This window comes from Channa argus, chromosome 13 (assembly GCF_033026475.1).
Source record: "Channa argus isolate prfri chromosome 13, Channa argus male v1.0, whole genome shotgun sequence".
Classification (NCBI taxonomy): domain Eukaryota; kingdom Metazoa; phylum Chordata; class Actinopteri; order Anabantiformes; family Channidae; genus Channa; species Channa argus.
In genome coordinates, this window is record NC_090209.1 from 12,845,219 (window position 1) to 13,094,294 (window position 249,076).

General features: G+C 38.6%; 3 protein-coding genes across 3 annotated transcripts; 2 read left to right on the plus strand and 1 right to left on the minus strand.

Annotated features, from left to right (window-relative positions):
* Window positions 1–4,817: 4,817 nt before the first annotated feature.
* LOC137139522 (putative helicase mov-10-B.2) lies at window positions 4,818–15,028 on the plus strand. Its single transcript, XM_067526871.1, has 23 exons — window positions 4,818–5,092; window positions 5,181–5,283; window positions 6,793–6,974; window positions 7,790–7,886; window positions 8,015–8,156; window positions 8,258–8,507; window positions 8,612–8,725; window positions 9,034–9,214; window positions 9,968–10,110; window positions 10,221–10,397; window positions 10,518–10,630; window positions 10,718–10,914; window positions 11,223–11,320; window positions 11,494–11,591; window positions 11,683–11,781; window positions 11,951–12,053; window positions 12,140–12,257; window positions 12,965–13,156; window positions 13,276–13,347; window positions 13,434–13,559; window positions 13,962–14,050; window positions 14,161–14,276; window positions 14,369–15,028. Exons 1-23 carry the CDS (start codon window positions 4,959–4,961, stop codon window positions 14,428–14,430), a joined length of 3,006 nt encoding a protein of 1,001 aa, XP_067382972.1. The 5' UTR covers window positions 4,818–4,958; the 3' UTR covers window positions 14,431–15,028.
* A 269-nt stretch (window positions 15,029–15,297) lies between these two features.
* On the minus strand, window positions 15,298–30,181 carry LOC137139523 (rho-related GTP-binding protein RhoA-D-like). Its single transcript, XM_067526872.1, has 5 exons — window positions 30,037–30,181; window positions 20,264–20,419; window positions 18,477–18,597; window positions 17,261–17,391; window positions 15,298–17,151 (listed from the first exon to the last, which is right to left on the minus strand). Exons 2-5 carry the CDS (start codon window positions 20,417–20,419, stop codon window positions 16,978–16,980), a joined length of 582 nt encoding a protein of 193 aa, XP_067382973.1. The 5' UTR covers window positions 30,037–30,181; the 3' UTR covers window positions 15,298–16,977.
* Window positions 30,182–41,876: 11,695 nt separating this feature from the next.
* Window positions 41,877–113,863, plus strand: LOC137140251 (chemokine-like protein TAFA-2). Its single transcript, XM_067528489.1, has 5 exons — window positions 41,877–42,395; window positions 80,233–80,333; window positions 105,122–105,271; window positions 109,378–109,502; window positions 112,935–113,863. The coding sequence occupies exons 2-5, from the start codon at window positions 80,234–80,236 to the stop codon at window positions 112,944–112,946; spliced, it is 387 nt and encodes a 128-aa protein (XP_067384590.1). The 5' UTR covers window positions 41,877–42,395; window position 80,233; the 3' UTR covers window positions 112,947–113,863.
* Window positions 113,864–249,076: the final 135,213 nt, after the last annotated feature.

Genomic DNA, 249,076 nt, shown 5'->3' on the forward strand with positions numbered 1-249,076 from the left:
CGCATGTTGATTTGGCACAGTCTTTACACCGGATGCCCTTCCTGACGCAACCCTCCCCAATTTCTACTGGGCTTAGACCGGCACTGCACAGCTGGGGAGGGGAATGGGCTGTTGGGGGTTCAGTGTCTTGCCCAGAGACACTTCGACATATAGACAGGGCCGGGGATCGAACCACTGACCCTGTGGTTAACTGATCAAAATAAAGCAATTTCCAATTTCTTTGGAAACTGTTTGCCACGGTACTAACTTTTGTCAGCTTTAGAAGTACGTTACTGTGGTTGTTTACATAAAAGTTGCCGTAGTACTGTTGTTTGCAGCTCAAGTTAGCTAAAGTCAGGCTCATTTAGCATTAAATAAGTTAGGTAACGCTAACATGCTATGTTTTAACAAAGAGCCTATTAGCTAAAGTAGCACTAACAAATAACCTAGCTGTAACCATTTTGTTACCATTTTGTTTGTTCATTTGGTTTTTGGGGCGGGGGGCAATAGTGGAAGCTTTGGGGTAGAAATGTTAAATCGACTGAAACAATACTGCTTAGTTTACCAAAAAACTCCAGTGGAATGCTATAAGTTTAATTGGGAATAAACAGGAATTCAAGCAGTTTTTAGGTGCAAAACGGATGTAGTGTGTGTCCAGGAAACATGGTTAAAGCCCCATTTAGACTTTGTTCTAACTACAGTTAGGTGTGATAGAAAAGTTGGAATGTGTGTGAGTGTCTTACTTTTGTCAAGGAAGATATACCTTCTACAATGTTAGTCACAGGAGCTCAATTGGAGTATGTATAGGTAGAGGTGTGGGCAGTCGTATAAGTTTTAGCAGGAAAGGGACAGATAAATAAAACAAGCTGTGCAGTGCCGGTCACGGGAGTCTCACAGCACACCCAAGCCACCACCCAGACCCCCAAACCCCACCTCAGGTCCTCAGAAATTGTGGAGGTAAAAACAGTTAAATCAGTCCCAAATCAGCATGCGGACAAATGATCCACTGTGGTGACCTTTAACTCAAAGAATAAGCCGAAAGCACAAAATAAAAAAATAAAAAAGGAGGAGAAGGGAATAGAATGATAGAAGAATATTAGGGTATTAGGATAGCAGCAGCCAGGTATATCCCGAAAAGCAAAGGAAGAATCAAAAGGAAGACTGTACCCTGGTGGAATGATAAAGAAGCAGTGAGAGAGAAAAATAGGACATTTAGAGTAGTGAGAAGAACTCATAGCTTCCAACATATGAATGATTACAAAAAGGCACAACCTATAGTTAGGGATACAATAAGGAAGGCAAAAGGGGCATTTTGGGGGCAGTTTTGTGACTCCAATAGGGGACACAACCCAGGCTGGGGAGATATGGGGGATGATCAGAAAGGTGGGAGGAGATGGAAGGGAGTGGGCATATAATATGCTAACAAATGGAGAGGAACTAGCAGTAACGAATATGGAAAAAGCTGAATTGTTAGTCAAAACATTCATATCTGTTCATAGTTCTGATTAACTGTCTGAGGAGGAAAAAGAGTTGAGAGGAAAAACAAAACTTGAAAACCTAGAGGCCTTAAACTGAAAGGAAAACTCTGATGATGAGAAAAGGACTCATTTTACCATGGCAGAGTTAAAAAGAGCATTAGCTAAAGTGGGTAAAATCAGTGCCAGGAAAGGATGAAATAAGCTATATAATGATTAAACATCTAAGCGAGGTGTGACTAAGTAAATTATTGTCATTATATAACAGAGAATGAGAGTAAAGGGTGGCAGGAGGTAATTATTGTACTAATAAAGAGACCAGGTAAAGCTTTAAGCAAACCTACAGACCAATTGCACTTACCTCAAGCATCTGTAAGCTCATGGAAAGACTGGTAAATGAAAGTTAATTAATATACTACTTAGAAAAATGACATACAATGAGCAACTGTCAAAGTAGCTTTAGGAAAGGGAGGGGCACGAATGACTCAGTATCATGTTTACAACATGAAATAAGGAAAGCGCAGATCAATAAAGAATGTAGAAAAAGAAAAAGGGACTTTCTGGGTAAGAGAACTATTCATGTTAAAAAAGGACAAGTGATATCAAGTGAGCATGTAGTGGAAAATGGAACTCCCCAAGGAAGCTCAATAAGCCCAACTATTCTCAATTATGATAAATGACATATTCAACAGTCTACAACCAAATATGGGGAAAACCTTAAGATCCTTGGAGCATTATGGAAAAGGGGAAGAAAGGTCCATTATGTTGTTTCAAAAGTTGCAAGAAGGAATAAATAAAGTAGAGACACGGGGAAGGAAGCGGGGCTTTAGGTTTTCAACTGAAAAAACAAAGGTAATGGTATTCACAGCAAAGAGGGTGAGAAAGAAATATCAATTACAGTTGTATGGAAGCAACTCAGAACAAATAGACTGATGGTGGTTCCTAGGAATACACTGGAGGCTGGAGGGAGCATATTAACCATAATACGGATAAGTGCAAAAAAGTGTTGACATGCCTGGTAGAGTTGGAGTGGGGAGCAGACATTTCATTTCTGAGCTACATACAGGTTGCTGTTATCAGATCCATACTAAATTGTGGATGTATAGCATATGACTCTGTGTCAGACTCCAAACTGAAAGTGCTATGTGGTAGAAGAAGAAGAAGAAGAAGAAGAAGAAGAAGAAGAAGAAGAAGAAGAAGAAGAAGAAGAAGAAGAAGAAGAAGAAGAAGAAGAAGAAGAAGAAGAAGAAGAAGAAGAACCACCCTGGGCATTTGTACTTTGTGATGTGTAATTCAGAGATATGCCTGTTTGTTGTTGTTGCAAGTGTTGGACCTGTGCTGTTTTAATTTGAGTTTATTTGGCATTGTAGTTTGTTGTTGGATGGTAAACTGTTACCTGGGATTTGTTTAGTGATAGCGAGATAATGCTTCATGAAGCATTAAAGCTTTTCATCAAACTGATTCAGTTAGGGCAAAGCTTTGTGAGGCTTCATTTGTTCTATTAAGCCACCTAGTGGCCAAAAAGAATTGGCCAAAGAGGGGAAGCTATTACAATTACATTCATGGCCATTGTAATACAGCTTGTGTATTTAAATAAAATAAATCTATTTTAAACATTAATTAATTAAATAATTCGACTTTCCATGATGTCTGTAAACGCACCTTTATTAATCTTAGTGTGTATTCTGAGATTTAAACCTTATCTTTTTGAAATTACAAATGGATGCAAGGGAAAGCGGAACCATAAAATAGACGATAAAGACAGTGAATATACTTTTGTAACTTCACCAAATCGAGAACCCCACACTGAACCAGTCGTGGTATGCTCTGCTGGTGAGGCTTCAGACGCAATCGAAGCAAGTTCAACACATATGGAACCCTGTTTCCGCCACTGGGGGTAAAAAAAATCCTGATCCTGTATCTCAAAATAATGACTTACCAGGTCAAAATAATGAGATACTATCTCAAAATAATGAGTTACTAAGTCAAAAATAATGAGACACTTTCTCAATATTTTGACTTGGTCAGAGCCAGCTCTTGGCATAGGCCATATAGAGGTTAGTCTAGGGCGCCACCTGCTGGAGGGGGCACTGCTGTAAGCCCTCAAAAAACAAAATTAAAAAATCAATCAATAAATAGATAATAGTAATAATTTGCAGCCCTAACCCTGTGCTGTGTTTTGAAAATACAAAAAGGAAGAACAACCCCCCAGCCTCATCTGTTGTTTCTCCTTATTTGATTGATGGGAATAGGAAAAGTTATCGGTGCGCATCTCAGGTAGCGGTTTGGGCAGCATTTACCAGGACAGGAAGAGACTGAATAGGCTGTTAAAGAGAGCCAGCTCTGTCCTGGGCTGCCCACTGGACTGATGATTCATTCATTTTTTGTAAATAAAGTCTTTTTGCACTTTATACTTTTCCTGTGAGCTGCTTAACGAGTGAACCCACACTGAAACGTTTGTATTCCATTTTTATATTGTATTGCACTGTTTTGTATTGTTTGAACATAGCACCTTTTCAGTATTCATATTGTGAAAGTTGTCAGAGCTTTCTACATATTTGCACATAACCTGAACAGGTTTTAATTATGATAATTATTGTGGCGGTGCCAAACCATGAGGTCACCTAGGGTAGCAAAATGGCTAGAACCGGCTCTAGACTTGGTATTTTTTAATATGTTTTCTTCATATGCGACATAAGCAAATGGGTGGGACAAAGCGTCCATTACCATTATTGAGAGCTTCTTTAACTATCCAAGGACAGGAAGATGTACACATCACTTCCTGGTGGTGTCTCATTATTTGACTTAGTAACTCATAAATTTGAGAAAGTATCTTATTATTTTAAGATAGTATCTCATTAATGGAGATAGTGCTCCAGTGGTGGATACGCCCTTAGCAAGCAAAGAAGAAAAAGAGGTTATTCCAGTTGTTCTCTCTACGTTGTTCCTACGCCTCCTTTAGTTACACCTTTGTGCTTCTTTGTTTATTTCGGTTTTAAACCAAAGCTTGTTTCTTTGTTTGCCCTTTTATTTTGTATTTAACTGAGCTTGAGCTCCCTCCTTTTGTTACTAGTTTTGTCCATTACATGTAAAAAACTTTTGATAGTTTAAATTGGATATACAAATAGTTGCCATAGTAGTAGTGAACATGTTAATTTGCTGACGTGTTCATTGACTGACTCAGCTCTATTCTCAGCACATTGGTTTTCGGTTTCGTTTTGCTCGCTCGGTCGTGCATTTTTAATGCGGTTAGCTTTCGTTTCTCCGAGCGGAAGCTTTGTAGGTGCGCCCGCTTTAAATCCCGAGTCTGACCTATTTCAGTGCGGCGACTCAGCATCACGAGAGACAGTTGACACCGCCCCCCGCGGACGGTCCAGGAATATAAATCCATCGAGACAGGGTCGTATCTGAAATGGAAATACAGTGTGTGTGTCTCTGAGCGACATACGCTTGTTTAGACGAACTTCCGAGCGTGTCCACCTCTGATCGTACTTATTTTTGACCATGGTTAATCCACCGTTATCTGTACGCTGCCAAACAGGACTCGACTTTTTTGAGTTTTTGAAGGAGACTAACCGAACATCCATCAATAACAGATCGGCACTTAAAGAGATTTACAACACCGAGTTCAGGTGCAGGTGAGTCATGTCGGCCACACATCTTATATGTATGACAACTTTAATAAAAATTAAACAAAAAAAGAAAAGGGTTGTGTGTTTATTGCAGGAACCCTGGTAACAAAGACGCAAACTTTGGTTCTGTTCTCTATGCCCTCAAAACTTGCTACAAAATAACAAGACGAAAAGACAAGATTTACTTCAACTCCTCGGTATGTATTTAAAAAACACACACATTTTAGTCGATGTGATAATGCAGAGTTAGTTTACAATGTTGTATTTTATTTCGAAACTGAACCAACTTTTCATTCCCACCTCTTTGGATGAAAAAATATTGCGTGAACCATTTTTATATATAGCCTTTCTTCAAAATGTTCAGCTTAGTTTCATTCACTTACATTTACATCATTTACAATTTTATGTCACCTTTTGTTGACGACATTTATATTTTCTACATTGCAAAAACTAGATTATGAACAGGATAAATCATTAAAAATAATGGATAGATGGACAAAGTTTTTATTCACTTTAGGAAATTTTTAGACCCTTTATTCCAAGAGTTACACGTCTATATATGACGAAGCACGGTTAATTGGGTTTTCACGGTAACAGTCCTATGATCAGAATATACAATAACTCAGTAGATTTTAAAATTGCTTAAATGTAAGATCAATTACTTGTGGAAAATTATAAACTGCTACTGATTTTGGATTTATTTTGTCTTTATTTGGAGCTGTCATTTACAACTTTAAATTGAATTATTGCTCTAACTTAAAGGTTAAAGTCTGTTAAACAGCTGACCACACTATAAATACCTCCTGGGTCTGATCAAGAACAGGTTAAGGTGATCTAATGCTACAATGGTATCATCATTTTTTTTTTTTATATTTCATAATTATCATGGTTGATGACGTTATATAATAGGGATGATGTCAAGTTATCCATGAGGGAATTTTATCACAACCCTACATTCCGAAATACTTGAGGATTGTGCAAATTTCTTATAGGCAACATTGGCAGGTTAATCATCAAATGTATATTTTTTTATTCCTGTAGTAACATCATATAGGAGAATACTCCAAGAATACTAGAATACTAGAAATATTTAGATATTTCAGCTTATACAAAAACGTTTAACCTGCTATTAAATGATTTTGGATTTTAAATATCCTGTTGTAGTATGCTAGAGACAACTATTGATTTATCCTGGTATTCTCCTGTTGTGTTGGAACCTTTGTTTGTAAATTTATGTGATTTTGTTTTTGTTCCAAATAAATCAGATATCATCAAATATTTTACATATTTGAATACAACATAAACGTATAATGTTATTCACCTTAGTAAGAGTGACATGTAAAAAATATTCAAAAACATGTTTAAAGGTTTAAAAAAAAACTATTTTATTTCCGTTTTGGTATATGACTCATGATAAAAAAATTTCTGCTGTTCTGCTGTGAGTCTTTCATAATCAGTATCATTTACCCATGAATGCAACTTCTAGTCTGGACAGAAGCATTTTTGACTTAAGTCAAAAATGGCATAAATATCATGTTAATATATATCAGCAAATATATTTGACAAATAAATGTCTGGTTAGGAACATTCTAAGAATAGTTGAGGATACTATTAATTATTCTATTGCCAATAAGAAATCATAAAAGGTGACACTGTGGTTGAATTTTCCATCTTGATGCAAATTGACAAAGTGCTCTATTGCACAGGTCAGAGCTCTTTATGTGGACCAGTGGCACAATCCCAGGAGCTGTCAGCCACAGCCTGTGCAGAATGGAGCAGCCAGTCCTGGGCCTGTGCATAACATCAGCTCTGCAGATGAAGCAGAGACAGGTGTTCGAGCCCGAAGGCAAATGGCCAGTCTTATGATGAGCAAACTGAAGACAGACAGGTAATAACATTTTTTTTATTGTCATAGCTTTTTTCTGACATAGGAGTCTGTTTTGGATAATAGACAATGTCTTAGAATGTAAACGGTATGTAGGGTTGTTAAATCACTGGTAAATTATTATTTATTATGTATAACTCAAAAGGCATAGCAACCTTTGACATCAGTGAAGATTCAGATTACCTAGTTGTGATGACTACAGGATCTCGTGATGTCTCAAATGACAAGTTGTTATGCTAGGGCTCTTAGTGAAATTTATTTTTCACAGGGAAAGATAAAATAGCTGAGAAGAGCCACATACGCCCCTGTCTATGACCTTGTCCCCCCTTCAGTTTAGGCTGCTGGGGGATGAATGGTTAAGCACGTTCTATGCTGTGATTGTGTGTAGTCTCAACAGCGATTGATTCAGTTGGTAATTTAAATGTAATTTGAAATAATGACAATTAACAAAGCTTATGTGAAGTGTTACAACATCCGGCTCAATCTACTTGTGGTGCTGTGGGACAGGAAATGGTATGGGTAGGGGTTTAAGCATAAACTGCAGGTGGCAGCATGTCTTGTGGGCTAAAAACAGCAGTATGCAAAGCTGTGAATTATTCAGCTTTTATTCATTTTACTGTCATTAACCTGGAATCTGTCTCTGGCCTTGCACTCACTGCATCCCCTCTTCTTTGCTGCACTGTTTCTTCATGCACCTGTTCATGCACTTGAACAAATCTTGGCTCTGATTTTATAGTACAGTCAATCTTCAAACTTGCATACCACTCTCCTTCCTGTAATGCAGTTTATCATAACCTACGATCTTACTGCACCCACAGGACTCAGTTCATCGCTAACAAAAATGGAGTCAGCATCACCTCTGACCATCTGATTGAGAATGGAAAAATATGTTTTTTTGTGGAAGACACGCATGAGGTATTTTTGTTCTGAAACTGCAACATTGTCTTTTGCAACAGTTCAAACTATTGTTGGTCATACAGTACAATAAATTGCATAAACCTATGATGAAATTATAAATTATTTTGTTTCTCTGTTTTGAACAGTATGTGGTAACTCTGAATGTGAAAAACACTGGACCTAAACCTGTGTATTTCACCTACTACACCCCACTGCACTGGCTCAAATACTTAACTTTGACAGATGAGCGCAAAGTGACCAAATTAACTCCCCTGTTACTAGATCCAGGTAACACACACAAGTTTTGTATTTCTAATTATTAATTATGGGTGCACACAATAAATACTTTATTACCTTAAACGGGATTTCCTGTTCTTTCCTGTTCTTAGGTAACAGTTATGAAATCCAAGTTCACTTTTGCTGTGATTTGGTTGGTTTCTATCCAGCTACACTGGCCTTTGAATTCAAACCTTGCTTACAGGCCTCCACTACATTCTACATTGTGCGCTTCATTGAGGCTCAGTGTAGAACTTCCTTAGGACAGTATCTGGCATCGGTAGTGCCCTACAAACCTTGCCCCCTCCCTGAATGGAACCCTGATACTAACTTCACAATAGTGGATGGGCAACGACCAGATGGGTAATCCCCTTTACTCGATACACAGTTTCAATTCCTTTGAGGTAACAATACCTCAAATGAAATACAATGTATCCAACCTTTTTCATTTTGTGTAATCTTACCAGGCTGTCGGTGATAAGGCTGGAAAATGTTGTTAGGCTAAAAAAATATCCAATTCCACCATACATGAACCAGCTCATCATGTTGCTGAAGCAGTCTTGTCCCATCCCTGACAAAAGGTAAACTCAGTTTAGTATTTGATGTCATTTCTAACCATAAGACATCGTCACTAACCTTACCAAAGTGCTTTTGTTGCTTAAATTCTTAAGATAAAACAAACTTCTGCATCTGCCATCCATCCAAACCACTTACCTGTGATTCTGTTGTGGACAAATTAGCACATAATTTCATTAAAGCTGCCTGTGAATATAGTCTGGGCAGCAATCACATTTGGGGCAACACTGTTGGTGTATTAATAATTTTTTTAGAGTCACCTTTCATTGGAGTCTAAAAACATGCCAAAACACACAATTTTATTTTTTTTAAGGAGAGCCCTGCTTGAGAATCCTCTCAGCTGGGGTGACTACACTGAGAAGTTACAGCTGCTGCTGTATCTAGAGGAGCTTCAGATGGAGGTAGACATCAGAAGGTACAACATCCCCAACAACAATAAAGAACACGCAATCATGTTCAGAGACCCCATCAACAAGAAACTTCTCACGATGGAGGTAGATATGTTCTTGGTCATTTAGCCATTTATTTACTTGCAAAATAATTTAATGTCTCATTCCTCAGTTTATTCCCTCACAGTGTCACTGGCTCAAAGTTCATGAAACTGCAGTAGCTACCCGTCTAATAACCATTAGTCTCTGGACACAACTGAAACATACAGCCAGTTATACATACAGTATCATAAACCACACTACATGCCATATACTGCAATCCATACTGTTGATTTAAAACTGACCTGTTTAAAAGATAACTTGACTTAACCATGAACATGGTCATTTTCCTAATTGCATTCACCTCTATCACCATACAGATTCTCAAAACAACAATACATTTTCTCAATTCTATTTTTTCAATTCTCAAATTTGTGGTCAATATATTTTTAACAAATGCTGTGAGCATTTCATGTAACACGTCGAGTCATCTGAACATGCCCAAAATCTCTGGAGTCTGAGGTATTTTTAATTGTTTTTTAGCAACAGTAGGGATCTATGCCACAGACGAACAAGCTAATCAGGCCTGTTGGACATGAGCAGAGAAGATTCACTTGTGGTTTAAGCATCTGTATTCTGATTGTGGCAAATACAGTTTATATACTAAATGACCAAAGTTACCCTTTAACGTAAAAGCCACACTGGCTCTGCTATCTTTTAATCTAGGAAAGTGAATTTACCATGCGTTTGAATACATTTCTTAAACTTTAAAGATAATTTTAAGAATATTGGAATCATCCCTTGTAATTTACTTGCCAGGTACCTGGTGTGTCTGAGAATCGCCCATCTGTGCTACGAGGAGATGACCTGCTGGTATATCCTGCCGGAGAAAAAGGTGTGAAGTACCGTGGCTACGTCCACAGTGTGCAGTTTGACAGCATCAAACTGGGCTTCAGTTCAAAGTAGGAAGTAACATATGGTATCTCAAACATAGATTACTTTGCATTGTCTTGGACAAAATAAAATAGTCTTTTTTTAGTGGCTGAGATTCAGTCTGTGATTGTTTTTGCAGATTGCTTGATTACTTTGTGGAGAACATGAAGTTCAGTGTTGAGTTCGTTATCAGCCGCCTGACTTTGCGACTTCAGCACAGAGCAGCAGAGCTGGCAGCTGCATACGGACTAGAAAAGGTGTTGTTCCCTTCCGCACCTGCCTACTCCCCTCAGCAGACTGAGCTTCCCAACCTCAGGTAAGACATGCTCATACAGTATAATCTGCAGACTGCACATATTTATTATCTGTTCTCTCTGCATGAAAATGTTCTACCTGTAAAACAGATACTTGAGTTTCTCTGTCTTTCTGCTGATAGGCTGTTTAACATGCAGCTGGAGAGAAACCAGGAGCAGTATCGAGCAGTGCAACACATTGTATTAGGCTCATCTAAACCTGCCCCTTATCTGGTGTTCGGGCCACCTGGAACAGGTACGGCATCTTCTTCCTTTTTAGAGTTCTACTGTTTTCGCATCTGAGGCATAGCAGTATCATTCTGTTGGTTCATTGTCTATATAGGCAAAACTGTGACATTGGTGGAGGCCATCAAGCAGATAGACAGGACCCACGCTTCCTGCCACATCCTGGCCTGTGCTCCTTCCAACAGTGCTGCTGATCTGCTGTGCGAGAAGATCCTGGTCCATGTGGATAAGCGTAAAGTCCACCGCATGTACGCCAGCAGCAGGGACCCAAAGTTTGTCCCTGAATGTCTAAAGGTCAGTGCTAGGTGCTTTGTATTCCAAGTGATCGTGACTGATGTTTCAGAGTGTAACATTTGTTTTTATATGTGAAACACTTTTTATTAAGACTTGTTAACTTTAAATTTATCTACCTCCTAGTGGACATTGTGATGCATAGAAGTGTGTACAGGTGATTAATAGCACCATTTACTACACATTTCATATGTTACTTGTTGCAGTAGTGCTGTGCTTACTTGTGCTTTACATGTGTGATACTGTTATTCTCAGTTGTTGTTCTAACCTCATCAAGGTTTGATTACACAGCCATTGTGGTGCTTTCACAGGCATGCTCGAACCTGGAAGGGGACAGTTACTTTTTTGATGCCAAAGAGGAGCTGATGGAGTATACGATCATTGTCACCACCCTAATAACCGCTGGAAGGTATTTAATGACTCACGCTGGTTAGCTCACCTGCATGACACTATGACAAAATTGCAATTTAATATTGCATATCACAGTATTTAGTTTTGTTTATATTGTCTGCTATCAGCTCTACACACGAGCTTGTCAGGGAGTGAGTTTGCTACCATGTATGCTCTCTGTGATCTCTGCAGGTTAGTCACAGGAGACATTCCTGAAGGACATTTCACTCACGTGTTTGTGGATGAGGCAGGACACGCAGTGGAGACTGAATGTTTAATTGCATTGGCAGGTAATGACAAGAAAACGCAGTGTTTTCTGTAATTGTATTAGAATTACTTTAAGTGTTGGTTGGTAATGTGTGGATCATCTCCGTTACAAAGGGCTATTGAGCGCTGAGTCCGGTCAGGTTGTTTTGGCTGGAGACCCCAAGCAACTGGGACCCATTTTGAGATCCCCTTATGCAATAAAATACGGCATGGGTAAGTAGACACACTTACACACATAGTTTGTTTGGATATCCGAGGTTACGGTTAATAGTATTACAACTAGGTTTTGTTACTTTATCCCAATACTCTTGCCCTGCTCGTGTGCTACTGTCACATGCTGCTCTTTATTGAGGTTTGAGTTCTAATGCTCTGCTGTCTTCAGGAGTGTCCCTCTTGGAGCGCTTGATGAATGATTTCTCTCTGTACCAGAAGGACCAGGGCGTGTTCAACAGTTGCTTTGTCACCAAATTGCTGCGCAACTACAGGTGTGTTAGAAGAGATGGCTATAGTAGGTCACTCTGGACACATCTTCTAAGCTACTGTATGTTTACTTAGTGTTTGTCCTTTTCAGGTCTCATCCTACCATTCTGAAAATTCCCAATGACCTTTTCTATGATGGAGAGCTGCAGGTTTGCGCCAATGAAATCTTACGCAACTCATACTGCAGATGGGAACACCTTCCGAAGAAGGTAATGACTCTTGTTACAGGGCACAGCAATAAAAGCAAGAAAAGTAACTGCCAATCAGCCTCCACCTCAAGATTTCATTGTATGTTTGGTTTTAAAAATATAAAGTAGCCATTAGGCAAAAATGCCTAAAATACACTTATTTCAGCATCTCAAATGTGACGACTGCACATATGTGCAGTCAATAGCTTTGGATGTAAAACCTTTTTTTGGACAAAACAAGCCATATGAACAAGGCAACTTTGGGTGAAATGGAAATATTTTTCTTCTGCTGAAATGAGTTTTTCTTCATTTTGATTCAGTTTAAAAACTGAACACTTAATTAGTTTAAGGGGGCTTATTCATCCCCTGGTGTTTGGTAGTCAGAGGGCAAGTACAACATTAGCAAATTCTTATTCAAAAATACGGTGTCCTTTGTTAAAGACACAGAAAAGCCAGATTTGTTTTCATTTCTTCATCGCAGTTGACAGAAGCAAGCCAGTTCGTCACTCCTGCAACATAATCACATGCTTTCTTGCTTGTGTTTCAACAAACATTACTACAAACTATACTCATTCTGCACCTACTTCTAATTTAACAATGCAAAACTTAATTTCCAATTCCAGCTTGAATTTTTTATTCACGGCATTACAGAAGTATTGAAATAATTTCTCTAAAGAAATACAGCATGTAAGAATAATAACATTTTCTTTTATATTTCTGTTATTCAGGACTTTCCAGTGATCTTCCATGGGGTTACCGGTGTTGATGAGCGTGAGGCCAGCAGTCCTTCATTCTTCAACATATCAGAGGTGGAGATCCTGATGGAGTATGTTAAGAAACTGCTGGAGACACACGGCAAAAAGGGCCTGGCTACCATTGCACCGAAAGACATAGGCATCATTGCACCTTACAGGAAACAGGTCTGAATTAATCCCAGTCAGTGTTTATTGAATGTGATGATTGAGTTGGTCGTTGCAGATCTGATCTGCGTACAATATGTACACGTGTTGAGAGTAAGCCTTTTTTTTTCGTCACTTAGGTTCAGAAAATCCGTAAGGCCCTGGAAAAAGTTGGGAAAAACCTAAAGGTTGAGGACATGGACACCCTTAAGGTAACTCAGTATTTCATTCTTATAGCGAAATGAAAAGCAGAGTAGCAAAACTGTCTCACATGTTTTTGTGTGTATGTGTGTGTCAGGTTGGTTCAGTAGAGGAGTTCCAAGGTCAGGAGAGGAGAGTGATCTTGGTGTCTACAGTTCGGAGCAGCCCCAATTACATAGACCTAGATAAAAAGTTCAGCCTGGGATTTTTGAAGAATGAAAAGGTATTAAAACATTTAATTACAAGCATATACATTATGTATGTTTATGCAAAAAAATACTGATACTCTTTCCAGTAACACATTATTTTACATATTTTCCAGATAATTAGTGGGAAACCTTTCCCATACTTACTTACATAAACGTTAGCTGCATTTTATGTTATTTACCAGGATTTAAAGCTAAAACACACTTTATGCTATGAAACGTCAACATTTAACAGCAATACTTTCTAAACACATTTCTACCTAATTTCCACAAATTGCAAATACTGTAATGTATCAAATTGTAGCACACTTTCTATGATCTCATAGAATGTGCTAATCAATTTTTTCAAAATTTTCCAGGAAATTATCTGGTAGATACAGGACCAGGAAAATAAAGCAATACCTTTATTTCTTGTCTAGAGATTCAATGTAGCTGTGACTCGAGCCAAAGCCTTGCTGATTGTGGTGGGAAACCCCAAAGTGCTGAACATAGATCCTACCTGGGCACGGTACTTAATTTCACATCGTTATGCTTGCTTTCTGCCGGCATATAACACTTGACTTTAAATGAATGAGAGTTAACTTTGTCATTGTCATTTGTCTCCTTGTTCATTTGCAGCTTTATCAAGTACTGTAGAGATGAAGGTGGCTACACTGGCTTCACTCCTGCAGAGGAAGATGAGGATGTGATTAAAAGACTTGCTGCTCTCTTCATCACAGTGCAGGCTCAAGATGGTATTTAGTTATTTTTTAAATCGCCCCCAGAATAAACATTTTGAGCTGATTTTAATCAGTGAATCCGTTTTGTTTTGTTTTTTTTTCCCCAGCGGAGACTGCAGAGAGTGACACTCAGCAGTACCTGGACCCTGAGTGGAGGCACGACAGATGAGGAAGAATCCAAATCTCCATCCCTAGCACTTGGACGGCATTTTACCTTTAGCTGGGTGGACCTCTTCCACTGATCCTTGAAACAAGATGTTGATGTCAAATTATTTATATCTATACTTAAACATTATACATTCTCTTAGAGGGGCATCTTATCACCATTCCCCACAGGCCAATCATACCAAAGCATATCTTTAATGTCAGGTTATTGTCTTTTTAATGACAACAGAATCATGACCAATGACTATTATGGGCAGATAGGTGCTCAGTGATGAGAGCAAACTGTTGCTCTTTAGCTACCTCAGGTGAATGCTATTAACATCAACTGTCACATTAATTTTAAATATAGGTTTTTAAGATGAATTTTATTAACCAAAGATGTCAATCTCAGGTATGGTATTTTTTTGGTTTTGACAATTTTTGACATCTCAATCATAATATGTTTTTAAATTTAATTTTATTTCATTTGCTGAAATATGTCGTTCCATGTATGAAGTCTTTAATCTATTTTTGAATCCCTATTACTTGCATTAAATCATGTTTGTTCTATTTTAAACTGGCATTTTCTGAAAAAAAATAAAAAAACTTAAGTGCAGTCTAAACTTATTATGACATGTTTCCAAAGCTGTAAAGCAAGTAGAATAACTTCTTTTGATAACAAAAGTGAACTAATTTTTAGTGTAGGAACATAAGAAAAATATATTAAGATTCTGTTATCTCCTAAAACAGGTGTAATTTAAATTGTACAAAATGTGTTTATTCCCTTATAATCCTTTTTAAAAAAAAGAAAAATACATTAGAATGATTGGCTTTTTCACCATTATCAATTTCAGAACTGTCAAGCAAAACTAAACCACTTAGGATTACACAGTATTTCAAAAAATACTTTATTAACATGTTTGTCTCCTCCTGATATTTAACACATCCCACTTCTGTTTGTAAAGCATCAGAAATGTTTACAGACATAGAGGCACTGTCCAGGAATTAGTCTAAGATCAAAACATTCTAATCTGTGTATCTGAATGTACTAGATTTAAAAAAATAAAAATAAAAAAAATCACTACATGCTTAAGATGGTGGTAATATTAACATCGGGGCCATCTCAGTGTGTTTGGGGTTGTTTTTTTGCACAGGACTTGATATGGAATATACACTGCATCCCAAATAGGTCCACTTCAACTGAATCAGAGGGCAGAGTTTGAATTTTACTGTAATCACTCAGGCTTTCATGCAAGTTGGTTTTTTTGGTGTAAAAATGACAAGTTTCATTTAATGTTTCAGCTTTTAGCCCACTGACACCATGCAAGCAAGCGCACACACACACACACACACACACACACCATCTCTTTATGTTTGGCTCTACAATACCATTTCAATAAATTGGCAACTGGCTATGCACTTAAAAGTACTTATTAAAGGGTTATTACACAACTGCTAAGCCCCAGTTCAGATTTAGAGCTGCTGATCTGGGAAACTAAACTAAAGAGATACAGCATTAGTAGCAGCTTCATCTTTGTTGTCAAATTTTCTTTCTGGTATTCAATTAAAACATTTAGATAGAATGGTCCTCTAAATCTGTCTGATTTATATTATTATGGCTGTATTTCATTTTGTGCTAAACCCAGAAACCTGTAGACTGGAGCGTACACTCATCCTTAGGTAAATCCTGTACACGTTGAACTGTATCCTGGATCTGAAATATGACATGAGTTCAGAGAGGGAGCTAAGGGGAGGAGTTAGTGATGTCTGTCAGAGCCAGTGCGAGTTTGAATGAGTATTGTGTCCGTAACAGTAGACCACTGTTTCCAGTGCCAGTTTAAACTATTGTCATGGAGAGACCCAAACCAAGGTGCAGCCCAAAGCCTCTCCACACAAGTATTTGCTGCAGTTTTATGTAGTTTTCAGTGGACAAATGCACTGTGAACAGGTTCTAAAATTAGTTCATATCAAAAGCTGGAGAAAACAGAATTCTGCTGACACTGCAGTAAGTAAAGATAACTTTTGGGGTAGAAATAGTAACGTAAAAAAAAAAAAAAAAAAAAAAAAAAAGAAGGATTGTGACAGAAGCCAATGTATAAATGCAGACGGTCACATGTGGTTTTAAGAGAAGCAGGGGTTCCATTCTCTTAAAGCAAATCTAAAACTGTCTGGAGCTGGGAGAAAGAGTCAGGAGGCACATGAGCTACAAAACCTTTGTCTGTAAACAATCATAACACAGAGGCAGAAGCCTGATATATCTAAAGTATATGCACACATAAATATAAACAAACATTCATTCATACATGTAGGGGCAGGTCCTGCACACAAACAGGCTGGTGTGCTGGTGAAAGAAAAAACTGCAAACAAAACAGTGAGAGTAGCAGAAAAACTAGTGTTTTTTTTAATGGCTGATTTGTTTGGCTTTTAAACAGACGTGTCAGTAATTCGAGTTCCACTGTTGCATTTCTGAAGTGTAGTCCAAGGAAGCCATTGATTAAAGGTTTCTCTAATGTTACTGTGTATTGTGAGGAGTCCTCCCTCAGATGCTGATTGGCCAACGAGGTCCACCTCTTCATAGCAGCTGGCAGCCGCCCCTCTTCTTCCGCTTGCGAACCTGCAGTGCTGCTCTGGTGGCCATCTCAAACACCTCCCGCACACCGTCCTTTGTCTTGGCAGAGCACTCCAGGTAACCAAAGGCACTAATGCGGTTGGCCATGTCTCTGCCCTCCTCAGACTTTACCGGCTCCTAGTTGTTTAAATGCAAAAATAGTTTGGGCTTTGGGTTTGCACATAGTGGGAGCTTAGTTTTATGGTCATTTGTTGCCACAAATACAAATAGATACAGAAACACACACCTGCTTCATCTTGGCCAGCTCCCTTCGTGTGTGTTCATCATTTCTGAGGTCCTTCTTGTTGCCCACAAGGATGATCGGAACGTTGGGACAAAAGTGTTTCACCTCAGGTGTCCATTTCTCAGGAATGTTCTCTGCAAAGAGAAAAAAAAAAACGAAACAAAAAAAATCGTGTCACTGCACAGTAAACCCTAGTCTGAAATACAGGCAGTAACCATTGTATGCATCCAGAAATTTCCACTCCAGCACCACATTGTCATAATGTAGAAACATTTTTGACCATGTTGTTCCTCTTTAATGCAGAAACAGCAGCATCAAAACACAGAAGACTCTCCATTAAAAATAATCTTGGATTACTTTACTGGCTAGAGATGTCTCACTCAACTTCAGATTGATTTGTATTTAAGTAACAATTTTTTTTTTAATTCAGCCAACTAATGTTTTTAAAGCTGGTAGCAGAAAGATTAATAACAATGCGTAACATTTAATCACCATTTATATAACAATCTGTTTCCGTGACTCTTGTTTGTTTTAAGTGATCACAATGGCAATAAACAGGGAATTACATTTATCATACATTCACAAAAAGGAAAAACCTATAGAGGCTCACTACTGATTTCACTAATTGGCCCTGATTTGGCAAAATATAATATTGCCCTCCGACATTTTTATCTGCATAAGACATGCTCAGCGTATCAGCAGTGGGTGCAGAGATAGTTGGAAATCAATCAGGGTAGGATCCTTGAGGACCAGGATTGAGAAACACGACTTGTCCCTTCAGGAGTAGCCACAGCAGAACATGCTCCGCACGTTGATTTGGCCGGATCAACGTTCTGCCGCAACATGCTCCCCCCCTTTTAAATATTCCGTACTCAGGACCGACACAGACGTTGCCCTTGGTGGTTGGGTAGGGCAACACCTGGTGGGGTGGGACTCGAACCCATGGCCTTCTGCATCCCAACCAAATTCTCTACCTCTGATTCACCAGGCCCCCGGAACCACTGCTATAAGTGCAGTGTCTTGTATAACTTTTCAAACACTAGTAACATTTAGTTTAAACTGTAAGTAAGAGCTTCATGAGCTTGGTACCACTACAAAAACTCAAAAACATAATAATTTGACTTCTTTCTGCATCTCTCATCTAAACAGGGCACAGTGATTAACCAAACCGTTAAATACAGTTTTACTTTTTAGTTAATTAACCTGTATCCAGTCTTACCTAAACTGTCAGGACTGTCTATGGAGAAACACATGAGGATAACATCTGTGTCAGGGTACGAGAGAGGCCTCAGTCTGTCATAGTCTTCCTGACCTGCTGTATCCCACAAGGCTAACTCCACCTGAGAGAGAGAGACAGCGACAGACAGAGAGGGAAACTGATGCAAGTGTTTGCTAGCACAAAATGTTCATTTGTATTTATGATGCAAGTGACTGACAGCACAATAAAAAGTGAGAAAACCACAAAAACAAAATCTAAACCTGTACAACAAGAACAGGGACAGGATAACTGGAAGGACAAAGGAAAAAGAGCATTTAAAACAAAACTTGTTTTTTCTGCTACTGTCAGGCTTAAACATCAACTTCTTAGAGGTGGAGCTGGTTCCCACAGGAATCTTAGATTGTTAATCAAACTGTAAGTAGTCCCAGAGTACCTGGCCTACTCTAGATAAAACAAATGATGAATAAAAAAAAAATAGCTAGAGCTCAGCAAGAGCTGTAGCTAAAACACAATTAAGGAATGTCTTAACCACAGAAATGTGTCACTTAATGCATACATTATGTGGCCTTTTTTTTTTATAAAAACAGCAAAAGTATCTAATCTCAACTGTAATCTTATCTCTTTCCTGCATTCTGCTTATTTAATTGTACAGTATCCTTACCATTGTTACAATCACAGCTGGAAAACTAAAGTTGCTAATGCTAATAATTGGGTAAAAATGTAAACTATCATCCCCCAGTGAGGAACAAGAGCTCTAGTTTCTTTATCATGCTGAATATAATCAGAATCTCCATTGATACTAGCACATTCTAAAATACTTCACTGCAAATACAGTTTACAGTTTTTAAATTTAAATTTTAAAAGGAGGCTTGGAATACAATTAACTTTGAGTTCACTGTAGAGCCAGTTTTTTTATTTCAGATTTTGCAGCGCAAGAAACAGGAACAGGATATGGGACATTAGTCATGATGTATGAAGCTTTCAATCCTGTGTAGGAAGCTGGCATTGATCTCTTTCCTGTTGTTGGCTGAAAGGCTTACTACTTTAAAACAATGAAAAAACTGAAGGATTGGCTTACAAAGCACACTTATCCCCATCGGTCTTGATGGCACGTGGATTCCAAACACTAGCAGGTCTAGTTTTAACTAAACTTTACATAGGTAGGTAGGTAGTAATGTTTTTACCAACACAGGGGCAAAGCAAATTCTACAAATCACCAAATACATGTGTAGTATGGCTGGCAATATACCCAGAAATGTATATCTCTGTATTTTCAGCTTAATAGTGAAACATGATATTTATCTTGGCATTTTCTACAAAGTTCAATGTTTCATTCTGCGTCAAAGCCGAAAAGTCTTTGACTGAAATCTTGCTCTTGTTGACTTCAGTCCAATTTTAGTTAATTGAATTTGGCTGAAGTTTTCATTAGTGACTCAAGTTTCATTTTGTACTTTATTTTTTATGTTTATATCTAACTCATTTAGACTACTGCAGGCAACATTGTGATAGTTTCAGTTTTGGTTAGACTTTAAAAACAAGTTATGTGTTATGATCTGTAATTTCATTACGCCACTTGTCTGGTCTGCAACCCTTTATCATGTTACTGGTGTGATTTATTGGGTAATTTGCTCTCTTTGGGTCCAAAATAGTTGCTTAAATGAAACCACCTGAGTGTTTAGAAGGGAACCATCTGTGTAAATGTACTTAGTTACTCTCCACCATTTCTAATATAGGAAGAAAGTAGAATTATTATAGGCAATAAAGAGAAGCACATAATATAGAAATACCTGTTTGCCGTCAACTTCAATATCAGCGATGTAGTTCTCAAACACAGTGGGGACATAGACCTCTGGGAACTGGTCCTTACTGAAGACAATCAGCAGACATGTCTTCCCACATGCACCATCCCCAACTATCACCAATTTCTTCCTGATGGCTGCCATCTACAAAACAGAATGTACGAGTCTGTGAGTCTGTATGTTTAGGTTTTCAAAGCAACAAATATGCGAGAATAAGTGAGAAGAAAGTAAGAAAAACAGGCAACTGAGGTAAAAGAAGGAAAGCATTAAAAGAGTTAAAGCTTAGGGAAAAAGATAAAAGTCTGTTTTAGAGCCGCTCCCTTTCCTACGCTGCGTCCTCTGCGTGAAGTGAAAAACCGGGTCAGGACTGGTCTGGGAAAAAGAGCAGGAGGGAAGAGAACAAGAAGAGAGCCACAGTCCTGGGAATGATACAGCCTCAGTGTTCTACATGCTGCGGCACATGAAACGCCTGTCTTTCATATGCAACCGCAGGACAAGCTTTAATATCTCACTTCTACAGCCCTGTGGCCATGTGATTTAGGGCCCTTACATGGTTTGTTTGACAATTCAGGATTGCACAAATTTCTCCCTTTGCTTATAGCCCTGAAAGGTGTACGTGTGAGGGAAACTTGGGTTGCCAGAGGAAGATATGACCGCACACACAAACGCATACGGATCAATAGCCATCTCCCACAAACTGACAATATTGGAGAGAAGGCAATGGGTGGTGAGACAACAAACTGGTGACAGCATCAAGTTTCCACTGATGTTAAACTATTGGGACCATCCCTTTTCATTCCCAAAGACCTGAACCTCTGCAATCACACAGAAAGTCTGAATCTGATGTGTATAACGACACAGAAATTAAAGCCTTAGTAGTAAATGCAGCTATAACCAGTGGTTGTATCATATTTGATGAAACAGGTAATTTTTAGTGATGAACCCACAGATAACCCTCAGCTTTACTGACCTTTACAGTACAGTTTAGGTCGCTGTTTTGATTTTTGTCTCATAGTAGAATTTGTGGTCGCAGCATGCAAGTAATTTTGCTGAAAACAACAACCCACTGTACATTAGCTGCTCGGCACCAAACAGCCGAGAAAGCTAGTGTCTGTGGTACACTGAGCAGCATAACAGAGCTAAAATGAAATAGGATAGAGGAAAGAAAATTTTAAAATTAGATATATCTCTAATCTACAAACCGAATTTTGTTACAGTTGCGGCTGTCCAATTCTCTTATTCAGCTTATTCCGGCATCAGTTATGCACCATCACTTAACAGAAACCCAGCTGCCATTTCTATCCCAAGAATAAGAACATTTGTTTTTCTCTCCCAGATATTAAACCAGGCCAGTATGTTGTCAGTTTGTCTCTGGAGAGAGCCACCTGTTTTCTGTGATAGCAGCCTGCTGCTCCTCCATACATCATACTGTCACAGCCAGAGGGAAGATGCACACACGTGACTGGTAGCTACACTGCAGCCCCAGAAAGCTTTAGAAAATGGTGCTCATCCCGCGTGTGCTGTGATAAAATAATGCAGTTTATTGACAACAATCACTCTCACAGTGTGCTGCCTGCCGGGACAATGGCACCACATTGTCCTTAGTGGGGTATAATGACCCCTGTTCCTTTGCATTATTGTGTGTGTGTGTGTGTGTTTGTGCTGAACACTGTGCCAGTACAAGGACAAGAACAGAGAGACCAAGGATGTCTTTCCTAAACAGGCAAGCTAATTATTAGGTGTGGTCGGTTGCTCTTAAGATGAGAAGACAGTGAAGCTTAAACGTCAGTTCATTTACAAACTGAAGTTATTTACGATCCATTTTGATAATTTAAATTAATTCCAACAAAAATGCCAAACATTTATGTGTAAGCTATCTAAATGTCAGCGTTGATCAGACAAAATAGGACATTTGATATGAGAAGTGACAGAAATTGTTATGTTTAAGGGCATAAGGGGGTTTAAAACCTGTCTGTCCTAGTCTTTAACCTACAATTAGTGACATTTAGGTGTAAGAACACTGTGCCAGACAGTGTAGCAGTGAGAAGCAGAATATTTAACTGGTAGATATTAACCAATAAACCAAAACTATTTGCATTCATTATTACCTCTTGAATTATGCAGTGCTATGCTTTTGATGCATATTTAAAACTTCTTGTTTCTGAGTAAAAGACTCCTGGAATTCCAGAGTTTGGTTAGTTTTAACCTGATGGTCACAATTCGGTCCAACTGACACAGAACTTGTTAGGCAAAGAGCTGCAGGTGTGTTTTTGTGGATTTCCCCCCCATGTCATTTCTGTCCTCATTGGCCTTCCTTCCTTTCTTTTTTGAAATCTTCTCAGGGATTTCCTGGTAAGACATAAATGGTAGTAACTCAGGGAGTAGAAAAAATGAGAATTCGACTGGAATTTACCCACTTGGTCATTTTCCCCTCATTGTCCTTCATTTCAGGTCAAATAAACTGCATTAGCACAAGGAGGAGTCTAAACAAGCAGTCTGTCCCTTTGCCCTCAAATCAGACCGCTCAGGAGAGTATGGGATTTTCCCCTTCGTTTAGGAGTCAACTAAAGGGCAGTGAGTGTGAGTATGAGGAGTCATGGAGGGTACACACACACACACACACACACACACACACACACACACACACACACACACACACAACAATAAGATCAACAGGTAACTAAGCAGTTAACTGTGTAATCACGTGTCAGGATGAACGATCTTGCGTAATGATTGACGCCGTGTGAGCTGGCAAAGGACAAAGTCCTTATTCCTTGCACATGGTACAGATGCTCATTTTTCCTCATTCTTCTTGATATGGTATGAGTCAGGCTTGTAGTAATAACATATTAGCCGGTCATTAGACCCAGTAGGAGGTTACAAAAGCAAAAATAATTCTGTGAGCTCCTGGAGGTAAGAGTGAGACAGTTAGCAGACAGTGAGACAAGTAGCTATAAACTAAAAATCTTATCAGATGGATCAACAAACTCAATTTATTTAAAGTCTGAACCTTCATTATTAATTGCTATGCAGGCTTGCACCAGAACAACATCAAACTACATGGCTGTGTAGTTATAAGAATGGAAAAATTACTTTATTATTAGGATCCTACTCAATAGAAGGAGCTCCAGATGATGAGCCACAAACATCAAGTCTGATCTCATCTGCTTTAATGAAATTAGACCTAGCTACTAAATGAAGAGTTCAAAAGTTTCAGACATCACATTGTGACAACTACGGATGTACTCAGTTGTTCAGGAATTTATTGTTGGATCCCTACTGTTTATTTTTAAGGCTCAGTGCATTTCCAGTCTTTGTATGATTTGTGTAAGTGGGTGAAGCATGTGTGAACCTACTGTAGTATTAATTTTGTATAAATGGACAGCTGTTTTAATTAATGACGCCATCAGTTCTGCCTTGTATGAAAGGTGTCTCCAAAGCTACTTTGCCTTTATTTTGGCACCATTTTGCCAGTGCGCAGCTCTTACAAGAAGCTGATTGTTAAATGCACTTTTAGATCGTACAAATAAAACGTACTCATGTAGGCTATTACCTTGCCTTTACTGAACTCCTTAAGATGCCGGGCACAATACATTATTTACCCCTGTGAAGTGTTACTAACGCAAACCAAAGCTCAATTTATGTCAAGAAGAAAGGAAATATCTGGTAACATGTAATCCAACAGTACACTTGTAGACACATATAGATACTGACCGATTGTTAGTATTGACACGCTGACTGGACAAAGCAGCAAAATGCCTTACACATGATTAATAAAAGGTCAGTGGGTGCTTGCACACAACCCTGCCTCCCTGTGTGTACAACTGTGGACATAAGCTATACGGAATGTCTCACCCAATTTCAAACACCCCACCCACATCCATCCCTTTTCTTCTGAACACAGAACCTCACCTCCCCCACCATGGCCTGTCTGGCTGTGTCCTAGTGCTGATAAAAGGGTTACATACAAAGCCCACTCTATCTTAAAGATAAAGTAGACGTATTGATGCGTTAAGCTTATGTACACACTGTGTTTGCTGTTCCTATGAACTGCTCAAACATGGCAGCTCTTCTGTTTGATTTGAAAAAGTACAAGAAGTAACTCTTTCTAATTCTTTTTCTTGGCCTGCGGGAAATGGTCCTGGGCATTATCCTCTACAGACATTTAACAGAGCAAACAGTCATATAGTCAGCAGATTGAAAAACAATACAAATAATCAGTGGTTGAAACAAAAATATTAAAAGAGCATTCTGCTGATTTGCAATTCTATTAGACTGTCACCCCACAACTGATTTTGGCTTGAAACATGTATTTGTTAAAAGGGGACATACATTATTTTCTGGGATATCACATAATGGACAGGGGTCATAATGTGAAACATTTAAATGCTGGCAAGGATCAACATGTGTCAGAACACACAGTGCTGACCCTTGTCCAACATAACATTAACATCACCAGGTGGTATTAATGTTGTGGCAGATCAGTGTAGACACAAAACTATATCACAATATTTTATAAGTGTAGCAAATTACTATATTGCAGACAAACTGTCACCTAAATTTTTAAGCTGCCAGCATGACACTTTTGTGTTTCTCTGACTCCTGCTCTCAGAGTACTCAGCAAATTCTAGAAGCACTTTTTTTTTACATTACATTCACACTTCAGAACATATCAGGTTAATAAGGTGTCACTATCTGCTTTCCACTTGTGTTACGTGAGATATAAAATAAACACCCTTCACACTGCGCTAACAAAATGTAAGCAGACCACTGTTGTAGAGGGGAGAGATATGTGGAAAGATATGACATCTTAATTGAAAAGAACATGTGAAATGAAGCATTGTAATATCTGTAATTAGCTATAAGCCCTTAAGTTAGTCTAGGATCATTTTGCATAGCATGTTTGGTGTAGCTGCCTACAGTTACTTTGACAGTAACTACATAGCCAATAAACAATTATTCACACTGAACATTTAAGCAACGTTACTGCATGATGCACTGTGTGACTTTAAAAAAAAGGAGGCGTTTGATTATTCAAAGGGAATGAATGGAGGAGACAAAAGGGAGAGAAAGTCAGGGTGCTACATGGAGACAAAATAAAAATCTTTAAAAAAAAATCTTTACATTTTATTTTGTAAAATGTATATTTTGTAAAGTTACAACTAAAATATAATAATTTTGCTATGCCGTTAAAGTAGCATTTGTAATATTAATAATTTATTAATATTATTAAGGTAGGTCTAGTGGTCGGCCGATTAAGTTGGTTGATCTTTGGCATTGACCAATGTCTGAGCTCACACCGGTTGATTATTAAAAAATGTCTGCACACACATCTACAACATGTTGCTTTAAACTGTTTTAGAGGAGTTGACTCAGCTCTATTAACTTTGTGAAATATTGCCTTATTAAATTTAATTTGTTAAATTTGTTTGACTATTAAAATGATCATACTTCTGTCACTGTAGGGATTAAAGTGTTATATTGAGCATTTATATGAGGCTTTACAGGAGATTTCTGAATATCAAGGTATATAATGCGTTTTGTGATACCTGTATCAGAAATCTGCCACTTTAATCATTACACATGATTAAATACTAAAAAGAAGCCAGTAAAGTAAACACTGAAAAATATGAAAAATCTGCTCCATCTGGTGGATGACATGATTTTTTTTCAGAAAGAAAAACAAACAAAAAACACAAAGAGAGACCCTCACAATGTGCAAACTCGACCTTCCACCATTTTATCATCGTAAAGAATTATCACAATATGCAGTACTGAGGATGATACAGCACAGACGTTTACAATTTTTAATCAGAAAAATAAAAAGACTAATTATAACCTTAAAATGATAACAGCCTTTTTGGCTTGAGATCGGAAAGGGTAAAAGTCTTGCAGCAAAGCTAAAGTCTAGCTCCAGTTTTCAAAGTTGAATCAAACCTGAGAGTATAAGTAGCTGCTCAGGATCTAGGCCAGGGATGTGGCTAAAGTCAGAGAACCTAGCTGGAGCCCAAAATAGGACAGAGCCAACGAGACTACTCCAGCCCAATTTATCACTCTGTACACAGCTCAGCTTCAAGCAGAGGACGAAAGAGAGAAATATCACACAGAATCATGTCTTCACCTGCCCTTCAGCCTCTGCTTGTAGTACGGACAGTGAAGTCTGTTTGTTGTTTAATAAATAAATAGGTGCACAGACGGGGGGACAAGGTAAGAACAGGCATCAAAAATAGACCAAATGAATGTTATAGCACAGATATGGAGAAACTTAAGACTTTAAACAATATTCAATGAGTGTAAAAAAATAAATAAATGAGCAAATAAGTCATGGTATTAAATGGGAATAGAGTTAATCAGGATTTGGGTAGAAATGATGAATGTATTTCTGCTCTCCAAGTCTTTAGCACAGGCTGCTGTTGTAAGATTGTTCTGCCTTAGCAGGACACGGTGAAGCAGCTGACTTGGTTGCACTTGGTTTCATACCCTATTTAATCCTTTAGCTCCCTCACCTCTCCTCTATCCATCCCCCTCCAGGCACTTGTTCTCACTCTGTCCTTGTCTCATCCCTTCCTTCGCTCTCTCCTTCTCTTCCTGTGTTGCACTATGAAGTCACCATCAGGAAGCTAATGTTGCATATCCTTAGGGTGCTGCATTGCTCTATATAGACTTACATACGCAGCAAAAATGAAAGCCAAAGCGGACACACACATGTGCACACTCCTGGACGGAGTCACACCCCCAACACCGCCCTCATCAAATAGTTCAAATCCCTAAGATATGAGTTATTTTTTAGTTATTATTGCATAATACAAATACAGGCAATTGAGAAGACGTAAACTAGTGATTATTTTGACATATTTGCTTAACAATGGGAAGTTACTTGATTAATTTACTTGTTACTGACTATCACCAGCGGCTAGGTGATAGTAACAAGTAAATATGGTAGGTCATAGCCTAATTGACTAGATTATTTTGATGCAACTTGACTATTCTTAAATTAGTCCTTCGGCAGTTGTACAATGGCTTTACAAGGTGGTGATAACTTTGTTGGTTCATCTTAACAAATCCAACAGACTGGGAACTGGATCCAAAAACTTTCTGTCTTTCTAACTTGTCCTTTTATGGACTTCCTGAAACTGCAAGTACTGAGATCTAAACAGGAAACTCCCAACTCTCCCTCCCAAGAGAATTTTCTTGTCTGCATGTTGTCTGTACATGATACACCCTACAGACCACGGACACCATTGTCCAAGCAGACATGTTTGTTGGTCACTGTCAAATGACTAGAAAAAGAAAAAGCCTTAAGAGCTTAAACACAGCATTTTTGTGTGCCAATACGAAGTGCAGACAAATTGAGCTTTGATTATAAACACTAGCCTCCTTGGAAATGACTCCCGATGGAAAACTACCCAGACTGATCTCAGACAGGATACCATCTCAGCTGATAAGCACAAACTAAATGCTTTCCAAAGAATATGACGTGACTGTAAGGACAAAAGCAACCCCCTATCCGTCTATGCATTCACACTCTCTGAATACTAGAGCAACAACTACAAAAGGCAAAAAGTTAAACACTAATATACAGCAAGCTTATGATAGACTGCATGCCAAGAGGTACAACACAGCTATTCCGTCAGGGTGAAATGGCCTCTGGCATTTCTGCCATATAAGAAGCCTTTGATCCACAATGCTTTTCCGCGAAGGCTCTCAAACGGACATGCTGAGCTATTCAGCCATCTTCTGGGATAAGTTCAGTACAGCAAGAATAAAATCTGTCTTAGTGTCCATGACACTCGTTTAGTTAAGTGTTTAGTGTTTAGTAACAAGTGTAACTTGTTAACTGTTTTAAACTTAATATCCACTTTATGCTGTGCGCCCTCCACAACTGACTGATCGACTGTATCCTTTAATATAATGTTCATTTAATGAACTACAGGTTCAGTGTAAAAAGGTTTAGACCAGACTCTATTGCAGATTGACTAATTAGTCCATCAACGTAAATTAAAGCAGAAACCATTCTGCACATTGATTAGTCATTTAAATCATTTTCATTTTTTGTTTTAAGCTTGTAGATGCTGCTTGTTTCTTTTTTAAAGAACTGTCCTATAGCTTTCTATGTTGTTGTTTTTATAACATAATATACAAACTGTTAAAATAAGACCCATGAAGACTTCACAGTGGGCTCTGGAGAATTGTAATGGGCATTTTCCATTAGTCTAATTACTTTCTAAGATTTTAAATGTCAGACTAAAACAATGAAAATACCATAAATCTAAGCTGTAGACTCCAAACTAGCTAATCCATCATATTTACTTTGCATTTTTTTTCTGCCAGTTTGTTGTTTTTTATAAATAGTATTAAGATACTGTGCCAATACTAAAAAGGGTTATTTTGTCTGAAATACAGTCAAAGTGGGCTTTTTCATTTACACACGTGCCCAGGAAACATTTAGTTTCTCTGTGCTCATAAACATTCAACTTCATAATTTTGTTAATTACATTTCTGCAAGGATTCTTCTGCACTTGCGTATTAATTTAATCCAATCTACCATTTGCACAATGTGGAAATCATTCCACAGATACTTCTACTTTTACAGCCCAAGTCACAGTAAGGAGGTCTGGATTACATTACTACGCACAGTGAGGATCAAAGCTACACTGTGAGGAGACATTAATTATTTTTTTTGTAATGTATTTTGAACCAGGGATTTCCACTGCATTGGCTTGTGTTGAGTAACACTTCCACTTCTGTCCACTACCTGTAAACAGCTTGGTCAGCACTCAGCTGATCGGCCACAATGACATCATACCTGTAGTAGCCATACAAACATATTAATGCAAGCTTGCAAACACACACACACAGGCAGAGAGAGATAGCATCAAAAGTCAGGAGGATGGAGGATAAAATTCCACGCATCCTTCTCCTTCATGTGTCTGCCTTGCATCATCCTGTTTTAGTGTGACTGTACAAACACAAAAGGGTGTAGCCCAGCTGGTGCATTACAAGACTTCTGCAGGTTTCACTTTGGCTCTCGCCGAATACTGGGAACATACCAGGACACTGGAACACGCTGATATGAGATATGGGGGTCTGCGCTACGTTAGCCGTACACAACAAGGGTGTGGTGGCCGAGAGAGGGAAATCTCGACGGCCTGACACATGTCCTAATTGTAACTAAATGCAATGGAGGAGGCTGGACTTTCTGAGCGTATAACACAACTAAATAGGTCGCACACTACTTTCTTAAAACTACCTGGTTTGATGTTTTTTCTTTTCTGAGAATTTTCGTTCCCCCGAACATTTGATACCATCAGTCCCATTTAGTTGCCAAACAGGTTTCGAGAGAGCACAACAACTTTTTTCCTCAGCTCAGCCTCCCCTGCTAAATAGCAAACATACCCGTAATAGAAGCTACTTCGTTATGTACAGGGCTGGGTGTGTGTGGCAGGAGCACGACCCATATCTTACTGGCTGTTGCCGGAGAGCACAAACAGGTGTGTCTGCAGTTTGTGCCACTTTCCCTGTCGTATTTCTTTAAAGTAAGACCAAAAACACTCGGTCCATTCTGCTGGAAAACTTCTAAACAAGTAACAGGTTTGAAGTCGACGAGCTGCTGCTTCTACCAGGGCTCATTAGCGTGGCTCCTCAAAGCTCCTTCAACCTGAAAACCCGTTTTATCCTCTCCGCCAGCCTTTCGGAGCTTTCGGTCTGAGACAAAGAGTTAAAAAATAAAATAAAATGAGCAAGGCTTATTAATGGCATACCTCTCTGAGAAGACCGTGCTTTCAGTCGGCTCCGTGTTTCCTCCTCCCGTGGAGCAGCTGTAATTTGAGTGAGCGGTCGAGGAGCAGCTCAGATACACACTAGACCCTCCTTACTGTTGCGTTCACTCCCCCTCGGAGAGCCATGATTTCACTGTTACTGCGTTCAAAAGGATTAGATGTGATGGAACCGGTGGTGCATAAAGCACATACACTGCAAACTTCTATACGTAACATTCCTAATGTTATTCAGCTTAAATATAAATCTGCTCCAAAACACATCTTACATATCTTAGAAAGCAGCTTTACAATTTTTCTTAAAGCCAGACTTAGTTACCCATTTAAACTCGGAAACAGGTTTGTTTGCTGTCATAGTACTTCCTGTCCATCATTGCCTTTAAACTATTCCGTTTTGATGCTTACGTTAAATGGAGGCAAAGAGGACAACATCCGCAGTGTCAAGGGTTTGTGGAACTAAAAGGATTGAACTTTCAAAGATGTCCTCTGAATCAAAACTGTTAGGGCTTGTAATGTCCATTAAGTTAAGATGAGACTCCCACTTAGTCCACTCAGCTCTGCCCTCTGCGTTTCACTTGTCTTCACTCTTTCCGGAACCTCAGGGAGGTGACATCATGAAATTGCACTACATAGGGATGCTCCGCAATGTATCATCCAATTTTAAATAACTGAAATAGTCAGATTGGTAAGAAGGATGAGCCTCAATCTTAGAAGGAATAATGTCTGTTCAATTAGTTTAGGTCAAAAGATTTTGACTGCACATCTCTCCACATTAAAAAAAAGTTTTGCTTCAATTTAGCTTCAATTTCACATAAACTTTGAAGGTAATTTTGTGGAAAAAACTACAGTGACTTTTTCATCACATCACTTACACTGGAAAAGCAATATCAGTGTGTAGGCATATCAGATGCTGTTTTAAAATATCTTGTTCTGTAAGTAATTAGAAACTATAGCTGTCAAACGAAATTGGAATAAAAGTACAATATTTATTGTAGAGCAGAACTGAATGAAGCAGCTTTAGTCCAGATTACCAGAGCATCATCTAGACGAGAAATTTGTATTTTGCACACTGGTTTTTTAAATGTCCACTTAAAGTGTCTGTCTGAATAACAAACAATTCACTCTTTTCCTGTCTTGAACACTTGTTATCTTATATTTCACTATTTGATTTGCAACAATCAAACTAGTGGCTTCTCTTCCTGTGATCCCCGAACATTGCAACAGCAACAATCATCATATCTCAGTGAAATGTAGGACATAAAATGTTCTATGTGATATAGTTACTCTCTTAATCGATTGGTCAGTTGGATAGTTGTCTACATTTGGACATCCCACCATTAGAGCTAACAATTAGGGATTTGAAGTATTCCCGATTACTATGAAGGCATCACACTGCAACGTCTGCGCCTTATTGGCAAAAAGGACTTAACCGTTAAAATGTCCCCTCCCCTTTACAGTTTAAGAATAATTACGTCACTTATTGGAAGAGGGGTCTGTCATGTCAACTGCAATAATAGTTGGCGTTTTTCATTAAAAGTATTTTTTTGTTAAGTGCAACAGGAAATCACATAACAAAGACTTGAGCTTTTGTAACTTGCATTTTTCTTCAGTGAGGTTGAAGGTTCATTTATCAAGTGTGAAAACACTGCTGCTCCAGGGTGAAAAACACATTACATGGACCACAGTAATTATGCATTAATATCCCTAGGACTTTTATTGCACCCACAGTAATTTTTTAGTGGATTGGTTTTGATTCCCATGGGGAAAGACTTCTTAAACAAAGAATTAGTTGTTTGATGGTTACAACCACAAACCTCCGCAACAAACCTAATGACTTCAACTTTTCTGCATCCAAGGTCTTTAGTGTGAATTTGGACTGTTCTCTGTACTTTTCCTTAATAATACTAACGTACAGTATTTTCAGATTAAACAGTGCCCCTTGGCACCTTCCAGTCCCCTACTAATACTGACACTATTTGTGTAAGCTGTCAGGGAGGAGGTACTATTGGCTTTTGTGAGATGAAAAACCTGCTTAAAGGTTTACAACAAAACTACTTTCTCTGTCGATCATTCTCTCTCTGTTCCTGTCAAAGCTTTGTTCTGACACTATGCCATGTGATGGATCCGTTCATTCTGCAAACTTATATTGGCCTGGAATTGTTGGGAGACATCTATAATTGTAGGGATGTCAAATATTTGCCTGAATCATATCACACAGAGTCAGTTTACAGGCTAAAGCACATTCTTGAGGTTAGCCAAAGCCAGTCAGTCTTGATATAGCTCATAAAATAAGAAATAGTTTAATGAATTCTTAGATATTATTTGATATGATATTTTCCAACAATTAAAACAATTATGTACATAAGTACATGTGGAATTACATTATTCTTGCCTATGATAAATCCAAAACCGTTAATGATTTATGTGGGTAAAGGAAACCTGTTAAACATGACTGCTTCATTAAATTATAAAAGGATATAATGTTTACAATTTTTTTGCTTGTGAAATGTCAGAAACAACTCATTAATAATCAAAATAGTTGTCCTTTGATCTAACTAACTAATTAATCAGCTAATCACTGCAGCTCTAAAAATATTAGCGCTGTTGTACCAAATTACCCCGGCTGAGTAAAAACTGCTTCATAAATGAGACGTGTAATTTACACCACTACACCAACACACTTCCAGAAGGACCTATATAACAAGGTGATGTAATTATTAACTTTGCTTAGCATGAGATTAGCAGAAATAAATAAACTAAGATAGTTTATGTATAATTTTCTCCCATATTGAAAAAAAAATACTATTATTATCCTTACTTACAGCACAATAGGAGGCAGTATCAGGACAACTACCAAAGAATTTTCAAGAACCAAGGTTTAAATGTCTACACAAAATGCAAGTTTGTACTCAAAGTACAAGGGCACAAACGGTAACAAAGTTCTGATTAAGCTTAGATGAATGAATCAAAAATTCTAATGTATAATAAAGTATAAGTAATAAAACATTAATATTGTCCATTAGCCACCCACAAAAAAAGTGTGAATATGAAAACTTTAAGACTTTAAGCTCTTGCTTAACCAAGTACACAAAACTTAACACCTTGCATCTGTGATTTATTGAAGCTTCTGGTCATACCTTCAGCCTCAGGACGTCAGAATATTAATAAAATCTATGTAAAACACAGATTTGCACTTTTCTTTTTCCCACGCTGGTCATCACGGATCAGTGGACACAAAAAATAAGCAAACAAGCTCGAGGATACAGTGAACGACAAAGTCACCCATTATGTTCATGGGGAAGTTTACTGATGAGAGGGGAGGTGGACTAGACGTTCTCCACTCGTCCTACAGCTAAAATGTATACTAAATACACAGGGACATCTAGTGGTGGCACACATCCAGTGCAACCTGCTGCTGTCACTGGTTCATGTTAGAATAATAAATGCTGCTGATGGTGGGGACATGAAGAAAATCCACATCACTGTCCTCAGTTTGACGTCAAGCTCTTTCTTTCACTAGTCTGTTAATAAGATTATTACACAACAGCCTCATATTGTCAAAAAAGAACTGTCAAAAAAGAATTTACAACAGATGCAGTGTTTTGGCCATAGACTTCCAATGTGTATTACATTCACAATGGGAACCTTTAGACAAAAGAAACAGGCTATCAGAACAAACACCTGAGATAATTAACATGTGAATAATTGATAAAAACAGATTAAAGTGACACAAAACTAGTATATGCAAAAATCTGTAGAATAGAAATGAAAAAGAAATAAAAAAATTCCTTATCAACAATGGAGCTGCAGTTGAATAATAGATTAATCAGTTAAGGACAGCACGCTGTCAATAGTTGCAGCTTCTCACACGTAAATAACTTCCTATTTTGTGAAAATGTTTGGCTCTTAGACAGTTGCTCAGAGTAAACAATTGAAAATGTCAGATTGGATGCTTTTATCCTCCAACATAATATTGTCCTATTGCCCAGCTAAGCTCTTTAGCTGTGAGAGGTTTAATTGGCTGTTATGTGCTGTGCTGTTTAACTTTTGATGTCAGACAAATATCAGTGATTGAGTCATATCTAATAAACCTGAAACTGCAGGAACTAACATGTTTCCATACGATTGTTCTACATGTTATGTTCATATGTGAGAATTTATATTAAGCAGTTTTCTAGGTGAGAAGTCTTCACTGCACATTGTTAAAAGTAAAACTGCATGCACATACGACCACTAGAGAGCCCTAAACTCACATGGTGCCGTTCAGCATCACTAGCCTGTATGTTTTTCTTTCTTTATGATTACATAATAATTTGTTTTCTTTATATAAGGTGTTTTAGGAGAACTAATTTTACCAGCACTGACATCCCACCCCTGCGGACTGTTTATGTTCATTCATTCTGTTGGAAGATAAGTTTAGGATTCTTAAACTAGGCCAGAACCAAATACCAAAAAGAATCATACTTCTCCACTAGATGACATTTATAACCACCGGCCTCGCCTCCCTCCTCCTACTCATGCTTGGAGCTGATTTTTCTTCAAAATAGCACTATTAGTAGCTGTGAATGCGGGCTCACTGGTTCTTTCCTATCCAAAGTGTCTTTTATCTCGGCTCCCTCTGGTGTCTTTTTCCTCAGTAAGACACTACCGGGAACAAAGGAAGAGTGAGTGAAAATTCCCCCTGCTACTTCTCGTATAAAATGCTCCCAAATTGCACACAATGGCCAGCATGGATTATCAGTAATCCTGCGTAGGTGTTATCATTAGAGGAAAATGAGGAGGTTGGAGGAAATAAGTAAGAGGAAAGGGGGGAGCAGGTGGGAAATGAAGAGAGAGGCAGGGTAGAGACAGATGAATGAATACAGTGTAGTCCTACTGGCAGCATATACAAACAGACTGAATTGCTTTCACTGGCTGGGCTTTGCGTAGTGATGCCTACATAGGATAATAGACACTCATCAGTATGAATGGGAGGTTGTCTGACTATCGGACAATTTAAACCTGTAGGAATGTGAATCCAGACTGGACAGACTCTGTTTAGCAGATCATGTTCACAAGGAGTTTAAAAACAATTGCCTCCTTCTTGTGAGGCGTTAGCAGGGTTGAGCAAGTCAAACACAAATCCATAAAAAAACAGGAATTGAGGAGCGAGTAAAAGTTTTATCCCATTTCACTTGAGCCAGATATCCAGCTGTGCTGCTCAAATATGTAAAGCTAAAGGCGTGCATCTGAGCTTGTGTTTGTGTCAGACTCTTTAATCCTGCTTATGTACACTGAGCCAGTGTGTGGCAGGGTGTTGGGAGCAGGGATGGGTTAAGGGCACAGTATCTGCTAATACTTATCAATGCAAGTGGAAGAACAGTCACTAAACCCTAAGAAACTATTTGGTCTCTGCTTCTCTCTCTCTTTTTCTCCCAACCATTCTATAGCATGGTGTAAACCTGACAAATGCATTTGCAGAAAACTTTTCTCTCCAGCCGCCAAATAGAGCCTTTTCTGTTTGATCCCATCCTGATAAAGTCTAAAGCTGTTTATGAGATTTAGAGAAGGAAAGAGAGAGTGAGAGAGTGAGGGATAGAGTGTAAGGCTGTGAGAGAGGAAAACAGAAAAAATGGAGAGTGAGAGAGGATTAAAAACAGAAAGACAGAAGGAGCAACAGATATTCCTGTCCCTGAACCGGTAGCGTGGAACAACATAATCCCAGATTTTTATGGCCTGTTGTTTTTCCTGAAAAGCTTTTGGATTATGAGTGACTGTTGTATTATAACGCCTCTATCTCAGTGCCAAGGGGATTATGAACACGACCCCACGGCCCTGCTGTTCGGACGAGTCGAGCTAAGAGGTCAAGACACAAAGCAAGAGGAAAAAGCATGAGAGGAAGTGGGAAGAGAGTTTAAACGTGATGAGATGATTTCATTGACAGACCATTTTTCTCCTACATACCCAGACATTTCTACGTAATTGGTGAAAAAACCATCAGAGGCATCAATGCAATGTAAAGAAATATAGTATTTATTTCTAGGGTCCAGTGCCTCGGGATGTGCCATCATCATCGTCACCTTCGCCACTGAATATTTTAAAAAGCCATGGAAACAAGTCTCGTTGTACCCTCTCTTGTTGCACTGAGAGCTCTCCAGCTGGTGTGCATATCATTCTCCATGTATGGGGATAACCGACTCCTATCAACACATAGATATTTGATAAGTTAAAGGATCTTTACTCTGGGTCTTCTCCTTGTTCCAGAGCGTCTCATGTTTGACGAAACAGGTGTTACTGCATTGCTAACACACACACACATCGGAACAAATAACATATCTCATGGACGCTGGCTTGGAGATGGGAGGGTCTCAAAACTTAAACATCCCACTATTTTTGAGTTTGGCCTAAATGTAAACTGCCTTTAGAAAAGTTGTTTTATTTCTATACAGGGCAGTCTGTTCCCACAGAAATGTCCCTGTTGCACCTTGTTTCTTCATTAGTGAACACTTTCACAAGTAGGAACATGACATAAGGAAGCGACATTTTGAGAACAGAAGAGAACACCACATGGCATCACAATTCTCTTCATTTCCTCCATAGAGATTCAACGTGTGGAACATTTGCTGTGCTTATCAAAGTCAAATAGATGTGAGGAAGCTGCTATCCTGAATGTCCTCGAGACAATACAAACTCAGTGGGAACTGGCCCACTGACCTTATGTTTGAACAAAAAATTTAGTGTGGAGTGTTATTTCTACAGGTAATGGTGCATGATAACTATATTCATCTTTCAATGCACTGTATTTTGACACACAGAGCGGTAACATGTTGTTAAAACTGCACTAATCAATATTTAGATTGTAACAATAGATCAAATGACAATGTGTAGTATGTGAAATATTGCTTGTAGAGACAAAGTCAAAGAAATTATCTCCCTCAGCTCTATTGACTGTTTTAGCACTGTCCAGCTTATAGTTTTGTTTCTCAAACGTGTATTTAGTCAGCATTAGCAACTTACTAGTTAACCTTGTGAAGCATTTAGCAGTTGAAGAGCCAGAGTTTGAAGAAGGGCTAAACAAGTGGCCAGAAACACAACTTCAAATGACTGATACTGGTGCTGTCCACTGGATGTTTAAATTCAACTGTTTGCTAACATAGCCAGCATGTGACAATGTTACGTTTGTAGCTTGCTCAATAATCAACAAAAAGTCACTTTATTTAAACTAATTAGTGCTGTTTCACATGCATTTATTCCATCACCCATGTTCTTCAAGTTAAGGATGCAGCAACAATCAGCCAGCAGAGCATCACACATGTCCTTTTGTAAAGCTGTGTACTGCAGCTATCCCAGGAGGATCACCAGGCACAGCCATACCTAGAGAAATTGTCATTTACTCTATCATGTTTCTCATAAGTCTGGTTATCAACATCTGCCTACAGCCAGATGCTAAGATCTCTTGGGTTTCCAAAGCCACAAGCTAAATAAAAAGCATCCTCTTGTGATTTGACCAACTAAGATGCTTGGAGGAAAACTGAGCTTAATGGTGTTTATCACATTTTATCAGTTGAATCACTGTTCAGCATCAGAGCTATGATGAAGTCCAAAATTCCTTTATTAGTGTAAATTGAAAACTGCAAAGTATGTTTTGTTAAAAGTTTGTTGTTGCTGTATTTAATATGAAAATCCAAAATTAGTCTGTCCAGGTGAAAAACAGCTGGGGTTATCTTTCACTGCAAAGAGATCACCCAACTCACTTCCATGTATTCTATGACATTTAAAGTGAGGGAATTACGCTGAGAGGAGATCAGTATAAGGTGTGTCTAGGATGTCTGTAATGTAATTTTAATGGAGCTAACTGTAGTGTCGTTACCACTAATGAGAGACTCAAGCAAGGCTCATCTAGCTTTCATGCTGCAATGCAAGGTCATCAATTAGCAATGAGGGCGGAGACTTCATGGTCTTTTATGCTCTTCGTAGCTTTGATGGAATTAGTCCGTTTGAACATTTACATCTTTGAGTGAAAGAGAGAAACAGAAAAGAGGAGAGAAAGATGAATCGGTAGGTTGCATCCTGCTGCTATCTGACATAAAATGTTCTTTGCCGAGGGCAGCTCTGTCTTTCAACTCAACTTACAGCCTGTGATAAGTGGTCTACTGTAACTTTTTTTACATGGTAACTCACATTATTCTAAGGTCTCATTAAGGGGCGCTGCTTGAGTGAAAAAGGCTTCTTTCAACGTTTCCAATTTTTTAAAACAAGTGCAGAGATTTCTAGAAAAAAAAAACAAAACAAAACAGTCTTTAAGTGTCCACTCTTCGTGAAAACATATAGTTACACCTGGAGTCTGTGGAAAGCAAGTAAACATGTAGCTTGACTGACAGACAAAAGGGAGACAGGAGGGAGCGCTACAGTAACCGTCAGTAAGACGAGGGATAGCAGGAACAGAGGAGCTGCCATCCGAATAGAAAACACAACAAGCAACAAACAACAACAACAGTGACAGCTACACCTTCCAGCTGCTGTCTTTCATATGCTAATGGTGGTATTACTGTCTGCCAGCACAACGCAGAAAACAATGTGTGTGTTGTATGCGTGCATGTGTGTTTGTGTGTTCTAAAATGAAGCAACGTGCTCAGCCACATTGGTCATCTGGCAAGGGCTTGAAACATCGGCACATGTGCACACATTATCGTGGGTAAAAAGCTTTCATTTTCACTGTTAGGTTTTAACCAGGAAATATAATACAACACAGTGTGGTGCTGCCTGAGTATTATGATGCCAGTTAAAACACATTATAACAGGTGGCAGTTAGAGGACGAGTCTGGTGATATTCTGTTTTTTTTTTTTTATTGGCAACAAATCCCAACCCCAACAATTAAGTGATCCTACTCTTAAGTATGCCATATGGAGACATAGTCTGACATACTGTAGCTGATGTTGCTCTGTATCATTCATTTTCACTGATACACACGAAACTACACTGGGAGCCCCACTGTTGCACTGGATGACATGTTCCGTCATTGCAATTAACATGGGGACTGTAGTTTATTTTCAGTTGTTCCCCAGAAACAACTCTTTTACAGGAAAGCCAAAGCGAGATGTGAAATATCACCCAGTTCTAAATGTGTTAACAAACACTCGCTTATTCACACATACGGCAGTTAGTGAGCACCATTATTCATCTGGAAGTGAACATTAGCTTATTATTTACTTTTAGCTTTGTTTTGGGCTCTGCTCACCAGCTGTCCACTAACAGTTGCGTCTCCTGTTTTGAACGGTGCATGTGCGGCACTGTTGATACCCGGTTCCATTGAAAACAGCCGCGTGTTGAGGCAATAAAACAATACTGTGTGAGTGGGGTCAGTGAATAAAAAACTGTGAAGTTGTGGGTTGAACAGATGAGCAATGACCTGAACCTCAACATAAAGAGCTGTAAGAAGGGGAGCTACACAATCAGGAATTACTTCTTTGTATTATTATCACTACGGGCAACATCATTCAGTCATAGCAGCTTGCTAGAATAGACTACAACATCAGCAGTCTAATTAAACAAAATAATTATTTTATTATAAACACTGTTAGCTGCCACAGGGTACAGTGTCTACAATCATTAATTGCTCTGATTATTCCAAGTCCATGCAGAGCCATGTGGCAAAGTCCTCTTGTGTGTAAGGATTATCTCAGAGTCCAGCAGCATTTGTCTCCATTTCAGCTGCTTTTTTGAGCTGATTTACAATTCACTTCACCGAAGGAAATGTATAAAAAATAAATGTGATTATGGGCCTACTATTTTGAGCCGCTCTATTAATACGTCCACATGGCCCTGTTTGTGTGCTAGGAAGTTCTCATCTATGAGCACACAACATGCCCCCTCGAGGCCGTCATGTGTTCTGTAAAGGTTTTTACTCTGTGGGAAATCAACTGTTCTGCACATCTGAAATCCCTGCCTGTGTCAGTGGGTTGCGTCCAATTGAAGTAAGTGTGTGAATACTTTTCTCATCTTCTGGAGGCATGAATTTGTTTATATTGTGTGAACCCAGCTTCCTCTTGGGGACAAAAAGAAAATCCATGTGATGGTAATAATTACAATTTACTGTAAAAGCTGGGTTTAAGATTAGCTTTAGGTTGTAGCTAGGCAAGGCTTTCAGGAAATTAATGTAAGTCAATGTTTCATCATGAGTGTGTAAAAGTGAGGATGTATGTGTGTAAATGCCACAGACCCCAAAAGAATTAGGTTGGCTTTTGAGGGGTTCCAGAATCCCTGGGATCTTGCATGCATGTGGGTCTCTATTTGTTATCTTGAAGTCCACATGCTTTGTTTAACTGTGCTGCCAGAAAACAGTGCCGAAGACAAATCCCATGGCTGGGTTATCCATGATTCGCCCGTGTTGCTCCAGAGAGAGGAATGAAGAGACAGACACAGAGGAGAATACGTTGGTATATTAGGGAGATGATATGGAGGGATCAGAGAGTGAGGAATGAGCCTGGCAAAAGATGAAAAAATAGAACAGAGGAGAGGACAAGAGAGGAGATGAGAGGACAGGACAGGACAAGGGGTGTGTGTGTGGGGTGGGTTGGGGGGTGTCGAAGGCTTGAGAAGCAGGATGGAAAGGAGAGACCAGTAATCTGAACTCTTTGTCACAGAAACAGATTAGCTCACTGGGTGAAATGATATATGACTGGCACCGGGCCTCCTCACATGAACACGTGCACAATCACACTCCCACTATGGATCAATTACCCTGTCATCCATGTGTGCAACTATACATCATTACCTCGATTATATCTCACACACAGGCACTTGTATGCTGACTACAATACTCCACACACACACACACACACACACACACACACACACACACACACACACACACACACAAACACACACACACACACACACACACACACACACACACACACACACTACCACCACCAGAACTTTGTTTCACTGTGTGTCTAGTGTTTTCCAACCAAGGTTTTCTTCTGCCTGACCTCTGTGGCCTTGATTACTGTCTATTTACTACTTGATTGATTGTTACTAGTTGATTACTATCTATTTGTCTTGCTGGCTGAAGAGAAACAGCATATAACATATAACACGCACACACACAGCGAGTCGGGCTATTTCTTCAAATATACTGCAATGGTCAGAGGGACTGGGTCTGGACAAAAACACTCTGATGTGAGTAAACTTCTCTGGGCAACTCAGGTCATTTTAGACAGAAGAGACCCCTCCACCACACACACACACACACACACAAACACACACACACACACACACACACACACACGCACGTGCCTATTGATCTTCTTAGTGTAGTCTGCTGGGAAATCCTGGTAGCTAAAGTGAGTTCAAATCAATTTAAACTTCACACAGTCCAAAGAGAGTGAGACAGAGAAGGAGAGATGAGGAGGGAAGGCATGTGAGTGCCAATATTGTTTTGTCCTTCCTGAAGTGACACAAACTGTTCAGATTTCCTCCATATACAGCAACTAGCCCCTTGAGAGGCAATGCTGACGCATCTGGGGTTGTGCGACTGTGTGTATTATTGTGCATGTGTTGATGGTGTTTGTGGTGGTGGTGGGGGTTGGTATCTTGTATATTTTGTACTTAGGCATTCGCAAAAGCGCCATCATGTTTGTCTGCCAGTTTACATGGACAAGATACTAATATCACCTATCCAACAGGTCCCGGCGCAGCCCATATGGCCTTCTTCTCATTACTGCTCAGTATCATTTACCTCTTTTTTGCACACACCTCTCTTGGCAGTTGTTTTCTCGTTGGGCCACTAGGGGGCGCTGCTCCACTTCAGAGCCGAAATTCCAGCAGCGCTCTTCATCTTCCAGGCGGTCAGACAGGATCGCACAACAGTCTGTCCGACTCCCCGTGCGCATCGCACCTCTGTCCACCACGCTGGGCTACTTTCTCATCACTTCCGCTAAGAAGGATAAAAAGGAGATTATCGGTGCAAACAAAAGCCTGATGAGAGGGTTTTGATTTGGAGGCTTTATCTGTGTCGCTATGGCTCAATAAGTAAGTTTCCTGTCACACCCGCTGTGCATAAGAGGAGAGGAGGAGAGGAACTTTCAGCTGAACGGAGGAGCAAAGAGGACTGCGCGCTGGTCTTAACCCAGGAAGTCACATCTGGCATCGGCTCACTTATTTCTAGTCCTGCTGCGGGGGTGGATGGTATGGTATAACTTTTTCGCCCAAGTCGAACCTGAGCGGCCGGTGTGAGACAGGAGCCGTTTTATGGTTGTTGAGAGGGGATGCGAGCCTCTCATCCGTCTCGGATTGCAGCGCGGCTATGAGGAGTGAGGTGCACCTGCTGGGTTAACAGAACACGACCACAGCGCACCAACAGGTATGGGTCCTTGGATCGCCTTTATGCCAGGGCAGAAAAACCTACTGCATCCCGTGGCTTGAAATAGGTTTCGCAAACTCTGAAAAGTGTGTGTGATTAAAAGTAAATTAGAGAGACACCTGTCACGCACAAATGTAAAAAGTCTACTGGTTATGTCCTCTTTTAAAACCGTTTACGCACGCAGTGGATTACGTTTCAGTCGTTCCATTTTAGGAACAGACAAGGATTTGATTTTATGAAGGCATGAGAGTTGTGCAGAGCGATTGTCTACGGTAATACCCTGTCACCCTGGCCTGGTATGATATCAGTTTTATTGTCACGGCTGGGATTTAACAGCAAAGACAAATGAATGCGGTTGTTTCAGGTGTTGCCCAGCCTGTATAGGTTTCCCCTCTCCCTCCTTCTCACTCGCTCTCTCTCACACAGGGGCACGCAGCTCTGGACTGAGCGTCTACAGCTTTATAGCGCCGGGTTCACTGCATTATTTTTGGCAGAGCTGGTGTTTAGCCGTGGCAAACAGCTGTCTTGCTTCTGGACTGATTCAACGAGATGAGATATTTTCAAAATAAAGCTTCCTGCTTTCCGTTGCTGAGACACAATATTTCTCCTTTACCATTTAATTTAGTTGCACACAGCTTTGTTTTCTGTTGTCTTCACATGACAGGAATATAATGTGCAGTGTTTTACAGACTGTAAATGAGAAGGTGTGTGTGGAGCGTGCCAGGAAAGTCATCACCCTAAAACCAGTGGTTTACATGTTGAGATCCACACCATCATCGGATTTACAATAGATGGTGAATCAAATAATAACGTAATGGTGGTAGTTGGACAATAGTGCATCAGTTTGGCAGCAGACAAGAGGCTGTGAGATGTTGCAGGTAAGACAGTGACTACTGTACATTTAGCTCCGAACACCTTATACATACTGTAAGAAGTAACAAGGTTTTTCCCAGGTGTCAGTATATTTTTGACATGCTCCGGCTCTATCTGGCTGTCTGTCTGTCTCTACTTTCCATCTGTTTTCAAGATCTTCTGTGGAGACCATAGATCAGGTGAGGCAGAAAACTAGAGGAAGGAAGTTACAAAATAAAGGGGGAGAGAACTGACAGTGAGACATGACTGACAAGAGAGATATGCAGGGAGGTGGTGAGAATAGCAGCAGGGAAGACTGGATGCTGGGGTGTATGGGGGACTACATGATTACATTAAAAGAAACAAATGTGCAGCCACTGATTAGTTGCCTCTAAAATGGTTTTGAAATGCATTTTTAATGTTGCCCTTCCTCATGCTCACTAACTGGTAATGCTATAACATTACCAGTTAATTCAAAATATGTGTTTGTTCTTTTGCTCCAATTACTGATTGAAGGTGCAGAGGTGTGACAACAAGGAGGTGGAATGTACAGGGAGAGGATGATGGGAGAGAACAGGAATAGGAAAAAAGGCCATCTGATGAGGAAATAGCAGAGCTCCTATTATTTTTTAGCTCTCTAAAATATTACATCTATACAGTATAAGAATCCTTCCTTCATTACAGTGCCACGTTTGTTTCATTGTATTTTAGACACTTTCAAGCCTATTTTCTGTGAAAAACTGTACACATGATCCAGCAAATAAAATAACTTAAAATAACATCACATATAGTAATGGTGACAGAATACAAATGCTTGTGCACTCTGTGAGGTTTAGAACTTGAAGATGGACTTTTTTGGCAAGTGAGTTAGAAAGTGGTTTCAGGTTTAAGGTTAGACTAACTTCAGGTTAAGGCTTTGTTTAGAGGCTTCACTCTATCAAAGAGGGTCTTCACAAGTGATAACATAAAGTTGTATGTATACTTTCTTATTTATGCTGTGCAAAGCTGTCACAGTGGTGTTACAAGTCCCAGGGAACTACAAGGAAATTAATTTTCTTTAGGTCCATAAAAGAAATGGTGTGTGTATGCGTGTGTGGAATTAGTATTTGGAGCTTTTCATACCTCTGTTACCTAGTGATTCATGGAAATATGAGAGTAGATGCATTAAAGGTCACAGTGTCTTTATACCACAGACTTGCCCCTTGTTTGCTTTCGGAAAATTAATAGCTACATATAAAGAGCAATTATCAAATTGACCAATTAATGATTTGGAATATGCTGATTCTAAATTTCTGTGATCACCTTTTAGAACATGAGTGCTACAACCTGGCTCAAAGGAAAGGACGAATAGAGGACAACACACAACTTGTAAAAATAAAACTTTATTTATAGAAACTATACACTCACAATAGAAACTCTAAAGTAGTAACATCAGAGTTACATCTAGAGTATGCATTTATGTAAATGAAGTGAAATGAACAAAACAAGCAAAAGGCATTATGAAAGGTATTCTGAAAAACAAAATGGTGTTCTTAAAATAAAATAATGCCCATCTTATCAACCATTTACTTGCATTCTGAAGTGATTTCAGGATCAGGTCAAAGGAATGGGATCTGTTTAAACAACCAAAATATAAAAGAAAATGCTGAAAAGCCTTCTTTTCTATAACAGATTAGTTCAACCGATGAGATTTTCTGGAGAGGCGACTGGCTGAGCACCGCAACAAAATAACTTCAGCAAGAACATTATTGGCATCCTCCAGAAGTTGAAATGGCTCCCTGAGCCAAGGAGCAACTAGATCTGGAGTTGACAAGATGCTCTTCCTAAGAGTCACTATAAATCACTATATAATCTGAGTAAAAACCACAACCCTGCAAATCAGAAGCAACCCTATTTATTAGCCTTTAGGAACATTGCAGGCACATTTGACAGCCCCAAATGGCAAAACACTTACTGTACAAACCAGAGGGTGTAATGAAAGAACAAATGGTCCTGACTATTTTAGAGAGTGTCACCTGCCAATAGCTTTGAAGGAGGTCAACTATACATACTTTCCTGACCCAAATCTTCCATCCTGGGAGAATAGAAGTCTGGTTTTCTAACTACATAGACTTTGTGAAAGTCCATACAGGGCCTAAAACTTGTGTTCAGCTTTTAAACAAGAAAACATGGAGAATACCAAGGAGGGAACGATGGCTCAGCCAATCAATTCTCTATCATACATGCTACCTATAGAATTTGAGGTAGCATACATAAAAGCCTGGTTTAATGGGGTTAAGATTTCTTGCAAAACTTCTCTTGCTGCTAACAAAAGCCACAACAGCCTATTTTCGCCATCAGATTTCAGTTCAACACAGTAAGCATGAGCTAGTAATTTCAAATACTGATTTAAATTCTCAAGTGCTTCTTGACTCTGAGGATGGTAATCCGAAGACTTCTGATGTTTACATGCAGTTGCTTAAGGACCTGATCAAATAGCCAAGATGTAAAATTTGACCCCTGGTCACACTGTATTGTATTGAAACACTGATCTGGTAGTATTAGAATGCAAAGGCACAGCTGGAAATATAATCACCAGACACATTATTGTTAGCTACGGCTAAATGTGGATTGAGGCAATTGACCAACATAGTCTATTTAGTGTTCAAATGGTTGACTAACGGGAATGTTTTGCAAGGTGCAGTGTACAGGTGTAATAGTCTAATTCTGACTAAATATTAACTGAATGTGAATATGACCAGCTACATTATCATGAGCACAAGCTGCCTATACCTGATCCACAATTTTTCCCCATGTGGACCCCACCGCCTCTTCAATAGCTGATAAAAAAGTCCCGGAGACCCTTTCTTTGATGCATCAAAAATCTGTTATATACTAGAAGCCATATTCAGCACCTGTGGTTACACATCAGATTTTATTTGTCAGGCCACATGTGAGAACCTGCGACATCATGTCCTAAGAGGACGTCAGCTCCTTCAACAGCTAATTCTGGACACACACACACACACTTCTGAGAAAGAAGGGTGAAGTCCAGAACAAAAACACTTCAAGCAGAGGGACAAACATTTTTATTAAGCCAGGAATACAACTTCCTGTGTAAACTGTGGTTAAAAAGAGTGACTGTTATTAAAGCCAGCAGAATTTCACCTTTTTACCTTTTTGTCACTGCCCACTATAGAGACACAAAGCCCGCAGAAGTGAGTGTCACATAGTTTGCTTCAATCTCTGGAACACATGGTCTTATAGATTGCATCAGAAAAGGAGACATCTACATTTTTTGGTTGAGGTAACTGACACACTGGAAATAGTGGATTAATGCCCTTCAAGTCCCTTTTTGCCATCAAAGATGGCCACTCTTTTACAATGCCATTTTTGCTGACAGTAATTAGAAATTCTGTGGTGATGCACAAAAGTATTTTTCTCTTGAGAAGGCAAATCCAAACCCGGCTGAGACCTTGCTGTAGTCTGTTTGTAGTAGTCTGTCTGTTTCTGATCACCGAAGATGCATTTTTGTGTCAGTACATATTCATCAGCAGGGACAGCAGCTTCATTTGTGGTCTTTATATTCATTTCTGTATGTGGCAAAATAACTGAGTGCACTCTGTTTAAATTGCTCCAGAACAAAAAAGTTGCACAATTCTTCAAACAAATCAACAGTTGATGCAGAACATTAACGATCAAAGTGCATTACTAACTCCACGTGTTTCTCTGTCATTTTATTTCAGTCCACATGCCTCAGGAACTAATTCATATGCCATCAGAACTGCTGCTTTTACCTTAATGTAGTGTTTACATTCTTCGGACGATAAAGCTGCATATGCCTCTCGGGTCTTAACTCTATAGACTCTCTTTAACATTCGAGTGTGGTTCTGATCAAGTAAATTCCTGGACTGTGCTGGGAGCCTGAACATAGAGAAGAGTATGTGGGCCTTTGTCATTCAATCTTGGTAGGAACCTCAAATTACTGGCAATGTTGAATCATGGAGGAGGGGGCAGCTCAGAGGTCCCAGCTACACTCCCAACAGCACATTCCCATCCCCAGTGTAGTGTAGTGCTGGTCCAAGCCCGGTAGAAATTGGGGAGGGAAGTAAATCCAGTGTAAAAACTGTGCCAAATCAACATGAGGACAACGATCCGCTGTGGCGACCCTGAACTCACATGATAAGCTGAAAGGGCAAAAAAAAAAAAAGTTGAATCATGGAGGAACAGATGAACCAGTAGTTGGACTGTTGGATTCTCAGTTTTTCATGCTCTGTTCTTTGTTCATCACTCTAGCTTTTAATTCTCTTTGTTGTTTTAGCTTTTCATGCTCCATCTGAATCAACAAGAGCTCTTTCCATTGTTCAAATGCATCTGCATGAAAGAAAAAAACCCACTAGGTAAAGGTTTATTTTTTTCATTTAGATCCAAAATCCCATCTTCATCCAACTTAGCTTTGAGAATGCTCCTTAAGTCTGTTTGCTTCAATTTCAACATTGTAATGTTCAACAATCTTTAACAACTGTTTTTTTAGTACACTACACTGTTCATACAAAGTTTCAGATGGATTCTGAATAAAAGAATCTTTATCAGCTGATACCAGAGAGGTGTACTTATTCACTATAAACCAATGGGACTAGAGAGCACCTGCTATGTAGCCACTACCAGATACCCACACATGAAAAGTAAAATGAAAAACAAAAAAAAACAGGAAGACAAACCACAAAGACAGAAAATGTCTGAAGCCACCAGCTTATAGTTTGGGGGAAACGCAACTACATTTACATTTACATTTTATTTTTATACTTAAATCAATAAACTTCAAAATGTATTGTTTTGCAAACACACATACTCAAATGTACACAGTATCCTGCCCATGCTCCTGTCTTGAACACACAAGCAGAGGCTGCAGGACTTGGTCAAATTAGACCATTTTACCATGACTCCCTCGAGCAATTTGAACAAAAGTCAAAAATGTCTACCGTGCTTGGACCGGCACTGCACAGCTGGGGATGGGAATGGGTTGTTAGCGGTTCAGTGTCTTGCCCAGAGACACAGTCAAAAATACAGTAAGCTTTCATATTTCCATATCCCACACCTTCTTTATGTCTCCCTGTGCACCTTTAACACACTGTCCTGAGTTCTCCCACTCACATCCTTTATGCTTTTCTTTAACCAACAAGGCCATGGGAATAAGGTCAAAGCTCCCGTCGAAGAAAAAGAATGAGAGAAAGAAAGAGAAACACGAGAGAAAGACAGAGAGACACAAGAAGTGCAAGAAGCAGACATAAAAGGTACAGTTATGAGACCTGAAAGGTGATCTCTTTTTCATTTGCCACCTTCTGTACTGTAACTGTGCATGGTTAGAAGACAATAAGAGAGACTGAAAAAGCAAAAACCAGAATGACAAAAAAAAGGAGAGACACATACCTAGTCAGAGAGAGCAAGACGGGGAAAAAGAAAGAAAGCTACAGGGGATAAATAAAAATAAATAAAAAGCCTGTGTCCTATAAAAGGTGTTCTGTATTTCATTGGCCATCTCCAGTAGCTGTGTGTGGTGTGCCGAGGCCCAAGGGGGACTAGTAGCCACTCTAAATGTGTGTAACCCACATAAAGAAATTGTTTCTGGGAGATTGGGCCCCATAAATTCATTCCTAGCCGCCAGCCTTATCCTTATCCCCCCTCCCAAAGGTGAGCTATAACATCCAAACACATATATTTTTCAGATTCTTTTTCTCCACACACACACACACGCATACACACACACGCATCTTTCAGCAGAACCTCACATTAGTTCTGTGAAATTTATGTTCAGTTTACACACATTCTCACACACAGCTTTTTATTGACAAACACTTAAAATATAAATATTAATAGAAACATATAAACACATTGCTTTGCTCCCAAATGCTTTTTGTGGGACAGTAACGGTGGCAGCTACAACAACATCAGTACCTGCTGTGGAACAGAATGGCGTCAGAGACAAACAGCAGCAGATGCTGCGCTCACAGCTCCAGGATTACCTTAGCCTGAACAAACTCCATTACTGCTTCTATTACCCAGGTATACAGAGTCTGGGAAAAAGCACTTTGCAGAACTTCTGTTTACCCAGCACCTTTGTGCCCCACACACTGTTTCCCTTGACTACTGAGAATTGAAGGGACGAAGATCAGAGGAAGAGGAGAAAAGAGGGTTGCACAGGGGGAAAACATGAAGCTTCTCTGTCAGTGACTGTCTCTGTCTGGGTAGCATGTGGTGTCAGCTGGTTAGTCAAATGAGAGAAAAGTAATTGTTAATAAACTGATTATTATTAATTATTAGAACATTAATGCCAACAATTTTGATAAATGTGCAGCCACTCAGTGAGCAAATATGTTAAAGGATTAGCAAGGTTTCCCACAACTGTATATGTAATATCATTGTTAGTTGACTGTTTTGGGGTTTTGAACCATTTGTCAGAGAGAAAAGACTAAATGATTATTATTTATCTAAAAATCATTATTTGCTGTTTGTTGTATTAAAATATATTTTTTTCATATGCGTTTTGCCATTTATTAAACAAATGCTGAAATAGCAGGATTAGATTCTATTTTGTATAAAATGTTCTAAAAATCTGAAAATAAGGAGGGAGGCTGCAATTAAAAGTAAATCTGCTGAAATATTCATATTAAATATAAATAAATAAATACAAATAATGTCAAAAATAATTTGCATGTTAGAACTAGCAAATGTCTGTCAACTATAATAATCTGCGTTACTTGAAATGTTTCTGGGATTATTTTAGTTAGCTGGGCAATATGAATAATTTTTGGAAATCATCTTGAACTCTTAAATTCTGTTATTACCATTTCTCATTATTTCTGACATTTTGTACTAAATGACAAATTAATTTACCAAGATGAATAAGCAAAAAGCAGTAGATAATAATAACAATTGTTCATTGCAGAGAGACAGACAGGGATGGCAGGGGAATACTGTGCAGCAGTGTTCTCTGTCTTTGACTAATGAGGGGATGTGATAGGGTGGCGGTGAGTGATGCTCTATGTATCTGTGTGTTTGTCTGCATGAGGGTTTGCCAAGGCAAACTATGTGATTTTGGTGTCAGCAATACAATGCTGAAGGGCTGTTGCAAAACAGTAAAAGTGGATGTGCAGAAGGTTAATAAGGGAGAGAACGAGCAGTAGAGTGTGTGAGTGTGTGACTGTCTTTGTGAAAATGCACCAAAAGAGTGTGTGTGCGTGTATATGTCTAAAGTGAGTGATGAACTGCCATGTATTTGAGTTGAAAGCCATCCATCACCCTCATCAGTGACTCTGGGGTCCTGTCATTACATGTTTCCCTTCATTTACACTGTTAATGGCCTCTTTTGACCAAGCTGTGTATTGTGCCGTCTCACAGTTGGCCTCTTATTCTCAAATTAAAATTTTCTGTTGTCAACTTAGCAATCGCATCACATTTTGAATGCACTATAGTATATACACCAGCAAATGACTGCATTACTGTTTACAACATTGTGACATTGGGGGCAGAATGTGATCTATCTGATCTACTCTCTAGCTCTGACCTATGTTCAATCTGCTGCTCAATGTGTTACATTTAATCCAGTAGTAGTAGTACATTAGTAGTAGTAGTAGTAGTACATTCTTAAAGATACTGTAAAAGATTTATTTGAACAACTGTTTTAAGATCAAGTAAAGTGTTGTCAAAGCAGGGTGTGGAGGGGTTATGATGCAAACATAATGACTTTTTCCAGAAAACACAATCAATTATTTGCACATTATGCCATAGTACTCAACAACTAAGCAGAAACATGAACGGAAAACATTGAAACTTAAAAAGGCACATTAAGGTGACATACAGTTTATTAATTTAATGCAATGGTAGAGATGAGAACCATAAACAGCAGTGTATTGACCTCCTTTGCAATCTCTTTTTAACACACACACATACATACTCAATGGTTATTTGTCTCTACACATCTATACACTAGTCTTAAATCTCATCACTACAGCTGATGAAAACCTGAGGAAAACATTGATAATGTGATAATGTACAAGCTCAGTGACCACAGCCATTGAGTCAGGCAGAAGACTGTAATCTACAAGCTGCTGAGAAAAAACCTCATTCAGTGCAAGTGATAAATGGTTTAGGTCATTTTCTAAACCGGCTCCAGCATCTTAAATATTAGAACTGTACAGTCTGTCCTTGTCATTATATGTTATAAAAAATAAAAGATTGTTCAGTTTTAGATTGCTGATGAGACTTAAAAATAAATTAGGTAACACCATCTTTGGCATTAGGAAGCCTGCACACTAATCCCTGATGAATATCCTGATATAGTCGCAGCCTCACCAACGTGTTTGCATGTCTTCAGGCACCTTTACTTCAAGTTTTAACTCACCCTGTGCAAAATGTTAGGCTTCTTTACATTTATGAGGCTACGAACATTTGACCCCCCCCTACACACACACACAAAAAAGTAAATTACGTTGTCTTATTTGCCTTCGTGATACACATCAGTTTTGTGTTGCAGAGCTGTGAAACCTACTGGCTCACTGTGAATAGACAATATTTCAGAAACATTAGATTATGGCACATGCTGCAGTACCACGGTGTGCAAGTGAACTATTGTTGCTATTGTAGTAGCCAGCCTGCTCTGACATTTTGCAACTTATTAAGAAGCACTGTGATTTGTTGATTTTCAAGCGGCTATAGCTTCTGCTAATGAGTCTGCAGTGACAGGGCTCTCTACCAGTGTGTGGGCTGGGAGGTGGTATCACTTTCAACAGTGGTTATAAACGGACCAACGCTACACAGTACCTTTGGCAGTGACAGGGCTGACTCATTATGGCTGATGGCAAAAAGAAGCTCTTAGTCAGAAGTCAAAGCACAAATACAAACCTCTGGCTTTGGCAGCTTTCTTCATTAACAACAACTAGACAGCAATCACTACTGTCATTAGGCTTGCATAATTAGGACCTGACCTTGTGTGTTGTATGTGTAAGTGTCTGTGTGTGTACTGTCTTATCTCTGCTCTCCTGACGCATGTTTTGTGCCGTTTGACTTGGTCCTTTAGCAATGTGAGTAGTAATGAAAGGTATGGTGCAAATGACATCCCAAAGGCTGTGACACTTAACCCACAGAGACCCTCACAGCCACTGATGAACTGAGCCACTGTTGACAGAGTCTAATGAAGTAAATTCACTCACTCTATTTTTTAAAAATAATTTCTACTCTTTTTTTTTTACGTCTGTAGCTCTGGGCCTCTGCTACTGGCTGTCTGTGTTTGTCTGTGCCTATGCCTTTTTATCTTGTACTCTTTGATTATGTTCTTATAAGTGGAACCACTAGCTATTTTATGGCTGCCTCATTAGGTTGTCAGGCAAGCCCACAGCACATGCAATTATATCTAATTATGTAATTAGGAATTCAGTGTGAAGCTTTCTCTACTGTAGATTGGTATGTTTGAGCCGGAGCACATGCACAGCAATAATTACTGCAGTTTTGTGGGTGTTTGTGGTGTTTGTGTTTGTGTGAAGCTCACTGATGACAGAGATTAAGAAGATGGAGAAATATTCATGCTCAAACATACACAAGTGCTTCATGTTTGACATATTATGCATGGGGTGCTCTAAAAGATCTGCTTTACCAAATTCATGCCCTTCTGACCTATCAGTAATCTAAGCTGATCAATAAAAATCGACACAGGAAAATCATGACACTGGATTGCTCTTTTGCTGTGATCTTACTGGACCATGTGAGCTGGCATTGGCAAATACTGTGGCCAAGAATAAGTTCGTAACACATACAGTTTTCTCCAAAAGCATTGGAGCAGCAAGGCCAAATTATTTGATTTTGTTTTACGCTGAAGACATTTGGGTTTAAGATCTAACGGTGGACATTAGAGGAACATTCCAAATTTCAGCTTTTAGTTTGTACTCTTTACACCTCAATACAATAAAGAGAACATATGCACAATTTTTATTAAATGACCTACACTTTAAACGATGCTTTAACTGATTTAGAAATGGTTTCTTTTGGTTCTAGATTGGATGGTACATGTACCTAAATGTCATTAAACTCAACTTTGACTTCACTATATTAAAATATCTCTCTACTTCTAGCTAAAAAAATGCCTCCAGATGACATCACTTGGTGAAACCTTCAGTTCAGATTAGGACATCTCGTTGCTCATACTAAGGAGGTTATAATCAGGGTCAACATGCTTTTCCAGATCTCCTTCAGATGGCATCATCTAAACTCCTAATAATGAAAAATTTATCTGGAGGAGTTTTCAGCTATAAGCAGAGAAATATTTTAGCACAGGGAAGTCAGAGGGAAGCAACATTTACACCTTAAACTAAAGCCATTGAAAGCAAGTGAAAATTGGTGAAGTGGCCTTTTAATTGAGTAAGTGAGCAGCACTGGAAGAACACAACTAGTAGAAATACAGAGGTCCTACAACAAGATGAAAGAAAAGAGCCACAGAATTTCTGGAAGCACTGACCACTGAGACCAAGATGAACTTTTACGAGTGATGGAAAAGATCTGCTCATGATCCAAATCATACAAGCTCATCTTTGAAGCATGTTGGAGCTTGTGGAATGGCTCTGAATTATTCGTTGTATCTCGCATTGGCTGGTTGCTACTGATGTATTGCTGGCTATTCTGCACTGTATATCATCCACTTTAGTCCTGAGTAGTTTGCTACTTTGAGTTCAGCCATAAATGACACAGTCTGCCTAGTTAAGAGGCAACACCTTGTTAAAAAGCTTGAGAGCAAAGGATTGGCTCTCTTAATCTGTATGCTTCAACATTCAACACAGCAGGACTGTTTTTTGAAGCATGTTTTACACTAGCACTTCAATAGATGAGATAAAAAAACACAAAGTGGAAGAAGGGGATGAGCTGCAGTAGGTGATGTGCTTCAGTGTGTCATGTTTCTCTACAGATCTTATTGAGGAAGGCGAAGCTGCTAGGCCCACTGTGTGTGTGTGTGTGAGAGAGAGAGACAGGGCTGACAGTAATACAAGCAGGATCTGGCAACCCCTCCCAGGGATCACATCCTTAAGATGGTTTCTTTTACTAATCCCCTCCTAATATGACTAATATTATGACACTGCCATTAGCCACAGCACTCTGAAGGCACCCGCAGTGGAAAAGCTATTGCTTTGTATACTGTAAGTTTGCACAAACATATGGTTTTGGTAGGTTTGAAGTATTAACCTGAAAAACGTGATTGATACAAGTAAGCAGTGATTTAGATTTTAAATTTTTCATACATCTTTGTTTTTTAATCATTTATGAAGAAAACCACTTATTTGACAGATAACAGCTCAATGGCCTCCGGCTTGTCCCCTTCAGGGGTCGCAGCAGTGGAACGTGTTCTGCATGACCAGCACAAGGGTGGCCCTTGGTGGCTGGCAGGGCCACACCTGGTTGGGTGGGATTCGAGCCCACGGCCTTCTGGATGCCAACCCAATGCTCTACCACTGAGCCAGCAGGCCCCTATTTGACAGATAATGATGTCCTTAATATTTCCACCAGCAGCCACAGTTGTCTATAACAGGAACTTGTTGCTGAGCTGGACTTAGTGATAGCCCCCAAGGCAGTAGAGACAAAGATATGTGTCAGTGCCGATAGAAAACAAGACCTAATCCACAAATAGTGTGAGGAAAAAACAGCAGCAAAAAGATGCTATCTATTGTATGAAATGGAGCATCAGCAGTGCAGTGTCCACTTAGCCCAAGGATGATGTTACATAAAAGGAGCCACTGTAAGATAGAATCATAGTATGTTTTGTGTGCTTATGTTTTTTTACAATAAAAGTAAAAAAAAAAAAAGCCTAATTTGTGGTGGTGTCAGCAGATAACACTTGATTTTTTCATTTGGAGCCAGAAAAAGACTTGTGCTCTGTGGGAGAGACAGAGAGAGGCTCTGAATGCAGAACAAGAATTCTAATTTTAAAGCCATGAATTACCAAAAGACTGCTTTCAATTTGATTGAGTCCAACTTTATTAGCATTCCGCCTGCCTTTATGTGATGAGCCTGAGCTGGCCTTGTGTCCTCTCTCGGGCTGCAGCTGTGGCAGAGAAGAGCACAAAGAGGAGCTTAATTTGTGATGCCGATGGCTTTAGGGCTTTTGGTCACAAGGAATTACATTGTCAATTATTTTTGTCAATATGTTTTGTACCATTTTCTGCTCTTATTTCACACTGAAATACTTTGGACTAACCTTATTTGTCACACTTCAGTTTCTATTTCAGGTGTTTCTTTTCTATTTCACGTGTTTTCAAGGGCTGTAAGGGAGGAATGCTCCGAACCTTACTGAAGTAAAGTACCACTACAACAATGGACTGTAAAAATACACCATTCCAATGCCTGCATTAATAATCCTATCAAAGTTAAAGATAACCAGTACCAACATTCTACTCTGCAGTAGAATGTCCCCCATGACAGATGAGTTTATGAGACTGATGCAATAATGTGTAAGCAGCATTTTGCCATATTATACAATTAGTTTAGTTCAGTGGTTCCCAGCTTAAGGCTGGGGTCCTTCTTATTGAACTGCTAACATGTGATCCTTTTGGATCGCAAGCCAAAAAACAGGAAACCCCTCGATACATCTTAATAATCTGTTGTTCTAAGATTGGCCTGTGTGTTTTAGGCTAAAAAGTGGAAAATTATGTTACAAAATCAGTAACTATACTTTAGCTGTTACATCAACGTAGTGGAGTAATGAGCACAATATTGTAGTCTAGTAGAAATATTCCTTAAAGTTTAACCTAAGAATAGTTAATACACAGATACTGGTACTTTACATTACTTATGAAAATCCATTTAAAATCAACACTTTGATTATCAAAATCAGTCTTTTCATTCATTACACTGAATACTACATTCATTACGCTTATCAACAAAATGGCTGACTGTGATCCAAACTGTCAATGACATCATAGCAGTGGATAAGTGTTAAAAGCAAGAGAATTAGCTGTTTGCTAGTTTAGTCTCTAATGATTAATATGCAGTTTGACACCTATACAGCAATTTTTATATACTTTAAACCCGTTAGATAGAGAGTCATTCATCTTTCTTGAATTTCTGCAAATGGAACAGGGATAAGGAAAGAGGTGGTAGTTTCTTTAAAGGGTGAGGGATCAGATTTCACACTGAGGGCATTAGTGTCACACTGAGCTGAGAGTATTCTTTTTATGCTTGGCTTAAAGGTGTAAAGACTCTGCAGAATATGCACACCCTTGACTGTAATGAGGCCCTTAAAGACAATTGGACCCCTCGTTGAGAACTGTTGTTTTGCATTACAGGACTGCGCCTCAGTCGGGAGCTGTCCAGTGCGGCAGCAGCAGTCGCTGAGTGAGCTGTCCATGGTGCTGCAGGAACAGTGTGCAGCTCAGTTCAAACAGCAGTACAAACTATTTATAAACACAAAGACAGAAATATGCATATGCATTTTTTTTTTATTTCAAAAGTCACACGTACATTTTCTGTTCTGTTTTATAAATCTAAATCTCACTGTGGAACTGGGTGCCTGTTTACCATCTCACAGATATGTCATAAATGGATTTCTCAATATTTGTATATTGAGAGTAAACTCTTTTTAGATCTAAAAATGAGAGGTGGTAACTTCACTGATTGTGTCACCTTGGTGATGTTCATGACCTCAGCCGCTGTTATTGCATTATGGTGTATGTACAGCCTATTCATGTATCTGACATATATCAATTACATGTCGGAAAACAGTTCAAAATCTGATCAAATTCCTCACTCACTCATTCCAGGTTACTGTATATAGGTTACTGAACACAGAAAACCATGTGCATGTCGGTTCTAAACCATGAGTTACATGTGCACATCATTTCTTCTGTTGTCAGTCTATGTGTGGTAATGGGTTTTGTGTCATGTCACATGCTTTTCTGGACTCCAGAAACACACTCATTATGCATGGCATGAATTCATTGATACAATCATTTCTCACTTTGAATGGGTTTCTTCCTGGCCACCCGCCATGATAATCACAGTGCTGCCCCTTGGTTTCCTGTCAGAGGGAGAGGTTGAGGGTTCAGCTGCTGTAAGGACAAATATGTTCCCAATTGAGACTCTCCAGCATGTACAGATAGTGATCTGAAGAATCTCCTTGACACAGCATGGTCCGTGTCATCCCCAAAGGTATCAGAAAAAGAGAAGAAAATGCAACAAGACATGGTGGAGGAGTTGTTTGTCCATGGGGAGAAACGAAAGATGGAAGGTGTGTGGGTGTGTGTGTGTGTGTGTGTGGGAGGGGGGGTTTTCTATAAGTTTCATGCAGTGTTATTCTCTTTCAGAATACATGACATTTGAATTGGTTTTTAAGGAAACTAAATGTATTTCTGTGCCGTTCAAATACAATTTCAACTTTGAAGAACCCTGTTTAAAATGAAAGGACTTCTTCTACAACTTCCTCTCTCTAGTACATAGATGGGTGCATAAGTGCATATACATGCATGCATGTGTGAACCTTTGTTTTGCACTTCATCAATAGATAATAACCCAGACTGGACAGAGCTGTGCTAATGCATTGCCGTCCATCCCTTTTTTTGCTTGTCTTTCTGTGTCTGGCTCTCTCAAATCAACCACAACCGCTTTGGACATTGGGAGAATTGTGAAAACTGAAATGGGAGTTGGGGATGGAGCTGATATGAGAATCCTGTGTGCATCTGTACGTGTGTGGTACTTGTGTGTGTGTGAGGTAAGCCTAGGGGTAAGCTTTTAGAGGTCTGAGCAGAAGGGTGTGAGTGAGAAGGAGAGGACAGATTTGAACAGTTATCTCTCCCTGCAGACCTCCTGTCCTGCCTACCCACATAACCACAAATACACACATACACTGACACACACATGCACACTATTCCCATCTGTAATCATGTTTAGCATGGCTTTCTCACACACACACGCACACACACACAGTCCAGTTGAATGGACTATCACATCCAGCTAGAACAGAATACCTATGCGGGATGAGTCGTATCTGTTGTGCAGCAGCAGCAAATTCTCTTCACTGTACCTCCTATTGCTCACCAGAAACAAACCCTGAGCTGAGAGCAGACACAGCATTGCCTGGCATTGTGGGGTTGATGCTATTTTTACAGCCAGTGTGATGAGGGGTGTGCTAAAAGAAAGCATGGCTTTCTTTCCTCCCAGATTCTTTAATTAGAATGCTTGTTCTCCTTGTCGTCTCACCTGTCTCTTTGTTGCAGGATTGAATACATATTGGAGAGATACAGGCAAATGAATAAAACGATAGATAAATTGACTGAAAATATACAATTTGCATTCACTTTGTTTCTTGGTAAGGCAGCATTTACAAAGAAATGACTCTTCTAGGGATTCAGGGATTGTGTGCATGTGTGTGTGTTTGTGCATGTGCACAGCACACAGCATTGCACTTCGAGTGGAAATCAATGTAGAGAATATAGTGGCAATTAGTACAGCAGGCTGCAAGTGAACCTAGTGGAACAAACTAACTAATACATGAATAAATAAGCACAGTGAAATGGAGATGTGCACATATGTGTGTGTGTGTGTGTGTGTGTGTGTGTGTGTGTGTGTGTGTGTGTGTGTGTGTGTGTGTGTGTGTGTGTGTGTGTGTGTGTGCGCGCGTGTTTTTGTGTGCGTGTGTTTGCAGACTGGTCTGTAGATCTTGGACAGTCCTTTACTGTGCCAGCCAATTAACGAAGTGTGTAAACCGAGCTCATTAAAGAAACACTGCATTGGCCACACACTAACACACACTTTCATAAACACACAGTCACTCCAACACTTAGTCTCAGTATCAAGCCAGACTCTCTCCTATTTCAAGTGTACCATGCCTGGGAAGTGAAAAACCTTTTTTTTTAATAGCGCAGGTCTACTACAAAGTGTCTGGCATTGTCTGCTTGTTTGTGATTTCTATTGTGCGTAAGTCCTTTGTTGTGTTCATGTGTATGTGTGTGTATGAGTCTGTTTGGACAAGCTGTGAAAAATTGATTTAGAGTTTGTTGCTTTGAACCAACTGCCAAGTGCTGCCTCACTAACCCTCCGTTTTCAGAGAACAAAAGCGTTTCAAGGTCCCCACCTACTAACCATTCCTCTCCATTTCTCTGTCTGACTTCCTCTCTCCAAACTCTCTGCCTCTCGACTTCTTTGCTTGTCTTACAGTCATCTATTTCAATCTGAGTTCTCCATATCTCTGGCTCTGGTCCTCTGTTTTCATGAGGCAGACCAGGGCAGGGGAACTCACAAATATGAGCTCTCCATTTGGTTCACTGTGTGAAGCTGGTTTTTTGTTAGTATCATGAGAGAGTGTCTGTTAACATTTTCAGCTCAATGAGACTGTGACAATTAAGCAGCCAGGAGACTTAGGTAAAGGACTTTCTCATACTGCACTCAATAACCACAATCCATGGAACAGTGGGGACTGTTGTTAGTAAGCCGAATGAAAGAAACAGCATATAGTCAGAAAATATTAAATATAAATGGATCAGGTGGTGAGGTTTGCGTTTTTGCTTCAGCACCTGAGTGTTAAAAGGTAGATTGTGTCTTTTGGGTCTGCACCAAACATATTCCATGTCTCAATTTAATCTATTAAGCTCCGTAATTGAATTAATTGTGATTTGTTGACCTGAATGGTAAAGAGGGACTCAACTTCATACCAGAGTGTAATTCAGGCCGAGTTTATTAACAGTGCAACGGTGGAGAATTGGTTTGCTCGAGGAGCTATTTCAGAAGAGTCTCTTGAGCAACAAGGGTGACTTCTGTTGTTGCTCCTTAAAAAAAACAACCTTATTTCACTTAATAGCTTGCAGACGCTCCCTGCAAGCAGGCAAGGCAGGCAAATGCTTGGGGCCCCCGGCCAGTAGGGAGCTCCAGAGGGCTGACAAAAATTAAACTGTGATTTTTTGCAATGGCAGTACCAGTCTCAGACCTCCCTGAGAGGGCCCCGACTCGGCTGACACTCGGTTGCAACTAGCGCATGATTCAGTGTAAACAAACAGGTCTGATGAAACAATGAAAACCAGCTGATGAAAATGAAGAGTTATTATTCTAGGACCAAAAGTAACAGGCTGCAAACAATCAGCTAATGGGGACAATACTTTTTATGTAGTAAACTGATAAAAGCTTTGCCCATTGTATAGTTACTGTTTGAAAGAAAGTATTAATTTAAGTTTTATTATTTTATTTCCTGTTTTTTTTATGTTTTGTTTTGTTATTCTGCAAACAGCACCAGTCGAGTAACTTGGTAGTAAGCTGGGTAGTAAAAGGAGCCAGGCAAGTTAATTGGCTGAGGCAAGTAACTTGAATTCTGATGAGTAACGTAAATCAGGAGACTAACTATATTTATTAGAGTAATCAGCCAGTTATTGATTTATTGGTATTGCTTTCTGTTTCACATTTACCACATTAATGTACTTTGGTAAAACTATAAAAATTAAGTTGTGTTTACAATACCTAACATGTAGTACAAGTACGTTTTTCCATTTTCTTTTGTTGTCTGTTTGTTTAGTTATTTGTTTTTTTCTGTTTTGCCAATTTCACTGTTTTGTAAGGTCTGATTGCCGTTTACTGGGATATTAGTCGTATGTATTTTGGGAACTTGTCATAAAAATTATAATAAAATTGTGTGTAAATAATAAAACAAAGTAATCATTAGTTGCAGTTGTAATTAAATCTCTTTTGCCATTTTTGTGCATTTGCTTTTGTGTGTTGGCAGTCCAAATCTGATTTGATTTCTGTTTGTTCTACAGATGTAGGCTAATGAATTCATTGTAATTGTTTGCTTAACTGCATGCAGTGTTACTAGGGTCTAGGCAGAAATATAAAATACTTGCATATATACAGTATATAAAAACACGTGCATGTGTGCATACACAAAAACACACACAGGAACTATAACTTTATAGAGAAGAAAGGTGCTTGGTAGTAGTTATACCTTTTGCAAAACTATGTGTGTGAGTCAAGGAGAGCTGAGTGTGGTTTCTGTGCATATATTTGGATTTTGTGTGTGTGTGAAAGCCGATAATGTGCTGAGCTAAGGATTGGGATGACAGGAAAATGAAGCTGCCATGTCCAAATTTCTGTCACAGATTCAGGATGGTTATGCAATCCAATGCAGCCACATATACCTCTGTAAATCCCTTGTGATACGAAACATGATCCTCTTGACTATTCTTCAAACCTAAGGAACGAATGTATTTTTATTCATTGGCTGCTCTTTGGACCCGAGGCGTAAAACGTTTACCTCATGCTCACACATTCAAAAACATAAAACTATTCTGCAGCCGAACATTTACAACAAAGAGGTGGACAAACAAGCCAAAAAGCTCATCGAGCAGATGGGGGATATAACTACAAGCTACACGCTACATTGCTAAAGGGGAATCTAAGAATTGTGTCATTCTAAAAAGCCTGACTGCAAACTGGCAATCAAAGACCCAAAAGCAAATCCTTCCCTTAGGCAAACATTCACTTATTCACATAAATTTATGTAGCAGTATAGCCTGCAGCATGTATGTACCCTGAACAGGCATACTACATCAGTGAAATACAGTAGATGATGTGTTTGCTTTTCTTTACAAGATGGAGGCTCAAACATGTACTTACGTGTGCCATCCATTTCCAATTGAGTTCCTGTTGAACCCACTGCTACATGACAGTAGGAGTTGCCAGATTGAAGGGCTGCAGGCCTTGGTGCCATGCCAGTAGAGCCAGGTGGTAGGAATCTGTTGGAGATTAAACTGCCTGGTGACCAGCTACCCAGCTCACCCCGGCCCTGACAGACGTGGCACCCCTGGCTGACTGACTATTGTGGCAGGTGTCAGGGGTACTGGTGGCAGGTCAAAGCCTTCCTTTGTTTTCCTGCTACTGGCAGGAAAGAAAACCATGGATAATAAGTGACCATAAAGCCTTGCTACGCAATGCAAATTCAGGGTGTTTATAGTATAACTATAAACTTCAAAGTATACTTCATTCAAAGAGAGATTGTGGGTTTACTAGCAACAGTTTTTAAATAGGAGGCCACTACTCTCCTCAAAGCCCGAAGATCACTTGCACAATATATTGTGGATGGATGAAACTAAAGTTTGGCAACGACCAAACACTACATTCTAGCCTAAAATCATTACACCATCTATGAAACATGGCGGCAGCAGTACGTAAAGTTGGGCCTGCATTGCTGCCTCTCGACTAGAACTATGAATTCTAAGCAAATTCTACAGGAAAATGTCAAAGTATTCAACTGTGGAAAGAAGCTCAACAGCAAGTGAATTGTGAAAAATAAATGAATCACCCTAAACACACAAATTATTCAACCAAACAATGGTTAAAGAATGAAAAAATGAATATTTGGGAATAGCCGAGTCAAAATGCTTATGCCTAATCTGGTTGCAAAACTGTGAAAGGAACTGAGGCTGAAGCCAAACAGTGTCCATGAGGTGAAGCTGTTCTGGAAGAAGTAATGTGCTAAACCAAAAACATTTAGTTTCAGAAGGGGCTCACAGCTATAAGTGGAGGCTCACAATCTTTTGCCAAACAGAAATATTTAAGACGTGTTTAGAACAATAAATTATTTAGTAAGTCTATTTTGTGTCTTTTGTGTAAATCAGTTCCCCTTATCAGTCTATTTTTGGAATCAATGGTATTACTGAGCTGCATATTTATTATGATAGCATTACAAATTCGTTGTGAAGGCAACCTTTTTAGGCCGTTGAGTTTTTCATAAATGAGAATTCAAACCTGGGATACACAGAATAGCCCTGTGAATTTGCTGGTACTTAGAGTGTGTCATATCATTTCAAGCTTTTGCTAATATCGTCCCAAGAGCACAACGCTCTGTTGAGAGAAAAATAAGAATCTGAATGAGTGATCTTGAATAGAGAATGGAATAGGCCCACTTTTCTTCATAGCTAATAGGTTTTTATTCAAGAACTCTCCATTTGTCCCAGTGCTCTGTCTCTTCCCACTCTCTGTCTTGATATTGCTCTTGTGTGCAGTATCAAGTCACTGGGGAGCTGTAGACCTTTACCTGCTCTGGTCTGGCTGTGTTAAAGGTCAGATATGAGAGGATCCCATACACTGGTCTCGGATGTCAACACTGCCTGCTTCGCACAGCTTGGATTAAGAGGCACGGAGACGAAGGCTGCCAAGAAATCACTTGTCCTCCAGTCTGTCAGTAACGGTGTGTATCATTGTCAGGTGTGCAGAGAGTGTGCGTGTGTGTGACAGAGGGAGAGGAAGACAGAGAGCAGCTATATACATGTGTGCCTGTAATATGAATACCCCACTGATCCTCTCCTCTCCCCCAGAGTTTTCCTGTACATCGTTGATTGCCAGATGTGTTTAGAGAGTGTGGATAAATTTGTGTTTGTGTGTAGATAGATTTGTCTTTGTGTAGGTGTGTGTGACAACCAGGTGTGTGTCTGAGTCTCTTGCTCGCAGTGAGAGAGCTCTGTGTTGACAGGGCTGATGCTGTTTATTTTGGCAATATGCTGTCAGTGGCTGTGGGACACTGGCTGTGTATGTGTGTGGGCTATACTGCTAGTAGTAAGGTGTGTGTGTGTGTGTGTGTGTGTGTGTGTGTGTGTGTGTGTGTGTGTGTGTGTGTTGAATTGTGCATCTGAATTGCTGTCACACCCTGAAGACAGCAGTCTGTAATCAGCCATAATCAGGTGGTGTGAATGGGTGGGCATGTTCACTGTATGTGCATGTGTGTGTTCTGGAAAAACTCAACAGGAGTCATTTTAATTATGGACCCGCAAACACACATGCACACACACACACACACACACACACACACACACACACACACACACACACACACACACACACACACAGACACACACACAGACAAACACACACACACACAAAATCTCTTTCTCTGAAACTCTCCATACAGCTGAGTAAAAATACACCAAATTGTATCTACTAGTTAGTATTGGTGCAAACATTTTTGTAAGCTGAATAACAGACTGCTCTTCTAATTCTAATATTTCCATTTAAATGTTTGTCCGCTGTTGTTTTTGTCTGTGAGATAGCACCCTACAGCTAACTACAGCTGCTCGACAGTAAAACCGGTGAGAGGGCAAATGCAGCACTATCATTTATTGGCACCACAGGGAATTCCTTTAGGTGTTTGTAGTCTTACTTGGACCCTTTGGCACAAGTGCACAAACACAACACATATGGTGTGGAAAAAAACAATCTTTCTCTCCTTAACCATTTAATACCAAGCCTCTTTTATGGGAAGGTCTAGCAATGACATAATCCTGACAAAACATAAATGAACAAATCTACCACACACTATGTTACCAATATGTTTCTTTGTCCCCTATACCAGTCAAATCCTTTAAAAATAAGTATCTGCCTTTACTGGATCTGATCCTATATTTACATTTACTTAAATGGTTGGTTAAATATGTTGCCGATGCATTAAAAAGGATTGTGTAGCATGTTTGATGTGACACTATATTACTATATTTCATGAGGACATATTCACAGTCTCAAAACTTTTACAATTTTGAATAGTGTTCAACTGTATACCAGACCTGGCATACAGTTATGGAAGAAGCTTCCATAATAAAGAACCTACAATTTTCTTCAAAATAACTTGAAATGAACTAAAGCAATTAAAAAAAAAATAAAACAAAGAAAATAAGTAGAAATTATGCAAATCATGATGCTAATTACAGTTTGAAATATAACTAGAATCCAATATTTTTATTTTCTCACATAAAATGGATTTTGTATTGTTTTAAATATTCTATTTATATTAAAAGATCTTTTTCATTTATTAATCTATTTTTTTTTTCGAAGGATACCTACTGACTCTACCTTGCAGTGAATTTGGACAAGTAGTTTGCTTGAAGGTATTTTGATAATCGACACACTGACCTAAAAAAACCCTCTTATCCTGTATATAGTTACAGTACATTTTTCATATTACAAGTAGTCAGTCCACAAAGCGATAGCATTCTGTAGGCTAAATAGTGGGTGGTACAAGGTTAAATTCATACTTTCTTTTCTACATCCAAGGATTCTCCATGTTGGGGATTCACTACACTGAAAATGAGATTTCAAATGGCCATGGTTGGCAGTGGTTTTTACTTTGTGTTTTGTTCACAGACATCAGTGATGATGATCCATTCTCTTTCTCTCTTTCCTCTATTTCTGTAACACACATCTGCATGCACCAGATAATTTTCAAAGGTTTTTGACCCCATTTGAACAAACCATCGTCTTCCGCCTCTGAGTAAAACAGCTTAAATGACTGACTAAAAATGAACTGTTTGAAGTTTGCCTTAAATGAAGGATGTTTGACATTGGGACTCACAGCTGTAAGTCTTTGATGAAGCATAACTGTGACCCGCAACAAAAGATGAGAACTAAATAGTTGCTTCAATTATCACATATCTCAGAATACAATGTTAAACTCTGATGTAAGCGTATCACTCACTCTTCCCGTGGAGTGTATAGCTATCTATAGGCAAGAGACTCTCAATGCTTTAAACATTCTGAAAATTAATCCATGCAAATTTGATTAAAAGGATGAAAAAACAAGTATTTAAATAAGAGGGGTTGTGTATGGCAAGCGTGAAGATGAATAATTTGAATACATTACAAATCAAGGGGAATTGACACATTTAAAGTTGCTTGTGATGTTTGAGAATTATGAACTTATTTGTTTATCTAATTTGCAGATGCAGAGGTGAAAGCACAGTCACTTACAAAAGGTGTCTTACTGACTCTTGCTATTTCTACAGCTCTATGTATTAATTGACCGAAGTCCTCAGGTCACAGGTACCTGTGCATCTTGGAGCACAAAGTGTATTTCATTATTATTTGATTACATTTGTGTTGGAGGGGGTGTGGGGGGAGTGCATTGTCATTTGGTGTGCTATATGCACGCAAAATGTGTGTGACTTACAACTTGTCACTCTGTGTATGTGTGAGTGATAAATGTCAAACATATAAACCTTTCAAACTGTCATTGCAAATGCATGAGGAAGGGGGGGGAGAGATAGAGGGATGTGGCAAAGGCAGAGGAAAATAAATATATAGGGAGAGAAATCCCAAGTGAGAAAGCAGCCTGTTCATCAGCAGCATAGGAATGTGTGTATATGTATCAGTGAGCGTATGTGCACATGTATGTGTGCACACACAAGCAGCAGCAGGGTGCTAACTAGGACACATTTCCCAGAATGCAAAGCAGATTTTTAGCACGAATTTTCTTATCTAAGTATTTTTATTCACTTTTTTACCTCTTCATGAACTGCTCAGTGTGATGCATTTCTCAACGTCGGCATTCAGATGTCCCTCACTCCTACTGAAATGCTGCATTGCTTAATGTGAGTACTTTGAGTTACTAAACTCCATCACTGGGTTGTAATCAAGCAATTTCTTCATAAAAGCAAGAACACATGTGTTTTCATCTCAGGAATGAAACTGAGAAGGCTATGTCAACTACAACCTGGCAGCCATTTGCTTTTTTCTTTTACCCCTGACCCCATTATCCCCCCCACCAACAAACACACACACACTCCATCACCACCAACCAATATCACCATCACCAGTCCGCAAAGCATCGACCTTCTTACTTTTCCCCCTGAATATTGCATTTCTCCCACTCTCTGGTACTTTGTATTTTGTACTTTTTTGCAGCATTTTTTCCTCCTTTGTTTTCAATTTTTCTGAGCCAGCAATTGTTTTATCCATCCCCAGGCAGATTTCCTTTCTGGTTCTGAGCAGGAGTTTCAAAAGAAACTTATGCATTCATAAAACAGACATACTCACCTCAGATTTTTCCAAATTGCATTCATGTTCTTGGCTGTGTGTTTCTCAGCATTGTGTTATAAGTTGTAGATTGAATTAGACTCAAGGAAAGAAAATGCAAACAGAGAAACACAGAGATGACACTAGGTGTGTGTTTGTGTTCCATTTGAGGAGACCAGTTTTCTGTGATCACAACTCTAATAAGAATTGTGGGAAATCACACTCACAATAAGCCACCCTGGAATACCAACTAGACATGCACTCACACTCTTCACTGACAGACACACCAATACCCACACCCACCCACACACCCATGCACGCATCCACCCACACACTCAGAAACACACACACACACAAACGTGACAGGAATGTGTATCCATGTTTACTCTTGCTCTAGATGTAGCTCTGAATTTGATAAGGTGCCTTCCCTTGACAATGTAAATGTTTTCTTGTTGTGCATACAATGCATCCGCATGTGTGTGTGTGTGTGTGTGTGTGTGTGTGTGTGTGTGTGTGTGTGTGTGTGTGTGTGTGTGTGTGGTGCAGACAAATGGGTGCATGAGGTCAAGCAGTATAAATGATTTATTCAGCTTACAGTGACAGTGGAGCAGTTTGCCCAGATTAACAGGATACAGTACACCAAATCACTCCCAAACTCAGATGCAGTGTACTCCTGCAACCAGATGTATTCCTGCTTCTACTGCACCAACATGGATAAAGAACATTTATAAGCAGATATAATAAATGCTTTTATAATAATGTATCAAATGAAAATGCAGAAACAATATGAAAGGAGTGGTGAATAGCCCATAAAGGATTATCATCAAAGTGCTGTGGTTCACTGCTGTTTTCAGTGAAAAGTGACAAGCTAGTGAACATAGTGAAGTAATTAGCTGTTAAAGAGTCAGATATTTTCCTGTTGAGTTGGTTAAGACCAAAAACAGGGGTAAGAGAAAATAAATATTGTGCAGACTGGGTGGACAAACAAATTTCACAAAGTTCACAAGTTGATTTCTCTCCCTCTAAAGAGCAACAATACCTTTACAAAATCACTGTTATTGATTCAAATCAATAAATTAATTAGTTTAGCTAAACTTTGATGGATGTAAACAAATTCTAATCCAACAATCCTTAACAGGACAAATGTTTATCGTATTTTATTTTCCTCTCCTCAAAAACAGACACAACCAGAAAAACTAAACTCTGTTTTTCCGTCTGTCTCCCTCTGATTTTTTCCAGTCCAGCTGCTGATCTGCCTGCCCCAGTGGCTACAGTTTTCTATTAACACATCTGGAGGAGGGATGTGTGTAGAAGTCTATAGCTCACCCTGGTCTGTTGGCAATAACTGGGTTTTGGGAGTGATGGGAGTTTTGGTGTTTCAAAGTCTTACATCTGCCAGACGTAAACAGGTTCCTGGTGATCTTATTTTGCTATGACAGGATGTTTTTTGTGGTTAAATGTGTAGATACTAACCTGCCTGTTCCAATATGAGTCTCTACAGAAATGGCATAATTGGGGTGAAGACTAAAGCACCATGACCCTCATTCAGGCACACAAGCAGACAGTCATAAATATTCAGCATGTGCCGCTTTCATTTTTTTCTTACTTCAGACTATGACAAATGGTATGTGTGACAGTGGTTCCTCATGTCGTTATGTGGATGTGTGTGTGTGTGTGTGTGTGTGTGTGTGTGCGTGCATGCGTGCGTGCGTGCGTGCGTGCGTGTGTAACCAGAGCCCATCTGTTGTTGTGTATGCTGATATGGCAACTGCATCTGTAGGGAGCTGACTAGCACATTGGGAAGGAGCAGACAAACACACTGTATGGCTACACACACACGCACACAAACACACCCACACACACACAGTGAACCTGCACATGCTGGACAGCTAAATGTTCATTTGACACTGTAATTACAGCCAGTGATCACGGATCCATTAATCAGCCCTCTTCCTCATCGAATGACCTCCAACAGTATCACCAGGATTCAGAGGGATTGATGGAGGCACAGAGGGAGAACAGGCAGGAAAGAAAGAGTAAGGTTGGAAGGATTCATATAAAAAACTTTTAAAAAAATCAGCAGGCTGCAGGCAAATGTGGGAGAAAGTGGATGGGGAGTGACATAGAGATTGGCAGGGCACATGTTCATAGGCCTGGAGGTGTGTTTGTGGGGAGTGATTCATTCATGACTCTGCGCATGTGTTTGTGTGTGTGTCCAGGCACTTCACCTTCCACCACAGCCTCTTGTGCTGACCTTACCTGCTGCTTCACTGTTGCATCATTAGGATGAGTTATACACCATTACCACATACACAAACACGCACACGCACACACATAAAATAAACACTAGCAGTCATACACTGGTAACCTGTATAAAAGCAACATGCATAAGTTATGTGCACCAGGCTGTGAGGTGAAATAGAAAAGCTACAAGGAAAGATAAGGGAAGAAAAAACAAAGAGGTGAGGTTTTTTTCTTCATTCTTTTCGTTGCTTTTAGTCATCAGGTAATGTAGCAAACACCCCTGAAAGAATAATTTAGAATCCAGCCATAGACCTGAGAAAATTTGGTTTGACATGCACACATTCATACACATTACCAAGCACCATGGCCATGAATCACAGGTATCAATGCTCAGTCACACCTCTTTTTTAATATCATTTTGAATAGTGTGAAAAAAAACATTAGAAGAAAGCAAACACTATTTACAGTGAAACAAACCTGCTTAAACCACAGTTGCGCTGCCTCAGAAACAGTTTTGTATTGACATTTTCACTGTAATTCTCTTATGTTATTAAATTTATTTTCTGTTATCATGTTACGTTACTATAGAAACAGTGACTTCATCCTAACTGGGATTTGGTACATATACATAAATATATTGACGAGTAGTTTTTTGGTTACGTCTGCAGTATTTCAAGCTTCTGGTGTATTGTATATCTATGCAGCTCCAGTACTAGAAATGCACCGAACAAAGGTGCACTTTAGAAAGACCTTTCCTAATTTGGGAGCTTTTTTTAATTTCACTTCACACAACAACCTACCTTTTCACCATCATGAATTATTGTCTCCGCATTTACCAGCGCTTGTTGTAACAGCCCAACTAATGCTCCTAGAACATATCATACTGTACTGGTTCTTAGCTTTTACACTGCAGTGTGTGTTCTGCAATTTAATATCACCTTATAAAAACATACTTCCTAGGCACCACATACTGCAAACTGCACTTTTGAGTGATGGTGTGTGTGGCTATGTGTGTGTCAGCCTCAGCCTGATACACATGGGCCTATTGGGACCACCCAAGCAGATGCTTCATTTACAAAATTATGCATTTAGGGCAGAGAAATAGGTCTGAACCAGGGGAATTTAGGATAGTTACAGAATGAGACCTAAGAGGACTGAAGCCATCACTGAGACACCCCGTTGTGATCTCTACATTGTTCTTTCAAAACTTCTGCCCTATGTGCTCATCTGTCAGAGAGAGAGAGGATAAAAGACAAAGACGGGGAGAGGGAGAATATGCACCAATGCCCTCTTATCACTTCTAAGGTTCTTCCCCCCTCTTTAAGTATTCATTAAACTGAGGCAGAAGTTTCTAAGGGCAGCTTGGACACTAATCATTACCTCCTGCCTCTCATCTGCTCACATCAGTGATCATCAGACACTCACGCTCACCCCTGCCCTCTCCAAAAGTTAAAAACCTATCATACAGTGGGGCTTAAAAGCTTGTGAACGCTTTCATTTATCACTTTTACTTTTATCATTTTCTTTTATTTATTTACAAATATGACTCATGTTATAAACTAATATTTAAGTCCTTAACCAGATAAAGGGAACTTAATTAACAGGTGAAACAAAAATACAAAAATAAATTATTCTTTTATATTGTGTGTGAACAAGAATGATCAAATTGTTTTGAAGGATGAATGGAAGTCAGGTATTTAAAACAGTGGAATGAAAATCAGCTGTGTGTCTGCTAGGCCCTGCCTTATTTAATGAGGAGAATGTACATCTTCACTGTTAAGGTCTTATCTGTTCATGGCTTCGATATCAAGATTTCTGAAGACATTTAAAGAACAGTTCTGGATGCCAAAGAGTTTGGATCCTACCAACTGAATGTGTGGCAGATAGGACTGCTACTCTCCGCACACAAAAGGGCAAGAGCAAAGCAGGTGTGTTAGTCCAGTCCAGAAATAAAAGACAGTAAGTGGATCATGCAGGAAGAGTCTTTCTACCAAATAATTATGAATGCAGTAGAAATGTAATGTTTAGAAAACCCAAGAGACATTAATCTTAACCAGACAAATTAATCTAACACAGATGCTATAGAAGAACCTGACGAGCACATGGAAGGAGCCAATCAACATACCTCCGTTAAAATTGTTTTGTAAAAAGGAATGGGCTAAAACCTCTTTAAGCCAACGTTCAGGGCTGAGAAAAAGGTTCTGGAAATATTTAGCTGCTAGTTATTGCTGCTAAAACAGATAATATAAGATTACTAAAAACATGAAGTCCAATGCTTTTTGTCAAAAACAAATTGTTGGATAATTTTACATAATAAAAATTTGGAGAAACAGAGAAAATGCTAAAGGTTTCACAAACTAAGCACCACAGTATACTGATATACCTTTATCCTTTCTATATAAACCTTACTGTACTGTTGGCAGTCTTCCTCTGACACACATGGATGCATTCTCTTCTGGATGATGTTTTTCACGCTCAGACTGAACATTCTTGAGGTTCCCAATTGGCGTCAGTTTGTCTTTTAATCCAACGTGACGGATTTAAAAACAAAATATTGCGTGCGAGTCTGCCACTGAGCTCAAAAAGTGAGCACATAGCGAGGTTTTTAAGTGTGTGTTTTCCTCAGTGGCAGGTTTCTGATTGCGATTGTTGCCCTGTGGGACGAGCTCTTAGTCTGCGTGTGGCCCTTGTATGTGTAGACCAGTTCAACTCTGAATCTCTAGTGAGTATCCATGAGAGGTTTTCTCTGCAGGTCGTAAAGTGGTTTGTAGTTAATTCAGCTAGTTCAGCTAGCCTCTATATGGGCTTCAATGCATAACAGTCAGTTGTTTCAGCAATTGCCCCAAAACAACATGTTATACTCATGACTCTACCAGACATAATTACATTTTCTACTGACAGCCAAGGTTGATTTCTTTTACCTGAGCCCAGCTTTGCTCAGCTTTACCTAGAAAAGTACAGGATTTGTTTGTAATCAGGATGCAATAGCATAGTTTCAGCTAGCAGTTGTTTTTGTTTCTACTTTCTTGATGTTGAGTGAGTAAGTTAAGTTCTGACATACAAAACATTACATTAATTGTGAAAGTTGCACATCTTTTTTTTTCTTTTACCAGTTACCACAGAATCACTTTTCAGGGATAACCATGACCTGGGTGACTAAATTATTTCATCAAGGATTTGCCACAGATATAATATAAACATATGAAAAACCATTCATATCAATGATGAAGACATGAATGAGTGGAAACAGAAGAGAGGTCAAATCGAAGGGGAGGAGAGACCGGTGTCATGGACCAGCTGAGGGCGGTGGAGAGGACCATAAGTGCCAGTCCATAGGAAAAAAAAACACGGTGTGATGAAAAATTAAGTCAGGAGGCACAGGAGAGAGCAGAGCATAGAGAGAGATGAGTGGAGGGGAGTGAGAGAAAGTGCTTTTACTGCCAGTCACTTTAACCTGTCTGTCTGGGAGATGGACGGATTAAATCAGACTCCTATTAAACTGAGTTGGAAAAGTACAACCTACATTCCACCTCTGTCAGTGAATCTAGACACAAGGGAATAGCTGCACCTTTTCTCTGTCTTTTGTGCCGCCACAGTCCTGGAGGTAGTTATCTTAAAATATGTGTGCCTAAAGCAGCTCCTTATTGTTTTATAGACTTTGATGGGACTTTTTCTGAATGTTGCCCATTCAGCAACATCGTCAGTTCATTTAGAGCAAACCTGTGTAGTTTACTTTTAACTGTTCTTCTCACTCTGCTGAACAACCACTACATTTGTCAACAAAGGCTTATAGTTTTGGATGGATTTCCACTTTGCCCATCTAGAACTGTAATAATCCCAGCCAAGAGGCTACAAAAGTCAAAAATTCTGGATTTAAATTTAATTAAAAACGCCATCTCTACCCTGTAGATTATTTCCTTCATCCGTGCTCTCCCATGCCTAACGCTATCCTCTCTCAACGTGTCCGGGACCACACTGCTGAAGCCATTAGCATTTTACTTTAATATATTTCCTCTATTGCAAAGCTTCAAGAGATCCCCACTTTGCATTTTTTTATTTAGTTCAAAGTGTTTTTCTGTTATTGCCCAAGAACCTTACAGAAAATTGAAGTGTAGTCAAAATATGATAGATAAATATAAAAGTGGTGTACTGTGCATTCTATGTCGACAGTAGCTTTGATGTTATTTTTGTAGTGTTAAGCCAGCTTATAGCTGTGGTATAGTGTAGCTCGCGCCTGTAGGTGAGGGCTGACTATTCTCTTTTGCTTTTATTGTCTGATGCTGTTGGACTTGGGGTAATAGAAAGGCTCAGACAACATAGCTGCATTTACCACCTGGATCTGCACTGTCAGCAGACAAACTGCAGCCACGTGTTGTTTCTGTATGTGTGTCTTCATGTGTACTTGTGTGTGTTTGACCCGCGGATGTTTTAGGGGTGGTTGTGTTGTGTGTGGCCGATGGATTTGTAGTGACATCAGGATTGTACCTTGCGGTGCAACGAGTTTTCCAGGTTAGCACAGCGAGCAGCAGACAGAGACAGAGCAAAGAGAGAGAGGAGAGAGATAGATGGACTGTGACACCCTTGGGTTGAATGAAGCTTCAGGGATGTGTTGGGGACACACATGTAGCAACAGCAGGAAAAACTTGATTTGAAAGATGGGCATGTCAAGTCTGTGATGTGCTCTGTGATGAAGTCATAGTGTTAGTGAGACGCTGATAAGAGGCTGAGCAATGGAAGAGGAAAGGGCCAAAAGCCTCCCACTCCTCTTTTTCTCTTTCTTTTTTGCCCATTTTTCTCCATATTTACCACACACACACACACACACACACACAAACTCACACAGAGTTTCCACAACGTTTGTTAAATTGGAGGCTTAATTTGGAGCCACTGGCTTTCTCCACAGGTCATATAGAGTGAATTTAACCACAAAGGCCAAATTGTGGATTTGATTAATGAAACGCAAACACATTTACACACACATTCGTATCCCCCTAGAAGGATCATGGAGGACTAATCAAGCTGATACCTCCTGAGGTTACAATTAGTAACAGTCCTAACTCTGGATACAAACCAAACCTTCTATAAATCAAAGGAATACACATATTTCCTTCGACAAATCATCATAATATTGTGTATTGCCCATTTGCTCTCTGAGGCTTCTGGAGCAGTCGTGCTTTAAGCTGAGCGCCAGATTCAAAGTGCTAACACACCCACAGTTATAATAACATGCTGATATTTATCTGGTAATTTTGGCATGTTAATATGATAATATTTAGCTTCAAACATAAAGGACAGCGGGGGTTATTTGGTCACACACTAAAGCACCAACAACCTATCGTGACCTTTTCAAATAGACTTAGACCAGTTGTTTGGTTTACTGACAGCTATCAGATCAGCCCAAATGATGAGGATGAAAAGTAAAGGGACCAGAATGTTTTACCAGCAAGGCAACAGCGGCTCAGTCAAGTCTACTGTACCCTACTGTAAGGTCCAAGCACCGGTCCCAAGCCTGGTAACAACTGGAAAGGTATGCATTAGGAAGGGCATCTGGCATAAAAACCTATGTCACTTGTGGACCAATGATTTGCTGTTGCAACCCTGAGTTTACAGGAAAATGATGTTCCACGGGGGCTGAGAAACTAGTAGTACTAGTAATAGCACTACTGATACTATTTTTAATGGCCGATACCGCTCCATGGAGATCCGCGAGGTTGATAATCAATTTATAATGGCGATATGTCTTTCCTCCCTCTCATGAGTTACATAAAAAACACTGTAATAATAACAAGTGAAAGATGAATATGCTCAACATAAATAAACATTTGAATAATGAAAATTTCTGTGTGATTTAAAGTGATTTAAAATAAAAATAGAGCATTGAGCAAACCAGAAGTACATTAGAATTAATTCTATTTTAAACCCATATTTTTGAAGCAGCAACAAGAATATTTTATAAAACTACTTCTAAAACTAATCTAAGTTCATGAAGCTAAAACTAATCCACTCTAATAAAGCTTCACTTTATGAAGGTTAGTCTAAAATATTATTCAGTTTTTGATTAAACCATTTTATATGAGGAGTTTATGTTACTTATATCAGTAAAGCTATAGGTTAAGTATAGAAACACCTCTCTGTTTAACACAGTGAGTCAACAGCATCATCTTCTACAATAATCATATAGCTGAGTCAACTCCTCTAAAACAGTTCAAAGCAAACTGAAAATTATCACCATTCATGATGTAAAGATATATTATAGGGCTGTTGAAATTGATCTAAGTTTTAAATGTAGTGTCCCTATTAAAATTACAACTGAGTAAAAATTCATTACTTTCTACAACAGTAACATCATAGCATAAACCCTTAAATTAAACATGCTCTACATAAAATAAATCATACTCCTGACGATAATCACTTGGTGTCAGTATCACTGATTCTCCATTCTCTTTCCGTCAGCTGGGTAGGTAGCTACTCCTGGCAAAGCGAGGGGTTGGCTTGGAAGTGTGGGCTGCTGTCATTTAGAATGTCCACCGAGACTTGCTCAGCTTTTGGGATACACGGTTTGTGTACAGTAGCCTACAGTCAGCTTTCACTTTACTGTGTTAACAGTAGTTAATGAGTAACCAACAATTATAATAGTGATTAACACGATGACGAATTGGAGAACAGGAGCAGAGCTGATATTACTTGCTTTCTGAGTGATGTTCAACAGGTGTGCTGATAAACTATATAGTCACTTGTATTGTGTGTACAGTAACAAGTCAAATATAGCAACGTACAGCCAAAAACTAATGTTAGTCTTACTACGCCTGGGCCCCCCAGCTGTTCTCCAGTCTGCTCTGTGCATGAGCTGAGCTCCGCCCTCGGTCACAGAGAGCAGAGAGGGGAGACTACTACATGGATACCAAAACTATCAGTCAATGCTCGCTTCAAGTGCCAATAAATTCAATTGAGTCACATACAGTATGTTAAAGTGCCATATTAAGCGGCTGGTGGGATTTCATTGGCAAACACATTGATTAAACTGATTGACCCAATAATTGGCGAAATAATCGGTCAACCACTAATATGGACAGTAAAAAAATTTATTCCGATGTTGAAATAAAGGATAAGTTGAACTTTGATGTCTATGTAAATTACTTATTTTTCTACCACAATTCGCATGAAATTTTTAATTTGTTTTGGCTGTGAATATACACAGCCAAAACAAAATGAATGTATATGATACAGTTAGATTAATTAATGACAGAGAATATAATTAATTAGATTAATTACATGCTTGACAGCCCTAAAAAATATTTTTTCAATACGCCAATCCAGACTTTCTAGACTTTTTTTTTTTTTTTTTGTCCTTTCGGCTTATCCCGTGAGTTCAGGGTTGCCACCGTGGATCATAGTCCCCATGTTAATTTGGCACAGTTTCCTGACGCAACCCTCCCCAATTTCTGGCAGGCTTGGACCAGCACTGCACAGCTGGGAATGGGAATGGGCTGTTAGGGGTTCAGTGTCCTGCCCAGAGACACTTCGACATATAGTCGGGACTGGGGATCAAACCACTGACCCCGTGGTCCGTGGACGACTGCCTTACCAACTGAGCTACAGACTTTCTAGAGTAGGGAATTCTATTTTGATGCTGTTTATCTTATGACAACAATCACTTTATGTTAACTGCTGCAATGACTGATGCACAAAGTACAGGCATCCCATTTTCCAAATGGCAGATATCTCAGGGAACGGAAACTCCTTGAATATTAATGCATTTCCACTACATTTTTCTCCTCGACCACTGGGAGCTCGAGCGAAGCTCATATGCCCGTGAGATGTCTGTCCGGCTTGAGCTTAGATGCATACAAACATGCAAGCTCGCACACAAATACAGATTGGAGATATAGAGGGGAAGCTGATCAGCCGCGTGAAGCAGGGAGGGCATTCCAATGGGACTAATTAAAGGGATGGAACAGACTGCAGAACTCATTGGAGACTGCCACTCGTTCTCTAATTCTATCTCTTTCTCCTTTTGCTCTTTCCTTTTCTTATGCTCCTCTGTTTTCAGTTAATAAAAGCCAGGGTTATAGGATATAGTGTTGCTTTCTTAGAGCTATTCATAAAGACAGATATGACCAAAAGAATCTGGACCATTCTGAATTCAAGCAACTTAATCAACATATGTGCATGAGACCAATACACAAACAGATGTATAATACATGTGTGGATATTATCATAACCAAAAAAAACAAACAAAAAAAACAAATGCATGAACATCCTGACTTATGCCATCAATGCATAGAGTTGCTGATTTTTGTGGGTTTGTGCACATGAGTCACTATTGGCTGCTGAGTTTAATACTGATAGGGAGCAAAGCTGTTTAGATGCTATTGATCTGCACCCCATGTTCCTGAGTAGCCACACATACGTACATACACCCACATACACACACTCCACTCATGTCCTCGCTCTCATTCTCTCTCTCTCTCTCTTCCTCCCTTCTGAATCCATTTTTATATCACACACCCACTCATTCTGCAGCAGACAGACCAAACAACCAGCCATAATGAAGTGGCGCTGCATCATGACAAACACTGCTGTGTGTCTAAATGAGCTGGAGAGGAAGCAGGCAGCGTCTCTGCTTTGTTTTCTAATTATTCAGTACAAGCAGAGCATAGGTGAGGACAGGAAGAAGGGGGAAAGATGAGGGGAAGGACAGAGCAGAGTGTGAAGGAAGACTAAAAGAGACAAGAGTGGAGATGAATGGAGAATAAACAAAAAGATACAATAAAGTATATATTTATGATTCACTCTCTTGTGTGTGCGTGTGTGAGTGAGATGCCCTCTAACCAGAGAAAGCCTTGGCTCAGCCTGCATGGCTTTGCAGTTTCTCCCAGCTCTAGAAAAGCTTGGCTACATAGCCAGATGACTCAGACATCCCGCTCAGAACTCAAGCCAACGATTAACACAGACAAACATTTTCATAGCAGAAGTGAACACACACACACACGTACACAGATATACAAAGGCCCAAATACATGTGCACAAACACATCAGCAAAGGTGTATACTGCATGACTTCCTTTTGTATCCCTTTTATTCTTTTAAACTTACATCGCAGCACATGTGTTCAAAAGTGTTTCACAAGAAGCAGCTTTTGGTAGCTGACTTGAAGAGTAAGAAAGTGAACACAGTGAAATCAATCTTCTGAGTCATTGTATAATGCTATGATTTTCTTTTGGTTCCACTCTATAACATTTGTAGCAATAAGAGCTTCGTTTTCAAAGACAAATAAGTATCACAACATTTTAATGAAAAGCTCCTAAATACAAATTTAAAAAGTGCACAATATACCAATAGAAAACAATTCTGGCAGGTGTGGATAATTTGGAATAAAGAGTTGCAGAGCATGAAATACAGGATACAGAACTCAAATTAGGGTTGAGGTCAAATCTACATCTTCCTGACAACTCAAATTCATCTACTTTCTGTTTTCCCAAGAAGAACTGTTTAAACTAACGTGTTGTTAAGTTGCTTTTCATGTTGGCTCTTTGTTTCATACATTTACTGTGGCCTTGCTAACATCATTTAGCCATTTAGTCACACACTTGCATACAGTACACAAACACCTGTGCACGTATTTAGCTACATAACATAGTTTTCCTAGCAGAGGAAGAGAGTTTGTTTGTCTGTGGGAGAAATTTCTGTCACTATAAAACACTTTAATCATTTGCATCACCACTTCAGGGCAATCACCTGCTAGCATTTGGAGAGGGAGACATTATTCTCCATCTTTTAGGCTGTTTACTCATAACTAGCTGCATCATCTTCAGAATAACATAAGAAAAGAAAAATCATTATTAAAACGATAATGCTAACAAATAATAAACTATAATTCTTTGTTTTTATGTTTTCATATTATATATTACAATTTTTGTCTTGTTTGTGAGTTTATACTGTGTGTGTGTTTGTCTGTGTTTGTGTGCGTGTGGGAGCAGATATTTGTCAGACCTGAGTAAGCAGTAGATTCTTTAGACTGCATTGGTTTGAATTACAATGCTCCTCTCTCTGCAGATGGCATTTGCAGCTAGAGTACCCACATGTATTCAAATAGAGAATTGACAAGTTTATAAAATCTACTTGTATAAGTAATTATGTTTTCTAACCTCCTTTATCTCGGTATTAGTTTCCTTACATCTGCCACCCTCTGCGTGTATCACATCATCTTGTCTTTTGCTTGAATGTGTTTAGGTTATTTTGCTGGTGTAAATATTTCTCATTTAGACATATAGGGACCCTATAAGAAATCTGGAGCTGTTGGTTGTGTCTGTAACAGTCATCTTAGAAAATTGTCTAAGATTTATGGATGTATGCTTTAAAAGACCTAAAAGTCTAAATGCTAAAATCAGCGTGCTAACTTTTTCCCAATGACAATGCTACTTGATTTTCCATCTCCATTAATGATGTCATCATGCTAATGTCCATACACAACAACGTTGAAGGTGATAGACATTGGTTAGTTTTGCAGATACCTGATCGTAAACCAAAGAACTGCCAAAGCTAACTTGAGATTAAATGCATAGCGGTTTAAAACTCACACACATGAGTGTGTGAACCAAAATGTATGGTAATGCATCCATTAATTGTTAAGATATATGTATAGATATATAGATATTTTTGACAAAGCCACAAAAGTCAACCTTGGTGGAACAAGAGGTAATTATTGAATTACCAAAGTGAATAAGATGCATTGCCTGTAATAAATGTAAAAAAAACTAGATATCATAATATAGTATTTCACAGGATTAATGAAAAAACAAGTGCTGGTGATGCTACAAAAGTCATTAGTGTTTGTCTCATGAGGACTAAATAAGTCTGCACAAAATAGTTCAGATAGTTGAGATAATTCCATTCAAAAATGTGAAAACCTGATAAAAATTATTATTATTATTGTGTTCTTTATACAAATTTTTGCTTCTTTCTGGCAGAATGCGGGAAAGGGGTCCTGCCATTTGTGGAGTAGGTGTGTGGAGTCTTCTACTGTCCCTCTGTCTGGCCTCCCTCACACATGCACACAGGAGCCACACAGGTATGTAAATGTACTCTATGAGTTTATACAGTTAAAACTAGATGTTTACATACAAAGAGACACATACCCTTTTTGTCCTCACTGTCTCACATTCAATCAGACTAGACGTTTCCTGTTTTAGGTCAGTTAGAATTATTAAAATTATTTCAATTTGCTAAATGCCAGTATAATGAGAGAGAGAATTTCTCAGAGGATTTTTTATTACTTTCTTCAAACTATGTGTGTGTGTGTGTGCGCGCACGCACACTACATAGTCCTGTAAACCAGTCAGTGTCTTTGTGTAGCAACGTATTGGACCTGTTGCAGATTACCACTGCAGACAGCCACAACAAAACTTGGTCAACAAAACTTGGTCGTTTTTTTAGATCAAAGGATTTCACGTCTTTGCGGTCCCTTCAGGCCAGCAAGATTCTAAAAAATACCTGTAGGTTACAACACAGACAACAGCAGTGATCCTTATGGATTAGAAATGCCTGTTGTGTGAGACCCCCAGTGGGGGCCAAGTAGACAGAGACCTGTTACTACTTTCCAGTTCATTTCTCGTGTGAGGGTTGGGTGTCTTCACATCTTTGGTTCACAATGATCGCCTGTGTGACACTAAAATTTACCTAGAGCTGGGAAAAAGATTACATGGAAAGAGCAAATTTCCCTGCTACCTGCATATGAACAAGAGTTTTTAATGCGACTGGGGTCAGCTAAGTGGTTCAGCTATGAATCAATAAGGAGTAAAAACACGAATATGAACATCTCTTTGACCTTGTGAAGCTGCAAAAATTTACTGTACACTTTTATTGAGGGCATATTAGGGAAGTAAAAGTCCAAGATTTCTAAGCTGCTGCACTGTTGCACTGCAGTGGTTGAACCGAATAATTTTCCAAACCTGTATGTGTACAGGGGACACTGAGCACACCCTACATACCGTGATGTATTTATGTATAGTTTTATTAAAGTTTTTTCTTTGTGCGTTTTTTTTTTTTCAAGACAGAAAAAGTGTTGCTTTCTAACAATTTTGATGGTTATAGTTTATGTTAGTGTATCACGTAATTTGACTAAGCAGTTTAACATGAATAAAGTCTGCTAGAGATTAATGAAAGAAAAAGTTTCTAGTGTTTTTTATAGTTATTTCAAGACTGCTTCTCCAACCTCATGGAACAAAGCACAGACCAAAGGCAGAAATATGACCAGCATGTTAAAATCATATCTGACCAAAATAAGTAATTGGCTATGATAAAAACACCTAAGGATAATACCAAGAAGTGATGATAGTGGATTTTGTGTTTGACTACACATGATAGGCAGGGATGACTTGAAAATGTTAAGCTCTGCCTTTGGCGGGGATGTCGTGACAGAGTGGCATGCACCGGCTGCCCTTCCTCTGAACTCATTGTCTTTGTTTGTCATTGTTACTGTTGCCTAACATCACTGTCACAAGAGATGTTTACAGTGCAGTTAGTGTTGTATGTCTCAACATCTGCCTTGTACGGCTGTTCCATTAGCGGATGACTAAAAGGGAAAATGATCGATGAGTCTGAGCCTTTTCCTCAATTCTTCAAAATGAATGCAGAATCTTAGACAGATAATGCACCCATCCCTTGGCCTTCTTTGCAGAAACTGAAAACGTCTTATAATGTTATCCGCTTGTGGAGACTACAAGGTTATTTCTGTGAGTTTATGTGCGTGTACAGAAAATATGTGTGTCCTTGCTGGAGTGCGAATACCTATAAACATTGTTTGTGTGGCTGTGCACTTGTGTGTTTATGTGTGTGAGATTGACTTTGCTGTTCTCTGGCTGCCAGGCATTATCTCTTCCTCTCACAGAGAGATCTTGACAATGCAAGGGCATTTTCATAAATGGAAGGATGGTGAAAAGACATGGAGAGACGAAGGAGACTCTCTTATTGTGGCAGATCACTGGGCTTTCAGTAAATTGCTGAGGTTGGCACAAAGCAATCAAAACACTGAAAACACAGAGTGAGAGCGATGTAAAGCAAAGTCACACGAGAAGAAAAGTTTAGCAGTCACAGTTATTTTATCGTACTATTCTCTGAAGACAAACACAGTACTGATGGTGTTAGTATTTTTGGTGACATGGGTTTTTGTGTGTGTGTGTCTGTGTGTAGCATCTGAGTGCTCCAGTTTGTAGGTGATTGATTGTTGAGTAATCAGGGAGTTATGACATTATCCAGTTGCAGGTTGTCTGAATGGGAAATAAAATAGATGAGTATTCATAATTACTGTATCCAATCCCTTAGGTCACTTCAAGGTTGATGCTCTCCCACAAATGCAACACACACATGCTGTTTCTTTCTCTTAATCACATATCTAGTCACAGCGGAAAGTATTCTGACTCCTTTACTGTTTCCTTTATAGCAACATTTGCTTTCCATTTTAAAATACTTTTACAGTGGAATAAAATGTGGAAATCTGTAATGGCTGGCAAAAGAAAAATACAATGCAATGTTACTAGGCAGAGACTGTGGCTGAAGCCAATTTAGCTCAGAAGAATAGAGTACTCTGTTGCATCATGGTTGCTGCAGCCACTTTCTCCATCTAATGTGAGTTTTAATTGTAGAATAGCATAAATCAAATATAGCGGCTTAGTGTGCTATGTCTAAGCAATTATTTAGGTTTATTTCTTTATTGCATTTCTTTTTTTGTCCTTTCGGCTTATCCCGTGAGTTCAGGGTCGCCACAGTTGATCATTGTCTGCATGTTGATTTGGCACAGTTTTTACTTCCTGATGGAACCCTCCCCAATTTCTACCAGGCTTGGAACGGCACTGCACAGCTGGGGATGGGAATGGGCTGTTAGGGGTTCAGTGTCTTGCCCAGAGACACTTTGACATATAGCCGAGACGGGGGATCAAACAACTGACCCTGTGGTCCGTGGACGACTGCCTTTACCAACTGCCCTACAGGCGCCCCTAATTATTTAGGTTTATTTATGATGTGTAAAATCTCTATATCTAAACAATGTACATGAAAACTTCCTGTTTAGTCACCTGGAGGTTGATTCATGTCTACTGGACTTTTATTTCTATGTTGAAAACATTTTGACACCTATCCAATCAGCTTCTTCAGTCTAAGGGATTTCGTTTTAGTCAATACTTTCATCTTATAGAGAATTTAATTTTTGCATCAATGACGGGACTGAATTAATAAGAATAAAAATACAGTATAGTATATCTTTTTACAAGAGATGAATTCTTGGGAAAGAAACACAAAACACAGCACAAGACACAAAAGGGCAGAAGTTTATGCCCTGTCTGTGCTGAGATTGACAGAATGAATGCTGAGTTTAACCTAGTCGAAGTATGCACAGTATTAACAGTCTCCTGTTGTACAGGGAAACCTGTATTTGTTAATATGCATATCAATGACAATTGGCTTCAATAAAAAAAAAAAAGGTTAATATTAGCCGCAACACATTTCTCTGCTTGTCTTTCTCACTGAAGTTCTGAGAGGGAATACAGCTCAGATCTTTCTGACCAAATGGCTCAAGGCCTTTACAAGACTGCTCTGGCGTTTTGTGGTAGCAGGTTCAGTTGTTGGTGAAAGCTGAAGGGCTTAAGGACTCTATGAAAAGGAGTGTCTTACCAAATCAGTCAGGAACTGCTTTGAGGTTCTGAGCCTGCAGGTTCAACACTAGAACTAATGTAGCTACTACTGCAGTATATCAAATACTACTGCATAAAAGGCTGATGATACACTGCATAATGCACACTATCAATTATATAGTTTATTGTTTTGTTTTGTTTTGTTTTGCAATGTTTTCTCCTTATTCACAACACAACAGTATGTGAAAACTCTAGCTTTATACTCTGACTACAGAGGTTTAATACTCTTGGTAGGGTGATATCTTGCAAAGAAGAGATCTTTTTTGTCAACAAAGTCTAGGCCTTCGTTTAACGTCTCAGTGGCTTCAGCAACAAGCTTGGAGAAACAGCTTGGCTTGTATTTTGAAGTGAAGCAGAAACGTGATTATGCTGATCACTTCAGCACACACTGTCAAGTCATTGATTGTTGATCTATACGCTGCAATCTCTATACATCGCCACGGATTAGAGGCTCCTAAGAATTCAACTTAGTCTGAAAGACATTGTGTCTGCCCACAAGGGGAAATAGAGATGTAAGGACAAACGTGTATAGGGATGCTAAGATGAACAACTCTCACACAAGCTCAGATGAACATGCATTCACTCAGGCGCAGAAAACAGGCCTGCCATAAATGCACGTGAAAAGACACACAAACACATGCACACACACACACACACACATACATGCATGCTCACTGTAATGTAATGTGTGGAGACAGGCTGTCTGCCCTCCTTAGTGGCTGCTCCAGAGTAAAGCTGCACTCCATGCTTGGTCCACAACATGGCTCCATATGGCTTGCAAAAAATTCAAGCTGAAAATGACAAATGTGAAATTAGTCATGCTGACAAACACATCAGCATCCCCTACAACTTTAAATTCACTGATCAAGAGATGTAGATAATGTGTTCATGTTTGTGAAAGAGAGAGAGAGCTAAATGAATAGAACAACTTATTACTGGGACTGGGACAGATAACTCATAGATCATCATCATTCAATCTCATGCAATACATGATGCATAATCCAAGAGTTGTCCTTACAATAAATAATAATTAGACTTTTAACAATTTCAGTTGAATGCCAAAGTTCAGTGTTAGGACAGGCACATGCCCTTTGTGTAGTGAGGTGGAAAGTATGGACATTAGGGTGGAGGATAGGGATGAAGCATGCGTAAGAGACTGGAGTTTATGTGAAATTCATGCTCACCTTTTTATTAATATAAGAAAGAAGTAAAAAATAAATGTGAACAGATGTTCAGGTTTGGCAAACAAGTTTACAGGCGTTAAAAGGACCAGACTGTGAACTTTGATACTGCACATATTTCACCTTAACTGTGTAAAAACTCTAAATGTAAAATCATACAGTACGTGTTTGAATCAGTGTGCAGTGATAATATGAACAGAAAGCTCATATACAGATTCCCCAAAGATACAACTTCTCTTGTGTGTGTGAATACCATAAAATCTCCACCCAATATGAAGAACATAACAGCTCATGAAAAAATGCAGCAAGGTAGGTAGGGATCAGGTAAAGCATTAGTAAGAGATATTTTCAACTAAAAAGCTACACATACTATAAAAAATGAAGATAGTTTCAACATCAGTTTAGACTGAGCTGGTTTGAATTTTATTACCGTTTTGCTAATAGCTACATTTTGCTCATTAGCAAACTACAAATAGAATAAATGTCACACTGGTTACCACTGAACACGTCACAATATTTGTCGCACTGCCCCGCAGTAATGAAGATACCTGTTAATTATTATCTGCCCATTTGTGCATCAGTATGGATGTTATACAGCCCCTGGCTCTCTCTCTCTCTTTCTCTCTCATTTACCCCCTCGCACCACTTCAATTCGTGTTGACAAATTCCAAGGAACTGCATTTGCATATATTCACCTTCACCAATCAGCGCGTCCTTGGTAACGCACTTGTTGTTTTAACCGTTATGTATTCAGTTATTAAGGTGCCAGGAGTGTATTTGATAACAGACTAAAGACACTCTGGCCTTTCATGGCATATCACAGGATAATCTTTTGTGTTTATTCCTACTCGCACATGATTCTATCACATAGTCAGTGAATGTAGAGATGAGAAATACTTTTTTATGTCTGTCAGACAGACAGACTGCCTGTTTGCTAAAATATTTAACAGGAAAACCACAAAGCAGCAAAAATAGGTTTTCTACCAGTGGAAAGTGTGTTTACCGCTGTTACTTTTCACCAAATGCAGAAAATGAATATCTATAGAAGTAGAAAGGTGATGCCAGATAAGGAGATACACTCTGCTAGCAGGCAGTGTGATGCATGGACTATGCCTGAGGAACCAGGTCGACAGATAAACAAAAGCAGACTGCGAGGGTGTGATTGGGTTACTAAGGAGTAGCCATGTGCTTTGCATATAACTGTGTATACTGTGTTCTGCTGTGAGTGTGTTTCACTGGTTGAGATCAGTGACTCTGGATGATAGATGGGTTAATGAGATCAAAAAGCCGTGATTTAGATCTCTTATGAAAGTCTTTCTGGAATCCAACAATATAATAAAATGTAATAAAAATGTAAAATAGGTTATTGTTTATGACCATTATCATAGTTTCATTCATTTCCTTAGCAGAAGCACTAAGTGCTTAGTGGTAGGAAAGTGTCAGTCTAATCACCATTTTCTTTACTAATTAGCACAAAGTAATTCTAAGACTGATGGCAGTGCCAGTAGTTTTCAGGTATTTTTTCATAAAACAGAATTTGGGACAGTTTAAAACTTTTGAGTTTAGGATAGCTTGAAATGCAAAGTCAAGGAGAAGCTACTATATTTCATCTTGAGACATTTCACACAAAAAAGAAAATGTTAAATTTATGGTGAGGAAAAGAGTAAATGCCAAAAGATCACCAAAGTCACAACGCTTGAAAAAGGAAAATCCATCAAATAGCTGTTAATGATGTAGAGATATTTATTAATAAACTGATCAACAGAGGGATGTTGCAATGGTCTCATTGCTTTGTGGCTAATAAAGGGATGTCTGTTTTGTGAAAGAATGTAAAATAATTCATTGTAACTTAAAAATGTTCTAAACTATTGTAAGTAACTTATTAGAGACCAAGTACAAACAGTACAATCAAGGAAAGAATAATACAGATGTTTAATGTGACGGGAGAAACATGAAACTCACAGAAACACAGAAAGGGCCCAGTTGATTGGTTGGTGGGTTCAAACACTGTGAAGGGAGTTAACCACTGTCCCACTGTGATGCAAGTCAACTACAACATTTTGTGGCATGAAGAACTTGAGAAACCCTGGGAAGTTAAAAGTAAAAAGAAGTAAAAAGCTAAGAGTAAAACAACAACATTTACAGTAGGCTAATACATACTGCATGCGGATCCATGCTGTGGTCACTGTCTAATTATCTGTTAGCACTAATTGGTATAAATGGAAAGTTTCCTGTGGCTGCACAGAGAGATAACCTGTTTGGGGCGCTCTCATTGCATTCATTAGTGTTAATCGTTACTTGTTAACTCACCAGCCAACCCTGCATAGAGCCAGTTTGGTACAACTGGATGTTTTCTTAAGCAAAACTAAAGCCTCTATTGACTCTCTGCCTTCGTTAAGCCACTATATCAAATGAAATGTTATAGCAAACGTGTGGCTAAACAGAATGAGATATAGTATTAATAAAATAGTAATGATTAATTAGTCTTTATTGGAGTTTTTTTTACAAGTCATAAAGTAATTCAATTTCCATTGAAAACATGGATGTGTTTGTCTTTTAGTTCCCAAGTCTTTGCCACCCTTCGTTGTCATTCCACTACCACTGCATTCCTCTCCTTGCCCCCTGTTTCATATTCTCTCTTTCACAACTTTTACTTTATTTCACAGCTATTAAACCAGGAAATTTCAATCAGGTAGCACAGCATGAATTTCTGCAGGGGCACGAGGGAAAGTGAACTTTTATTTAATGCAGCCGTTCATTCTTTTTTGCTCTCCACCTCCATCTCGTCTCTCTTTTCTTCCACAGCTGAACTCAACCTTGGCTCTTTATAGTTTATGATTCAATTTCCAATTTGTCCTCCAGAAGTATTTGCCTGGTGGGTGGTGCAGCGGTTTGGTTCTTATGTGTTTGTACAATACTTGCCTTTGGTATTCATAAGAACACATTCTTACAGATACATGTATTTGAATTTCCAATTCTGTGTGTGCAATTCTTTTGGCTTTATTTTACATGAAAGTCCCATTGAGATGGCAATCACTCTTTCAAGTAAGCTCTTGGCAAATATAGGGGGATGTGCTGAAATATGTATACCAATACAGAGCATTTTATTGGAGTCAAGGATGACCAGAGGAGCTTACTGTACTTTGAGACTTGAAGGTTGTTGGTTCATCAGACTAAAAACTCTACATCTCAGCAGTAGTGTTTTCCTACCAAGAAAAAACAAGTAGACAACTAGGTGCAGGGGGTAAATTCAGATGCTTTATAATCTCTGTCATAGAACACAGTAGAACACATAAATATAGTGTTCACATGTTCTTATTTGAACTCCAGACAATGACCAAAGTTGCCTTTTCACACATGTAGCACACAACAGGGCATGTCAGATGTGTTCTCACTCAGCCTCCTGTAAATACTCAGTTTGGTTTAGATGGAACTTGGACCTGGGCAGAGTGTGCAGGAGAAACACCATGACACAACAATATGCTGCAGAAACCCCAGTATTTTGGTTACAGCATATTAAAGCAGCATCAATCACATTTAGAACACATTGTCACAACTCCAACTCATTCACTGTAAATTCTATTAATATTTACCACCAGCTCTTGGTTGTAAAAAAAAAAAAATGTTGCCCCAGATGAATACAGCAGAATTGCCATAACTGTTTACACCTGATATTCCTCAGGTATTAGTAAATTATTGTTTATGTGTAGTTTAGCATTAACATTGAAAAACATAACTCCCAGGATGCTATTATATAACTGTCAAAAAGCCAAATTCTAAGCTCTTCAAAGTGCTTTGCTCTGCATCACTGGGTTCATTTGCCCCAGTTTCCATCAACTTTCATGTACATGGTTTGATTTATGGTCTCAGGACATTCTGCAAATGACCCGATGTTTGGAAAGAAAACAAATGACTGGATTTTACCTTGTGAACCATCTAAGTACGTGTATTAAAACTGTTACATTTTGTTTCTCAACTGTTACCTATCTTCTCTTGCATCGATAGAAAGTTGCATCTTTACAGAGTTTTTCCAGTCATGAATAATGAATGCAACATATTTGTGAACATTTAATATTATTCCATATAAGTTCCTACTTTCATTTTTCAAAACAATTCATTAGAAGCAGAACGACAGTAGTGTTCCCATTAGGTTCATGCAGAGATAATGGATGCTCATTGATAGAAAACAGCCAATAATGGTAGACTTAATAAAATAACAAATATCCTGGACAAACCAGTCATTGTTTGAATTTATGAAGGGAAGAAATTCAAATAACAAAATAAGAGCCACAGCATGAAAATATGGATCAAACATAAACTAAATAAATATACATCTAATTGTAAAATTGGCTCCAGTAATAATCACTAAATTATGATTGTAATCTAAGTATGTAATTGAATTGAATTAAATGTAATTTGGGGAAGAATTCTGAACAATTCTTATGTGTAATCTCAACTGTATTAGAATGTACTGGATTAATAGCACCTCTGTCTTGGTTGATTTAATGCTTATGTTTATATAGTAAAGTGTATGCATATGATCTGGAGCTCTACACTGATGGATGGGATGCACTTTACTTCACTGATGTGCTGTGATCAGTGCTGATGGAAGAAGAAGGAAGAGTGTGGGAGAGAGAGAGTGTGGTGGAGAGAGAGAGAGAGAGAGAGAGAGAGAGAGAGAGAGAGAGAGAGTGCTGTCTCTGCAAATCTCTCTCTCACTTTGTCTCTTTCACTATCTCTCTCTCTTTCTCTCTCCCAGTCTTTTTACATTAATCCTATCCTCTCTCTGTGAGTTTCCTACACTCTTGATCCAGCCAGTATCTGCATATGCTCCACTCTCAGCAACATCATCGCCTTAACTCACATAACACAGTGTTTCCAAGTGGAGCGTATGCTGCACAGGGCTACTTTCAGCAGATTACTAGATTATAGATTTAAGTACAAAAAGTTGAATGTGTGAGAAAGTGCCTGTGTTTGTGTTTATGTACATCTCTTTGAAGCACATGTCTTTAAAAAGGACACAAGCACCATGTTTGCAACTGTCCAGGCTGGCCTCTCATGTTGCCTAAATGTGGTTAAGAGGCTTTTATTTTTAGTCTTTTGCTGTTGTGAGTAAAATAAAACAGCAGTAATGCAGCTTTACTAATCCTCTCACACAACTAATCCTAGCAGAACACCACTGTAAATACTCTGTGGGCTGCATTAAAGCACAAATCACTCAATCCCTCACCAAGTGTTTTGTGCTTATTTTGGTTCAGATTAATTAATCAGATTTTTCATCTATGGGAAAGATATGCTGGAAAAACTAAGGCTTGTTGTGGACGTTTTTCTGTGTGTCTTTTGTGTGTCCTTGTGCGTGTATTCTGAAGTATCATTGTCTAGAGAATGTGAAACTGACATCATACCCTGTTGAATGTTAGTTTTTTAAGGATGTTGATAGATTTAGATAATCTTATTAGCCAAGCAAAACAAAATGGAAGTAACTCATTCCTCAGATGCCTACCGTCCCAAATGGCATGATGAAATGTCATTCTTTAAACTGTAAATAATCACACAGGAATGAACTTGTGCTTGTTTTAAAGTTTTAAAGTTTCAAGTTTATTTAACTTTGGAAGTCAAAATCTTAATTCAATTCAACTTAATGTATGCTGAGATTTATTTATTTTTTTTTCTGACTAGAGGTTGTAGCTATAGAAACAACTTAATAAATTAGTTTTTAAAAAAATCAACTGTACTGTGAGACTACCCAGAGTTATAACTCTTCAGAGAATTTGATTATGTACTGTACAAATTGTAATAGTAATACAAGAAAGTATATATATATATATATATATATATATATATATATATATATATATATACACACAAAAAATATAAATCAAAATAATAAATTTTTGCTTGCCTTGTGCCTTGTACTTACTTACTTGTAAGTCGCTTTGGATAAAAGCGTGTGCTAAATGACTAAATGCAAATGTAAATGTAAATCTGTGATGTATTAAAAGAACAAATTGTATTTTTTTTTTTTTTTTTTTACTCATTGTAAAAAAATAAAAGCCCTTTAAATCATTTATCTTTTTAACTTGAAATGCTACAGTAAAGCATGCTGAAGTGTGCACCTATAGTACTGGAATCAATACCATAACTGCAGAAGTGGGTCGAGACCATGATAATGTAGGTGCTTTTTATTTGTCAAAATTACATGGTCTGCTTCAAACTTGTACAATGTAACAACCAGGAACATCATAAATCACTTTAAACTCATACTCTATTTGCTCTTCTGAATCTATGATTGTCCAATACCCTCCATTCAAATGTTTTATTCAACTCTAAAAAAACACTATTTTGAAAATCTAAACTGATCAGGGTGGATTCTCACTCAGCAACAGTTGGCCTCAGTTTAATTCATCATGAAATGACACCTTGATATTTAAGGAAAAAACAGAGTACATTAATTGCGCTTGTGGAATGTCAATTACAGAATTTGTGGTTTTGCTTTGAAGTGTTACAAACAACTAAATTTAAGTTCCCCCATTTTCTTGTATGTGTAAATAATATGTCGCCAGGGGAAAAGGAGTGGGGATAAACACACACATTAATATGTTTGAACATTGCCCACAGCTTTCCTTGAAGCTCCTGAAGCAGTGTGAGCAGATTGTACCTGTTTATAAGAAAGAAAAAGCTGTGAAATGTGTATCACATGAATAAGTGTTTAGTGTTTTTACTCCACTACCACTGAGTTCTTTAATATTTCCCCCAGAGGGAGTGAAATGAATTATAGAAGCTGCCTAAAGCGAGAGTACTGTTGTGATACACAATCTTTGGTGTGATTTCCTTTAAGTTTTGAAAACATGGTGCTGTGACAGGGATCTGTAGAAAGACAGTCTTGTGTCTTTAAAATGTGTGTTCAGTTACTGTAGGCTGCTTATTAGTCCTCTGCTCAGGCTGGGACACATTGATGAAAACACAAAGTCACCCCACCTTGAAGGGCTACTGGACAATCAAGAAGATGTCAACATGCTCTGCTTATTTAGCGCATTTACCCAAAGCGCTTTTCCATTGTTGCTTCTTTTTCACACACTCACTCACACACTGATGGTGGTCGCTGCCATGCAAGGTAGTCACCTGACCCACCAGGAACAACTTTGTGTTCAGTGACTTGGCCAAGGACATAACCAGGAGGGACTATGGAATGGAACCACTGACCCTGTGATCCCTGGACGACTTTCTTACCAACTTATCTTAAAGGCTTAAAGGCTGCAACACACTAACTTGAACTTGTGAAAGAGGCGCCAGTAAAAACAAGGTGAGACAGGTGACAGCAGGTTTAAATCAATAATACGTTTTTCTACAACTGACAAAGCAAATTAATTACTTAAATGCAAGGGACAAGCTTATGGACAATGTTAACAAAAACATCATCATTGATAGACAGAAACAGTATTAAAGTGTGGTCAGACCAGATATTAGCTGGCAAAATGTACTTTTGTTGTTTGGCCAAAGATGGGTGCAATAGAAACTTATACAAATAATTAACATTTTATCAAACACTTCACTTTCATTGAGCCAGTGACTTTCCTTGTACTCACTGCAGCAAATCAGAATCTTTCTTTCCTCCTTCAATACATGTACATAAATACAGTGGTGTTAAGTACATTTACTCAAGTACTGAACTTTAGCATTTAAAGGAAAAAACTGTTTGCTCGAATATATTTATTTGATATATTTACGTTCTAAATAAAATATATAACTGGCTAATAAATGATTAACCATGTTTTAGTACATAATGTCTCTAAAATTTGCTCCACCTTAACTGTATCACATGTGCTGACTTTGTTCTGCACAAAGACTCGAGAGTAACAGAATAATTTGTTCAAATTTTTTATTAATTACTAGCCAAATTTCTCAGCTTTGAATCTTAGTTTGCAGTTAGATCACAACATTGAAATGAGTTCACAATAAATATTTTCTGCTTTTAAATAGTTCACTTGTGTGTAGCCCCCATTTTGACTGCCACTAGGGTAAATTTCTGCACGAAATAACGTGAATGAATGTAAAATGATTTTCATAAAGAAAAATCCTCAGAAATACGGTTTTGGGAGTTGTTCACTCTTTGAATTTGTACATGAATTAAACTCTACAAGGCCTGAACATTTTTGATTTCTGGAAAAACAAAGCAATAAGCAAGTTTAAAAGTACAATACACAAATTTCCTATTGTTCTACTTTTACTTGTAGTGGAGTACTTTTTCTTTTTGGACAAGAACTTGGACTTTCACTTGATTGTATTTACTTCTGTCACCTTTGTGTAACATGCACATTAAAGAGAGTGAAAGCAAGTTATACTTCATGATAAAAGAGGTCTTACAACATAAACACTAATGAACAAACATATCCCTAGAAGCCAACATGTAGAGTTAACAGTTGTAACCAGGCCACCGGATTAAAAATATGTTATGAAGTGTCGAAAAAAAAATTTTTTTATTAAAAGCTGATGCAGAACACAGATGCCCAACTGAGCAGTACAGACTGGCACTGAGCATAAAGTAATGGCTTTTCTTGACTCATTGTTTTCAATATTTTAAAAGTTGCATCAGCCAGATTTGGAGTGTGCTTAAGTTTTATCCTGCTGTGCACTAATAGCCCAACTATGATGGTTCTTCAGTTTCCTTCCCACAGAGTCCTAACAGAGACTAATCATGCCTTTAACACAAACTCCGTCTTTGTTCACACCATTTTCATTCAGAGCAGGCTGCACTTCTCCTCCTCTCCTCCTTTTTTTCATTCCTTCTCTTTACTTTCATCTACCCTCCCTCTCTCTTCTCATCTTTCTACCTCTGGCTCTCCTGCTAGCCAGCCTCAGACACGCCAGGGTTTCCCTTTCATTTTGTAGTGAGGGATGGGATGAGAGACAGAGAAAGGCAAACTGGGAGAGGAGTGGAAGGATGCAATGATCTGTCCTGATGAATGCAGTTCAAGCAAAAGTGCTGACATGATAGAAGAGAGGTGAAAAGAAGAGATGAGGCAAACGCACCAATCACAGATATCATCGGGTCATCTGCCAGGGTTCAATGACCAGTGATGCTGTTTGAAATATGAATTAAGCATCTTAATCAAAGAAATATTATCACTAATAATAAGATTATTACAGTATGTTCCAACATCATTTAAGACCAACATCAAGCAAATATAGGTAGGAATGTCACACTACTGAGTGTGACAGTTCAGAGTAATAAATAAGCACAGACATGAAGATGGACTGAACAATGAAATGCAGTAGTTCAGTATTAGAGGTTTTTAAGATGCTAAAAACATTAAAAATAGAAATATATTAAAAACAGTGTATGTTGTAACTTATCCTCAATAGATGAACATAATGATCAACATAGATGATGAATTCTCACGTATTAAAAATATGTTTTATAAAAAGGTATAGTACTTTGATGATGTGCAAAGTTGATATTTATCCCCAAGACCCTGGTTCCCTCCTTCTGGGAAACTGGTTCGATGAAGGTTGCAGCTATTCATCTAACCATTGATTCTTTTCCCATTACTTTTATTTTTAAATAACACCCCCGGTTAAACAGCTTATATTATGCTCGAACATCGTGAGTGAACAGATTCTACTGGGGCTTCTGTCCAGTTTTGTTTATGGTGGTTGTTTATATGACAGGGCGGTATAATATAAAACTGTCTGAAGCAGTGCAGCCTCTGAATTGGACTTTTCCATTTCTGTATTTTCCGTTTCCCCAAAGGTTAACAGTATAAAGAAGTTTCAGAACTAGTCAATGGTCTTTTTTTATTTATTTACCATTTACCATAGCTGATCTCTACATATTCGAAGCAAATGTGTCACAAATCCATTGATCTCAGTAAAATAACCAACTTATTTTGGCGTGATATGCTACAGTGATATATACTGATAACATTGAGTCCCTACATGAACCAGAATTATATCAGAGAATTATTATTATTCACCTGTAGCCTGCATGTGTTCAGCAAATGCTCTTACATGTTTGTGGATTACCAGTAAATGTGTTTTAATAAAGTATTCAAAATTTAATATTCCTCAAAATCATAATTTATGTAGGCTTTGGTGACAAACTTCATACATTGTTTTACAAGATGATGTTTAACAGAATTGTAATATACAAAATTAAAATTTAAAATTAAATAAAAATACAAATAGAAACATATATTTTTACATTATTAAATACAAAATACATATCATAATCAGCAAAACATGCCATTTCACATTGAGTATGACTGAAATTACACTTACAAGGTTTGCAGATGACAGCAGCATTGTGCTGACTGACGGTGTGTGTTGTAACATATGGGAGTGTCCAGTCTTTCACTGAGAGTAAACAGGGTGATAGCAGGCCATTTATCTAGATCTGTGGAATGACACCTCTACAACAAGGTGAAATAAACAACAACCTTAACCCACACACACACACACACACACACATGCACTCACGCACGTGTGCACACAAGCACATGGCGACCTGTTAAAGTGAAATAGGCAGAGCTTGACGTTTACGAGTGTTCGTCCTTATTCCTTTGACAGGGAGAGAATTCAGATGGAATGAAAACCTCATCAACATGGCTCCTGTGCAATAGTTCTCTCCTCTCCGTTCGCTGACTGACAAAACTAAAACAGGAGGAGGGGGGCTGTTTGGCCTGAACACAGTCATTGTGCTTCTGTCTCTATACTGGTATGCCAGAATGACACAGAGACGCAGAGAGGAAAACGACTGAGAGAGGAAGAGAAAGAAAGTGAAAAAACAGCAATGAAAAAAGGCTAGCCTGGCTCTAAGCTGCCCCACAATGCACATTAGAAACTGCTGCAGGAGGCGGAAAAAAGATGCAAATGTGCACTATATGCACTGGGTGGGTTTCTAATGTCAGGGAGAGAGCGGGAGACATGGACATTTTCAGAGGGCTTGTGAAAAGTCACCTCCAGTCAGAGTTAACAATTAACAAAGGGATTAAAACATAAGGGGCTTAAACACACACACACACACACACACACACACACACACACAGGTTAATGGTTGAGTGGTAATGCTGTGTTAATATATCTGAGCATATTAACAATTTATAGCCAGTTCACTGCCCTAATAGCTCGCCTGAAGCACAAATTAGTACAAATCTTCTGCTGTGTGGTGGCAGCGATGGTGGGGTTACTAATACAGGACACAGCATGTGTCAGCGGGCCCGTCCTGTCGCATGAGCTAATATCTCCTACGATGTGGTAGGAGGATGGTAATGGTGGTGGTGGGGATTACATTTTTTTGTCTGTGCTGCATTAAAATGTGGATGAAGATCAGTGGCGTAGAACTGGAGGCGTGGTTTGGAGGACTGGCAGACAATTTGGCACAAGCTGGTGTCATATCAGTCAGGATGATTAGTACAGGGATAGATGTGTGGGTAGGTGGTGGTGGAGGGAAAGTGATACAGATGAAGTGGTTCAGCAGGCGGCTTGTCACATCCTGAATGACACAATTGTCACTTTGTTAAGGTGAAAGTGAGCCAGTTGCATGACAGAACTGAAGTGAGGAGTAAATGCAATCTGAAACAAGCATTATAGTGCCTGATGATGCCGAGGCTGTTTTTGTTTCCATGCAGGCCGAGAAATTGAGGGTATCGAAATGGGTGATTTTTGGCAAGACGCATTTTCTGTCAGGGATGATCCCCTCTGTGTGGACACCCACAGTATTTGGTTTTTCCTTTCAAATATAAATTCCTGTGCGCCAGTTCCCAGTGTTTCTTCCTCTCTATTTGACGCTTTATTTTTGTCACATCCTGAGCAGGAGCTGCAACTGTGAGCAAACAGTTTCCAATTGTGGTCACTCGCTCATTCTCTCACGAAGGGCTGCTGAGCTGCTGGATGGTTTGGAAAAGAACAGCGTTTGTGCATGCTGCGTACAGAAACAAGCCTGTGTTTAACCCATGCAAGTTCTGTTGGTATACACAAATGCTAGATGTCACAATATTCAGATGTACTCCAGCTTTACTTATTACAGCTGCACCAATAACACTTATGATAACACATTATAAAAAGAGTTTGCTGCAGTAATTTTCAAATCTGCACTCACAAGTTGTGTCTTCATGTTTGTTTCACTGAATAGAATATGGAAGACAAGCAACATGATAAAATCTTTCTGTGGCTCTGCTGGTTGTGCTTGTATGTCTGTATATGTTTGTGAAATATTGCAGGTGGGAAAGGGGAATAAGCTGTGTTGGGCTATTCTTCCACACAGCGGTTGTGGTAGTTAATTTCATTGTGTTTTGTTGTGCTTTGGGAATGAGGGAACATTAGAAAACAAGATCAATTCACTGACAACTTGCTTTGATTGTCTAAACTGTTGGTCATTTGTAAAATTTGTTTTCAGTGCTGCCCAGAAATTAAGCCAGAACTTGATCACATTCTATTTTGCCCTGTTCCCTGAGCCACCCAAGTGGAAAATAGACCTAAGTTAGTTTGTAGTTTAATTCCATTTTGCCTAAAAACATTTAAAGCCCAGTAAGAAATATTATTCAATTTAGATGATTTTGGCCACACTAGCTAGAGCTACTGCATAAACTTGGTCAAAAAAACCAAACCTAAGTTTATTGTTTGTTTCTATCTTCCCACTTCCCTTCATTTTTTTTTTTTAAATCAAATGAAAAATGAGTCATGGTTCCTCTTTTTTTCCTGCTGTTATGTGCCAAAGTCAGTAGTCTGTTAATATGAAAATCCAAAGACATAGCATTCAATAAATATTTGTTCTATTTACACAACATTTTTAGCAGAAATACTCAATAAACTAAATCAGCAAATTCACTGTAATATTCTGCCCTGCCCCTGACCCATCAGCCGCCTGTCAAGTATAATGAAATTTTGTAGAAAAACACTGGGTGTAGCAACAGAGAAGGGGGATAGAGTTGTAGACATGCAGAAAGCATTCAGACATAACAGAGAGAATAAAAAACAGGGCTATGGAAAGAGAAGACACAAGTGGTCGAGTGTGCGTGCCTCCTTTTCTCTCCATGCTAATTTTCTTGGCTGGTTCTTAAACAGAATTTTAATTTGCTCTGTGTTTACGATTCATAACAAATGGTGCCATATCAAAGGCCAGTGTAATCTAATTATTAACACAAATGCATGGACGTACACGCACTGATGAGCACACACACACGTGCTGAGTAACGTTCATTGTAATCTAATTAATTTGGCAAGCGTTCTGAACTCATTTTTTAATTTCAAGATATGCTCTTTGTGAATAGAAAATGTTGGGCCTCCGGGAAATACTTAAATATTTATTCATACTAAATACGTGATTTATACAGTGCATCTATATATGGCCCATAGATACATGAAGTAATTTGATGCGTCATATTATTTGTGTGAGTTATTTAGGGATATACTGAATCACAGTTTTTTTTGTTGTATATTGTGCTTTTTTACTCACCCAACTGCCAATTAAATATATCCAAGTGAAAAACACCTGAACATCAACAACAGCAAGACAGCAAGTGATCTAATAAATGAAAGTAAACAGTAGTCAAAAACATTTGTGATTCTTAACATTAAAATTATGAGAAAGCCTTTAATAAAATCAAAGCATTACATAGGAGCATCTACAAAAACAAAGACCAACCAGAGAATGATGTACTTCTCTTTATTCATGTATCATGGCACCACATTAATCAGACCTGATGAGGGACTGTCAGCTCCTGTTTTTGCTTTGCCAAAACACTGTCTTGGCGTTGAACGTATGTCTACAATGTTGTTATTTTAAAAGAGAGCCAGCTTGAACTGCTCTACATAGAAACTGTCAAAAAGTCATACAATCAATGTAGAATTTATCCATGGTCTACAATCCAACATCCACTAGCTATCATCCAGTAGCTGCTTTTGTTACTCTGGCAGTAATTTTCAGTTTTGGTTGCTATATTTGCTCAGCATAACTGCGTTAAATGATAAAAAAATCCAAACATAGTGGGTTTTTAATTTAAATGTAAGTAGTCTACACAACACATATGGCAAAACATTTTTTCTCTTTCTTACAGTTTGTTCACAACAACAATTTACATTACCTTCTTTCCCTTGTTAATTTTTCAGAAATCTTTCAGAAAACAGTAATATCCTAACTGAGAGCCAAAGTCATTACGTCACCTCCGGGCTCCATTCCACCAGCATCAGTAACTCAGTGCAATACCCGGACATGTATTTCATCTTCTTTGTGAAAAAAAGAAGTGAGAAAAGTAAAAAAGAAGGAAGTGCATTCCTTCAGATATTTTTTCATCATCCCAGACAATTAATCAAATCTAAAGCACGAGAGACAGGGCAAGAGGCACTGCCTCTGGGCACTGCTGTCTAGGTTGTTGTCTATCTCAGGACCATCACAGAGAGACATACACAGACAGACAACCATTCACACTTGCACTGACACTTAAGGGAAATTTAGAGCCACCAATTAACCTGTAACATCCAAGTCTTTACCCAGAGGAAAGCAAAGCTAAACTAACATTTTTTCTGTATTTTCCACATCAACATTGTAAAGATGGTTTGCAATTGATCAATAGCTCAAAAGTTTATCTGTACTCAAAAGCACTGCCTGGACAATTTATTGCAGCCTCATAGTGGTGGAAAATAATGTCGGTGAAGTTGGGCCACTACAAATGGGAACATTTGACAGATGTGCAATGACTCTGGGTTGGCAGAGATGTGCAGGCCACCAGTGGTAGGAATGACATTTGAAGAAGTACCCTGCTGGGACCGAGAGCACTATCTCAGTGCTTCATATGTAAGGATGAAACCACACACACACAAACACACACGGGTACTGATTTCTTTGTGAGGATGCTCATTGACATAATGCATTCCCTAACCTTAATTTTAAATGTAGGTGAATAAGTGAGGACTGACCGATACATTTTTACTTTCTAAAAATGTCCAAACCTCCATAGTCTGAAACCCAAACTACATAACCATGCAAGTACAAACAGACACACACAAACACACACGTGGACACACAGAGTCACACCATTCTGTCCATCTGTTGGTCTGTTAGTAGCACATCGTCCTTAGAAAATGGGGTTAACAACCACTGCTGTGTTAAGAGAGACCGGGATGACAAGTCCTCATAGCATGGAGAGAGATGGGTGGGGGCTAAGAGAGGGCAAGAAACATCGACAGGATGAGAAAGGGTAAGAGAGGGACAACATATTATAGAAAGTGTAAAAATCCTCTGATTTAGGGCCTATGATTGAGGATAATGGTTTGCTACCCTGCTGAGTTTGCTGTGCTGAGCTAAGAGCACAAGAGAGCAGAGGAAAAATGGGCCGCTGGAGTGGGTTAAAGAGATTGTAAAAAGAAGGGTTCATTTATGAAATTGCGGAGGGATGAGGTGAGAAAGACACAGGAGATGAGGAGGAGACAGAGGAGGAGAGGAGAGGAGAAATGGATGGATGAAGAAAAGAAAAATGAGATTGAAAGGAAAGTATGAAATAAAAAGATGACTGTGGTCTCACCTACTACGACTGAACTAGACACTTTTGTGTGCGGCTTAGCAATATTAGTTCACACACAGCTGCACACACACTGTGAGGCAGTCCATGGCTGCTGGTATACTGTATCTGTTGAGATGGTATCATCTCTGCTTTTTATTTAAGCAGTGTGTTCACAAATGTATACACTGCGGTTCTGTTGTCAATTCTTCGAGTGTTTGTGTATTTGTGTGTGTATTCATTTTGTTAATGATGTGGTGAGTAATGCTTAATTAAGCAAGTATTTATTGAGTATTTATCACAGTTAATTGGTGTTTGTTGCCCCCTGCCTGACTCACTATCAAGCACATTAGTAATTATTAACATCTTAAAATGGGATACGTGTTGAGACCTTTAGCTGAATTAATCTAGGAAGCACGCTACATTCTGTAAATACATATGTACACGGCGTTTCACTACCCTATATTATCTTATATATTTATATTTATCATAAAATTATGTTTTTTAAAGCCCAACTCAACTTTACTATCCCGTAAAGAAGCACATTCTTTTGCTGTTTCTGATACATCTTGTACTCAGAGACATATTCTTTCCAAAGATGCCCTCCTGTAGTAATAGTAATCATGGTTTCAGAGACCTTCAACCCACATCTGCCATTAAAGAAAGCCTACAGGTTCAGCAAGCCAGCAGTAACAAGTGTAACAGATGTGTATTTTGGTGTCATTTTTTAACAAAAAGGGACATACAAACTGGCTGAGGCTTGATGCCAGTAAAAATATGTCCTCCCTCTTTTTCCCAACTCTTCTGTAAAAGGGAGGCCGTGAATGGTCCTCAACAAAACACTGAAAAGCAATAGATGCTTCAGCATCCATGTTTTGTTTCTTTGTCCTACCAACATTTTAACTCTCAAATCAAATCCCCCCGATGTTAAGTTCCACTCAAACGTTTTTTCGTAGCCTGTCAAATCATGGAAGAAAATAGAAGTCGTATTCAATCTCCAGGAGCCGTTCATTTTATCTGCTCCATTGCAACCTACAGTAGAGATATTCTAAAAATAAGTATATTTTCTTTAATACCTCCTTTATGCCATCCATTCAGGAAGGATCCCCCGCGGAAATTTAAAAATTATGTAACGTGTTAGAGATGCAAAGCAACCTACAATTTAAACAATCTTAAAATAAAGCCTTACCGTCTGTTGTAGATATGTTTCAAGCCCTGCCAATATAATCAGTCAACCATCTTGTCATCCCAAAGGTGCTGTTCAGTCAGTCTGAAAGGCTTCATCAGTTCTAAACTTCGGGGGGTTAGGATATGTACTGTGTGTGTTTATTTTGCTGAGATGTGTATCTCAGTTGTTGAGGCCATAAAAAGCATGTCATTGAGGGTGGTGCAAAGAAATATCTTATATCATTTGGTGAGAGGGTGATAAAGAAGCCACAGGATCAGCAAACTCAATTTAGTTTATTCAGTAAGGACCATCAAAACATACAAAAACACGTCACAGGAAACTGACTATTAATTGTGAATAAATTCAAGATTGGTATCAGTTCTTGATTCACATAACTATCAAAATGGAGACAGACCCAGTGGAGATCATGATAGCATGGGCCGAGTGTGTCGGTGCAGAAACAGTTGATGGGTGACTGAGATCAGCAGGAATCAGTATCATTAGGTTTTTAGTAATACAACATCGGTACAGACACTGGTTATCAATATGATTTTGTAAATCATAATTGTGAAATCACTATTTTTTTCCTCAGAAACCGTAATAAAAGTACAGTCTGCTGAGAAGGGATGAAAAAAATATGGGACTAAAATTATAACATAATGAAACATCAGTTTATTCAGACAATAGACACCATGTTGCACATTTTCTCATCTCTCCATAGACAACGCTTCTGTCTCACTGAGAGATAAAAACCTTATCGTTCAATGTGTTTTAACAAACTGATATTTTACTCCTACATTTTGCATGCTGGAAACAAATGAATTTAAATGGCTGATTACACAACACAAAGCAAAAGATGACTATGCAGTTGGTTTCTGTCACATCAGCAGTAAGAGATGCTATGTGGGTATATTTACCATTAGCTTGTATACTCTTAGCTGCTAGGGTCAATGATGTTTAATTAGAGGTGCCCCTTTCATCCGTGATCTTTGATAATGACGAAAGAAGATAAACAAATACTGTATGCACAATATTGTAATTGGTTGGTAAAAAAATTGGACTATGCAAAAATGCATTAAAGTAAAAGATGCTCAAAGACAAATAACAGCATCAATTGCCAAAGAGCTTGATTCTTCGATTCTGACAAGTCATGTTCAGGTGTACAGCAATTTCAGACGAGTTCTTGGGGGCCATCCCTACTGGTCAGTAAGGTTTATCCTCTGGGTGCACAACTACTGTCACAGCATAACAGCCAGTATATTTACTGTATTGCTTTGTGTCATGGCAATGTGCCCAGTAGCTGTTGAGATACTGTATCTTGTGTTGAGTGACAGATGGAAAGATCAGTCAGTCCACATTACTACCCTTTGCCCCCACTGCTACTAAAGCAAAAACCAAATCACAGGACATGAAATAATGAGACACGCAGTGGGTGAGCTATTTCAATGTGCTTTTCACTGAGATATTAATTGGACTGTGCCGGATTGTTGATTTGTCCTTTTCTAATTAATGGAGCAAATTAAGAACTTTCCAAATCTCTGTTAGTGTGTTTAACATATTCGTACTCATTTTTTGAGTTTAGTTTGCCTGGCTTTTAAATACTCTTTAGACAGAGCGGATTCATTGTTTGTTGTTTTGGTTTTCATTGCCATGCAGTGTGCACTTCTTTGTTGTATTGTGGACTCTTTTGTAATGGAAATACCGCTAACTTCCAACAAGAGTGTGAAAAGCCAAAGCACACATACATACACACACACCAAGCTATAACTTTCCTACCATAAAAGTAAATGTACGCACTAAAGCACATATTATAACATACAGTGTGCTTTGCAGGTATAACATGTACACAGTGACAAAGAAGCGCATGCAGACACACATTGTATTCTTTCACACAGTGCTCCTGACAAGACTTATTGTTTGTCCTTGACATTTTCATGTATTTGATAAAAGGCTGGTATGAAAGGGCTATGTGTTGACATCACAAATCTTCAAATGAAAAGTGATTTCTTTGTTCCTTCTGTCTTAACTGACTCAAGAGACTTCTGTGCATGGAGTATACTTGTTGTTAATTAACCATACCACTGTTTGATTGAAGTGTGTGTGTGTGTGTGTGTGTGTGTGTGTGTGTGTGTGTGTGTGTGTGTGTGTGTGTGTGTGTGTGTGTGTGTGTGTGTGTGTGTGTGTGTGTGTGTGTGTCTGTGTGTGCGCACGTGTATGTGTAAATTCATGCAAAGTGGTAGATGCAGAAGAAGTAAATGGGCTTTCCAAATCCACCATTCAGGTTCAGGTTTATTATCATTACTTTAATACAAGGAAACAAAATGTTTCTTGTTGTCCATAGCACAACACAGCGCACACACACAAGGATGAGTGCAAAATAATAAATATTAAATTATATAAAATATAAAATAACTGTAGACTAAAATATAAAAAAAAAAATTTAGGTAAAAGTCAGCACTTGTAAATTAGCAGCAACAACTTGGATGTAACAAGGTCCATATATTTTCTCATCTTGACATTTTAGTGGAATTACAGCAAAACAGTCTTATATGTGATGCGCAAGCGTTTAGAAATTAATTAATGTTGCGAAACATTCTCACTTACAACTATATGCAAATGAACGGGCTCGATTTCAAACGCTGGTTTTTCTGTCAGACTTCCCAGTGAAGGAGTAGCTGTGGCTCAGCAGTCATGCAGCAAATCTGTGTATCTGTAAGCCAAATTTATATTTTTGTGTTATTTTCTATGTCTGCATGGATCAGAGTTCAAATAAAGCATCATAGTACATGAAATTTGATAGTATTAAAAGTAAACTGCATCTTTTTGTTGCTAATGGCTATCTGATAAACAGACTGAACTGCCATTTCATTTGGCTTCATTATCCAGTCTTACATCATGGTCATGTTGCCATACTTTGCTAGGGTTAGGGCGGTCATTTTGCCCCAGCTTTCCAGCAGCAACTGGCATATTTGTCCTGTCAAGGCTGATTTATGTTCTAATATGTAATTGCAGTTATGAATGTGTCAATCAAATGGATACTTGTTGCCATTTGCTTTACTTTTTCTGTTTTTCTGGATCGGGCACAGAGAGTTGATGACCTCATTTTTGATCCCAATGTTCATTTTTTGAACTGTCCAAACAGCCATCTGAGAACACAACACACTTATTTGAATGTGGATTCTGTTCACGCTCTTTCTTTTTTCTCATCTCAATATTTATGTTTGATAGTAAATCACATGTTGGATTAATAATTATGATATTTTAAAAATAGTAGCACCATTGACAGTTTTGTATACTGAACAGTGAGTGTGTCTCTTTTTCCTTTACAGTGCATGTAAAAGCAGGGACCTGTGAAGTGATCGCTGCCCATCGTTGCTGCAACAAAAACAAGATTGAGGAGAGATCCCAGACTGTCAAATGTTCCTGCTTTCCTGGACAAGTTGCTGGGACCACTCGGGCCATGCCCTCCTGTGTAGATGGTGTGTATCATTGTACTGTGTATGTACATCTATTGTACTCTTACTGTCTTGGTGAAACCTGTCAGGTTTGCAGGTTTTAAAATTTAGAAATGTTTTAAAATAAAATAATTGTGTTTTACGTTTTCATGCTGACCATATTGCTGTGAATAATAATGATTATGATGGTGAGCTTTATCTTATAAACAATATGAGAGTCAGAAATTCAGCTAGATTAACCCAAAACCACATATATAACAAAAAAATCTGCATGCATTTACATTATTTAGGCCATGTGTTCTGAATAATGTTATGGAGAGGAGCAGTCGACAGAAGAACAAGATTAGAAGCTACTTTCAACTCTAACCCCCCAGGATATCAAAGTCATGATGAGCTGTTTTCTTTTTGTGCTTTTTTTAAAATGTACCCTATATTGTATGCACCCACTCACTGGGGTTTATTGAAAACACAAAATACAAAAGGTTGAAACTGACCCAGAAACCAAAGGAAACAACATTCAGTTGTCAGCATTTTAGTAAAATTCTAATTCAAAAGATCCTTAAAAGCAGAGAGAGGTCTCATAAGCTGATAATCATTAATTATATGATCATAATTACTAGGCATAGATGTGGTGTCAGATCCGCTGGTGCTCCCCTCTTCAGATATTTATCTTCCAAACATATATACATGCAGGTGCAAGTGTTTATTTTCAGTGTAACTCTCCCTCCACCACACTAACACTTCTTTTTATAGGATGTGCTATGCTTTGGTATTCCTGATTTGAAGATACTATGGACATGTGCAGTAAGATTTTAAAGTTTGTGGACCCTTTAGAATTTCCTAAAACTACATAACAGGAACCCACTTTAACCAAGGAGACAAAGCAATTATACTTATTGGCACAAACCCTCAAGCTCAACTATATGTATTTTTTAACAAGCAAAGAATAATTTCTCCCTGCTCACGTCTTGCTGCTCCTTCAATTCTCTGCAAGCTTCTACAAATGGCAAATTTCAAATATGTGCCTGTGATTGAAATATAATTGATACTTTACAGGCAGTCCTCATAATTGTGGCACTATGAAAACTTTAACTGTTATTTGGCACAAGAGTCCTGTATAAAATATATAATTGCAATATACTGCACACATCTGTTTGCCATTTCGACATATGCTCTCTTCTATAAATTCTAATAAAACAGTTATATGACTAAAGTCACATTGATTTGACAGTGAATATTTACATGTCAGTAATCACCCAGCAATATGTTTGTGTACTGGTAGCCAAAATACTCTTGGTGCCCTTGTAGCTACAAAGGCAGGATAACTGGACTCCCCTGACCCTGCTTTTCCTTTCAACATTATTTCCTACTGGTAACTTCAGCAGTCTGATTTATTATAAATACAATCTCAGTCCATTATATTTTTCTGATGAATTCACAGGAAGTGCAAAGATGATGGATGGCATATGGTTACATTGCACCCAGAAGTAATTTAAAAGTAATGAAATGCCTGCTCTGGCTATTATCCCAATAAACCATAAAGATACAAGAAAAAGAAATCCAAACTACTCAAAAGTAATCTGTGCCTCAAAAACCAACAAATAATTCTAATGATAAACATAAAAATTGAATGTAACAAATTCTAATATAATGGCTTTTTAACTGAGAGGCAGAATAGGGACAGTGTCAATGAAGGAGAATTCAGGTGTTCCAGCTATTATATTAATTACTTCAGCAAATATTATGATCTGCAAAATGTGTTGTCTCTCTGGAGCTGCTGTGTTGCCACTGAATGAAAAATTTTTTCTGCACACCCAAGTGTTTATTTAGGCTTTTACACATCCTGTAAATGAGCATTGGTTTGTAGTGCTGACCAGTACAAGTCAGGAAATGCACCCATACCCCCAAAATGGCTACTGCTTCTGTGTCCACAAAGTTAATATCCTGCACCACCTGCAGCTACGATGAGTACCACTTGATAAAGCTGACTGCAGTCTGTTGTTTATTGCTTTTATTTAAGTTTATGTTTCGATTGTTCTGCACTAGAGCTTAATGATTATGGAATCTTTGTGTGTGATTATGAAGTTCTGCTCATGGTTTCATTTACATCAAAATAGAGCAAAGTGCGTCAGCCCCTCATGATAAATGGAGTAAACCTTTATTAATCCCATGGGCAGATGCCTTGCAGGAAATTAAAAACCAGGTTATTACATGTTTAGCATGTAAAATCAGATTATGCAGTATGTTATTTCTATACTACGACTCTCTCTGTCACCTTCAATGATTGATTAAGAAGAAATCCTTGTAAGAAAAGTTCTCAGACATTATTGCATGTGTCCCAAACCTCTGAAGTATTATGTCACTGACTTTTGCTTTGAGTAAATAACATAGCTTTTGATATGCTTAACATGTAATAACTTGATACTTGAGTGGGGTTGAGTGTGACAAAGCCCCAGTAGAGTGACTGATATTCAAAAATGCACACATCCAGTCAGTCAGCCTTTATTGTGGCAAGTCTCATTTTGAAATTTTTACATTGTGATGCTATTTAATCATCATCTTGTTCTTGATGTGTTTGGTTTTTCTAAGCCTTTTTCTCTATGTTTGCCAAATGCAACACATTTTTATCCGATTTGATGTGTTGCAAACAAATGTACTTAAACCTACCCCAGCTGTCTCATGCACATCTTGCCTTCAGTTTTGTGCTTTTTATTTACTTTTTTTTTACATGAAGGTAAAATGTAAAACGGCTTTCTCTGCACATACCTCAGTGCCCCTGAAACCAATGCATACTGAATAATTTTAGAAGGGCCCTTTAAACAGAACATGCACACATTTTTCTTTTTTATAGAAAGCTATTCTTTTTATACTGCATCTCCCTGAAATTTAATAGGGTTGGAACATATAGAAAATAATAATTATTATAAAATATAATTATCTCAACAATCATGTGTTAAGTTAAATTTATGGGTTCATAATTTGGACTGGTTTAACAGGGTTAAATGAGTAGCTAGACCAGAATGAAACTGTGGCTGCAGACCCAACTGAACTATATGTGGTCTGAACCAGAAGAAGAATGGCAATTTTAATACTAATGAAAATTTTTGTTAAAACCTCTTTTATCCATTATCTATTATTTAGTTATTTACAATTAAATAAAAAAGGTTGTAATTTAAGTTCAATCTCATATTACTGTTTATCATATTAATTTGTATGTTCTAATACATCTATGTATGATTGTGTATTTTGTAAAAAACAATTGGGGCCAAATTGTGTATTTTAATTGCAATGGATTATGTACTGTTTAAGCAAAACTTAACCATCCTCAGACACAATTAAGATTATGGCTACAGTATATGACCAAATGTTGGGTGAACAAAGCACGATGTATTAAAGAACAGTTCTGCAACATATGTTAATGCTGATGGACACGTTACAAATCATTTAAGGTTTTTGCCAAGATTTTTAAGTCAGCATATTGTGCCATTGGTAAATTTAAATTTATATAAATTACTTTAGCAGACATTGTGTAGCATTCAACTTTTCACTTGCAAAGATGTTGAAAAGTTGGTGTGATGATAAAGACAAAAAGATACAAAGTGCAATCGAAAAAGACTTTGTGAATAAATTATGATGTACATGACTCGTGTGACTTAAACATCCACTCAAGCTGCTACTGTAGAGACACAAACACCAGATTTGTGTGGACTAATTATGACGTTCCTCAATTTATTATATGAAACAAACAGAAATTTCTATCACCCTGTCCGCCCACGGTGTTTAACTTTATTTGTGGTTTGACGGCTTTGTTCATTTTAGGTTTGCTTGACTCTTTTTATTCAATTGAGGTTTGCTTGGTGCTGTATTAATTGTATAATTTTGTTGGATCCTCTTCATCTTCTATGGCACCCAACTAAATAAATCCCAACTCTCAATATTTTCATAAAATGTTTTCATGGAAGCTCTCATTAATGAAAAGTTTCTTTTACCAGTTGCCAGGACCTTTATTTAAAAATATACAAAATTTGGATAAGACATTAGGTAGGGAAACATTGATGTCAAAATATAACTAATCATATTTTTAACTAAATACTGTGTTTGCCTCTCTCTTCATGTTTCTCTTCAACCAGCCTCCATTGTAGCCCAGAAGTGGTGGTGTCAGATGCAGCCATGCATGGAAGGTGAGGAGTGCAAGGTTCTGCCAGACCTCACAGGATGGAGCTGCAGCACAGGCAACAAAGTCAAGACCACAAAGGTGGGTGTACACATAATCTTGCTCTTCCCCCCGCCTCTCTTACAGGGTTCCCAACCCTCTTACACGTACTGTTTATGCATGAACGCACATGGCCAGACCCTCCACCAAGTGACCCAATTCCAACTCCATCCTGTTAAATCTCTCTCTTTCTATCTTATTTGGCTCTATCGTTTCTCTTTTTACCCTACGTTATTCTTTTTCTCATCCAATTTCTCTCTCTTTACTTTCCCCTCCTGTCCTATCTTGGATGTAACATCAAACATTCACAGAAGAAAATAAAGGCCAACAGCAAAACACACACACACACATAGTACCTCACACTTCCCTTCATTGCGCTTGCCCTGCTTCTCTGCCTCTGACTGGATGCAAAAACAACTCCCCACATTGGAAACTATGGTCAATTGTCCTCAGACAGTTTTTATGCTCCGATTCGCTCGTAATACAGTGCATTCTTTTTCATGACTTTTTTGCACAGTTTGTCGGTGCTTGTGCATGTGTATATAGGTGTGGATATACAGTTCAAATTTTTCTCTCCAGCCTCTATCTGCACCTGTTGATTTCCCTGCACTGGCTTCACCTGAACAGACTCTTAGCTGTCTGTCATAGCAGGGAATTTGTGCGAGACTCACCTCTTGTCACAGTATGCTTCTGTTTCTATCCTCCATCCTTCACTCTGTCTTCTCACCCTCCATTATTCATGGCTGGGTGCAGACCTTTGTTTTCTGCCTAAATAATTGATTGAAGGCGTGGTCGGAGAGAGAGCATCTCCTTGAGTAAAAGACAGGAATAAGAAAAGCTTAAAGACCCACGTGATCTGCTCTTTCTTTCTCACTCTCTTTCTCTGAGAGAAAGTTTCCTATATGCCAAGCTGATTAAGAATTCTTTCCTTACTTTACCTCTGCTCACCTCTCACCTAGCAAAGTGGATCTCACTCCCAAAAGTAGCATTCCTTCTTTTCTCTTCAATAGCCCGTCCTCTTGTTATCAGCACAACATACTTTTCTGCTGTAATGTGTTCACATTGTGTTATGCTGTTCAAAGGTGTAACCTAATTTTCCCAATTCCCAGCACATCTCTACATCTTTACATCACTGAGAGGTAAAGAGACAATAGAGACAAATGGAAAATGATAGAGTACTCTTAGAGTGAGTAACGGGCCCAAACTAATAAAAGAAACATACATATGAGGATGATGTAATTAAATGACTGCCACTCAGATATTATTTCACATATCTGATCTCATGCATTTACTGTAGTTTTATCAAACCCATTGTTCATTTATAATTTCCTGAACAGGATCAAAGCAAACCAGTTTCAACCAGACATCGCTTTATCATTGAGTCTGTCATAGTTTAAAAGAGCACAAACATTTGCTGCCTCTTGCATTCAGGTCTTTGATCAATGATTTGTGTGTGCTTGTGTGTGTGTACACACATTTTGAATGTGTTAGCTGATGTGTTGTGCCTGATGATGAAAAGAGCGATTTTTTTCCTCCTCTGGTGTGGTACGCAGAGGTCAAAATGCGCAGGCATCCAGATCAATAGCATCGAACGTTCTCTTATAGTCCCATTAAGACCCACTCGTAAATTGAAATTGACGATAGACTGAGAGAGAAAGAGGATGAGGGAGAAGCAGGCAGGTGGAGATGGATGAGAAAGAAAAATATAACAAGTGGAAAGTGGAGAGGAAAACGTGAAGCAGGGGAGAGAGTAGATAAAACACTAAATAATAACAATAAAGAAAACACTTGAAAACAAGAATATTGAAACAGGTCAACTGACAAGGAGCTTATGCCTGTGTCTGTATACACAGAGCAGGCAAGAACACAAAAGAGTGTTTGGCACTCTCCCCCTTCCCTCCATCTCTGGCTGGTAGCAGAGACAGGGAGGAGAGGAGGAGGGCACAGGGAGGAGAGAAGGAGGGAAAAGAAGACAGCTCGATCAATGCCAAATAATATCATATGGATGAGCAGACAGACACGGCCGAGCTGCCAAGACAAGGCAAGTGGGCGTGTGCATTTGCATAGATGCACATACAGCCAGGACACACATTAACTAATAAAAGACAAAGTGTCAGCAGTGCGTATATGTTTCTTTTCCTATATAGCATAGCTTACATTAACACTAAATACATGTGGCAGCCTGTAAGCACCATAAACATTTTATATAAGATATTCTGCAACCACTTCTCCCCTTGAGAGAAACAATACAAATCAAAAAATTTTGTTTGTGTGTTACTGTAAGTTTACAGTTATTTAGAATGAGGAAAAAATAAGGAAAAAGGCGGTTACAGTTTATGAAATATACTTTCTATATTTTTCTCTTCTGTCACTACCTAAATCATAAAGAGTGTGTATAATTTAGGAGTGAAGGGGATATCTGGCCTGTGGCTATATAAACCTGTGGAATAAGCAATAAAAAGGTGGCACTCATGGGCATAAAAAAAGCCCACAGTGATGACACTAAGGCACTGCTTGTGTGCTTTGTTAATTGAGATCTAACTACCTAAATCTGCTTTATAACTGTGCACAGAAACTGCCATCTACAGGCATATTTAAACAGCCAAAGGGATGTACAGCAAAGGGACTATGACTTTGCACCTTAAAGCATAGCAGGCACAGAGATGCAGCGGTCTGTGTGCATAGTGAACTGGCGTGACAACAAACGCCTGTAGACTCTTTGATCAGACACAGGAGTAGATGCCTGGAGGCAAAGGGAGCAGACCCAGCAAGGTTGGCCTGGAGCCATTGAGAGCAGATACAGTAGTAGAACAGTCTCAACTGGAAGCTTGAAGGAAGCGCTGAGCTCTCTCAGAGATGGCTGGCCTTCACACTTTGTTAGGTGGCACCTGGGTCGGACAAAAGACGGTCTCCCTCAAGAGGAAAAACAGGGGGTGGGGGAACACTGGGAAACACAATATGAGAAAAAGGCAAGCAGGAAAACAGAAGAGCAGTGTGGATGGCTATGTGCATAAGTTCTGGCAGTGATACAGCAGTCTATGTTTGTTTGGCCATTGGATTGCAGAAAACGTCTCCTAATAGATTGAAACAAACCAAAATGAGTGCATGAGCAAAGAAAATGAAAAGATGAATGGGCAAGATAAAGAGACCATGTGATTAGAGCAACCGTCCTAATAAACAGACGAAATGACATGGCAGCAGGCCAGGTGCTGACAGTGAGGCATCGTGGGCCGACTGCCATGATTCAAGCTGTGTCTTGTTTAGTCTCTTGCCAGAAGACATTGTGTTAGCCATGTTGTTGTTTCTGCTCCAGCAACAAGAAACACTTCCCGATATTTTCAAATGGCGGACTGCACTATTCAAAAGCTTCGGTTCACATGTATGACCGGCACTTCATTCTGTGGTCTGTGAGTGTTTCAGACTACATTTTTGGGGACTATTTGTAATATCCAACTTCTTTTCATCCTGTTTCAGGTGACCCGATAGTCCCAAGAAGAGAAGTAAATGGTGGTGGAGATACTAACACAGCACAATGGACCTATCATTTTTGAGGAAATGCACTCAGAAGGACTTCTATGAGGAACCAGTAATTGTTTCATTTTCTGAGGATATCCAAGAAATTGCAGCTGGCCAACAAGAGACAGGACTCTTACTGCCCGCCATCACCTTTAACACAACTGAATCTTGGTCCTACTGCTAAGGACAAAGTCACCCACAATCCTTTATTGCTACTAGAAACAATACCTTCAACAAAGTGAACAATGACCTAAACAGCATTGGATTAGACAGTAAATTTAAAATAAATAAAAAAGCAAATTTCTTTTCGGCGATCTGTATTATTCATCTTTCTTCTAAGGCTTAATTGTGTTCCCTACATATAATGGGAATAAAGGGGATGCAAATTTAAGACAGCTGTTCTATATTACAGATGTCACTACAAAAATGGAAAATGGATTCAGAATGGCTGCCTCATGTAGACTGGATGACACATTTAATTTGACTGTGCCACATTGCAACACAATTGATGCTATCAAAACGTTTCTCAGATCTGAAACTAAACCTTTCCCTTTTTTTCACCTTCATAAAAATATTTTACCTTGAATAGTTTGTGGCTTACCACATGCCATTTTTAAAAATGGGAGGACAGTTTGTCAATCTTCTTTTATCTTTAGTTCGTTGAGAAAGGACAAATCCTAACCTAGAAGGTTAGACTAATACCAAGTAGATGTTATGGTATATTGAAACATATAAACGTGTAAAAAAAAAGGTCCATTGAATCAACGGGGCTAAAAATACATTGATGCTCTAATGGTTTTAATATCTGTGTTTTTAAACGCCTGTTAACCACTATTGAGTACATGTGTCAGTATTATATGAAATGAATAAAATCTTTCAAAAGAAAACATACATGTCTGTATTTTTTTTTAGCCCTATAAAGTAATATTGGGTTAGAGTTAGCACTGGCTGTTTTTCCAGTTCTACTGGTCATGATTCACAATGTACCACACCACATATACTGTACTGGGCATATATTTCTAATTAATAAAACAAAGCTAAAACATTTTTGGTTGACAACTCAAATTTAGAACAATTTGTGTTGTTTTTATGACATATCACCAATAACTCTTAATTTCCTTTTTTTTTTTTTAAATCATGACTTTTTGCCAGCTTTGTTTCCTACTTCAAACAAACACCTTTGAGCTTTGTGAATCCAGTCACTAAACAGGGAAATCTTCCTTGGGTTGTCGCCAGTGGTGTGTGACATGTCATTAATCAGGTGATTAGAGCTAAGTAAAAGAACATCTGCTGATCTCTGTGTGGCTGAACCACGCACGGGATGACAGGAGAAACCTGTACATTTAGTGTATGAGGGAGAATAGGGACATTTGAATGCAGCACATCGGCCAGAAATCAGAACAATCTGGGCTGGTAAACAAGATGTAGTACAGGAAGTTGCTGCTATGTTTTTTTGTCAAACTTAATCAAAATGGGTGTTTTTCCATATTAACTTTGAATTAACTATGTTTGTCACTGTATCTAGACTATTTACACATAAGGCTGAAGGTTTGTACTGGGTTAATGGGAAAACGGGTAATGGGACAATCTTTTCCTTTCTGTCTCAAAAACACAGAGTAAAATACTCCATGAGGTGCACATGGCTTATTCCACTCCTGCAGTAGAGTGACTCTCTGTAGGCTGCCCCTCAGAAGTTATTGAATGAAGTCATCATTCAATTACCAGAAAGAGAGACGTGGCGGGAACATGTCAGACATCATTAGGCAGGGCAGTCCAACTCATGTCCACACAACACCTTCTGAACCAAATGCTGGTTCAACCTAAATTACTGTTTTTCAGTGCTACTGATGCATGCACTTTCATGGAGTATGAAAATGTCTCTTGTAGCTTTAATACAGGAAAAATAAGCCCTCATGAGTTATTTGTCTTTGTAATGTAACAACTGCAATTAGTAATGCAGGTGTGTTGGGTGATAAAAGAGTATCAGTGAGAATTAAAGGAAATGTGTTCAAGGTGGTGGTGAGACAAACAATGTTGTACGGCTTAGAGACAGTGGCACTGGAGAAGAGACGTTTATTATTATTATTATTATTATTATTATTATTATTATTATTATTATTATTATTATTATTATTATTATTATTATTATTATTATTATTATTATTATTATAGGATCAGGAATGAGTATAACAGAGGGACAGCTCATGTTAGATGTTTTGGAGATAAAGTCAGACAGGCTGGACTGAGGTGGTTTGGACATGTTGAAAGAGGACAGACTAAACTAGAAGAAGACCAAAGAGGAGATTTATGGATGTAATGAGAGAGGACATGGAGTTAGTTGGTGTGAGAGAAGAGAATGACTCAGGATAGAGTTAGATGGAGGCAGATGATGCGCTGTGGTGACCCGAGAAACGTAACAGCCGAAAGGAAAAGAAGAAACCAAGAGTTCTTTGTCTTGGTCACATCCTTCTTCTTTTCCTTTCGGCTGTTCCCTTTCAGGGGTTGCCACAGCGAATCATGTGCCTCCATCTAACTCTATCCTCTGTATCCTCTTCACTCACACCAACTAACTTCATGTGCTCCCTCACTACATCCATAAATCTCCTCTTTGGTCCTCCTCTAGAACTCCTGCCTGGCAGCTCCAACCTCAGCATCCTTCTACCAATATATTCACAATGTCTTCTCTGAACATGTGCGAACCACCTCAATCTGGCCTCTCTGACTTTATCTCCAAAACATCTAACATGAGCTGTCCCTCTGATGTACTCATTCCTGATCCTGTCCATCCTCGTCGCTCCCAAAGAGAACCTCAACATCTTAAGCTCTGCTACCTCCAGCTCTGCCTCCTGTCTTTTCTTCAGTGCCACTGTCTCAAAGCCGAACAACATCGCTGGTCTCACCACCGTCCTGAACACCTTTCCTTTCATTCTCGCTGATACTCTTTTATCACACAACACACCTGACACTTTCTCCACTCGTTCCAACCTGCTTGCACTCGCCTCTTCACCTCTTTTCCACACTTTCCGTTGCTCTGAACCGTTGACCCTAAGTACTTAAGTCCTGCACTTTCTTCACCTCTGCTCCCTGTAACCTCACCGTTCCACCTGGGTCCCTCTCATTGACACACATGTAATTCTGTCTTGCTACGGCTAAGCTTCATTCCTCTGTTTTCCAGAGCAGACCTCCACCTCTCTAGATTTTCCTCCACTTGCTCTCTGCTCTCACTACAAATCACAATGTCATCTGCAAACATCATAGTCCATGGAGATTCTTGTCTAACCTCATCACCAAAGCAAACAAGAAGGGGCTCAGAGCCAATCTTTGATGCAGACCCACCTCCACCTTGAACTCCTCTGTCACGCCTACAGCACACCTCACCACTGTCTTACAGCTCTCATACATGTCCTGCACCACTCTAACATACTTCTCTGCCACTCCAGACTTCCTCATACAATACCACAGTTCCTCTCTCGGCATCCTGTCATACGCTTTCTCTAAATCTACGAAGACACAATGCTCCGTATGACCCTCTCTGTACTTATCCATCAGCATCCTCAAAGCACATACTGCATCTGTTGTACTCTTTCTAGGCATGAAACCATATTGCTGATCACAAATGTTCACCTCTGCCCTTAGCCTAGCTTCCACTACTCTTTCCCACAATTTCATTTTGTGGCTCATCAGCTTTATTCCTCTGTAGTTGCCACAGCTCTGCACATCTCCCTTGTTCTTAAAAATTGGCACCAGTACACTTCTCCTCCAGTCCTCTGGCATCCTCTCACTCTCCAAGATCTTGTTAAACAAACTAGTCAGAAACTCTACTGCCACCTCTCCTAGACACTCCCATACCTCCAGAGGTATGGAAGTGTCCTCCTCACTTCACTCTTACTAATCTTTGCTACTTCCTGCTCCACACCAGTCACCTCTTCTACTCTTCGTTCCCTTTCATTTTCCTCGTTCACCAACTTTCAAAGTACTCCTTCCATCTTCCCATCACACTCCTGGCACCTGTCAATACATTTCCATCCTTATCTTTAATCACCCTAATCTGCTGCACATCCTTCCCATCTCTATCTCTTTGTCTGGCCAACCTGTACTAATCCACCTCTCCCTCTTTAGTGTCCAACCTAGCATACAAGTCCTCATATTCTCTTTGTTTGGCCTTTGCCACCTCCACCTTCACCTTATGCTGTATCTCCCTGTACTCCTGTCTACTCTCTTCAGTCCTCTCAGTGTCCCACTTCTTCTTAGCTAACCTCTTTCTCTGTTTACACTCCTGAACTTCCTCGTTCCACCACCAAGTCTCCTTGTCCGCTTTCCTCTTTCCAGATGACACACCGAGTACCCTCCTACCTGTCTCCCTGATCAAATTAGCTGTAGTAGTCCAGTCATCTCGAAGCACCTCCAAACCACCCAGAGTCTGTCTCAGCTCATCCCGGAAAACTACACAATATTCTTCCTTTTTCAACTTCCACCACTTCGTCCTCTGCTCTGCCTTAGTCCTCTTCATCTACCTCACCACCAGCATCATTTTACACACCACCATCCTGTGTTGTCTGGCTACACTCTCCCCTACCAATGCTTTACAGTCACTGATCTCTTTCAGATTACAACGTCTACACAAGATGTAGTCCACCTGAGTGCTTCTACCTCCGCTCTTGTACGTCACCCTATGTTCCTGCCTCTTCTGAAAGAAAGTGTTAACTACAGCCATTTCCATCCTCTTTGCAAAGTCAACCACCATCTGACCTTCTGCATTTCTGTCCTGAAGACCAAACCTGCCCATAACAGTCTCATCACCTCTGTTCCCTTCAACTACATGCCCATTGAAATCTGCACCAATGACCACTCTCTCACCTCTGGGGATGCTCTGCATCACTTCATCTAACTCACTCCAGAATTTCTCCTTCTCTTCTAACTCACATCCTACCTGTGGGGCATAACCACTCACAACATTGAACATCACCCCTTCAACTTCCAGCTTCAGACTCATTAACCTGTCTGATACTCTTTTCACCTCTAGAACATTCCTCACAAACTCCTCTTTCAGTATAATTCCTACTCCATTTCTCTTCCTATCTGACCCATGGTAGAACAACTTGAACCCTGCTCCTAAGCTTCTAGTCTTGCTACCTTTCCACCTGGTCTCCTGGACACACAGTATGTCCACCTTCCTTCTCTGCATCATGTCGATCAACTCTCTAGCCTTCCCTGTCATAGTACCAACATTCAAAGTCCCTACTGTCAGTCCTACATTCTTAGCTTTCCTCTTCTCTCTCTGCCTACGAACACACCTTCCTCCTCTTCTTCTTCGTCTTCGACCAAGAGTAGTCCAATTTCCACCGGCACCCTGTAGGTCAACAGCACCAGTGGCGGTCGTTGTTAACCCGGGCCCCCACCGATCCGGTATGGAAGTCATTGTCACAATTCGCATGTTTGATTTGGCATGTGTTTTACGTCGGATGCCCTTCCTGCCACAACCCTCTGCATTTATCCAGACTTGGGACTGGCACAAGAAGACACTGGCTTGTGCCCCCTTGCGGTTGCATTGTCTTGGTCACATTACATGAAATAAATATGATTTCTTGTCGTAACTAATTTCTGCACATTCACTTCAAACGGACAGAAACCTGATGTAAATGCCTCGATTGTACTGAAAGTACAATAGATGGCAATGAATGCTATGAAGTTCTGAGTCAAATACACTGTGTAATGTACCATCTGTTCTCCCATCAGGGCAACTTAGCTGGCCTTCAATTCTCCAACAAACATTCCTACTGTCCATCAAAATCTATCACATATGACAACTGGATGAAGAATTCTACTAAGTCACAACCCAGGAGAGCTGAGTGCTGTCATGTTACAGTAAAATGAGATTGATGTATCTTTAAATACAGACATCATATTCATTGACATAGAACAGTATGCTATAGAAAACTGAAATCCTAAGAGGAGGTGTACTCCACTGTAAGCATGCAACTGCCTGTGATAGATGTTGATTGTAAGTGGCAGTATGCCTATGTTGTAAACCTGATGATGTGGAGATGAAAGAGCTCTCAGACTGCCAAAGCTGCAAACAAAATGTTGGGTTTTGAGGCTGCGGACATCTATCGCCTACTCCGTGACACACATTACTATCTGTGTTGTGTCATGTTAAAGCTGCCTTTCTCTAAAATGCTTTTATGATTTGGCTAATCTCCTCAGGGGCCACAGCCTTCCACTGAGCCCCAGACAGTTTTTTTGTGTGTGTGTGTGTGTGGTGTGTGTTTTATGGCCCAGGCTCTTTCTAAGCCTCATCGCGTCGTTAGTGCATGTCATTAAAAGATTACAGAGAATAAAGCCACATACGGATTCTCTCTGTCTGTCGCTTTCTCTCTCTCTCTCTCTCTCTCTCTCTCTCTTTCACTCACACACACACACACACACACACACACACACACACACACACACACACACACACACACATATACACACACACACACACATAAATAGGGAGGAATGACTGCTTTAATTACAGACAGAAAAAAAATTGTAAAAATGGTTCAGAATATGAAAGGCTCGATTTTGAGTATTCTTGTTAACTACCCACAATGTGTTTCTCAAGCTGTGCATGAATTAAATCATGAGTCAGATCGTAAGGCTTGTTAAAAATTATCCAGCAAACCCTTACACTAACCCACTCTCACGTAGTTACACAAAACATTCAACAGTTGTGCTGGGCCAAGGTATCAGGTGAAGACCTCAAATATGACCGGCAGTACTGATCTTTAACATCCCTGCTAAGCAATAATCTCATCATCTGTGACTATGTTGTAAATATCCAGACGCTGCTGAGATTAGTCAGTGTGTTCTCTGGTTAGCACCGGTCATGAAGTGGTCGCTGCTAACAGCAGATGCCAGAGCAGATGTTACAACTGGCCAAATGGCGGTCAATGCTGACACATCACCACTAGGTCGATGATTAGAGGGAAATGACACGCAGAGTTGAATGACACAAAAGTAACTAAAATCCAGTTCTGGAACAGTTTAATACAATCTAATAAAACAGACGTGTGGCAAATTCTACATTTAGGAAAATCATAATTGTGATAATAGTGAACCTATTACCACTGAATTAGGTACAAAGTGTATACGGATTTTCACTACCCGATATAATCTGGCATAGTCTATGTTGTTCAGTATATAGGACATTTTAATGTCCAGGACCTGCTTTTTAGCATAGTGTTTGCTTTCTAAATTTGTGCTCATTCAGGTAGACACGCAAAGTGCACACATACACACACAAAGCGCTGTTTGGGGAAGTTACCAAAGGGAACACTTTTTAAAGCTTTTGAAACTAGTTCTGAGTAAACATAGCTGACCCACTTCATTTTAGTAGCACGTTCCGTTTTAGTGGGAACTCTCCCTGCTGTTACTCCAAACACTGTATCACAGTTTGGCTCTTCACCCTAATACCTCTATGAGTAGGACAGGACTCTGGCTCCAGTGTTTCAGTCACCTCCTTTAAAACCGTGCCTCCTACTGTACATCTCTGATTTAGATTTAGTGTAGAAACATGTCATACAGTTAAGATTTGGGGTGTAAGTTATAATTTCTCACAGTTTTAATCTATTTTAAAGAAATGGATCAAACCCAGTTAGTAAGTAAGTACCATTCCAGCTTCACCATAAATCTTCATAAAAGCTGGGTTATTCTTATTTCTGTGCTCATAAGAAATTTGGTATTCGTTTGGTGGATTCCTCTTTGTCTCGGGATGCCGAGTATAAACTCTGGAAACACACTTTATTATTTCAGGCTAGTCTGGAGGTGTCATCTTGATTTAGGATCTGTATATTTTCAATTCCATTTGCTGATGAGATTGATTTTCCAACAGCGCCTTCAGCAGACTAAGTAGCTGACACACTCATTGACCAACACTAAAGTGGTATTATTCAAACAATAGGCACCTGTGTCACCGTATGTTGAACAATGATGATAAAAGAACAGTAATAGCAGTTAGTCACAATATAAGATTTAAAGTTCTGCTTCATAATTATATTTAAACAGAAAGGATTACAACAATCTAACCACACCATCTCTTCTGTATAGGGTGCAGGTGTCCCACGTAATGTAACATAATGACAGGGCAAACAAAATAATGTTAGCAGGTTTGTTTTTTACTTCAGATGAAATGGCCTCTGCTATAACACACGCAGGGCAAATCCATTGCATTATATTTACATTTACATTTAGTCATTTGGCAGACGCTTTTATCCAAAGCAACTTACAAGTGAGGAACAAGCCAAGCAAAAATCTAAGTCAAGGGGAAAATATTAAAGCAAAATGCTATGGGAAGAAGTATTTCTGTTTCTTGAGCTGCAAGTGCAAGCCAACACATAGGATTTTTTATTTTTTTTTAAGATTTAAGTGCATAGGTAGTTGCTGAAGATTTCTGTGTCACAGTGACAATGACATGCATTTTACAGGATGTCATGTTATTTAATATAATAAACATACATTATTCATTTATTTGAAAGCAGCAGGGGCTGTTCTAGTTATGACGTTAACTAATAAACATGACTGAATAAATATTATTTATGTTTAATCGTCCTTGTCGTTGCTAATCTTAAATAATTTCACCGCTTAACGGGGATCATACTGTACTGAGTAAGTTTAAACAGTTAAAATAAGGTTTGGTTTGATTTTTTTTTAATTTCTTTTTTGTTTGGTTTTTGCTTAATAAACCCAGTTCAACTATTTTTATGGTTGTTAGCGGCATGGGTGGATATTGCTGACCCTCCTTTGTTCAACCACGAGTGCAAGTGACAAACACGCAACACTTTCTCTTCAGTGGCTGTTTATAAACAGGGAGGCATTGTCAGGGGATGCGGTAAAGGGGATTTTCCTGGAACACTCTACCATGTTACTGTGGGTCTGTTTCACTAGGTGGCACAAACAAACATTCAGAAAATTAAAATTATACTATAAACAACACCTATGTTGCTATTTAACTTTTTATTACTCTACTATTAATATTTATTGAAAAAATTGCATCAGTTAGAGGCAATTTAAAAAGACAAGCACGTCATTTAGTAAATCAACCGTTTAATGTGACACAGTGACAAGACAAAAATGAATATTAATACCAATGGAGCCAATCCCAGCTGTCACTGGATGGAAGGCACAAACACATTGTCAATCTATTGCAAGGTTGACACAAGGAGACAGACCACCAATAATGCTCATATTCACACTTCCAGCAGACTAAGTAATCAAATGAATTAATTGCATGTCTTTTGGACTGTGGGAGGAAACACAAGCAAAAACAGAACATGTGCACTCAACACAGAAAGGCCACAGCTGGCACACAGACAAACATACACACACATTAAACACTACGCAGTATCCAGCACAGGGCCTGTTGACAGAGTTGGGTCAAATGAACGGCTGTGCTCGACAAAAATCATAGTGTTTCTCAAACTGCAAAGATATAATGCCCCATTGCCTTTGATAGTTTTTTCTCCAACACAACTAAAAACTGAACAAAGCATGTACTCACAGTTCGACTTAAGCAGATTTGATGGTGGCTACTTTGACTTTTACTCCAGTACTTGGTAAAGCAAATATCTGTACTTTCTTCTCCACTACATGTTTAATCAAAGTTGTGTTACATGTTACAATGATGTTGCTTTGCACATTTTGCAATACAGCATGTTGTATTTGTTTAATTAAAAAATCAGTAGAGTGACAGCAATCACTTTATTAAACTAATCAACACAGACAGGAAACATGTTAATTTCTCAGTTCCTCAGTGTATAACCAGTAATGCAAATCCCAAAAGTGATGCTAGAGAAGTTACAACAGAGATGTTTCATCACAAAATCCAAAACCATATTTTTCGAAGTGTAAATTTAACCACAAATACTAACAAAATGTTCCTAGTTTAGTACTGACCAAAACTAAACTTGAGAAATAATATACTACTGAAACTTTGTTTTACTACAGCTGCCTACTTCAGGTGGTGTGCTTTATAGAACTTTAGCAACCAGAATAGTCAGTTTTTCAACAATTCAGTAGTTTGAATGGATGATTGTTTTTACAGTTTAATCAAAAAAAATAAATCAGTCATTGTTTTGTTTTAAGTAAAAAAAAAAGTACTTTTATTTTTTTATACTTTTATTTAATACTTTAATAGGTAAATTGTAAATCATGTACTTTTACTTTTACTTAAGTATAAATGTCAGTGTGGTACTTTAACTTTTACTACAGTAAATTAGTTTGTGTACTGTATACAGTCTTTTTACTTAAGTAGTTTTTAGGTAGTTCATTTAACACTAACAGTAAGTTTACTTAGCTCCATGCCAGCTATCATCACTGACCTTGGCTACACATTATTGGTAAAAAGGCATAAGAAAATGTGGAATTAAAAAAATTATTTGCAAACAAAGCACCAAGTGTGAGTACCTCAAAAGAACAGGGCCTACTGTGAGCAGCTTTGTTTAATGTCATTATTTCTTGATACGCCACATTGTCCATTTAAATGTAAGTAAAAGAAGATGGATCAAGATGCCTGGTTGATTTTGTTGATTTTCAAAGTAAAAAAAGAGGCAGTATTTCATTGTTACAACTGACAAATATATACAATGTCTTCTAAGTGTTTTTGATTGATGAATAGAGGCTAACATACAAATACAGCTGTCTTATATACTATAAATGGGACTAAATCTTCTGCATTAAATAGTTATTTTATCCAAAGAGCTTTACACCATTATTCTCAATGAGCTGCTTACAAACTAGACTGTCAAATGGCAGCAAGTTCACTAAAAGGCGATGGTCTGACTATTGGAAGCAATTTGGGTTCAGTGTGTTTTGAGGACATTACAACATACTGTATTGGCCTCTAACACAAAGCATATAGACACTCATATCGTTACAAAGTAAAAATGGGTGGCACAACTGTATTTCAAGTAAGATCCTGAATGTTCTAATATTTTCCTTTAAGGAGGTGGCAAAGACTTATTTTTAGGTATAATTTTAGTTTTGAATAATATGTTCACTCTGCATGCAAGTAAATATGGTAGAGTAAATATGGTCCAGTGTGTTGTGGTTAACTCTAAAGTTTCTATGCTGTTTTTCAAAGAAAGAAATTATGACATAAAGCAATTTTCTTTTGTGAGTATACAATTCTGTGTACTGTGTACTACTAACTGAAAAAATATGATACTGCATCTGCACCTTAACCCCTTTACAGTCAACAACCATTTCACCTGTGCTAATAAACAGAACCAGAAAGTGCTTTTCTGTCCCCAAGCTATTATATACACTGCAAATAAAGACATCATTGGTGAAACAAATCTACTTTCAATACCATGCAAGGCACCATCCAGTTTGCATGCAGGTGTACAACTATAACCTTTCTTTTGTCTGATCCTGATACTTAGTCATGAAAGGGTGGTCAGGAAAGAGAGAGGGAAGAGTAGAGATGGGATTTTCCTGTGATTATACCGTGAAGTAAAACCCTAAAATAATATGGGTTCTGTCATGAAACTTGAAAAAAGGGGCAGATCTGAGAAGGGTATAAATGAACTCAACAGATCAACTTGACATATAATACAGCTGTACTAGAATGTGTGTGTGTGTGTGTGTGTGTGTGGATTTGTGTGTGAGACTGATAAGCAGCACAGGCCCGGGGGGGTTCATGACACGGTGGTCTCAACCTGTCACTTTTCTCAGACACACTTTGTGATATCTGCACACTCACACAAAGGCAAATAACCCCAACTTTGACTGTGTCATTCATGTCAACAGATGTATGAAAGAAGGTGTATGCTGCGCCTTCTCCTCTCTGCCAGTCGCTCCCGAATGAGCGTTAAATATGAGTCACGGTGATTAAGGTATCACTGATGACTCACACGGATAAGGCAACCTCTCTTTTATGCTTGCTGCATAATGTGTGTGTGCTTGTCTGCCTTGTGGTATTTATATATCTGTGTCATCTAGACTCACTAGCAGGCTGTTGAAACTCTGTCCACAGAGACGAAACATAACCTCACAAAAGCAACCCACATGTTTTGTTTATTGTGGCCTAGAGAGGCCACAAGAGGCATTTCCCAGAGACAGGTAACTGTCATCTGTGTTCTACTACAGCAGATGACTGGCAAACCCTCTACTTCAGTATGTCACTGTGAAATAAGGTTGTATAACAACCACAGTGATTTTTCTGCATTTTCTGATTTTATATATTTTTCTGATTATATTTAATATACATATTTTTTTTAGGTTTTGGTACTTTTACTACACATCCACCACTCTCACCCACTTGTTATTTAGAAGATTTCCTGCATTTGGAATAAATTTCACTTCCATCTGTTAAAAACAATTTAAAGAATCCTACGTGATGGATAGATATAATTTAAATATCATGTAGACAATGAATGAACTAAACTTTACTATATAATCTGCATTTTCCAGCTTATACTTATATATTTTTAAGGCATATGTTTTTTAAATTTGGCATTATACGGTCGCCATGGCTGAGAGGAACATGTAACAGATGAAAATACTTCAACACTGATAAAGTTCAAACTATTTTAATAACAGAAAGACAAACAAGGGTAAATGAGAGCCCCAGCCAAAAGAAACAAAACACAGGGGAAACCCAATAACACATCATCAAAATGCTGCAACACAAAAACATAATCTGTGCCGGTGGTATGAGAGGAAAAGAGAGACGCAGCTCCTTCTTCACCGCCATTTATCACTCCAGGTGACTTTGCTTCCCAGGTGAGCCTGCTTTGGCTATCAGCATCTGGGGTGGAGACACACACTTATTAATAAACATTAACTGAGAAGGAAGGTGCACCGTCATTTACCAAGAAAAAAATTAAACTGTCCTAAAATAACACAAGAAGCATGTTCCATAACAATATATGATGAAGATATTTATGATAGTTTGTTCACCCAGATTTCCTATATTTACTGTAATGCTTAGGTTGGTTTCATGAACGAGGCTTACTCGTCATGCTGCCAACTCTAGGTGGGAAAAGAAGATTTGTAGTTTCAGTTCTGCATTTTGCCTGTAGACACAATGTCTTGTTGTCACGGTACCGATGCTGATCTGTGTTTCCCTTGTAACCTTCCCTCTCTCTCCTCTCCGCTCTGGTCTCACACTCTACCTTATTAGCGGCAACTCGCCTCACCTGTGCCGCTCTTGTTACAAGCTCCTCTCACCTGCCTTTCCCTGCCAGATTGTCTTCCGGTTTTACTTCCGTGAGGCGCTGTGTTTGTTAGTCCTGATGTGTTTAACCACCTACGTGAGTTTTCTCCTCCAAGTTTTGTTTTGCCTGTCTGTCTTTTTTATCCCGAGCCATGCCTGGACTCTTGGTTATTATCTGGCCTAAAACCTCTGGTTGATCTATCTGCTGTTTGAATCCCACTGACCTGTCGCCAGGATTTTGCGCGAGTATCATGTGGATGTTTTTATGTTGGACTACTAGGTACTGTCTCCTATTTATTTGTTAGTTTGTGTGTTTTCACCCTATTCACCTGTCCTTTCCTCCTCAGAATTCCTCATCATGTCCCGTATCCAGTGTTCCCTGCTGCTTACCCCTTCATCTCCCCCCACATACTACTTACAATAAAACTAATTTCCTTCCATTTGTTGTTTCGTCTTTTCTGTATCCTCCTCAAATAGCACTGGTACTTGTGTGTGTCAAAATGTACAGTAAGAATGTAACGCAATACAGTAGTTTTACAATGTGAAACTCAGAAGTGACACCAATAACAAAAACCTTTGGTGTGACTTGAAATTTGCTAAACAAAGATCAAGGTTTCTGGTCTCTTTGAATTGCTGGGAGGGTGTAGAAACAGAATATTGCAGAAAAATAGTATTCTAATATTGGTAATTGGTAATATTCAAATCTGCTGATAATCAGTCTGTGGAGGGAGAGAGACACACAGCAAATCCTTTGTCTGGGAGGAGATTTAGAGAGACAGAGGGGAGGGCTGTCAGAGTTGTTATGAATATTTAGTTGTTGACATTTAGTGTGAAGCACTGAGAATGTGTGGAGATGATGCCAAGTCGGAGAGTAAGAGCATTACTAAACATGGAAGAGATAGCAGGATGAGAAGGAGTGGAGGAGATCATGCATAGACAGGGACAACAACTGAGAGAGATACAGTATCACATACACAATCACAGCAGGCACAGGGGGAGATAGAGTTGGTTTTGCGAATGGAGACTGCGAGTGTCGCCTCTGTAATTAATGATACTTGTTGCTTACGATTGTTACTGTCAGTTTGGATTTTGCAGGCAGATTTGGGACACTGAAAACACTAGATTTGGGTCACACTGCCACAGTCTACTCATTAAACTCATTCAGCTTCTTTGCTGCACCATCAGCTGTTGATTCAGCTATTGAAATAGTGTGAATGTTTTCTTCTCTTGACTTCAGACGCTTCTCTCAAACTCGGATGCTCAGCACCGAGACTGAAAGACCCCTGTGTTAAATTTGGAGCAGGATAAAGGGAAATAACTTATAGAGAGATAGAAAGGGTGAATAGGGAGAGAAAGAAGAAAGAGAGAAACCAAGGAAATAGTGTCTTTGTGCTGTTGTTTACAGACACAGTTTATTAAGTTAATGACCTATTTTGCATAATTACAGTCACACACGGTTTGTGCTGAAACCAAAACTCCAGAGAGTTTCAGTTCTAAACATAAGTTCAACCAAAGAATGGGTCTGTGTTTGTTGCTGAGCACACACAAGCTCTCTGCAGTGAAATGTAAGGATGCAGACAAACACAAACAGATGGTCATGGCAAAGCAGAACAGCTTATATGTACATATCCACTGTAACTATGTCATAGGTTACAATGAATCCAACGTGTGCATCCTCTAAAATGCAGTAGCGGCCACAAAGGTACAGTACCATGTGGAGACTGATGCTGGTGGAGACTGTTCAAATATAAAACAAGATGAAGAAAGGTTCAATAGTCCTGACCTCTTTAGTAACAGTAAAGGCACTTTGTACATTGCGGCTCTCTGCACAGCCATACTCCCCCTTCCTTTCTGTTGCTTATAATTTTTACCTGTGTGCATGACTTTACTTTGTATTTTCTTTTTTCATTGTTAAGCAATATGCAATGTCTCCTCTTGAAAAGTGCTATATAAATACACGGAGTTATTTGCTTTTTAAATGAACTATATCAAAACCAGATCTTTATTCCCAGTTAAGGAAAATAAACTTAGTCTAACAATGAATATGTTGCTCAATCAGTAAAGCAATGTGAATAATTTATGAGCACTTTCTTTAAAACTGTAAAAATATGTAAAAATATGGGCATTTCTTTTTTTTCCCTCCTTCTCCTGACTGAATGAGAGGTGACTGTGGAAGCCATACTTCATACTTGTGCTTTGTGTCAACAAAGACACGCCTCTTTTCGATGATTCAACCAAATATGAAGAATCTAGTTTGGCTTTGTGATCACACCTGATCAACATAATCAATTAAGATTTGTCAACTTTCAGTTTTATAATGGCTTTAAGAGTCAATTCTAAACAACAAAGTAGATACTGTACTGTTGTTGAATATATTGTACACTTGCCCATATAAAAGAGGGAGCTTGCGAAATCGTACACACTTGAGCACTCCTCAATGAACACTCACAGCTCTACCCGCAGACTAATGAATACATTACACACACTTTAGAGTCTCTGCTGATAATGAAGTCTATTTGCATAATTAAAGGGGATGAATCAAAAGGTAATTTACAGTACCCTCTTGTCCCCTGCCAAAACATAGGTTGACAAGCAGGAAGGGGAGAAAGGTGGGATGTGTTGCACACACTTACATCCTCCCCCTGGGGGGCCTCTTTCAAGTAGTGTGCAAGGGGAGGTTTTTTAAACAGGCATTAGATGAAAATGAACCTTTGTACCTTGGTGTGTCACACATAATATTAATGGCATCAATCGAGGAATATTGACACCAAGCAACAATTACTGCAGCTAAAGCCAGTAGGGAAGTATCTAAAAGTTCAAAGTCACTGAGGCTAGCTTCAACTTAATCCTATTCAAAAAGCAGCAGCCAACAATCTTCTTTTTTCCTAGACATTATAGACTCCATTGCCTAATTTAGATTGTCCATTAAAAACATTATAGAGCTTATAGAAGGCTTCAATGTCTGCCGTGTAGACACTGATTATAGGGGGGACCATTGATTCACTCTACAAAAGCTGGACTCACATTCAGACATTTGGAGCATTTATAAAACAAATACAGTAGTATGGAAACAGTTGTAATGTGGGTATGGTTAATATTACACTAATAGGACCCTCAAAAATGCTCTCACAAAATGTTTTGTTAATTTTATCACCTCTTGATCCCAAAACTTGGTCTATTAGTTTGGTTATCCTACATTTGCGTTAAGTAAGTTTGTACAATCATATGCATTATACAGTAATTGCTGGCTAAAGTTGTTTCTGTCTGTCTTTTTTAAGTCATTGTAAACATCAGGTAAAGATTTTGTTCTAATACTGAGCAAGAAATCTTTTTAAAAAAAATTAACAATTTGTAGTTTGGTACGTCCAGGAGGGAAGTGTGGCCTTTTTCGTCGATCCATCGATTGGTCTGAGGAAGAAGAGAAAATTCAACTCACGTGGAAGGTCCTGGTTCTAAGAGGAAAAGATGGCGCTCCACTCCCCTCTTTAGTATAGTGTTTCACACACACAAAGAGACATACATGTGAAAGCAGAGCGCAATTCTTCAAATGCATGAACACATTTATGGTCCACCTTTTTTACTAAAATACATTTTTCTCAACTTTTCCACATACCTCTTCTTCATTTCTCTATCCATCCATCCATTTTTCCATCCATCCCTCTCCAAAGCCTCCAGTCAGCAGTCAGCTATAGAATTCCATTACAGCCTAGTGATGCAGCACTTCAAAGGAGGCAGCGCTGCATGTGTGTGTAACTGTAGGAGTGTGTACACATGCAATACAATGTCAGTGAGATTTATTTATTTTTATATTATTGCTATGTGAAGTGAATCTCATCATCAGGCACATAACAGCCATGTCCCCAGCCAATATTTATCCTGCAACGTGTGCAATCAGTTTTTTATTAATCTGGAATGTTCTGTAAGTACCTTGGGTTTGGTTAAAAAGTGTGATTTCTTGTCAAATAGGTTTGCTTGTGTGTTTGTTAGCAACGGGAGCACTGGCAGCTGAAATATACACAAACGACAAGTGCAAATATTATATAGAAGGGGCCACAAAAAGGCATAACCAACCCCCTGTATCTATGCTGCATTCCACCTTTATGTCAGCTGCATTAAATATGTCTGCCCAAAGCATGAGATTAAACTCTGAGATTTTTTTTGTAAAAGCTAAGCTAGTTCTGTGTTTTTATTTTTTGGGCTTCTAAGAAAGCGTCTAAACCATAACCAAGCAAGTGAACCTTTCTGTCATTTTTAGGCCTTTTTCTTCATATCTGTAATTTCCATTAAATGTATGATTAAAAATGTATAGCTGTATAAAAATAGCTGTTGTAGTAATATGACCTGCATGAGTCACTGAAAGATTAGCAAGAAAAAAATATCTGTTATGGTTTATGTATGTACAGTATTTACAGAATTTTGAGTCACAGCTTGAAGGTCAGCAGTTCAAATCCACCTGCCAGCTGTTTCTGTGTGGAGTTTATGCAGCTTAGTGACTCTAAATTGCCTATAGGTGTGTATGTGAAGTGTGATTTGTTGTCTGTCTCTGTTTTGGGCCTGTAATAGGCCAGGGATCTGTCCAGCGTGTACACCGCCTCACAGCTAGTAACAGCTGGGATCAGCTGCAGCACCCCGGCAACCCTGAATAGAACAAATGGTTAAGATAATCGATGGATGGACATTTTATTGCATACTATTGGTGTACACACACACACACACACACACACACATTAGATCACACAAATCTGTTTTGAATTTCTTCACAAGAAGAGGATTTATTTGAAATCTTTCTCATAGTCTTATTCTTTTAACTTCAAATAAATCAACACAACTCCTACCTCATTCTTTAAAGCACACCAGTGTTAATTGGCCAGATGTTGTCTCGTACTGCTGCAAACTGTGCGGGTGATGCAGCCAATGAAGCAGACGCATACTTAGTGAAACTACAAATATGAGGATAGTACTCCGATATGTAACTCACAGTGGAGAAGTCATTAGCGCTGTGGTAATTGCAGACAGCTGCAGACAGAGAGCTCTGAGAACAGAAAAACGACAATGGCAACCAAATCTGACCACATCAACTGAAAAGTTTCATCTCCAGTCGAAGTCCCTTCTCTTCAGTTAGATTGTTCCTACATTTCCACTGGTAAATAATTCACAGGCAGAGCCATCAGCAGACAGGCACGGCTGTATAAATGTTTTAGTGTGTGCATGGGGAGGGCGGTGAGTGACGTTGGAGATGGTGAAGTGGGAACTAACGATGGAAATAGTTTTTAGTGGTGTTTCCTGTGCTTTCAAACATTTCCTCTCTCTCCACGTCTGATGGACTAGACGAGGCAGATGAGGTTCTCTTTCCATGTTTTCCTGAATGTGGAAAAGAAGTCAAGTCCAATGCATGTCAACTAAAAAGAGGAGGTTGAAAATAGCTGCAACTTGGGTCGACATCTGTAAAACGAGAAAAATCCTGCAAGACATCTAGTTTCTCTGTTTTGTTTTCGTTTACATTTTCATGTGTGTGCGTGTGTATCTGCGTCTACTAGTGTGGCACAGTTTAACAATTTGCTGGTCAACAACAGTTTTATTTTTGTAACTGTTGCATATCATGTATCCATGTTTATGAAGCAATGTACTTTACATTACAGTACTGTACACTACACTACAGCACAAATGTACAGTAAATACATGCTTTTAAAGTCCACTATAAAAACTGAAAACTGAAAACTGATTGTGAGATATTTTTAGAAAATTTTCATTTGTTTACCAGCAAAAATGCTAATTTTTTTTTAATTAATTATAATATATTTTAAGGTTTAGGCATGTTGGTGGGAAAGAGCAAAAGTGTAAAAGACCCAAGGGACATTTTTCTGTACTAACTTTTTTTCTTTAATGCATTAATGTACATTTCCTGACTTAACTTAATTAAGTACAAGCTTCAATGCTTCAATACTTTAATTTTTTATGTATTTAACCATTTAAATGTAATTAATCATGTGGGAATTTATTTAAGAGAAGGATCTGATCTGTGTATTTATCATTATATAAGTTTAAACCAAATAGTCTTTTTTGCACTCTAGACCAAAGATCTAGAACACTGAAAATGATCATGGATTGTGTGAGATGCAAAGAGAAAACCTATGTAAACCAAGAAATTATTAGGAACAAATTGGGGTTCAGTGACTGGCTCAAGGACACTTTAACGTTTGTTCTGGAGGAGTCAGTGATCAAACTGCCTACGACCTTCAAATGCTCACAGTCAAGGAGTTCACACCTTGGGTCAGATATTTTTATCTGTCAAAAATAGGGGTCTTAACGTTAATGTGATAATGAAGCAAATTCATTTAAAGAAGCAATTCTTTCGACACTGTTCACAGAGGTTTTGTTATGATGACCCATTGATACCAATACAGGGCTCAACAGTGCAAGTGATAACAAGTGCCTCTCTGCATTTTATTTGCACTTGCAAAGCGCACAGAGTGAGACTGGCAGATGTAAAGTTAAAGTTGTTCCTGTTCATGCTGCAGTGTGTCCACTTTTTGTCTCTGTGTACGAGTAAAAAGTCAGTAAAGGTACTTTATGTAAATGTCAGTCAAACAAACATAAACATGAAAGATGTAGCCTGTGCCTGCTGTGATTACGTATATGTATATGTGTTTACAATAGTGAATTTGTCAAATCTCTAACTGCTATGAATACCCTAAATAAACTGCTCTCTGCATGTTATCCTCACCATTAAGCCTATTGTCATACAATAATAATAATAATAATAATAATAATAATATTAATAATTACTAATTCATAACTGGGACAGTTATGGCAGAGGCTCTCCGACAGCTTCCTCACTGCCCCCTCGCTCTACCAGCTGTACCAGTGAACCACATAAAAGAGAGAAGAAAGAAGGATACTGACTGATCAGTGATTTCTATACTCATTTTAAACTCCACCAGGTGATTAATATCCGGACAATTTTTTTTGTTTTTATTTCATAAAGATAAAAGAATATTATTAAATATAGGTAGAGATGATTTTTATATGTGACTTTACAAATGTAGAAATAATTTTGGCCATTAATTTTCACTCAGTTGTCAGTTCACTAGCTTTACCTACTCAGTACCATCTCTGCAATGTTTCAAGCTCTATCTTGTGAAGAGTATAGAAATTTGATTAATGTCTCTTCATATTACCATTTATCCATCAATTTTCTGTTTAGAATCACGGGGTGCTGGATCCAGGTCGCTGGCCTATCTCAGGACCAACACAGAGAGACATACCTGTACACAGAGAGACAGCCATTCACACTCACACCTACAGGCAATTTAGAGTCACCAAATACCCTAACATGCATGTCTTTAGACTGTCGGCGTATACCAAAGTATCCAGAGGATTGTGTTTTCTGCCTGGTATCGAAAATGGTATTGAATATAGATATTTTCGAAGGTATCGTATTGAAGTTACTAATATCAATATTGTGACATCTCTACACTGCAGCATGAAAAAGTCAAAGCTTTCCCAGACACAGTACAAACACAAAGGAGGAAGGGGGAGAAGGAAACAAAAGAGAAATGTCTGTTTATTAAAGTACCACAAGAAAAACACACAAATAAGCAAAATACTGAGCGACTGTAAGTATAACATTGAGTGCAATATGTGGGGCAAACAGGATCTGATTCACACATTAACAGGAACAACGGATGAAGGACACCATCCTTTTCTGATTGACTGTAGCAACAGGAACCTCAAAGGGACTCTGTCAACATTTTGCAGGACGAGAAAGATAGAGGTTCAGCCACATCTCACTAAGGTGACAAGGTGATGTTTAACAACTTTTATTTATTGTTTGCTTATAAATATAAGGCACAGCATTAACGTACATGACTGTAAGAACTATGAGGATCTGATTTTAAAGGAGACAGTAATTTCCATAATTGGTCAGCATGAACTGCTTGTGTTTTCTCCTACAAGTTTCCACCAGAAGAGACTGTGTCAGTACAAGAAAAACAAAAAAACATAAACATGGCAATGCTTGGGATGGGTCTGGTCCAAGTATGACACAAAGTAAACTCTGGTTCATATCATGATGCAAATGGAGCTATACACTTAGTGTAGTTATCCTGCTCCTCAACTCTGTTAAAACTAGCTCAAGTTAATATTAAGCGCTATAATGTAACACACTTGATTTGTCTGCAGTTGACTTATATTGTTGGTAAGTACTGTGGTCAGCATTTTTTAAAGGACAATAGCTGCCTTATGATTAACAATACATCCATGCAGTGGTATTACAAACACTGACTGGAGAACTCAGTGTAAATACAAAATAGTTAAAGCTATAATCAAGCTATGGCTGTAGCATAAGGTTTAAAATCAATCAACCCAGGGCTTCAAAAAATAATGCTGTGTTAAGCCCAAGGCATCTCATAGATACTTGCATGGTACACACCATGACGAGTTTCCTTTAGAAGGAAACCAATTTGTCCAATAACGCCATCAAAAGCAGGCAACACCTGTGCACAATTAGAAAAACCTGGTTTGAATCAGAGGTGGAAAACATGGATGTATTATGAGAACAGGGTACTGGATTTAAACGTGACTCTTACTTTTGGGCCAGTGAGTCACGTGATCTAAGTGGAAGCCACAATATCATCGCTGGCATCTACACCAAAACTGCTTCACTGCACATATCCTTGATCCTGGATACTTGGTGGAACACCATACCTTTTGAATCTCAAATAGCCTAATGTGTTGATATATATGTGAAAGTAAAAAATAGACCACTAGAATTTACTGAATTGTGATGAAAAATATGGTTTATATAGAGCATGTGACGTTACTGTTATTATGACACACAGTTGCCATCTTGACATTTATGTGGTACAGTATGTTTACCTGTGCCTACGATGGTGACCCGCATGCATTCTGTGTTGTTTTGCTAAAAGTTTGTCAAGTTTGCATTTTAAGGGGAAAGATAAAGCAAAAGGGCTCTAAGAGCAAATTTGACTTTTTTATCACACTGACCACAAGAAATCAGACCCTTATGACACGAGAGCAAAGTGATCGTCAAAACGTTGGATCTCCACATAACATAAGTTATTCATGACTAATTTTTACCTCAGGTTACCTCCTGAGGTTCCAGAACCTCAGGAATATATATAAGCCACATGGTATTGCGACATGCTGCTATAAGATAATATTTGGCTGTTCCAATGTATGTTACAGTTATTCCCATGCATTAAAAGTAACCATTTGGCCCCTAGAAAAACAAGCTCTGTCTTGGGTTTTTGTGTAAGCCTGTCAATATCACCTAACCAATGAAACAAGTAACTAGTTGCCTGGAAGAATCTACCCTGCTTCAGTGTGAGTAGTCAGCCCATATGGGATGACTGACAGATATTTTAGTCCCCCAAAAACCTACAGCTTATTAACACAAAAGGTGCATTATTTTTACAAAATGGTGCACAAAAGAATCCAGATACGGGGATGTAAAAGTACAGTCTTACTGCATAGATAAACTAAGGAAGAGAAAACTGTGCAACCAATATTTTACATGCCCCATATGTGTGCATAAGATGCTGGTAATAAAATTATGTTATTTAAGTTGGTATTGATGTTGTAACCAGCCAAGATCAATCTCTGCACTCTGGAGCCTGAATGACACCTGCCCAGTGTTGTTTGTGACATGGCTGTTTGTTTCAGATGACAGGAGCCCAGGACAGCAGAGACAGTGGGGACAGAGATAAAAAGGAGAAAGGGAAAAGAGCAGAAAGTGAAAAGGGGGACGGAGAGAAAGTCAAAAAAGGAAAGGGAGATTTTATTCAATATTTAATATAAGCCACAATTAGTCAATGAAATGGATACAAAATTCAGAAAGAAACATCAGAATGCATCTTAAAAAATAAATACACCTGTGTTGCAGTAGTTCATTATCTCTTCCGTACTATAAAATCTTTTTTTAGTACGACCAGACCCACAGACAGATACTGAAGTCAGTCTTTATAGGATTAGTGAGAAGCACTTAAGGGAGGCAAAAAAAGGTTGCAATTAACCATGTTCTCTAAATTAATTTAACATCGTAATGCCCTTTTTAATTGCATTGTCATGATTTATGATTACGCCTATTTATAAAAGGTTTTCCAAACTTAAAGGATGCATTTAGAGTGACTCCTCCAACCATTAATTCTGACAGATTCAGGTTAGGATTATTTAAATTTTTTTTTTCTTGGAAAAAAAAACAAGAACTATAGTTAATCATGAAGGATTGGTCTGCAAGTGTGTTCGCAACTGTCAGAGTGTGTCGATCGAAGACATTGATTGGAGCAGCTATCTCACCTCACTGCACGTCAGCTGCCTGTCAAATGGAGATGGAGGATATCTGATACAGTGCTGAATGACTGAGAGACAATTTTAACACGCACAAACACACACAGACACACACACACACAGATGCTTAAGAGACACACAGGCAGTCCATACATCCAAACACATGAATATTACCCTTACTTTCTCCCACATTTCTTTCTTAAGAAGGACCCATAGAACAGTTCTATATGTGTGTTTGGTTAGTGCATGTATGTTTGTAACATATTGGCCTCATCCTCATCTTTTCGACATCTCATTTTCACCCATCAGTTCTTCTATCACTGACTGAGTATAGATGTCAGACACGCCGCTCAGCACTTTACAAACATTTGTCCTTTAATTTGTTGCTTATGTGAGTGCAGCTTCCTTAACACTCTCTTTGTCTGAGGAAGATTCTGTAATATAAACCCTATATTCACACACTATGCACTATATATGTACTCATGAGCACACATGCTGTACAGTACAAACACAAACTCAACTGTCTACATCCCCCTCTCAAATTGTGATCTGTGTTAAAGACGTGGAGGCCTTAGGTGAGGTGTCAGCAGTGATCTGATGGCGCTGAGTTGGTTCAAATGCATCATTCTTTTTAATCCTAATCCTCAATGCACTTACCTTGGAAATCGTTGTCTGTGTTTCCCCTGCAGCAGTGGAGGATGAGCTTCTACTCCCCAGGACTTAAATGCACTGTGATTTTTTTAAAGTAATTTAGCAATTTGTGGCTAGGTCGCATAACTTTAAAGTTAAATACAGCAGTTGAATTAGAGGACCCAGTGGAAATATGTTTTAAAAGCATCAATTAATTCTAATTGTCATTTGTTCTGGAACATTATTGCCCAGGTTGTCCAGAGCCTGCAGGCATGCTCTGCAAGACCTAAAGAGACAGTACGATGTTAGGAACAGAGAGGTAGCCTGTCAGTTGAACTCTGAGATGCCTCTGCTGCGAGTTTAAATGAAGAGGTAATCATACAGAAATTACAGAAGGGCAAACGCTGATTAATAACTACATGTTTTACATGGAGGTCAGGGATTGGTGAGGCTACAGTTGATCCCTCAGATTAACCACTTTGATTGGTTCGGTAAAAACCCAGCCGGCCAAGTGTGCAATGACTGGAGTTAGATAAATGGGCTCATAACTTCCCTAAAGTTCCTTTTTTCTCCACCCCAACCTCTTTTCTTCATTTGTATGCAAAGTCCAGTCCCTTAGGCTCCCTTTTCCTTCTCTTTAATTTTCAGCCATCTTTTTTTAATCAATTTTCTTTTATCTCGGGGAAGTTATTTTAATACTCCTACATCTTATTTCATTCTCAGCAAGACTGTGTGGGGATATCAATTATTCAATGGAGAGGGAGCTGAGGAATATGTTAATATTGATTAAGCTTTCGCCACACCTAAGAAGATTACACTCTCTTATCACTGTGCTAGAGTGCTGCATTACCCAGGCAAATTAAAGGACACATAGATACACTGTGTTAGATATACAATGATGTAAGAACATTTGCGTGTCTTCCATGTTTGGATCAGAGATTAAAAGCCTATTTACACTACATGACAAGCAGTGAAAAGAAGGCATGCCCTGCATTCATAATGACTCATACAATGCTTTGAAGCTTAACCCCTTAATTGCACCACACAAATCACCTTAGCAAGTAGCCTGGAGGCCAGAAGAAGTAAATACACTGTACCAGGCTAAAGAAGGGTTTGCAATCAAGGCAGTGTGACAAGTATCATCTTGGTCTGTCATGTATTGTGTTGTTTTATCCCAATCACTGTGGTGTCGATGTCCTAGCTGCTGTTTTATCACTACAGGCTACAGCACTGGTTTTGGGCCGTGATACAGCAGATATTGTGGCATTTGTATCTCATTTCCCCAGAGCCCTTTAGTGCAGCCAGGAGCTGTATATCTGTCAGGGCACAAAGCAGCCAGTCAGAGGGCCAAGGGAAAAGGAACTGGAACAGAGGTGGGCGTTAAGGGGACAGGATGCCATTGTGTGTTCCAAAAGGGCTGTGAGATATGCAAGTGTTTAAGACACAGCTGAAGGAGGCTTTAGTTGTCAAAGGGATACTTGTGATTCATGAATGCAAGCATACATGTACAGCACAGACATAGGCATAAACATGAATGTAAATAAGTTTACCCTCAACTCATTCTGCGGAACTGTTTCAACTACACATTTTATTTATTTATTTATTTATTCAACCACAAATTTTATTTATTTAGCTAAACATCAGCTTCATACACAGCCTTCTTCTACTTTTGCACACATAAACACATATAAAGGTGCACACACCTCTCAAGCATAGTGGACATAGTGTTTTGCTGCAGTGCAGCTTCTGTTCACTTATGTACCTCAGGCCATTAGTTTACTTATCCAATGTTTATTCATTGAATGTGTGTGCATACAGTATGTTTCATAAAGACTGCATAAAGAAACACCTGTTTTGTGTGTGTGTGTGTGTTGGTGTGTGTGGTGGTTGTGGTGGTGGTGGTGGTGGGGGTATTACAGTAGAAGTGAAAGACATGCTGTACTCAATACAAATCCCAATTGTTGCCCAGACCACCAGTTTGCTGGCTGTATTTCACCAGCCTGTCTGCAGACTGCCTGCAGATGTTGTTTTGTTGTTTTCCACAAAAAGAAACAGAAGAGAGAGGGGGACACAGTAGACGAGAGGGGAGGAAAAGCACATGAGAGAGACAGATAAGTGCCGATTGAGACAGGAGGAAGGAGAGGGGAGGCGAGCCCCTGCTCTGCATTAATTCCCTGTTTGCCAGTCAAACCATGCTCTTTCCTATGACATTAGGTTGATAAAATTCATGTGTGTTTGAACGTGCACAAAGACTTCTCTGTGTGTGTGTGTGTGTGTGTGTGTGTGTGTGTGTGTGTGTGTGTGTGTGTGCATGTGCATGCATACATGTATGTCTGTATGTGACTGTGTATATGCACTCATACCCTCCCCTGTGAGATCAGGCTGCTTTGTCAGTGATGCAGGAGTTCATCCATGATTAATGACTCAGCGTGCTTGAAACAATGTTATTCTGCATTAGCTACCTGTGGGACACCACGTACAACTGCATGTGCGTGTCAGTGTATGTGCATGAAACAGCCTGAATATCAATTCCAACATCTTCTTCCAGATGCGCTGATGTTGTAAGTATGTTTGTACACAAGTCTATTATGTGCTAGTACAACTGTGTTTTGTGTACAACCTTCCTGGTGTATTATTCATTAGTGATCCAAATTATGTGACTCTGACAGGTCTGAGAAACCTGTAGGAAAACCAGAGCTTTGCAAAGGTGTATCATCAGTGACATCCGTGGGCATTTAGGGTTAAATTGAAACGGAATGGTAAGAGACTAGCTTCAGTACAGAATATGCTTATTATAGCACTGTTGCCATGTCACCAGAGAGAAATTTAGATGAAGCTGGTTGGAAGGACTGCATTTACATTTACGTTACATTTAGTAATTTGGCAGATGATTTTATCCAAAACGACTTCCAAGTGAGCAAGCAGACACTGTTTGTTCATAGAGCGCAGCGGGCAAAAGGGGTTGGCTTCTTATGCAGACATTTACCCTCTGTCACCTGTCGAGGAAGTCAGTAATATTTATAGTGATATTTACAGGTGTTGTGCTCAAGAAACCACACAAGATAACGCCACAAATGCTTTAAAAAAAGCCACACCTACACTGTTTGACCAGTTAATGATTAAAATACATTGGCTAATCAAGCCTCAAAATGCTAAATGCACTTGGGATCCTTAAAAGAGATCGTTGTGAAAGCGTTACTTTAAACAAAGTCGGATTAAAAGTTAATTTAACGTGGTTTATTGTCAAAGTTCACTGTGTTCTAGAAAACATAACAGTTGGCATGACAGACGGATTAGTCAGCTGGAATCTTGATGACAGCCCACCCAGCTAATGGGTGGGCTGGGTGGAAAAAAGAGAAGGAGGGGAAAGTGTGTGTCTCTGTGGGAGCGCATGTGTGTGTGCTTGTATATGCATACCCAACATGAAAGATTGGTTTATATGATATTCTGTGCAATGCTTGGTATTCATATAATTTGGAGCGTGTTCTCACTGAATAGGTTACTTTAATATTGCCATGTTGTTGAGCCCTACTCAAAGGGATTGATTGTGTGTGATGGTAGCCCTGTTAGCAGGGCATCGCAATAGTTTACAAGAAGTTGGGTTGCATACTCAGAAAGGTAGGGTTTAATGTTTCTGATGCTGTCGGAGACAAATCTGCATGCCCTGAAGACTGAAGAGATGTTATCAGTGAAGCTCAGTTAGTTGTCAATGATGACCTCCAGATTACTGGCTGACTTTGTAGGGCGAATCACTGAAGATCACAAGTTGAAGCTCACACTGTGTTGTATGGAAGCCCTAGTGCTAACTGAAAGTCCTATAAATGATCTCTCCTTACAGCCTAACTAAGTAATATGCTGCCACTGGAAACTGTGCTGCAAGATCAAAACTAATATGTTTTCAGTAAACATCATACTGATACATTCAGTATCAACTTTTGTGAGACTTGACCAATCCTTCATTTAAAAAACACGTATTATTCTTGTCAGCATTTTGTTTCCTTCAAAACAAATGGAATGATTCAAATAGGTTGCATATAAGTGTGTTGCACTTACATTGTTTGTTTTCATTAAAAGTTGAATTACTAACTTAAATTATTCTATTCAATTCGATTCAACTTTATTTATATAGAGCCAATTCAGAACAAACTCATCTCAAGGCACTTTACAGAGTAGTGTTAAAGTTAATTAAGTTTTATTGAGAGCACAAGGATTGTTTTGCTTTAAGGTAGACATAGCTTGCAATTTCTCTTCATAATGTGGAACAGCCAGTTTGGCCAGGCTCGGGACAGGCACCAATGTGGCCCTTGGTGGCTGTGCGGGGGTACACCTGGTGGGTTGAGATTTTAACCCGGGCCATCTGCATCCTAAACCAATGCTCTATCACTGATCCACCAGGGTCCCAGAAAAAAATATTTAAGATTTAATTTTGCAATAAAATCACACCTGTGCCAATTGCCCGCAGAATGATGAACAAAAACTAAAGACTAAAAAAGACTGTGACAAAGTCCCAATTTAATTTCCCAAAGCTTTATGCAAGACTCACGAACAGGCACTGTTTAAATGTTTGTGCTCCTCGAGGGTAGTGTGAGACAAAGTGTATGAGGCCAACTGATAGAGACACCAGCAGTAGATGGGATAACAATCGGAAGCAGAGCCTGTGAAGCCAAAGAAAGACGATCAATACGAAATGTACTTTGTGGAGACTGAGAGCCGAGAAACTCTGCAACCAATTAAATAGAAAGATCAGAGAGACAGAGAGAAAGAGAGAGCTTCTGATGAAGGTCCATTATTTCACTATGTACAGTGCATTGATCCCAACACCCAACACACCCACTCTCACCTGGTTGTTACTGTGTACGTACTAAACGCGTCAGTCTCATCAACCTAAAAAACGCTGAGGTCAAATATGGGAGAACTCATTTCTCCATTATTTATGTAGCAGTAATAGAGACTGAGCAGATAGTCAGATCTCTCATTCAATCACACGCTCTCCTGGGATAAGGCAGTGACTCCCCCTATCAACTTTAATTCTGTTTGCCTCCTTTACCTAAAATGGTATCATTGCCTTGATTTTCTCATGCGAGCATCACAAGCAAACACACACACAAACACACACAGCCATACAATACACACACTTGCCACCATGAGCCATCATGGGATCCCCATTTCCTGAAGCAACAGTTTGACTCAAAGCCCTCTGTCACTTTCATTATGAGAGAGTATCTATCCAAACGACTAACTTCTCTCTCTTCAACTTCTGCTTCTTTCAGCAGAAACATTCATTTTTCAGAGCCGCACATAAATATTTTAGGGCTGAGTGACAGATCCAGTGAAGAATGAAAAGAAAGAAGGAAAGGGGGTGGGTGGAGAGGGAGGTCCAGGGAGGTATGGGTAATCACATTTGGTTTTGCAGATCTCATAAATGACTTAAGCCCTGCAGATTTCAATCAGACTACCTTAGTCTCCGTCACCGTTATCGATTTTCATCTGCATTTGCTCTCTCTGCATTTCCCTCTCCCCTCATGTCTATAAAGTAAGCGATATCCTCCGGGGGTCCAACTGTAAAGTTTTGCAGTTGGTGTGTATCTGTAGGATTTAGGACAAGCAATGTTTGAGCAATTTATGATCTGGTTTAATGTCAGTAAACTGGCATCAGCATTGTGATGCTGAAGATGAAGCCAAATATAAAACTTAATTTAGTTATCATAGTCTAAAGATTCTGACTTTCCTCTGTTAATTTATCAATCTAAATGTAAATGATATACTGTATTCCATAATTTTATGTTTGGGGATTGGGTTCAAAGAAAGTGATAATGTAATATAATCAGTCATGAAAGATCAGGGGCAAGATGAAAATATATAGGAAACCTGTTGCTTTTAGTCTGCCTCTGCTCTATAATTGATTTGTTGTATTTGAGATATACCAGTTGTAACAGGAAAAGTATGTTCCCAACAACAGCTTGTAGGAAATCTGTGGAATTGTAACCTATATTGTTGTGCTTTTACAAATACAGTGAAGGAGATAAGAGTAATACTCCCTGCTTTCTTGGAAATGGAGGACTGATTTACAAACACACAACTGATATAAAATCCATTTCCCTGGAAATAGAGGAAATAATCCCCCCAGCCCCCCTTAAAGCTGCAAAGAAAGAAGCTGTGTCTGGGGGAAAGCAAATAGAATTGTTTCTTGGTGGTTGTAGTGTAATCATTGTGCGTGTGTTTGTGGACGTGACTGCAGGGCCCCAAAGAGTTTAACATATATTTGGCCCTGGAGATTCCCACGATAGAAAACCAATGCAAAGCTGATATATAAATCCACCTACGCACGACGAGTAAGTACAAATGCTTCTTTGTGTCTATAAGTCAGATCTTTTGAGTCAGTGTTGACCACACTGCTCCTCTTTTGCTATAGTGAGAGTGAAACGTACAAAATTTTAGAGCTGTACTCAGAAAACTGAAGTCAACTCTCCTTTAACTATCTCCCATTTACAATTTTTTTAGCAAAACTGATCAGTGATTTCCATCTAGCTCTATCTTCTAAGTTACAGTAGATGTTTTGGTTTGAGAATAAAAATCTGCAAAAGCAGCAGCATCAGCCTCAGCTGTACGTTCTGCTTAGTAGCTTACAACCAAGTGAGTTGCATTCTGACGCGATTAAAAACTAAAACAGCAAGATGGTAAACCTTAATGATGATTCAGGACATCAGTCAGGAGGCCCCAGAATCAAGTTGCAATCTTGTGCATCTCATATGAATAATGTTTATATACCACTAATTTGTTCAAACGCTCCATTGGTATAGTGATTAGTCCTTATATTATGCTCGGTGCAAATCCTTTCTTATGGGTGAAGTATATTCGACACAGAGGTGACTGGAGGGAACACAAACTGAAGGACTTTGATGATCTGAGCATGTTGCCTGAGTAACAAAGTAGCAGATAGTGTACTTAGGAAGTGTATGATGACTATTACTGTATTTTGATCAGCCTTTGAGATATGTGTATAGGCAAGAAACTGCTTGCTCTAATCAGTTTATTAACTGATTAGAATTTAGCAACTCCCCACCATAATAATACTTGACACTGTAAAATTAACAATTCAATGTGATCTGACAGCGCAATTGTACAAACAGCATAGATTCTGCAGAGCCATTCAAAGATCCTATTTTCTTTGCAGAAGAGATCTTATGTGTCCTGAAAGCATCTGAATTATCGCTTATATTCAGTTCTTTTCCTTTGATAGAAATGAGAGATCTGAGGAAGAAACTTGAAAATCAAATTAAATATCAGATGAAAGGTCCGGAGTTTGTCATTTCACAGTTCTAATATCTAAAAGCATGTCTCACCGAGCTTTGAGTGCTTCAATTTAGATAAGAAAATATTTGGTGGTTTTGATAACGTCTCCAGCCTGCTCAATTTAAAAGATTGCTACTTCCACTGTCCACTTTTAATGAGTTTCTTGTCTAGCAATTGTAGGAATCTCAGTACTTTTGGTAACAGAGGAAAAAAATCTAAAATATGTGCTGTGCCCTTACTCTCGCTTAGATGTAAAATGTCAATGTTCATAAAAAACTTAACTTTGAAACTTTTTGAAAGCTATGCGTGTGCAACTTGCATATTAGTATAGTTTATGTCTTCTGTTCTCATAATGTGTGTACTGTAGGTGTACCAACCAATCCCTCCAGGAATTTGCAGTGTGGTGACTGCAACAATGATTTCAACCAATCCACAGGGAATTCTGCACTACCTTGCCATTCAAATCATCATAAAAACATGGCCAGATGCTTTACATTTTTTCAGATTCACTTTTTAATAATAATTAATAAATCAAGTATTAATGGAGGTAGCTGTAGCTCAGTTGGTAAGGCAACCGTCCACGGATCACAGGGTCAGTGGCTCGATCCCCGGTCCTGGCTACATGTCAAAGTGTCTCTGGGCAAGACACTGAACCCATAACAGCCCATTCCCCTCCCCAGCTGTGCAGTGCCGGTCCAAGCCTGGTAGAAATTGGGGAGAGTTGCGTCAGGAAGGGCATCCTGCGTTACAACTGTGCCAAATCAACATGCAGACAATGATCCGCTGTGGCGAACCTGAACTCACTCATAAGCTGAAAGGAAAAAAATAAATAAAAATGAAATCAAGTATTAAAGAAAGCAAATACTAATATTTCACAGTACTGTAAGTCAGAAAACAATGAGACATTAATTTTACAGGCAGAGTATTTGATATTGATGCAAAGACACATTTACACAAGCTTGAAACTTGGGTGTAAAAACTATGTGTCCCTAGGCTGTATGAATATGCTCAACAAACATACAAGTACAAGACAGACTGGTGGGGAAAAAGAGAGAGAATCAAAGTTTGTGGTGTTCTGTGATCAGTCAAGCAGGGCCGAAAACAAAAACACAATCTCACATCCACACAGAAAATCGGGGCATTCACTACGAGCAAATTACAGCTAAGATCATGGATAACAGACTGTATACAAATATAATAGAAATTCAAAATTATATTCATTTACCAGTAGGTAACTATATGACTGATATCATCAGTCCCTGATGTGAGTAACAACTATCAAACATGTTTTAACAGATGTTTCTGGATCTTAAGACTGAACATCTTTACACAGCTCACAAAACAATTTGATCCAGACCGGAGCATACCAGGCCAACTTGATCCAATCAGTCACCGACCAACTCACATTTGTAATTGGCTCAATAGTCATTATGTGTTCCTGCATTAAACTCTAAATGCTAAAGGGTGTTATGTGGGACACATGGCAAATAGCCTCTATTTCTAACCACACATCACCTTGAGACAGGTAGTAGGTATAATGAATTAATTATAATAAAAAAAAGGTCTATACACATTGTTACCTCCACAGGTAGAGAGAAATGAACAACACAAAAGCTTTTATCCAAAGCAATTTAAAACTAAGGAGCACATACAGTATCAAGGGAAACATATCAAGGGTTCAAGGTCTTGCCCAAGGACACTTTGACATGTTGTCAGAAAAAAGAGGAGTTTTTTTTTATATTTGTAACATTTGCTTACATAAAAATCCTGCTCTGTTGTCAAAAGATACCAGATACCGTATATATACTAGATTAATGCAAAAAGTCAACAAACCGCAGTGTCAACAGGAAAACCCTAAAACATCCAGAAACTTTTGTCTACTACTACAACAGCCTTAAGCACACAGTTACAGTGTGTTGTAAAATGTATGTCTATCCCCACAGTTTTGGAGTAAAACCAACCAATGATTCATAAAATTGACCAAATTGCTGGAGATGATAGCTGATTATAGTCTCTGACCTAAGGTTGACCCAGGTTTCCTTTTAGACTTTTTATGCTGATTTATGATTGTTGTGGCGTAAAATGACTGATATGCGACTGTTGAGAGATATGTGTGCATCTCCTTGTTTTGTTGTTATTATCATTAGTGGCTGACACGAATATTCCCCAACATATTTTATTCAAACCAGCTGGTGATAAATTAAAAGAAAATAGATAGATGGAAGTTGGAATATATGTAAAACTGAACTATACTTATTCCTTGACATGGTATAAAGCTGAAGATCAATTATAAACATGAAACAACTAAAATGCTCAATAGTACCATTGAAATTAAAAATGTTTTTCACTTGAACAGAAATTTGCAAAAGGGACTAAATCAATGTAGATAACAGTGACAACACTGGCAGAGCTATTGAGGAACAGTCAGGAATTAGCAGTGCTGTCTCCATGGTAACTGCTGAGTGGAGCCAGCAGTGTTTTCAGCCACCAAAGACCTGCCTTCGACACCATGCCCTATGTAGTTAACCCTTGATCCTAGAAACACACACGGAGGCACATCCAGACGTATAATCACACACACACACACACACACACACACACAAATTCACCACACACGTTAACCCACGTGCGCACACACTTCATACACGTTGAAACTGTGAAGACTGAATTGAGCTGGAGTTGACTGTGAGCCATCATTAAGCCTCTGACATGTAGCAGACAGCACTCTAGTATTCCCCAAGGCCCCGACTTAGGTTAACCAGGCTTTTTACACTCAGCTTTCCACTCACAGTAAGGGGTAGAAGAAAAATCTAGTGATGCCGAAACAAATGCTTTGCCGTGTTTTACCAAATTCAATGTAGAGGCACAAAAGTCCTTCTCTGCAAAAAATTGTAGAGAAAAGACAACAGGGATTGTCTCATTTGTTAAAGGGCCATTGAACTGCACACAGATATAATACTGGATATTACATACTCTTTGTCTTCTCTGACATTTTACTGAAAAGTTACACACTTTTTACATTTGAACGGTGTAGTGGAAAAATCAAGTGTGCACAGTGGGAGCTCTTTTGAACACTCAATAGGACTCTGTGCACTTCGACTCCTCTAAAAAACACTTGAGCTGCAACCGAGTGACAAGGAAAAGATTACCTCCAGGCTTTTGTTCTACAGAAGCTAAACACAGTGGCAACAAGTCTCATGTAAATGCAATAGGTATAACATTAATACTAACTCGTGGTTTTAATGTTGTGGTGGACCATGCTCAGCATGGGCACTCTGACTAGACATTACTGTCAAGTAATGTTTAAATTATTAAGCCTATAAAATATATACTAGATCCTCACAACTTAAGCATTAAGTTGTGACAATGAATGATTGTTTTTCATAATTTGCTAATTTACTATTTTAACTCTTTATAACATGCAAATGCACACAACAATGAACAAATTGTCTTCCAGCTGTTGTAAAAATGTGGTTAGTGTCAAATTGGATTTGCATGTGTTATACCTCACAAGCTGCAGAGTGAACTTCAGTCAAAAATAAATGTGGATTAAAAGTTTCAGTCTTCGATATAGGCACTTGTGTCAGACAAGAACTGTATTATTGTATTAACTGTATATTTTCTAATAAAAAATGTTGTATTTGAGTATTCTGGATAAAGGTTACTTACACACAGATACAGTTATACAGATAATGAAAATCTATGCTCTGCATACTACATCAAACTGCACACCCCAGCAATAAGCAAAGCCTCTGAGCTCAATCTGCCTGCTCTTCCACCTCTTCTCTCCGTAAAAAGGTCTCTAAAGCCATTAAACAGCATCTCTCCACCACCACCACCACCACCACCACCCCCGCCCTCTCTCTTACCATCTCTCATGTATTCAGACACACTGTCAGTGAAAATTTTAGTCAAAGTCCATCTTCACGTCAACACTATTAGGTGTTAGAAGGCTGATGACCTATGAATAATGTTTCACTGCCGCAGTGAAAGCTGTGGTGGACTTTGCAGTACTATACTGTGGGCTTGAAGTGACAGTGGGCAATGATTGTGAGCTGCCAGTCAGGCCGGCTGCAGTTTCAGGCGACTCCACCGGGAATTCAGCTGGAGCTCAATTTAGCTAAAAAACTACAGTCAAGCAACTCAAGTGCCTCCAACTCCCAGAATCTCCTGGGGCATTCAGTGGAGAATTGTGTATGAGTCGGGTTTTGTCGGGGGAAGATGAGGAACCATTCTCGCCTTTACTTTTTCTCTCTGTCTCAGTCATTCCCATCACTAATTTGCATTCATAGGAGGATGAACCAGACAGAGCATAACCCAACCTCACAAAGCTGGGGAATGGTAGTTGGCAAATTCACTGCTAACATGTCTGCACTAATGTGAATATTCCAGTTTCTCTTTTGACTCGTGACGTGCACATGAGAGTACACAAAATGATACCATACTGTATGCAAGAAGATAAAGATGAAGCCGAGCAGGCGGAATTCTACAAGAAAACAACAACAATTTTTGTTATTATGAATCTATACAGTCATTTTCAAGCAAACGCTTCACATTTAAGAAATATGAATGAGCAAAAATTTGATTAATGAGAAAAAAATCGTCAGATTCCTCAATAATTTAAATAATTTTTAGTCGCAATCCTAATTTGTTCCAAACCCAAAATGGGAGGTTGGGTACAAAGGAGAAAAGGAGAAGTTTACAAGTGTTTTACAAGAGCCAGTTGGCCTAACAAAGTGGTTGAATAATTACAGACAAACATATCTGCTCTATTTCAGGCTGTTTATTGTATATTATCATATCTCTGACATGCTATTAATGTAACTGTTACATTACGATTTTAAACTCTGATCCACATGCTGGGCAGGGCTGTGGTTAACAAAATCCATACTACCCTACAGTACTGTGGTCCCCATAAAGATTTAATCTGTGTGAATATACATGTATAATAATATACACACACACCTTTAATGTGGTGTGATGGTGAATCCATCAGCAGAGCTCATGCATTCCTCTAACGCTGTAGAACAACAGAAGGTACATTTTTGGTGTGTGTGTGTGTGTGTGTGTGTGTGTGTGTGTAATTAAGGGCTGTCAGTCAAGAGGCTTCTGTGTGGAAATAACACTCAATGTAAATGTCATGACCAAGCCACAAGCCTGAGCAAACACACATATACTCAGCTCAAACACTTATAAAAGAGAGTAAATCTTCTCTCTGTGTGGGTAATACTAAGTTGACAACTTTATTGCTGCACAACCTCAGAGGATGGGCTTGTGATTCTGGAGAAGAGCCAAGACACCAAGCTTTCTCATAGCGCCTTCTTATTAAAGAGTGTAACTCAAAAGCCTCATAAAAGTAGTGGACATAAGTGTGGTGGTGGATAAACAAATGCACACACACAATACAGAGATGCTACATATGTGTCACAAGACTTATTAGCTTATTAAAAGTAGGGTTTTAGAGTTAAAGCCGTGTGACCTAAGTTCAACAAGCACACGGCTTCTAGGATCTGTGCTTGTCTCAAGTGAATCATGGAAAGACCTCACATTAAATGCCCAAAATGTAAAATGCTAATGTTTTTTGATCGAACTCAGTTCTTTCACACAGACCCTGCTGTGTGTTTGGGTGTGTTTGCTGATGAGTTAAAGAAACAATTACACACATTGTTTCTGCAAGTCACCTGTCTGGCTTACATAACTAACTCTTTATTGGCTCAGGCTTTTAGCACCCTGTTATCAGCCACAACTCTGAAAGCATTTTAAAAGGTTTGTTTCCCTATTAAAAGTTTTATTTAATAAAAATTATCAAGCTTCCGTCTGATACACGTAAAATAAGAAAATTGCGGGAACTGAACTTTGGCCACCTTTACAAATGTGTTTAGTCACTGAGATGGATCAGGGAAGTAAATCAATAATAACAGTATAAATAAAATTAATAATGAAACAGTTACAGAATATGCAGTCAAAGGAATCATTTGGAATTTTTCAAGCTGGTCTTAATACAAATTTAAAGGATATTTATATATCTGACAAACAGTCTTCCTCACTAAAGCTTTTTCTTATTTTCACAGTGTCTGTGAGTGTTGTCAGGCAGAATGCGAGTAAGTGAAAAGACCTTGTTCCATAGCAAACTGAAATTCAAACTCCACCCCAGACTTATGAAACTTCAAGCAAAATGGTCGATCTGTCAATCATACAGCATATAAAACTCAGATTTAATTTTTGTTGCAGGCTGTTTCAGCATAGGAAAATAGAAGTCCTGCATCGGTTAGTATTTGTGATGGTGATCGGCTCTTTCCCTTCCCAAGTTGTGAATGAAGTTAACTTGGGAACAAATGTATACTTTGCAGATTCAATAGCAGAATAATTTTTGCAGTTTGAAGTTTTGGGACACAAATTATTTACTAAAACTTGCTCCCAGTTTGTGTTTGGATTACATTTGTTTATGTGTGATTGGCTGTGGCATTTCTTTGGTCGTTCTCCAGACAACGTGGATTTGTTCCTGCCAACATGGATCGTGTTCGTACTTATCCACACATTTTTGAAAGAAGCAAGCAATGGGTGAAAGTGTTCCACAGATTTCCCCTGAGAGACCCTGAACAGAGTGGGCTGTAACTAACAGTGGAAAAAATTGACATAAATGCACTGTTTGCTGTTGAATGTATATGGAGCCTTTTTTCTCAGAGGCTGATGCTGTGACATCATCAACAAATAACAGATGATAAGGAGGTAAGCGAGAAGAAATATGGTTTTCGCTGTTTTTCCCTCAGCTTTGTAGAAACAAATCTTAGTGTATGTCTGGGTGCATACTACAGTAAACATATGAGCCTCGGGTGGAGTGTATTTTTGTGGAAAACAATGATTGTACTCCATTTCTTACAGCGTACTCACATTCTACCTTAAAATATACACAGACACTGTGGAAATCAGGAAACACTTAAGAATGCTTGTCAGATTAACAAATATCCTTCAAGTCACCATGCTGCAAATCCATGGTGACTTGAAGGATATTTCACTGCTTGGTCATTGGGTAGAGGGACCTTTTACTTGTCTATACAAAGCTGTTGGCAGTGAGTTTTAAATCAGGAGCATGATGTTACTTGAAGCATCATCTATGTCCTGTCTTTAACTGTAAGGAAACTGCACTGGGTCTAATCTACTAACATCTGCATTTAGTATAGAGTTTCAGAATCTTTCTTTACCTCTGAAGTTACTGCATCTGGTTTAAAATCATTTATTTCAGGTGAGCAGTTTTCTAGTGGATGGTATTGATAAAAATCCTTTAAAGGACAAAAGTGGAATTTCAATACTAAGAAAAAAATTGGGCACCAAGGCATAGAAAGCTCTGCAAATGCCTTTAAAAGAAATTCTATTAGGATCTGACAATTTCTTTGGACAGAGATTCAAACAGTAATTAAACCTGGAATGGCTGATCAACAATTTATCCTCAGCTACAGTAAATAATTTGAAAATATGGTATCCAATTCCATCTTACCCTCTACAGTCCAATTGCAGATTGTTCAGATCTTTTCTATGTCAGCTGAAGTGGCTAAGCCTCTTTGCTGTGTTTATGTTAGTAAAAGCCTTCATGTGGTACAGGAAGACGCAAAAGTGACCTTGTCTAGATCCATAATAAGCTCCTGAAGCCAAAACTTTGCAACATTAAAATAAAAATCATCTTTTTATATCTTTTTTTTTTTTAAAAAGTGAGTCCGGTATGGCAGATTTAATGAAGAAGAGTCTGACTGCAGTATTCAAATAGTCTCCACTAAAACCCCAATAACACAGAAGCGCAAAATACCATTGGATACCATTACTTCAAATATGCAATGAAAATACCTAATGTTACTGCAGATCTGCTATGAAATAGGAATCTTGACATCTAGTGTGATGAAGTGCTTCCGATCATTTGCTTTATAGAAAGAATCAAAGCCTGCAGAAGTTTACACAATTCTGTGTAGCATAATTTAGACTTACTTGCCTGCCTAATTAACTCCTGAACTCTTGTGTCTTTTGCCCTGATCACCATATCTGGAACCACTGGCATGATTCAATTTAAATAAATTCAATTCAACTGTATTTATATAGCAACAATTCACAACAAAGTAATCTCAAGGTACTTTACAGAATAAAGACAAGACTATAAAGATGTATATAGAAAAACCGAACAAATCCCTTTTGAGTAAGTCCTAGACAACAGTGGCGAGGAAAACTCCATCTAACAGAAGAAACCTCCAGCAGAACCAGTCTCAAAGTGGGCGGCCATCTGCTTTGACCAGTCGGGGTGAGTGGAAAGTGAAAAGAGAAAAGAAAAGAGCAACAAAAAAACATTGGGCAGGTTGGTGAGAGCAGTAGCTGAGCACTGGAAAACACCTGAAAAAGGGGACACAGAGAGAGAAAAAGAAGCAGAAAGACAACTACGGGAAAAAGATCACACAAAGTTAATGTCATATAGCGGTGACAAATACATTTGGGGTGAGAGGAGTGGAGAGAGGGTCAAGAGGAGGAAAGGAGCTCAGCATGACTATAACTAACTATAAGCTTTATCAAAGAGGATGGTTTCAAGCCTAGACTTAAAAGTGGAGAGGGTGTCTGTTTCCCACATCTAAACTGGGAGCTGGTTCCACAGGAGAGTAACTTGATAGCTAAAAGTTCTGCCTCCCGTTCTACCTTTGAAAATTTTGGGAACCACAAGTAGGCCTGCATTTTGAGAGCGAAGTGTTCTACTCGGATGATATGGTACTATTAGTTCTTTTGGATATAATGGAGCTTGGCCGTTTAGATCTGTATATGTAAGAAGCAGGGTTTTAAATTCTATTCTACATTTTATTAGAAGCCAATGGATAATTCTGGATTAATTGTAGCTATTTTAGGGAGTTACTGGTGCGTCCCGAAAGTAGGGAATTACAGTAGTTCAACCTAGAAGCAACAAATGCATGGACTAGCTTTTCGGCATCACCTTGAGACAGGATGCTCCTAATTTACAATCTAAAATACTATGACTCCAGTTTTGTCTGAGTTTAAAAGTAGAAAACTATGGGACATCCAGGCCTTTAGGTCTTGTAGGCATGTTTGCTCGATTAACTGTTTTGTTTTTTAATATATGGTTCTATAGATAAATATTGCTGGGTATCATCAGCATAGCAATAATAATTTATAAAGTGTTTTCTAATATTGTTGCCTAAAGGAGACATATATAAAGTAAAGTATTGACCCCAACACAGAGCCTTGTGGAACTCCATAGGCTAACCTTTGTGTGCATGGAGGATTCATCATTAACATGAACAAATAGAAATCTGTCAGATAGATAAGATTTAAACCAACCTAGTACAGTTCCTTTAATCCCAATTTCATGTTCCAGTGTCTGTAGTAAAATGTGATCAATGGTGTCAAATGCAGCACTAAAGTATAACAGAAGTATAGAGACAAGGTCATTATCCGAAGCCAAGAGAAGCTCTGTGGTTGGTTTACCAGTGCTGTTTCTGTACTATGATGAACTCTAAATCCTGACTGAAAGTCTTCAAACAAATTATCCCTGTACAGGTGGTTGCATAATTGTTTTGCAACTACTTTTTCAAGAAAGGGGAGATAAAGGGGAGATGGGATATTTGTCTGTAATTAGTTTTGGTCTTAGTCTTGTGATTAAAATGTAATTTTTTTTAGGGCAGAGTCATTTATAAGTTGTTTCATTTTTACTTTTTCGAAAAGCTATTTCGTTTGGACACTTAGCACTAGCTTGGCTAAATGGTAAATGATCTATCTATTCATGATGGCATGCTGCTGGATTTTAGTTCTGTCTGTTGTTTTTTAAATGTCTTGTTTACAGCAGATTAACTTAGTTCATAAACCTAGGAACATAACAGAGACACTTAATGAATTAGTAAGCTTCTTACTAATGATGATGCAACAGGCCAAGAGAGCGAGACAGACGCTCTCTGTAAAAGCAAATAGTTCAAACTCTTAAAATATTTTACTTTGAGTAATTCACACACATCTAGAAAAGTTCCTCATGAAAGAAGAATAAAGTGAAATATCTTAAATGGGCTCCCATATCATCAGATGTAAATATTGCATCTTCACAGGAAGTCTCAGAGTGAAAATTAGAATGTGGATTTTCACTTTCCCCTCTCACCAAAAACACCTGAGTGTTACCTTAATTAAAGCAGCAGCGAAGATGTTTGAAGTTAAAGGGTGACCCGGTCACATTGTGGATGTTTGAAATGTATATTCTTAAATATCTTTGTACTGTTAACATGCTGTATTAAGGAAGGTTAAATGAAAGAAACAAATACAGATATATGAAAGAGACAGTAATGATGTGCTTTACCGTTTAGTGTATATTATGCATTAAAGATGTCCTGAAGAACTAAGTGCTGCTTGTCTGTCTGAAAAAGCAACTGATGCATGCTTCATTAGCCACATTACTACTGACAGATTTGCCATGCTTGTGCATCTATAAGAGAACACAATGCATATGACATCTCGTGAGTGTGCGCACACACACATCCTTTTTTTTTTTTTTTGCACCACAACAAAAACCACACCAACATGTAAAGATATAAACACAGTAATAATACAATGGCCTGTGGTTACATATTATTTGCGGTGGTCCCAGGGGACACAGATATATCACTCATTTCCTCTTTTTTTTCTGTTTAGCACCACACTAAATGTAGGAAATCGGGCAGAGAGACTATGTGTGTCCTATTTCATCACATCGGAATGATAAATGCTTACAAGATATTTAAATACACATAATGCAAGTTTAGTTGGCCTCAGGAAATACTTTATGAATACGATAGTAAGTGATAGATATAGTGATATAGCTAGAGATATTCTGTGTGGTATAATTTCACAATCAATAAGCCAGAGTGTCCATTTGGTGAGGATTATTTCCCTGTTTCCTTAGGTTTAAACACCCTAGCTGAATCTAATGTAAAAGAACAATGTTTAGAGACAGAAGACAAAACTAGACATATGGCTAAAATCAGGCACAGAAAATCAGAAGAGAGGGAAACATAAACATTTATCATGTTTGTCATGACATATTTGTCATGTCTTTTGTTACTGTAGGTTTATGCCAGAAGCGGACTCAGGCCATCTGAGGGACAGGTACAAAAAAAGCCAAAGGGCTCCTGGAATTAGCAGAAAGAAAATAAAGGATTGTTTTATCATGTCTGCTTTAGTCTTTCACAGAGCACTTTATTGCACTTTATTAATTGTAAGGGAACCTTACAAACAAGTTATCATACTTGTTCTTCTATTGGGGCACCTTACAGGACACTTCTTTGTGTTTGTACTACTGTGGTGGCACTTTACAGGGCACTTGATTGCATTGCTTCCACTATGGGGGCACATTTGAAGGCACTTCATCTTGTTTTCTCTACTAACAGGGCACTGTAAAGGGCAAATTGTTAAAGTAAATCATCATCATTATGAACAAATCACACTGCCAGATACTGGAAAATAAATACAAGTAATATGTTTTGACATGGTAAATGCAAATGCAAAATTTCTCTAGTATGTTGATAGAAAACTTAGTCCAAGGCCATCTCCCCATCACCTATTTGTCATTGCAAATTAGTTTTATATAAATTGAATTTTTAGGAGACTGGCATTAATTCAAAAGACTGACACAGTGTACCTTTACCATGTCATCAACTTAAAAATCGGCTACTTATGTTAATGGAGGACATTGATTCTGGTCTGTATACAGATTACTTTAATACTGCTGTCAACTTACTTTAGCTGAGTTAGGAGTTACCTTGAGAACCTCCTACACCATCAATCTCAACCCACAGCCTTTGAAAGAGGAGCCCTTGGGACAAATCTGGATTTAGAACCAACATGGTTACTCCTAGAATATTATTGACACAGAAGGCACACTCTTGTCTAAATTATATTCGTAAGAAAAGAAATTTATTTTTTTGTTTGAGCATCTCAATAGCAAGGTCTCAGCATAGGTAATCTGTTTTGTGGAGCAATAAAAGAGTAGGCGACTGCACGTTCTTTTCGCAAGTAGTTATGCTAAACCTTTGCAACATGGAGAAGTTGAGTATGTATACTCATCCCTTGTGAATGAGGTCATAAAACATAAACTGTGCATTTCAAGTGGATGCACATCCAGGCTGTGTAGCTCATTTAAGTGTGTGTGTCACCAGAGCTGCCAACCATGAATTAATGAATCAAGTTGAAAATGTCAAAGCAGGTCCCAGATCGCTCTGCTGTGGCTCAGCTGTAGAGCACTGTCAGCACCAGGCAGCTAACTGATGGTAAGAGGCCTCACTTGCAAAACAAACACATACAGACAGACACACACAGTCTGCCAAGTCTTCCATTTCTCTTGTTATAAAAGGTCATTCTTGTCTCTCTTCCCCTCTTCCTGCTATAGTATGTGGTCAAATATCTGCACTCTAGCCCCACATCCATTGGTGATTACTGCATTTGTTCGTACATCATTATTATGTACAATATGAACAATTTTTTCCGTCTTGTAAATGGAAATGCTTTCATCTTCCTGCAGCCAGATTGACATTCTGACTTTATATCTATCATTGCTTTGTGTCCCACTCATCCATTCTACCCCACAGTTCTTGAGCTTCCTTGTTCAGATTGTCATTATTAGATAGAGGATGTCGCTATTCGTGTATGTGTATCCTGGGGTAAGAGAAGTCATCACACAGCTGTATTATGGGCCAAAGGGTGATAATCTTCTCCTCTTCACACTTTTCTTTTTATCGCCACCTCATCTTTCTTTGCCTTTCATCACCCTCTCCTCCTCTGTGTGTGCCTGCAGCAACATGTGATTGATAAGCGTAGTATAAGCAGCATGTGTAGAGCAGCGGAGTTGCGGAGTTGTACATCATGTACTGAAATTGTTGGGGGGGTTCACAATGACTCTCATAAACACACATATACACACTCAAACGTACACGTAGCAATCAGATTAGTATAAGTGTATCCAGTAGTGTAACATCAAGTATTTTCCTACTTCCCACATGTTTTTGTCATTCTAATTGTTTTGCCATGTGTGTGGTGCTGTGTGATTCATTAGAAGTACTGAGATCTTACAGTGGTGTTCACCACCTAAAGCCAAACCACTAGTCGACAAGGCTTGGTTTCATTTTGCAATAACTAAAAAAAACATTATCAGACATGCAACAAAAACAGCTTTCCTGCTTTACAATCAATACGCTGTCATAAATATGTTTCAACACTTACTGAAGTACTGAAGCTCGAGAGTTTCCTTGTGCATGTGTGTGTTGTACTTGTTACTTAGTGAGAACCAAAAAGTATTTTGGTAAAAGTATTTTGGAGTGAGGACAACTGAGGACATTTTGCTCTATCCTCACAACTTCAAAGTGCTGTGTCAAGGTTAGAATTACAGAAGGTTTGAGGCATTTAGTTGGGAAAGTTAAGGTAAAAGGCTAGGGATTAAATTATGTGTCCTCACAAGCACAGGGATAGGAATGTAATTGTGATGGTTACTGTTAGGGGCTACAGAATGTATTAAGTCAGCAAAAGTTCAAGAATAGAAAAAGAAACCCGTGTTTGTGTTTATGTAAGTGTGTTTGACTGGCAGGACAATAAACATCACGTTTTACCTCTCTATGTTCTCACTTGCTCAGACAGCTTCACAATAGTAATAAAGCCAGATGACTGAGTGGGTCCACTCTCCATTCTAGTTTCAAGTGTTTGAAATTTAAAAATTACATAAATTATGGTGTTTTATGAGAAAGGCAGACTCTTTCAGTTGAAAAGGGTGCGTGAGAAACTTCATGCATTAAATGTATTTCCTGCTCAGGATAAACATCCTTACTGTTGCTCTACAAACTACCACATTCCCTCTGTTCCTGTTCACTCTCACTTGGTTGACTAATTGACTAACAGGACGGACATGATGTAGGCAAAATGTCACCTCCAATCCCATCAAGTAAGGGAAGTAATTAAGCAATGCTCTCACCACCATTAGCCAATTATCTCAGAGGTTGTCAGTCATCAGGGTTTTACTGTCCAGCAGTAGCCAGTCCATACGAGCGAGAGCCATTAGCTACATATACATGGTTCTCAGATACAAGTCTGTCTGTATGCATGTATTTAATCTGTATGCATGGGTCATCAGAAGGGGCTTGTGTCAAAAAAGTTAACTAGATATAAAGAGCTTCTTCAGCTACTTACAGATAATAACTAATGAGAGACAGTTACAACTCTTCAAACATGTTTTGACGAGCAACAATTGAGTCCTGGAGACTATGCAGGGCCATGAGCAAGGCATTTACAAAGAATACAGCTTTTTCAAAATTTTATATCTTCTTATGATTTCCTGTTATGTAAAATTCTACCAAATCCCCCTATAAATAAGGTTCATGATATTATACAGTATCTGCAGCAACAGTGGCACAGTTGGCAGAGTGGCCACCCACCGTCTATAGGGTCGGAAGTTCCCACCCTTCTCTTTTCAACAACTTGTTGAAGTGTCCCTGGACAAGACACTGAACCCCCAACAACCCATCCCCAGCTGTGCAGCGCCTGTTGCGAACCCAATAGAAATTGGGGAGGGTTGTATCAGGAAGGACATCCAGTGTAAAAACTGTGCCAAATTATCATGCGGACTAATGATCTGCTGTGGCGACCCCGAATGTATGGGATAAGTGGAGAGGACAAAAAAAAACTATTCAATATTTAGTGTTGTTGTTACCTGTATATTAACAGTAGCTAAGTATAATATTCCTTAATGGCAAACTTGATGACATTCAAGCAAGTGTAGATTAGATTACACTAAATTTTATCAATTTACGTGTTCTTGAGTAACCAGGTTAAAGTCAGCTTTCTGAGGAAATCTTATATCTTGACTGTCATGTAAACAGAAGAAATGTTTCTGAAGTTTTATGAGAAATTATGTTAAATGTCTTAGATTTCTCTGGAATGTATGGGCATAATGAGGCTTCTAATCAACTTTCTCCTACAGCGCATGTGCCCACCAAAAAGGCTGCCTTGTTTTTAAATCAAGATTAACTCCTCATTGGAGATTAAATAAGTCACTTTCCAAGCCAGTTATGTTTTTTATTTAGTTTACGCTGTGTATCAGCTGTGTGTCTGTCTTCTCTTTTCTGTGGAACTACTGCACGTTTCCAGTAACCAGTAAGTGCATGTTCAGTAAACTCTGTTTCCCGATCACCCTAGAAAGATGATTTCTTAAAGTAACCTGGTTACTTAAGTGCATGTAAATGCAGTCAAATAGTGGCCTTTGTTTAACTCAATGGCAGAAAGAATCAGGCCTTTAACTTGAATAGTTAGACCTATTACAGAGGCGTCTATTGAGTGGGTGCAGGTAAAGAGGCAGGTAATTCAGACCTGCTCTCATTTCATCCGCTCACAGAAATCCTTTCACTTTTCTGTTTTTCCAACCAATCAAGCTATTTTGAATAAAACACAATGCTTCCAGCAAAGGAGTGGAAAACTGAAATAGTACTGTAAAGTTTCAACACTGTGTTTCTGTTTTTCAAAAGGGCATTAGAGGAAGAAACCGATGAGCTGTAGGATACAGGTAATTTCGTCCACCCAGTATTTTTTTAGCAACCAGGATTTATTTATTAGTGCTGGCCACATGTCTAGTTACTCTGCCATTCAATACTGCGTTTTATATGAGAGAGACATAGCAGATTACATTAGATTCAAGTAATGTCAAATTACACAGTAAGTTGAACAGTTCAAGTATCACTTATGCTTTTGAATGAATGGGTCTGTTATGCCCTAAGACATGCTGTCACAGAAAAAACTAATCCAAATTTAATGCATCTATATATTTTGTTCCTCAAATATTATTGACAACAGGGGAGTGAGTCTCTGTGCTTAATTTCTCTGTTACTTTGGGTTTTTTTTTTTTTTTTTCAGAAAATTTCTGAATCTCCAGCTCCAGCTGAGATCATTTACTTCCATCTTAATTTCACTAAAACTCAAGTGAGTGAGAGTGTCAGTCAGAGGAGTTCTTCAATAACGCAGTAGAAGTTCAGAGCGGCGTCTAATCATCCCGATCTAATTTCGATGCGTTTGCCATCTCCATCTCTATCTTTAACCAGACCTCCAGGCCACTCACAGCACAGCACAGGAAACTGAGAAGGGAACAGTGAAATCAAGGTCCTCTCATTTGCTCCTGATATGTGTCGATGGCAGCAAGAGGGAGATATTTTCATAAGCAGAGCTCTTTTCATTACCGTGTGAGCTGAAGGTAAGGAAGAACTCCTGACCTTTGGATCACATAATCAGATATACGATAGCAGGAGGATACGATTTAAGAATCACACCACTGAAAAACAAACTGATGCGTCCATGAATGTGTGAACAGTTAAGGATCAATGTTAATTTTGACACCTGGTTGTGATGAGGCAGTTTATTTGTATACACCCGCTCTCTGCCTTACAAAGCAGAGAGTGATCCAGAAGCTGGAGTCACTCACTGACTTAAATCCAGGAGCTCACACATTCCTTTTAATAACAACACAAAGAGATTTATTTATTTATTGTCTTTTCGGCTTATCCTGTGAGTTCAGGGTCGCCACAGTGGTTCATTTGTTCGCGTTTTGATTTGGCACAGTTTTCACACCGGATGCCCTTCCTGATGCAACCCACCCTAATTTCTGCCGGGCTTGGGACCCGCACTGTGCGGCTAGGGCTGGGGATGGGCTGTTGGGGGTTAATTGTCTTGTCCAGGGAGACTTTGACATGTAGTCGAGTAGAACGGGGCGCAAACCTCCAATGGTTGGTAGGTGCCACCAACAACACAAAGAGATACCAGACTGAAATCAATATTAGCTTTTTAAATATCCACAGGACCTAATGCTTAACTATTATACCTTTTCGCAAAACTTTGAGAGCTGCTTGCATTTTTGTAGTTTGTCTTAGCTGATTTTTGCATCATCTTGTTTAATATTCCCTGGATTCTAGATTAATTTAGTTAATTAAAACCATTTTCCAGGATCTGGTGAAGTCAGATAGAAAGAAAATGCCACTGAATGCCACATGCTTATTCAAAAAGTGGTCAAATCAACTTATGAACAAGAAATTTTGGGCAGTGCAGCACTACAGCTTTTTCCTGGTATTTACTCCAAGTCCATTCCCCCGTCTGTCACTTTGTTTAGTTTTTATTTGTTGATGAAAACTAATATATACTATTCATAGCTGTTTTAATAAAACCCTTATTTAAATTATAGCAATATTAAGGCAAACAAAGGGAGATTCACACACTTAAGACACACCACACATCTTAACAGGAAAATGTAAAAGAAGCAAAGGACCAAATAAAGATGGAGTATTTGTCCAAATAAGAACAAAATTAGTTCAATAAGGTAGTCTGCAGAATGGGAACTGCTGGGGCCTGCAGAGGGATGCTTGGCAGTAATTACTGGGATACTCACACAAATACAACACTAGTCAAAGACACAAAGAAATAGCATTGACACATAAGAATATGCTTACTGTATCCATGTGAACAAGAATTAATGGGCAACGACAGGCTTCCTGTTCAACAACAAAAAAAAGGAAGAACTGACTCAGAAGGAGACACCTAATATCTGGCGCACAGTAGCTATGCAAGCTCTAGATTTGATAGCTAAGGTTACAGGTCCATGTATCTGCACTTCCTGTCAAGTTGTATTTTAAAAAAAGGTAAAAAGTTTGATAATGGAGAGAGCAGACAGAGAGGCGAAAAGTGGAAAGAGGAGAGTTCTTTTCAGGTCAGCTCTCGCTTGCCAGCAGGTTCCTGCATTAATTAGACAGGGTTATGAATGCATGTGCATCCATGTGTGTGAGATAAAAAATACAGACAGGGGGATGAAGCATGTGTGCTATATTATGTGTGGGTATTTGTGTATATTTGAGGATGGTAAAGTGTGTAGTCAATTTTACAAAAATAAAATCTGTGTATGAAGAGAGCAGAATGAGGCCCTCTCTTCCTTGCAAATCCTCTCTGACAGACTACCATCATAAATCTTGATAAGGGTTTACTTGACAACAGCAGCTGACCTTTTCCTTCATTATGGCTGCACTATATCACAGCTGAGTTTACTCCTGATATAGTATGACCATAATATACAAACAACAATTCTGTGTTTTTGTTGTGAAACACAATAATTGTACAACGTACAAGAAAACTAAATTTACACCATCAAAGTACCCAAAATCACTTGAGAAATTACTAAAACAATACAATAATACTCTTAAATATTGTGTGAATACAGGATGACTTCCAAAAATGAAAGTTCAGGCCATTTGACGACAATCCATACACACTTTGAAGAGAAAAAGAAAATTGGGAGATTTATGCCTTCACAACCCAACAAAGAGCAGAAAAATATGACTTTAAAGAAACCCTAAAAAACAGCAAGTCACCTGGAGCAGAAAAATATTGACCTGATCTCAGTGCTACTAACATTCGACAAAGATCCTGTACATCATTACAGGTAATGGACACTGTTTTAGTTACTGTGATAGTTACTGTAGGTTTCCCTCAGTTGTGACATCATTAGTCACTGATGCCAGCCGTATGTTTTAGGTTAGGTTTAAAAGGAAAACTGGCAGAGACTGTGTCTCACATTAAAGACTAGAATCTTTACATATTACACACTTATAATTTTTTTCTGCCAATGGTCAGCACTGAATAGGCCAGACTGATATACATTAGATGTGTACCAGCTTTTGGATACTCCAAATATGTTGATTGGGTCCTGAAACTGGCCAACCCTGCTTTCATAGTTTGTAGATTGGATAAGAAGCAGAGTAACAAATTATAATTTGACATGGTATTATTAAGGTTTTAAGTCAAAATTTGTAAAAAAAAATAAAAAAAAATAAATAAAAAAAGGTTTTTGAAATCCAAATAAACAATGACGTCTGTTTGTTGTTTATTTTTTGGTTGGTAGGCCATTATCTCTCTCCCACAAACAACAACAGAGTGTAAATGTGTGCATACAGAGAATGAGAGGAAGTATTGATCTAGTCACAGAGATGGAGTTGTGTTGAGAGTTGTGAGATATGCATACACAATGGAGATGTACCAAGACAAAAGACCACAAATTTACCCCCCACAACCTTGCACTCAGTATTAGTGCTTTGAGAGAGGGAGAGAGACACAGAGAGAGAGAGTGTGTTTGTGTGTGTGTGTGTGTGCAAAAGAGAGGGAGAGGTAGAAAGAGAAGCCGGCAGGGAGCATCTGGCACAAGTTTCTCAGGCAGCTTCAAATTAATCTGATTTTATGGCACCTCATTACACTGCCTATCATTGATAATCTAAACCAGTGTGATAGGTTAGACATATACACGTGCACATGTCTGAACACACGCGTACACGGCCGTAAAGGTGAACAGAGATTATTCATCAAATCAGAAAACAGAGCTTGACAAAAATTAACCGCCAGCATTTCCTGAATGTTTGCAACATGATTAATCTACGTGATTTATGCTTGTCAGCTTCTCATAGAAAGTGTGTCTGCATGGTCGTGTGTTTTTGTCCAGTTCCAGACGCCACTGCTATTACCAAGTCCCATCAGTGCTTGAATGCCTCCCGATATTCCATACAGATTTTGCCTAGTAATAATATTCAAAACCTGCATTATTCCGTATATCTGCTCTCCCCAAGGATCATCTCTCTCTCTCTCTCTCTCTCCTGCCAACATAAACACACATATGCACCTCCAACACATCTACCCACCCACACCCACGCCGAGCACTCACACTTACATCTAACCATAGTAGTTAATAGGAAAGTATTGACACATTAGTTAGAATTATGAGGGGCACCTGGCCACTGCAGCACCATGTGAGATGTAACAGAGCCCACAGGCTGATGATTCCACTGTTTCCCTATCTGCAACACAGTCCTGAACACACACACAGCACACACACACAAATAAGACCATTAGCCCTTGCTGCATCATCTCACTAAGCAAAGAGCGGAAACAAATGGCAGACCATTAGAGTTTCATTACGAGGAGTTGGCTCGAGTGGAAGGTGGAATAGAGTGAGAAGGGAGGGGAAAGAGATGGACAGAAAGAGTGATGTATAAAGAGAAACCCAATGAGAAAAGAGGATAGAGATGGACTGTGTGCATGTGAAACAAGAGAGAAAACAGTGGGAGAAATAGAGGGAAAGTGAGAGAATGTACAGCTATTTTATCGCATGAGGTCTGTGGATATGAAAGCTGTTGTCTGTGACCTCTTCTGCTTATTTGCAGAGCAACAGTCAATTCCACTGCCTGCAGCTGTTTTAATATGTCCCACCTGTTTAGACACACACACACTTAGAAACCCACAAATACAAAGACAGATCTCCAAACAAGCTGTCTTACTTTCACTTGTCTTTCTCTCTCTCAGATGCTCACACAGAAATAAACACTGACAAACCCATGCAAATACACACACACACACACACACACACACACACACACACACACACACGTACATGTCCAAGGTTAATAGTAGCTGTCATGGGCAGGGTGAGCAGTAATGGAACACACAAATGCCCTGAGGAGAAGGCAGTCTGCAGATAGACAGAATGTGGGAATGATGGTGAACCGGACTAAAAGTAGGAGGAGGGGGTGATGGTGGGGGAAGGTGTACGAGGGGGATGAGGTAGAGGGGCAAACTATTCCCCTGAACCAATTACCCCTGATGTAAATGAGGAGATTATTTATCTCTGCATTAGCACTAAATTATTCACACTCTCCCTGCATGTGTGTGCGTGTGTGTGTGCTTGCTTTTGGGTGGTTGATTATGGAGGGATGAGGAGATAAACCTGCATGGGAAAAGTGTGTCGGCAAATTAAACAACAAGCTATTTACATCTTTCATCAGCCATGCTTGTTCTTCATTAGTTAACACTTTAAAATCAATATGCCGCCCCCCTCCCTCACTCATCTGGCAGCGATCTTCCTTTTGCTTTCCACCGCAATATTTTTGCATGACATCACTGTCAGTGGGGACTGCTGATTTAGGCACGAAATGACACAGTATTTGAACATCACAGAAGGCAGCTAAAGACCAAAGTAAGCGTAGCTGCAGGCTGCCTGAAGCAATGACAGTGTAATGCATACAACAACACTGGTTCAGCTTCGTAGGTATGCAACAGTTGCACATTTGGCTGGTCCTTTGTGCTAAGTTGCAAAAAGTGAGAAAAATAAATCCATAAACAGCTGGTTAGGCAAAGGTATGATTTTTAAATTGTCAAGCCTTTGATAAAAGATGCACTTGTATTGTTATGCAGGTACAATGAGACTTTGTTGTTGAACCGTACCCACCACATTGGGCCTCTGGCTGTGGTTTTGCACTTTATGCTTTTGTATCCTTATTTACACTTGTCAGACTGTGTGTTTCCAGTATCAGTTAACCCTTTCCCTCCATACAGCTAAGAGAAGCCAGACCTCACTCTTTTGAAAACAAACAGTTTTCATGTTAAACTGTTGATGAATGGTATGTTTCCTAGTTTACACTGAAATGTCTGTAATTGTGGTTTGTTTATTTAGGAAAGAAAAAGCACCAAGAGACAAGAATACAAAAGGAATGAAAAAGTAATTATATACTAAGGTCTGTGTATAAGGATGACTTTGAGTTCCTACTGTTTATGGGCAGTGATGGTTACATCTGTGGTTATGTAAGGCTGTCTGTCTGTCTATAAATGTACTGTAGGAGGTGGAGATAAGATGAGCAGCTGTGTGCAGGATACCGAGAAGTGACAAACACCAATATGCAGCAACATTTGGTACACCTGTGCCATCTAATGCCATCTAACATAGTAGCGCTGCATACATTCTATTATTACAAGGTTATAATTTTCATGTTCTTTTAGTTGAAAGCGTCGAACAGGTGAATATTCTACTAGGTGTTAAAAATTTATGTCATAGTTGGTGGTGAAGTTGTATTGGATCGCATTATTTGAGGTTGTTCTGTTGTTTTGGCCTCCTCATTTTAAAAACATTAAATATTAATTTATGTCCACCTAAACACTACCGAAATACTTAAGTGAAATATTTTCTATGCAAATTTTTCTATAGGGACAAATGCAAACTATATTTATTGCTTACAGGAAAACAAACCTAAAAAGGATCTTGTGTATTGGGCCCAAAGGGTCTTTGTTTAAGTGTGGTCAACTGTGACAAGTGTTTGTAAAAGACTGGGTCAAAAATCACATGGGGATGTCACAGATGTTTCCCAGTATCAAAATAGATTTTCAGTTTCAAATAATATAAAGTGATCAACCGTGTCACTCATGTCGCTATTGCCAGTCAAAAAAACATAATTTTTTCTATCAACAATGTCACACGAATGAAGGTGGGATTATTTCTACAGCTTAGATCAACATGAAATGTCCCATATTTTATTTATTTTTTGTTAAGTGACACTAAGGTTATTTCTCAAAGAAAAAAAATAACCAAGAACATGGAGGGGGAAGTACAATTCACAAGTGTAATGTCATTTTATGATTTTATATCTACCAAGCACATTAAGTACGGCGGCTTTAGCTTTAGGGTTGACGGGTTAACAGCTATAGTTGTACAGCATGTTGTTCTCCACATTCTTCAAACAGGTACAAACTTAATACTTATGCCACTTTAACTACAGATCATTATTATTTTTACAGGCATCCAAGGAGTGTACAACAAAAAGGTTATGTGGTATGCTTTAAAATAATGAGTGGAGCATGTGATAAACAGATGAGAGCAGGGGCCAAGCAGAGAGGAAAGGGGAGAGTGAGATCAAAACAGATATTGAGGAAGCAGTGGCTAGAGAGTAGCTGAATCAAGAGACCCCATCTCTCAGGCACCAAGGCTAAATATTTCACTGTATCCTGCACATCAGATACTGGGCCTTTCATATGCAAAATAAAATCATGCCTCTCAACCCAAATAAAAAAGTGAGCAGATCGGCACAAGCAGCATCCTCTCAAGCATCAATTACTATATTTTATTGCAATTGCACTGGGTTTCACTGAAGGTAATTTTATCTCCTAAGACCTAAATAACAATCGTATGGCCCAAAATGACATAGAGTGACTCTAACTCTGACCCTGATACTGAAAGTGAGGGTGCAGACTGACACTTTTTTATCTGCAATCATTCTTAATCAGACTACTGTAAAACATCCTAACCTACATCAGAATTGCATATATATAATATATACATATAACATACGCATATATGTTTAGCATGTTGGTATTTACCAATACGCATATGCATAAGAGCACATCTGAAGATTGAAGATACCGTTAAGTGGATCCCTAATAATAACCAAGTAGAGGTTTAGATCTTAACACATTTTGATGATTATGTTTAAATTGCAGATTCCATCATTTAAATGTTAATATATTAAATATTGCATAATATTAAAAGTTTATGTACTGTTTGAGTATACTAAATTTTAAATTAAGTAAGATTGAGTTGCAAGCAGGTTTACTGAATTCTTCTAATTAGAATTGCTTTTCTGTTTAACCTTCAATAACACTGTGATGTAAAGTACACATTTATTGTGAATTAGTTGACTTGAAAACCTTGTTAAACTTTGAATGTCTGGACTGGGAGTAGACACCACGATTAGCATCAAACAATTTAACTAAAACTAAAACACACAGAGGTTCTACCATGACTGCCTTCTTCAAACTACAGAACATACATTGTGTCTGAAATGTTTGACCTCTGAAGTTATTTATGCTTTTGTTTCATTTAAGCTCAGTTTAATCAGCCACATCAGTTATTCAATTAATCAGTTCAAGTTAAATAATTCAAGACAAAAACAGATGTTTATAACTTCTGACAATAAAAAACTAGTAATCTTAAATTGATCTTGAAACACATATATAAAAAGAGAAGTTGAAAATGTTCTGTATTAGGTTTGCTGAGAAAACAGTGCCTTTAGCCACATGCAGGCTGACAGCATGAAAAAAGTGCAGAGTAAGTGGCACGTTATCTTTGCTAATGTCCAAATTGAGTGAATCAGCCAATCAGCCGGCAATGTGCTCCCAGTGATGTATTTAAGTTAGTTTAAGTGAAAGATGTTAGTAAAGCCAATGATTACCTCAATAATGTACACTAAGAAGCTAAGCAATTTAATTAAACTCAGCACTTTGAGTAGTATTTACTGAAATGAATTTAGTAGTATATTCCAGTATGATGTGCTTTTACTGGATACTACACCCCAGAAAGTAAACACTATTTTGTCAAATCTTGTAATCCTGCTTAATTCATTGTAGTAAGGTTTACTATTTTTTACTATTTACAGTATGGTACAATTCCTGCCTAAATATTTGTGGTTCTAGTATCCCAACTTTAAACACACTGCTTTAACCTTGGTTTCCAAAAGAAATCAAGGTGAAAGATCCTAGAAGTGGTTACTTTCTTGATCATGGTGAAGTTAATGTATGTACATTAAATTTTTCTATCCTGTGCATCACTCTGTAATACCAAATGTATTTTATTTGCATCTATAAGATACCACAGGCTTTGAGACAGTTTCAGAGTCTGATGCTTCATTTAGCTTGATTCCCAAAATTTGGACACTGGAGGTTTAATTTTGCACAAAAGAATACAATCAAAGTCTGTGCTCAATCCACGCAAGAGTAGGGTCAAGAGATTAAGATAAGTGGGGTCATTTGAACAACTTGCCCAAAAGTTCTTAAGCACATGGACTACAGATGCGGGGACTAAAGGGGACCGACCCTGTGATTGGTGAACAAACTACATTATTCTGCCTCCTGAGCCACAGCCACTCCGTTGTGCTGTTGTGCTTTATAAGTAAAATTCACTTTACCTGGTTGTGGACAGGTGCAGTCTGACTAATGCACAAGATACACCTTTAGTCAACTTGCCCTGTCTGGCCAGTGTGTACCTATGACATTTTACTCATTGCCTTACTTTTATGTTGTCCACACTGGAGTAAAGAAAAATCCTCTTCTTCTTTTCCTTTCAGCTGTTCCCTTTCTCGGGTCACCACAGCGAATCATGTGCCTCCATCTAACCCTGTCCTCTCCATCCTCTTCTCTCACACCAAATAACTTCATGGTCTCGTTCACTACATCCATAAATCTCCTCTTTGGTCTTCCTCCAGACCTGCTGCCTGGCAGCTCCAACCTCACCCTCCTAGTACCGATATATTCACAGTGTCTCTTCTTAACATGTCCAAACCACCTCAACATGAGCTGTCCCTCTGATGTACTCATCTTAAGCTCTGCTACCTCCAGCTCTGTCTCCTGTCTTCTCTTCAGTGCCACTGTCTCTAAGCCGAACAACATCTCTGGTCTCACCATCATCTTTGACACTTTTCCTTTAATTCTCGCTGATATACTTGTCACACAACACGCCTGACACTTTTTTCCACCCGTTCCAACCTGCTTGCACTCGCCTCTTCACCTCTTTTCGACACTCTCCATTGCTCTGAACTGTTGACTATCAAAGTCCTGCACGTTCTTCACCTCTGCTCCCCGTAACCTCACCGTTCCACTTGGGCCCCTCTCATTCACACTAATCTTCATTCCTCTGCTTTCCAGAGCAGACCTCCACCACTCTAGATTTCCTCACAATGTCATCTGCAAACATCATAGTCCATGGAGATTCTTGTCTAACCTCATCTGTCAGCCTGTCTATCACCAGAGCAAAAAAGAAGGGGCTCAGAGCTGATCTTGATGCAGACCCACCTCCACCTTGAACTCCTCTGTCATTCTGTACACTCCAGACTTCCTAGTACAATACCACAGTTCCTCTCTCGGCACCTCGTCATACGCTTTCTCTAAATCTACGAACACACAATGCTCCCTATGACCCTCTCTGTACTTCTCCATCAGCATCCTCAAAACAAATACTGCATCTGTTGTACTCTTTGTAGGCATGAAACCACATTGCTGATCACAAATGTTCACCTCTGCCCTTAGCCTAGCTTCCACTACTCTTTCCCACAACTTCCTTGTTTGGCTCATCAGCTTTATTCCTCTGTAGTTGCCACAGCTCTGCACATCTCCCTTGTTCTTTAAAATCGGCACAAGTACACTTCTCCTCCAGTCCTCGGGCATCCTCTCACTCTCTAAGATTTTGTTAAAAAAACTAGTCAGAAACTCTACTGCCACCTCTCCTAGTCACTTCCATACCTCCACAGGTATGTCATCAGGACCAACTGCCTTTCCACTCTTCATCCTCTTCAACGTCCTCCTCACTTCACTCTTAGTAATCTTTGCTACTTCCTGCTCCACACAAGCCACCACAACACCTCTCCCTCCTTAGTGTCCAGCCTAGCATATCTCATATGCTCTTTTGTTTGGCCTTTGCCACCTCTATTTTCACCTTATTCTGCATCTCTCTGTACTCCTGTCTACTCTCTTCAGTCCTCTCAGTGTCCTACTTCTTAGCTAACCTCTTTCTCTGTATATCTATGTCTCATCTCCTCCCTGAAAACTACACAATATTCTTCTTTTTTCAACTTCCACCACTTCGTCCTCTGCTCTGCCTTTGTCCTGTTCATCTTCCTCACCACTAGAGTCATTTTACACACCACCATTCTGTGTTGTCTGGCTACACTCTCCCCTACAATCACTTTGCAGTCACTGATCTCTTTCAGATTAGAACATTGACACAAGATGTAGTCCACCTGAGTGCTTCTCCCTCCACTCTTATACAGTATGTCACCCTATGTTCCTGCCTCTTCTGGAAGGAAGTGTTCACTACAGCCATTTCCATCACCTTTGTGATGTCTACCACCATCTGTCCTTCTGTGTTTCTGTCCTGAAAACCAAACCTGCCCGTCACATTCTCATCACCTCTGTTCCCTTCACCAACATGTCCATTAAAATCTGCACCAATCACCACTCTCTCTTACCTCTGGGAATGCTCTGAATCATTTCATCTAACTCACCCCAGAATTTCTCCTTCTCTTCTAACTCACATCCTACCTGTGGGGCATAATTACTAACAACATTGAACATCACGCCTTCAATTTCCAGTTTCAGACTCATCAACCTGTCTGATACTTTTTTCACTTCTAGAACATTCCTCACAAACTCAGGAACCTCTTTCAGGATAACTCCTACTCTATTTCTCTTCCTATCCGACCCATTATAAAACAACTTGAACCCTGCTCCTAAGCTTCGAGCCTTCTACCTTTCCACCTGCCCTCCTAGACACTCAGAATATCCACCTTCCTTCTCTGCATCATGTCAACCAACTCTCTAACCTTCCCTGTCAAAGTCCCAACATTCCCTACTGTCAGTCCTACAGTCTTGGTTTTCCTCTTCTCTCTCTGCCTGTCAACAGGCCTTTCTCCTCTCCTTCTTCGACCAACAGAAGCCCAATTTCCACCTGCACTCTGTACATCAAAAGCAGCGGTGGCAGTCATTGTTAACTCGAGCCACGACCCATCCGGTATAGAAGTCAGATTTGGTATAGAAGTCATGATTCGCTTGTTTATTTTTTGGCATGTGTTTTACGTCGGATGAGCTTCATGACAAAAGGCTCACCCAGAGCAATGTTGGCTGCAATGTATATGTAGTGTAAACTCAAAGGAAAAAAGATGGACACAAAAAAATGGTTGTTAAGATAAATAATTCTGTAAATAAATAAATAAAATGTCTTTTAACACTGAATAGGCTTTTGTGTGTCATGAAAGCACATACAGTTCTATACACCCTGTCAAAAAAACACAAACACACATACACAGTGACAATATTTCTTGCTCCAGTAAGGAAAAAAACTTAATGGGGAACCAAGGACCTGATCTAAACAGAGGGGGAACTGAGGAAATGTTTGCTCGTGCAGCAGGAGAGCTGTTGGTCTTTGCTCATCCCTATAGCTCAACGTGCTCTGCTAACTTACAATAGAAATACCATCTTCTTTCTAGTGGATCATTACTGAAGAACTCTGCAACTTTATAGGCCACTGTAGTGCAGTCAGGAAACTGCATGGGTAGAGAATGTTAACTTGGTCCATCAAATAATGTTGATGTTTCTAGGTACAAGTCCTACTAAACACACCAGTTAACAGCAGATGTTTTCTTTGAACAAGTACATTTTAACTGAAAATACAAGTGTGGAACCATTTTTAATAGTGCATGAGTAGTATTAAAACACATTATTCACATGCATTGTTCATGCATTCAGACTACATGAATATAAAGCTGCTTGCCCTTTACATTGTATCAACCAGTTGCTTCGCTTATACTGTAAATATTCTACCACTGGTTCATCATCATAGAGACAGAGCAGCAACAGAGATTTAAACTGCTTGGGAAATTTTCTCATTTTCTTCATTAGACAGTTCTGTTTTCATTTCTTTGTCTTTTTTCAGTTGTAATTGTAATGAAATGAAATATCATACATGTTACTTTCCCAATTTAGGATTTGGTGTTGGTGCTACCTCCCCCCAGTTCCTTATAACACAGTATACAAAATTTTAGATTATGATTGGTTGAAAAGTGTGGATTGCCTTGGATACCTATGATGTAGGTGTTTGTTTTCTACTCTAAATGAGTGAGCCCATATTCAAATGTTAAGACAGCAGCAGCTGAGCCTTAGCTGAAAAGCTTGTAGCTATGGTTATTTGTACAATTACTAACAACATGAGAACCGTAGAATTTTATTTTCAAATTTAATTTAGTTAAAGAAGAAATCTGACTTTAACAGTAAACCTGAATGACACCAGCCACAAGCTGGCTGCCTCAGTGTGAGGGGGATCTGCAAAGGAAGGCAGAGAAGAGCAGAGATCAAAGGAGACCAAATCTGCACAGAAAATAAAGAGATGTGAAGAGGTCAAAGGTAAGAGTGAGTGGGTGAGAGCGAGATTGGCAAGGTCACGTCTGTAACAGAATGAGGGAGAAAGATGCAGCCTCTTTGAGGGGAAAAGAATGCTATGCAATGTTATCTTTGCTGGACAGCCAGTATTAATAATATGCATTGCTATTTTCTGTTACTGAGATTCAATTAGTGACATTCTTCCTTCCTAGTTTGAAAGCTTAAGATTAATGTTTTAAACCCCTTCCCCTCTTGTGATGACCAAAGCTAGCTGTACTGCAAATTATTCCCATGTTTGTGTATGACGGCAATGGTAGGATAATATGTCCACACAATTCTACATTATCATCTATTATAAGTTTTTTTTGGTGTAAACAGGACCAAGGGGGTTTAGTGGGGATGCTACTTTGGCTGTAGAAATTAAGTACTTTTATATCGACCAAAACAGATTATTTTGTGTGTTCAATTTATTTTTTAATGTGATATGGCAAGACACTTAAGAAATGAAAGTTAAACAGCCTTGCTGGGTAACATTAGTTGGAACAGCATTTTTTTAGGGTCTCAGGATGGTGAACCATAGGTCATGGGTGGGCTAAGCTTACTTTGCTGCGTTGTAGTTAAGCAGTAGAAGTCTGTAGCAAACACAGCTTATTTTCCACATGGCTGGACAGCCTGTCAGGAAGGCTGGAAGGACTTGCTCCGCTTTACTCTTTTTGGCAATGGCCTGCTTGAAGACACACAGCCATCATGTCCAGAGTGTAAGCACACTGTTCATTCGACCAGAGGTTTCCAAATGCAGGGGCCTCGAGGGGAATTGTTTAATTTCATGCTCATTCACAAGCTGGGGGTCAGCACAATGAAAGAATGCATAGGAATTTGGGCCAGGAAACAAACGCAGACTTGGGATGTGACACAATCACAATATTCTTCAACTGATCAACTTTATCTTTATGGAAACAAAAACAACATATATATTTAAGAATGCCATTTCAGTAACATTAACATCTAAAGGTATGCAAGAATGTTCAAATTAAAAGCAAAGAAAGATGTTATGTTAGTTATGTTAGAAGTTATGTCCCAGACGAATAGACAGTGAGACGGCTGGAGTGGCTGAATTGGCCAAACTTTGAGATAGGGGACTGATAATTGCTTCTTGTTTCCCTTCCAATTGTTAACCACACTGCTTTTTTACTATGAGCATGAATACTATGAGCATACACACTATTTTAACTTAAATGACAATCCTTTCCTAAACAAGTTGTTTTGTGCCTTAAACTAACCTAAGCTTAACCACTGACACTCAGATTCTTGCATGCCATTATGAAAAGCCAGCTACCATTTCTCTTAACTGGTCTTATCCTCTGACTTCATTTATTTTTTTGCCTGTTAAATTCTGACTTCTTTTCTTTTTGCTCTCCCCCAGGTTTCTATGATGAGAATGACCATTGCTAAATTCTTTTCTCCCCTCCCTAACACTCCAATAACCCAACATAACCCTGCAGCTTGACAGAGCGAGAGCAGGAAATCCTCCCTGTGCTTAGCCTGAGCCTACAGACTTTCACTCTCCCTTAACTGGCTCAGACAGAGGTCTTTATTACAGAGGACGAATGAGCTCTGAAAAGAATCAAGAGGTAGCGGTGCCTCCTCTTTGACCTTAGCTTATTGGACAATGTTTAAAAGCCTATACTGTATTAATTAACAATATGTTAATCATACTGGCCAAACATTACACTAATACATAATAAATGTTCTCTAGTGTTGATGAATATTTCAACCAGTTCTCATTCCCACTGCTTCAAAAATTATGTTTGGCAAAAGTCCAGTCATCACATACTAGCATTTAAAAAATGAATGTGGCTGTACAGCTAATTTACACCTGCAGTCTGATCACAACTAAAAGCCAACAGAGAGATTAAACATTGCATATAACAATAACAATAAAATCAGGAAGTGATTACTATACTTTAATTTTAAACTAGGCTATACATTTTATTACTTTTATAATCATTGTAGAAAGGTGGCAAAGATCCATATGTAAATCATTAATACAGATCTGAGTTATATACAATTTTTATTCTCTGTACTTTACTAGGAACTGCCATTACCTGCAGGAGTAATACCTTAGCTTTCCCAAAGCAATAATCTCATCTAATAAATGTCTTCTGTATGTGACAAATCCTAAAACATCTCAAGCATATTCCCATGACACTAATTTAGCACATTACTCTGGTTTGTTTAAGAAGCCAAGTAAAGACATGGCTTGAAGTAAGTCATCTTTCATAAAAGACAGACAATTAGCTTCTCATGAGGAACAGCAAAAACCACTCAGAATGATATAACTGACGCAGAGAAGAGCTGCAACAATAAAAGTGAGGCAGCTTGTGTATACACTAGTGGTAGAATTTTTTGTGCCACCTCTCTTATGCTTCTTGTGAATTCCTCGGCACGGATGTGATCAGTAAAGAGATTAATAGTAATCTCAGTAGGCATTCCCACACATGCAAGCACATGAATAACTACACATGCTTAGTCTTACATGCATCCACATACACAAACTATTTGATGATAATCGTGAATGCGTATGAAAGGACACGTGAGCAGTAGAAAATATGTGCAAGGGTAGAGACGAGGCAATGGAAAAGAGAGAAGAGAGGAAAATAGGAGTAGTGATGGAGTGAGAGGGAGAGGAAGGAGCTAGGCTTTATTTAATCTCAGCAGAAGTGTCGATAGAGCAGAAAGTTCAGCAAGCTGGATCGGTGGTTAAGCCTCGAGTTTTACTTTAACTGTTCAGCTCTTCTGGCAGTGTTTGTGTGTGTGTGTGTGTGTCTGTGTGTGTGTTTGAAAGACTGTGTTGAAGACATTAAACATAGTGCAAAGAAGCAAGAACAGGGAGCTGCTGGAAGAAATGTATTTAATCAAGTCAGAACAAAGGAGTTGTGTAATTTTCTCCTGAGGGCAGAGAGAACACTAGCTCCCTCTGAAAGAGAACAGTATTTTATTGTATAATAGAGACATTTTCCCAATAACTTGACAATTTTTTTTTTCTTTTTATGTTTTTTTTTCCTTCTTATTTGGTCCATTTTGAGAATTTATCAAAGCTGTGCTGATTGTGCTGAACACCCACCAGAGGCCCATTTTAAAAGAGAAATGTTTTGTAGATATACCAAAAGGAAAATGGTGTCACATGGGGCTATTGCAATTGCATCCAGCATATAGCCCATGACAAGATATATCTACTGCATGAATCTTGTGAGATGAAAACCTTTAGTCATACAAGAAATAGTAGCTTGGCTGAGTGTAAATGCTCCTTTATAGCAATACAAGCCTTTACATTTGTAGGTTATAAAACCATGACACAAGAACAGACACAATAGGAAATGTATTATAGATGAATACAGGCTAAGTTAGATTTTTTTTTTTTTAATCAGCACTAGCACAAGGTTCTTCCGGCATCAGGGAGTCAAGGGAGAATAACAAGACAAAACACATACTGTAAATTGTAATTGTACCAGGTTTGGGGTTAGGTTTGCATCCTCCTACAGACAGTTTCTATGTGTGGAAACGTAACTCCTCTGTTTCTTTACAGAGGCAACAAATCTGGCCAAAGAGCGTATTTAAAAACAAAATATAGTAAAATAAAGAAAAGTAAAGGTAAAATAAATGTTTGTAATCCTCTTTATAATTTAGCTAAAATAAAATAACTTTAATTTCTGATGAAGAAACTGTACTGTAATACTGTCAATATTATGTTGATTTGAAAAGGCTTTTTGACATTTCAAAATAAAGGTGCAGTAACTATTCGCATGACTGTAACTTTCCATTAAGTCTACTGCATTAAGTGATTGTGATAAATGTTTGTATGTGTCAGTATGTGTGATGTTAGGTGGTGAAATGATTTTTTGTTTGCAACATGTGAAAAAGGGCTCATGAAAATGTTTATAGCAATATACACTCGCATTTCATTAGGTACTCCTGTACAATCTAAAGAAAGGTGATGCTGTAATTCTGTGTTTATTATTATGATGATAGAGGGTTGTATTGAGTTGAACTGACCTGCATTGTATGAGGAGGTGGTTTTAATGTTTTGTCCCCCCCTATATGTTTTAAATAGGGTGGCATTATAACTACCTCTCAATATAATTTACAACAATACGAATCCACCACTTCTACCCAGTATGACCTGAAAAGTAAAATTCATTGGGGCGACTGTGGCCAAGGAGATAGAGCGGTCCATCAATCCCACAGTTGTTGGTTTGATCCCTGTTTCCTCCAGTCACATGTCAAACTGTCTTTGAGCAAGACACTGAACTGGTGCTCCTGATGAGTGGAAGTCAGCTGCATAGCGTGTGATTGTGAGTGTGAACGGGTGAATGAGAAGCAGTGTAAAGCGCTTTGAGTACCAATAGGTAGAAAAGCTCTATATAAGTGTAGACCATTTACCCTGACACAGCAGTTGTATGGGACTATATTTGATTGTACAGATGTACCCAATGAAATGGCCAGTGAGCATTCATGAAATCAATCAATTATTAGTCTGATGTCCATTTTTGTTGTTGACTAGATTGTCATTGCACTTCTGCAGCTGGACACTTCACCACTAGGATGAAAATAATTGGTCTCCTGAGAGTGATAAAAATATGTTTCTCAACCTAGTGACCTCACAGAACTCCTGTAAAATGGCACCCATAGAACACTGTAAACAGTGTCCTCCACTGTAAGAGGTGCATGTATATAAATTGCATTGCCTGAGCCCAGAACTCACAGGTTCTTGTTTTCCTTTTTTAACAATCCTCCTACATCTCAGAGGGAGGCTGATTCTGCTTCTGAACAACACATCAGGCTTTTGTCAGTTTAGGTCTTTCTACTTAATATTTGAAAGAACACTTCTATGCAGCTATATGCCAAGATATTTCTGTTCTATGACCGTTACAATATCAAACATGGTCACAGTGGAAATATGTACATTAATGTAATCTACTGTATGTGCATTTTATTTTATTTGCATTAGGTAGTAATTTAAGGTTAATGAGAACATTTCCAAAGCATTAGGAGAGAGTTGTCAATTCTCAGTGGCTAATTAAAAAGTATTAGCAACATGAAGTAATTCATGCACTAACGAGACAACAACTCCAAGTCGTTGTCTCTTTCCAACAACATCTCTCTGTTTTGCTCAGCAGTTCTTCTACCCTGCTGAGTACAACCTCAGCCAAGCTTTTCCCTTTTTGAGCCACCTGATGGTTTGCCAGAACTCCCCTGAGGTCAACCAAAAGTCCTGCCTCATAGCCTCTCCAAACACCTCCTACACCTGAGTTTTTTCTTGCGCAACCCTCTGAACCTTAGCCCTTCTGGTCTGCCCCCGTACCCTTCTGTCCTTCAAGACCAATCGTGCCCTAATGGACTTCTTCATCAGGATGACAGTTTCCTTGTCTACCAGTGTCCACCAGCGATTGTTTAGGTTCCCACTGCAACATGCACCAACAACCTTCTGAGCACAACTAAGAGTGGCTGCTCCAACAATGTAAAATTTAAACATGGTTCATTCGTTATTTCCCCCTCCCTCCCCTAGAATGCAGGAGAAATTCTTCCGGAGGCGGGACTTAAGGATCTGATGGACAAGGGCCCAGCCATGTGTTTACAGCACAATGATTTCCACTTTTTAATTTGTTTATTTGCGGTGTTATATCTTGTAAATGAAAATAGAGTTTGCATGCTTGTAAGTATAGTGCTAAAAGCAAATGGTATACATGTCCCAGTTGCCAATATTTGCATGCATGTTTCATCTACGTTAGTAGTTTGATTCCAAGTTTCATTTTGTTTTATGGTTTCTTATATTTACTATTTTTATATGCATGTTTTTATTGTGTACACTGCAATGACACACCCTCTTGTAGGGATTGTGATTGGTGGACACCTGAAGGATCTGCTCTTTTAGTGTGTGTGCAGGGAGCAGAGAGAGTAGCTCACAGTTATTGAGTGGATGAAAAGGGAAATGACTCGGTGGAGATGGAGCTCTGGGAGGAACCACTGGGTCACAAGGTGTTGACAAAATGGAGTTGGGAGCTTGAGGTCTTGAGAGCTCCATCAGTGGAGACAGATGGGGGTAAAGTGAGAGTTAAGCTTGATTTACAGCGTGTGTACAGGCTTTGCAGTAGACAGTGCAAGTGGCCTGTGCTGTTGTGGATCCCTGATATTTGTGCACTGATATGCACAACCAAGCTGCAGTTTTATGCAGGTCATATACAAATAAAAAGAAAACTGTTGACTCTGCACACGGATTCAGCAAGCATGAACTTATTTCAATCTATGAAAATCTGATCTGACTGTAGCTTTATTAACCTTATGAGCGAATGTGCAGTCAACAGAAGGCTGCTGCAAACAGATTCAAAGATTCTGCATTGAAACAAACGAGGCCAAGCTGTAACTGCGTTTTATATGTTTACACAATATTGTTATATCTAGAGAATTAAACTAAAAAAGGGATCACTGTGCAGGACTACTTTCACTAAACACTGCTTCCTCAGAGCTGGAAGGTCCTCTGTTCTCCAAGCAGGCTGGTGGGAAGTTTCCATGTTCTCCCATGTTATGATCCATCTCCACATGAGACTTAGTCACGAAAGCAAGGTAACATATCTAAAATCAATCTATCCATTATTTTAACCTCTTATGCTGTTAAGGGTCGTGGGTGTTGGATTTAGCAACCCTGAAAACTAATCACACAAAGAGAAGTACAAAGTGTGATCTTTTTTTTGTTTACGATAAACAATCTTACATATATATATTATCAATTGCCATGATTCTTTAAAATGTCTGAAACTTACACAGTTGCTACTCATACAGCAAATGAGAGATATGAGCTGACAGACCAAAAAGAAGTGACATAAGCCTGTGTAGCTGCCTATTATAACAACCAGTGCTACAAATGTTCCCTGACCTTGAAATTTTCTTTATTCCTTTAAAATAAATCTTTCCTGAAGGCAGCAGGGAATCTGCGCCAATGATATTATGTGCGACCATGCACTGTTTACCTCAGTTAGATCAGGTGAAAATGACAAAATGCTACAAAATAATCACACACACCTTTACACAAATATCTACATCAGACTTATTGTCCACTCAGTATTCTCGCTGTTTTGGGACACATTGGATTTCCGTAGCTCATTAATTCCCTGCATGATTTTTAAACATTTTTATGCTGTTAATTTTTAATTCTTACAATGCCTCATAGTGCAAATACTGCTTCACAATCAACATTCAAATTCACATTACACCCACAGACAATTTAGCCACCAGTTAATCTAACTGTATACATATAGAACGAAAATGGAGTACTGACATTTATGTGAATGTGATTTTTTCCTTTTTATTATATTTAATAAATTTGCAAAGATTTCAAACAAACTTTTTTCATGTTGTCATTATAGGTAATTGTTTGTAGAATTTGATCCATTTTGAAACAAAAATCGGAAAAGTTAAGCGCTGGGAATACTTTCTAGAAACACTATACTTTTTAAGGCTGAAGTCCTAAATATACCGTCTTAGATCACGTGTCATAAAATGTGTTGTTAACTAAATCAAAAAAGTGAAGTCAAACAGTACCTAGCTATACAGATCCTTCAGGGAGGCATCTATTCAGTACCAGGTTTATTCTTTAGCCGAGTAACCTGTAACATAATGGCAGATTCATAAAAAAACTAAACAAGAGAAGCAAGCAACCTTATAACAGATGATATGGCCTCCACAGAGCCCCAACTACAAGATCATGGCGCCATTTTGGGATTAAATGAACACACAGAAGACACTGATATAGCCTAAGTCCACAGAGGACTTTACGTTTAAAGTTCATAAAGTTGTAACTATCTACACACAAAGTGCCTTGAAACATTGGGTAGGTGTACTGTAGGATAATTTATCATAAACTATAAAGAAAACAAACATGGAAATGATTGTGTTTTTGTTTGTAAATTAAAAAAAGATCATGTATCAAAAAACTAAAACTAACTAAAATAAAATGAGAAAAGACAGACCATAATTGTCATTATATCTCTGTTTATTGTTTCATTCAAAAAGGCTGCAACAGTGTTCTGTCTGTGTCAGGCTAATAACAACAACTATGCAGGTCCTACTCACTACATCTTTCACTACAAGTTCATGTAACCTTCGACATTTAGACTTGAGAAGTGAAAGTGAATAGTGCTATAGAATGTCATAGCAACAAGTCCTAAAAACTGGATATCAGCATTTTTGCGATTTGGTTTTCTTTTTGATTTTTCTGAGCAGGTTTTTGGTGAATTGCCTGAAATAAAGTCAGTTGTTAATATAAAGTGAAGAAATGTTCATGTTTTATTTTACAACATAAAATTCATCAGTGAATTCCCAACTTGTGCTATTTATGAGGTTTTTATGGGATTTAAAAAAGACAATTGCCAATAAGTGGCTAAATGAGACTATACAGCTTGACGGGATTTAAAAACAATAAATATACTGTAAATGGAAACTCATCAGTAGTTTGTCTCTACAGCCTCATTCAATTTATTACTCACATTCACTAGCTTTATCAGGTCAGTAAACTGTAAGAAGGCTTTTGTAGGGGAGGTAAAATGAACTACAAATTGGAAATTTATTAGGGGTGACGAACAAAGAGACTAGACATGAGGCAGGTAAGTGGAAGAAATGTCGGGCAGCGGGTGACAGAAGAAGCTAGAGGAAAACATGGAAGCTCCAAACACGCAATTCTGGCAAATCTCTGAAGGTCCATAACAAAAAAACACAGTCCTAAGTCTAAAATGCAGTTCCAGGTCGAAATAAACACTTTTCCACGATAACGATCAGGATAACCAACAATATAACATGACATACTAGCAGTCTGTGACAAGCAGGGGGAAAGAGGTCTAGGTTGTGTGAATATAGGCGAGGAGCTGGGTTGGAGGGGCTGATTGGTTCTTATGTGCTGATGTTGATTATTACAGAAATCAGGTGTGTGTCAGGAGACAAAGAGCGGCACCAATCAACAGGGTGGAACCAGGTGTGAGTGCATGAAAGAGAAGCAGATTGAGCTTATGCATGTGTGTAAAGAGAACAGGGGAGGTAGAAAAACAACAATAACAGAGTCCAAGGCGAGGGATCATGACAAGCCTAACAATAGCTTTTTACATCTGGTGATTGTATTTAGAGGCCAGCACAGTGAAACTAAAAGAAGAAGCTAGAAGCTAGAGGGTCCTTGCCTGCATTCTGTGTGGAGTTTGCATATTTTCCCGGTGCCTGCGTAGGTTTCAAGTACTCTGGTTTCCTTCCACGTTCTGAAGACATGCATGTTAGGTTGACATGGTGACTCTGAATTGCCCATAGGCAAATGGCACTCATCTCTAAAAGTTATCTTGTTAAACATAACTTTTGTTTGTCACAGAGCTTATTTTCTGAAACAATCCAAATGCAAGGGGAAAAATCCCATTGGCTTTTTGTTGAGGAAACCAGAGAAATGCTAACTTGGTTTACAAAAATACATCATCCCCATAGCACTCGATTTCCATTGCATTTGAAAGTGGTTATTAAAGCCTATCAATAATGCCCAGCAGTAAGTATTAATAATTTAATAACAGCACACATGTTCCTTGCTGTGAATGCAGCTGGTTGTGCCATTGTGGGCCATCGCATCAAACTGGGGGGGTACATGTACTTTCCGTGAATGTAAAGCGGGCCACTATTTTAACAGTACAAGATAACAGACATTACAGTTTGTGACAGCCGTCACACAGTTAATAAGAAAAAACGTGTAGTTCATCGTTAAGGTTACGTCAAAGGAAACACATATAATTGACATAAGGCGCAAAGGAAATTTTGAACCCATCATATTGATGCACAATATGCTGTAACATGGCTGGAATGTAATTTTACTATTAAAGTTTAATGTTACATTAATGGTTTATAGATTATTTTTCTCATCACAATGGTCTTTGATAAATAGAATTACTAAAATAAAATTAAAATTAAACAATAACAGCAGTCAAATATAGTATGAAAACAAAAACACATTATAAAAAGAGAAACTATTATTTCCTCAGTGTTATAATAGGAAAATTCGTTGTAGTTTGTTTATAAATAATATAAACTTAATAATGGTCAAGCTTATCCCCAGCACAGTATATACTGCACATTCTGCAGCTCACAGTGAGGGGATTACAAATTGGAAGTGGCCATCAAGGGATAAATGAGCAAATTGCTGAAAATAAAATTTTGCATTTACAAGTAACACACAATCGTAGCTTCATTTCCTAGTGTGTTCCTTGGTTTGAGACTTGAACCCAATTTTCTTTGCACATGTCCTATCAGTTGTCTGAAAGCACACCACTTAAAATCACTTTCAATACACAAGTGACCAGCGGAGTTCAGAAGTAAACAGAATATCAGAAGCAGCCTTTGTAACGTGCTTTGAACTCCTTATATTCTACACATGTATGTCAGGAGATTTTCACCACTTTCAAACTGTACAAACAAGAGGAAATGTAGTATAATTGACCTTTATACAATATAGAGGATGACAGGTCTGTCTACAAGAGAAGTAAACAGTTAATGTCACAGTATGTTCTAATGTGTAACTCCTGCCTAGCTAGCTGATGATAACACATATAACTACATGTAAAGCTGTCATTTTTGTTTCTAAGAGTCTTTGTAAAGTTGTATCTTTTACAGGTGCCCATGGTTTGCTGGTTTGCTTGGTTTGCCAGCAATAGAAATGCAAAAGCACTGTACAGACTGAAAACTAAATAATAAAGGCTATACAGTAAGGAAGCACAACATATTTATCTAGGCTGAACCTAGTTTGTAAATACAATAGAAGAATAATATTTTTAACAATGTTGATGCAACAGAAAACTTTGCTGATGGCGAACTGAATAGAGCTGCATCTAGACACTATGTGCTGCTTTAAGCGTGAAGAATGAGGCCTCTTCTAAGGGAAGAATTTATTTTAGTTTTTATAGTGTCTGAAATCTGTCTGTACTTTTCAGCATTCACGATCCCATCAATTCGGATAATATCACCAACAAAGAAGGCCAAAATACAGCTGCATACCATGACAGACCTTCATAAACCACATGGCCACTAGTGAAGACCCTTTCCTAAAGAGTGTTGCATTTAATATGAGAAAAATAATTGAATTGCAATTCTTTAGAGCATTAATGCAATTTTGGACATTTCTGGTGGTTACCTTGTGTAGTTTCTTACACACCTGTTCCTGCCATACACCCTTTCATATGAAACCAAAATATATCCAAACACGTGTCTTGCTTCTGCCAAAGCCATTTTTACAATGGTTAGCATCACAGAACTTGTTTGTGTCTTAAACTTTCTTCACACACTCGCTCAGTTCCTCTGCAGGTAGGGGAGGGCCAGATGTCTGCATGTGAAACCTGCAGGAATGCTATTATTCTGGCGTTAAGTTTTAATTGTAGCTTTTGCACTTTGAAAATTGTGCACTGGTAAATTGTGGTATTGATTAAAAACCGATTAGTCGTTCAGCCCAAATTCGCAGCTTGGGCCCTGCAGATGGATGAAGCTCTAGAAGGGGGGAAGAAAGGCCCACAAAAAGACTGCAAACACTCATCCTTGCACCTTGCTCTCACTCTTCTTCTCACATATTGTCTAAAATTGAACTCAAAAATGTCAAACTTTGCTTCATTACCACTAATAGTCTTTTCCATTGATCTTCAGGTCAATATTTGAACTTTTGCATATTTCATATTCCACCCTATTCCCTTTTTGATAAAGTGGTCTCTATAAAGCTTCTTTGGACCCTGGAAGGATCAAAATAAATCCACACATTCCACATCCATACATGTTTAATTTAAAAACCATGGCAGAGTTGCCACAAAAATCTACTGTGAATTGTGCGGCAAGTAATAAAATTAAGCAGCATTAAGAGCAATTGTAACAAATCTGACTGGACCCTAAAACTAAACAAAATGTATCACCGAATACATGGATCAGGCACCTGTTGAATGCCAAACAAAAAAACTGGAAAACCACTCGAGACAAAACCATATTGAACCATATCCTTTTCATTTCAACAAGATGGTGTAAAACAATCAATCCTTTACCTAAACTACTGCTTTAACCTTCACATTGCCATGGCACCTTGTCTGCTAAATCATTTAGATAGCCTCGTTCAGCACACATCTTCTCCCTAGCTGCACTGCCTTCAGGTCACTAGTGTTCAAATGAGAGTTTGATGTAAACAAACTTCCAAGGTATACGGGGGGAAATATGGTAAGTTAGACCCTGGGCAGCTCAACAAAACAGAGAGGCAGTGTGCCTTGTGGGTGTGTGTCAGACTCCAGTCCAACAAAAAATTAAAATACATAGACGAACAGTAAAAGACATATGTAGTAATTAGAGTTTATTAAAATGCACCATGGAGCACTGGGATGGGTTTGGTCACCGAAGAACAAGGGCAGAACTAGAAAAATAGATTTTTCAAATGTTTTTGCGAGATATTAAGGTACAATTGAGTAGAGTGAGTAACACCTTAAGCTACTTGAAAGAGTCTTCACTTAAAGCATGTTTCATAGCTGAAATAAGGCTGTTAAATGCCCAGCACAGAGCAGGGAATCGGGGAATAGATGCACTATATCAAGTCTGCTTGCAGGGCAATTCATAAAATTAAGGTACCATCTCCTAGCACAAAAGGTTGGAGGGGAACACCTAATGAATGTGAAATAACACAGCAGTGGTTCTCACAAGAGCAACCAGTGAAGCTTGACTGCACATTAATTGCGCACTTGGATTTATGAGCATGCATGTGTACATGCAGATGCATATATATTCACATTGTCCATGCTGTAGAATCATGTAGGCATACAGTATGCATTCTTCTGATTTTCCTTCATCTTAATGCTGCACACAAAAGGCACATGCTCAAAAGAACAAACCTACAGGCACAACACATTGGAGGCGGAAAGTGTAGCTTAAGTGGCCTGGCATGTACTGTGGACTACATAGAAGTAATGAAACAGTCTCCAATAAATTGAGTGTGTGTTTCTGCTGGTGTCCCTACTCTCCTCAGTTGTGGGCCTCCCCCCACCTCTTCTGGAGCTTCATCCATCAGCAAGACCCAAGCTGTGAATGCAACACTCCTCAGGGAAGGGCCTCCACTAGTGGGGACAAAAGCAGGGCAAAATTCCTCTGGGGGGAAACAGACACTTAAAGTATAGCAAACACCATACACAGCTTACAGTAACTGGTGCACAAATGCCTATATACAAAAGTGCACATGCTGCAGACTGCAAGAAACATCATACACAATGTGATGAAACTTTTTACCTTTGAATCTATTTATCTCGACACTGCTACATCACTCATACATAAATGATCTACCATTTTCTTTGTCACTGTCACTTTTCTGTTCAGCTCCTTTCTATCAGTTAAGAGTCTGCAGCTGTCCTGAGTATGAGCTATATCCTGTCATCATAATGTAGAAGATGGATGGGCAGAGAGCCTACATGCTGTATAAAAGCTACAACTGATACTAAACCTCCATTGTACGAGGACCCACAGGGAACTTTTTGCACCATCGCATTTTCTTTGTTACATCAATCACATCTCATGGTCAAACAAACATGAACATGCAGTCTTTGGGAAGTTTTTTGTCAAATGTAATATTACATTTTACCTATTATTGTTTATTTAAAGTAATTAGTTAAATTGCAGTATTACTTTGTGAGTTAGTTCATTTTAATGAATGTGGCAATTCATTTTATCTGAAGGGATCTGATTCCCTTCCTGCTTTCATAATTACCTTAACATACGAGCATGCAGTTTTATAAAAAAAGATGCCAGTAGATGGGTTTAGACAAGCAATACTAACAGCTGAATGTGTGCTCATCTGTTCTTCCGCCCCTCACTGTTTCATGAGAACATTAAAACACATATAGCGCATTCCTTTCTGAGAAGCATTAAGCTATGAGAGCAGTATGTGATTTAATATAATTTATTCATGTCACACTGGCGCTAAAGCAGGAAATTAGCATATTTTAATTTTCTATATTAAATTTCACACATTCAACCTTGAAGTTAATTAAAAACATTAGACATAAGTGAGCTATCTCACAAGCTTTTTGTTGTTGAAGCACCAGGATGAAGTACAACAGGGCTACCTGCACATGCATAAACTCACGCACATGCATTTCATACAGTGGACCAACTTTAGACAGGTAATCATTCCAACAAGGGATGTCATCTAAGATATAGATTTAAGGGGCTAAGCCTCTACAAGGAAGGCCTGAGTACTTTTCTCCCAGGAGAAATGTTTACACAGCCATAAAATGATTGTTGCTCATGAGTTTTAGAAGTAGCAATAAACCTGAAATCAATAAATAATTTGGCCTTGTTGTTGCAAGGACGGTTGATATGAAATTCTTATAACTGAGCATATAGTGAACAGTGATTCTGTCTCTTTTTAGTAATTTTATAATATTAGATAATTTGAAGATTGGATATACTGACAAACATCTAGATTGTTCAAGCTTTTTAGTATTTAAACACGCAGTATTTGAGATATACTATAGTCCTGAACGTCATATACAACTGTAAATACATGCAAGTCAATTGGCATTTATGCCTGACAAACAACACACAACAAGTTTTTATACAAGATCATCTAAAATACAAAGACACACTGAATTGCACAAATACTCAAGCAGCTCAAGTTTGCATTGTCACTGAAGAGCAAATAAGTGTATCGCACAAGAGCAGATGATCTGCACTGAGCTTACACTTGAATGTGAACAAAAACCTAAAGAGGGCTAAATAAAAAGAAGAGACGGATATTAAATATCATCAGACATTTATTCAGATTTAAATTTAGAAAGTTCTAGCTACTCTTGCTGCCACAAAAATGTCTGCCACAAAGTTACAACTACCTAAAATTACACCCGCCAAAAAGAAATATTAAGTCAGTAAAAACATTTTGAGAGCAATATGATTAGTTGTACCAATACTTACTGCCCTATGCTGATGAAACCACACAATTCAAAGGATGGCCTTACCAATTCTCAATTAATCTACAAAGCTCCTCTTGTCAGAACTAGAAGTAGAGAGATATGTTAACATAAAGTAGAAAAGGCAAATGTCACACAATCCATGTACACGGAAGGAAGCTGAAAATCAAAACTCACTCTTTAAGACTAAAGTCAGTTTATTGTCAGCTAATTTCACAAATAATATTGCAGCTACTTTGCCATGTAATTATATAATTAGGCCTTCCCCTCAGATCAAAAACATGGTGCTGCCAATTGTGCCAATGTACCACTATCAAAGCCATATTATTCTTAGCTGAACTCGAATACCTTTCTCCTACTCTTTGACTTTGCAGAATGACCATAACTGGTAGATCACGTTAAGTAATTACCACACTCTGCAGGGGTTAGCACATTAGTGTGTAGCCAGTGAGCTGCCTCTAAATTTGAGTCTCTATTTCATGGTATTAACCCGTGGACCTTTGTAAGCTGTGGGTAATGTGCAGCCTCTAGCATGTAATGTGATGTGTTTGTGTGTGCTTGTCTGTGGAGAACCCTACTGACCCCCAGTAACAGTGCTTTTAGTGGCTTGTATCCAGCCGAGACTGCCATGAGGGCAGGCCTCCATTAGCAGACCTATCTATGAACATTTTGTTTATAGATATAAAATATACATACATCTAGAACCCTATACAGTAAATACACACTCACTCACTGCTCACCTACTCAATACACATTATGCATGTCCATACACACACACATATGCACATGTCACTCCCTCCAGGATTTCACCGCCCTTTTTGATTGTTGCTAAAATGCCTGCCCACCCAACTGCATTTCTAAAAAAAAGATGCATGATGGAAAGTCTTTATAATGGTTTAAATTGCAAGGTCACACAGAGTTTACATGGGACGGGTTGAATTAATTGTTATGATCCCTGCTTCACGAATTCCAAGAGGGGCATACAAACAACTAGCCTACACAGCACACATACACACTCATTGGCCACTTCATTAGGTAAACCTCTACAGTCTGATATAATCCAATAAACCAGCTCCACTATGAATTCTACTTCTACAATATAATTTGTGAAAGTTGATAATTCTACTATGTTTGTATTATTGAGGTTATAGTAGGTGGTGGAATTTTAATGGATTGCATTATATTTAGAGTTGGTTCTAGTGTTTTGGACGTCTTATTTTTTTAAATAGGGTGGAAAATCTTTTAATAGATCCACCTCTTTATATAAAGCACTCAGGTACTACTCTAACATGTTAAAACAAGTTCTTATAATGGCACTTTTTTATATACTAACTGTTGAGTCTGAATTTTCACATAACTTAATAACTGTGCCAGTTCTGGTGGAGTGTATTAGCAGGTTCCACAATAAACCTGAACATCAGATGGAGAAGAAAAGGGAATCATTGAGTTATAGTGACTTGCACAGGATTATGTTTTTTAGGTAGATAAATGCATAAGGGGAATTATCTGAGTTTGCTGCTTTAGAAATTGATGAATTTTCACTAATTTGTCAGTTCATTAGTCACACAAAAAATATCTGTTGTTAACCGTATGTAACCATGAAGAGTCTACAATTAAAAATCAATTGACAGCCCCAGTTCTTGTAGAAATTAGTGGCCATATAGGATCCAGCCACACACACACACACACACACACACACACACACAGACATACATTTATGTATATATATATATATATATATATACAAAGCCAAGTAAGGACGCCTCAAAGGGGATAAAAAAACAACAGATAATCCACATACACACATCCAACACAGGTCAAGAGTTCAATTCTAGGCTGATGCTTAACAAAAGAATTTTAGCCAGCTAACAATAATGGGATTACTTTGACTAACCAATTACTTAATTTCACTGAGAAACAGAAACTCTGTGCTTCTCCAGAATTACTGTCGCCATTAGTTTAAAAACTAGAGATTATTAAAGATCAGAGTAGCTCAGAGAATATTATAACCAGACAAGGGACTATCACTTTCCACTAATAACTAATGGCTCATTCTCCATAAAGACAATTAAAAAAGAATAACAGTCTAAAAATGTCAATTAAGACCCTTAAAACAGAGTAGTTGCCTAATCGACTAAGGCAGAGCAGATGTGTTGAATTTAAAGAGAAGTGCAGGTATGTTACCAGACAAGGAGTGAGAATGGCTGTACTTTACTGTATTCCCCATATTTGGCATTTGGCATCACTTTTACTTGACTCTGACTCAACGTTATTTTCATAAAGACCTGTGCTCTCTGGAGCTGCAGCAGTCTAGCTTCAGGGCAGCTCATTTCATAAGGACTGCACTCCTGGAAGTCACAGAGGGACTCTGCTGAGCTGAGCTTAGACCAACTTCATCCTCCTCCCTGGTATTCTTCCCACACTGCGGGCTCTTAACCAACTGGGTATGCTGCTGTTTCCTGCAACAAGGATATCTCATGAGTGTTCGTGCTTAAGGTTTACCTCCTGTTGAGAGGGCGGTACCTTGCAGCCACGTAACACAGAGAGGGTGTCTTTGTGCGGCACAGGGCCTCACCACTGAAGTCTCTTAAGGCCCAGGCCTATGTCTCCTTTCTTTTCCCCCTTTTCATGCAATACATTTCATATATATCATCATCTTTCATGGTCTGTGCTCTGTTGCAGTTCCTAGCATTGCTCTTTTTTTTACCTACTCTGACATAGGTGTACATCTGTTTTGTGAGGATGAAGTCTTCATGGATTTATGCCAACTGGTTCCCCTCTGTCTATGGCGCTGTTCCTTTAGGACACATACTTTCTGCGCTAAGACCTCTTTATGTGAATGCTTTCCTCTCCTTCCCCCACTGTCAAAAAGTATGACACCCCTCTAGACAGCCAGCAGCCTTATAAGATACACCGCTAAACATCACAGCCAAAGCACCATCCTGTCAATTTACTCTGTACAACATATATCGATCAATTTCTCACAAAAGCACAATTCCTTGTCCATGGTCTCACCATCTCCCTACTTGACTATTACAGCTCCCTGCTGGCCGTGCTCTCTACCCTGCAAATCAGAGCCTGACCGATACACTGGCAGTCTGATTGTCTCGTCCGCTATAAGCTAACAGCAAATTAATTGGTATCTGCATTTATACTAAGTAATTTAAAGGCCAAATGGCATATGAGCTATTTTACGACCACTGTCAGTAAACCTCCACTATGTCATAGTAATCCTTCGAGGTCATCGAATACATCCCAGCGGACTGCTGCAGAACAGAATTGGGTTGGTATTTAACAGTCTGTGTAATAATGGATAAGGTGCTCATCACAGAGCCGACACTAACCAGGGCTGTTAGTGCAACAGTCCTAATCTTGTTCAGTATTTAACTAGTACAACAATCATTCCCACACTACTATTTCGTGTTGCCTAACCATAAAAAAAAGAATCCTACACGTCAGTTTAATATATTATAACATACTTAAGGAAAAAGGGCAAGTTTGATCTTTCAGAAGGAAAGAGAGGTCTGTTTGTCCACTGGCCTTTTGATTCTGTTTTAACCAGAAATAACATAGATTACCGGAAAACAATCAGCAAAATGTGAATCCACTCCACAAATATTTTTGACACATTTACAACAGCACAGTGCTGAACTGAAAGACAAAATGCCATGAACCATTTTGGAATCGAAAACAGGGAATCTGCAGGTAACTGAAAAGCAATATTGGAATATGAATTGATCCAAATCTAACAACACCCAACCCTACTCGTCAGAGTCACATCACCTTTAAGAACAGACTGTTCATTTGCTGCCTAACATATCCACTGACAAGTGCCACTGTTACAAGGAAATCCGTGTTATTTACTCGTTCTGTATGTGATTTTAATGTTGTAGCTTTTGTACTAGAACATGTGTGTATGTCATTGGTGGTAAATTATGGCTTCCTGTCACACCTCAGTGGCCTGTGGCCAACCACCTGACATCTTTTCCACCGTGCTTCACCATGATGCATTCTACTGTTCTGCAGATGCCCATTACAGTGCAGCAACAAGGCCAATGTCATCTTAACTACAGCATTTGTTAAAGAGCAGTAAACATTGCCGAAACAAAACAGAGTGCTGTCACTAACTGGTTAATGTGCCGCAAAAGTACACATTAAATCACGTGCACTCTCAGACACAAACATGCACACTGTATCAGTTTTAATGCAAAAAAAGTAGACGTCATGCATATACCCATACATAAAACATGCCAGGTTTGAGTTTCTGAAGAGTAGGATCTGAAATGGTTGGTCCACCTGAGAATGATGAGGAATCAGTATATTAGCTTTCTCTCCAGCATCTCTGGGTGTCTCACACGCACAAACACACACACTGTGCGCTGACATTTCGATGAAGCAATAAAACCTTGTTCCTCCAGCTGGCATCTGCAAACTCAGTGGGGAGGAGAGGTGTCTCATATCAGTTGTTAAGACTGATCATATGCAGAGCACACACACACACTGGCATAAGCATGTGCCATACACGTGTAGCACGTACATAGATGCAAGCACATAAGCAAAAACTGTGTTAAAATCACACACTGTTACACAGATAGCCCACTTATGCTGGATATCAGCCAGTGTTTTCATCACACGTATCCTTGAACTCTCCTACTCTTCTGGAAAAGCATTTGGAGAGGATGTGAATATTTTTAGAAAGCCAGTGCTGCATGTTTGTGTTTTCTTCCCCTGGTGGTTAAATTCGCTTTTACTCCAACTATACATTTGAAGAATATATGCATCACTTATGTGCACAAATAGAAGGAAAACAGACTTTTGCACACACAGAGAGAAAAACACACAAACACAGCAGGGCCCAACACAACCTCTCCATCAAGCCAGTCTAGAGGGACATGTAGCTCTTTAGGCAAGGTCACTCATTCATCATCTAAATCTCTCCCCAAGTCACCCACTCACTCAATCACACACACAGTGCATTTTCCATGTGTTGTTATCTTCATCAGCCCTAAGGGGGAGGGAGGGCAACTCAGAGAAGCTGCTTTACTTGTTTACTCTTCGATATCTCATCACATGGGTCAAGCTTTTTTAATGCGTTTACCAGAATGACAGCTGTAGGTAAAGAGTTTGAGAGAAAGCTGAGTGAATGAAAGAGAAAAGAACACAGTGGGGCAGAGGATAACCCATGAGATGGATATTTTGCCTTGAGGCTGGTAATATCAATTTAAAGTTCGCCACAGCAGCAGCTTGCTGTATTGTGTTGCTATCCTTCTCTGGTGGAGCAATCTTTCAGCTTAGTTCAGGTGTCACTTCATGCACTACACTATAGTTTCCATTCTGTTATGTGTTATGTTTTTATTTTTTAATCTGGACACATATGAAGCTGTACATACCTTTATATATTATCTTCATTCAGCACCTTGAAGCTAAACAAGCTCTAAAACAAACTTAGGCTATGTATGACGGTTGGATGAGTGTTAAAAAAGAGCTCGGTGAGAGAATGGACTTAATTAATGTCTTTAATTGAAAATTAATCACCATTCATTGCAGTGCTATAAGGCTCCTCTTTTTCTCCTGCTCTGTACCATGAAAGCAGAGAAAATTAGATGCAGAATAAGAGGGGTTTAGCCATGTCCCCTTCATCCTAATGACAGGATTCATTAAAGCACTCAGCCTGTGTGTGTGTGTGAGTGTGTGTGTGTGTGTGTGTGTGTGTGTGTGTGTGTGTGTGTGTGTGTGTGTGTGTGTGTGTGCGTATGTGTGTGTCGAACAAGTTGACCAATGTTGTATTCAGAGCCATCATCTCCAAGCCCTTTAAACAATAGAGGAGGGGGAGTTCTCTCGGTTTTTATTAAGGTTTTTTATCGATGTTCATGTAATTTTAATAACACTGGAACTAATGATTGCTGTCATTATTGATTAATGTGTTGATAATTTTTAGCGGTTGTGGTGGTTTTCCATTAAAGTGATGATGACTAGCAGAGAGTGAAAAGAATAAATGTGAGGAGAGAATCTAAGACATTGAGATAACTTTAAAGATTACTTCTGATTGATGACCTATGCTCTTTAACCATATGATAATTATTTATTTTGAAACTAAATACATACATGTATACAAAAAAGTGATACACCCAGTATAATATCGCCAAAATGTTAAATGATTGAAAATGTTATGTTGTAATAACTGAAATGTCTTTAGGTTGAAGTTTAGGATATATGAATAACAGGTTATAAGTTACACAGTCTAGACTGAAAATAGGAGACCTAGGTGTATTAATTCAATGTGATTTAACTAAAACCCACCTGTGTCCACTGCAACAAAAGTCAGTTTTCCTGTTTTCAAACACATTTTGATAAAAACTGCAAAAGTGTGTATTAACGACATTCAGTCGACTGTGTGGAAATGTATACGCATGTGTAGGGTCAAAAATGGCAAATTTAACAGCAGGGAAAACCCCCCACAATAACAATATTTAAATACACACTCTCTAACTAACAAACAATGAGAAATGGAGACTAATTGTTGCTTCTAACCAAATTCAGACAAAACTGTGCATCATGAGACCTTCATGACCATACACATGACTTGAGTTCAGACAAACTTTCAGACCAAATAAACATTTCTTGAAAGCAAGGTTTCCTATTGGAGAATACAGTCAAAGTCTACAAAGATTCTGCAGAAGACAGCAGCCCCAGTATCTGTTTGCTGAAGCCATGGGCGCATGTTTCATTTCCCACTGGGCTATAAATCTTATTTTTCTTCAGATGTCCAGGTAACCAAGGGAAAAAACATTTAGAAAAGGTGGAAAAAGAGTTGAATAAAGAGCAGAAGGAAAGGATGGAATACAAACCAGAGACTGAAATTCCTCAATAATGAAAGAGATAATTTTATCAATAAAATGGGAAAATAAGTAGTTAGTTTTACCATATAACAACATAGCAAGATAGCAGAATGTCATAACGATAACTTGAGGACATCGCCTCAACGTTCTCATGTCTATTCGACCAGTCATTAAAAGAATCATCATTGTGTTACTTTCTGACTCTTATGCAGTACATTTAGCAATAATATTAAAAGTTTTTAAAAAGTGCTGCTTTAAAAAAAATAAATAACATAAGTGTGTGTAAGAAAAATGTGTGGTGTTAAATACTGATTAAATGTAGTCTTTCACAAGTTTTCAAGTTTGAAGTAAATGGCTGAATGGTTGTTTCTTCGTGCAAGAGAGTTTGTGGTTTAAAAAGAAATTAAAGTCCTTAATTGTAGGGATTAAGTAAAGGTCCTTGGGATGGGGACTATGCAGAATGTTGACCAGACAAGGGTCAAAAGAGGGGGAAACAATCCTCAAATGGTAAAAAAGTGCAGGAATGATGACAGAAATGTGTTTTATATGTATTACACTTCAATCACTTTACATGGATTGTTATAAGTCACATCATTTCTATATGTCACTGCACTCAGTTTTTGTATTAAATTTTGATTTTTTTCCACTTGAGGCAATTTTTTTGTGATACTTCAAGTTGTTATACTGTATGTTTTAACCGTTTTATTGGTAAAATTATATGATTCAAAATGAATGCCCTATTTTAATGCAAGGTTTTACAAAATGAACTTGGCAAGCTGCAATTATGATTCAGGAAACTAAAAACGGCTTAACATGTAACTGCTCTTAAAAGGGCAGAATGGTGGAGTGATTAGTGCTGCTGCCTCAGAGCTCTTGGGTGAAATGTGGCCTTTTTGTCCAGAGTTTGCATGTTCTCCTTGTGCTTGCTTTGGTTTCCTCTCACGGTCCAAAGACATGCATGTTGTGAATGCAAACGGTTGTCTGTTTGTGTGTATCAATCTGTGCTGGCCATGAGATAAAGTAATGAGCTGTCCTAGACTGGACCCCCCTCTCTCGCCCTATGACAGCTGGGATAGGCTCCAGCCCCCCTGTGGCACTAAACAGGATAAAATAAAATGGTTTTCTTAATACAATACCGACCAATGATGATAATAATGTATCATTTACCCACATAGTTAACTCATATTTGATAAGTAATCAATTGCAAAACAGCATGTGGTGATGTTTTTCTTGTTCTCTTTTGATGCATGTTATTTCATTTAACAAGTTAATACCTAGAAGCAAATTAAATTTGATTTGAATTAAAGTGGGTTGCATAATGTCTGTACTTTAATGAATTAGCAAAATGCTTTGGCAGTGATGTCCAAATGCTGAATGTTAAATGATGTTCTCCATGGATTAGATAGATTTGTTTAATCGCTCTAAACATGTAAATAAGCTTTAGCTGTTGACGTCTGTGGGTAAAAGCTCAGAGAGGCATTTGATTTGAAAAATGAGGGCGTATAATATACAGATTCTGCAGACTGACAGACAACCTTATGCTGTAGCAAAGCCTGCCAGCTCTGTAAAGCCATCAGCAGGGGTTCTGTTTATGTTTCTTTCAGTGGGGGACTAATGAGATGAGGATCAATGTAGGTGGTAGGTGGTGATGTAGTGGGCTAAGTATAATGAAACAAGTAGATGCAAAGAATGAAGATAGAAAAAAGGCGAAATATAATACAAGCAGTAAGCATTTAGAGAGAAAAACAATCCTCAGAGCTAGTGACAGTCACTTTGTATCGTCATCTAAGTAATTTCTGGCTGAAACAGAGGACATATATTGTGTAACATGACGGACCCCAGATGACCAAGGACTGTGCACTTTATACAGGTGCTGGTCATATAAAAGTTCAATATAAAGTTTCCACAGTCAGTGATGGGTTGTTGCCATGTTATCTGCTGGTGTTGCTCCACTGTGTTTTCTGAGGTGCAAGGTCAACGCAGCTGTATACCAGGACGTTTTAGGGCAGTTCGTGCTTCCTGCTGCGGACCAACTTTATGGAGATGCAGATTTCATTGTCCAACAGGACTTGTACCTGCACACAGTGCCAAGTTGCTTTGCTGCATTGCTGCAGTAATTCAGGCAAAAGGAGGCCCAACTAAGTATTGAAAGCTGTACATGCTCATACTTTTCATGTTCATACTTTTCAGTTGGCCACGATTTCTAAAAACCCTTTCTTTGTATTGGTCTTAAGTAATATTCAAATTTTCTGAGATACTGAATTTGGGGTTTTCATTAGTTGTCAGTTATAATCATCAAAATTAAAAAGAAATAAACACTTGAAATATATCAATCTGTGTGGAATGAATGTATACATTATACAAGTTTCACTTGTAATTCACTGGAATTAGTGAAATAAGTCAACTTTGTGAAGATATTCTAATTATATGACCAGCACCATATGCAAAAATGCCACTCAAATGCTGCGGATTAGAGTAATTGCTAGTGGTTATAGTGGGCCTGGACCTGCATTAATGGCATATTCTGCTTTAATATGGCATCCAGCAAAAATCCCCTTGACATTCATTATTCTATTTTATGCAGTATGTGTGTGTTTTTCCTGTCACTTCTTACTTCGTAGTCAGAAGGAAATAAAATAACATAAAAGTATTGCATTAATAGCTTATTGCTTCAGGTGCCTGAGATGATTGCATACAAGTCAGGAGGTGTAGTTTAAGTAGTAAACCTATTATCAAACAGTGGTTTATATATTGTTATGAAGGACTTGGACAATTTCAAGTCATTACAGCAGAATAATTTTTCCTTCATTCCAACAATCACAGGAATGCGGCTGAATCACCCCACTCGCAGTGTAAACTAACCCACCAGGAAAGTACACTTGCAAGAACTAACAAAGGTTGTGCCATGTGTTGACACAATGGAGACTGTGTTTTTTTTATGCAGTGGTAATATCTGAACACAGCCTTACTTTATAAATTCATTTAGGCTTAAAGAATAATAAATTTTGATGGATCAAAATGTCCATTTTCTAATATTTCAATTTTCCAAATAACAATAGTATAGGTTCTCAACTTTCAGAAGATGTAAGTTTACGTCAGGGACTGTCTAGTTAGTTTGTCGTCAGTCCACTGAACATGTGCAAAACTATATTGAGGTCCAAAATCAGGGAATTTACACAAGAAAAATAATAGGTAAGGGTTTTCAAACCTACCTTGTTTATTCCGCTTCAATCAAAGTCTTTTTCATCTTTCTCCTTGGTGTGGTTTGTTTGGGCAGGTCTGAACACAGCAAATAACTCGCTAGCACGGACCAAAGAAACTGTACCAAGATCCTTTACTGGATTGGGTCTAGGTCCACACCCACGCCAACTCTAAAGTGGTTTGTGATGAGACTTTCTTCTGGATCCAAAACATCATGTTCTTGCTAAACGACTAGTTTATAGCTCATCTTCTTTACAGAGTATAAAGCAGTGTTGTGCTTTTAAGATATTTTTTCGAGATGCATTCAGCCTTCTGCTGTAGATCTTTGCTTGATTTATTACTTAGATAATTGCCGCCGTTATGAGCAGATAATGTGCAGTTATTTCACGTTTTATAGCATTTCTTTTTTCACTGATTGGAATAATCACCAGTAAAGAACAGGATTGTCATTCTGTTTTTATTTTCCTGACCCACTTTCATTAGACTAGTGAGCGGACAAGACCATTCTTGCAAGACATTTTGGTTTGCTAGGATTTTCCTATGTGTAAAAAGAAATGAAAACAAGGGGGCAACTGATTAAGTTTAGAAACTGCCAAAGGTTTGGAAAAGCATAAAACAACCATATAAATATATCTCACATATTGTCAGTCGGGACTAAAGGTTGCATATTATAGCATTTTTCTCAAAAACAAAACTTCCTATAGAGTAGGGTACCTACAGCATCCCTGCATCCCTTCACCAAGACTCCTCAACCAGCTAAGACAGGAACAATTCAAATTAATGACTGGTGTCACGCCCTAACATGAAACACTATAAAGAAAGATTTCATCATTTTACACAGCTGCCTCACTGCCTTTCACAGTCCATCATTGTCACTAAGCAGTCTGATCTAAAAGTTGAACGGTGTAAACTGTTGTGAGTGATGAGGGGCAACTACACACAGGTCTGCACAGAAAACCCACAAACTCATTTACACAGTACATTCTGTGAACAGTATGTGCGCTTTCAGCACACTCCACATGCATACATGTGTACAGCAGCACCACAGACATGAACAATCACACCATCAGAATGATGAGCCTTGTCAAGAGCAGACAGGAGGACAATGTATTATGTTTTGTGAAGTTAGACAGCAGAACAGAGAAACATCACAGCAGCTTTCAGAGCAAAAGGCCATCTACTTTAGATTGCACAAAACACCATCTTTTGAAAAGTTTAATTGCATATTTTCACGTTTGTCAATATGTGCATACAGTATGTGTGTGCGAGTGTTAGGGTTAGGGTATGTGCATGTGTATGTATGTGTGTATGTGAGTTCCAAAAAAAAAATGGGGGAAAAAGGCAACAGAGAAACCACAGTGTTGTGATATTTCTGTTTTGTTGACCTCAATGTTATTCTTTTTTTTTAAATTTGTCAACTTTAGAAAATGTTTTGAATTGATGCAGCTTCCCAAGATTACATCTTTTTATAGGATATGCCCATGCTTGAAACAATATTTCACTTTGGTATGTTCTTGGCATACATATTTATTCTTACTCCCTGTGTGCACTGGATGTCCCAGTTTAAGTAAAACTCAGTTTGTTGCTGTGCTTTAATTAGTCTAAAAATCATGTTTTAATACAAGTAGGAATGGAGACATGTCACTTGAGATAATATGACATACTGGGCTCTCCATCCTTCCTTTCATGAAGCATGTCTTTTTAGACAATTTTAGAAAAAAATGGACATGTATTGTTAAACTTGCATGTTTCATGTTTAGGGCAAAAACCTCAACATGGAAATACTGTAGGTTGCATGTTGTTCTATATAGTGGAATAGCGCTTTTGGGGCATTAGGGCATTTTCTTTCATGTGAAAAGATTTGACATTTCCAGTTTGAGATGCATACATTCCAACAAGCCATGCACACAAATATACACATTAAGGGCAGCAGAAGCAACAGCACAAGCTGAAGCAGGCTTGTTAGTAAGGCAGGTGACAAATGAGCTAGAGCACATTGTCCTGGCATTAGAGATGAGCAGAGGTGTGAAAATGTCACCGTAAATAGCCCCTGGTCACCAAATGTCACCTTTCCACTCCACTCCACACCTCTCCTTCCTCCTACTCAGTTCTTCCTTCTCTTTCCATCTACTCGCAGATTTTCACCATACCCTGCTCTTTTCCTCTCTGTCCTATGCTGCTACCTTATCATCCCGCAATACAGCTTTCCTTTTCATCTCCTCAAAAGGCCAGAGAGGGGAAGAGAACATAGTAAACGAATCAGAGTTTTCTTCACTCTGCTCCTCTCTTCTCTGAACTTCTCTCATCTCTATCCTCTTTTTTTATAATTCCCTATCCTTTTTTATTTCCTCCTTTCCATCCATTTAGCTACACATGTGTTTGTCCCTTCAACCACTTTCTATCAGAATATAGCATGTGGGTCATTGGCCATTGGGCCAGCATGGCAGAGGAGATCCTGTTCCTTTTTGGGATCTGCTAATTCTAGGGAGAAATTTCTTCTTATGGTTAAATTAAGCCAGTAGGCCATGAATGAGGTAGAGCTGCCACCTAAAATTTTAGAAGGTCCCCAGTTTTAATCTATACTGGCCGCAGCCTTTTTGTGGGAGTTGGTATTTGAGTGTGATTGGTTGTCTGTCTGGGAGTGTCTCTCTGAGTTGGCCCTGACCAAACTGACAACCTGTCCAGGGTGTACCCATCCTCTCACCCAATGACAGGTTGTATAGACTCCCCCATGACCCAAACATGATAAGCGGTTAAAGTGACCATGTCGTCAAACACAGAAAAGTGGGGAATGTTGCTGTTTGCATAAACAAACGCAGTACTGTTTGCGCCATTGTTAAAATACTGTACACTTTCTTCTGTTATCTCTGCAGGTCTGGAAGGATTTTAAAATAATCCTTGACTGACCACTGCATCTTTTCCTCACGAACTTCTGCAATTTTACAACATAAACAGAAGCCATGGCAACAATTGAAGAGGTTAATGATGAGATCAAGGCAGAAAATATGGCAGCAATTACTGAACATAAATGACAGGTGTGTACATGTAGATTTGGGTATTTGTGGGCAAACTCCGTAATTTCCCCCCCAAACTTTCTATCCTTATTGTTGTGATTTTTTAGCTGCTGCCAACATTAAGATACTGTGCCACTGGTCATACACAAGATTTGAATCTCAAATACAGTACATGTGCCATGTGGTCTCAGTCATATTTGTAATTAAAAGTCAGTGTATCTAAGGCCCTATCTCATTTTCTACAGTGTGAACAAGTGGCAATCATTTTACATTAACATCTAGATCTGAGTGGTTCACCTCTTAACAGGGTACAAGATTGATATGACAGATTGAGAAAAGAGAGGGAAGTCCATAAAGCTGCCATTAAAGGTCTATATTTTCTGTTTTCATTCACCAGAGCAGAGCAGAGAGCAGTCAGAGGAGACAGATGGGAAAATGCAAAGAGCAAGCAAGTGTGTCTTGATGTGAAATGGAGGGAAGAGTTGATTGAACAGAGAAAATTTGTCTAGAAAAATAGAAAGTGAGTGATAATAAGTTCTAAATGATACTTGTAAAGCTATTCAAAACACCCGCTGATGTGCACTTTGCAGTGATCTGCTTTCTCTGGGAACGTGTGGGTCTGAATGTGTCTCTCTACCATTAATAATACCCTTTAGTACTGCCCTTTTAACAGCTTAAAAGACTACGCACTAGCAGGAAATATTAATCTGGGTTATCAATAATCAAACAATAATTAATTAAAGTTGACACATTTACGCTCTAAAAGCAGAGAGTTGTTTCTGTTTGAGAGTACTGAATTTCTGTGTGCATTAGAAATGTACTATACACTGCACCAATGCACCGCAATCATCTGTGTTTTCATATTGTTATGTTGTCGTGACAGAGTCAGCAGAATAAGGTTGAGGGCGGGGAGGTGGGCTTTCTCAGCGTACCTTTAAAATGTCAATGTGGCTGGGGCCTGTAGTAACGTGGTTCATTTTGATCAGTACTATAGTAATGTAACAATATTATGTGCTCCCTTCTTCCCTTAGTCTTTTGTATGTGTCAGAAGTTAGGTTTTTCATTTCCTTGGTAAGATTTAATTTGTTCTTACGTCTTTTGTTTGTACATCTTGTGTTTGTATGTGTCCTGGCAGTCCCCCTCCCTGCCAGCAGGGGCTTCCCACCATTCTGTTCCACCTCAGTCTGTCTCCAGTCGCTGTTGGTTTTCCGTTCCTCAGCCGGTCAACATACCTTATTCACCTCATTCATTTATTCTTGTTTTATAAGGACTTTGAATTCTATTGTTTGTTGCTAGTGAGTCTCCTCGTGTATCCGGTTTTCCGTGTTCTCGCTTGTTTCCTGACCACCAGCTTTATTACCATCTGAGTGCGTTAGAGTAACCTCAAAGTTTGTTAGTTAGTTATCAGAGTGTATTAGTCACAATTTGGTTAGTTAGTTTTTCTTTTCTAAATTGTTAGTCATTCCTCGTACTTTCTGTAGTGAGAGTTTTTGTTTTTCTAAAGTATTTTTATTTACCTCTTAAGGAACGTTTTCGGTTAGTTTTATTTCCTGTAACTGCCTGCTGTAAGTTTTATTATTATTAAATGTTCTTCTGCACAGTCTGTCGGTGTTGGCTCTTACTCCTTGAATCTCTGTGTGGGTTGGAATCTTACAGTATGTGTCTCTCCCTCTGTGATTACGTACACACATAAAAACTTATTTTCTATAAATCTGTCAATAATTAAAGGCATTAAGTATATATAGGCTATAGCCAGATACTTAAGGACACATCACACACCTCACATAAAAACTCACATACACACATTTGTGTGTTCCATCATCAATAGTCACTTTTTTCATCAACTGACATAAGCCTACAACACATTATGCACTTCTCTAAGGGGTTATCTACTTAAAGAGTTAAAAATTGACTGATCAGTCATTGACCAGTCAATTTGTAAGTGTATGGGAGCATATACTGACTCTACCTATTGATAAGTGTATCGATCCTGTTGATAGGAGGTGGAGAGAATTTGTTTATTGGCATGTAACCCATTGAGTACTCTGATGAATTACACTGTTTAAGTACTGTTTTAATAGCAGGGGAGACCAAAACACAAACACTGTCAAGCATGTATGGAAGTACACATAAGGAAAATATCACGTGTGGTTGATATATCACATAAACCTTTATAGACAAACAAAGCTTTTACAAGACATGGATTTTAAAACTAGTTCTATCTTTATGTTAGTTTGTTTGGCACGGATGCTGCACATTAATAAGCACAGCTGTAAACAGATAGATAAAAGGCTATTTTCCTTCTTTACTCCCATGAGAAATGTTACAAAAACTATTCTTTTTTTAAGAGTGGAGGATAAACACTTAAATTGTTTAAGTTTTGACCTAATCTAATTAATGGACCAATCTGAAAGTGAGGGCTGAGTCTGTGGGAGGACAAAGAAGCATAACACACGAATCATGCAATTTTATTTTATATTATATTTTGACAGTTTGTGGTAATTATACATTAGTCATGAAATTCACAGTTCAATTGGAACAAAACTTTAAGCATTTGAATGCAATTCATAAAAAACGTATTCCAAAGTAACTTTTAGAGACACACGTTTAAGTCAGTATTTTAACGTGATTTAAATGTGGTATGGACATATGGGTGTGTGTGTGTGTATGTGTCTGCGTGTGCATGTGTATCTTGTTTATGAAGTTGCATATTTCTAAATTCCCTTTCTGTCATTTAATCACAAACACCATGTGACTAAAAGCAACAAGTATATGACTGCATTTACACACACTTAAGTAACCTGGGTACTGAAAATCTGCATGTACATCCAGCAGAAGAGAAACCTGATTTGTCCTCCACCTCAGATTTTTTTGGGAAGTCTGGCTCACAGATTTTAACAGTATAGTAACACAAAACACTGCTTTCTGACTTTTCTTTGTGTGTATGTGTGTAGGTGTCTGTGTGTGTCGCAGCAAAGTGACAGCAGGGAGTCAGCTGATCCACAACAGGAACTCTCTGAATTTAAAAAGTCAGAAAAACAAAGCGACGTATTTAGACTTCTACGTGAAACTTTGTGTTGTTTACATGTTCTGTCTGACTTTAGACACTTTGTTTTAAAAAAAAAGAGATGGTGTCCCCATTCCCATTGTTATTGACCTCACCTTTCATTCAGCCTTTCACTCAGCTGCCTGTTACTCTCCACAGCCTTTTGTGACAAACATGCGCAGTTGGAAAAAGCTAATTAGAAACATGGTTATGCATATACTTGACAAAGAAATCCCCTAATCCCCTACCTCAATTTCAGAAACCAGCTTTCCCATTTACGTGAAAGTTTCAGCGATCTTTAACGAGAAAGCCAGCTGTAAAGAGGTTACTTAAATCCATGGAAATGCGCCGTATGTTACAAAGGCATATAGGCTTTTGGTAACTTATATTTGCAGAGCTTTTATTTGTTTATTCGTTGTCTTAATCTCTGTCTGTCTGCTGACCTGTTTGACTTAACAAATACATTGGAAAATGAACCAATGTCCACCATTGGTTTGTGTTTTGTCTTAAGTGTGCTTCTGGACTTTGTAAGATACACAAAATCTATAAAATGCATTCTACTGAAAATGTTGAGTACTGTAAAACATAAGGATAAGATACAACACCATAATGTGTGGGGTTTGAATGAATCTCACCATTTTCTTTGCTTTCCTCTGTGTCTCTAAGGTCAATTAATCTTTTAAAATAAGCACATTTGATTGTGGTGTGTCACTGTAACAGTATGAGCATGTTTATGCATTGGGCCAGGGTTTTTTAGACTGCTGGAAGATATAGATTGCTAATTCCAGCTTTAGATAAATCAATAAGGGGACTGGATGAGACACAGAGAGAGAGAAAGGCCATAGGCTTATTGACTTGTCAAGTGTCATTGTCAACACAGTGTAAGTGCTTGTGTGCACATGTGTGAGTATATATAATTACTCTATAGTGTGACTCAGTATCTCTTTGTCCTGGTGTGACAGCTAATTAGTTTTACTGTCTGTCTCAGGAGTAAACTCAACAGGCGAAATAGGGAAATCATTGAATTCACATATTTATAAATTCAGCTGTTATCGTGATCGGACACAGGCCATCACAGTCCAACACTCTTTATTCTAACTTTGCAGCACTGGCAGAAAACACAAGTCAAACTTTATATGGTGTTGCAGTCTGCAAGATAGGTGCAGTATGGTAGCAATGTTGTATTCCACTAATACTATGAGTACATTATTACTCAGGGAATTAAATATTTCTACTTCCACAGTGAGCAACTTTTTAAAGGTTAGCCCCACCAGTTCCCCTCTGGCTTCCTAAATTGCTAGTTTGGGGAGTACAGTTATATTATTCCTTTTAAACTTACCTCTACCTTCCGTATATTAAAACATCTCAGTGCTTCTGGCTAAAAAATTCCATTGTCATTATCTCGAGGAGTATTTCATTGTCCGGGTGTTATGATGCTATCTCCTTTTTTAAAGTTACTTACATTTTAATTTACTTTTACTAATAACCACCAAATTAAAGCATAAAGAAAGTTTGTCCATGTTCAAATTTTATTTTTGAAGTCCATGTATGATTAATGCTTGATTACTCAGGCTGTAGTAATACAGTCATCATGCTGGTGCAACTTGGTCAACACAAAACAGCAGTATATAAAAAGCCTGGATAAAGAAAGGAAACCTGTTGAATTACAGTTTACTGCCCAACAGATTAGGCTACATGCCTATTAAATCTTACTTGCTCCCTCAATTTATTATTTTTTAAATATGTGTACAGAAATAATCAACTTACAAAATCTAATGATCAAATTACAAGAAAAGTGACATCATATTGTCAAACAATTACTTTCCATTTTTAATTGACAACCATGGTACTATTTAAACAGTCATAAGACAAAATGTTTTTGTAAAAAGAGAATAAATTACAAATTGCAACATGGTGCCTTTTTTTTTTTTTTTTGAAGATGACAGACGATGCAATTACATATTATTTTCAATTTGGTAACTCAGTGCATGTGACTGCTTTGTAAAAAAGGACCACATAAAATGTTAAACTAAAAAAACTACACAAAAAAATATCATTGTTTTTAGAATTTTAGACCATTCTTCTTTGCAGAACTGCCCAAGCTCAGCTTAATATTTCGGACGTCTTAAGTCTCTTTTGGGATGAGATGTGTACTGTGACTGGGCCAGCGCAAAAGGTGGATTTTGCGTTTCCAAATCCATTTGTTTGTGAATATACTTTAATAATTAGGGTAATTGTCCTGCTTCATTATCTAGCTTCTTCTGACATTCATTTTGCAGCCACCTTAACATTATTCTGTAGGATACCTTGATAAACTTGGGAATCCATTTCCCCCTACACAATGGAAAGTGGCCCAGGTCCAAACACAGCAAAGCAGCTCCAAACCATGACCCTCATGAGCCTTCACCATTATTCACTGTTGGAATAATGTTTTTATGTTGGTATATGTTTGTTTTTTACACCATATGTAGTGATGTGTGTTCTTCCTCAAAAATTCTACCTTCGTTTTATCTGACTACCAGACATTGTCTCAATAGTGTTGTGGAGCGTTAAGGTGGTCTTTGGAAAACTTCAGGCTTTCTGCAATGTTGTTTTCAGAGAGCAATGGGTTCCTCTATTTTGTCCTACCAGATACTATGCCTGTTCAATGTTGTGCACATTGATTCATGAAGAGAAGAGTTTTGTTTACTGGGCAGCCACTTCTGTGGGAAATAGCCACAGTACTAAGTCATCTTCCAGTTAGACAATATGTCCAACTGTGGAGTGATGAATATCTAAAGTTTTAAGATTAAAGATTACTCTTTTAACCTGTCCTGCTACATGCAAATGAATAACTCTTGATTTTTGTCTTCTGAGATCTCCTTTTTAGCTGCTTTAGATGCTGCTTGTGGTTAGCATATTGACACAGTTTGGTGTGTCCTGGTGTTTTTATAAGTAAAGGTAGCTACAAACTACACATTCTCATTTCATTTAGTCAACTCCAGGTTTTTTCTTTATCAATTTGTATGTTTAGAGGTTGTATTCAATAAAGACATAGTAGATCATGATTGTATGTGTTTTATCAGCTTAGTAAGAGTGTGTTTGGTGAAGATCAGACCAGAAAAGTTTAATGACCAGTTAATGCAGAAAATCAGGAAATTGCAAAGAGTACCATTAGTTTTTCTTGCAACTGTTTGTAAATTGTAGCTGTCACGGTGATCGGCTACTTGTCGGGGTGTTCAAAATAAAGCTCAGCTATCTCTGTTGTGAGAGGTAGCTGTAAAAAGGTAAGAGTTCTGTTGTGATTGCTTATGTCAAACAGCTCGAGGCACTTGGGGTCGTGCAGTGTATGGGGCGCAAGTGTTCTCCCTTCCGTCTGCCATTTTGAACTGTTTGTTGACGTTAGCTTGCTAGCACCCAAGCTAGCCGATTAGGTTAGCTAAGTCAGTTAGGGATAGCCTTAGCTTTAGCTTCACCGCCTCCCACAGTTAGCTCCCATAAACCGTGGGTTGCTACAATATGTTTGCAGTTGATGAGATATTAGAAAATGGTTATGGCCTGCAAATGTGTACGTGTCAGATGGATCATCGAGGCCACACACACACAAACACACACACACACACACCATAAATAGGATAGAAAGAATGAGCCACAAGAAAGACCCAGGGAGAGATATTAGGAGCATCCCTCCACCCCCTACCTGCCCCATCAAATATGATGTGACCATACAAAGACAGCCTGCAGAAGCAGGAAAATAAATAATAATAAATAATAAATACTTATAATAATAATAAATACTTTTTACTGGCTGAAGTAATGGGCAGGAGAGATGGAGCCTAAATATCAGAAATAGGGAAAACACTAGACGGAGTGTTAGTGAGAGAAAGAAAGTGTTAGAGAAGCCAAATGTGCACATGTACTCTACAAGGAAGAGAGAAAAAAAGACTTAGAGTGGCAGTGATAGCATGAGACAATATACAGTAAGAAAAGAGAAAGAAAGATTGCAAGACATAAGAGTAGAACAATCCTAATACAGGCTAAAACCTGATATATAGCATTCTGTGTGATCTCAGACATCCTGCAAGTCAAGACATGAAAGCTTTGAGATGCTCCATGCACATTAACCTCCACTCATTCTTCGCCCACATTTCTCCACTGGCTTATCCCTCCTTCACTTCCCACCCACACTAAAGTGAACACTTTAAAACATGCTGACAAGACCATAATAACTGATATTTGGATTTATATTTCCTTCATTAGTATGTACGGAACATATGATAACCCTCACAAAATACAGATGGAAGCACACAAGCATCCATCAAATCCCACGTTTTTCCCAGTTCATCATAATAGGTTTGTATATCCTTTAAATTTATACAGAAAGCCAGAGAAGGAAAGTACAAATATTTAAAAACTGCATAAATAAATGCTTTGTAAAACCATATACCAATTTAACACCAGGAAGCGGAAGTTTTCATTATTATATTGTTTATTCTCTATTATTAGCAACAACATTGCTAAGATAAACAGAAATTTCTAAAAGGGAAGGAGTCCAATTGAAGGTTTGTCCTGCTCAGAGATCTGCACTCCAATCCCAGTGTTTCCAACAGGCACAATATACTTGAGTGACTGCCCAAGTATATTTGTCAACCCACTTGTTAATCTATTCAAGAGGACAACAACATTTGCAATAAATTAAGCAAAACAATATTTCTCCTCGCTGTACCTTGCCTCTAAATTACCTATTTGCCACTTAAAATGTCCAACAGCCAACTGCTCTGAAGAACCAGTGGACTAAGTGTCTCTGTAGTAGACGTTGGCCAATTAATCGGGCCACTCTTTGACGTTTTGAATTAATTTACATTGGCCAATGTCTGCACTTATGCCAGCTGTCTACTCTGTCAGCATTTCACTTGCACACGCAACTTAAATTAGATTGTGTTTTTCTAAAAGGTATTTGTGTGCATAAGTGTCAGTAACTCAGGTCAGACTTCACCAGTTTTGTTGCTGCACTTTATTTGTTAAAAAGTGAGTAAAAAGCCACTAAAAATAGGTTATCAGCACACATGTTGCGTCAGAAAGGGCATCTGGCGTAAAGACTGTGCCAAATCAACATGTGGACAAATGGTCCGCTGTGGCGACCCTGAACTCACAGGATAAGCTTAAAGGACAAAAAAATAAATAAAAAAAAACATTTTCTCTTTAGAAGTTATAAAACTGCAGTAAAGAAGTTATCAGATATTCTTGTTGCTGCTGTACTAATATTACTTTTTTTAAAAATAAATTAATAATCTAATCTAATTCTGAATTAATTTAGTATGCACAACACTGTTTATTTTAAATTACTTGAAACAATTCAGATATTTTCAATATTGATTAATTTTACTGAAGTTGAGCGTATGTCACTCATTTGTTATTATTACGGTATTTTATGTGTCATAAGACAAAAGGAAAAAAAAAATCTACTTCCCTGCTCTCTCAAGATCAGCATCAGCTATTGACCAACCCATATCGGTCGGCCAACAGTCTGTAATCCAAAAACTATCAAAAATCAAATGCTGGTTCTAAATTAGGACCTTTCGTAGTCTAGTTGAAGCAAATAGGTGTTGGACAATAAGATTTGCCAAAGTCAGAAGACTGTTAATATGGAAATACGTAGAAACAAAAAGCATACTATTAATGTTTGTACTATTTACAGTGAGGATTTTGGAGGATCCCCCCACCAGCCACCAACACAAGCATAAGCTAACTTTGTTGGAGACACTTAATGCCTTATGGTACAGTATGTTCTGTTATTAAGCTTCATGTTTTGCTAAAATTGATGTTACATTGTACATTTAGAAGGGGAAGGACAAAGACATTTCACTCATATCCCTTGGTAGCTTCAGTTAAACTCAGGCAAACTTGGATAGACTGCCTCAAGTAGTCTGTTGTAGCAAGCATCAGTTATGGCTGAAGACTACATGATTAGAGGGCATGTAGAGTTAGAAAAAAGTGAGCTTAACAGAACTCTGGGGCCCACTTCTGCTGAAGCTGGGGCTGGTAAAATGAAGCTTTTTTTTTAACTGCTAGCGTAAAAAAAACAATTTTACTAGTGAACCACTGCTGGCAGCTGAGTAGCATTGCAGGTAATTTAGGTGCCAGGTTTTGAAAAGGAACACTTTGAGCAAAACTAACAGTATCTCTGGTTATGCTTCACACCTAGACAGTTTATCCTGTTCTTCTTGGCACATCCAAGGTCCAGCATCTGTGAACTGCCATTTTCAGGTCACCCCACAAATGTTCTGTGCATTTTAAATTTTGGTTTTGGTAGGGCCATTTAAGGAGAGTCAGAGACTTGTCCTTAATCCACTCCAGCATTGTCTTCACTGTATGCCTCAGGTCATAGCCAAGCTAAAAGGTGAACTGTCACTCTCAGGTCTCATGCCTTCTTCATAGGCCTTTCTGTATTTGTCTGCATTCATACTCCTTCAACTCTGACCAGTTTCTCTGTCTTTGCCACTGAGTATCAACAAGACACGTAGTGTTTGCTAGATATGCGCTTGGACTTCTACTCTTAGATTTCAGTTTTTGCCTCAAAAGACCAAATAACCTTTTTCCTCATTTTTTCTTTGTCATTTAAATGCCGTCTGACATACTCCAAATTGGCTGTCATATGCATTCTGCTCAAAGTGTCTTCTGTCTTGCTGCTCTATCCTAAAGGCCTGATTGAAAGGGTGGTGTAGAGATGGTCGTCCTTCCAGCAGGTAATCCCCTCTCTGCAAAGGACTTATGAAGCTCTTTTAAACTGACTGCTGGATTCTTCTTCAGCTCCCTGGGAAAAGCCCTTTTTGTCCAGCTCTAGGGAAATTCCAGACTTTTCTATCTCACAATAATTAAGGCCACTGTGCTTCTGGGAACACTCAGTATTTTAAAAATGGTTTTAGACACTTGCCTGTATCCACTTTAGGTCTCACCACACCAGTGAACTATCTGTTAAATGTGACACCTTCCATATACAGGTGTGTGCATTTCTTAACTGTGTCCAATTAATATGATTTGCTACGAGCGGACTCCTGATGCAATTAAAGCAAAAGGTTTACTGCTAAAGCAAATGGTTTGAATACTTCTGAAAATGAGAGATATCTGTTATTTATTTTTCTTTAATTTTCAAAACATCTAAAAACAGAATTTAGCTTACCAAGTTAAAATAAAATCTGCAAGACAAAGTGTGCAAAATAAAAAGTTGTCTGAACACTTTCTGAAGCCACTTTGGACTATACATGTTTTTGGAAAATGTTGACAATCTACTGCATGTTCTTGTTAAATATAAAAACCCGCTCATAGAAAACAGAAAGAACAATATTAAGTGCCCAGATTGGGGTAATATGAAGTTCTTAATATTTGTCTAATCTTAGCAGTTTTGGAAAGGATCACACTCTGCTGTCAGGGTTTTGAAGTGAGGGGTCATGTTTTATTTATTTTAATCTGATATATCAGGAGAGACAGATTTGCCCAGAATGGAACAGCCATTAGGAAACCACTTAAAATTGTTTATTTTTAGCTAGAGACATCATCAAAATGACATAGCTTCTCATTCATAAAAACAGATCTCATAAGGTGTCCCACCTCCTTGGGTAGACAAAAATAACAAAATATCTACTGTTAAGCAAAAATACAAAGGCTTAAGTTCCTTGGTTAAAACATCAAACCCAAAGTTGCTTAATCCATTTACCAGTTTACTTTTTCTTGTTCTACTTTTATTTTGCACTTGACATACACTATATTGCCAAAAGTATTCGCTCACCTGCCTTTAGACCCATATGAACCTTTAGAACCATAGTGACATCCCATTCTTAATCCATAGTGTTTAATATGACGTCTGCCCACCCATTGCAGCTATAACAGCTTCAATTCTTCTGGGAAGGCCACGAGGTTTAGGAGTGTGTTTATGAAATACACAATAAACAGTGCTCGCAGTCTTCGCTCTAATTCATCCCAAAGGTTTTTCCAAAGGTCAGGACTCTGTTCAAGCCAGTCAAGTTCTTCCACACCAAACTTACTCATCCATGTCTTTATGGACCTTTCTTTGTGCACCTGAATTCATATATTTGGATGGGTGAACGAATACTTTTGGCAATATAGTGTATCTACATATATGGAGAAGAATAAAACATTGTAAAAGTCAACAATTTTACAATATTCAAGTAGAAAGTAATTCACACATTTCTATAAAATTGCTATTAAATCCTGAGCATGCATCATTATTACATATCACCAACTGGATGAACGTATTAAGTTGATTCATTCCAAATAATAAATACATCAATCACCACACAGATTCAAGGTGGAAGAGAAGACAAGAAAACATAGTTGGTTCATAGTTAGTTACTTACAAGTTTTTGTAATGTGAGTTAATAAAAACTAAACATTTTAAGAGTTTCCAACACTAGTCATTGTTGAACATTTTTACTCTAAAAGTTATTGTTTTTGATGAATTCCGATAAGCTTTGAAGTGGAATAATTGCTCAGACATTAGGGCTCAACAATTTAAAAATTTTACACTGTAATTTAATTTAACAGAACTTTTTTGAAAAGCTGTGATTAAAATGGTTTTAATGCTACAATAATAAGCTAAGCAATTCCACTGGCTTCACATGCAGGGGACAAAGTGAGAGCGCATAAAGAAAGTTTGAAACACAAACAAGTTCAAGTGCTGTGCTGCTAAATGTAGTGAAACTTGCCTTCGCAGAAGCAAATCCTGATGTTGACGAGTAAGAAATCTTAGTAGTGTCTAAAGAAAACTTGTCAACTTCTTTGAACATGTTTTGGTTTCAAATGAAAGGAAGTGCGTCAGGAACAGGTGCAGTAGTGATGCAACCACGCAACACAACAAATGTCCTGCAGCATTTTTGAAAATGGATGCCATACTGTCCAGCTCATTATCAGCAGACAGTTCAAAAGTCTGCATCCCTGATGGTATGGGGGTGCATTCATGCCTATGATGTGGGCAGCTTACACATCTGGAAAAGCTCCATCAATGCTGAAACCTACATAGAGGATTTAGAACAACATATGCTCCCATCCACACAACATCTCTCTCAGGGAAGCAAGACAATGTTAAAGCACATACTGCATCCATCACAACAGCATGGAAGAGTCGGGCTGCTGAACCGACCTGCCTACAGTCCAGACCTTGCACCCATAGAAAACATTTTGCGCAACATAAAATAAAAAATCCAGCTACAAAGGCCCAGGACTGTTGAGCAGCAAGAATCTTGCATGAGACAAGAATGGGACAACAATGGGACAACAATTCTCTCCTAAAACTCCAGCAACTGGTCTCCTCACTTCCCAGAAGTTTACAGATAGTTGTTAAAAGATGAGGGGATGCTACACAATGGTAAACATTTTTTGAGATGCCATCAAATTCAAAATGAGCTAATTTTTTCCATAATATTTTCCATAATATGGGTTTATGAGACAAACATTGTATTCTGTTTTTATTTATGTATCACACATTTTTCCACCTTTTTTGGAATTGGGGTTGCATGCTAATGTGGTAGTATATTAAAGCAGTAAATAATAGGTATGCAATATGAAGCTGTTTATCAAATAATAATCTTATAAATTCCTACTTAACCTAAATAGTTGGTTTGGTGGAGAATAAAGAAAATGTGCTGTTTATCGATTACAGCAACAACAAAAAAAAATTGTTCAGACTTCAAATGTTGAAAACACGTCAGCCAGACACACCCATCCAGCGAGGGCCATGTTCCATCATTGCCATATGGATTATTTTTTATTTTTATGATTAAATATTTGAAAGAAAAAAACCTTTGTCTAAAAAAAGGGAGGTTGTTTACCTCTTTATAGTAAGAACTCTCATGCAAATATAACGATTTATAGTTGATTTCCTGAATTTGGGAAGCATTGCATTATCAGGCATTTGTAAATCCTTTGTCTTTTTTTCTTTACGGAGTCCTGTATAGTGAGAGAGACAAGCAATAAGGGATTTGTCAGCTGTGGAGATTTAAAAACACATAATGAAGAAAGAAAGAAATTCGGGGTATTTTACCAATTTGGAATCAGACCTAAAATTAAACCAGCTATTGGAAATCCATCTTGATACCTGAAGCATAACAGACCGGTATCTTGACACCACAATTGATATGCCCAGAAAGGAAAACAAAACAAAGGAAAAAAGATCCATTTTACATTTATCCAAGCTGTTACATCTCCTAATTGCTTAGTCTCCTCTCTCTGAACTGTTTATTTCACACGACTTCACAGTTCCCCCATTATGCCAACTGCTGGGCTTTTCAAATAAATACATAATAAAAAATAGGATACTTTGCCTTATTATTCATAGTTATAAGGGCTTATTGAATGCCACTATTGCCTGTAAAACAGCTTGTTCCTGCAGATGTAGCATGTGAGAGTTTACACCCTATTCTGGTTAACAGCAGAGTTAGAAGTGATACGAAATACTATGCACAAGCGTTACAGAATGAGAAGAATGTGGAAACGAAACATGATGGAACTGTTTTATGTGGAAGGCTTTACATGTTATAATAGTGGCCTCTCACATTTTTACTTAAAAATCCATTCTATGTTTATCTTACAATGATGATAATCAACCACCTATCATTCATTATTCTTGTGATAGCAAAACACGAGGACAAAAGTGCAGCTTTTCAGACACTGAGCAGTTGTTTTGTTTTTTATTTAATTTCAGTTATTCTGACAGCCCGGTGGCAAACATCTCACATCACATGACGCCCTACTTGTCTCTGTCTTTCCTTTTCCTTTCTCTCAGTCTACCTATTGGGAACAAACCAGCGAAACACCAAAACCTTTATTTCTCCAGTAGCGACATATTGCAGCAGTATTTTTTGTTGTGATTGAGTGTGACCATAAGGTATGCAGGCAGCTGTAAATGTATGGCTTCTTCATTATAGATAAGAGGAACAGAAAGACAGAGAAGCAGCATAGTGCATGTCCTTGATTTAGCAGCATCGATCCCTATCTGCTCTCTAGTCTTTTTGATTTGTTGTGTGTAAAAGTGTGTGTGTGTGTGTGTGTGTGTGTGTGTGTTGGGGGGCCTATGGCTATGCAGAGCTAAGGCAGAGATAAGGTTATCAGAACACACCTAACTGATATGACTGGCAAGGTGACAGGAGGCCACTGTGGACCCTCAAGGGTTGACTTACCACAAATACACACATACACACACACACTGACTGACCTTAAAACAAGTTTAATCTTTTGTTTATCCCCGTCACAAATGGAGGCAATATCTGCATGAAACACCACTGAAGAGTCAAACAGCCAGTGCAGACTTCAAAAGATGCAGCTTATTATTTTCAGCTAGTAAGCTTTAAGATTTGATAAAAACTCTCCCAGGAGAGACAGAGAAAAAAAAAGGGTGGGGTGGGGGGTAGTGAAGCAAACAGGGAATAAGAGAAAAAGAGAGGGAGAAAGAGGGAGAAAAATGGTATGGAAACATGGGGTTCCTCTGCCCCTCTGAGATAACTAAACCAGGTAGCGAAAACGGTCTTACACACAGACAGTGCCACAGAGAGATGAATCTGTAAAGCAACACTGGGACTAGAGATACAGGGAAAGCAATAAGAGGGAGAAACGGATGTGGAGAGAGACAGAGGACGTAGCGACAGCAAGGGAAGACGAGATGGATTGGCCCTAGATACTTGATTGACTCCAACACAGATATGCCCGCACTGCCAGAAGAACCCAAAAAATGTACAACAAGACAGAGTGCAAGGCAATGGACACACAAACACAACTGCAGGGCTCACTTCCCAGTGAGTTGTCTGCCACGTGCTTCTCATGTTGAAATTAAAGCACTGTACAATCGTGAATCGTTTTTGTTTAGAGCAGAAGTAGAAGGAGAGAATATAAAATAAAACAGGCGAAGACAGAATAAGAGATGTATGTTTTGTTCACTGATTTAAAAGGAATAAAGTGAAATAAAATAACTACAGATGACAGTTCTTGCTACTCTATCTATTCCACACCCTTTATCCCTGCTCTGGTCTCTGCTGCTGGTAAAATGCATCCCTGATAAATTGCCCTACATATTCATCCCTTCACTTTATCAGAGCTGCACAGGAGGAGAAAAGGCAGAGAAAAAAGGATATGGGTGAAAGATGACCAGAAAGGTGTATAGAGCAGGGAATGAAGGAAAAGGAAAGAAGAAAATGAGAACAGCATGAAAGTGAATGAGCAACGGATGAGTACAAGCAGTTGAAAGGATGGTGATGAGATAGATACATAAGGCAGGGGAGGGATTGGTGATACAGTGGGGGCAATGAGATGAAGGAAATGATGGAGGGAGCATGACAGATTAGTAATGACAGGGACAGAGAAAGGCAGGAGAGGGTGGGATTGATTGGACTTACTTGAGCAGACCTGCAGGAACGGATGGGTCTGTGTGATGCATGATGGGAGCCCGTCCAGTAAGACAACCAATCACTGGCTTTGGTCTGAATGGGATAACCAATCATAGGCCTTGGCTGCCATCATCGTTCCCTATTTCAGATAAGCCCAAGCACATTGTGTCCATCTTTTACCACACAGCAAGCTGCAAACTGCCCTGTGTGTCTGTGTGTGTTTTCATATTGGCATGTTCTGCTGTGCTCTGTGTGTGTGTGTATTTGTTTGTTTGTTGCTTGCCTATGGCTGTATTCTGATACCAATACGTCCTTCTTAGATATCATTATATGTGAGAATTCCAGTGTGGCAGTAGATCCTCCTCTATTGTCCCATTATTGCGACACAGAGAAGCGCTGAACAAGCGAAACATAGCAGCAGATTGTTCGACTAAAGTTTGTTGTGTGCTGGATATTACAACTGCAATTCAAGTCAAGTGCCCTGAAGCACACCTAAGAGATGGTATTATTTGATGCATACAGTGAAATGTCCATTGAACAAGAAATTGAATTTCAAGTTTTGAGTCTTAAAACCATAAGATTTTTATAGTACTTTTTTATTGTACTTATCTCAGTGCAGCACTTTTAATTTAAAGTGAATTCCAGTTCCACAATGCCGATAAGAGAAGTCACTTAATTTTTTTAATTTTATTTTGTTTTGTTTTAATGGGCATGGGTTGGACATATTTAGTGGGCTGGTCCACTTTAGCCATGGTCCAAGCCAAGAAGATGTTAAGTCTCCCACTACAGGTTAACGGCAGACCAAAGTCATGCCATACCATGGAGCTGTGGTTCAGCTTCGTAACAAGCTTGACAAACCAACAACCAGTCCATTACAGTCTTCTTACCTCGGCTATTTCTCTGGCACCTAAAATCATGTCTGTCTGTTTTGGAGATAAGAGAAAAAGCTGTTGCTAGGAATTTCTCTCTGACATTACTTATGTGCAGCTTCTACCTGAATCTCTACAGTTGGCCAGAGGTGTGGGTGTGTATTTAGTTGCTTCTAATGCAAACCAAACCTATCCTGCACTTTAGAGGAAGTAACAGCAGAACCCAATTCAGCGGCCACAAGGAAAACAGCTGCAAAGACTACTAACCCAGGAAGTCCATGTCTTTGACGGCCGCACAGACTGTGAAGGCCAAAAAGAAGTATGAGTCTGTCAATGGAGGATTCCCTGTTCGTGTCACCAGTTATCTCTGGTTGATATGTATGACAATTCACAGACTGGCAACATGTACATGTGGCAGCCACATTTGACATTTTGGTTGTGCTTGTTTTCCCCTTTATTTCTAAATGAAGTGGTTTATCTGTGGTTATCTGACCAAATATTAGGCATGTTTACTACTTATCACTTGTGTTTTGCTTCTTATATTAGCAATGTCATTTTCACACACAAAACTGTGTTTTTTTTGTGATTATTTGACAGCAACTGTGTGTGTGTGTGTGTGTGTGTGAGAAAAAGAGTGAGAACGAGAGACATCATATGACACAGTATTCATGGGAGGTGTGAAGGTCAAAGCATCAGGATGTGCTGTAATTGTGGGAGACGTTTTAATTAAAGCGTTTTGAGAAGGTTTTCCAGGGGTTAGAGCCTGTGGGGTGCAGACTGATCCTACTGTCACAGAAACTCACAGAGACTGACGTGTGTGTGTGTGTGTGTAAGTGTGTGTGTGTGTGTGTCCATGTCTGTGTGTGCTCACGCGTAGCAACGAGGGGAGACAGACAGCTCGAGTCTCCTGGCACTGCTGTGACAAGCTTGTTTTAAATCATCCAAAATAGATTTTTAGTATTTTGCCTCTGTTTCTCTTAATTGCTATTTTTTTTCTAGATTTCCCTGCTATCCCTCCCTTCAACTAAGACTCGCCCCAAACCCATAAAGCCCCCTTGGTTTCCAAAAGAGGAATTGCGTCTTGTTTTAAGTCAGGTAAACATTTTTGTGAGGTTTGTTAGGCTATTTATAAGTCAACAGAGAGATGTGGCATACAGTTGTTTCAGAACGAACTTGGCTTCCATGAGCTCACTTCACACTGAGCTAAAGATACTCTTATTGTAGGTTTTAACTCCAAACATTTGTGTCCTAGAGGGGCACAGTTATTTATCCAACCTGAATCCAGCCCGAATGTTGTTTGGACCAAAGCTGCCCAGTATACATAGTAATATATGTATAATAGATATATATACTATACTAAAGGTTATTTTAGCAACAGGAGGTCAAATCTTGTTTAAATATGTATTTATACATTAATACCTACTACTGACTTTACCAAATTTTATATTTAAATAATTGCTATCATTAAATAATTAAAGCCCATATTCAAATATGATGTTGCAGCTCATCTGGATATGGACACTGTGTCTCCTTTGGAACTACAGAAACAGTCTATTCTAAATGTTCAGCGGAGTGATGCATCTCATCTTGTAAAGGATCTTTGTTTTACACACAACAGTGTCAGGCTAAAGCCTGTTTCTCCCCCGACATGTAGGGAACAAACATGCTCGACCACAGTCGAGCAGTCTTCGGTTTAGGCAATGTCATTAAATTAGCGTTATTTTGCGACAACTGATCTGAACTGCTGTTTGACCAGCAACACCAAAGATAAGCGGTAGCTGAAACCGTTAATGAAACGAGTGTAAGAACTTAGGGTCACTTGCAGGAGTAGCTCAATTCATAATACAGAGGGCATCCACGTAATGAACGATCTTTGAAGATATTTAAAGTTTACATACATGCTATTGTACTGATTGGGCGTTAAACATGATTGATGAGCATTAGAGAGCTTTGATTTTATTAGGCAAAGGTTAATTGTAAGCACATTTTTGGTTTATTGTGAAGCTGTGGCAGTACAAATTGGACTATGGAGGGCTGCCACCGTCTCGGTTATTAATTGGAAACACTGGTGTCCATCATAATTATCTCTCCTCATACAGATTTTGGTACTTTAAACATTAGTCAACCTTTTCTTTGTTTCTGACTGAAAGAAGTGTTTTATGGTTGCTAACTCAGTATGTCTGTATTTTTGTACCCCTCTGCTGTGTAAATGCTATCACTCTTGCTTTCACATGAGTCAGCCTCTGGATCACTGGAGACCAGGACAGAGGTGAGCTCCAAATGGATCCCTTATCACACATTCACCACCATTACAGCAATCATTCAGAGGGCATAGCAGTGGTGTGTTTCTGTGTGTGTGCATATCTATATTACTGCTTTGTTCTTGCCTTGTGTCCTCTATGTGCTGCAATATTGATTCCTGATGGCCAGAGTCCGGCTATCTATTGATCCAAGTTCTTCCATAAACATGTTGAGATGACTTATGGTGTGTGTGTGTGTGTGTGTGTGTCCACGTGCACATGTGTCTGTGTTTTCACGAGTGCACTCTGACCATGTGTGTGTGTGTATGGATGACATGGAAAATGTACTACAGTACAGGGATGTGGGGCTGGCTGATTGTAAGGGTGGACAGTCTTAATGAAATACCAGTGTAATTTTACCCACATAAAATCATGAAATAGTGCAGACATGTAATAGCAAGCTCAACAGCACACCAGGGAAATAAAAGCTTTGACCATTTAGCCAAAACAGAGTATCTCATTAAGAGCATCGGTCAAAAGTTGTGAGAGGAGACCATCTTCATTTCAGATAGTGCTGGCCTAGCACTTAGTTGGACTGATTCCTTTTCACAATGTCTGAAGGCCATGTGGATGAAACTAAACAACCAAGCTGTACAAACACAAAAGTGTTTGTGTGTGTCTGTGCGTGTGTGTGTGTGTGTGTGTGTTTGTGTGTGTGTGTGTGTGTGTGTATGCCTGTGTTTGTATACAAGTGTGAGAATGTTTCTGTGATATTGTTCTGTATGCTGACAAGCTAGTGACTATGCCCTTGGTAAAGATGAAATATGAGAAGTCATGTTTCACAGCTAAAGGTAAGCTGCCAAAAAAGACTGAAGTCATAGCACCTCATACTGTATTGTATAATAAATATTAGTTTTGCACTGAAAAACTAAAGATTTTGTCAGTGAAATAAACCAAAAACAAGGCTATTGTGCCATAGTTTTAAGAAGAATAGAAAATGTCTTGACTGAATTGATACATTTGCTAAAACATTTATGAATTTAACAAAATATATATGATAATGATGGTGCAACTGAAAACTGTGACAGGGATTTTTCCTCCATCATGAAGTATTCGGGAATACTGCTGTGTGGAGTTTGCATGTTCTCCCTGTGCTTGTATGGGTTTCCTCCTCGTCCTCCTGTTTCCTTCCACAGTCCATTTCTGTTTCCAGTCTGTTTCCTTCCACAGTTTTAGGTTAATTGGTGACTCAAAATTGCCCATAGGTGTGAAAATAAGTGTGAATAGTTGTGTGTCTGTGCATGTATCTCTATGTTGGCCATGAGATAGACTGACAGTCTGTCCAGAGAGTATCCTCCCTCTCGCCTGATGACAGCTGGGATAGGCTTTAAAGGGACACCTTTAAATTAAGACTCAAGAGAGTCCTGAGACTCACAGGTGCAGTAATAATTGGGTCTAGATGTGGAAACGAACATATTTTCTTCATGCATAGTATATATGACAGCCAGATCTAATTTTCAGAGCTACGGTAGACAGTTAGGTCAGTAAATGTAATGACTATCTAAAATTCTGAAACGCTGGAAGCTGAGTTGTACTGAAGACACAAAAAAGATGTCGCCACTGGTTAAAAAGGACCGCCATAAATCAAAAAAAAAAAAAAAAAAAAAAAAAAACTGTGAAAGTCTGTTGTGGATATTTGGGATTGTAGAACTATTGCTTTGCAGAGAAACTGGAAAATTTCTGGCCGATTAAAACGGGAACAACAGTTATCTGAATCTGCAAAAAGATGGTTTGCTGTCATTCAAATTTTTTGTTTATTGATACAGTTGCCTAAACCAACTATATCAAAAGAGTCCAAAATCAAAAAGCAAATAAAACATGGTACAAGAGAGCAACACTGCACAACAAATTGATTTGCACTGCAACTCCAGTTAATCCTTTTAGATAAACCAAAAAAAATTTATGGGGTTTTTACAAAGGCGTTCGTAGTCTGTGTGTTTATGTGTGTGTGTGTGTGCCTGGTGTTTACTGGCTTGAGCCTCAGGTAGTAGGTACATATTTAAAGAGCTCCTCATAGGAGGGAGTCTTGATTTTAGGAGAGATATGATCACAGTCTGAGAAGCTCTCATAGAACCACATCATAATAGCAACAACTCTTTCTGCATTCTGTGTATGTGGTTTATTTGCATGCATTTAGGCATGCGTTTGTTCATTTTTCTCTGTGTGTGTGCCTCATCTGGGTCTTTGTGTGTCATACCCAGGGAAATCATGTTGATTGCCTCAATGAAGGAGGCATAAATCATAATCTCCACTGTAATCATATGCAGCGGTTTATGTTTGCAATAAATCTTATCACGACTGTGCTGTGTATCTTACAAATCAGACTATGGCACTTCTTTCACTTGCAGGGGGGCTACATACACTATATCTGAGCTCAAACGAAGATATTTAATACTTAAATAATCAACTTTTTGTGGTTGTGCCGTGAGACACAAGTCTGTGGCTACAGGGCAGTTTTCAGCTCTGAGGGAAAAATCTATAAAAAAGTGTGAGTATTAATGAATGTTTAAGCATCTGCTTCAGAATCCTATTGATCAGGTGTCCTAATCAGCAATGCTAGGCCTAACCAAGTAGAACAGTGATCTTCAAACATCAGGGATCCCTCCCTAGATGTTAACACATGGAAAAATAACAGCTTGAACATCTGTTCTGAGCTGGCTTAACATGAGAAGATATTCATTTCTTTACAAGAGAAAGCATGGAACAAGTTCACATCTGTAAAAATACCACTTAATGTTCATGATTACCATTATGGTTCAAAACTTATGCTCTAAAGCTCCTGGTTACTGATTACAAAAATGTTCAGTGTACAGTGAAATTAGAGGCTGAGCTGGTAGACACACAGACAGGGGTGGCTGTAGCTCAGTTGAGCAGTTGTGCGAAAACCACTGGGTCGATAGTTTGAATCCTGGTTCCTTTGACTGCACGTTGAAGTGACCCTGGCCAAGACAACAAACCCCAAAGTTGTCCCTAGTGTCTGCTACTTACTTATAAGTTGCTTGGGGTAAAAGCTTCTGCTGAATGACTAATTGTAATTGTACAATATTCATGCTGCAACATGGAAAACATCTGGGCATGTGTTTATCCGCTTACATACATAAATACAGTAAGGTAAAAATAAAATGAAAAATAAAGTATGATGATTCTGAATCACAATAATTTCTGAAATATTTCTGTACATAAATGCCTCCTATTATCTCTGTTTGCTCACCTCTTTACTAGAGATGGGGCAATTGTTTTCTTGATTCAATTCAATACGCAACATGAAGTTTATAATTACATTTTGTCATGATTCCGTTAAAAGATCAATGATAACAATGTATGACTGCAGAACTCTTGAGCTTTATTGCTGTTTTTCCTTTTTCTGGCAGTGGTATAATTAATGCAGTGAAGCAGAAAAGTGCAGCCAAGTGCAAAAAATATCTTTCAAAAACATTAGCAATCAAACATCATCAATAATAAAAAAGTGCATAAAGTTAGATTAAAACCTCTAAATGAGCTTAATTAAAGAAATAATCTATAATCACAATACAAACCAACATTTAAAGGTTGCCTGTTAGCACTCTACATGCAGTTACAGCTGGTTTAAGAACTTTTGCAAGGTCGGCTCCCATGTGCAATTCAAACTGAGGGTGGTTTTACAAGACAAAGTAGGCGTTCTGTCCTGTTTCCCTCTCATATTTACAGAGAATGTTTAGTCGCGTGTTAACTGTTAGGGGACATGGCTGCCATCTTGTATGGTACTGTTTGCACTCTGCCTGATAGGTTACATAACATAGGTTACCAGTGCACCTTTTTATTTTGTTTGACTGAAAGATATTTAAAGTGTTACTGATCTACTGTGGCAGCAGCACTGATGTGCGTGCAAAGCTTTTAAGAATCATTACTGAAAGTCAAAACACAGATTCCAACTATTCAAAAAAGTCAGAAGGATCATAACAACATTGTGCTTAAAAAACAAAGAAAATTCAACACGGCGTGACATCAACTTCACATTCTGTCTTCAGCGCTGTTAAAAAGCTAATGACAGTATTACCACACCTTCTGAACACCTCAGATATTGTGAATTTCAGATGACATGCAGATGAAGTCACCCATCGTGATCTTTTGAGTGTGTTTAGGTTTGTTGCTGATGGATGCAAGGATTTCCCTTGTTGATGGCTGTTGACACAATCAATAAGATTTGTTGTTTTTCCCTTTGATTTCTATGCCACAGAAGCAGACACCTGAAGTGAAATGATTCATGTTAAGCAAAGTCTAACCACATTCCTTTGTCCCGTCATTTTTACAATTCATCCAAAATGGTTTCAAACAGGACTCCTGCATTTCCTCAGAAATATGTACCAGACAGTCTGACATCCTGCCATTGCTTCTTTACTTGATAAGACATAAGTGAGTGATAAGCAATAAGTCGCAATCTAAAGCAGCAGGGAACAAATTTACAGAATTCTGGTACAATACTAATCTTTATTAGAATGACACTGACACAAATTATTTATTTATTTATTTAATCTTATTTTGTTTTAGTTTTTTCAACCAAGCAATATAGATTTTATATTGTTTTCTGTGGGTAAATAATTTTATGACAGAAAGTGTTGATAATAAGCATGCTCCCCTTCCATCTGTTTGTTCAACATGCAACATATTACCCAAAAATAAATCCCTTTTTTCACTTTCAGGGAAGACAGAGGATCATGGGAATTGTAGTTGTAGTTATCGCATAATGCACACAGTAAGTGTAAAAGAATGTTTGCAGAACATGTGCATAAGCTCTGTGGAATCAGCAAGTTTTACTTGAGGCAAAAAAAGACAGCAAGTAAGTGATGCAATTATAGGATCTGACATCTAAACACCTACTCTTATTTTAATACTCACACCTACACACTATACATATGCACTCTCTCTTTAGAACAAAGGATTGACGTGTTCACCCGCAAGAGGAGTAACAAAGATATGGAGTCTTGCCTCTTCCCACACACGGTGTCTGTATAGATGGCATTTGTGCTTTAGAACAATGCAAAGTGGCTCTGAGAGAGCAGATTAGTGTGTCTGTGTGTACCCTATCAGTGTGTGTACGTAGCTATCTGGAGCACATCCATCTCAGTTTCGCTCCTGGTCTGTCTGAGCCAAATTCAGATAGCAGAGCTGGCTGTGGTTGGCAACCAAATCCTGGCTTTAGGCACGCAGTACTTTCCATCAAATTAAATTGTATTAACTTTACAAACTTTTTCAATGAGAATGACAAACCTGTCAAAGTTTGCATCGCATAAAAAGTTAAAAAGATAGATTGTTTGCAATATTCCACACAATATATTTAACTAATACATGAAAATTCATGACATTTTACACCTGTGAGGGGCCCTCTTTACAAGTAATGTTAGATGTTAGATAAACTTGATACTTTAATGCTTCAAGGTAGAGATACAAAGCCCTGATAAAAGAGAAACCACCCTGATATTTTTTACTGAAATGTTGTTTGGTGTCACACACAGACACTCAACATCCTCTCTATCCTACAGTGGGATCTCTTGGGGCAGTAAACTTTAGTGCTAACTTGCAGAGCAAAAGGTTGTTCTGTTAATAGGACATAGGGGCAGAATCGGTAGGGTGATAAATAACAAAAAGATGGGCTATTTAAACACAATGAGCTGCAGTATCATTCGTCTTGAAGCTTTAGAAATACTCTCTTTCTCATATCAATAAAACTGTATCATAACCTTACTGAGACCTGCATAAACCTGAACTACGAATTACATTGTTACATATTTTAATATATTCACCATCTCATGACAGCCAAATATTATTTAGGTAACACTGTGAATGTCGTAGGTTGTAATTGGTGTGCCATTGAGCAACATGCGATGACTAAACACCAAACATTAATGTTTAAAAAATGTATTTGCTTGTTTCAAGCAAATGAAGCAGCATTAGAAACATCCTTCTGAGGAAAAGCTGCAAAGAAGTTATGCTCATCTATAAAAACTTAGCACAAAGTTTCTTTTTTTAAATTAGTTAACATTAGCAAGCCACAGTTAACAACAACCCCTAAGATGGAATGTATTCTTACATATACTTGATGCATGCAGTTCACTTTGTCAATCAATCAGTATACCTTTCATTTTATTTTAAAATTGCTTTTGTTTTTCTTGGGTTTGTTTCATGGCATGGCCCACACTTTACTGATATCTGGATTTTCAACCACTTGCAAAAATGTCATCTCAAATTTCAACTTGATTGCACAAATATAATTGGTTATCGGTCATGGTTAGAGAATGTACTCTTGAAGTATTATTGTAGAATTTTTAAAATTCTATGCCAAATGTATGCTGTACATTTTGCTGCATGTCTAATAGAACATTTGTTTCTCTGTCTGTGTAAATGGAAAGAAAGCACACAAGCGGTGAATCCATCCTTGGTGGAAACTGCTCACAGTAACAGAAACAGACCACTTAGCTTATCAGCAGGCTTCCGATTATCAGACTCAAATTACAATTTCTCTCAGTTACCTCTGGACATTTGTTTATCTCTTCCATTCCTAAAAGCTTGCCACTGCTGTCTATCATTCACTTGCTTATACTGGAAAAGAGGATGGATGAACAGGTCATGATAAATGGCTGACGTTAGTGGTAATTACATATGTGGAACGACCAGAAGTGAACCTTTTAGACTTATCTAACATTTGTCAAATTGTCAAAATAACTCTTTATATGATGTTTAATCCATAATACTATAAGTGCATAAACACAGCAGAGATGTGTGTTCGAGGCACCTAAAGTCAACACATATTAAGTACAGTTGGATAAGAAGATTGCAAATCCTAAATGCTTCATGTTTATAAACACGATACTTGGTTGCAGCCCATGTTTTCCTGTCAGGTTATCCCAGGGCTTATACAACAGATGTTTATCACTGTCTGTGTCTATATTTGTATAGCTCCCTCAGGCTATTACACCCCATAGCAGTGACCCCAAGCTAAACCACCATCATGCCACTGTAGGACCACACACACTCACACACACACAAACTGACACACAGACACACACATTCACACACACCATGCTGATTGTGTGACACTCGCACCGATAGCTTCTGACAGGAACGGGGTATAAATGGCCCATAAGTCAATTGTTAGGTCTCTGACTTCAGGGGGTATCAGCTCCATCATAACCAACTGCCTCACACACAGCCACACCGTTTTATGAACTTGAATTGATTAGACAAAAATTTAGTTCATTTTTGCTATTTGTTTTTGAATACAAAGATCTTTTTTTCCATAATCTAAGTATCTCCTGCCGTGTGTAATAAATATTTAAACAGATGGTGTTTCATCCGTACACCTTCTTTATTGTATGCAATAAGAAGCTACTCTGTTTATGTCCTAATAGTCTGCACGTTTTTATACAAAAGGAGCTTTACACACATGGTCATTTACATTTCAAAGGGTTACAAATGTAGGTCATGTACATTTTTGCATGCCATAGTTAACTTCTGTAAATCATATAAAATGTAATTTCCAAACAACAAGGTTGAGGCCAGTGAAAATGCTAAGTGGCTTGTAACTATGGAAAACCACTAGCCACAATGGCTGATAAGCAAAAAGGTTGATCTTAAGCCCTGTTTGCCACATAGTATCAACTAAGCAAGTTCTTGTTGATTTTCCGACAGTTCCCACACTGGCTAACACCCTCTGGTAACAGGACCTGACAGGCAGGGATTTACATCAGAGAGAGCAGGACGGAGTACCAATGACTGAGTGATTGAGTTCAGGACTATTATATTTTATGTGGATATATTTGAGTCGAAGTAGAAGGGATTGTTAATACACCCTAACATTAAAGTAATAGTTTGCGAAAGGTGTCCCTATTTTCTCTTCACTAGCACCTGACCCAATCTTATAAATATTGGCAAATCCACTCATGATAGCTCCCTTTTCAGTAGCAGTTGTTAGGCCTTGTTAGGTTTTAAGGGTTAAGGTTAGGGTTGAACGCGGTTTCTCAGTGATTACAGTAATGTAAATCTAGTATATAGTTCATCTAAACTAGGTTTTTTACATCACAAGGAAAGGGTGTAACTATAGTAGCAAACGTTGGCAGATGCAAGAGCACAGTCAAGTAATAAAAGGCACCGTATGGTAAAACATACAAATTGTTTAAAAAATTACAATAATAGATTTTTCTTTGTCATCTTTGTTTTCAAATTTTTAAATCACACAGGCGGAATTGTTTGGGAACAGAAGTTTCTTGCTGGTTGAGAAAAGGTCACTCTCTTCCCTTTCACTGTGCCCTGTATCCCCAACATTTGGGTTGAGTTGCTGTTTGCAACATAATTGTTCAGTTGGTCAGATTTGGTTTGTTTTGATGGATTATATGTTTGGTGTTTGTATTGCTTTTAGAACAAGAGTCTATCGAAAGGAATGTTCCCCGTATTTCCTTTGGCTGGTGTTTCTACTGGGAAAGTAGGGTGGATCAGCAGTGTAATCAAGAAGAGTAGAGACATGTGTGCATCATTAGGGCCTCTCAGCAGTGTGAGGCTGGGTGCTAATTCTGTAAGTTAAGGGAGGATACGTACAATGGAGTTGAAGGAAATTAAATATTATTTATTGAGAAGTGTAGGAACAGCTATAGGCACCTTGCAGTATTTGCAGTAGATGAGATCATTATCATCATCATTATTTGAGGGAACCTATTTATTTTGATATCATGTTTACTTGTGCAGGTGAGAACATAAAATGCTAGGTAGCTTAGTGGAGGAAGTGGAAGTTTTTTGATTTGCTGTGAGGCTGTAGGTTTTTTTTTATAAATATATACATATATTTTAAAAAGTAGTTAAAATAGATTAAATAAATTAAAAAGCCACATTATTTATAAAAAAAATCTTTTTTTTTTTCCATTTAATTTAAGTTTGGCTCATATCCCACCTTTTTTTGTACATACTCTGGCCTGGTGAGTTGTTTTAAACATCCATTTTGATAACTTTTCCAGTGCCAAATAAACATCTCATTCCCCATTTATATGGGGGCTGGTGTGACACCGGTGTGCAGAGACAACATAATCAGCTGTTAGGCCCAGTTGTTTGGATCAAAGGCCTTTAGCAGGTGTGTTGAGTGTTGGCTATGAGTAACTGTCACAGCTGAACTTTGGTGTCTGGGTTTTACTTTCAGAGCTGGCAGTGGCAGGACCTCAGGGCCTTTCTTCACAAAGCCTGACAGCCTCAACACCATTGCAAACTTTTTCCTCCCATCTCAAAGCTCCGTAGCGGGCTGTCGCTCTTCTGTGCCCTTGGAAGCTTTTCCTCAGCCTAGAGGCCTCTCTGTTCGAGCAAGGACCCCAGTGACACTCCTGAAAGTCCTTTGCTTTTCTCCCAAGGGTTGATGGAGTTTTGTGAACTACCCCAGCAGTCAAGAACTGTCTCAACACGAAGCAAAATCCTAGGGTTTTTCAATTTTACTTCTCTCCAAATTTGTGATTTATGCTTCTACAATAAGTGAAATCTCAAAAATCAGAACATGTGCTTTCACTGCAACCTTTAGCATTTTTTTGACTTTTCTCTCCCTCGTAGTTTTGCTTTGGAAACACATGCATTTTGTTCTTTGGTATTTCTTCAACTTTTAACCCCTTTTTTTTTGTCTTTCGTCCTATAATAAAAGAAACATATGACATTTTAAAATGTCAAACCGTCTTTAACATAAACCAAGACATTCAACAATTCTATGAACATAGTATACTGATTGGCTTACTGATACTGAGATGCTAGTTTTGTTTTGTTGTTGAGGCCTGCCGTTAGGTCTGCCGCACTTTCAGGGCTTTAGCTAAAAAATGCACAACAATGCAACGGAAATTGCAGCTTTACACTTTGAAAATTACACTCTGAAAACAATTTACTGTGTAGCCATAGTAACATTTTAATATGCCTATGTAGTTTAAAACCCATCATATACTGTATCTCTCTAATTGGTTCTCAGTTAACTCACCTGGTTAAAAAATTATTTCAGAAGAAGTTGATGGAGTTGATTTTTAAAAAAACTACAGCAATACAAATCTGATTGCAACATATTGAGCTGAGTTGGTAAAGACCGACTAAACTGCAGCAGTTACTCTTACTTTAAAACCATGGACTGCAATGGTGTTTGAACCCACCTAGAATTTCTGTCAGTCCACCTGTGCTGCATGGTTATTTTATTATTCCCATGTAATACATATGCACTTGCATACTCATGGTGTGCTAAATTCTCACTATTGAGATGCCTTTGATATCCTCAAAGCTTACAGTGAATCTCTGTATTCTCACACAACCCTCAGTCTTGCTGCCTAATCAAATTAGCATCTCTCAGCACTGCATCCAATCAGATTATCATCTATGCTCCCTGTGGTAACATCAGCAGCTTTGACCTGTTCTTCTCCAGTGGGGAGTGTGCTTAGTAGTAGATTGAGCCCATGGTAGCAAAGGTATATTTCTCTCCCTCTTGAAGTCAGTGAGCTGATGGATCTGATCCAGGGAGACTTGCTGTCTGTGAACAGCACACCTCTTTGAGTCTGTTTGGTTTTCTCCTGCAGAGGAAAATGTAGCTCAAGCGGACACATTGTCAGATTATGTTTTGGAAAACAGGCCAAGGATGCCGTGCCATGCTTGCTCTCTCATGTGTATTGTCATATCCTCTGTCTGTTTGTCTGTCTCTCATTCTTTCTCACATATACACACAGGCCACCCACTGTAAGATATGATGTCTGGCTGCCCTTTTGCTTGAATCACAACACAATACACTGGAGAGCTCTCACCAGACACTTGTTCGCGAGGTGTGAGTGGATCACTTTTCAGTACTGTTTGACCATCAAAAGAGTTCAAGTGTTCAAGCAGATACATTTTATGTCATCGGAAAGCTCTGTCACACCACAGTCTGTCAATATGCCACCACAAACGCAGATGGCATTTGGAGAATATATATGTGTATGCCTGCGCGTGTGCGTGCATGCATGCGTGCATGTTTCTCTATAGATAGGGGATCTATCAGGGATATTTTGGGCCTGAATCGGCAGCTCCATTAGAATTCCAACCAACCCTCAGAGTTTCATTGATCAGAGGGAGAAGATTGGGCAAGAAGTTGGAGGGAGGTGAGGGGCTCTGGGCAGTATTTAATGGCTCCCTTTCCTCCCTGTGCAGCTGTCTATCTTCCTAAAGCTCACTCCATCTCTCTATTGCACCTGTGCTTGTCCATTCCTTCTCAGGTATCTTTTACCATCAACACTAGCAACTTCACTTTAGTACCTAAAACCTACACATGCAGAAACAGGCAGTAGAAATGCAGATCAAACTGCACTGTACATACGCATCATCCTCAAGCCATTTCTCTGGAGGTTTATAACGATACAATAATGTCTATTTATTGTGGAAGCAGAGAGCACCCTAGCTCTCATCATAAACAGATTTATCCTTCACTGAGATGATGAGGTCAGAAAGCAGAGGAGAGGTTGGAGGAGGAAAAAGGAAAGCAGAAAGAGCAAGCTGATGAAAAGGGTAAATTGGCCAAAAGCTTTGAAAGAAGAATGAAGTGCAGCAGAATAAAAAGGATAAGGTAGGGATGGAGGTCAAATACAGGCGAGTGGTGTATCCAGGGAATGTTCAGAGGGAAGTGAGACTAGTGTCACTAATCAATATGACAATAAGGATAGGAGATCCTGGGTCTAAAAGTCAATAGACTTTATGAACATAGGTGAAGGACATACTGCAGAGAAAATGTAATCGTGTCAAGAATTCTTAAAAAAATATATCTGTCATCTTTTCTGTCATTGTCTCATACACATAGGTAAACAGGTTTAACGTTTTAACGTATTTTAACCTGGCAGGCTTTCTTAACCAAGTAACTAAGCCAGGTTTGCCTATGCCTTACCTATAATTGCCACCTGCTCCAGTAATACAATCAGCTGGTTTCTAGCAAAGCTTGTGGATTGGCTTTGCTTTTAATCTATACCCCACAGCTTCCTGTGAGAAAATACAAGACACCAATTAGACAAGTGCTCACATGATGTACACCTAAGAAATCTGAGAATGAGTTGTTGTCATTTAAAATTTATCACAGCCTGTGTTTTCCTAACACTCTTTGTGTTTTATTATGAGCATATGCCAAGTCACACTGCTTGGTGCAACAATCTCAGCAGGACTTGCTTCAAGTTTGACAATATTTAATAGGCTTTTGTTACAAAATTTATACAATGAGTTCTCCATTCCCTCAGTGGTTTCGTCACAAGCATTACCAAACAAGCAGCAGAGTTTCTAGGAATTCAAAGCACCAAGAAATAATATGCCATATAACCCAGAGTGAGACCCTTTTTTTTACACTACACTGGCATTTCAACAAGTTAATCAAAGGAGATATAATATAAATATACATTTTATTTCAAATGACAGACCCATTATTAGTATTGTATAGCAGTGTACAGCAAGCTTAAATTAAAAACTTGTAATACAGTTGTCGGAGTTCTACACAAGCACAATATAATGCAAATAGTAGAAGTCTGTCATCTGGATAAACAGTTGGTAGCAATTTTACAGTCAGGGCCATTAAAACATTGCAGAAGTGGATATAACATAATGAAGCGATTAAAACAGTGTCAATTAAACCTCCAGTGGTAAAAAGAAATGTAGAGAACATAATAGAAATAAGACACTTTTATTTAAATCATTAATTTAGGAACATTACAAAGTTTCCTTTTACTCCACACTTATTAATTTGTCTACTGCTATTTGGGTTTTGTTTGTTTTTTCTGGATGTATATTTTTAATATTTACAGGTCTATATCATGATTACTTTGCTACGTTTTGTCTTTTTTAATATGTGATTTAATAAGCATTTTATTTGCAAAAAACTCCTGTCTTTTTCATGCTCAAAATGAAAATGCACATGTGGATTGAAACACATGCCACAGTTTATATTTTCAACACATGTCTAAAATTCTACAGTAATATGGTACATGTCAGCGTTTAAAAAACCTGAAGAATAATGTAATGGATTTTAAATAAACTGTACCTTTGCCCCAACAAATAGCAATAATGGTAGAACCCTTGTTATAGATTTAAGGTTTCTTTCCTCTAGGCGAAACAGCATTTCACTTCGCTGCTGTGTTTTTGTTTAACATGAATACTGCATGCATCTATCTTTGCTATTATGAACACATTTATGAACGGTACTGAACTGTCTATAATATGTTGCTCCATTTCTGACAAACAAGTATGATTAAACCCATCAGCTGTTTTGTCTGAAGTATAATGCAACAAAACATTTTGCACCCAACAGAAAAACCTTTCAACCACTACTGGCCAACAGTACACACTTTCAGCCAGACAGTGACCATTTAGTTGCTTTTAACCTGCCAAAGCTGACTAACTGGTTGCCATATTATAATCATTTGTAATTAGAATAATTAACAAAATAATTGCACTCTGTGGTGCAAATAAGACTGGTTCAATTTGCCCATGTAAACCAACTGCCATGTTCTATATCCACTAACACTTCTAATAGGCCCCCATTTCAATTTTTTTCAGTGTTTAATCTTGCATCTTTTTATTCTTTGAAAAAGCAGACTTAATGAAAACACGCCTGCTTTTTCATTTGCTCATATTTGCTCCAGACATCTGAAGTTAATGCAAAACTGTACTAAGCTGTACTTAACATTTTCTCTGTGGGCACTGAGGTTGAAGAGTCCTCTGTTCACCACAAAATGTCAAAGGCAGATTCTAAAAGTTAATGATTATGACCTTTATAGTAGTATTTTTATTGATTTGTCACAGGACTCCAAAAAAGTAATCTGTGTAAACTAAAATAGTTAAGTTACCAAAACTGGTGTAACTTTAAACAAATGCTTAAACGGTCTTCAGAAGTTCTAGTTGGTGAGTTGAATAACTTCAGAGCTGAACTACCAACACACCTTTTCAATGTCATTTTTAAACTTTTCCAAAACCAACAATCACATTTTGTGCAGAGTGGGCAGCTATTGTCAAAGTGGAGTACAGTGTACAGTGATGATGAAATTCAACGACAGACTGTCTAAAAATGTTAACTAGTTTATTAATAACTGTTGTTATTTAAACAATGTCACATGATGTCACAATATCCTCCCTCTTGTCATGGTGGAAACTTCACTCTTCCTTCAAATGTGAATATGTGAACCACCTTTTTTTAGTATAACAGTATAAATTCTGTTTAGTGTGTCATCCAGATCCAGAGTAAACTTTAGAAGAAAAGTCATCTACAGCTCTAGAATAATTTGTGGTTTGTTTTTGACTGACAAAAAGTAAAAGCCAATTATCCACTCTAACAAGAAATACAAGAGATTAAATTCTTGAAAAGCAAAGACTGCATTTAAATCAGAATTGAGTCAATCAAGGGTCCTCTAAAGGTCTTGCACAAATAGAATCGATTGCTATGTCTTTTAGGAGGTGATCACACTGTACTCGACCACAAATTACCAGAATGAAAATAGCATTTGAATTGACTGATAGATTTGCCTCATGCACTCACCTGTAAAAGACTCCATTCTTTATCCCCAAGCCTCAGACCAATCTCTGAGGTGTGGAAGGGGGCAATTGAATTAGCCCCACCCTCCCCCGTCCATAGCGAGTGATATGGGACTGGATTCCATTACACAAACTCTATCTAACCCAGACTGCGGCCTATCTAAACCTCATATCCCTGACAAGACTCCATACATCAGCCACAGGCTAATACACTCTAATAGGCAGGGGCCTCACCCACTGATAGACCACATGACCTGTCTAACTCGCAATGGCTGCCATTTGTTTGCCTTTCTTTTCACAGAACTTTACTGTTGCTGCTTGTACTTCTCACACTTACTGTAGTCTTTTGTGTCTCCTCTTTCTTTAATTTTTGCTTCAGTTGTTGTATCCATTCTTTTAGTTTACTCAATTCTGCACTACTTCAGTTCACTCTCAGTTACTCTTTTTCACCGCCTACACTATAACTCGGTGCACTGCCGTCTTCATTGTTGTGCCTAATAGTGAATTACAGAGGACGAGTGATTAGTAGATGGGAGGTAGAGGCTCTTCCGAGGGGTTGTTCTCTGAACCATATGCCCTTTGTGCTCCCCATTTAGACTCATTCTATTCCAATCATGTCGCTTTTGTCATTGTTTGGCAACAATTAATTAATTAAAGGGAGTCGAATAGAACCTCTGTGCTATTTTTGTCAAAGAACCAAACATTTCTGCAAAACTTAGCATCGAATCACTTGGTCTTCCATTAAATACTGTACATTACCAAGAAAAACTAATGGCACTGTTAGCAAATTCCTGTTTTTCTGCATACTGCAAAGTGGCCATGAAATGTGATCTGATCTTTACCAAAATCAGTTGATAAAAACAAATAGTGTCGATCTATCATGTCTTTATTGAACACACAAATTAAACATACAAAGAGATAGTGAAAAAAGTAATGGCAACTATGTTTTAATAAGTGAACCATCTTTGGCAGCAATAACCTCGACGTTGAGGAGGAAATCTTGACCCTTCTACCTTACAGAACTGCTTTAGCTCAGCAATAACCTTAGGATGTTTGATATAAGTGGTTCTCAAGGTCATTCCACAGCATGTCTACTGGGTTAGGGTCTGGGTTCAAACTGGACCACTCCCAAAGTTGCATTGTGTCTCTCTGAAGCCATTCATTCATTGTCCTGCTGCATCACCGAGCTTCTTCCGAGCTTCAGTTTGCACACAACCACCCTGACTTTATCCTGTAGGATGCATTCATAAAAGTCAGAATTTATTTTCCCCTCTACTATGGCAAGTGAAGGAGGTACACGGGCTGGAGATGGGAATGGGCTCTTAGGGATTCAGTGTCTTGCCCAGAGACACTGTAACATATAGCCAGGACAGGGGATCAAACCACTGACCCTGTGGTCTGTGGACAACTGCCTTATCAACTGAGCTACAGCCGCCCCTTCTTCAATTTTTTGCATATGGTTGACTAATGAACAGAGATGTTAACGTCTTGAGCTGTTACTCTAGGGTTCTTTTTTACCTCACTGAGCATTCTGTGTAGTGCCTTCGGAGTCATCTTGGCTAGGCGCCCCATTCTATGGAGAGTTGCCATAGTACCAAATCATCTCTATTTATAGACAGTATGTCTAGATGTCCACAGTTAAGAAACATTTTCTGGAATGATGCCACTATTGGCAGAACACTGTCATTTGTTAGTACTTTACATAACAATTACAAATGACAAAACTTAGTTACTAAGATTTGAGGTGGTTCGTTGTTGTGGTTAAAATAATAAAGATTAGGTAAGTGTCAGGAAATGATTTCAATCATGCTTAAAACAACAGGTCTGCTGGTTGTAAACAGGTAATAAATAGTCTAGTGTCCAGTCCACCCCCAACCCCACTCTACGACACCTAACATTTTGCTCTAGACCAAAGGACATTGTGACACTTTAACATTAAACCTGCTGTTTAAGACACTTAGGACTGATGCTGTTATTGGTCATGGAGGAATTGTCTGAAAAGTGTGGTGAATGGTATTAGAGGAATCAACTCAGACAACATAATGTTAATAATGCTGAATGTTTTCAAACTATACCCAGCTTATGTTCACCAGAGTTGAGCATTTAACAATTTTAAACGACACATTTCTCCAGTCTTCTAACCATCTCTTTTTTCTTGCCTCTCCATCTTTCAACATTTTTTCCTTTTTGTCCCTCTGTCCTTTCTCTTCTTCCATTCCCAAGATATCTCTCCCTTTCTCTTCTGTTTCACTACAACCTTACATGCTTCTTTCTGCCTCTCTTTCACTCTACCCCTCTCTCTCTCTCTGAGAACATCAAAGGGCTGTGTCAGAACCAAGGCTCTTCTCAACAGTGGAGCGCTTGACCTTGGGTGCTCACTAACAACACAAGAGAAAGGGAAAGAGAACAATAGACAGCAACAAAAGATGACGAAGAAGAAAAAGCATCAATGTATGTACAGGAATACTGAAAGACTCGTGTGCAGAGAACTTTATTATAAAAAATGACCATTTACCATATTGGGCATTATTTACTAGTATATGTGCAAAAGTTTCTTAATTTGTGCACACAAATGCAAAATATATCACCATCAGATTTGTGACATGTGTGCATCAGCTAATGTTGATCTCACCAGTATGCCCATATCTCATATTATATATCATATTTTGCTTAGAGGTTAATAACTGAGAAAGCAGTAAAACTGGAATACTCTGAAAGTCAAACACCTTCAGGAAGGCAATTTTGCCAGTTTACTTTTCATACTGCATTTTTGGGATATAAGTATAAAAACAGTACACACTTTTCTAATTCTGTATCAATTATCAAAAATCCAGAGTACATTCAGAATCCAATCATGACACTAAAAATCAGAATGGAAAGAAATCTAATGATTGCACTCAAAGATTCCAAGCCCGAACAGAAGGTAGTGGTCACTTACCCAAACATTGACACCTGTATATGATGTGGGTTGAATAAATGTAGCTAATAAATAACTTCAAACACAACTGCTACAGAGATTCTCCTTTTACCTCAGAAAAGACTGTCTGAACCCCAAAGAAATTTTCACTTCACAATTAAGCTAAAGGTAACTGTAATATACAAATGGACACTTTATGCATATAACTGACCTGTAGCCCAGGAAGAGGGGGGAGGGTTGTCTGTTTGATTTCCTGATCCTCCAGGTTACATGTTGAGGTGTCCTTAGGGAAGGCACTGATGACTTACAGTAATGTAATTGTAATGAAACTGTCACTTTGAAAACTGAAAATGAATTGGAAATCATTGCCTAAAAATAACTGCTGTGTTGTAAGCTGCAGGCCCTCTCACAATAACAAGTGATTAAATAGATTTGGAAGTTTGACTGTAGCAGGCAGAAGGCCGAATGCAGATAAACTGATACCAAAATGCTCACTTCTGTTTGTTGCTTTTTTTTACATTTTTTAGGGGGGATTAAAGTGGACAAATTAAATGTGACGGAAAACAAGGGCTTGCAACAAATAGCTATAAATATTCAAAAGGTGGGGGTATACATGCTCAAATGTGTCTGTTCAAACCCAGCATTTCACCTGACAGTTCAGCAGCAGTTTGAAAGGAAACTGTATGCTTGCATCTGTGTTGCATCATTTACAAGTAACACACACACTACACACCTATTCACACAAACGTATACACAAATGTGTTTTTACAGTCAACAGCTACTAGATGTACATGCACAGAAAACACATTACAGATCATAACAATGTACCCCAATACACTAAAGATCCCAAAATGTGATGTAAATAAATATGTTACAATTAATAGAAAACATTAAATTTCAACAAGAACTATACAATTGACCCTATGAAGGGTTTTTGGGGGAAGGGGGGGTATTTACTCCCTCATATATAGACAAACATACAAGGTGTGCAAAGTGTAATAAAAGGCATAACATAGGGTTTTGCTCTGCAATGTAGATGTTGTTTATGCAAAGGTAAGCTTTCGGCTGCAACCGATACTGACAGTATGAGTTTGCCTCTAAACTACTGGTTAAAAAGAAAGTCATTTATATAATTAAAAGTATGACAAGTTAATGACTCTGAAGCTTGTTTTTTTTTTATTTTAAGGAGTATTAAGTAGACATGCTGATTTTAGATTCAACGTAATAAAGAAAGACGTTAATTTTTTCAATTAGTATCTTGAAAGTTAGAAAAAAAGGAAACTATCCTTTGCAGTTTGAGGTGTAATCTTCCAATGTCTTGTTTTGTCCAGCTAAAACAGAATTGTCATTTGGCCTGACAAATTCTATATATATATAGAGAGAGAGAGAGCAGCATTAGGTTTTACATTCATCATCAGAAATAACATCATCCAGTCAAAAGATTAAAAAAAAAAAAGCATCCATGGACAGAGCAGTTTACATCTTTGTCATCTCCCTTTGAAGAAGACATTGTTTTCCCCATCTCCTCTGCTTCTGCCATCATCTTTTCTCGTCCCACTGGTGTCAGTGGCTCCTCATGAGGGACCACATTAAAACTTAATCAATTACACACACACACACACACACACACACACACAAACACACACTTCCAAACGTCTGTCTCTCTATGTCATCTCTGAGCTTAATGCCAGCATTTTCTCCCAGTCTCTATGTGCATAGTTGTCCTCATCGCTCTCATTGTGAACCTGTGGCCTTGCTGGCCTTGGCATTCAATTAAGCTGTCAACCAGACGCTTCCCTTTCTGCACATGCACACACATGCACACAAACAGATGGATTTCTTGTTAGGATGGGTTGAGACCAATCAGACTGTGGTATTGGAGCATGCCCAGATGAGGGTTAAAGGCCGTCAAGGGACCCTCCACACAGCGAAATACTCCCCTTAATCCTAGACACATACACAAATGCATGCATGTTAAAATGTATATACTTCGTAAAACCAACAAAATCACCACACTTACTGCACATTTGCAACCAGAGGAACTACAGTTGAATGCATTAAGCTTGCATTATTACGTATGAGAAAAGCACAGTATCCTTGTGTGGTCATGTGTTTCTATGTGTGTGCAAAGCTGCCTTTAGGCGCCATCAGGTCGTTACACAATAGGGCTAACAGAGGTCCCTTAGGAACTAAACAGTGTCTACTCAGCTTCCGAGAGATCACCAGAGCCAGGCAGAGAGCAGAAAGGCGAGAGACAGGAGGAGCGGCAGAGGAATTGAGAATGACTGGGACAACATTTAAATGACACTGATAAAGAAAGAGAGACAGACACAAAAAGACAAAGTTAGTGAGTCGGAATTAGGAGAAATGCAAGGTGGAGAAAAAAGAAAGAGCTGGACTAGAAAGGAGGCTAGACAGCAAGGAGGAGGTGTAGACAGTAAAGAGGAGGAGGAAAGCAGACGATGAAGCACAAAGTGGACAAGGATCATGTATTCGCAGCTCTTGGGATTTTAAGCAGCAGGAATATAATGAATAGCAGAGTCAAGGTTTTTTCAGCTTCAGTGATTCATATTTCAACATGGTGCAACATACCATGGCAATAAATTCAAAGGAATCATTTAAGTCATATTAAATATGTTAAATACCAAACCACAAATCCAAGTACTGTCTTTTGTAATATTGATTTTGCCCCAGTCTCGAGTTTAAATTAGTTTGTCTAATAGTGAGGATACACACATACACAAACCTCTGCCTTTGTTCCTTCTCAGACTAAACTGGAATACAAATCTTTAGAAAAACACTGTTATAAAGCACTACAAAGAAAATGTTCATTAAAAAGTTACTGAGCCCTAAAAAAGAGTCTAGACATTATCTCTCAAATCTTAGAAAATAAATACAAATCCTAATAGTTTACTTCAGTGAAGAACAAAAAAAAAACAAAATTAGGGAACAAAAAAGAACGGGGCAGGTCCCTATCAAGTCTTGATGTTTATCCTACAAAATATAACAGAAAATGTGCACGTAGACAAATCATTTTTAAAACTGAAATTAGTAAAGCAATTTCAAAGCTACACACCTCGGCATTTCACAATAAAAGTGTTTCTTTTATATTCCTTTAATATTTTCTGTTTTCATGGAGGGCAAGAGAAATATCAACGTGCAATTTCAGTGGCAGGAAGGATTTGGACGGCCTCCCTTCATCCTTTCCATGAACAAAACATTACATTTCAAATTTAGTTTTTAACCAGCAGCATCACTTTAGAAGTGTGGTCAACCTTTCTGCAAGAGTTATTTTTTTCACACAAAATATCTCTGCTCACATCACTCGCCAGCATGAGCTGCCACCGTAGATAGCATTAATTGAGGCTGCTTGCTGCTATTTACTTGTTTGTGCTGCTTCACGGTTCACTAGCTCCTAATCCTGTGAATTGGAAAATGGCTCCAGTCATGTAACCAAATGCAATTTTTAACAGCAAACCTTGAAAGCAACTGGTTACTATAAAGAAAGGATTGGAAATGGATCTGGCTCTATTCTGATAAAATGTGTTATTGATCCCTATCCGGTAAACCAGCTAGAGCCATGCCCAGATAAGATATATAGTCATTGTAAGAATACATTCAGACAGGGTCTTAAACACAGCCTTTCTTTCTTTTGAATGGTGTTATACATTTAACACTGGGGTTCTTCGAATTGGCACAGTCTTGTGCAGAAACTAAATTGGGTCTGGTTCAGCTTTTTCTCCAACAAAATGCACCAACATCGGGCATGAGGCTAGGTTAGCTATTCCCACTCATCCAAGTACACAGCCCTCAGGGATTACTTTATAACATAAACACCTAATTTCACCTTTATACCACCATATCTTCATGATAAAAACATGAAACAGTTTTGGCTGGGTAACCTTCCAGAATTTCTGAATTTCTGTGAGTAATTTAAACCACTGTGCACACACCCCACCAACCGCTGCCCCCAGTGAGTTAAAGCAATATCTGCTTCAAATTCTCCATAATATATTATGGGATTGTGACAAATATGAACTTTCTCCTAAAGTGTGAAAAATACACCCAGATGAGACACAGCAACTTTGACAAACCCAACACTTCAAACTAAACAATAAACTTGAGGACTCTTGTAATAATACTCTGTAAAGACAGACAGCAGCTCTAGAAACTAAATATACCAGTATTATGCAGAAAGTGCAGCACAAAGTACAGCTATAAACCACTACATCAAATTTATTTGAGTCTTTGATCCCACTGTACAGTACATTATCTAAAAAAAAAAACGTTTAATTGGGTCAACATTTACAGCTGACCTTAAGTATATATTACTGAGCAACGCTATCAGTGTTAACAAGCTGTATGTATGATGCATATAGTTACAATATTTTTAAATAAGCTGCACATTAAAAACAAAGTTTCTATGGCTTGTTCTATCACGGTTGGAGGCAGAGAAACCAGATTGTCATTATGACACATATCTCACAGTGCTTTCCGCATTTTTTCCTAAGGTTTCACTCCAACACATAACACCACAAATAGAGTATTGGAAACACTTACTGACACATGTCTCAACTGCTTAAATGTGTTTAGGAAATGTTATAAATAATTATCAGAAATAAAACTCATTTAGCATTATGCAATTTTCATTCAGTTTTACTGTGTTGTTCAAGTTGACCTGATGTAAGTATCCACCTATGTCTGCACCTCTTCTTTGCATCTTTTTTTTCTCAATTCAACATTGATTTTCTAAATTTCTTCCCCAATTTAACCTCCCCCAACACATACCACACGCACACACACACTCCTACCCACCTTTCTACCCTCTCTTTCATTAGCTATGCAGCTCTAATTAAGTGGGCTTTCTAGATAACATTTGCTGTTAAATGAATCTCATGTTCTTATTTTATTAGGTCTGCCAGTGTGCATGTGTTTATGGCAGTCAGACTGTATGTCTAAAGCATGTTCACTGTATATAAATGTGTCTATCTATGTCCTTCATAATGTGTAGGTGTTTGTGCTTGCTCCACCATGGATGATAGCTAAAGGTGATTATTGCCAGTTGACAGCGGGGCTATTTTAAGGCCCAGTTTAATTTGTGGTGATTGATTGTGATAATTAATTTTCCGTAGGTAGATGATTGTGGTAATTAATTTGCTGCAGCTTGATGATTAAGGGTTGCTGGTGTCCCATTGTGACCAGCACTGTTTGGCCGATTAGCTCCTTTGCTGCCACATTCATTTACTCTTAGAGTCCATCCCTGCTCACAGCTGTAGCTGGTGCCCAAAGGCTCTCAAAGCATGTGACCTAAAACCTTGGGCTACAACTAGAATCAGGTTTAATACCTTACACTGTCCCTGCAAATGAGAAGCTGATAATGCTCTGCAAAATACAATCGTATCAAGAGCAATGTATCTCTGTGAGGGTCATACAAGCAAAAGTATAAAATGCCGGATAGAATATATTTCCTACTGGTACATCTATTCCAACCACACTATTTCAGTACAGGACTTGTTAACTGAATGAAATCTTTAACAGTAGTTATAAGTATGCAGTTTTTGCATTTTGTTTTTTGAGTTCCACACAAACTCAATAAGAGGTAAACAGGAACGAGGTAAAAGACGCATAGTACCAAACAACAACAAGTGCTTTTACAGCAGCAGATCTACAACCAATTTCAGTTGCTAAGAAAACAGGTTTCAAACTGTGTTTCAGCATGAAATTTCTTCCCATACACATTTCAGCCATCAACCCATACCAGCACTTTATGAACAAGCCAAACCTGCTGTTGTTTGCCTTTTTAAAAAGGTAAAGTTGACATTTACAAAGGCTCATACTAAATAAACTGAACTTTAACTTCAAACCAATCTACCATTATGCCTAATATTTTATCATCCCCCCCCAAAAAAAATCTAAGACAAAATCCTCCTGAATCATAATGCACAACAGTAACAAAAATCCAACTTTTGTGAATGTATCCCATTCTGCTGTCACATTTAATATTTTGATATAGATGACTTTGGATTTAATAGGGTTTTTGTTAAGAAAAAGGTGAAGAAGGAAATGCTTAAAGGCTTACTGATAACCTGTACATACTGTATACAGTAATTTAAACTTTTATGCATATCACCTCCATGCTGCAGCCTTGCAGCAACGCTTATTGTTGTATAAATGACTGAATAGTTTTAATACATCTAATTTAAACTCACAATGCATTTGTAAGAAGTTGGCACACATGCACAAAATGTGCACATTGGGACAAATGCCAGTTTTAACATGTTTTTCATAAAGTCTTCAAAATATGCTCAATATATTTTATTCTTGTATTACAATAGAGACTAAGAATCTGCACAGAGAGATAGTAGAAATATTGTTATTTCTATCCTTCATTTGCCTGGTATTCCCCATAGTCTAGGCAGGATTGGTGAAGTGGAGAGCCACTCCTGCCAACCAAATGAGACTTGCTGCTCAAATGAGAACGAATGGCTTTTCTAACAGTGATATTATTAAACACACAGCACTGGTGTTTCAGACGCATTAGTGGGACTGATATGAAGTTGTTCAACTGACTGGCAGAAACAATGAACTCCAGCTAACATTATTAATCTGAATCATAAACCTATTTCTCATCTGGTCTATCAAATAATGAGGTAGGGGAAGTCAAGCAAGGTTTTCCATTAAACCATGTAAAGTCACAATAGCATACAGTAGATGTTCACATAAACACACTTTTGCGCACAGTCACACATAACAGAAAAAAAGAGAAAGCAAAATTGGAAACAGTGAGACAGAATAGGCTTTTGACATCTTTATTTGAGAAGTTCACTTATGCATGGTCTAAAACTGTGTTCACAAATAAAAACCTGTAGGCCAGCACTAGCCGCTCACTCAATAAAAACCCAACTTTGCCACCACATAGTCCCCTGCAGAGCAAGACAGATACCACTGGAGGCTAGCTACACGTCACGGGAAAGTTGAGAAAGGCTTAACTTAATGTAAATATGTCCTGACGCGATTCAGCTATAGCCAGCTGAGAGCCAATTGGGTGTGTCTTAATTCGAATGGAAACTAAAGCAGAGAGTCAATTTCATACCTAATGTGGAGGAGTTTTATACAAAACCAAAGAGAAGGTGACTGTCTCAATGTGTCATTATCATGCTATGTAAAGTAAGTTTCTATGGCAGAAGAAAGAACAACTTGTGAAAAGAAATTGCTGAGAACAACTACCAGACAACTGTCCAGTTGCAGCAGAGCATGTAAATTATATGCACTGCAAACCCCACTCCCAGAACTACAGATTCGCTAAAGAGTCCAACTATTGCCAAATACCTTGTATCCGTGTGTGTGTGGGAACTGTGCACTGTAGGATGGACTTACAATTGGAATGCAATGCAGCACGAAGGAGGCAAGTTGGGAGAGCAACTTCTCTGTTTGCATTGGAGAAACAGTGTGAGGCAATATTTAAAAAGCTATAATGAAATTAGAGCAAGGATTTTGATTATCACTGTTTTCAGGCTACTAGGAAAACATCTCGAACAACAAATTAATCATTAGAAAGAGGGGTAAAAAACACTATTTACCAGACTAACAAGCACTGCAACACTTCAAGAGAGTGCATTCACAAGCACCCACTGCTGTTTGCTTGGGGTTTTTATTTGTGTGTGTTTGTCAACCCCAATATGTGAGCTCTCATGCTGAAACTTTCCAAATGAGTACTACTTGATGTCTGCGCATGTGTCCCATCTGTGTGCGTGTGTGTGTGTGTGTGGTGGTGTGTGTGTGTGTGTGTGTGTGTGTGTGTGTGTGTGTGTGTGTGGGGGGGGGGGGGGGGGGGATTTCCATCAGAGGATGGAATCAGTGGATTTCCATCAGACTTGCTGAAACTGGTGGTCTCCAAATGATGGATCATACCTATTGATGATGCCCTGACCTTTATTGTTGTGCCATAAGAGGTCACAATGTCTACTTGTGCACATGATATTCCACCCAATAGGGGTGGTATTACACCCAGTAGGGGGGTATGGATTTTACCATGGATTTTACTTAACACAACAACACTACATTCCATTTTGAAACTACTTGCCGCCCTCAGGCCAAAGTGTCAATGTTTTACAGGAAATACTGTATTTCATGATGCTATTGGCAGACTGCCATAAACTTTTCTAACTAATTCATGTTCTCAAGGGAATAAAGTCTGTTTACAAGAACTACACAGCTTTTGCTGATCCTGATTCAAAATGTAAATTTATATTTGAACCTCTTATTAGGCAAAAGTGGAGCACTGACATTGTAATCATATGTAAAACACATGCTCAATGAAAATACAAACCTGCTGTTGCTTTATTACACCAATCAAGCGTTAAACTGTTAATTTTTCATGCACTTTTATTGCTTAACTTATTAATTCTTCAGCAAACATGAACACCCAATTATACTTAGAACAGGTACAGTTTTCAAAGTTCTGCATTTAAATTATTTTGTGTTAGGTTCTCAGTGTTAGAGGTTGCTTGAGCATCGCTTTAAGTATAACTCCTCTCACCTGTTTTTGAGAATATGCCATTAGTAGATTTGATATTTGGCACCTTTATGAATATCTTCAGCAGAATTATTTTGTCAAAGTTGGCTCTGCAATCTGAAAATGACGCTGGATTTTGGATTAGCATTTCATTTCAGTGAACTTAAAATGTGCAAATGCCATTTGCCTTTGTGTGAAAGCAGAGGTTTTCAGTAATTCAAGTTAGAAACGTTAGATTCCCTTGACATATATGGTCAAAATACCATCAATTTACTGTCTATATGAAAGACATGTTAAATATAAATGTTTAAGATGACCGCTCCATAGAACATACATCTATAAATACAAACACAAAGAGCCCACACACAGTTCCCATGACTTGAGGGTGTTATGTTTAACAAGGGTGAAAATCACCCACAATCTAAAAGGATCATTTAACTCCCCTAACTCTTTCAACACATATCACATGCAGAGTGCTCAGTCCTTGGTGCTTAATGGAGCCCTCATATGGGTTATTGATCGGTCGGACCACAGCTAGATTAATTTATTCTTCCAATCAAGCCTTAATTAATAGCAGGGCACTGGTAAGACCCTCATTAAAAGTCGTGGTCATTACTCACACCAGGAACACAGAGGAAACCAATAATCAAAACATGCCTCATGCTCCCTTGTCTCATATTCAGGATTTTGGCCAGGGGGACTAAGTACACCAAATACATTGTTTGGTGTCCTAAAATATTACAAAGAAAAATTAGGGGTGGTTTGAAGAAGTGACTTTTGTATTATAGAGAGAAACTGCCATAAAAACATAAGTATAAATTGTAAAGTAAAAATTCATAAAATATTAAAAGTAAAAGGCATGCACATGGAATTAAACATTATGTATATGCACCAACAAGCACACAGTGATTGCAAGAATGGATGGAAAGAAAATGAGGGCCGTGGGGGAGAAGGTTGGGAGAAAACAGACAGCTAAGAGGTTCAATGGTGAAAGCTGGAAGATTTGCCAGACTGCATTCAGCAAAGCATAAATCTCTCATGTTGCTGCCCATGCTCAGAATGATTATGCTAAAAGTGGATGCCGGGCCTCTCTCAGACGTTGGTGCCATTAGTAGGCAGGAAGTAAATACTTAGACTAACACAGGGAAAAAGAAAGATGCTTGCTCTCATTGAGATGGGTCTTTAGCCATAAATGTGTGTATGACAAGGATGAAAGGAGGGAGAACGTAACAATTAGCGTTCTTAATGAGATCAGGGTTATCAGACAGCTCGCTGGTCACGGATGATGAAAAGAACACTAATTCAGTTTGTCTGTTCCTCTCTTCCGCTGGCCCCCACTGCTTGCTGAGGGATGGAGAGTGAGAGGAAGGGTGGGGCTATGTCCATATTAAGATAACTCCCTATCGGACATGTGCTAAATTATCTTTGCAATGTAATTTCACTGCTTATGCTGCTTACAATAACCGCATGCTCAAGACAGAAGAATTCATCATAGCAATCAATCTGCAAGTCTTAGTCATGAAAAAGTTTCATCTCTAAAATTAACTCGCTTCTCCTGTTACATGTCAGTGCTCTAAAAACAAAAATTATGTTAACAGAATTTTTTTCTATTTTCTTCCTTTGTTTCCCCTCTTATTCTCCCACTGCCTATAAATACCTCAAAGCCTGCATTGGCTGCACCTCAGTTGGAGCTAAATGAGTGTAAACAGCCCTGACTGGGCCAGAGACGGATGAGTGGCATCACCGAGGGGGGAGGCTGAGCGATGGATGGAGACCAGACAGAGAAGGAGAAGACAGAAAAAGGGATGTCCACACACTCCTCCCAAGAGAGTTCCTTGTGACAAACAGCCTCCCTGTGAGCTAAAGCTAGACGACAGACCCGGGATGTACAGAGACGCAGGCATGAAAATACTGATCTTTTGCACACATGCAGAGACATGGTGATTTCCGTCTTAACTACATCTTCTTCACATCTTCTGAAGACATATTTCCTTGAGGGTGTATTCACCTTTTCAAACAGTTTGTTGGTATGTCCTACACCTACAATCCTATTCTCATCAATGCACCTCGTCAGTGGGGCCTAATCATTAAGACTGATTAGGAGACGTCTCAGTGTGAAAGGACCCACACACAATTCATCTATCAAAAACACACACAAGAACACAAACACACACATGCACATGCACACATGCGGCCACACACACAAACATACACACACACAGGCTTCATCCATCACCCCCTGTGGCTGGTCTATCTTAGGTCTCAGTGATTAGTTGTCCTGCCTGGCTGAATTATGATGTTAATAAGTCACCATTAGTTCTTGGGTGTACACTCACTTCACATGTAAGCGAGAGCGCATGCATGCACGCACACACAAACATACCAACCCAAATTGTTCAGACCTATTGTCTATTTGGTCTGATGATACATACATTGGAGATAATTACAAAAGCACGCACCATGTTATTTATTGCACCAATAAAACTTTTTAAAACTAAAGTTTTTATATTGAAGTTGAAACAATAGCAAAACGATTCCTCATAAATTCTGTTACTCCTTCTTTTCCTTTCGAATGCTCCCTTTCAGGGGTCGCCACAGGGAATCACGTGTCTCCATCTAACCCTGTCCTCTTCATCCTCTTCTCTCACACCAATTAACTTCATGTCCTCTCTCACTACATGAAAGTTCCTACTGTCAGTCCTACATTCTTAGCTTTCCTCTTCTCTCTCTGCCTACGAACACACAGGTCAACAGCATCAGTGGCGGTCGTTGTTAACCAGGGCTCCGACCGATCCAGTATGGGAGTAATTTTCGGTGAGAAAGTCATGATTTTAATTTGGCATGTGTTTTACGTCAGATGCCCTTCCTGACACAAGCCTGTGCATTTATCCAGACTTGGGACTGGCACAAGAAGACACTGGCTTGTGTGATTTATTCTCTTTGCAATAGTATTAAGGTTGGCCAGGTCATGTCAGGGCTCTGGTGTTGGGTTTGCTAGCTCACTGCTGTGGTTTATTTAGTCACTTATTGCAAGTGAGTTGCTTCAGTGTTATTAGTAACACCAGCTTTTCCTGCTCTGACAAGTCAAAATGTCTACCATAAATACGGTCTACGAAGGCTAGGCACATTTCCCACTCAACAGTTTTCAATGCCTCACACGTGTTAAAGCACATGCATTTAAGTCATACCAGGATAAAGTATTTCCTGTTTTACAATGTCAGAAACATTCCAGCTTGACTCAAACAAAGGCGCCACACATGGGATTGCAATTCTTATGAGACCAAATGTATATAAAACCACAAAATTATTGGAACAGATCAACGGCGTGCCACAGCAGAACTTGTTCTGCACGTTG

Bases quoted from the DNA above. Each gene is read 5' to 3' on its own strand.
- LOC137140251 (XM_067528489.1), top strand. From the start codon at position 80,234: ATGCGGGAAAGGGGTCCTGCCATTTGTGGAGTAGGTGTGTGGAGTCTT. The intron at 80,334-105,121 runs GTATGTAAATGT...TTTCCTTTACAG, and splicing joins TGCACACAGGAGCCACACAG to TGCATGTAAAAGCAGGGACC. The intron at 105,272-109,377 runs GTGTGTATCATT...CTCTTCAACCAG, and splicing joins CATGCCCTCCTGTGTAGATG to CCTCCATTGTAGCCCAGAAG.
- LOC137139522 (XM_067526871.1), top strand. From the start codon at position 4,959: ATGGTTAATCCACCGTTATCTGTACGCTGCCAAACAGGACTCGACTTT. The intron at 12,258-12,964 runs GTAATGACTCTT...TCTGTTATTCAG, and splicing joins GGGAACACCTTCCGAAGAAG to GACTTTCCAGTGATCTTCCA. The intron at 14,051-14,160 runs GTACTTAATTTC...GTTCATTTGCAG, and splicing joins ATAGATCCTACCTGGGCACG to CTTTATCAAGTACTGTAGAG.
- LOC137139523 (XM_067526872.1), bottom strand. From the start codon at position 20,419: ATGGCAGCCATCAGGAAGAAATTGGTGATAGTTGGGGATGGTGCATGT. The intron at 17,392-18,476 runs GTAAGACTGGAT...TTCTCTTTGCAG, and splicing joins AGACAGTCCTGACAGTTTAG to AGAACATTCCTGAGAAATGG. The intron at 17,152-17,260 runs GTGTGTGTTTCT...TTAAACAACTAG, and splicing joins AGCTGGCCAAGATGAAGCAG to GAGCCGGTAAAGTCTGAGGA.